The sequence below is a fragment of the Haliotis asinina genome, chromosome 15 (genome assembly GCF_037392515.1).
Source record: "Haliotis asinina isolate JCU_RB_2024 chromosome 15, JCU_Hal_asi_v2, whole genome shotgun sequence".
NCBI lineage: Eukaryota > Metazoa > Mollusca > Gastropoda > Lepetellida > Haliotidae > Haliotis > Haliotis asinina.
Genome location: NC_090294.1, coordinates 29,145,089 through 29,404,662, shown reverse-complemented (window position 1 = coordinate 29,404,662; position 259,574 = coordinate 29,145,089). Strand labels below are relative to the sequence as shown.

The 259,574-nt window shown below is 39.7% G+C and overlaps 7 protein-coding genes and 1 pseudogene across 12 annotated transcripts; 2 read left to right on the top strand and 6 right to left on the bottom strand.

The window, feature by feature from the left end:
* Window positions 1–16,680: 16,680 nt before the first annotated feature.
* LOC137266181 (CREB3 regulatory factor-like) lies at window positions 16,681–34,165 on the bottom strand. Of its 2 annotated transcripts, none has more exons than XM_067801678.1 (7): window positions 33,974–34,165; window positions 29,796–29,958; window positions 25,213–26,221; window positions 22,963–23,461; window positions 22,668–22,741; window positions 22,247–22,372; window positions 16,681–21,138 (listed from the first exon to the last, which is right to left on the bottom strand). In XM_067801678.1, exons 2-7 carry the CDS (start codon window positions 29,820–29,822, stop codon window positions 21,038–21,040), a joined length of 1,836 nt encoding a protein of 611 aa, XP_067657779.1. In that variant the 5' UTR covers window positions 29,823–29,958; window positions 33,974–34,165; the 3' UTR covers window positions 16,681–21,037. The 2 variants fall into 2 exon arrangements, with proteins under 2 accessions (XP_067657779.1, XP_067657778.1); XM_067801677.1 differs by lacking the exon at window positions 33,974–34,165 and adding an exon at window positions 33,307–33,624.
* Window positions 34,166–52,434: 18,269 nt separating this feature from the next.
* LOC137265214 (DNA cross-link repair 1A protein-like) lies at window positions 52,435–78,840 on the bottom strand. Its single transcript, XM_067800560.1, has 10 exons — window positions 77,877–78,840; window positions 77,072–77,182; window positions 73,930–74,898; window positions 73,015–73,148; window positions 71,235–71,353; window positions 69,701–69,844; window positions 69,090–69,235; window positions 58,785–58,939; window positions 53,196–53,337; window positions 52,435–52,799 (listed from the first exon to the last, which is right to left on the bottom strand). Exons 1-10 carry the CDS (start codon window positions 78,508–78,510, stop codon window positions 52,573–52,575), a joined length of 2,781 nt encoding a protein of 926 aa, XP_067656661.1. The 5' UTR covers window positions 78,511–78,840; the 3' UTR covers window positions 52,435–52,572.
* A 527-nt stretch (window positions 78,841–79,367) lies between these two features.
* Window positions 79,368–102,563, top strand: LOC137265212 (uncharacterized). Of its 4 annotated transcripts, none has more exons than XM_067800558.1 (3): window positions 79,368–79,532; window positions 94,712–95,899; window positions 96,473–100,402. In XM_067800558.1, the coding sequence occupies exons 2-3, from the start codon at window positions 94,718–94,720 to the stop codon at window positions 98,252–98,254; spliced, it is 2,964 nt and encodes a 987-aa protein (XP_067656659.1). In that variant the 5' UTR covers window positions 79,368–79,532; window positions 94,712–94,717; the 3' UTR covers window positions 98,255–100,402. The 4 variants fall into 4 exon arrangements, with proteins under 4 accessions (XP_067656659.1, XP_067656657.1, XP_067656658.1 ...); XM_067800556.1 differs by lacking the exon at window positions 79,368–79,532 and adding an exon at window positions 81,251–81,366; XM_067800557.1 differs by lacking the exon at window positions 79,368–79,532 and adding an exon at window positions 86,460–86,525 and having other exon boundaries at window positions 96,473–102,563.
* Window positions 102,564–103,387: 824 nt separating this feature from the next.
* LOC137266062 (transcription elongation regulator 1-like) lies at window positions 103,388–136,510 on the bottom strand. The gene is made up of 21 exons (XM_067801562.1): window positions 136,233–136,510; window positions 134,701–135,016; window positions 134,295–134,444; window positions 133,668–133,827; window positions 133,450–133,488; window positions 132,945–133,093; window positions 131,880–132,009; window positions 129,995–130,113; window positions 129,501–129,592; window positions 128,151–128,290; window positions 122,851–122,908; window positions 121,782–121,956; window positions 121,115–121,323; window positions 118,148–118,298; window positions 114,498–114,665; window positions 113,541–113,744; window positions 105,446–105,625; window positions 105,091–105,174; window positions 104,356–104,456; window positions 103,999–104,059; window positions 103,388–103,617 (listed from the first exon to the last, which is right to left on the bottom strand). The coding sequence occupies exons 1-21, from the start codon at window positions 136,502–136,504 to the stop codon at window positions 103,477–103,479; spliced, it is 3,099 nt and encodes a 1,032-aa protein (XP_067657663.1). The 5' UTR covers window positions 136,505–136,510; the 3' UTR covers window positions 103,388–103,476.
* On the bottom strand, window positions 130,721–131,869 carry LOC137266127 (inner ear-specific collagen-like; annotated as a pseudogene).
* Window positions 136,511–142,060: 5,550 nt separating the features above from the next.
* Window positions 142,061–178,628, top strand: LOC137265521 (phosphatidylinositol 4-kinase type 2-beta-like). Of its 2 annotated transcripts, none has more exons than XM_067800935.1 (9): window positions 142,061–142,510; window positions 166,861–167,061; window positions 167,992–168,123; window positions 169,140–169,293; window positions 170,066–170,130; window positions 170,508–170,607; window positions 171,093–171,226; window positions 171,842–171,901; window positions 172,526–173,156. In XM_067800935.1, exons 1-9 carry the CDS (start codon window positions 142,178–142,180, stop codon window positions 172,694–172,696), a joined length of 1,350 nt encoding a protein of 449 aa, XP_067657036.1. In that variant the 5' UTR covers window positions 142,061–142,177; the 3' UTR covers window positions 172,697–173,156. The 2 variants fall into 2 exon arrangements, with proteins under 2 accessions (XP_067657036.1, XP_067657037.1); XM_067800936.1 differs by lacking the exon at window positions 142,061–142,510 and adding an exon at window positions 149,943–150,864 and having other exon boundaries at window positions 172,526–178,628.
* Window positions 178,629–180,348: 1,720 nt separating this feature from the next.
* On the bottom strand, window positions 180,349–208,582 carry LOC137264966 (stabilizer of axonemal microtubules 1-like). Its single transcript, XM_067800311.1, has 11 exons — window positions 208,456–208,582; window positions 208,189–208,259; window positions 207,756–207,928; window positions 196,823–196,916; window positions 196,237–196,374; window positions 194,064–194,153; window positions 191,027–191,230; window positions 189,990–190,140; window positions 187,547–187,821; window positions 186,424–186,667; window positions 180,349–181,391 (listed from the first exon to the last, which is right to left on the bottom strand). Exons 1-11 carry the CDS (start codon window positions 208,580–208,582, stop codon window positions 181,093–181,095), a joined length of 1,866 nt encoding a protein of 621 aa, XP_067656412.1. The 3' UTR covers window positions 180,349–181,092.
* Window positions 208,583–250,041: 41,459 nt separating this feature from the next.
* On the bottom strand, window positions 250,042–251,852 carry LOC137265877 (uncharacterized). Its single transcript, XM_067801338.1, has one exon. The coding sequence runs from the start codon at window positions 251,792–251,794 to the stop codon at window positions 250,355–250,357; it is 1,440 nt and encodes a 479-aa protein (XP_067657439.1). The 5' UTR covers window positions 251,795–251,852; the 3' UTR covers window positions 250,042–250,354.
* Window positions 251,853–259,574: the final 7,722 nt, after the last annotated feature.

Genomic DNA, 259,574 nt, shown 5'->3' with positions numbered 1-259,574 from the left:
GAATTCGTGTACTGACAACGGTTAAGATGTGTAATTTATTGTTTGGAAAAATGCTTCTCAATCCGCTTAACTATTTTTGTTATGCTGGCTAAACGTAAGTGAGAGAGTTTAGTTTTACGTCGCACTCAACAATATTCCAGCAATATGGCTGCAGTATGAACATAATCGATTTTAGACCAAACAAACCAGTGATCAACAACATGAGCATCGATCTAAGTAATTTGAGATACGATGACGAGTCAACCATGTCAGTGAACCTGGCCACCCGATCCCGTTAGTCTCCTGTTATGATAAGCATGTGTCACCGAAGACCCGATACGTTGTATTAGAGAAATATCTAGTAAAACAGTTTAATTTATTTTGTATGCTTGCCTCGCTAGTGTAATACCAACAAACGTATTACGAAAAGATACCTCCTCACAACTGTACTATGAGCTTGATTGTGTAGCATACTTAGTGTCTTTTATGAACATGTATTAATAATAAGCACAAGCTCATGTAATATAGTTGATGCAAATACTTTCTGAAAAAAGCAATTCCGCCTTGCATATACAGAACGTTTTTGTATGTGAACAACATCCTTGCTCAGTTGACATTATCATGAGGTAAGGAGGACCTTTGATATCACGTCAAACCCTTTTTGTAATAACTGTGCGTGTTGTTTCTTGTATCAGAAGTTAAAGATATCATTTAACAAAGGACCAGGACATGGCACGGTTTGCATGTTATGTAACAAGACGTTTTATACGAACACCGTGTCAGAGTGTTGTCTCAAGTTTACGCATTCCACGTTTCACGACCAATAAAGCTATTACACTAACGGTGACTGCCGCGACCAGACCGTAAGAATAGATAGAAAAAGACCTCTTATGATGTTTTTACGCAATATCACTTCCAGAAATGTCTTCAGCAATCCGTGTCTGTCGCGAGAGGCGACTATCTGAAGATCGCAGACTTTGCTGTATGTCATACTATCTACCCCAAAAGATAGATGTTCATGATGTCGCCCACTGGTTGTTTGGTCCTGAACGTCATACTATCTACCCCAAGAGAGAGATGTTCATGATGTCGCCCACTGGTTGTTTGGTCCAGAACCACATACCTCTATAAGCTATAGCTGGAATATTTCTGAATAAGACGGTCTCTCTCTCTCTCTCTCTCTCTCTCAGAACCTTCGTTATTCGTCACTAGTCGTCCTTTTCCGTAACCTCCGAGAATAGGAGGAGTTGGTCACGAACCTTTGAAACGTGGACAAGTGTTTCTAAACAGTGGTGGTAAACATCTATAATACGTGGCACTTTGACATCTCCCCCGCAATAACCCTACCGCCATGCGTAGATCGATAGTGTGTTATGTGTGATTTGCATTTCTCGTATATTACAAATATTGTGTTTGCCATAGAAACGACACTTATCTCAGATTTAACAAAAATCGTATCCTTATCAATAACCACGTTGAGGTTTTTTAGTGTGAGTGGGTGAGTCTTCTTGAGCGCTGCTTGAGAAAGTGTTCCACTTGTATCGCCACGTGAGGGAGGGGAACGGATGGACATGGTGGACGTTTGCCATTTAATGAAAGTCATATGGAGCGTATGATGTTGAGAAACCAAGGAACATTAGGGATTCGAACCAAACTAAACTCACACAAAAGCACTCACGCACGCATGCTCGCAGAGACTGGACTGTCACGGCGCCAGTGGTTTTCATCTACCTACACAAACAATGTTGATGTTATCAATAGCGCGGCTCAGACGGACCCCACGCATGTATAGTGGCTCAATGAGCGTGATAAACAGCATGTGTTTGTGTATTACACAATGGTGGGACTTGAGTCGACATTAACTCGCACGTGGAATACATGTTTATCAGAACTCTCATTTTTCGTCAGCAAGAATGAAACGAAAACAAAAAGCTTAATATTTATAACACAAAGATAGAGAAAAAAAACAAACAAAAGAACAAATACATTGAAGAAGCTCATGAAATAAGTGATGTCTTTTCATCAAAACCATGCGATGTTAATCATGGATGTTTGTTGTCGATTGAGAATGCAGGCTGTTGTAATGCTTCACGCATGTAAACCAATATGGCTTCATCATTAATTTAGAACGGTGTTGCTGTCTTGATTCAGATGCGGTTGGGTTGCTCTATGCTTAAGGCGATTAATCTGCCTGGTTCGATTCCCCATATGGTACCCCCTGTGTTGTTATAGCTAGAATATGTTTAACGGTACCGTAAAACCTCACTCACTCATGCTTCAATGCTAGGCACTCATAGTAAGGGGTGTCTCCGAATTATATACTTCAATCTGTCTCGACCATACTTGTGGATTCCGCGGAGGTGTGGACGCTGTCAGTTGACCCTTCACACAACTGGATCACTCTTAATAACGGTGAGTGAGTGAGTGAGTGAGTTTAGTTTTACGTCGCACTTAGCAATATTCCAGCTATATGGCGACGGTCTGTAAATAATCGAGTCTGAACCAGACAATCCAGTGATCAACAACATGAGCAACCGGGGAACCGATGACATGTGTCAACCAAGTCAGCTAGTCTGACCACCCGATCCCCGTTAGTCGCCTCTTACGACAAGCCTAGTCACCTTTTATGGCAAGCATGGGTTGCTGAAGGCCTATTCTACCCCGGGACCTTCACGGGTCCTTAATAACGGAGATAACGACCCATAAATAGAGATATAGTAGGTTGGAATTTTCAACGTGGTTTATTCTCCTCAGTTTTACGATTTTTAGGTATACTACATATTAATACAACACAATACATGGAACCCTATATTAGTAAATCGTACAGTAAATGAGGAGGTACACCGCAGGCGATTATCAGCCCTGCTACACCCTTTTCACAAACCATGCAGTATCGAATGAACACAATTATGTTTTGTCAAACAACTTTTATATTTTGTTAACAAAAATTATAACAAAATTCTGCAGGATTGGTGTGTTTTTCCTGTTTACTTTGGCGTTAGTTTGAGTCATTTACGATTATTTGTTTTTGAGTTACCGTGCAATTCATTGGGGAGATTTTGACTCAAATGGACTTTTAAGTGTTATATTTCCTATAGAGTACCTAATGCTATAAATACATGGGCACCACAGTTCGCAGATAATATGTCGCAGATTCTGGAAAGTACGTCCAATAACTGGAACATCGTCAGGTTACCTCAACCATGGACTATTAATTTAAAGGACATAAAGGACATAGGAAAGAGGCAGGGACACTTGTCATACTACCGAAATACCAGATTCGTTCATACGTAAAAACTCTAGAGAGTGTTTTTGTCCTTCATTGAAAGTTGGAACTGTTCTTCATGGGTTCACAAGTATGTGGTAATCACCCAATGGCTGAAATCTCCCAACCCAGGCCACATGTTGGTATTTACGATAACTTGCTGAAAATTCAAAATTCCAGTCGGTAGTCTTTGAATATAAATTATTAGCACTCCAGAAGGGACTGAAAGTAATATAGGCTGTGAGACAAGCTAGCTGTAGCAAGGGGACAATCAGAACTCACATGTCGCACGTTTTCTACAGGATTCACTCTAGTGACATCGTTCATGGGAGTTGAGAATGTGACCGCGATCTGCCTTTCAGGGTATAACCTTTTGGTCAAGTAAACCATTGGTTTACCTGTGATGAGACACTCTCAATGGGATCACAACTTTCCAATACAATATCACTCCGCACGAGGTATTGTTTCAGAGTAAAAGACACCATTTCCTTTTAATGAGATAAATGACCCTCCTCATTATTTATGGTTATAACGAGGATGGATACAACGCAATCCTGGATTTCAGTTCGGAAGGAACGACGCCGTTTATATTTTCCCTGAATCATATCAGTAAGGAAGTATATAATGCCTATGTTATGCGAGAATAATTGAATAATTGACTATAAACGGACCCGTGAAGGTCCGAGGTAAAATATGCCTTCAGCAACCCATGCTTGCCATAAAAGGCGACTCTGCTTGTGGTAAATGTTTCAAGGCGTCATGACGACACATGACTGTTCCTTTACAGAGTGGTGACGTTTTTCCACACCAAGAACGTGTTATCACCTACGGATCCGCAAGGATCCAGGGTAGAATAGGCCTTCAGCAATCCATGCTTGCCATTTAAAACGACTCTGCTTGTGGTAATAGGCGACTAACGGGATCGGGTGGTCAGGCTTGCTGACTTGGTTTGACACATGTCAACCACATGTCGGTTCCCAATTGCACAGATCGATGCTCATGCTGTTGAATGTCTGGTCCAGACTCAATTATTTACAGACCACCACCATTTAGCTGGAATATATACTGACTGCGGTGTAAAACTAAACTCACTCACTCACGACTCTGAACGAAGCTATGGAGCGAATGGGTATTTGTCAACGTTGGAAGACACCTTGCATACTAGAGGATGGTTGCAGCGATGAAGCGCATTTACTAATTTTGGTTATATTGAATATATACCGATGATACAGCGCAACAACTAGTTAGTGAATGAATACGGTTTTACGTCTTTTTAGCAGTATTCAAGCCACAAGTGGTTTAGCATCACATATACTCATGAAGGGAGTCAAACTCGTGAGTTTAGCTTCACGGGTGAACACTTTCACCACTTGGCCACCCGAACGCGTCCAACTGGTAGGAACTTACACAAACACAGCAAGTTATACCAGCGAACAAATACCAGTCCGCACCATCTCGCTACAGACTATGGGTGAATAAGCAATGACGTAACATATTTCACTTCGTTTGAAACATAACACTCATCTCACCACTCGTCCGTTTCCGTAAGCTACAAAGGCTTGTACCGGAATGACACGAGTGATCACGTTTTAACTGTGTGATATTGTTTTTCTGTATATTTGAGACTAGGTCAAGATAAACTGTTGACGATGACTAAGTGGCCCATGTGCACGATCTAATAACGTCAATTATTTAGGTCCGTGGTAAGAATGAATATACATAGTATGGAGACGGGCGTACGTGGGATTTAACAATATAATGGCAGTTGATAATATTCAGTCATGTTTATTATTGCACTTCGGTGCCTTCTTTCCATACAGTACATTTGTTGATCACGAGAAAATGTTTATTGTTTAACGCTTCATTATTATCTGGGGTATATAACGACGCTCTGCGATGAGTGAGCGACTTTAATTTGTTTTATGCCGCTTTCAGCAATATTCCCGCAATATTACAGCAGGGAACACATAAATGGACTTCGCGGTGCACCATGTATGGAATCGAACCCGGGACCCGAGCAAACGCTTTAATCTCTAAGCTAAACCACCGCCTATAGATAATCGAGCCTTGATCGGGCAATCCAGTGATTCAGAGGAAGTGTGACTATCGATCAGCGTTATTGGATACAACGACATGCATCAAGAGCTGGCTTGAACACCTGGTTCCGTTAGTCGCATCAAGCACGGGGTATTGAAACCCGATTTTAATCCCGGGTCTTCGCGCATCTTAAGGCGAGTTAAAGACGAGACTTCTTGAACTTCTCTGATGGGTTTCCTACATCCGATGTGATACACAAACATGACTTTAAATACCTGTCTTCTATCCACCCAAACGTTAAAGCTGTGGTAAGACGTAGGCTTAACATTAATTGGGACTGTGGGTTAGCTAAGCGGTACAAGCGCCCGCTCGTCACGTCGATGGCTTCGATTCCCCACACGGGTACAACGTGAACCCAATTTCTGCACCCAAGGTTGCTGGAATATTGATAAAAGCGGCGTATAACTACACTCACCCTCTGACTTAGCATTTAACTGTCTTAACTTAATGGATCGGGTGGTCAGGTTCTGTGACATTGGTAATCCATGTCATTGTATCTCAGTGTTACACAAATTCGTATGCTTGGAGTCAGTCGTTAAATAGTTTGGTGCAGGCTCGATGTTTCACAGAACACAGACAGTAAACAAATAATGCGCAGAGACATGGAACATAAATGAATCTGTGTTAGGCCATGGGCGCTGGAGTAGCCACGTGGTTAAAGCGTCCGCTCGTCACGATGAAGACCTGATTTCAATTCTATTCATAACATGGGCACAATATTGTGAAGGCCATCTCTGGTGTCGTCCGCCATGATATTGCTGGAATATTGCTATAAGCGGCGTAAAATCATAGTCACTCACTCTCTCACTGTGTGTGGTCAACATTCTTTGAAGGTGACGTCATACAAATAGTACGTCATTTACAGACACGTCAACAATGGACTCTTCATAACGCCAACAATGTTACAGGATAACAAATAGAGGACATTATATGAGTACCAATGTCATACTATATTTACAACACGAGTGCCTAAATATTGGTATTTCCCGAGCGAGAGCGGGGACGAATATAACATTCTGTTTATTACCGAAGTCGTCAAATTGATGGAAATGAACCCAACTCTACTTTCAAATACAGGCTGGCTACCTGCCGTCACCGAGTGTAGAACGCAACGTCACAGAAGAAACGTGACGTCATAGTATTGTTCATGACGTCACAATGACAAGGTGATATTTTGCCCTAGGGCATCATATGAAAAATATAAATCCTGATATGTTCGTCCTCGTGGGTAATAATAGTGTTTAGCACATATTCCTTATTCTTGATATCGATTTATTCTTAACACGCCAGTGGGTAATAAATCGCAGGAAGACGTGTACGTCTGCTTATACTAGCCTCGCTTTCATTATTCTGAAAGTGTGAGACACCTGTGTCGAGCAGTGTATATATATATGTATATAGTTTATACATGTGTTAACATCGTTATCATAGGCAACAGACGTGTACCACCAGCATGATCATGTGACACAATAATTATAATTGTTTATATCATTAATAACAATCCACATGGTCTAACGGCATAGATCATGAAGTCATCCGTACAATCAACAAATACCATAGAAGAAGTCGGGATACGCTGACTGATACATAACATGTTTACATCTGAAGTACAGTTAAACACAATTCGGTCAAGTATCGGCTTTGTCTAGATAGCTGTGACCGCTTTCAACAGGTTGTTACCAGTTATATCGAGATCTGACCCAGAACGAACACTGCCGCATTCCACACAATGAAGTCCTCAGGCTTCTGTTGTTAAACATTTCTAATGTTGACTTTCTGAATGCACGTATAAAGACTGTGTATCTTCAAAAATACAGATTTATCCTTGGAAGTGTTTGTTGTATACTGAAAATACAGATTTATCCTTGGAAGTGTTTGTTGTATACTGTTTCCAGTTACAAGACGCGGTCTTGATCAGTCAATCAAGTGATTGGTATTTTGATCGGAAATTCATGTCGTCAGGCTGCAATCTCAACAATTGCGTAGATCGATGCTCATATGTGGTTGATCACTGGACTGTCTGGTGCTCAGACGAACTAGTTCAAAGTGAATCAAGTCTAGATCTCCCTCTGTTTCGTGATTCGTTTCTCACTGGGGCTCATTTTAATGGCTATTTGTTTCTACCAAAATTATGTATTTTCAGAAACTAAACGTTAGGTATTTCGACAGGAGAATATATGTATATGTGTGTATGTGTGTGTGTGTGTGTGTGTATGTGTGTGTATATGTGTGTGTGTATATATATAGAGAGAGAGAGAGTAGTAGTAGTAGTAGTAGTAGTAGTCGTCGTCGTCGTCGTCGTAGTAGTAGTAGTAGTTTATTGTCGGTGTGTATTTCTTACTTATCTGCCAAAGCTCTCAGTTTTACACAACCTCATCTGTTTCAATTATGTCTTGGCCCAGATTAAACACCGATTTGTGAAAAACAGAAGCCAACGAAAAAATGTCCACATTTCACGCAAAGCAACCTTGACCGACTTTATAGACCGACAAAAACAACAGACGGGATACACTAAAAGTGCATTGAAAGTCGTTCAAATCAATAATTAACTTCCCGGAATACCATTTCTTCTAGTTATAAAAACACAAGGGTATCTCATAAAACAATGTCGGACAACATCAAAATTAACATCATCTGATCAAATTTCCGCACATCGGCAGGTTTTCTCCATGTGACTACAGTTCCACTTGTTTACAACAATCTCTGGGAATCGTGATATAGTTAGTGCAGGTTAACCCGTGCACCGTCACTACAAGCTGATTGGTTTGAAGAAAAATGGTGTAATGCAATTGGCTGTGCGTAAACTGCTGACACAGTTTTCGACCAATCAAGAAACAGCATGGACACGAGTATGTTATTCAACATTTCCACAAGTTATGACATGCCCCGTGGGCTCTGTCAACTAGCGCTCATGCCGTAGAGACCTTTAAAGTGCATGGGAAATATTCGTTATCAGATATTCATAATGTATAGTCTTTGAAGATCTGTTGTATCCCGCACTCCACTCCCACGCAACTTACTGATTGTATATCATTCAGAAAAAGGATGCTATAACAAGCGATATCACATCTGTTAGAATTGTATTTGCTGGTGTTGAGATATATATATAGGCTAACGCTTAGTTTCTTAATATATAGTTTTAATAATTATAAATAATCTAATTTTAATTGAAAAATAGCCCCAGTGAGAAGGGAGATTGAACCTTAGAGAATCTAGTTAGACTTAATTGCTTCATTTAGGGCTTTAGCATTGCAGGTAGCAGTTGGGAAAATAAAAGGACTGTGAGATAGGCTAAGTTATATAGAAAGTTGAAGTGAATATCATTTATATGAGAAATTCGTGTGCATAGTTCTGAAGCTTCATGCTTTTTCATTTAGGAATTTTTGATTTAAGATATCCATTTTTCATTACCCTAAACAAAAGGTCAGAAGTTCAGAAAAATAATCTTGTTTGTATCACGCCAACACTTCATGTAACAAAGTCCTACATCCTGGCCCTTTGATTAGAACATGACAAGAATGTTTGTTGAGCGTGACTCAATACCGCGATTGTCATACCCTACGAGTTACGAGGTCGAAGGTTTTTTTTATCCCAAGTGAATGAAAGGGAAGGTCACGAGCTGCTAGCGAACTCAATCACCTAAGTTAAACAAATAATAGTTCCTATATAAGTCAAACCCGTGCCACACATTTCGTGTCGTGGGTTCGAATCCCAGATACACTTTCACTGAGTCTCCCGGTTTCACATATCCACATAACTCGTTATGAAACGTCTGATATTTTCATCACTTGATATATCAATATTGCTGCTGTAACTTCAGTCCGCTTGGGTTCAAATTAGAACGATGAATGAATGACTACCATCTGTCTTCAGTCACACCACACTATTCCGCGATATGTTTGACGAATATTCCAGCAATATCACGGCGGCGGACACTAGTAATGGGCCCCACCCATAGTGCCCAAGTGGGGAATCGAACCGGGGTCTTCCGCGTGACTAGCGAAAAGCCTAACCACCAGGCAACCCACAACCCCTGATCTAGTAAAAGGTGTCCACAAACATTACTATTCATACAATGGAAAACCAAACAAAAAATGCAGTCTCTGATCCATTCCAAACACGAAGAACAGCCAGATTGTATTAGTATGAGATCAGAGAGCTGAGAAGTCTCTGATGACAGTCACTGCAAGCAGCCGCCATGCACCTATTTGCCCGAGTGCTAAATCTTATATTTACGTTCTGAATATTTCAACTGCAATCTTAGATTAGAGGGATGTGTTCAGAAGCTGGTTGTGAATGGCTTGGCTAGTGCAACATCCTTGACCTTTTTGAAGGTCAGGGCGCCACGACAGCCAGACATGGAATAATAACAAATATCAATGGAAACCTCCACCGCCCACCTTCGTACTGACAGCTGAGGATGTTGTGAAATAATGGTAAATACAGTCATTATCGTGAGGGCAGCAGCCAGTTTATCTTTGCCGTCTTGTGTTGAGGTTTATAATGTCTGGAGCCTAGCACGACATCAAACCGCCTGTTGACTACAGTTCCAATTTTCAGAAGATGCCATATGTACGGCATACGCCCGGATGTGACGTCAGGAAATGTTATTGCATGGCTGGTAAAAGAAAATACACAACAGTGAATGTTAATAATTTGATTTCTTCGTTAAGGACCAGTCACAGGTGACATGTGCACGGTTTCTCATTCTGTTACGTCATACTGACGGGCAATAACACAGACATGTAAATCTCCGCATGTTGCGTTACACTGAGTGACTTTGGCAAATACATGTCCATGGTACCTCCGCCTGTTGCGTCACAATGACAGACACTGACACAAACATATCCATGGTACCTCCACCTGTTACGTCACAGTGACGGACATTGACACAGACATGTCCTTGGGATCTCCGCGTGTTACGACATACTAACAGGCACTAACACAGACATGTACATGGTATACTACCGACAGAAAATAGGGGAACCAAGAAATTCAATGTAGATGACTTTGACTGTGACAGGGTCCGTTATCGTGGCGTATCTCCCAAACGCAACATCCAATGACAATGGAATTTCGCATAATGCATGCCCAGCACGTGCTACACGTGCATACAGAAGTTAACTCCTGTAAATGTACTAGAGAAGTCGCAATCACTAATGCAATAGAGATTGACACTTACTGACAGAAATGCCTCCGAGGCAGTATCTCGGTGAAGCAACAAAATGGAGAATTGTGGGGATGATGGGGGGGGGGGGGGGGGGGGGGGGGGGGGCATCATTATGTGAAGTTGCCCGGCAGATGGGTAAATAAAAAAGTGTAATTTCACGCCTGTGGGATAAGTACCGTCAAACGGGTGGGGTTGCAACGAGACCTGGGCGTGGTAGACCAAAATCAACGACACCACGACAGGATAGTCTCATTAAATTAATTCCTCTACGCGATAGGTTTAAATAGGCCCCTACCATCAATAGAGAATTCCGCACACTCACTGGAAGACGCATTTCAACCTCAACCGTTAAAAACCGACTCTATCAAGCTCGTCTGAAAGCAAGACGGCCTTTTAAGGGTGTCACCCTTTCAGCTCACCATAAGCGCCAAAGATTGGCATGGGCTAGGCAGCATCAGGGACGGGCTATGCGCCACTGGCGTTACACCATGTTCTCTGATGAGTCAAGGTTTTGCCTACGATTCACAGATGGCAGAAAACGTTGTTGGCGTCGGAGCGGGGAGCGATATGCCAGAGCAGCAATTCTTGACCGTGATCGATATGGAGGTATAGGTGTGTCATGGTGTGGGGTGGGATTACACATGACAGACGATCAGATTTGGTCATCATTAACGGAGTCATTACTGGTCAGCGATACGTTGACCAAATATTGCGTCCTGTTGTGGCTCCATTGGCCAGAGTTATCGGCCGAAATTTTGTATTCCAAGATGATAATGCCAGACCACATCGGGCCCGAATTGTCTCCGCTTATCTCCGACAAGCAGGTATCCAGACATTGGACTGGCCCTCTAAGTCCCCAGACCAATTGAACATCTCTGGGACGTTCTTGGTCGAAGGGTGTACGCCAGGGACCCAGGACCCGCCAACCTGGCCCATCTTGGTGCAGCTCTCCAAGAGGAATGGCGGGCAATACCACGGGCAACCATCCGGAAATTGATTAACAGCATGCCATCAAGGTGCCGTGAATGTGTTGCCCAACATGGTGGACACACCAGATATTGAACTTGACGCCTATAATTGATTTAGTGGATATTTAAAGCAGTCAAATTCGCTATTATTTCATTAGTTCCCTTATTTCTTGTCGGTAGTATATCTCCGCATGTTGCGTTACAGTGACGGACATTAACAGAAACATGTCCTTGGTACCTTCACCTGTTACGTCACAGTGACGGACATTGGCACAGATATGTCTAAGGTACCCACGCTTGTTACGTTAATAAAGGATAGTATATTAGTGCCCATGTTTTACTATGCTTACGACACGAGTGCCTAAATCTTGGTACTACCCGAGCGAGAGCGAGCGCATCCTCGATATCTCCAGAGTATACATTCCGATGAATCTCCACTATACATGTACGCTGGATGCATCTACAGCCCGATAAATGTATTACCTCCCTTTGTTGGCTTTTCATCCAGTCAAGTGTATACGCTGGGAAGTTGAGCGAACCAATCACAACTCACTTTCGCGTTTTGAATTATCTAACCGATTAAACTTGACAACACAAATCACGCACAGGTTCTCTGAAGGAGGCAGAAGAAGTCCATGCATGTATTTTTTTTTAAATTTTCGGACCTATGAATGTGTCTGTATGATTTCCCCCAAATCTGAGTCCAAAACTTTCGAACCGAGAACTAGATGCATCCAGGGTATAGTGGAGACTTATCGGAACGTATACCCTGGAGATATCGAGGATGGAGCAAGGGATATACCGACACTTAGTCACGCGTGTTGCAAACAAGGTATGATAAGGGCACGAATATGATAAATCCGTTTACCGAATTCGTCAAACTGAGGAAAATAAATAAACCCAAATCTATTTTCGAACCAAGGCGGAGTAACCGCTGTCACCGCATGTATAACGCAACGTCACAGAAGAAACGTGACGTCATGCATAAACTGATATTTTTCCCTAGAGCATCGTTAAAAAAATATGAACCCTGATTGTTTCGCCCTCGTAGGTAATAAACATATATACTGGTTTGACAGAACGCACTGCAGAATAGTATTTCATGAGAAACAAGTACTACTGAGGTAGTGAGTGAATATGGCTTTACGTCGCTTTTAGCAACATCCAGTAGTGATACGGCTCGTGACACCAGAAATGGGCTTCATAAAATTGTATCCATGTGGGGAATCGACCCCGGGATTTATGTGTGACGAGCAAAGGCTACCCACATGGCTACCCCCCACCCCTTCCAACCATTTCAGTATAAATCTGTCAGTGACAATATCCTTTCTCTATATATGTAATTTATAGATCATGTGTCTGAAGGAATGATCCAGCGTCCACCCTTGACCACGGCAAACCGGCTCTTGACCACGTGTAATATACTCTGGCATCATACTCCAACAGCCCTCGTATGTAACGTGAACATATCTTTTCTCGCATGTTGTTTCGCCCTGTGCAGTTGGTGACCTGCAAAGCCACAGACTTAAACGCAAGGCGGGAGATCAGTGTTTAGTCGGTGGTGTAACCAGCATATACATGTTGTGGCCGGAAGGCCCATCCCTCGAAGACAATTAATCTCACAACTAACAGCATGGGCTGATAAACAAGGGAATATCCAGCACTGAGAAGCAATAATAAACGTTTGAATATCGACAATCCAGGTGCTGATATCCAGAAAGTGTAGACTTGCCCGGGTTAGAATTGATCTTCAGTAACCCATGCTTGGGTAGTCAATTAAGATCGCTGACTTGGTTGACACATGTCATCGATTCCCAGTTGCGTAATTCGATGTCCATGCTGTCGACCACTGGATTGTCTAGTCCAGACGCGATACACCTGCAATATTGCTGAGAGTGACGTAAAACTAACCTCATTCAATCAAATACTCCAGAACGTCTTGTTATTAGTGTGTGAGTTGCACAAGTCTCTAACGTAATTATTAATAGTTGAAATGATAACTTCCCAAAGCAATATAAGCATTCCTCTAACAGACTTGCGCTCTGTCCGCTTATCTAGGCTTCTTTAAAGAGAGAGTCAATATACTTCCATGGACTTAGCCTTCGGTAAGGACTTGAAGCAAGGCTATGACCCCCGGTACAGGCGAACCCTAATCCATTTGGATCTCCTGGGTTCGTTCACAAGGAGAATAAATCAACTCACAACTTATATTACAGAAACAACTAGGATAAGGTCAGTTTTGGGAGAGTTATCATTATCAGAGTTCAATCATGTATGGTTGCATATGGTTGTTTTTCGCTCAGTGCTTTTGGGTTTAATTTCCTGTTTCGACAGCTGACGCAGATAGTGCAGTAGAATTGCGTCAGAACGAAGGAAAAGGGGCGTTTGCGTGCAATGAAAACGTACCAGTTTCACGTCAAGGGATGTTTAATGGACTATGCCTTAAGATATGATATAAGTCAAATTGCACTTTACGTCACAATATCTGGGTTAATATACTCGCTGTTCACGACGGTTCAACGAACTCGCTATTGTTGATGTGGGATAGCATGGACCGTAGTCAAGGTCACCTGGGCTTGTTTTCACACTTAGCCTCTCTCTCAATATATATATATAAATACATAAATAAATAAATATTGTCATTGACGGTGTCATAGTAATATGTCTCCTTTTGTAGACTAGTGTACAATGTATATCTTAAAAAGGATTCTGGTGTCCTCCGGCGTGACATTGCTGCAAAATTGCTAAAAGCGACATGAAAACTCACTTATTATTATTATAACAGGGCACGTGTCGAGGGGCTGCTAGACCAATCTGACGTCAAACACATTACGTCAACAATGAATATTGTATTATGTAAACAGGAAGATTGTATTACTTAAACAGCCTGTCGCATTACGTCACGTAGTACAGAAATATGTTAGTAACTTACGCTATGTTAACAATGCTTCACAGACCTGGGTTTGCCAATCATTATTACACCTTCGTCGTTTATGTACATAACACTATAGTCTAATATTCAGAGGTAAACATACAATTTACACATAATATGTTTTAAGGGCACTTTCACTTGCGTCTTGACTGAATGGTCAGGTTAGGGTGATACCGGTTGCTCCGACCCGTAACCAGTTGGTCCTCAAAGCTGTTATGACATGGTGTTTACACGACTAAACCCTAGATCCTGGAATTTGGAACTCATTGTCACTATGCTGTTTAACCTTGACCGGAAATGCTACGAAAACAGAGTACGTATGCATTTGATAGTGGAAAATAGGTCAGTTCGTACAGTTCACCGAGATGCAACATTAATTATGTTATCTCAAATGGTATCTCTAGATTCCCTCATGTTCTGAATTTCCCATCTGATTGTGGCTCCTTTTCAATGTAAATGGGTATAGTTGTTACAATGAAAATCACAGACATTCAGAGACTAAGCGTTAGTCTACGTCTTATAGATAATTTGTTGTCGAGTTTTGTTTTACGCCGGCAATATTCCAGTCTATATGGCGTCGGTCTGTAACCAGGTAATCCAGTGATCAAGCATGGCCATTGTTTCACGCCTTTGGGATACGATGACGTGTGAAGCCAAAACCTAGTCCTGACCACCCGATCCTGTTAGTCGCCTCATAGTCATACGACAAGCATGGCTTACTGAAGACCAATTCTAACCCGGATCTTCACTGGTCTCTAGATCCTGGAACTGAAAACTCACAACCGTGTTGTTTACCTTGACCAGAAATAGCATGTAATCAGAGCACATTTGTGTACTCTTGATAGTGGACAACTGATCAGTAAGTACAGTTCACCGTAGTTCATATGAATAAACTCGTATTTCAGCCAAGGCCTACATCGAGCACACCTTGGTATTGTGCGAAGTCGTCTAGTTATATGCTGGACTAAGTTCACCGAGGTGCAACATCAATATATTTTCTCTGCTGGTACATAGTTTTATAGGAATGTGTTGATAACATGAGAAGATGGTGATGGTGGGGATTCACTTTGCAATAATGACAATAAATAAGTGTGGTATCTGGGAAATCAAGCCCCAGTGTTGCTGCATGTCCTTTGCGTGTGTCATGTGCCCCGTGATGAGTAGCCTCCCTTGTTTGCAGCAGACGACCAAACTGGTTTGTGAACCATATTGATGTCAGTAAGTAGTAATGAAGGTGATTAATGAATCATGCTACCAGAGTTTATACATCACACATTCCCCAATTCTATTAGACATGCCGGCTAAGGGTGAGTAAGTTTAACATGCGTATATACATGTTATATTTCCGACAATGCCAGTATGCTTTCTCAGGAAAGTGCTGTTTCTAGTACTTTGTTGAGTGACATCCCGGATTCGAACCCACACGTTAAAAGTCAGACAACAAAGTGCCAGGTCACAAGGTCACCCATTTAACCCACTTAGCCACCATAGCTCCAGTTATGTGCCGTGGTTCATATAGATCAAGTTTGTGGCTTTGAGCAGATTTTTATAACAGTTAGGTTGTAGTGATTCAGGTTGCTGGAGAAAAGTGATGCAGTTCTTTGGCGTTTTCCACTTTGTTGAACAACCTGATCATCATAGTTCTGATGAAAGAAGAAACCCATCCTGGACAAAACTAGGATTTCAACCCATGATAATAGTGTTGTGGCACATCAAAGAAGGATAACTCTTGACAGTGCATTGTGCCTTAGGCAGACCTGCTTACCCCAATAAGAGTGTTTAAAAAATGTGACAGCTGGTATCCTGTTAGATTACAGCTGATGTGACCATTTTGCATTCAAACCCCCATCACGTGTTTAGTCTTAGAAGACCAGCAGAGAGGTCTTTATTATTTACTGGGCATCATATAATGACATGCGGTAACCCAGGAAGATCCGGGTTAGAACTGGTCACCGGCAACCCATGCTGATTGTCAAAGGTAAGAGAAGACATCTGGTAGTTATTCTCCCTGGCTTAGTTGATGCATGCCTTCTTTTCTCAATTGTGTAGAGTGATGCTCATGGCAATCACTAGATTGTTTGGTCCAGCTGCAATTACTAAATGGACTCTGTTCAATAGCTGGAAAGTTGCTGAGGGTAGCGTTACACAATAAACAAAACAATCATCAATACACATGATGCCAATCACTGGATTGTCTGATCCAGATCGTCGCCATATAGCTGGAATATCTGTTGCGTTAAACAACAAAAAAAGAAAACAAAAGAACGTATACAGATTTACATTATATTTCCACTTTTTGTATGAAATTGGGAACTGAGGGTTAATTATTGTAAAATATATATAATTGCAAATATGTGACACATAGACCCGTTCTTCTGTTGAAAGACCACCCGTTACCAGCTTCTGCATGAAAGCCCTATGTCAGCAGTTTGGTAAAGACTTCACAACTATACAGTAGTCAACCCTCTCAGATACAAGCAGCACTGGTAGTATATTTACAGGATTTCATACCTCTGAGAGGGCCAACCACCAATTTAGCAAATAATGAAATGGAATACCAATTTTGTTTTATGGATATATTTCTGTCAATGATTCAATGGAAATCATTACCAAACCCACCATGTTTCATAAAATAATCTCTTATTTACACCATCTGTTTCTTTTTTCACAACTGTTCAACAAGATACAAACAATACACAAGGGTGTATATATATGTACATGTGCAAATGAGGACAGGTAAAACACTGAACATAGGAAGCCAGGACAATTGAGCAGCCCTGACGTCTACAAGCTTATGTACAGCCAGGTCTTACAGGGACCCTTGCTCATCCAGTCTGGGTGTTCTCTTCCATCAAAGTCATTTGCAAGAATCCATTCCAAGTATACGATAATCATGGTTTTGATTTATTGCACCTTTCTGGATTGTCAAGGATCCACTGTGTTTACAGAAATGGTCTGATGAGATAAAGTGATATAAAATACAATATTTCAGTCCTAACAATATAGTGTTAGTCAATAGATGTATCCATAATGAATAATACCTACTTACACTACCTATATATACTATCCTGCTCTGTATAACAAATTAACATTGGCTTCCTTTCTTTACAACCGTGACTGTATATACATACCATCATGATATGGTCTACAGCATCTGTCTACAGTACTGATCTGAAAACCAATCATTGTATCCTCCATCTCAATGTGAAGAACAAATTCACACTTCTTACAACAACAAAAGCTAACCTGAAGAGCAGGTGATTTTATCCTACCCATCCCGAGAATATGAAAAGGTCACTTCCAGCTTCTACTCTTTCCGAATTAATGACTCATTTCACCTTAAACATAGTGGCACTAGGGGTTATTATGACTTGTCTCTCTCCTCCTAGTGATCAGAAAGATTCAATATATCATATCACTTGCATTTGCTTCAAACAAAATGACAACTCCATCATCAATAATCAAGATCTTTTGACTTGACTTAACCACCTTGTCATATTTTCCACATATGAAACAGGTCTAATGCTAAATGTATCAAGCCACTTGAGCACCTTCATTCATAATGGACCCTCAGAATTTCCTAAGATAACAATGAGAAATAGTGGAAAAATGGATAAAATATTCACAAACCATAAGGTAAATACTTCAGCCTTCTCAGATGAAGGAACATATAATACATAACAATCCTTACTTTGATTGGATGATGACACTATGTTGGTATTGATCGTATAGATCATGTCTACACACTGTACATTACCAGCATTGTCCTACATTGTGTAACAGTTAAGAACATTCCATTCATGATCTAGGAGGTAAATATGGATGGATGGTATTATCATGAAAACAATGCAAGGTAATACTGTTGTTTTAAATTGGTTTACAGATCGAACGACATACAAAATATATGTGAAACATGAACCTACATGTCTATTTTAAAATTCCCATTCTTTCAATTTCTTCTATTTTTCCATCCCTTCCAGCCAATATTTTTCACAAGTCAAACCTGTAAACCAATAAATAAACAGTTTGGCCTCAAAGGATGACATTTAAAACAACAGCTATATATTGATGCACATGAATCCAATAATACAATTCTGTTTTAGTCAAAGTGTTGGTATCTGGACCCAAAGCAAGCAACTCTGTTTCCCGTTACTTCTTCCTACCCCCTCTCCCTAGTTACATCATCTCAGCAACTTCTAATATTTTAAGATATATTTCAAAATTACATTGTCTTGTACAATCCTTTTCCTCTTATCATCTCAAAAATATAACCTACATATCACACAGCTGGTGCCGGTCTCTTGTACCTAACAGATTCTTCTGACTCTGATGGAAAACCATTCTGTATTCATACATCTCCAGTACAGTGGAACCCTTCTTATCTGGACAACTTCCTTTGGAAGTCAGTGTCTGCATTGATCAGGGTATCTGAATCTGACTGAAGTTGACAGTTGGTGCAAAACTTTGGAAGACTATCATGGACGTGTTATCTTAATGTTACAATTCCAACACTGATTTATTAAGTAACTTCATGCTTCAATAGCCTAACAGTTTCTACTTCATTGAAAATACTGTTTTATGAACACTAGCTAATTTCATGTTGGACACCAAAGTATTTCAAAGAAACAATTAAGTGGACCAGTTTCAAACTAGTTAGAACAAACCGTATCCAACAGCCAAATTGCCAGAAAAAATAGTTACCTTAAATTTTTAAAAGCATTATACTGAAGACATTTTTTAAAATTATTTTATCTCACTACAGATAAGGAGTTTGACTACAGTTAGCTATTTCCTCATTATAGTTTAACCGTGTGATATTCTGGAGGATTTTCTTGTAACTCATAAAAATACAATTTTTTTGTAAACCTTTCCACTACATTAACTCACCGTCCAGGAAAATCGATTGGCTCCTTGTTTCATAAAACACAACTAGATTGCAAAGCAGTGTCTGAAATAACACCCTGGCCTTTCACAACTGACCTTTATCATAAGGTCAGACCCATAGCTACAACTACAGGGGGTCAAATCACTGCTTGGAAAATAGTTTTAAAAAATAAAACTCTAGACTTTTGCAGTTGTTTATGATATTAACAAAATATTATTTTTTTATGTCATGATTAACACATATTTCAAAGAGGAAATAAAGATTTGTAGAAAAATCTACCGCTACACTCATTTCATATACATGTGTATTATAGGGAGTGATTTTAACAAAATGATTTGAAGCCCTGTGGCTACAACCCATATCCAACAATGCACACCAATTTCCTCCACTATGTATCAACAGGCACCAGAATCACAAGATAAACTGTCATATCAGAATCAATTTCTGTCTTTGTAATCATGCATAACTGCATAACCATTCTTAAATCTGCCTACAGATTGATAGGTTGTCAGTGAAACTAAACTAATGGACATAAATACAAATTTTTTCTCTTTTTTTCAGATTTTATACTAGTAGCAATCATGTTTTTTTCATACTTAAACAAATCAGATCCTCAAAGTACGACGTTCATCCATTTCATCAGATGTAATGCTGTTTGACTAAAATCTCACAACACCAGGACTATTTATACATATGTACATATATCCACATGTGAATACAAGATGAACTATATATTTCAAGTATACAATAAAATAAAACAAGGACAATCAACAATAGTCTGTACATAGTTTTATTGAGATTTATCACGCTCAGTGTTTCTCCTTCAACTGCATGGAACACTGACTAGTGATCATTATGATAATGAAAATGTTTTTCTGTGAAAATAGACAATATTGATAAAACACTTAAGCGCACAATAGATGATATCAAACATACAAATATATCCATACAAAGTTATGTCTCGAAACAAATAACCAAATAACAGACAAATAAAGGGATTTCATACACAGGTTAATGAATGTTCTTTGGATGGAAAACATGACCAATGTAAACAGTGCATACAAGCTGAACACTGAATGAAAAATATTTGTGTTACCAGGGTTATCTGAACATTGCTTCCTTTTGTAATGAAAGTAGCAATTTCTAAAATGGCCAGGTGAATCTAGCAGTTTTCCCCATTAAGAGCAGCTGATTGTTCCAAATTACACACAAAGTCTATGACACAAAAGGCCAATAGAATTTAACTGAACAAACTAGTTATGTCAAGAAAAACTGTGTAAAGATCAGCTGATAAGCCACAAAATATATTTCTTTGTGTGACAGCTGATAACGATTTAGCCATCTCAACTGACTTTGTCCAGTTATCAAATTTTCTGCTTGAAAATCAATATTTCAAAGAAGACATTAACACTAAATACTTCTGGCATTGTGATAGAGGATCTACAAGCATTTCACACATATCAATGGCAATTAAAGAAAAATATTTCATAAAGAAGATAAAGCTGCCAAATTTTCAGATAGGGCATATCAATAAATGCATTGAAATAAATTATGTTTACAAATGAAGTAATACATAGCAAACTGCATTTTGCTTGAGTCAGACTATTACTGTATGAGAGATGCGACTATGTCGTCGATGAAATCACTACCATCCTCTGCTGACAACGTTCGTTCTCCAGTTAAACTGTTGCATCAAATGTCCATGCCTGAATAAGTCACAAATGTCAACAGGTTCAGATGCTCATTTCTTCCTAATCGGAAGTCCTCCGGACGGATCCCCTTTTTCATATGTGGCAATCACTTTGTTGACAAAGTCGGTTGTATTGCCGGCAATCATTTCTTCTGTAAAATAACATACACCAGTTATGATTTAGTCATTTTGATCATTTTGTACATAGAAAGTTGCACTATTGGTTACACATATAGGACCATACATTAATAAGAAATGTTGGAGATGAAAATAACACCAATATATCTTATATAGGTTACAATTAATGGATTTAAATATAATTCATATCTTCTAGTGATGTGATGTGTCACATATAATTTGTGCTAGTCCAGAATATTAAGTTCAGCATCAGCTTCTCTTCATGAGAAAGACACTGGATAAAGAATATATTCTTTGCCTCTCGTGGACTTTTCTTTGTTTTTAAGAAAAAAAAGACATTTTTCAGCAATACATTATGTCCAGGAGCTGCATTTCCTGAATGATTTTCTGAGAGGCAAAACAATGCTTGTTTTATATTTAGCATATTTACACTATTGATTCCTATGCTATTCAATATCACTTTTATTGCAAAGGTAAATGGCACTTTGACATTTAACCAGCAGCTTCTCTAACTAGCTTAGTAGTATCTCAAACAGACTTCTTGTAAACTGAGTGCTTATTGGACACATCAAGACAGAATAATTAAATTCTGTCACGATTTCCGAAACACTTATTCCCCGCAGCACAATTCCTCCCCCAGTTTCCAAAATTAGTTCAAGTGTGATAAGCACACACAATGTAATCACATTTTGAAATCATTCTAGAAGGACAAAGATTTTCTACTCCTACAGATATTGTGAAATCACAGACACTGAAGCAGACAAATACTGCGCAGCAACGGATAGTATTACTTCTGGCACATGACTATTGACGATAACTACTTCTTAAGAATAGTCATACTTGGTCATGTAGCCTCAGTACCCACATAGCATAAATGTTATCAAACACTCTCCAAACCCTGCTGTCACTTGATACAAAAGTCACACAATCCCTTCATCGAAATGCTTTCTTTTGAAAACTAAAATAATACAAAGGTGATTCAAATATTTTTGATGTTTTTTGTTATTTCATCCCGAGGTATGTACTGCACTGTGGGTGAAATTCTAGTACACTTGTACTTTCATGTGTTCCCTTGATTGTTTCCATGAGCATATATTTCCAAGCATACAGAAAATCACTTACTGAGATGGGTTTTGATGAGTTCTTCAAGTGTCTCAACAAGTGACTGTTGTGGAGTTATCTCCTCCTTCTCTAGGAGGCGCTTCTTAAGGTCTGCTTTAATGTGCACCATCACCTCCATCAGTTGTCCTGTAAAACACAAAGGTATACAGTACTTGCTCCACATCAGTTACCTGTACCAAATATGGGCTGGTGGAGCACCCTAGTGGTTAAAATGTCCGCTTGTCACACGTGTTTGATTCCCCCCAGATGTACAAAGCGTGAATCACATTACTGGTTGTATCAGTCTGCAATATAGTCCGAACATGATGCTTGAGACTTATAATACTGTGAATATCAACATAAACCAGGAGAGATGTAAAAAGGGTTACTATACTTTTTAATTACTTAATCAGTTGTCAGAAAACAGTTTTGAGACACTTACTGTGCTCTTTTTCCAGACCAAACAACTTGACTTTGTTAGCTTCATGCTGTGCCTTCTTTTTCAAACGACAAGCCCTGTAAAAGACAGAAATTCATGAAACAAAGGCATGAGATAGTTCAACAGAATATTTATTTTCACACCATCACAAGTGATAGGTAAAGTCAATCATAATATTCCATTATTGTTAGTCCCCAAACTTTGGCTGATTCTCTACTTTTTATATTAGCTTGTATTGAGCAAACTCGACATAAATAATGTTGTATAATCCTATGATGTGTCAGATAACATCATTCACCTTGATGCCAGCTTATTTTTCTCTTTCCTTGACTGGTTCCTTGCCGATGCCGTGCTCTCACCCAGTGACGTCACTTCGTTAATTTTGCGATTGAGTCGCTTGATTTGCATGCCAATCTGGACGAGTCGTTTGGGGTTTGGCTGAACGTCATTCCCATCTCCCTTCCTGGCTTTACCCCCATGGCGGATACCAGCCACTTGTGTGTTATTGGGGTCAAACACAGGGTCCTCAAAGTTCTTCAGATGGTGTGGATCAGAGCTGTCCAGTTCCAGTCTGAGTCTTGTACCCTTAGGTCCTTTAGATTGCACGTTGTACTGCCAGAAATACTGCTTCTCCTTCTTCTTGCCATTACCCATCAATGACTCCTCAAGGGGAGACAACTGACTAAGCATACCCTCCTCATCTGAGAGGTCATCATCAAGGTCAGAGTCTCTGTCACTGAACATATCATTGTCTGAATCTTGGTCTTCATTGGATGTCATTGCCGAGCTTCCCGAATCTGCGATTACAAAACATGTATACAAAAAATATACTAAAACTGCTGAAGACCACTCAGTGTAAGCCAAACTAAAACCATTGTTGATGACTTGTACAAGTATGCTAATTGGATCCCTACCCATATAGATGATGCAGAGCACCTTTGCCATGTTTACTCTGGCACAATGCCAAGTATTCAGCCATGCATATACAATACCAAGTTACCTCCTCATTATACCACTAACTAGCAATCATGTTATATATTACACATGATAAAAATACAAAATATGCAACAATATTTCATTCATAAACAAAAAATATTTTCTATTTGTAAAAAATAATTTCTTTTTGTTAGTAAAACATAATTTTGCAGAGTCCGTAAGATGATACAGGCAAATGGTAAGTTATCTCTGATAAACATCAATGGGTTAAATCATGACGTCTTTTCCTTTGACAACAGCAACAACTGGACACATGTTTATGACTGCACAGCTGCGACCTTCACGTTACTCGCAAACAACATGCTCATTTAAAGTCTTTGTAAGCCTGAAAGAACCTGTTTGCTCAGTGTTTGTCACATGAAAAACCTATAAAATAGGTTTTATCATATATAAACCTTTGAAACTATGGACAGTTCTAGACATCATGGACAAAAACAAAGTCTACATTTGTACAATTTATAGTAAAGCATTAACAATAAGAAAGGTATTTTTACCTCAAGAGATCAGTATATACAGTAGGCCATTTTTGTTGTTTTACTATTAATTTAAAAGTTTATCCTTTACGGAGCACCAAAGTGCTTCATTGTGCCTATCCTGTTGCATGTAAATCTGTACCATCAATATAAATACACAGTCAATAACTACACCTATTCTCTGGGTAAAAATAACTTTCCAAGGTTTGGCCCATCATCTTTTTATGTGATGCGTTTGCTTTTATTTCGTATGATGTCTATGAAACACCTCTGAGTGCCAGTGTGTTTGATGTATTCAGAGCAGCACAAGGAACTGGTCCTTCCTTTCACTTTCAGTTGTTTTCCAGAACAGGGATGATAACTCAATCTCATTTCCCACAAAAGTCTGCTTCGAAGAAAACACTGGGGTACAGAAAGTAGGGTTTTCCCTGACGGTTTAATTTTGATTTCGACAGCTGAATTCAGCCCATGTCTGTATAAACTGGGCAAATCAATCAAGGCCATGTATATAAGCATATATAAATACCAATGTATGGCTGAAAAAATGGTGCTACAAAGTTATATTTTCAACTCACATACCTGCCATCTTTGATTTTCACATAAGCATTCTTTAAAGCTAAGTCAACTAACTAGCATATTTATCAATGAAAACAAATATCTGATATTATCAGTTGATACCTGGATATCATTAAAGTGTTCTAACTACATTTCAGTTATGATATTGTCCAAAAATGACACAAATGAATTTGGTTTAGATGTTGCAATCTGTAGCGCCGCGCACTAATACCCAATTACCGCTGTTCAAAAATAGACATCAGACAGATTACCATTGTGACCAGCGAGGGTTATTATGGTAAAAAATCACAAGACCTGCACAAAACTGTATTTCTTTTCATACAATTTGGAAACATGAAAAATACTTTTCTAGTTTTATGGTTAAAATATTGAGATCTGAGTGACTATCATGAATATGTTTTAATCCCAAGACGTGATGAAAATATCATGGAGGATTATCTTTTCTTCATACACGCGATAATTGTAACTAAGTGAGTACAAAGTAGACCTAAAGCAATTCATACCATGCCTGCTCCTCTTGCTCCGCGCTGAAGCTGATGATTTGGAGTCTTCAGACTTCTCGTGGATGTATTTCTCTATTTCCTTCCATTTCTCCTCCACATCCTCATCCCCAAGTTTGGCGACTGTTGCCGATCTCTTGACCCCAGTTGTGACCCCTGTCCTGCTAGGGATCTGTGGTGACTGTGTTGGCATCGATGACTGGGGTCTACTGAGTGGGGCCACAGAATTCCGCAACAAAAGTTTGTGAAGTGTGGACTTGTCATCAACTGGAAGCGAACCTGTGACTGTGGACGATGGTACTGATGATTGGACACTTGAAGAGACGAGTGTTGGTGCTGGTTTCTTGACCTGTGTGCCGTCTACTGCCCATGAAGCTGGGCTCCGAGAATATGGTGGAGTGAGGTTCATCTGAGAAACACAACTGGTTGCCAGCTTTGTCACGGGTTGCTGTAAGTCTGTAGCTCTGGGCACACTTGTGGACTGGGTACAAAGCAAAGATGACAGTGACACATTGTTATCTCCCTTTGAACACAAAGCACTGTTTGTAGACGTTGCGAATGCTGAATCAGCGTTCACCAAGCTGACCACCTCGTCAAGTAGAGATTCATCCATATTCAACTCTGCCAGTGTTGGTCCATTTGACATATCACAATTTTCCATTGACATTTCGGGGTCAAACATTTCCGACTTAACCCAGAATTTGCTTGAAGAAGGTGTCCCTGGATTTCCAACTGAGTCTGTCAGTGACAGATCCAGACTGTTCATCTCATACTGTGGCTTTAAGTCGAAGTCCTCCTTTCCGTGGGTGTAGCTGGAGAGTGAAGGACTACATAGAGAGCCATTGATGGAGTTCTGCATGTCATGTTTCTCCTGTTCATACATGTAGAGAGAGTTTGGACTGGCAGCGTATGCTGCAATGTCAGCAGCAGGGATTGTGTGGTCACCGTCACTGCTAGAAAGGTTGTAGAAGTCAGGACCTGGAATAGTGTCCATACTTCCTTGTAACTTTGCCTGCAAACAGAGAAGAATAAAGTCTATGGAATAACACATATCATAACTAACACATGAGTCTCAAACATAGTACACTACATCTTGTATGGATATTGCATGTGTGATTCAAGTTGGCATTAACAATAGGTACAGGTCGGGTTTTTGGGGGGTGAAAATTATCAAACAGACAGCTACAAACAATTATCAGAATAACATTAGATAAATATATTAATCAATCAATAAATAAATATAAATGGTCATTAAAACACAAAAATACCTGGGTTTTTTTTAAAATATAGATTAACATCATCAAACAATGTGTAAAATAAAACAAAATAAAAAAAGAAACAACTAAAAAGGTAGTACAATAAGAAAGGAAACAAAGAAACAACTCTGAAACACACAAAATTGTTGTAACAAACATGTGCTCCTAGCTCAGGCCCCCCAGACAAGGAGCAGCCCATCCCATGTTTTTCTCAACATTTCATATAATTTCCATACACAGCACTGAAACAAACAATCAATACCATATGGCAGGCAGAAACAGTGAACTCTAACACAACAATCACCACACATCATTAAAGGACTCAGAATACCTAAATAGTCATTTTCCATTTTCAGCCCACCATGTGATGGTACAGCCATACTGGCAGCTGAATCCTGGTCCATGAATAGCTATGACATCACACACAGCTCCATGTGTCACTGGCCAAGAAACACTCCTCTAATTTTCTCACTGCTTATGTGGGTCAGCCTGTCTCCATGTTCACCCAACCCTTAAGTCTATGGTTACTGACCACAAATATGCAGCTTGAATTTTTGAATCTCAAGGACTTTTTCTGAGAAAATGATATTAAAAATAACAAGGATGTAGTTCACTTAGTTATGCTGTGTCATTAAGTTGCAATAAGGAAGACTTGTTGGTAAGTTTGAAGAACTGAGCATTCTCAGGGATTCTGTACTCTAGTAGAAACAAGCATGGGAACAGCAACAGGAGTAATATATATATACACGTACGTCTGTACTTAATAATGGATTTGGCAAAACAGCAGAGTCAGCTCTTTTCATGTCCAATGACTGAAGATTCAGCTATCAGGCATGTTTATCAATGTCTATCAGCCTATGAAGTCACAGTTTTTGAATGTTGCAACATACAGCTGCAAATTTCAGCAGATAAAATAATCTACTTTCATTGGCCTATTTACATCATCATGTTAACACTCTTAAAACCAGTCAGATTGATTACTTTCATCTATCTCATTTTTCATTACCTGTAAAATGGCAAACGCCCCTCAAAATATGAAATGAAATTATACATGATTATTTACAACCTTAATCATGTTAATAATAAACTGTTTTCAAATTTCTTATTAAATCCCAGATATGTTACTACAGGTAGATTCCTACTGGTATCATACAAACTATAAATGTGACAGGCAATAATCAGAGGGTAAAAAGAATGTTACACTGGTTTGTTCTTATTTGAAAAAAAAATAAAGCAAAACACCTCAGAATATTTCAATATTTTCTTCTTTTATAAACTTTAAAGTAAATTCATGTGCTAGTCCCTACCAAAAATCCAAACTTTTTCTTTAGTGGTATCTGATTACTGCCACCTGGCATTGTGCAACACTTGGACCTTGAACTTCCTGTAGTCTCACACAGTCTTGTGTGTGAATCATACCTATAGTACAGGTTGACCCTCACACAGAAGCTAAGTGAACATACAGATACCCCTCTACTTCACAGTCAGCCGGCCGCCAACCACTTCCTAGTGGCAACCCTGTTCCTGGTCTCTTGTTGACATAACCACCAATTCTCAGAAACACACCACCTGTTCATTCACTAGAACAGGGATAACGCTAAGTACAGCAACACCAGGACGTCCTACATAACACTGCCTGTTCAGGACGTTCGACACAACACTGCCTGTTTGTATGACTCAGCACTTTTCTCTTCCTAGTTCTAATTCCTGATCAAATTTTACCTTTCTCAGGGATGTGTGTGTGTGTGTGTGTGCGTGTGTGCGTGTGAGAGAGAGAGAGAGAGAGAGAGAGAGAGTGTGTGTGTGTGAGACATTCAAAGCATATTGTTCAGGAGGGAGGGAGAGAGGAGGGGACAGGAGAGAGAGTTCACATTGCACATGCCTCTCCATAAAAATCATCATTACTCCAAGTCATAAAGTGGGAGTGGCCCCTTACTAGAGTTCCAAAAACACTTGTAAAAAGCATTTAACCATGTTTACTAAAGTTCAAAGTAAGCACTCAGATTTGAATAAGATGTATGTCTAATGACAATGTCTGTGTAAAAGGAGGCAGCACAATCTGGTGTATCAAAGTACACCATTCCATAAACAACCTACATGCTTTCTCCAAATGTCAGACCAAATTAATCAAATTACCAGTACAAGTTTTTTGTGTGACTTTCTCCATTGTGGGAATGGATTTCACAATACCCTAATACCAGTGCAATTTGAACTATCACTGTAGTAAACAATGAGTACATGAGTTCAGTATTCCTGTTAAATGTCACCTCCATGCCTGAAGCAAAAACAATACTTAAATTGACGGCCACGACCTTTCCCCTGTCCTGGGCACTAGTCTGTGCTGGGCACGGCCACATCCGGGCAGGTGCCCTTAGAGGTTGTGCCTCAGTGACAGCCAATGCTAAAGTATGGGAGTTATTATCACAGTAGACTAAGATCGCTTAGTACAATGGGGCTCTGGTGTACTCTTAACACTGGGATAGTCCAAATGATTTCATCTGTTCAAGGCCATTAGGTCATGAAGTCTCGCTTATTACTTCAGGGTGATCGTGAGTGAGTTATTATTGCTTACCACCTCAACTTTAATCTTCATCTCATATATTACTTCATAAACATACTTATCTGTAAATAGACAAAATGACTGACCGATGTGTAAGAGTCACATATACGAGACAGCACTATTTTCTAATAGATTGGAGCCAGTGTTCTTTAGAAGAAGTGATACTCTACTTCTGTTTTACTTGATCTAACATGTAAGTTATGATAGTGTTTCTTAGGGGTTTAGTTCTTTATCAAGAGGATTCAAACGTTTCACTGAACTGCTTTAAATGCTGAATCATTCTTCAATTCACATGAACATTTCAAGCAATTACGAACAATACAGAGTAAACATTCTTAAAGAGACACAACTTGTGAACATCCAGAATAGGTTTGATCTTCAGTAACTCATGCTTGTTGTAAGAGGCAACTAATGGAATCAGGTGGTCAGGCTTGCTGACTTGGCAGGCACAGAACATCATATTCCAGTTGCATAGATCAATGCTCATGCTGTTAATCACTGGATTGTGTGGTCCAGACTCAATTACTTACAGACCATAGCCATGTAGCTGGAATATTGTTGAATGCAGCATAAACTAAACTCACTCACTCACTCACTCATAAGGTGACATCTTCATCATGTTCATAAAAACAGAATCTTTGGCTGTTTTCTGCTTCCTCAGCAATGCATGGTATGTCAAACAAAGCATCTTTGCTCCTGGCAATTTTACAATCGCAATAACAAACCACTGCCAACAAACACCCCCATTCTCAAACACTGCCTCTACTCACCCTTGGGCCGTGGGGGTCAATCGTCATCGGGAAAGGATTTCTGGGAATCCTTGTAAAGCCCTGTCCCACTCCCTGATGAATACACCTCTGTGAGAACGTGTGACCGGGCAGCACTCTACAAACACCAAATTTGGTCCTCACAGGATGGTTGAAAACTTGTGAACTGAAAAATAGAGAAAAACCCATGATGTTTAACGCATGACATCATATTTCGTCCCAGCTCGACTGTTTCTTCCTGACCAAAAAAAACGTGTGTGAAGTTTCCTGGCTCAAAAATGTGGCATTAAGAATGATAACTACTCCCCAAATGTTTGATAGGCATTCCACAGAAGTTGACAGATGACAAGGTAAACATCATTCATCAGGGTATGAAATTCCCTCAAACTGCATCCGGAAAATGTGGTTGGTTAGATGTTAAACCTGCTAGTCCTGACCAAAACTTACCTGCCGACAAAAAGTATTAATATAAACATGACTAAATATTAAACAGACTGTTGGGCAGGTGAATTTGAGAATCTGGCAGTCTATGTTGAAGATACCTCATTCTGGGCATTTTGAACGCTGCATTTATGGATAAAACCCCCAAAACTTTCTAAATAGTATTATACAGAATTTGTTATCAATAGATAAATTGTGTTTACCACATAACGAATTCTGTATGGTCTGAAGACTGATTTTGTACTGAAACTGTTCATAAGCTATGTAAGCTATGGTTCATGATAACTCAAACATAAGTCGGAACTACTACTTCATATTTTCACCTCATTTGTGTTCCTCCAAAATTTCCCCTAATACTTTTGTCCTGTGAATGTTCTACGTCTTACTGCATATAAAATACACAGGTATACATTAACTACAATGGAGGAGAAAATATTCATTTACTTTAGTACATTCAAGCAGAAAGACCTTTATCACTGGACTTTACATGGGTAATTCCCAATCTAATCTATTTATAGAGCTGACTTAGGAAATATTTCGGCTGCCAGAATGAACAAAACATAAAGTGTGAAATGAGACTTCCACCCATACAATTTAAATTCACTCAGCTCAAAAGAATTTATTGATAACTTGAATTTAAACAAAAGCTATGAACCAGCCACTCCTCAAACATTGCTTGTGCAGTGTTTGCCTTAGCCTGTTGAACCAGCTGGTACTGTGAAGGGGAATCCCCTGATCAGCTGTGGAGGCAGTGCACACTAGCCCATACTGGCTTGGCAGTCTACAGCCTTCCCATGTCAACTGAACTTTCTACACAAAGCGATGACTACTACACTCATGCACAAATCTGTCCTCCAGCCAGACAGGAGAATCTGATGACTCGCAAAACACCTCAGTTTAGTTTAGTCAAAATCATTTACTTTAAATATAATAAACATGATAAACAAATAAACAGAACTGACACATATGTTTTCCCTTCATGAAAAATGGTATTTCTTCATGTTCTGTGAACATGGTCATAATGACTTCTACCTCCATAGACAGGAAGACGAGCAATCAAGTCATTCTTGCAATATCACTTCATGGAAACAGATGAAATTGATGAAGCAATTTCATTATCAATATATTTTTAAGTATTTCAGATTTTATCTTTTGAAATAAAAAATACTTTGTCAGTAATCCTGATATACTATCATAATTTGACAGCTACTTCATACAATGTAACATGAAATAACACACATAACATAGGATTGGAAAATAAGATCAATTATTAATGAGCTATTGAATCTTTGTCATGCAGTTATTGCTCATCTAGACAAGGAACATAAGTGTGTCAAGTCCCCTTTGTCTGACTGGCACGCTTTGCTGGCCAGTACACTGTGACTCAAGACTTGAACAATCAGGATCATCCAACTTGACAAAGTCTGCCTTTGATCACCGGTAGCTCTCAAACATGCCATGTGAATCATGTATCCTGCCCATACAGATAGCAATCTTTACAAATGCATTCATAACTCCATAGCTACAGTTTTCATGCTTTAACATAACTGCCAGTGGGTGAACTTTTCAGGGTGCTGTTAACAATCTGGGTGTGGGCAATTTCAGTGTTCTCTAAACTTTGTTCCTATCAAACTGCATTAAGTCATGCATGAAATACCTGTAAAAAGACATTTTTTTTTATTTTTAAGCAGGTACTGAGTTTGAAAGGAGAAAAGGGTTTCTAAACATTTTAAGTGGCATGACTTCCTGTGTCATTTCAAAATGGTGAGATTAGGAAGGGCACTCCCTGTAGGACCTCCAAATAAGGGATTCATAGAAATCCTGTTTCAATGAAATATTGCATTTTTAAAGCAATATATAAAACAATATATATTCATGACAGCCATTTGTTTCATATTTTAAGCATTTATCATAACACACATGATAACTTTATACTGTAAAATACTATCAACATATTCTGATAAAGTTAAAGTTGTCATTAGGTTGCAGTTATCTTTGTACATGTCATGTGGTCAATTAAGAACTAAGGATGATATTATAAAATAATGAACCTATAAACTCAAATGAAATTTTCCTTAAACAAGTGATTTAGGGCAGTCTGACAAACAACTATTTCACAAGAGCCTCTTAATGTGAGTGCCAGTGTGGGTGGAGTCAAATGGGTGGGGTTGAGTGAATAACACTATTATCACCCACACAGCCCATGCTTGAATGACCTTGTATCTTGAAGTAGGTCATGCTTGGCACAGATGCTACAACTGGTGTCTTTCTGGTAAACAACAGCTAGTGCTGACCAGTCAATCAAATGAACACTGTTACATACTATTCTCATCAATGGTGGAAATAGCTTTATACACAATGTGGATATAAATGGTAAATATGGTCATTTATCAGTGATTAACAGTGTTACAGTTACCATTGTTAAAGGCCATATCAGTGTTTGAAGCAGAATTATACAATGCAGATTTTGACAGTTATCAGTGATTTATCATGGATTCACAGTGTTACATTTCCAGAAGTGATGATTTCTATGAATCATCAGTCTTGACAGTCTCTCTGGTAACATGCAACATTTATAAATTACTCACAAGTGTTATTTATGTGGCAGTGATATTTTAATGATAAAATGAAACATATTTTACAAAAGAGTTCGAAAACATGTGATATCACTTAAAGCACAATGAAATCATTAATAAAACAAAAAACAAACAAAAAACCCAAACTATTACTACCTGTGGAATAAGCACATGCAAAATAATATTTTCAGCATCCACTGGTTACGCTAGTTATGTATACCTCGTTAACGCTAACAAATACATTCAGTTCTATTAAGCTTGTGTTCTATTTTATAAAAACTAACACTCCTATTAGTGACTCATCACTTGTGTGTGATTTTTAGTGTTAACTAAAAAGTACATATATTTTGAATAACACGACGAAAGATTAAACTGTAAAAATGGAACATTAATTCCAACTCCGACAACAACACGAGCATATGTCAAAATGTGACAGTCTGGCCACGTGGTTCCATGCACGTGATTATCTTTAGAAAGAATCAATGAAATGGACATACCCTGGCAATTTGCCCATATTGTTGTGGCTTGGTCCTAATACTCTCGAATTGTTTATCCGAGACGAGTGAGAATTATCCATTCAAAAGAAAATCCACAATTCCGTGAAAAGATCATATGAGTGGTTCCTTAGGGATTATCCACGTGATAATGGTTCAAATCCAGGATAAAATTAGAAACACATCCAAGTTGGAAATCCCAAGTGAGTGTCTTCCCTCTTATCACTAAAGGTGACTGTGAAATCTGTGTCCCTTATTCCTACAACTGCTACTGTCATCCACGGTTAGACGATGTCGACACGACTGACTTCGGACCGTACTGATTCATCAACTCTTTACGGCGCCCATCATAAACTCCCTCGCACTCGTCAACGATGCCAAGGTCAAAGTTCACGCGAACGTAAACAACCTGTCGAGAGGCTGTTGTTTTCCTCGCCATTACGAAACTCGACGAGGTGTCTCCAGACAATCTGATGTTTTGACAACATGACAACAACTCCACCCCCATCCCTTCATCCTATTTACTGCCATTTGATCAGGCAATTTAACCAAAGAAACGGAAGTAGCGAACCACACGTCAGAAATTTCTATGACGAAATCAGGTTTCCGAAGAACCCATGTAAACAAAATATTTTTATGCGAGAGATATCACAAAACGAAGCATTCCTACCTTTATATTGGTGTTCCTTGATGAAATTAATCGTCTTGGAACACTAATACAGCCAGCTAGATAGTCCTTTTATGAAGATATAATCCAATAATACGTGTAAAACACTATGTCCTTCGGTGACAACGCTGGTTTGTTTTGGTTCTGAAACGAATGCGGGATGATCACATGCTATGGTGTAGGTGTTTACGTATTCGCAAAGCCCAACCAATCAGCGTTCGAGACTCCGCCCATGCGCAACCTGTTGGATAGGAGAACTTGCTAGAAGGGTTGTTATATAAAACCAAAATTTGTCCCTTTATTTGGATTTATACTTCAATGAAATACTTTACCACGACAGTAAAGCATCCGAGTGGTCATCAGGAACCTAAAATCTTCAGGTGATTGTTGCACATCCATTATTTTCAGTATCAAAGAAATGGAATCCAAATCATGTCATCTAGCTAAAAATAGACCATGACGTACTTGTCACGTGACTGTGACTTGGGTGAAGGTTGCATCACTTACTGTCATGGAAAGTACACGCGTTGAATTGTCATGAAAAATATGCAGTTCGTGAAATATCATGAGTCATCACTATACTTATTTTTCTAATGAACGAACGTGATTCAAGAATGTGCCTTCCTACTAAATTTACCTACAGGATTTGGATATAAATGAGCACTATATGTTTACATAATATTGACCTAGTTTTCCATCGAGAGGTTTCTACAATGAACAAACAAGCAGAAGAAAATCCATTACGTGGAATTGTATTAATTTGACCACGCCCAAACACTTTTAACGTACTTTTTGATTGGCATGTTAAATTCCGGTGAGTTATGTGATCGTCGTGAAACCAATATCCTTTGTTGTTGTTAATCCCATTCATTCATGAACACTCAAACTGTTATTGTGTCTCCTTGTTGGATGTTTGAAAGTCTGATTTGTGCTGTCTTAATTAAACCAATAACGGTGTAAAGATCTAACAGAAATGTCCAGCTAAAGAAACTGTCACCCATGAAACATCTTACCTTTATAGTCAATGTAGACCAGGACCATAAACACACAATGTTTTTGTTCACTGATATTACATTCATTTTCACAAAATGTTTATGAATGTAATACAAATACTCGTCGACATAGTTTAAAACAACCACGAATTCCATAACTTGCTTGAAACCTGAAACCTATTACGAATTGACGGCACTTTACAACACAGCCTGGACGGGGCCCGTCTGGACGCCTAAACTTTGGATTATCATTCATAAAATCAAAACTCGAATATAAGGAGAGTATAGCCCTATGTCAAAATTAATACAATATTTTTAAGGAACTGCTTCCAAACAGAAATACTCACTGACTGTTTCACTGCTACCCCAATACTGATGAAGCCATGACATTGCACAATTGGCGTGAAACGAAACCCAAAATAGACCATGTGTACACGTCCAGGCTGTTTGGCAGTGACTTGATGAGTGGACAACACTTTCGATTACTGATATAAATAGTCCACATTTATTTTTTTAAAAATCTTTTGTGAGATTAGACCCTGACTGAAAAGTACTGAGGATGGACGAATGTGTCATGGATCAGTTATACAATAATGTACTGACCGTGGTTAACCTGGCGAGATCTGTACCCTGTCATGTATCATTGTGTATGTGCACTAAGCCGTTGCTGGCACGGTAAAAGATTAACACTTTGTCTCTAAATATATATAATTTTGATAGACAGAAACAATCCAGTTTACACTGAAAAAGAGCCCCATTGAGACGGATGATTCAACATGGGGAAATCTAGACTGGCTTCACTTAGAGCTTTAGCATTGAAGACAGGGCTGGGTAGTAAGGAAAATAGAGCGGTTTACGTACTGTGAAACAGAACAAGTTGGTAAATTAGGTCAACTCACCTGTTCTCAGCTTGGTTCTATACAGCGATAACGAAAACAATGTCCATCTCGTCTTTACGGTTATTCTGACAAGTAGTAGACAAATCACACGTTATCACTGTGCGAGTGCTGTTTATTGAGTACAATTGTGTGACACATAATGCTAGACTGACATATGAGCTGTTCTGCATCGATACTGACAATTAACACAGCTGATTCATATGCACGTGTACATTAATATGGGTTTAGTATTTTGTAGTCAGGACGCGAACAGCTTTAACTTAGTGTTTGTTTGTTGTTAAACGCCGCACGTAACAATATTCCAGCTACATGGCATCGGTCTATAAATAATTGAGTGTGGACAGTACAATCCAGTGATCAACAGTATGAGCATCGATGCACGCATTTGGGATACGATGACATGTGTCAGTCAAGTCAGCGAGCCTGATCATCCAATCCCGTTAGTCGCCTGTTAGGACATGCGTGTGTCACTGAAGATCCATAAGCGAACGCTTTAATCACTTGGCTACCCTAAGATAATGTGAGGCTACATGTTCATTGTTTACAAATGACGCTTCTGTAATTGTTACAGAAATTGCATCCGAAAGTCTTGACATACTGTGTAGAAATATTGTGTAGGATGGTATGGTTGTTCCAGAAGTTCGTCACGCTGGTAGTGGCGGTCGAGAGGATTGTGTCTGACGAAATTCATACACAAACTGCGTCGCAGATCAAGATCAAAGTATAGATACTAATAATTCGTAATAGGTATACATTATTGGACGTTTAAACTTTTCTAACCTCATCTTCCTCTCAGGTGGACCTCACATTAAATCTCGTGATCTTGAATGAATGAAGTATGACGAGTACTCAATAAGTAGCCTACCAAAATAATTCGTGTTTCAACTATGCCACGGCAACAACTTTGTGCTACGTTACACACACCCTCACAAGCACGCGCACACGCGCCGCACGCGCGCCCACACATGCACAATCCCCAAATGAAACTTTCTCAAAGTATAGTTCATGCTGGCAAACTCAGTGAACAAGAGAGGTGGTTTAAAGGATTTAGAACTTCTTTATTGCAATGGAAGCCACGTTCCGATGTGAGTGAATGAGTGAGTTTAGTTTTAAACAACACTCAGCAATATTCCAGCTATATGACGGGAGTGTATAAAAATCGAGTCTGGACCAAACAATCCAGTGATCAACAGTATGACCATCGATGCGCGCAACTGGGAACCGATCACATGTGCCAACCAAGTCAGCGAGCCTGACCACCCGATCCCATTAGTCGCCTCCGCTTACGACAAGCATAGTCGTTTTAAATGGCAAGCATGGATTGCTGAAGGCCTATTCCACCCTGGATCCTTGCGGATCCGTAGGTGATAACACGTTCCTGGTGTGGAAAAACGTCACCACTCTCATGTGTCGCCATGACGCCTTGAAACATTTCAATGACGTCATGATGATGCCATGAAACAATGGCATCCTTTGGCTCCGTTTCACTAAAAGCGATGGTAGGGCAACCCATTTAACATACCGTTTATTACCTATGACGGCGAACATACCGGGGTTCACATTTTTCATACGATGCCATAGGGTAAAATATCACTTTGTCATGGTGACATGACGTCATGAGCAATGCCATGACGTCACGTTTCTCCCGTGACGCTGCGTTTGACATGCTGCAACGGATCTTAGTCAACCCGTGTTTGAAGTAGATTTGGGCTTATTTTCCTTAATTTAACGATTTGGGTAATAAACAGGATTTTATATTCGTGCCCATAACATACTGTGTTTACGACAAATATCTCGCTCGGGAAATACCAGGTACTAGTGTCGTACACATAGTATGACATGGGCACTCATACAATATCCTCTATTTTTTACTCGCGCCTGGAAGATACTGCAGTGTAATATGTTTTACAGTAGTGTAATACCGCTAGACATGTGACTCCATAATGGCTTACAGTTGTGCAATGGTATTAAGAGGCCTTCACACAACAAACTAAAATTACATATTGTCAAACTCGATTTTGAGAATGTGAACATTCAAACAAGAAGCTTCAGAGTTTGTGAATCTGTTGTCGAGAAATGGGATCGGTCTCTATTCTCACCAACCTTTCATCAAACTTTCGGTGGTGTCAAACTCGAGTTTAATGTTTTAAGTGTTGTCAAGCTCGTGTTGTTCAGAAACAACTAATCGCAGTCAACGAAACAGTCACATTGCCGCACCCACAGGACATGGTGCGGAAATGACACGAAAGTTTGACAACAAGTGTTTGACGTGTGAAAGCGCGAGTTTGACAACTTTTGAAATTTCAACAACATGTGTTGTCAAACTTAAGTTTGCCGTGTGAAGGCCGCTTTAGACCTTGTGTGACTCGCAAGCTGAGAGTCATCAGAGTGTTGGCAGTTTCTATCAAATAATGCTTCGCTCGTTTGACATCAAATCATTAACTCGTGTAATAAAAATGGTATTACACTGAGGGTCGTTTAGGATCTTGTATGTTGAGTTGATCTAACGTCAATCAGCGCCAAAACCGGCTGAGGTACGTTACGTAATGCTTCTATCACAGGGTGTATGTGTTTTAACTTGTTGCTGGGCCGTGCATGGGGTACGATGTTGTTTGAGGAGGAACGCAGATACAAATGCAGGTTACTAGTGTCACTAGGTTGATACAATCCAGTTCTTCCAACCTTCAATATGGCATCAGCAACAAAACATTGTCAGATGCTGTCTTTGAGACGACACTAAATATCTGCTTTACGACACTAAATAAGCTGACATCTTTGTAAAGTATATTTTTCAGTAAAATTTTATCCCTGTCTGTACATTGCAAACGTAAGTTTCGCTTGAACCAGTCACTGTGGTATTATTTACAAACGGTTAAAATATTGTGTCCTTGACCACAAAACGTTCGTATCGCTACGACGTTCGTAAGCCTACAGGGTTACGTTACGAATGCTTTGTGGAACGTGACCCTGTTTTTCGTCATTTTGATTGTCGCATTCAGAAATAATAAATGAGCAAACATATTGAGGCTGGTGTGATCACATAATAAATACGCCAAGACAGTCACGTTATCCGCTGTCAGTACGTGACCTAGATATGATTCCGCACTGGTCCGCGACCTGTTACGTCATGTGCTTGTCACGTGCTACATGCCACTAACTCACAAATAGAACCACAGACACGACTTGGCGAGAGTAGGACACGTTTGGCTGATTCTGCTGATCCATGAAAATAGGTTTAGTACCGCCACTGACGTCAAACCGACACACGTGACGTACTGCAGGTATTAGCTGCCATGGAACTAGCATCCCCCGAAAGATATCTTGTCGCCCTTGGGTATATATAGCCCGATAGGTGTATCTAAAACATTAGTGAACTATACCCGACCACAGGATACATATCTGAATATGCATAATGAGTTAAATCACTCATCCCTGAGGTGAAGGGTGACAGTATTGTAGGCGCATCCGGGTTGATTTATACTGCGGGCTTTGCATTTCTTAATTATACTGTGCATGGCTGTAAGCCTTATGGGTTTATTGAATTGGTGTTCAATTCTGGCGTATATACATCAATACTGGCTTAAAAGTGTTTCCCCTTATCATCTGTAGTATATTCCAATAAGTCTGTCTTTAGCCATATTTGAATAACATGTGGTAAGAATAACTAGACACAAAATTAGAACACAACACACCATTTAGTGTTAAAAAATGTAAGTATTTTACAGTTATTATTTTGTACACAGCACTCCACTGTAATTCTGTATTACCACAACGTTTTACAGCATCGTACTAAAGATTTCTTTACAAACCATGCTTGCCGTAAGAGACAAATAACATGATAGGGTCATCAGGTCATCATGGTTGGCATGTCGTATCACAATTGTGTACATCGCTGCTCATGATATCTATCACTGGGTCTTCTGGTCCAGATCAGATTATTTACAGACCATTGTTATATACCTGGAATGCTACTGAATTCGGCGTTAAACAACAAGCCAACCAGCCACCAGAGCCGACCCGAGTTTCTTGTATTTAGAAACCATACTCAGCTTCAGCTAGACCATGGGAGATATCCACATAACTAGAATATTGCCGAGGTCAGCAACACACAGTTATTGAAATAGTCTACTGAACTCCTATGTCTCTATTTGCACTGTCATTTATAGTCCTCATGGTATCAAAGTATCACTTTTGAAAATGGCAATAACGATTATACAGTGTATGAAATGTCCATAACACGAATTTATTAACATAATTGGAATAACTACAGACCAGCACCACTGACACGTTCACCTATGAACAGGGCTTGTGCATATCATCAGTAATCATTCAAGGCCGAAGTTTCGAGCGCCGTTCGAAATTGTTCTTCATAAAATCACATACCTGCACACCACAAACAGGCATATTTGTGCAGGAGACTCTAAGCAGACTTAAGCAAATACATACATGAAAATATCAATAGGCCCAACCATCAAAATTTCATAGTTGTGTTTCGTTGTATTGCAGTGTATATCCGTTATCCAACTTTGTCTCTTGCAAAGAGGCGTGCCATGACGTCATCGCGCGTGAAATGTCCAGACCAGGGACTCATCAACTAACATGTACATTATGTCAGCAATATATATATATATATATATATATATATATATATATATATATATATATATATGCACCAATGATTTATTTATTCTGACATCTACAACAAAACCCATTATGTAACACGAGACTGCTGTGCCGTACAAAAGAAACGGGCTTGACACATTGTACCCATGTGGGGAATCAAACCCGGGTCTGCAACGTGACGAGAGGATACTTAACACCACTAGACTACCCCGCTGAACCTATCTACAGTTGTGTGTGGGACACGCAGTCAGCAGTGTTTCGACGATTGTTTTAGTGTTTTTAGCCACGCATCGTTTTAATAGGTAATATTTTTGTCAAATACAAATATCAAGCTCTCTTATTTACTTCCTTTCTATACCATGCTTTACATCCACTGATTAATACATGCATATTGATCTCTAACTTCTTAGGGACTGATTTTCAGCATTTCAACACAATAATCCACATTTTATATACAAATCTAAATCAACTCGAAAATAATATATCCTTCACCGATAATCTTTGAGACTGGCTCGCCAGGCAAATCACAACACGCCACAACAAATCAAATAAATCTCATCAAGCCTTGGATCTCAGTGTATGACGCCTGAAAACCACGTATCCTTTACGTCGGGCGAAATAAGAATAAATAAACTAATCTAAAATTGCGATTTCGTCAAATCTGTCATGTCTTTAGCGGCTGAGATGTGACCCAAATGCACTGAGCCTTGGGTCAAACCGTCCTGACCGAAACGGCCCCTCATTATAAAATCTAGCCTGAAACAACGGCGCTTCTGACGTGTGGACGATATTTTTTTCACTTTCTGCAGTAATGGCACCCTGGACCCCTCCCCTGCTCGCTTAGTTTCATGTGATACAGCAACACGTTGTCACACAATGCACTCACTATCTTAAACACGCATAGCTTGTCTAGCGTCACGGTTATTAATAACCAGTTTAAACAATAGGAGGTTAGGTGTTTGGACACGTGTTACATTGTGATGTCGATCGAAATTACAAGTGTACATATCCTTTATATATGTTGAACACGTTGTCACAGGTTGATGTCGACATTCTGTGTCTTAGGTTTTGTGTCATATATTTCATAGAGTTTTCCAAACCTAGCAACCATCCAGTCATAATGTTACCCTGGTAACGGGCCTCGTGATAGATAGGGGGAGTTTTGATTAGAGGTGCTGCAATAATAGTCTCCGTCTTCAGGTACTCCCATACCTACATGAACGAGAAGGGCAGGGATCAGCTAATTGCTAATTCCCGTTGGTCAGTTCTACTGACTTTTGCTGTCGACTGTGACATATATTTCGTGAGGCCAGAGACCATAAAATATGTAGTATAATGGCCATGTGTTTATGACCCGACGTTATTCTGCGCCACCTCAATGCATGTACCAGCTTTTACCAATGAAACGTGACTAGTTGAGAGACGGTGACCAGTTAACTGCATGTCCCTTTGAGAGACGGTGGCCAGTTAACCGCATGTCCTTTTTAGACATGGCAACCAGCTAACTGCATGTCCTTTCGAGAGACGATGACTAGTTACCTCCATGTCCCTTTGAGACACGGCTATCGGTTAACACATATGACCTTTTGAGAAACGCTGACAATATAACTTCATGTCTTATTCAGGCACAGTGACCAGTTAACTGCATGTCCTTTTGAGAAACGGTGATCAGTTAAGTGCATGTCCTTTTTAGACATGGTGGTCAGTTAACTGCATGTCCTTTTGAGACATGACCAGTAAAGAGTAGTTGCCAACTGCTATCTATGTCTACCATTTACCCATCTCTGTGCTTGTCTGTCCATCCATGCATCTCTTGAACACGAGTGTGTTCAAATGTAGAGAACCGTGAAGATCCGGAATTAGATTTGGCCTTCAGCAACCCATGCTTGCCACAAAACTCGACTACGCTTGTCGTGAGAGGCGACAAACGGTATCAGGTCGTCAGGCTCGATTACTTGGTTGACACACACATAGGTTCCTAATTGTCTGATCCAGTCTAACAGTACATTTACAGTCTAGGTAAACTTATCCTCAGTACTTTTCGTTACACTCCACTACTGAGTCTAACCAGAGATACTCTACAACCGATATATAGGCTGTCTGGTCTAACAAAACCTCATGGGAGGTCGCGTCAGGTAACCTTTGAGATTGACTAATCAGAACACAGCTTACCAAATCGCGAAAGTGGACATTCGCACATACCTTTTGAATCTTTTATCTCGAAAAAGTTCGTACCCGAACGATTCCGAATGCTATTTAGCGTACGCACGCTTCCGGGCAATGCACAATAATTACCACGGTGAGTAAGCAGTCGCTAAAAATAGTGTTTTTGGCAATATTCAAGGATGTTACCTTGCAGAAATATTAGCTAATTGTAACCATGTCAACAGAAACCCCAAAGCCTATATACTGCAGGCGGATTTGTGTTTGTGGAGAGATCTGTGTCAGTGACCTGAGCATTTTGAAAGTCCCCCCGATCCCTAAATAGTAGCCGTTGTCTGATTGGTTAAATCTATTTAACCTGCTCTCGTTTGATTGGACGGTCATTGGTCGCTCAGGAGTTACCTGACGCGACCTTCTACTAGGTTTTGTTTGACTCAGCAGTGGAGTGTAACGAAATACACTGAGACTAAGTTTACTTAGACTGTATCATTTACAGACAGCCGCCATATAGGTGTAGTATTGGTGAGTGCGGCGTAAAACTAAACTCACACACTCAAAAAGTAGACATTATCTGCCCAAAGACGTGCCTCACATTTGTTGACTATATGCCCCTTTCGGACACAGATGTGACAACTTTGTTCACCGTATATATGCAATATGTAGACACTACTAGACAGTATGTATGGGTCTTGAACCCATGACGGTCACCATGCTGATTAAATATGCCTACAGAATACGTGTATTCAGCATGTAGACCATACACCCCATGAGCACGTGGGTTTGTTTCTTAGTGTCTTGTTGAACGCTACATACAGCAATATTCCAGCAAATATGATGGTGACCTGTAAACCAGTCTGGTCCAGACAATCCAGTGATTGAAATCATGAGCATCGCTGTACACAAAATGATGACATCCATCATGTCATGTATGACAGCCTATACAACCAGGTTAGTATCTTTCGATAAACAGAGATTGCTGCTGACTTCGGCTGTGTGACGATGGTCTGTAAATAATCTTGTCTTGTCTTGTATCAGACAATCCAGTGATCGACATCATGAGCAGCAATCTACGCAAGTGGGAATATATTACACTCATCAACCATGTGTGCGAACCTGACTATTCAACCAAGTTAGAAGCCTCATTCGACAAACAAGGCTTGTCGAAGACCAATTGTAACCCGGATTTTCACGGGTGTGAATAATTGGTGCCGAATATGTTAACCATAACATTCATCTGTTCACATGTATCTTGGCAAATTCCTTGTGAAATACGTTGATATCAGAGTGATATAAAACTTCTAGCACCTTATTTGTTTCCAATGTAAGCCAGTTACATCAGTAACAAGTTTCGGTAATCCTTAACACGTTCCTGTGAATTACCGTCATGGAAGCCTTTATGGTGGAGCAGTGATCCTTTAAGTCAGGAAGAACAATCACTGCGTCACCTGCGCGTACTTTATAATTCACAGTCATGTTTTGATGCGATATTTCAAAATGCTGTTTGAAAGGCATGTGAAAAAACCCTTCAAGGTCCTTTATCAAAATAAAGTAAAGAGTGGAATGTTTAGGGCGACGTGTAAGGAATGTTTAGATACATGTGCAAGACGGTTGGAAAAGACACCACGTGTACTGTAGAGTGCATGACGTAGCCACGTGACTGATGACATACAGGAAGTGACACCAACTTCCGAGGTCAAGTATTACTTTCCTCCAATTGACCAATCAGGGAAAGCTTTTGTTTCGATGACGTTCAACAACAGAGGTCTGACCCAGATTGTGACCTCGTTACTTCGTAACCAGATTTCTCCGAATTATTGCGTGTTTTAAGCCGTGGGTCACGTATTGCGGTCATGTTGTCGCCTTCTATAACAACACAACGAGCTATTGAATATAATACTACTGACTATACACAATACCACATGGTATATATGAACATTCTAAACAGAAAATACCGCGGCAAGCTGATGTCGTAGTACATGTCGTACCGAAACCTACAGTGCAGGTTGCTACTTCCTATTGTTATTTAAGGCAAACGTTTAACATCACCCCAAACCTGTCAATCAGCAGACTGGGAAATTATTTTCAGACACTCTTGTGGAACTGACATGACTAAGCACTGTGTTATTTATATTAGAATAACAGTGACAATAAAGTATATTGTAATAGAGACCATATATTGAACGAGTATATGATCTCTGATTTTAATGAGAGAAAACATCTGTTGGAATAATTCTATGAATTTCAGACTGATTCACTATTTATTTCTATATGGTTTAGCAACATTCCAGCACTAACGAGTTTACGGAGCACATATATATCGAAGTTGTTTTCGACATCCAACCGATTCGAAACGTTATCCGAATTCAACTTAATCCAGCAATATTCCTGTATTATCAAGGCACCAGAAATGGGCTTGTACCCATGTGGGGAGTCGAATCTGGGTCCTTGGCCTCACGAGCGAACGCTTTGACCACTATAAAGGTTACTCAGTCTAAATAAACTTATAATTAGTCTTCGCGTATTTCGTTACACTCCGCTACTGTCAGTAGTGGAGTGTAACGAAAAGTACTGGGAATAAGTTTACTTAGACTGATAGGTTACCCGTCTGAGGGTGAGTGAGCGAGCTTCTAGCAGTTTATCAGTTATATAATGGCATGATGTGGAAAGAAAACCGTTAAGTAATGCAGGTGTTACAGACCTTTTCATTAACACAGGGGCTTGTGAAGATATTAAGATTTTTATATAATACTAAGACTTCGTCAGTGACCCTATGTACCAGGATGGGTGTTTATTTTAGCGTTACAAGCCTCCTGTGATAATAACCATCTTGCTGAAGACCGGGGACCATATGGTTCACGGCGAAGCACAATTCAAATATCCGAGCATAGGTTGCTGGCATGCTCAAGGGACGCAACTCTGCACATCAAACATTACATTCTTCCACCTTGCGTTATGTTTTTTCTATATATCTTCACTCAACATTCGCCTCACGAAGGAACAAGAGTTAACTCTGAAACGTAGTGTGAATGAATATAAAAAAGTTTAAAAAACGTGTCATGTATTCACATTATATCCCGGAACCTAGACGGTGCCTGTTACCAGCAGTATGTGTAACTTTACCGGAACTAATTTCAGTTAGTTCAACAAACATCAGAGTGACCAATAAATGACAGTTGGATTTTAAAACGACGTTTGCTCCCACGAGAAACAGTTGTACCGGTCATAACAATGTTTGCCTGTATGAGTAGTTTTTACCCTTCAAGCGCACCATACATAGTTATGTACGTTTTCTGTCCATGAACGATGGCCAAGTTCATGTTTTGTACGAAACACTGCAGATGCACAACAGTAAATCATGGAGTGAGTGTTGTATAGCAGGGGTTCATTTCTGGTGTCACATGATTGCCAATTTGACATGACACATTCTGAATGGACAACGGTACATCATGGTCACCTGATTTTCAAAATGTATGCATTTTTTATGTCTTTTTTGCTGAATAAATTACTGTTTCTCCTGTTTCAGTTTAGACAAGTCATTTAATATTCCTTGTGAGTCTGTTTACCCATACAATACGTTAAATGGTGGTTTATCTACATCACTGGATTCTATGGTCCAGACTTGATTATTTGCTGACAGCCGCTATAAAGCTGGGATATTGTTGTTGAGTGCGGCGTAAAACTAAACTCACTCACTGGTGATAGGGTTATGACGACACACAATCAAAACATAGTGCGCAAGTGTCGGTGGAGAAGCCTGCTGACCTGGAATCAGGGCGTTCCACAGCTCATTAAGCGTTTGTATAAACTGCCTAGAACTTAATGCATCCAAGCTGCAAATAGAAATCTGGTAAGAATTAAAATTTGTCATTGGCAGTGAATCTGCAGCAAATGGGAAATAAAAATGTTTTAAGGCCAGTGTTTGGTGTTCTGAATTTGGGGGTGATAATAATCCTAAAACGATATGTGGAAATAGTCTAACCGTGCAACTAGAGAAGCATACTGGGTCCGAACGAACAGATACCTTATGGACCTCCACAGTAATCCCTATATGCATGGGCTCGGCGCTCAGTTAACACCAGGCAAACCATATTCTAAAATACACATGACTACATATGAAAATTACAGCTTTTTTGCAGTCTAAAAGGATATCAGTTCATTGGCAAATAACCTATGTGTGAGCGAGTGAGTGAGGTTTTATATTGCTTTAAGAAATATTACAGCAATATAATGGGAGGTCCGGGGACACCGTAAAGGGATTCACATAGTGCACCAATGTTGGTAACGCTTTTACCATGAGTGAGTGAGTGAGTTTGGTTTGACGCCGCTTTTAGCCATATTCCAGCCACATCACGGCGGGGGACACCAGCAAATGGGCTTCATACATTGTACCCATGTGGGGAATCGAACCCGGGTCTTCGGCGTGACGAGCGAAGGCTTTCACCAGTAGGCTACCCCACCGCCCCGCTTTTACCATGAGGCTCCGTCACTACATGCCCTGTAGATAACCCATCTACCCTTTTTCCGGGAGTGTATGTATCTCATGTACTCCGTGCAGTACGATCTCCCATATCCGTTTACATATCAGCTCAGTTGTTGCAGTTGCCATGGAAGTGGCAGCTCGTGCTGCACGGATTAGTACCAGGGAAGTCTTACTGGTATATAAATACCAACATGGCAGCTTCATTTGCGAAGGAGGTTCGTTTTCAGGCGCCTTATTTACTGTTGGTCACTTCATGGGGCTGGGCCATCTGACATTGACCTGCTTGATAATTGTTTAAGGATAGGCGTTTATTTCTTTTCTTTCTTCTATTTTTCCATAAAGGGAATCAAGTGGAATTTAGGACGCATCGGCACATTTCATTTTCAGGACATCCAGTGACATATTATTCGTGTCCAGTGGTATATATCAAACAATTAGGCTATAAACATCAAACAGTTTAGCGGACTTTTACCACATACTCTATATAGTTGTGTGTGCGTGCGCGTGCCGACTCCATGCAAACACGCCGAACCAGTGAATCACATCACTTTGGGTTATGTGTTCATGGCAGAAGTGCTGCTTCTGCAACTGGCTATTTTGACTGACCGAGACAATGACTGGCACCATATAGCCGAGAAGTCCGGCTCCACAACGCCTCCAAATCCTGGTCATGTGAGGTCCACGCCTTGTGAGTGACGCCTAGAGTGTGTGAAAGACAGCAATTAACAATGCCCACGATGACAACTGGAATTGCCGGGGCACATGAAAATATTCGTAATATACTGTTTTGGCAATATTTGTCGACGCTGGCAAAATATATTTACACCCCAAACGGACAGAAAATATATTTGGCACCTCCACATGTGAATCAAATTCTTTCCGCACCCCATGATACATCGTTGCACATACATGTGCACCTGTCTGTTGAGAACAGGATACTATAAGATAAGCAAATGCTAAAAGTATCAACTCCCCTCGTAGTCTAATTACGAAACGCTTTTCATTAAGTATCGCGATAATTTGTTCGTGATCTCCTCATTGTGAATCTGTCCCGTTAGTGTTGTTGCCAAAAATAAACTGGCCCAAATGAAAGCCATCACGTCAAATTAAATTATAAATGAACAATAACGTGGTATAAGTCGAAAACATCACTCGAATTGGTGGTTAATTGTGCTTCCAAGAGAGATTTTCGTTATTTCTCGATTAAGCAATAAAACGTTTCGTGGATTAGGTCTACAGTCTATGTATTAACTTCAGAAGGACGTTGTGCGTGGAGTTATCACTTAGCGACGGTGTCCTGGAGTGAAGTCGACCATACATTATCACGATTATTTTTGGAAACCATCGGTCTGCATCTTGCGTAACGCACACGTTCTTTCAGGAACCGGATATATAGCACATATACTTCGGCTGATGTGATCACTAACATCCTTTGCGGAACAGTTCAGTGTAAATAAATAACAACTTTTCATGGAATGGTTTTTGGACATGGTTTGACTTGTTGCTTTTGGTCGTCTCCGTGTCTCCCAACACCAATTGATACGGCTTGTAAGACCGATGCTGTATGTAAGAGGGTGAAAATCTACGATTGAGTGAGTGAGTGAGTGAGTGAGTGAATTTAGTTTTACGTCGCACTTAGCAATATTCCAGCTACATGGCGACGGTCTGTAAATAATCGAGTCTGGACCAGACAATCCAGTGATCAATAACATGAGCATCGATCTGCGCAATGGGGAACCGATGACATGTGTCAACCAAGTCAGCTAGTCTGACCACCCGATCCTGTTAGTCGCCTCTTACGACAAGCATATCTACGATTGATGCTGTAAGAGGTTGAATATCTATGATTGATGCTGTATCTGAGGGGTTGAATATCTTTGATTGATACTATTTGTATTCGTGAAAGTAAACATTATTCATGTAAGGCATGAGATGATGAACACTGGTATTCATGAGGGAAAGTGTGCAAACATCATTGATCAAACCCATTAGTGCATTAGAGACAAATCTGAATACATAACACAAGTCTTAAGTACAAAATAATGTATTTTATCATGTTTTTGAAATCATTGTAGATTATTTAACATATATATATATATATATAACAGCACTCTAGTTCATGAACAAGCATTGGTGTATGAAATACCTAAGTAAAATATGAAACTCATACACATACACATTATAAAAAACTCCTCTGAACCAATTACCTTGACTGGTGTGAAGCAAGGATGCCCCTGCTATCGCTTCCTAATATGGGAGTGGGTGACCAAGCTTAGTTTTACCCAGCTTTCAGCAATATTCCAGCATTACCACAGCAGGGAACACCAGGAATGGGCTTCACACATTGTAGCCATGGGGGGAATCAAACCTGGGTTTTCAGTGTGACATGTGAACACTTTAACCACTAGGTCACCCTATCTATTTACTGAGAAGTGATAAATAGCCAAGAAAGATAACTCTACTTTATTATATCATTGCAAAATTTAATAGCGACATTTGTAGCGGATTTGAAACCTTAGGTGTTGGGGCACTGGATTTTTTAACCCTTGTTGCAAGATCCTCAAATTCATCTGCCCAATAACTGGGTGAAAATTTAGACATGAATATGAAAAAAATCATCACATTTCAGGATAATAAATCATTATTTATTCATGTATAAATAAATGAAGAATTACAATTGGATGATTAACTGTGTTGTGTCACTTGTCAAACCTATGTTGTTTTGGGGCAGGGCTGGCTTCCATCCTACCCTGTGGTCTGGCTGAAAGTTTTGGGAGTTTCAAACCCTGTGAAAAAGTAAACTGTTTCGATTCAGCTTTAAAGGTATTCTAGTCCATACAAACTTAAATTATAACTTTTATCAAAGATTTGACAAATTCCGCTGGTAAGTGTTTGTTCTTTGATACACAAAACTAAACCTGTGTTCACATGCCTGGTTTTGATTGTTTAACTATTTAACCTTTCCATGTGGCTGCTTACTGAGAATGTCAGTGTGTTACAGAACACAATAACATTGTCAACAATGAACTGCATCTCTTCACAAGCATGTATGAACTAATCTGCTTCTCACCAAGTTCACCACATGTCTAACAAATGAAACACCTAAGTCCTTCTAAAACAGCCTTCTTAAAATGTTCAAGAAAAGGAGACTGGACCTGAGTGCAATGTGACCTTTCCAGTACATGAATTCAAGTACTAGGGTAGGTCTCTCTGAGACAATCAAAACACATCGATGGATCGATCGATCGATCGAGAGAGAGTACTTTGGCTTCCAACCCTCGACACTAGTTTAAGTAAAATAGCATTTAGCCTCCAATTATATGATTTGGGTTGGTACAAACAAATAATTCTTTTTAAATTGATAACCAGCTAAAGTGTTTTGGGAGTTTCTGAAGCAGAGGTAAATTAAAATTGCTTCAGTTATGGGTTAAGCATTGCAAAAAGGGCTGGATGTGTTTCCAACCAAGTTCCTGCTCTGAGGGACAGACAGTTACTTTGGTGTTAGTTTAAGTTACAAATGTGAACACTTCTGAATGTTGAATAGTCAGTTAACAGTTCAGTACACTAAATATTTAATGAACATTGAACCAACATTAAAAATTATTTGCCAACCAGATGGTAGGACCTGGGTCCCTATCCACACAGCATTTGTCACGTTACCACCTGCTGCAACTCTAGTTTGCCATAGGTTTATGAATAATGTGGCTCTACCAATGCTTTGTGGATCAGGACCAGTTTACATTTCTTTTGCAAAGCCAAACACTACTTTTTACCTATATGGTTTATAGTTACGTTTTCCAGAGATATTACATAATTCAGCAATCAAAATGAGCAAGTTGAGCTGTTTCTGTTCCTCTGATCTGACCACCCTTTTTGCAAAGAACATAAACTGTAGGGTTATAATATTGATTGATTGAGTGAGAGGTCTATGGTGCTTTTAACAACATATCAGCAATACCACAGCTGGAGACACCAGAAATGGGCTTCATAGCATGTACCCATGTGGGGAACTGAATCCCGGTCTTCAGTGTGATGAATACTTCAATCATTATAATACTGATCAATGTTTGGATACACTGCTACTGTCCATAAAAAAAAAAAGAAAAAAAAAGAAAATGCTCATTGTTCAGAAAGTGATTGTCAACTGGTGATCAGTACAGTACACCTCTTAACAATACAAACTTCTAATGCCATTTTCACAAGGAGTTTCTTGTACCAACAAATTTCATCACTCCTTAAATTGCTCACACTTAACTTGTTGACACACTAGACATGGATCTATTCACTTCTAGAGATCCCCCTCAACAACTAGAGATCCCCTATTTTATGAATTTGCATATAGTTCATAGAAGTTGAGCCTGGTATTATAACTTGACCTCTCGTGAAGGTCAACAAAAGATCGATGCAGTCACAACACTGCCTTCAATCTCTCTCTCAGTGTGTGTGAGTGCGTGCCCACGTGCCATGTAGCGTCAAACTCATCATTCAGCACAAATATACCTAAATGACAGTATGAGAAAAAAATCACAAATAGATATTACACACTTTTTTGTGTCAAAAGACACTTGAAAAATAGTTACAGATAAATGAAAAACATATAGATATATTCTCAGAAATGCATCAGTTTGAAGTTTGAATGAGGTATGTTTATGTCCAAAAATTAACTTTTGTACTATTCAAAATCCACTGGCATAAGATTCAAGTAAACATGGTTAGTTTCATTAATAATGACCCACAATGCTCTGTCTCATGTATTAGTGAACAAATAATTGTTTATCTGAAACACTGGCAACCCGAAGACTGTTTGTCTGAAACACTGGTAACCTGACGACCACTTGTCTGAAACCTGAAAACTGTTTACCTGAAACATTGGTAATCTCTGGATTAATCAAATTACCTGCGGACTGTTGATGAAATATACTTTAATTGAAGATTGTTAATGTAAACTGCTGTAAACTGAGGCCATTTTTAATAAAGCATTAGTAAACTAAAGCCATTTTACTTCAACCCTTGATAAAGGAGGTAAATGTCTACATATTATTTAAATGCTACTTTCATACTGTCTACAGCAAAAGCAGCAGAAAGCTAAGTTTCTATCACAGTTCTGGCAATTCCAGCAACAATTCCAGCAATGATAAACAGTTCAGATCCCACCTTAATATCTTATGTGTTCACATAATGATTCACAAATTGAGTAGAGACAGTGACGTAACTATGCCGGAGATATGACTGCATCACCATATTTCTATGCCTAACTAAAGCCGATACAATATCATGCTATTTTATCAAATGCCAACTTTTATATAGTTTTTTTTTTTTTTTTTGATAATGCACTTCTGTAGCATTGAAACTGATTGCCTCCTTTAATGAACATAAAAAAAACCCAAAACGACTGAGATCTCCGTCTCCAGACTGTTGATATGAAATGGAATGAAGTAAAATGGTTTATTTCAACCAGGAAGAGAGGGATGACTGTTTTTCTGTGGGTACTGGTTCCTTCTTTCCTGAATCATTTTTCTTCACTTCCGACAACCAAGTCATGAACAGCCTGTTCATCTTCTGGCGACTCTCCGGGTTAGTGTTGTTTACAGTGGCCAGTATTCTGTCTGGGCGGATGAACTGGGTGAAGCGTTTCATCTCCAGATAGCTGCTGTGTTCGCTGTATGGAATACCTGGACAACATAGCGCGAGCTCAGTACCCAGTGGTAGTACAACATTGCCTTGAAATTCAGGCAGAAAAATCTTACTAAGATTTTATTTGAAAAATTCTATCAATCAGTAGAATATTTAAGCCTTATTAACTGAGTAATTCTCAAGTAAAAAACACTTAAAAAAGACTATTGTTATCAAATAATAGATATGATTTATAAATATATAAACAAATTTACTACGGATGAGACATCAAGTGAAAATTATTTTACTTTAAAAGCTTTCATGTTTTGGTCAACCAACCTAGGATATTTTGAAATGGAACGCTTGATTCTTTATCCTACACATGTTAGTCAAATGACCAACAATACTAAAAACACATCTGACGTTTTTGTTTACAAGCTGCTTTGTCAGCTCACCATATATGGTAATGCCATTCCTGCTGTACTTGGGCTTAATCTGGTCAAGGGAGACAACTCTGTTACTGTGAGACCAACCAGTAGGTTCCAAGGCAAGGATACTGTTGAACTTGGCCTGCTCACTCAGGTAGATGCTGAGATCCTGAACAGAGAGACATAACTAGTGTTGGAAATCAGAAGTCCACTATCAATAATCAAAGGGAGTGTGGTGAACGATTACTGATATATTATCATAATACATACATTTTTACTGCAGTCACAAATTTTAAGGGATTTTCCTCAGGTTTTTTCTCATTAATGTTAATGTAATTGTTCTGTTCATTTAGACAACAACAATTTATCAGTATATCTCATTACATTCACAAAAAATGAATAATTCATAGACAGGTTACAGTAATATTTCCAATAGTGGTGAATATGAAATTGTGAACACAATGCACATAGCTTTAGGCTGTTTAGGGCTTATTGGTTCCTGAATATTCATCAAAATTAAAGGTAAGTTCACTTCATTCAAGTGTGTTATGCTAAAACAACAAAAACCTGATTAATTAGAAAATTAAATGAGACTTACCTGTAAGCTGAAGTTCGATTCTAATTCTGCCAACCAATCCTTAGTGCTGATGTATCCCATGAGATTGCATGTGCACATGTGCGAGATCAGTCTTGAACATTATGTACTTGAAGAAGACAGGGGTCAATGGGTGGGAAACCCAATGGGAGGGACCACTCAGCACTAAGGATTGATTGGCAGAATTAGAATCAAACTTCAGCTTCCAGGAAAATCTTGTTTAATTTTCTAATTCTACCAATTCTCCCGTGCTAAAGGGATCCCATGAGATATTCAAAGCCATCTTAATGTACATGCAAACAGCAGTGAAAAAAATAAACAAAATTCAATGCAATTCATTTATTGCAAAAATGGTAAACAACCATGTAAACCTTACAAATTGTTGTTTAGGTTAAACCTTTAACCTTACATATGCACAAACTTTCACATCAACTGCAGTTAATGTATCATCATGAAAAATGTTCATTTCTTTAACTTTTCCTGTGATAGAACAGTGTTTGCAAACAAAGCTGAGCATTCTGAGACAACAGGTTTTTCGTAATACTTCGCAAAAGTCTTTGCTGAAGTCCAACCTGCCCTGTCAAGGATCTGATGCAGAGGCACATTGAGTTTACTTGCAGCAGACAGACTTGCTGCCCTGGTACTATGAGGTCAATACATTGCAGTGTCTATTTCAGCACTGTTAAGTCCTGATTTTATACGACTAATAGTGTCCGTGGATACTCATTGATGATGAACAATTGTGACTCTTCACCTCTCAGAGGGTCTGTACGTGAAATGTATTCATTGGGCGCTGTGATGGGACAGAAACCTCTGTCAGGGGCGTAAGCCAGTATTTTCACTGAAGCAAAAACTTTACCAGGTTTAGATTGCTTGACATGATCCTTCAATAAAAACTCAACTGAAAAACAACTAAATGAAATGAAATGTTCGTAGAATCCAAGTCCAATAAATGTAATGTTTGTCCTCTTTGGGCAGTAACAACTGAAAAAAGTAAAACAAGCTTGATGGATAGTTGTTTCAAAGTTAACTTTCTAACTGGAGAGAGTTTACGAAGATATTCAAGAAGTACAATGACATCCCAAAGACCTTGGTATCTAGGCACTGGGGGGTTCTGCTGAAAAACTCCTCTCATAAATCCTTTCACTAAAGCACCCACTGGCTCCCTGGTGCTATCCATAACAGCAGACAATGCACTTCTAGCCATGTTAAGGGCACTATAACCTAAACCATGCTGAAACAACTTGCATAAAAAATCAAACACAAATCTTATATCTGCAGAAAATAGATCAAGTTTCCTCTGATCGCAAAAGGGGAACCATTTGTCCCTAAACACATGACATTGTCGTCTGGTGAAGTGTCTCCAGGAATTCCACAGGAGGTTCCTGATTCCTTCAGAAAAACATCCCCGCTCCCAGTCACGGGAAACGCTGCTAATCTCAAGTGGTTCAGATTCAGAAGAATTGTCGCATCCCACGAAAGACTCAGTCTGCTTGTTGTCCTCGTTATCTCCACAGGTCTGTCAACAAGAAGATTCATTGAAGTTGTGAACTATGATTGTGTAGGCCATATTGGGGCAATAATAATCCTTTTCACTTTATCAAACATGATTTTTTGAAAGCACTTTACAATCAGACAAAAGGGTGGGAAACAATAGAATATTTTGCCACCCCAGTCCATAGTAAATACGTCAGTATGACATGCACCTGGATCAAACGTCCAAGAGACACATGTAGGCAACTTCTTGTTAATTCATCCAAACAAATCAATTTCTGGTTGTAGAGAACACAAGTCAAGCATTTTGTCAAAGGTTTTTGAATCTAAGGTCCATTCTGTTCTGTCAGAGAAATTTCTCTCGAAGCTAGATCGCATGGGTATTTCTACTTCCTCGTATGTGTGTTATTGTTAAGTCAATATTATTAAAGGTCACATGCAACATAAAACACAACTTTGCAGGTACTGATACCTTTCGGTATGCACTTACAGAAACCTGTCATCAAAAATGCCAATTCAACCTCTAAAGTTGAAAAAAAACCCAAAAAACATGGCGATGAAAAAAAGCCATCATGCCATCTACCATTTGCTTTCATTTCTTCTATACATGCTCCCCAGCTGTCCATACTAGCATCTGTTTGCATGCAACAGTCAGGATTATGTAATTTTATACTTATCCTGACTAATGCTTAATTGCTTATCTCCTCTTCCCTGGCGAAGGTAGTGGAACACCTGAAAGAAGCGGACGTAAAAACACACTCACCCACGAGTAGCGTTCCTTTTCCTGAGTAATTGGTGAGCTGACCCAGCACACTTGTCACTCTCTCCTGTAAATTGCCCGACAAGAGAAGTATAGGAATTCAGCGTTCGTGTGAGGGGCGACTGGGAGGGCTTTTGTCATGAGTCAGGATAAGTGTAAAATATCAATTTTATTCAGAAAATTACATATTTTTCCTCATCCTGACTCATGCTTAATTGTTTACAGAATCCGACGGAAACAGCTGTGGGTCAGACCATGCTGGATTCTGCTGGCTGTTCAAAATTATGTCCAGTAATTTCCCCCCTTAACGGGAACATGTAACAGCGATAATTTGGTCCTGTCCTTCTAATATTCATTGTAGATTATGGGGGGATCACATCCAGTCAAACTTGTCTTCCGTAGACGACTTCGTTGACTGGCACATGATGACATCAAAAGTAACTAGCATCCTGCTAGTTTCTGATGCAGCTAAATGTCAAGATATAGCAATCGTGACTAGTTGCGACCCTTCTTCATGTACAAGTATCTTCGTTACAAGTACAGGGTCACAATCACTCATGCGCTGAAAGTCACTGACGACTTCCTGATACTGGAACAATAACACCACATTCTGCACAGGGCGTTCTCTCTCAAAGACCAATCAGATTGCAGATGTAACGTCACCGGCTTTCTTCACAGTCTGACAGCAATAGGTCAGGCGTTGACGGATGAAGCGTTGGCAATGTAACTTCTGTGAATGTCTGAATGTGTTGTTCACAGCACGGCAGCTACCATTTTCAGTCGTTTCACAAAAGTACGAGCACTTACTGCCATCACCAACACTGTAGAATACCCTCAAAACAATGTCTCCCGGAAGTAAACAAAAAGGAAGTCAAGGGCAGATAATTCCCAGAAAAGCCTGCTGCCAAAATCCTAAAAATGCAGATCATCTATTATACGAAATGTGACCCATCATAATTATTATTCAAAACACTAAACATTGTGACCTAATAATAATTATTACTTAATTAACAATAAAATATACAGAAAATACACACTAGTAACAGTTGAAGATTATAGTCTTCATTCTTCTTCAACATGACCTTCCTAGGCTCATGTTGCATGAAGGTGTCTGCGTCGAATGGCTGCGTTGAGTGCAGTCACGGCTGACTCGTCTGAGTCAGGGATGTCTGCTGTGATGACTGATGCTGCTGACAACCCGGAGCGGTGACGATGCAGTCGTGGCCGATCTAGGAGCAGCAGTCGATGTAGTTGAAGATTGTAGTCTTCGTTCTTCTTCAACATGACCTTTCCAAGTCGAATGGCTGCGTTGAGTGCAGCGATAGCTGACTTGTAGAGATGTCTACTGCGATGACTGCGATGATTCAATACTTAGCAATTTGAAGGTTTTCTGTATTCCTTCATTCGTTCATACACAACTGTATCTTCAATTTACTTGTACTGAAACAATGGTGAAATTATGTCAATCAACTTTCCATCAATACTGGTCCGCTTATCTTGTGCAAGTCCAGGTGATTTTTTCAGAGTCAAAAACTCATCTTCAACCTCAACTTCAGCCGTACTGTCCCCTGAAACTATTTGCTCTTGACTAGAAATTGATTGTTCATCATAAGCAGGCTCATCGGGCTGAATTTCACTCTCTGATTGGTACTGATATTCAACGTGGAAGTTGTCGTTATGAGACTAGTAGTCTTATTCATAATCCATCGGACCCATTTCTTCTATCTGCATTGTCCCCTCAAACTGAGAGAATTTGTCACTTGTTTTATTCATACCCGAGTTCATGGCCTTCATTTCCATTAAAATATCTTTCACGCATGATGCAAGCTTGTGATGTTCAGAATTACTGTCTGAAGACTTGCGGCCTTCAGAATTTATTTTTTATGTCTTTGTTAGATTTAGGTTTAATTTTTTCATTTTTATCGCCTGCAGGTGATATTTGTTGGGTTTGTTGGAAGTCGCCACGTGGGTGAGCATCATCTCCCATTTTTGCACGTGGTATCAGTCAGCTCGCTGACACGAATTGAAAAACTGACAGACACAGTCACAACAGTAAGAGTGAGTGAGTGAGTTTAGTTTTACGCTGCATTTAGCAATATTCCAGCCATATGGCTGCAGTCTGTAAATAATTGAGTCTGGAACAGACAATCCAGTGATCAACAACATGAGCATCGATCTGCGCAATTGGGAACCGATGACATATATCAACCAAGTCAGCAAGCCTCACCACCCGATCCCATTAGTCGCCTCGTACGACAAGCATAGTTGTCTTTTACAGCAAGCATGGGTTGCTGACACAACAGAAAGAGTAAACACCCTAAATGTATAGCTAGCCCCTCAGGACTATTGCCCAAAGCCAGACACTTCCAAATAATATCCAAAGTTACGGAAAACACATATAATGTTACCCGTCTACACAATTCACTGCTACCTCACATAAGGCGCCATTTGCACTGATCTCGCTCATGGGATTCCATTAGCACAGGATTGGTTGGTAGAATCAAAGATATTTTTATAACAATCCCTAAATACTTCTAACTGATCTTTTGATCAATTTTCAATCATTGCAACACCACTAAACATAAGCTTAGCATACACTTACATCCTTGGTTGTTGTTCAAATCAATCTCAGCAAATCAGTGAATTACCTCTTCCAGACTTAACAGTTTGCTGTCATACAGCAAGAAAAGCAGCACATAGTTTATTCATGCCAACAACATTTTAACTTTGCCATGGTCACTCAAGAACATGGGAACCCTGTACTTACATTGGGTTTTAGTTTTCCCATGGGCAGAACATGAACCCTAGCTTCTTTGGGGTCAAGAGTGACCATCTTCTGCAGATGTGGGTCCTCAAGACATTCGATGATGACTTTCTTGTCTCTCTTCACACAAACTTTGCTCTGTAAGGCATCAGCGATTGCTGGAAACAGTATGTATGAAATATAGAGTCCTGGCAAAACAGTGATACACAAATCTTGGACACAACATTGAACATGTAAAAAAGTTGTTCTCATAGACATAAATGTGCAGCAAATTTGGTATCAATAAATTATCATATCATGAGTGAGTTTGGCTTTAAGCCTCTTTTAGCAACATTCCAGCATATCATGGTGGGGGATACCAGAAATGGGATTCACACATTACACCCAAGTATTTGGTGTGCTGAATAGATGCTTTTTAACCACATTGCTACCCGCTGTCCCTTAACATGAGCAGAGTAACATTATGAGTAAACACAATCTAGGAAATTCCTGTATGGAGCACAGACTGAGAGACATGACATTTCACTTGTCGTTAGTGTGTGTACCTTCATACTGGTCACATACAATCTGAAGCAAAACTAAAACACATAAACCTTATTCAGAATCACAGCACTCAAATTCTACAGAGATGTGATTTTTGGAGTACTAATATAATACTTTCACTTTTCTTCAACACATTTCAGTTCTCAGACTAGCATTATTTGACATTTCAACACTATAAACCCTTGAGAGTTATCTCCCTTACTCCTCAAACTCTTCAGCAAGGTATTTCTGCACACGAACAACACTCATTACTATAAATCTATAAATATTCAAAATGTCCTCTAAATGTGACCCTAACTCCTTAACAGCTTGCACCCTGTTAAACTCATTTTTTCACGCTGCCGCTTAATAAATGACAGTTCCCTAATAAGAGTTCTCTTCCCTGCATTGCATATTTACTTCAGACAAGTAGATGGCCAACAGTTTTACAATAGTATGGACTAGATCTAGATCAAGCAGTTACATACATACATGTACGTATTTCACAGCATAAGGGCAAAAATCTGAATGCAACATTAACCCTCCAGTCGCCTAAAAAAAATATAAAACAAAAAAAACCCATTGCATATGCTTCTCCATAAAAAAAGAAAAAAACAATAATATCATCAGCCGCCAGCAATAAATTACAAATGGTCCCTAACCAGTAAGAAAGCAAATCCTCACTATCCATGTGATGTGATACGATGTGAAAACATGAGCTTATTAATTCTTAAATGCCACAAATACTCTAGGAGGTACAAATACACTAATCATTTATTGATATCGTTATAAATGAAACCTTGTCATCAAAACTACTCATGTTGACATTAAATTACCTTAAATCAACCTTTTTGACAACAGTGGACAATTCTCTCCCACGAATGAATTTTCAACAAATCAGAGGGGCTCACCTCCATGATGCAATGTGAGGTATACCTAAGTGGGTTGCTGTAGTGTTCATGGACATTTCTTCTTTGTAGGTTTGTCTAAACCTGCAGTCTTAACAACTGATTTGCAAAATGAAAGTTTGTTAAAATCTAAATATTTTAGATATTTAAATACTTACCTTACCATAGGTCTTATGCATATTACCTCTAGCTTCGCTAAACGAGATCAGACAGTCGTTGATTCGCCATCCCCTCGATGGCTACCTCATGTAATCTACGAATGTAGTCACGGAAGTGACGTGATCTCTCCACTCGCGCGAGAGCGCAGAATCCAAAATTCACTTTTACCGTCAACCGGAAGGTCCGAAGAGTCCAAAGTGGGGAGGAGCATCCAGCGTTGGGAGGGAGTCACCGCCCTATGGTAAGGTAAGTATTTAAATATCTAAAATATTTAGATTTTAACAAATTTTTAACTTACCTTACCATAGGTCTTATGCATATGGCTTCGACAGATGGATGGTGGTGTGGACTCCAGAGGACCATCCCTCAGCAAACAGTGCACATGCATCAGGAGAACTCGGGAAAGCCAATGTCAACGGTCTCAGGATAATACCTGGAACAGGACAAAGAGCAACCCAATAGAACTCCAAAGAAAAACCGACGCACCCTGGGGGTGAGGTTAATCTTAAGACCAAAGGTAAGTAGAAGTGTAGTTACCTAATGGGCGGATGGTCGGGTAAGTTGCTGAGCAACCACCAATGGACCAAATGACTGTAATCCCTCCACGTCTTCAACTGCCAAGTCCCTCAAGTAGTGGGATGCGAAGACAGTTGATGACCTCCAGAAACAGCCCTCCATGATCTGCGGTACTGTGCAGTTCCGATGGAGGGCCATCGTAGACGCCAAGGCCCTGATCTCGTGCGGGTTACTTGCTACCGGATGAGGCAGGTGCTTGTCGTCATAGGCCGCCAGGATAGTCGATCTGAGCCAGAGGGCAATAGTATTTCTGTTTACTTCACCTTTGCAGGACACGGCAAAGGGAATGAATAACCTTTTGCGGGATCGTCTCCTAGAGGCTGACCTTTTAATATAGCATCTGAGAGCCCTGACTGGACATAGCAGCTCCTCCTCCAAGTCATGATGACCCAAGATCGTAGACAAAGGAGGGATGGAGAATAACCTGTTAGGCTGCCCGGGAAGCTGGTTCTTAGCCACAAAATCCCAAAGCAAACCCAAATGAGCACGTCCGTGTCTTGACTGTTCAAATCGGATCTGAGTAACGTCAAGAGCATGGATCTCGCTGACTCTAGCCGCTATTGCCAATGATAGTAAGAAAACCGTCTTCTTGGAAAGATGTTCAAAGGAGGCTTCTTCTAATGGCTCGTACGGCGGCCCTCTGAGATGTTGAAGGACAACATTAAGATCCCAAGCTGGAGGACGAAACTTGGTCTTCTGGTCTTCCAGCTTGAAAGCTTTGAGAAGCGCAATAAGTTCCGGTATCTTGGAGATCTGTGAATCTGACTTGATAGCAAGGACAGAATTCAAAGCAGACAAATAGGTGCCTAAGGTACTGCCTTTGAGATGTCTAGAGTTCCGTAGGTAGAGAAGGAACTGTGCCACAAACTGAGGAGATGCTGCCATGGGATCTTGAGATCTTCGTGCGCAAAAATTCTCAAAAGAGCGCCATTTGTCGTCATATAAAGAACGGGTAGAAACTCTATGCGCGCGAGCTATAACGTTCGCCACGTGCGCAGAGTAGCCCTTAGCCTTTAATGCTCTCTGCAGATGACCCATGCGTGAAGATGGAATCGCCGTGGATCCGGATGCAGCTGTCGACTGTGTGGATGTCGAAGCAGATGCAACCACTCTGGAAGTTTGTAAGGGTCTCCGCTGGCGAGCCGTCGAAGATCGGGAAACCACGATCTGGCTGGCCACCAAGGTGCGACCAAAAGCAGTCGGAGGTTCTGCGTCAGTCTGATCTTGGCGATTACATCCGAGAGAAGAATTGGAGGAGGGAACGCATATGCGTCCAGTCCTTCCCATGATACAGACATCGCGTCGACTGCCCACGCCTGTGGATCCGGCACGGGAGATACGTACGTTGGTAACTGGTGATTGAAACTGGTGGCAAAAAGATCTACCAGTGGTCTCCCGAGTTGCCAGCAAATCTGGCGAAATGCGTCCGGATGAAGCATCCACTCCGTCGGGGATGGTTTGCCGGGGCGCGACAGGGCGTCTGCCAGAATGTTTTTGCAGCCGGGAATGTGACGAGCCGCGATCACGATGCCGTTGCTGTCTACCAGATCCGCTAACAGGAACATCTGGTCCAGAAGTTGTTTGGACCTGGTTGTACCCTGATTGTGAATCACCCACACGACCGTGGAATTGTCGGACGCTACCAGGAGTCTGGAGTCTGTTAGGACCGGTAGCCAGTGGCGAACCGCTAGGATGACTGCTTGCATCTCCAGGCTGTTGATATGCCACTCCTTTTCGGCGTCTGACCACAGCCCTGAGGTTGTCTGGCCGTTCAAATGAGCACCCCATCCCAAGAGGGATGCGTCTACAAACAATTCGTGGTCGTGGTTGAAGTTTGTCAAACAAACACCGGCGCAGACGTTCCACTCTACCGTCCACCACCTGAGGTACTGATGCAGGTGCGGGGGTAGAAGAAATGACGACTGGAGGTCGTTCTCTCGAATGAATGGTAATAGGAACCTCTGTAGTGGGCGCAGCATAAGCCGTCCTCTGAGGGTGAGGTCCTGCGCCGACGTCAACAAGCCCAACAGAGACTGCCATTCTCTGAGGGTGAGAGGTAGGGACAGAGCTCGATCCGTAAAGGCGAGAATCTTCTGCCATCGATCGGGAGGGACCCTGACTAGATTGAGCCGAGTCAGGAACAACCCCCCAATGAATGTTAACTCCTGCGTTGGTTTCAGTTGCGACTTCTCGAAATTGATAATCCATCCCAACTGTTGAAGTAGGCGTGTGGAGAAGTCCAGTTGTTTGAGTAGCAACTGAGGATTGCAGTGATTTAGAAAACAATCGTCGATGTAAGGATCGAAGTCTATCCCCCGGAGGTGCAGAAACCGGGTGACAGGCAGTGTGACCCGAGTGAAAAGCCACGGGGCCGTAGAAATTCCAAACGGCAGCACTCGCCACTGGTAGTGTACTCCGTTGAATATGAAACGCAGGAACTTCCTGTGACGTGGGAATACAGGAACGTGCAGGTAAGCATCCTGTAAATCTAGGCTGGCCATCCAAGCTCCGGGTGACAATTTGGCTCGGATCTGATCCAGTGATGTCATTCGGAAATGCGGGGGCTCGGCTAAATACAGGTTGTTGAAAGTCGCCATGTTGTGAATCATCCGCATTTTGGTGGAACCTTTCTTGGGTATCAGGAAGATGGGTGAATAGAACCCCGGGGAGAGATGGGGTTCTGACACTATCTCTATAGCATGTTTTGTTAATAAAATGTTGATGTTTTCTAGGATAAGTACCTGTTGATCTATTGAGTACCCTCGTGACAGGGGAGTGGTAGTCAACGGCGGAGCTCTGGCTAGTGGTAGCTTGTAGCCGGCTCTCAGGATCTTGCAAACAAACGGGTCTTCCAGGAATGTCCAGTTGGCCCAGAAGATCCCTAGTCTCCCACCTACAGGGGTCGGATGAACTGGTACGACTGGGGGTGGGAGGTCCCAGTCGTAGTAGTCCATGGCTTCAGCGGCCGGAGTAGGGACGCTTGCCCCTACCTCGACCGGACGTAGCTGGGGCATCCCTGCCACGTTCTTGAGGCTTGCGCTGGACATCTGAGTCTTTGGTACGACCTCGTCCCCTCCCAAACGAGGAACGGATCGACTCTCTCCTGGGTACATATCTTTTCTTGGCATTACCCCTGGCTCGGCCACGAAATGCAGAGCCCAAGGCCTCGAAAGTTGACAGCGCCACTTCCGTGTTAGTAAGTTCGGCATGTTGTTTATACACCGACGGTATCTTTTCATCAAAGAGGAACTTAGACGTAAATGGTGCACGAAGAAGTTGACGTTTAAATTCCTCTTGCCAAGAACAAGCATCTAAAAATCCAGATCGGCGCATAGTAGTAGTCATGGCTAGCGCCGCACGTAAGTGTCCAAGTAGGTCATGGAGTACTCTGCCTTGCCAAGCAAAAATGGTAGTTAAATGATCCACCCTCGAGGCATTATCCTCTGACAAATCCAAGGCTGCAGCGGAGGTGGCTGACGCAAGCGCCGAGATAGGTTTAAGCATACGTTTCAGTTCAGTATCAACAGCTGCTAACTTTGAATCCTGAACTCTGTAAGATGACGGAGTTGAACTTGACAACCTCTTAATTGAATCGTCTAGCGCCGCCCCGTTGTCGGCAAAATCCAGACTGTGCACTTTATAATCTGATTTCTTAGACTTCGACGCTTTGATGGTCGGATTTAAGGATAACTTCGCAAAGTCCGAGTCTAACAAAGTAATCGCATCCGCCACCATAGGGTGTGGTGGAATAAGTAACTCAGGAGTCAAGTGAATCGACGCCGGGTTGTTTGAATCCGAAGAAGGGGAAGGACAGTCCGGTAATCTGTCGGCAATCCACTCAAAGACACCAGTTAAGGGAAGATAGGTGCCATCACTATCACCAACATTGCCAGGTTCCTCCTCATAGTCTGGGCAAAAGAACTGTTCCTCGTGTTCCTCCCAGGAAATAGAGGTTGATTCTCGTCGCTGACTCGAGTTGGAAGCAGAGTTCTTAGTGTTAAATTCTTTGCCGGAAGTCCGCAGTGGTTCCGGCGATCGCGAACGCTGGGATCTAGAGAGACGTCGTGGTGATCTTGACCGAGATCGCACTCTACGTCTACTTCTGGTACGTGAGTCTTCCTCTAAGGAGCGCCTTGGAGAGCGGGAAACCGACCGGGAGCGCCGGCGCCTGCTACGATGTGGAGAACGAGAGCGCCGACCCTTCGGGGACCTAGAACGAGATCTGCGCCGGGAGCGCTCAGCCTCTAAACGACGAGCGCGCTCTTCATCCAGCTGGCGCTGTAACATTTCTTCTTTAGTCAGCGTATGAGACACTCTGGGGATCCGATAAGACGTAGTTATAGGAGCAGGGTCCGGCAACAATATTGGCGCTGGCGTTGGTACAGGCGCTGGCGTCGGAATAGGCGCTGGCGTCGGGATAAGCGCTGACGAAAACACCGGTGCTGATGTAAACAAAGGCGCCGGGACAGGCAGAGGCGCTGGTACAGGCAACGGCGCTGGCGTAAGTCTAGGCGCTGTCGTTGGTAAAGGTGTAGATACCGAGGTAGGGAGTACAGCAGCGCCCGGCGTCAAGAGAGATCGCAGAAGCCTCTGAACTTCAGGATGGGATAAGGCATCCGGGTGAGATAAATCTACAAAGGCGTCCGAACGCGTAGGCTCTGGAGAGGAGCGCGCCGGCGTAATAGATGAGCGCTCCACACTCGGCGTTGATAGTGGTATTGAAGGCGGTGGTAGATCTTGGTCGTCAGGTAAGGATCCCAAGGAAGACGCTGGCGACGACATTCTTCTCTTACGTTGCGTAAAACGTTTCCTCCGAACCGCCAAAAAGGTCTTGAAATCGGTGAGAGATAACGCTTGACAGTGTAGGCACCGACTATCGATGGAACAAACAGCGGACGCACAATCCGGACACCAGGGATGTGGGTCCTTGGCTGATTTCTGCCCCTTGCAGACAGTACAATAGTGTCGAGTCATACACAGAACTGTAACAGACAAGAAACCACGACTTGACGACATGTTAATACAATACTAGGAGGAAAACCCCCTACATAAAAATGTAGAAAGTAGTTGCACCCCTACGTAAAAAAATAGGCACACCCGTAAGTGCGGGGCAGCGAAAAATAACAACCACAATGGCTGCCTTCGCTACGCTGAAATTCATGGCAGAAAAAAGTATGCTAAATACCGAAAACACAAGTGAAAATGACCAAGCATGGGCAGAAACATGACGGGCAAACCACCAACAAGATGAACTACCCTCATGGACGCCATGTCGTTCTCACCTCCGACATGGCCAAGCCAAGCCTGAGTGAGAAAAGAACAACACGAGGTAGCAAGGTAAGCACATTAAATGCTTGTATGACTTGACTTTGATACATAATGAGGGGATACAAACCATACCTACCAAGGAGTAGCAACTTTATTGAAACTACACACAGTAGGAAAAAAAAAACAACTGCAAACCAACACGTCCGTTCGCATGAACGCTAAAGGTAAAAGTGAATTTTGGATTCTGCGCTCTCGCGCGAGTGGAGAGATCACGTCACTTCCGTGACTACATTCGTAGATTACATGAGGTAGCCATCGAGGGGATGGCGAATCAACGGCTGTCTGATCTCGTTTAGCGAAGCTAGAGGTAATATGCATAAGACCTATGGTAAGGTAAGTTAAAAATTTTATGTTTCCACAATCTACTGCCATTTAACCCAATTACCTGCCTTGCTTATTTTCTGAGTTACAACTTGTTTTCACAGATGATTCTGTCAAAATCACTTGTCATAATGGTTATAAATGGTCCTGTTACAAGTTGTGTCATGCAAAATCTTTCTGTTCATGATTCAAAAACATATTTAACTACAGTAGTTTTGATCTTTTGACTTGATGAAAACAAACCATAATATAATTGATTCTCAAACTTTGTACTTTTAGTAAAATATGTATTAGATTGATAGAAAATAGGATTTTGCATGACATTGCCTATACCATAAAAATTTCTCTCTTGGAAGAGAGGTAGGTGTCAATATGATACTACTTACTTACCACTGTCACCTTGACCACAACTTTACTCCCGAGGAAGACATCGCTATGTTACAAGTCGTGTCATGCAAAATCCTTTTGGTCATCAATCCTTTACTACAACTACTAAGTAGTTTTGATTTTCTATATTGATGAAAACAAATCTAAATAGCTTGGAAGTGAGATAGGTGTCAAACCACCTGATTTAATACGTTCAGGCTTCCACAATGCTTGCTTCCCACTCCAAAACAACATATTTAGCATGAACTAAGGGGTCTGCTGGAAATATGTGGATGGTGACACCATCACACGACACCTGGGAGCAATTGACGGCAACACAATGATTTAGCATGTTTTTTGTTTACAGCGAGAAACCTGTTACATAGGTTAAACCAAACTGGCAAAGCTGTTAGTAGTGTTACACATTGTACATACAACTAAGTGAAGATCATTCCTCACATGATATCACTGCGGTTACACATCCTGTCTGTGGTTTTGTTGGTGAGTGAAGCAGAAGTGTTCCACAAAATTAACCACAAGTCTTTCATATGTAATGGATAGAATAGTACATAAAATGTTTAAGTATTTATAGTATTCCCAGAAATTATTGAGAATCATGTTGTGTCATGTAACTCATCACGTTTATTAACTTCTGGCGTTTTACTTACATAAACACGTGAAAACATCATCCTTATACAGTCTCGGTCTTGTTTTAGTACTTTGTTAGACCTCCTCGCTCAGCAATGCATGCCTGAATACGCTTAGGCACACTACCCATCAAAGTTTGTAGGTAATCGTGTGACAGGGTATCCCAATATTGGACCACCTCGGCCTTCATATCTTCAATATTTCTCAGTCCCTTTTGGTTTATTCTGTCCTTCATGACTCCCCAGACATTCTCAATTGGGTTTAGGTCTGGGCTGTAACTGGGCCATTCTAAAACTTGAACATTTTCGCCCGACAACCACTGTTTTGTGTAGCGCGCAGTGTGTTTTGGGTCATTATCATGCTGGAAAATCCAATCATCTTCATACAATGTTTGTGCTGTCGGAAGAAGGTGACCATTTAGAATGTCAACGTATCTTTCTTTTGTCAAGTTTCCCGTGAAAACACACAATGGCGTCACTCCGCGAGCCGATATGCCAAACCATATGTGAAACTTCGGGCTATGTTTTGGTCGCTGGTAGATAGGTTTGACAGTATCTTTGGTCCAAATTTTCACACAATTAGGGAAAAGCCAAACAGAACTTTCATCCGAAAAGAAAACATTATCCCAATCTTGATTTTCATGAGCCCGACACCAGTTTAAACGTTTTTCCTTTTGTGCATCTTTCATCAACGGCGAGTGAATTCCACGTTTTTTCACCCAATTAAGTCTCTGTAATTCCTGCCTAACTGTTTCATTGCATACCTGAGGACTTCCTCTGCTAATCATTTCATTTCTGATGTTCTCAACACTTTTCAATTTGCCCCTACTCACAATCTGCCCAAGTCTTCGACGATCCACAACACTGAATTTCCTAGGCCGACCTGCCCCTGCTTTGTGCTCTATCCTGGTTCCTGTTTGAATATTCTTCAAAGTTCTGTATACTGTAGACAGAGGAATACCATGTCTACAAGCTAACACTTTAGCATCAGCCTCACCCCTTTCAAAATCATCTAGAATGAGCTTTCTTTTCTCTCTTGCTGTAAATTCTGCCATGTCAACACAGGAAGCTGTCTGCTCAGACAAGGGAGATAACTCTTGACGTAATGAGCTGCCTTCTAAGCCTTCAAGAGTTGTCTCCCTTATTTAGTATGCTTAGTGCATAGTGAAAGCCCTTTTTCCAATCTTAGCATCATTAGAAAAAAAAGAAAGATTTTCTCAATAATTTCTGGGAACACTGTAAGATTAAGTGGGTGTTGGGGTAGCCTAATGTTTAAAGTGTCCAATCTTCATGCTGAAGATCCAGGTTTGATTCCCGACATTAGAACAATGTATCAAGTAGTGATCCTCCACATGACATTGTGTAATACACTACTCATGCACTCACTAATTACCAAAAGTTTGCTCCTAACACAGAAAACAGGAATACAGCATGATGGCACTTTACAACATCTGGCCAACCGACTACAACCTGATGCTGACCTGAAAACACTCTCTCTTTCCCGATTGTATATGTCCCACACACAATCAGAGAGTTTGGACAAGCCTCAACGTGCTTCTTCACTAGAGACACAGCAAACTTGATCACTTCTGACTGAGATGGGAATGTGTAGATGGGATCACAATACCTGCAACAAAATAAGACTATCCCAATTGCATAGATCAATGCTCATGCTGTTGGTCAGTGGATTGCCAGGTTCAGATTTGATTATTTATAGACCACTTAGCGGCATTAAACAACAAACCAACCCTTTCCTGATATTAAAACAACTGACTTACAAAGACCAAATTTGTAACAAACTGGAAATACAAAGAGGCTTTAACAGCTAAGGACGGCCACAATTGAATTCAAAACTATTTCTGTAATAAAAGTGGCAAATACAGTACGTTTGATGCCACAAAAATCTTTGCAGCTCTTCCAGAACATCTGACTTACCCTGAGGTTGCACTCAGCCTTAAGTGTCAATTCTAGCATAAATGGTCAAAGCAGCACAGATTCATGTAAGTAAATTTTAAATTTTAAATATGAGTTTTTTGAGACACTTAAGATAATATTCTGTTCTTTAGGACTGCTGCATCTGCCCCATACTGACGTGGTGTCTAGGTACAGCTGATGGATCTTGGTGCCGATCAATGGTGGGTACAGCTCCATAGCGGGGTCAGCTCGGAAGTCTCCAGTGTGAAGGTACGTCTGTCCAGACTTGAGACGAAACAAGATGATGACTGCACCCGGACAGCTGAAGTAAACACAATAGGATGAGTGGTGAGGGAGTTTGACAGTTGTCCTAGGAAGAGTGAGTGAGTGAGTGAGTGAGTGAGTGAGTGAGAGTGAGTGAGTGAGTTTTACACAGCTTTTAGCAATGACAGCTGGGGACATCAGAAATGTCCTTCACACATTGTGCCCATGTGGGGAATCGAGTCTGGGTTTTGGGAGTGACAGGCTTATGCTTTAACTAGAAGGATACCTGACCACCCTCGTGGCTTGTGAGGTTGATGGGGTTGTGGGTCAGTTAAAGAGGTTAGTTGGTTGTATAGCTACACTCAGCAGTATTTCAGCTATATGGTGGCAATCCAGAGATCAAGAGCAAGAGCATCGATCTAAACAACTGGGATACGGTGATACGGTGATATGTGTAAACCAAGTCTATGAACCTGCCCACTTGCTCCTGTGAGTCATATCTTACGACAACAATGGGTTACTGAAAACCAATTTTAACCTGTTCTTCATGGATTTCAAGAGGGGTGCTGAGTCACATGCGAGTTTGGAGTCAATTAGACAAAGGGTGATGAGACGCCAGTGGGGAGGCAGTTAGAAAAAAGTTGATGAGTCATATGGTGTTGGCGAGAGTGGGTGGGGAATGAGACGGTTTTGTCATTACCACCTGCACCCCATGTGATATGAACTGAGAGAAATGCATGTTGTGTGACATGTTTGTGTAGCTACTCACTGATTGGCTTCCATCAGAGTTAGCTCCACCCCCTACATATCACATGGCTTGTTAAGGGGTAGAGTGTGTAGTGTGACATGTCTGTGTAGCTACTCACTGATTGGCTTCCATCAGAGTTAGCACCACCCCCTCCATATCACATGGCTTGTTAAGGGGTAGAGTGTCTAGTGTGACAAGTCTGTGTAGCTACTCACTGATTGGCTTCCATCAGAGTTAGCACCACCCCCTCCATATCACATGGCTTGTTAAGGGGTAGAGTGTGAAGTGTGACAAGTCTGTGTAGCTACTCACTGATTGGCTTCCATCAGAGTTAGCTCCACTCCCTCCATATCACATGGCTTGTTAAGGGGTAGAGTGTGTAGTGTGACATGTCTGTGTAGCTACTCACTGCTTGGCTTCCATCAGAGTTAGCTCCACCCCCTCCATATCACATGGCTTGTTAAGGGGTAGAGTGTGTAGTGTGACAAGTCTGTGTAGCTACTCACTGATTGGCTTCCATCAGAGTTAGCTCCACTCCCTCCATATCACATGGCTTGTTAAGGGGTAGAGTGTGTAGTGTGACATGTCTGTGTAGCTACTCACTGCTTGGCTTCCATCAGAGTTAGCTCCACCCCCTCCATATCACATGGCTTGTTAAGGGGTAGAGTGTGTAGTGTGACAAGTCTGTGTAGCTACTCACTGATTGGCTTCCATCAGAGTCAGCTCCACCCCCTCCACATCACATGGCTTGTTAAGGGGTAGAGTGTGAATGTACTGTGGATCCACTTTGATCTTTGTTCGAACCAAGTTGCCGGTCACCTATAACAAGAGGCAACTGTAAGGGTGAAATTATAACATAATTATAATTATAGCATAAATCTTCTGTCGAAAATTTACGATCACCTAGAGAAGACAGGATCATATGTGAAGATCTTATTCATAGACTTCAGTTCTGCGTTTAATACGATCCAACCGCATCTTCTTGTAAGGAAAATGATGGACCTCAACATCGACCATTCAATAATACGATGGATTAGCAGCTTCCTCACAGGCAGGCTACAACATGTGCTCACCAATGGTACAACGTCGCCGACCATCACCATCAACACAGGCGCCCCACAGGGATGTGTTTTATCTCCCCTCCTGTTCATTATATACACGAATGACTGTGGCCAGTGACAGTATATGTTCTAATATCATGTTCGCCGACGACTCGGCACTAGTGGCACTCCCTACGGACAGTGAGGACGGGTACAGACAGGACATCGATAACTTAGTCACATGGTGTCATGATAACTTCCTTGAGATTAACGTAACGAAAACAAAGGAACTGGTAATTGATTTTAGGTCAAAGAGAAATGTGGACCATGTTGAACCCATCTGTACTGAAGGCAGTGTAGTTAATATCAGAACATAAGTATTTAGGGACTATCATCGACAACAAATTGAACTGGAACAATAATACGGACTCTATCTATAAGAAGTGTCAACACTTAGGAAACTTAGATCTTTTAATGTCGATGTCAAACTGTTATCACTTTTCTATTCTTGTTTTGTTCACTCTGTTTTATTGTTTGGTATTCACTGCTGGTACCGATCCCTCTCCCTTAAAAACAAAAACAAACTGATAAAAGTTACCAACATCGCCTCATAGACCCCCCTTGTAAATCTATCTTCCTTATATGGAACCCGTGTCCTGTCTCTTGCACATAAGATTATCGCTGATGAAACACACCTATTAAACTCATACTATTCCCTTTTACCTTCCGGCCGCTGATGTCTGATTCCCAAAGTTAAAACCAACCGTGCCACAAATTCCTTTATTCCAAGTAGTATTAAACTTTTAAATAGCACCTGTGATAAATAAGTTATTACAATATATATGCCATTTTAGTTTCACAATATGATCTCAATTAATCATCTTAATGTCATAATTACTCACTTTTTATATTCATATTTATATTTATATGTGTGTTGTGTTCTTAACTGCTGTACATTTGTTACTTCTGTGACCAAGTGAATGTAAAAACAATTCCCATTCCGGGTAATAAAGTCTTATCTTATCTTAAACACAACAGTCCACAAGAAATAGCTTTCCACGTAACACAGTGGCGCACATGATGAAAATAGTTCTCCTATATGTTTCTGTATCTGCAGAGAAAGGTAAAACAAAAAGTGTGTGAGTGAATGAGTGAGTGAGTTCAGAATTGTGCTGCTTTTAGTTCTAGCAATATACCAGCAATATCAAGGCTGGGGACACCTGATATGGGCTTCACACAATGTACCCATGTGGGGAATCAAAATTCTTTAAGAACTAAATTACTCCATCATCCCTCATTAGATGAAATGGCAAGAGGCAGCAATGAAACACATTGTGCATATATAAAAGAGAAGTAGTGCGTGATATGCTAAAGAGAAGAAACTGTTTGCTGACATGTCTGCAACAAGTGCATGTGTTACAGCTGTATTCATGCCCACACCTTGCTACAGTACAGATGTTGCTTGAAGTGCTTGGTGAGGCCCCCATAGTGGTCGTAGTGAAAGTGGGTCAGCAAGTACGCCTTGCAGCCTGGGATCACACCATACCTGAAGGCATCCACTGTCAGCGTCGTGCCTGAAATGCAAGTCCAGTATTAATGGAAGTTACTTAACACTTCAATTGCTTCTTAATGTGTCCAACATTCAGGAAAATGAACATAGTGACCAATTTACTATACCATGAATGAGGAGTTAGGTTTTGACAGTCCTGATTACATTAAAATCTTTTTTGTTGAGAATTAACACCAGATCAAACAGTATTCCAGCTGTATCATCGGCAAATCAGCATAATGTGGTATCACCGTGAAGACCAGGGTTCAATTCCCCACATGACTTCAATGTGTGAAGCCCATTTCTGGTGTCCTCAACATGAGATTGCTGGAACATTTCTAAATGTGACATGAAAACTTACTCACTGACCTCAAAGGTGAGAAATGTATTTTAAGTTTACAATCTGGCAAAAGCTATAAGCATGGGTATATTTCTGACAAACCTTGTAACACAATCGTGGCAAACTGAGATCAAAACCAAGACCAATAGGTGTAAAGTATACCAAAGGGAAGCAACTCTGCATAGTGATTTTCCCATTCCACATGGTAAAGAATTGGTCCATCTATTCATAGTCCAACACATTGTCTAAAAAACAAGAAAAACAAAAAAAACCCCACATTGTTCGCTCATCATGCTGAAAACATGGGTTCCATTATACATATGGGAACAATGTGTGGATGCCTATTTGTGGTGTTCCCCACCGTGATATTGCTGGAATATTGCTAAAAGCAGTGTAAAACTCACTCACTCACTCACTCATGGATGTAGATACTTGGGATGTTTATATTATGTTCATGTTATGTTACCTGGCATTCTCTTGTAAAACGGGCAACTTCTCCCTCCTCCTTTGCCAAAGGCAGGCTTCTCCTCAGCAGAAAATCCAGCACCCAGAGTCTTTGATCTTTTTAAATCAAACCCATTCAAAGGCCTCGCGTTACCTAGCAGAGGGACTGAAGCAATTCTTGCCAAGCCATTCCTTAATTCTTGAATATCACAGTTAGGATCAGCTTGGTTGTTTTTTGTTGTTTCAGCATTGTTACATTTAATGCTTGGTCGGCTGAAAAAATTAAATATTGACGTCTGTTTTCTTGCTAGAGAAGGCACTGGTTCTTTTCCTGAGGTCAAGTTTGGGCCACTGGTCAGTTTGTCTTCTGTAACATTGTTAAGGCTCAACTTTTCATTGTCGTTTATTTTAATACTATCACATATTACAGTGTTATCTCCAACCCTTGCATCACAGTCATCATAACTTGAATTGTTGTAAGTTTCATTCTTGTCAGTTTCATTCTGATTCTTGTCAATTTCAGATTGCCCCTTCTGATTGCAATCAATTTCATCAGTATCCTCATCAATATTGCCCCCATCCTCCTCATCTTCTGATCCTGCTAACAAGTCTGGTAACTCTTTAAGCACCTCTTCATCGCTGTCAGGTGCCGCGATGAATCCACCAGCTTCATCAGCACCAGCCACAGTACTTAATGTAACACTTTTCTCGGGGACAGAGATGTGTTTCCTGGGTCTGTTCCCATTACTCGATTCTCCAACACTTTGGTTCACATTCTCTGTGACCTCATCACTCCCATGGCCATCACTTTCAGAATAGGCTTGTGAGGTAGATGTTGAGGTCACTTTGGACAAAGATGAGGTTGAGACAGCACTCTTCTCGGATGAGGTAGATTTTGGTGTGTCTTGCATACTGGATATGTGGAGCTTAACATCTTCACTGCCACTCAGGTCTTGCTTGAGAGTTACAGGTGGAAGCTCCGTACTTTGTGCTTAAAAGAAGATACAAAATTACTGTTACGTAAGTACCCCCGCTGCTAAAGGAGAATGAAATATTTATAACATGTTTGCTACTTTTTAGATTTTGCTCTCACACAAAATGCATTAAATGACTGGTGTTTGCACAATACAATAGCATTAACAAGAGTTTGAAGAGTGGTCAAAGAGTCATGGTGACCTTAAAAATAAAGTCAAGGTCACCCAAATCGACTGGTGTTTACCTAATCCTACAATGAAGGCTGTCAACAAATTTGAAGACAATGGGTAAAACAGTTCGTGAGATATTGGGTTAACAAGAAACGGGACGTACATATGGACGGATGGATGCTGCTGAATACATAGTTCCCCCATTCCACGTTGCAGCGGGGGATAACAAAGTCGTAAGGGACTAACAATTCATTTTATCAGAGTGTGGGTATGTGCAAGATTCACAACTTGGGTACAATCTGTGTTTAAAAAATCCCACTGGAAGACAGTTTCCATTTTGAGAAATCAAATAATGGTATCTTACGTATCTGTGGGCTACTAGATAATTTCTATTTACCATGTTTACAGTTTCAAACTACAAAACTGCTTGGATTTCATTTAATATCTGCTCAAAATGTAGCTATTAAATTTCAGAATGATCATGAAGCAAAGATATCTTTCTTTTCTATTTATCACTTCTCAATAATAGTTCACTAAACATTAACATCAAATACCATGTTGATTTATTCTTTGATAATAACATCATTGTGATTAAGTCATAAAAATCAGGGTTGGTGGAAAATTAGTCAGGACAAGTTGCCTGTGGCAAGTGGCTTTTTAAAAAAAAAATATTGAACTCCTGTACAATGTGTCAGGCTCATTTTTTAGGTCCTCTACCATGAAACTGTTTGGACTGTGGTAAAAGCAGACAAATAAAAGAAGAAAAGGAAAAAAAAACCTCATTCACTAGTAATAGAATAGACTATTTCCATTGCCTTAGCTCTACCTGTCTACTTCTGGGGCATGGTGGGCAAGGTGTCTGACTCTGTGGCATCAGGCCAATTATACCATGAGCTTTGAGGTGTCACAGTTGAGCCCACCTGGCGTAACAGTGAGTGTGGGTGAGTGAGTTAAGTTTTACGTCGCACTCAGCAATATTCCAGCTATATGGCAGCGGTCTGTAAATAATCGAGTCTGGACCAGACAATCCAGTGATCAACAACATGAACATCGATCTGCGCAATTGGGAACCGATGACATGTATCAACCAAGTCAGCGAACCTGACCACCCGATACCGTTAGTCGCCTCTTACGACAAGCATAGTCGTCTTTCATGGCAAGCATGGGTTGCTGAAGGCCTATTCCACTACAGGACTTTCACGGGGTTTGATGCGTAACAACCTTGGCATGAACTTTGTGTGTAGACTGCTTCAGTGTTGTCACAACCCCTAGTGTAAAGTTCATAACCGTATGTACTTAACACAAATATCAGGAACCTATTGGTTGGACACATGAATACATACTAACACTTACCAACAAGCAGTATACAAGAACAAAGTACAGTGACCATGTGTCCAGTCCACCCAGCTGCGAATAGGTACCTTGTAAGGATGGAAAAGCCACACAAACTCAGTGCGCCTAGTGGCTGCAAGAGTTAAACTGTTTTAGAGGCATTTTAGAAGTTGCTGAGCTGAAGGTGCCAGAACAAATTTTATGGATGATCAACTTCTTTATTTTCACAATAGCGACATTTCGGTATGGATTCATATACCGTTTTCAAGCATATGGGAGGACAAGGTGTAACAGTTTATATACAGGTACATGAGATATTGCTGAGGAGATTAACAATAACAACAACATAATTGAGGAGATGAGAAAACAAAAACATCAAAGGATATAACTTGAGTTGTTGACATAACCACTAATTAGTGTGAAGCCAGGGGTGGGGGTGGGGGATTACAGCGTTGAGGAGACCAATTAATAGAGGAATAGTGACGGAAACCAGAAATTACTATTTCTTGATTAAAACGTCGAATTGGTTAGGTAGAAATATACCCTGATCCCAAGAGTTGTATGCTCGAAGGGGAGTTGAGATTGATAATACTGACTGACAATACTGACATCATGTTCAAGGGAAAAACAGCAGTCTAGCTGGAACTCGGTGCTATATAGATAGATAATAACAATAATAAAGTATACCTGTTGACGTTCCTTTGGGAGTTGTGGCCCTTGATTCTGCCAGGAGTATATGAGTGTACTTTCTGTAGTGTGATGGGATGCAACTCAAACAGCACACGCCATCCTTGCACTCTGTAACCATGGGAACAACATGAAAAACACTCACATGTCTAGATGATGTTCACATTGAAGGTCTGTTATCAGGCACCATTATCATTCCTGACAACCGAATTGAAAATCTACACACAAAGTCTTTTACAACTTTGTTTAATTCTCATAGCCTTTGCTCATGTAGTGAAAGCTAATTGAACTGATTTTTATTTTATTATCATGTTCATCAATATAATCAACATATAAAAAACTGATACCCTTTTCTTGCCAGTGTATGGCTCTTTGTCCAGTTTGTTTAAAAAACTATCATTGAAAGGAAAGGACAACCAGGTGTTTGAAAAGCATGTGCACAAGTGCCAACAAAGTTTCTGATTCAATAACCTGTGCTGGCCTGTCTCCATCCTTTCTTGCACACCTGGATGTCCCTTTCTTTGCACTCTTCTGTTGTAACAAATAGTGAACTATGTCAAGATTTTAATGATAGTTTGTTAAACAAATTTTTTATTTTTAGATCTTAAATTCTGCAAAAACCTCACTGTGTTGGTCTGATGTTTTTATTATTATCAGCATTTCAATGAGTATTCTATGTTTATTAGTTTTTGAGATAGATTGCAATTCAACAGTCTGCTTTTGAGTTAAACCGCCTGTAATTGTATGTTGTAGATAAAAACTACATGTTTATCTGTATTCAGTTTTATTCCTGTAAAAAACGTACCTTTAGCATCAGACAAAAACGGTAAATCCATACATTCCATGGTATGAGCATTTGGTGATAAATGGAGCAGTGCTGAAAATGGAACTTGACAAAATGGACAGTATCCCCCTGAGGTTTCACTCATCTTGTCAGTCTTCATCTGATCTTTCCTGCTTGTGGTTTTCTTTCCAACTTTCTTCACATCTCCTGTTTTAACTTTACTTTTGGTGTTACTTACTGCCGCACGTTTCGTTTTCACCTTTGTAGATTTTTTAGATAATGGAGATTTTATTGCTTGTAATGTCTGGCTTGAATCACTTTCATCTACACCAAGCTGCATCTGTACTGCCAAAGAAGATTTACTTAGGTGTTCATTTGGTCCACTGGATGTCAAAAATGCCCTTTTCCTACTTTCCTTCACTTCGTGACCATATGAACTGACAATCAAACAGTCACTGTCATCGGTGTCACTGTTATCAATTTGAGATGTTTGGCGATATGCAGCAACTTTTGATACAGTATCACGTCTGGGTCTCGATTCTGCTGATTTAGCATTGTTTTTCTTGGTTGGTACCTTCTTTGAACGCTTTAACGACTTAAAATCCCACAAATCGTCTTCTTCCTTCATTTCCTTAGCGGTTTTACTTCGTTTCATTCTGATTGAAGCTTTGTGGTCTAGTCTTTAATAACTCACGTTCAAATTATCAAGAGACTCGCACGGGCAACCCTTTCGTGCAGGTTTACGATGTAAGTTTAGTGCCGGAGTGTTCATTCCAACTTGATTATGACTGAAACATAGTCAGAGAATACCTAACACAGATCGCAGTTACAATCTTTTCCTTAATTGTTGGTGATATGTTTTTAGTTATTTGTCATCATAAGTTGCTTTCATCACTAGTTTGTTGAAGTTGCCTCCATATTACGTAGGTTCTAATATTGTCCGCCACTCATCTCGCGTATTCACGCGGCATGCTCTTCCTGTCTCAGACTCGTAGCACTATTTATCCATGAAGACTATGTAGAGGTAAGTGGCTGGAGTTCATTTTTGTCGATGCAAGGAGCTTCCTGTGTATATTTACAAATTGCTAATCGTTGTTGAAATGAAATATGATTGTAACTTAATCTTTTAAACTAACGTGATAGTGTTTTCTGATGGACAGATTTATTCAAAGCCAATGGTTCATACGTTTGATAAATATTAGCCCTAATTCTAATCAAAATGCATCCAGTTACATTTCCGTTCTGACCCCTGGGGAAACACTATGTATGTGTATATGTGTGTACGTGTGTATATACATCCATAGTTCAAACCGGTCATGAGTAAGTAGGGGACCTTTCAGCAACTGTTCAAAAGCAACTGAGCCCATCGGCAATGCATTCGCATGCTTGCCAAATAACTTATCAGCTTACAAATACTGTTGATCTATATATGTGATAATTTTAAACTACACTACGTAGCTTTTAAAATGTGACTCATATTTAATGTGAGATAAACCTATAATCAAATGCTCCACTGCTTGAGGGATACGGGTATACCGCAATGAGACGATAGACGTCACGGAAAGGTTCTTTATGCAGTGCAGCGCAGTGCCTTCTGGCGACACAATCACGTTGTCTCTTAGATAGCTCCCCAACAGGTCCGTATTGGGACGGCATGTTGGTGGTGTCATTTGTGAGGTAAGTTTGACATTTCTTCCATTTCTGTTTAGTAATTTGACAATCTGACTGAGACCACAACCACAAACTATTAACTCTTAACGTTTAACTAGTGCTGGTAAATCAAGTGCATTCATTGTCTTCTGGTAGTAGCCGCGATGGCTAAGTGGGTTAGATGTACATGTACGTGTTCCTAAAATTCAAAATATACAGTGCAGTCTAAGTAGACTTGGCCTCAGTATTGTTCGTTAAACTTCCTCTCAAATACTGAGACTAAGTTTACTTAGACTTTATACAGCGGGAACACATGCACATCAGTAAACGGAATTTATATAAAACACGAAATGTAATTTGTATTGTTTTTTAACCGCCCAGTTCTGTTGCGTTTCACAAAATGGCCAATGTGTGTCCTCTGCGTCCGCGTTACGTATCGTCTTGTTACCAGAATGAGTTGGGATTTCAGAACCAAGTAGTTTTACGCGGCGAACGCACGCACACGTACACACATAGACCTGCAATTATCAACGACAATTTGCTCAACAAAAGATTAGTAGTCTTAAATGTACATGACTCAAACGAGAACTTCAACTTTTGAATATATAGATGCCCCATGAAGAGTGTTTTTGATGGGACAAATTTTAACAGTCTTGGTTAGTGAGTATTTCCCGCGCCTTTGGCGAATTGCATTTCCCATTAAAAAAGTGATGAGTTCTACTTATCGTTTTCACCTTGCCGTGTCCCTTTTGAGAAAGATATTCATGTGTGTGTGTGTGTGCGCCTGAGCCGGAATTAAATAAGCTGTTCCCAAATAAGTTGTGTTGTTTCCATTTTGGAGTCGTATACAGTCACTTACCCCCATCATAGAGGAGTGAGTGGCTCTGCATGTAACAGAAGGAGACTGGCCAACACACATTGCTCCCATGTGGAGAGACACGCGAGGATCCAGGTTAGAAGTGGCGTTCAGCGACCAATGTTTGTCGTAAGAGGTGACTTACAGGATCGGCTGACTTTGTTGACACGTGTCAATGTCATCATATCCCAGTTGCGAAGAACGATGCATATGTTTTACTGGATTGTCTGGTCCAGACACGATCATTTACAGACCGCCGCCGTATATATTTGTAGTGTTGCTAATGGGGTGTAAATTAAATGCTCACTAGCTCACTCACCACTTTTTATGAGGACATTTTGCGTAAAGTGAACTAAGATTCAGTTTCCCGCGAATTTGCTACCAGACCGTCTTGGTTTGTTGCCATGACATTAAGCACGTCAAACACCACGACCATTTAGCCGCTAAGTACGACACACATGTTTACTGGGATAAATAGAATCCTCTGGGATACAACTCCTTCGGGGAGATCAAAGGATGCAGTGTTTGTTAAAATCCAACTGACTTTGAACAATCCTTGTATATCAGGTTAATAGTAAAATACCTCTTTCAAAGGGCCTGACTGTAACGTGGACGCGGTTGAGGTTGATATTAGACAGAGTCACTGAAAATATACCTGACTTGTGTTGAAAGAAAATAGCTCTATTTAAATTTGAATAGAGCCTCTGTGAGACGGAGGAAAATGTAAACCTTCATATAGGAAATTTGCATTCAAGGTAAAGGTTAAGGTACATGGACAGAGAGACAGACAGGCTGGTATCCTGCATTGATCTCGGGTTGAAGGCACATCACCGTAATATCCCATAGCTCTTCAAGAAACAAGATACATAACGAGATAGTTGAAAAGTAAACACACCTAGTGATTTACACAACGCGGGGTGTCATGGTAACCTCACTCGTAAACACATGGAAAGGGACCGGTCCAAGGAACGGCACCGGTGTCGGCGATGGCTGACAAGGATACAGGTGAGTTGGTCATTCAAACAATGTACTAACGAACGTGAAGAACATACAGGTGCTAACACATTCTCACGGGGCCCCTGATCGGCTCAAACGAACGTAGTCATTGTATATTCAGTATCCTTATACGAAGAACGGTGAGGAGATGTAAAAATAACTTGAGTTTTGAGAAGGCTATTAGGAGCAGCTAAACACAGTATACAACCTTGAGGCCTACGGGAGCCACCTCCTCTCACAACATAGTCAGTGTATGTGCGAGAGGTATTGCTATGTTAGTTTACAGATTTACCAAGGTGTTAGAGGGGAGAAATGCAACATATCAGCAAACAGTCAATTTTTCAAGCAAACTAAAATGTGTCCCGGGCAACACATGAGAGTTGACTGGGGGCCCGGTTTCACAAAGCGATCTTTGAGCTACGACTGTCGTAAAGTATGAGAGACACGATAATCGTAGCGCTGTGATCGCATCGTGAAACGCGGTCCAGAACGTGTTTTAATTACGATATGAAATCAGTTTATCCCATCACAAGCGATCGTAGCGCAAAGGTGATCGTAACTCCCATACTTTAGCATAGACTTACGACAGCAGTAGCGCTAAGGTGATCGTAACTCCCATACTTTAGCACAGACTTACGACAGCAGTAGCGCTAAGGTGATCGTAACTCCCATACTTTAGCATAGACTTACGACAACTGCGGTTATCGGTGTGCGGGGTGATGGCATCGGGAGTGTTATTACAGCTGTTGGAGGTTACCCCAGACGTTGGCATTGTGCTAGGTCATTGATATGTGTATGTGAGTTCGTTAGGATTGTATGCCAGAATCTTGAACATGACCGCATTTGCTATCTCCATACGACCATCGTTATCGGCACTACTGCTATGTCATTTTTGTCGTGTTTGCGTCTCTGAATCAACTACAGTTTTTCGGGGCTTTTTTCGTTTAGATGTCACGTTTTATTATTGAGTACCATTTTATCCAGAGTAAGTTAAACTAAGTTCCTTTTCTATAGGTAATGATAATATTTAGACTGTGAAAGATAGGGTGTGTTGCGTGACTTTTGCTCATGTATATATATCGCCAACACAATGACGGGGCATACAACCTATAGTCCGTTTGGCTCAAAAGCAGACCGATGAATTTCAGTCTAGCTCGAAAACTAATAAACATACTTAGTGAAACGCTGGTCATAATCAGAACATCGTACCAACTCTGCAAGGTTTTTGCAGATTTTCTTTCCTTAAAAAAGTTGTTTAACAAACTATCATTAAAATATTGACACAGTTCACTATTTGTTACAAGGGAGGAGTGCAGAGAAAGGGACAGCCAGGTGTTCCAGTAGGTATGGAGACAGCACAGCACAGTACAGCACAGGTTAATGAATAAACAACTTTCTCAGCATTTGTGCACGTGCTTCTCGAACACCTGGCTTTGTCTTTCTCGACACTCATCCCTCGTAATAAACACTGAACTGTGCAAATATTTTAAAGATAGTTTGTTAAACATCTTTTTTATTATTAGGACAAAAATTCTGCAATAACCTCACAGAGTTGGTATGATGTTAGGCGTATTCGTTTTCGAGTTACATTGCGATTCATCGGTCCGCTTTTGAGCCAAACGGACTATAGCAATCAACCGATGCATATTACCATCTCTTCATACCTGCAAGTATAGATCGCTGGGAACCATAAAAGATCACAAGTAACTAATTATACGTATATTGCGCTGAACTCCGCACAGGGCATGCTCTAAGCGCAAAGCAAATATGGATGAACAATAAAGTGATTGTTAAACAGATGTGTCTTTAGGCCAGATATAAACGTACTCAAGGATGGGGCATAGATAAGGTGAATTAGTGACTAGTCTGTCTCACAGTAACTGAACCACATTATTTTCCCCACGGCTCTCTCTGCAATACTATAGCCTTAAATGAAGCAAGTCTAGATTTCCCAAAGACTACTTTTCAATTTGTGTGGGTTAGTTTGTTACTTGTAGTCAATGAAGTGATTTCACTTAGGTTTGATGTGATCTTTAGGCTTTAGTAAAGCTAGGAATCCATAGATACGGAAGCTTATGCGGAGATCTTACGCGTAATACAGCAAAAAATCGAAAATACATAAAAAACATTAAATGATTCCATGTGTCCGGCTGCGGCTGGGTTTTCTTAAGCGAATCGCACCAGGGAGAGATCGGTACGGCATCAGAATGAAAATCGCATGCGGAAAGTCTAGACTATGACGTCATTGACTGTTCCTAAATTCTGTTTTCTTCTTTATTATAATCAATTGGACTATCCAGGATAGAAATTAACACTAGTCCTACGGCCGGAGACTAGTAAAAGTTACTCGGGACTAGTGCAGTTTAAGTCTACTGGTCCGATGGACCTGTAAATGTTTTTGACACTTGCTATGATTTACAATGCCATTGGCTTACAACTGTCATAGTGCAGAGAGGCGCCGATTTCAACCAGATCTCTGCACTATGTTAGTGGGAAGTAAGTCTCTAATATCAAACTTGTCATTTGCCAGGGCTAGTGAATGTTGTGCAGGACTAGTAGAAAATTCTGTTTCTAGTCCGTCCTGTGGGCTTCTTATGGCTTAAGTTAATTTCCGTCCCTGCTATCTAATATTTTCGCTATAGAAAAAAATATTGTTACCTCAGGCAAATGGCCAATCGCTGTCTTGGGCAGATCACCTCTCTCGACAAAGAGTGCTTCACAAGGTCTTTCTCCACATAAAATAACACCTGAGTAAATTGTTCTCTGGTCAACCTGAAATATTGCAGAAATCTCTCTCCATCTAATTTCAATTCTTGAACAAGATTATGCTACACTCCCTGTTGCTATCTCAGCTGTGTTGTGTTGTGGACCCACCAGCCACGTCGTCTTCGTTTCTTTCTTTTTGACTGTACAGTTCTGAATGCCATGGCCTTAATTATTAGCATGTTTGGTCATGCTGACCAATTTGCTGCTGAAGACTTGACCAGTTGGGAGCCATCGCAGAAAGAAATAGAAATCGTATTACCACCGTATGTATGGTTCCACACCAAACGCTTAAGCAACCGCATGCCGAATTCCGCGTAAGTTTCCCCGTAGGTTTCCGTATCTATTGATTCCAGTCTATGTAAGCTTATCCTCAGTACTTTTCGTTACACTCCACTACAGTCTAAGTAAACTTATCCTCAGTACTTTTCGTTACACTCCACTGCAGTCTAAGTAAACTTATCCTCAGTACTTTTCGTTACACTCCACTGCAGTCTAAGTAAACTTATCCTCAGCACTTTTCGTTACACTCCACTGCAGTCTAAGTAAACTTATCCTCAGTTCTTTTCGTTACACTCCACTACTGAGTCTCAGTGGTGGCGTGTAAGGAAATACACTGGGACTAAGTTTACTAAGACTGCTATGGATTCCTAGCTTAACCAGCCTTGCGGTAGTATCCCGCACTCTTTGCAGTCTGTTATGCGGATCCTTAGAAATGCCAGACAGGAGGTTGTTGCAGTCGTTCAGGCGGGAAAAAATAAATGATCGCATGAATGTTGCAGTGTAATTTCTAGTGAGAAGGTGGATAGAACCAATACTCATGAAGGGATGTAACCTGATGAATTAAAGATCCCAAGTGAATTAGAATTACGGGAACCTATCCTAACCAGGTGTCTAAGCGGTATTTGATATCAGAGACGAGAGGCTGCAGAATGTTTCATAAAAAGTCATATCAGATTGAATTAAAAAAGAAACAAAGATCTCTTTCATCTTGTATTTCATATGCATGTACCTGTTGGGATTATATGTGAATGTACGTATGTCATGCATGATATCATATCTCCACGCCTACTGCACATCAAAGTTTCACATGGTATGTGCGACATGCCCCCGGTCTGCGATCATCTCGGGCCAGTCATCCTCCAAGTCTACTATATGCAGATGCCAATAGATGTATAGTAATTGAAGTAAGTCGGCCGCTGTAGTTGAGAGGATAAGACGGCTGGCTATAAGTCCCTGGTTCAGTGGCTTGCAAACTGTTTGCCATGCAAGTGTTTAGCTTTGGTATTTAATACTGTGTATATTTTCTTGAATGCTTCATATGCAAGGTCAGACGTTATTTCGTAAGGGCTTCGACAACTGCAGATAAGCTGACATTCTTTCAGATCTGAATGAATCACGAGGACAGAGAAAGCGAAGTCATTAACTTTAAGTATGTTTATAGTGTGTAAGAGATGTGTTCAGTTCATTTTTTTGCTGTTGTTTTTTCTGTTGTTTATTTCCCAGCATTGAGATAATTGTGCTATTACAATATTTGTTCTTAGAAATGTTGTCTGCTAAGTAACCCCTTCTCTTAATATTTTAATCTGTTCATTAACAGGAAATCAACCAATACAAACGGTATTTTTCGACAGACACAGAACAACAAAGATGTCTGCTAAAGGTTTACTTTGCAGCTACATCTATTCTTGTTTAACAGAAAGGGTTAACTGATAGCATCAGTCCTTTAAAGACCCTAATGCCTTGTTTTTATGGAAGCGTCGACCAAAAAATACTTAGCATAAAGAATTTAAACACGGTGATATGTAAGACGCACATTGTTGAAACCAGGAGTAAATATGTACAGAAGTCCAATTGGGCACGATTAACATAAGCACATGATAAAGACAAGGACAGGGTTCTTCTAGCCGTCGACGTGAGGGTCAGTAGTGTCGGGGATTTGTTCCAGTATTTTATTCTTGTCTTTCTAAATATAGAAATAAAAAAAGATGTTTTGTTAGTGATGTTTAGGAAATAAACGATTTCTTTGTCGGCGATTACAGCAGCTGGGGAGCAAGTACATCGATCTAAAAATATCACCATGGATAGAAGGATGCTTCCCGCTGAACCATGTAGCATTGAATACGAAAGTCAGTATTACACCTTTCTTCCAGGGGCACACCACTACAACCGCCAACAACAACATCATATCTTTATTATTCTGTGCACATGGGCTGTATGTTTATGCGTAAATAGTATTTGTAAAAGCTCTTTGTATAATCACTAGAAGTCTTTCACGGGCAAGAAATTATTTCGCCTTTCCTATTCCGCTGGCAAAGCCAATACATATTTTTGTATCGCCCAGTCTTCGTTTGCGTTGTCACCAAGTAGAGGGCACAGGTGTTCAAAGGGATTCACGCCGACAGGTAAACTGTTAATGCAACGGGAGTGTAGGCAATCCATAGGTATATCACAGTGTGAATCTAGTGCATATACTGTCATTTTCCGCTGTGGGTGATTAGAAGCCTGTTGTTTAATGACCGAACGGTTGATATAAGCGCAGTGAGGTGTTTTCTTTCCGGAGGTTCAGCATTGTGTTTCATACAGGAACTAACTTGCTTTGAAATTCATGCCTAGCATTTCATCGTTGAACTGTGTATTACATGCTTGCCGGTCAACGCAACGCAGTTGAATTTTTGCGTCAATAAGTATTACAAAATATAGAGTGTTAAGTCGTGAGGATCAGTTAAGTTGTTAAGGAGACCGATTGACCATTATGGCATTAAGTTGATTAACTTGTGCCAGAACCTGTCTCTATACATTTTACTCCAATACATCAAAGCTTTCTCCAGTGCTAATGTAGTCACGACAAGCTATCACTCTCGTGCAAAAAAACCCCACAAAACCATTGTGTACCTGATGAGTGTGGACTTCTTTGACCTCCACACAAATGATGGCCAAATGATTTTTTGTGTTTGTTACTTCAGAGTTACATGCATGGATGCATTTGTCAGTGCAACTTGTGCATTACAGATAATGTACATTGTTGCTCAGTTTCAACTGACTTTCCTCTAGTACTATGGTCCAAATGAGTGAGTGGGTTTAATTTAATGCCACTTTTAGCAATTAATATTCCAGCAATATTACAGAGGCTGGTCGTATTGATCTATGTGTCAATTGTCAATCAAATTGAACTGGGGTTGCATAATTAATTACATAAGGTGTAGTTTAGTGAACACTTACATATCACTGCAAATCTTTTTGAAGCATGGCTAGTGATTGGTTGAGAGGGACACACCCCTGCATATAAATGCACCAGTCCTCAACACCGCAATATGAAGTCTTATATGTAATGGGAAATGTTACTAGCTGTTGTTTATGATTATGTTATGGTTAAGAATTTGCCGTGACAAACGATGTAAGAAACCCCCTGTGAATCAGCAAAACAGAACAAAGACAAGTCTAAAACATTCATATATTGTATTATTAGATGTAATAAAGAGAGCAAGTTATACAAGGTCACAAGTCAATTTCACAATACCGATTTCAAATACAATACAAAAGAGACAAAATGTAAGGCAATGTGTCACAAGATATAATGTAGGAAACTCACCAAAGTCTTAGTGCGAGAGAGAATCGTTTATGCAGAATGTAACACAGTGAGGGGTCTGATGGCGGCTATGATATCAAGCATTGGCAGCGATTGTATACTCCAGTTATGTGTCCCCTCTCAATATGACAACTAGCCTTTATATATATACTCAGTCATTTCCCGAAAGTTCTAGCAAATACGATCATCGCCATTAACATGGAGAGATCTATGATAACCGCCCGGAAGTAAACATAAAGAAAGCCAAGGGCAGGTAAATTCCAGAAAACCTGCTGCCAGAATCTTAAAAATGCTGACCACCTGTTACACGAAATGTGATCCATCCTAATTATTATCCAAAGCACTAAACGTTGTGAGCCAATAATATTATTACTTAATAACAAAAGATACAGAAAATACACACTCGTAACAATTGAATGAATGAATATAGACTTATTTCCCCTTAGACAGCTACAGTAAACTAGCTAAACATATCAGCATGTGATAAATTTTTGCAACTTGCAGTCAAAGCTCAGATATCTTTGGATATTGTCCACACTTATGGATTTGTCCTGTGCCTCAGTTGAAGTGAAGCTGTCCAAAATTCTCAGGGATCAGGCGCACTGTGCAAGGATGGAGGTTTCTGTCCTATTTTCAACCTTAAAGTGTAGAATTGCCTGCAAGAGAAACCATGCTTTGTAGATGGAAACACTTGGTGATCTACCGGCTCAAGCCATTGATGTATGCAAACATTCGTATCTTCATCTGCCGAAATGTACATCGGTGTTGTCAACTAAACTGGAATTTGCAATCAGCTGTGTACACATTTTGCTCTGGTCTACCAGTGATTCAGTTAAAAACGATCTGAAAAAATATCTTTAAAGAGTATCTTTTCTATGATCAGAAGAATTTATATGTTAAGTATTTATTGTGAGAGGGAAAACGTATTTAACTCTCAGAAAACTTATTTCTCTTAGTGAAAAGTCATGACTGAATATTTTTGAAGACTTTTTGAAGAGAGGCTGGGATTTTTTGTTCATGATGTATTAGCCATCACTTTAAAGTAACATGTGTCATTTTACATTGACGTTGAAATTTGCAGGGTTTGTAAGTGAAACAAAAGACAACAGAGAACCAAAGGTTTTTAAAAATTATCTGCAATAACTATCTTAAGAGGAAAATCTAAAAAATGAGCCTAACCAGGTTTTTTTTGAAGATTGCTTGCTTGCAATTGCTTTGTGAGATTTCAACTAATTCCCAACACTAATTTATACTACATCATTGCAGGTTACAACTTACCGTCGGTGATATTATTTGTCATTGATTAAATCAGGTCTGATTGTGATGAAGTATATTGTAATGAAACGGCTAAGGTCTAATAAAAAAATAGTCATAGACAAACTACAAAAATAAAATAGATGCTGCCACCAGTCACAAAATGTGATAAAATAAATACCAGAGTTCAGAGACAAAGTCTAGTGAAAATATATCACAATGACCTAACAGATAATGAATGTCGAAACTGGCAAAATGCAGAAGGATCACACAACAAGTAGGTAAAGTTCCAATAACTAGTTTATTTAATATGCATCAAACTGAAAATATGCGGTCTTGAAACAATACTGACTGTCATCTGGACTGTGATCGGAACTGGATATCTTGCTTGTCAGCCTGTGTCCTTGTGGCTGTAGCAGTCTTGCAGTACAGTATGCCAGTCTCAGTTGACTCCCCTTGGTGTTAAATTAATTATCTGTACAATAAACTTCGAAACTTGAAAGTCTACAAACTTGCAGAAACCGGAACTGTATCCAGATAATGTAAACAGTATAGTCCGGAAGTTTGGTGACCCGGAGTGAATACTAAGGAGGCCACACCTCCAACAACTGTCAAAATGTGTTAAATGTAAGAATTATAATATCGGCTTTAGACGATTCCAGTAATTCCCTGTGTACAAAATTCTCAGCACAGAGTGTAACTTGATAATATAAATATTGCATATTGGAATGACCTTGTACTCCTGGATCACGAAGCAATCAGTGACTGTCCATTCAATAAATAAACTGTGAAATGTACTGTCTCATACTGTAACCTGTACACTTGAATCATAAGATCCAGGGATACTAGTATTCCGTTGGAATGAATCCGTCAGAATCAATATGGACGTCAACAAAGTTGAAAATAAACCCCTAAAAATCACTTATCCACAACTAGATACTTAGAGAGCAGACCATGTGTTAATAGTATCTTTGTTAACCTTGTTAATTAAGAGTTATATAATAAAAATGTCCTATAATGCAAAAAATGAGATTTTAACTGTTACATAGCCTTGAAACCAAACCCTACCCTGCTTGTGAAAGTCAGACTTGTTGCCCTGACGCTAACCTTGACAGCACTTTTTACAGGTGGCATAGAGTCACATGATGCACAAATGTGGCGTTGGAATATCCAAGACGGCGACTGTAAACATGACTCATAGACTGATGTTACTTGCGTTGGAAATTACTGTTATACTTGATACTGTAGCTTGGAAGCAGACTGCACAAAGGTATATCACCTTAACAAAATGCAGCATAATGTTTTAGTTTCATACTGCTTTTACATTGTATAGTTTGGTCGGTCCCAGTGGTCAAGGACGTTACTGACCTGTCCATTGTTAAGCATATTAAACATTCAGGATAAGGATTATGCACAGGATAAGGGGTAAACATACTGCAGTTATTGAGATGACCTAAATAATATATTGCTATGGATTCACTTTTACTGGACTTTCACTCAAATGATTTCGATGGATAATACAGGTCAGGCATTGTTAGTGAATCAATATACTTGTAGCAGAAATACTTCTGTTGTCAATGTGTCCAACAGATTAATTATTAAATCAATTCATGCAGGTGTTATAGTAAGTCAACTCCCGCAGAAAGCTGTGTATGCAATGGGTATATATATATTCAGTGTTATATTACATATTTATATAGCGCATGTGTCAATGCAACTTGTACGTGCTCAAGGCACTATGATATATTATATTATACCTGACCATCCGATCCCGTTAGTCGCCTCTTACGACAAGCTGAGTCGCCTTTTATGGCAAGCATGGGTTGCTGAAGGCCTATTCTACCCCGGGACCTTCACGGGGTTTGATGTGTGGAACTCACAACTCTCATGAAGTACAAACTTGGTCCCAGCACACTGAGTTTTGAAAACTGATATGAGTAGGCTTCACATTAGTGGTTGAATTTTGTTTTATGTACTGTTTACCAGTATACACAGCAATATACCAGCCACACGACAGAAACTTGTAAATAGCTGTGTCTGGACAAGACATTCTCCTGAGTTATGAGCAAACTTGGATACGATGACTTGCAGTCAGTGAGTCTGACCACCTAACATTATCTGGTGCTGCATCATGTGCATTGCACAAGTATGGGGCACTTGAGATCCTAAAACTTTGAATCATGTCGTTCATCACGTCAAAATATGCTTCTTTCTGGAGAAAAATAGAAAAACTCATTTCACATAAAACTATATTTCCTCAAGTTTGAAGATTGTCTGGATTGTTAGTTAGTTAGCCATCCCTTTTGTGGTTGTGTTAAACATTGGATAGCTTGCAGTTTTTGTAGATTCCGCCAAATTCGTTACAACACTGTTTGACTGCTTATGGTAATATGTCCACATCATATATCATTCTTCTTTCACACTAACGGGTATATATTAGGTATTATGACTTGTATTATAGATATGTGGTGCTGTGTGGTCCTATGCATATAGAGTTCAGGCCAAAACATGGTTCAAGTCCTTGGATGGGTGACCATGTTTAGAAACTTGACTCCTGAGAGTTTCTAGGATTTTGGTCCACAACGAAGCACATGTGACACATGTGGTCTCACCTTAAGCAGGGGAATTTGTTCAAAATTGCCTCTGTTCACCCTGCAGAAAGTGGGTACATTGTGGAAGATCAATTCTAACCCAGATCTTCACAGGTGTTCACTACCTAGCTACTGATATTCTTGTATGACAAATTTAATAAAGTACTAGTTAGTGTTAATATTTTTGAAGTTAAGAGACCCTCATAACCTTGGCATACGATATGGATATACAAGAATGAAATCAATAGATCAGAGAGAACACAGTCCTCAAACCAGACAGTACTGTACACTGCTCTGTGAAACAATGTACATTGTTATTGATGTGTCAAAGTGCTGATAGAAGGATAACCTTTTTATGCCGACAAAAGGAAATGTTAGTGCTTCTGGTTTCCTAGTTACTGGAATGACTATAAATTGATATGGTGTTATATAGGAGGTGTACGTTATCCACTTCTCCAAAACTACTTTATGGAATTCATTTAGATTACACATGTGCTCTTTCGGGACTCACATATTTTTCGGTCACATATTTTGATTTTGTATTGTATTTATTTTTCCAATTCTAATTCCTTTTGAACTTTCATAAATTTTGTTGAATTTCTCTGTAAATATAGTGTTTTGGGGGATGAAGTCTATCCACTTCTCCACAAAAGCTGCTCAACAGAATTGATTGAGCTTCCAAGTGTGATTCATTGGGACTCTAAAGGTGTGCATCTCACACCTTGTCCATCAGGTCTCTTAATTTTGTCACTTCTACAGCTGTTTGAACTTAAGTGACTTAAATATGATATTTAATAAAATATTTTATAGTTTTTTGTATGTTTAGAGACATTTGAAGTTGGATAAATTTTGTGGAATTTCCCTCTGATAATAGTGAAATAGGGGATGAAGTCTATCCAGTTTTCTTCAAAAACTGCTCAACAAAATTGATCAAGCTTACACATGTGTTTCATTTCATTACAGAAATGCTTTGCATACACAGACTTACCAGTATAAACAAATACATAACAGACAGTGGCCAGCTGTCAAATATTATGAGGGGTTCAGGTGGATTAAAGATTGGATTTTACTATGTAAATGAACATCATAAACTAGAGACAGGAACAATCACACAAATGTAACAAGTTAAAATGTCTGTTGTTATCTTTCAATAGATAATCGGATAAGACTAAGCTGCATTTATCATCATTCGCAAAGATAGGTTTGTTCCTTAGAAAAGTCTGAGCAAGTGATGGTACTCCATGTAACTGCCATGTTCATGTCAGAAGTGCAAACAGTTGACTGAAGCTATCTTTTTTTAACATTATTTAAATTACTGGCACAGAAAATACCCACATTTTGAAAAATGGGTGGGTATCGGAAAATTTGAGTACTCGCTGAAAAGTACCCACTTATAACAGACACCATGGGTAAAATACCCAGATTGCAAAAAGCGTATCTAGAGCTTGGTGATTATGTTCACATGATTTACAATTTGGACATTGCAATACAACATGTACAAAAGGTGTTCTACATGGTGTTTGTGTGAATTAGGGGTAGATATATTTGTTGTTTAAAAAATGGGTGCTCACTGTACCAAGGTCATGAAAAAATCCATTCACTTACTGTATATTTGTAGATTGGCAGGTAAGGTGTCTGAAAAAGATTGGGTTTGGCAGTGTAAATATTGTGGTTTTATCATGACCTGTTATCTTGGTTCTGGTGGATATTTGAGTCACTATACAGTCTTATCGCCATATCACAAAATAGGCATCTCGTATGGAGTAACTGAGTGCAAAATCCAGAAACAGATGCAACTTGTAAGGACCATCAACTGAGGAAAGGCCATTGAAAATGAAATTAGTGTGTATATATCATATTATATGTTGACTGGGTTCCTTCCAGACTATGTCATCCAGTTTGAACAAAGGATAAAAATGTAAAGTGCATTTAAGATGTTACTTTAAACAAAGTGTCAGATGTAGATCTAGTTTATTAGTTTAAGTAGAATATTCTGCGTAATCATAAAGATATGTTAATAATCTATTGCATTTGGGTAGCCTAGTGGTTAAAGTGTTAGGTCATCATGTCAAAGACCCAGGTTTGATTTCCAACATAAGCATGATCTGTGAAGCCCATTTCTGGAGTCTCCAGCTATGATATCGCTGGAATATTGCTGAAAGTGGCATAAAACCATACTCACTCTATAGTAGGGCTGAATTTGAACATCTTTACCATTAACCTTTTTGAAGGGAGCGTTGGGATAGACCAGTGGTTAAAGAGGTCACTCATCAGCCGAAGACCCGGGTTCGATTCCCGACATGGATACAAAATGTGAAGCTGTCAGTGCCGTCCTTCCAAAAGAAAGTCAGGGAAAGATTCATATGTTATTGTTTCTTGATTCGTTGTTTAACATCTCACCCTGGGATTATCCAGCTATGTTATCAGTCATGGCAGTCACAGTGAATGTAATATTCCAGACTGGACCAGACATTCCAGTGATTGACCTCATGAACACCAGTCTACGCAATTGGATTTATTGACCTGCACAAACCAACTAATAATCAAGTTCACCTAACACATGTTTTTTGCTGAAGCCCCTTATAAGTAAGATTCATGAAGGTCAGGGTTAGAATGTATCTTCAGTCATATGCTTGTCATGAGAGACGAACAATGGGATCCGGCAGTCAGGCTTACTGACGTTGTTGACACATTTTATCAATTCCCAATTGCACAGATCGTTGGTCGTGATGTTGATCACTGGATGTGTGGTCCAGACTCAATTACTTACAGACTGTTGCTATATAGCTGGAATATTGGCGCGGAGACAGCACCCTGTATTACGAGTATGTTGTACTTGGTAAATAATTTATGTTCGTTTGAACGAAGCGAATTACAGACTTACAGACTGTTGCTATATAGCTGGAATATTGCTGAGGGCAGCGTAAAACTAAACTCACTCACTCACCTGTGTGAGTAAGTACGTATGTGTAACTCTAGTAACATAATTCAGAATGTGCTGGTATATAATCCATATCAGCTGTGTTAACATACTGACACAAACACTTTCATGCCCAAATTACTTAGATATCTAGCTATCCATGGAAAGAAAATTCTAACCTTATGTTGAAAGTTAAGTCAACACAGTCCATGGCATTGATGTGTTATTTGTTTGCAGATATACATGCGTAGGCGACACCGGAGTGGAGGAAGAATCATGTTGAGGGGGAAGCCAGCACTGTTGGTTCTGGCAATACTCCTGCTAGTTGGGACATTGGTTGCATATTACTCCTGGAATCAGGGCTCCTCTGTCACCTCTAACTCTAGGTTTGAGAAATATCGTCAAGTTGGTGGTTTCAAGCAAAGGAACATGGGCAAGAAGTACAAGTCTCAAGATGGCCCTCAGATGCAGGACCCTCCCAACTTTGAGAACCGGATGTTCAAGGGCAAGAACAAGTATGGGGGGATCCATCAGATGCCACTGGAACCTCCAAAACAATTTGGATCTGACGAGGAACTTGAAAGAGGAATGGATGTGGAATCCAGGTTCAGAGAAGATACTGACGACAGAGATGGTAGAGATAATAACAAGGACAAAGATCTGAAGGAAGATCCAAGGAAAGACTTCAAAATAAAGGAAGATGTGAAAGACGATCCCAGGAGCAATTTCCAGGATTTCAGTGAGAAGAAAACTGGAGGTATTCTGTATCCACAGTTGTACGTCAAGCCGGATGCTGTGATGACTGAACGCTTCAGAAGGATGGAACACATAGTCCATGTTGATTTGAAAGGGGCTCCTCCCAAGATCGATTATCTCATTAGTCTTTTCCCTCTAATGGTTAAGCTGGGAGCTACAGGTTTGCTGTTGGAATATGAAGATATGTTTCCCTATAATAATGAACTCCAGATCCTTGCTGCAAATAATGCCTACAACAGGGATGATATTAAACGTCTGCTTGATGCTGCCAAGGTGAATAAACTGAAAGTCATCCCACTTGTTCAGACATTTGGTCATATGGAGTTTGTTCTGAAGTATCCCAAGTATCAACACTTGCGAGAATCAGCAGACACACCACAAGTGATCACTCCTGTCCTGCTTGGGTCGTATGAGCTCATCAATAAGATAATTGAGCAGATGATGTCCCTCCACCAAGAGTCTCCCTATGTCCATATAGGCTGTGATGAAGTTTACGAGTTGGGGAGAGGCTTGACGGCCGATTACATGAAGAAACACAACATCACCAAGTACCAGTTGTTCCTCCAGCATGTCAAGAAGGTGGCAGAGTTTGTGAGAACCAAGTTCCCCAAGACCAAAGTTATCATGTGGGATGATGAGTTACGTCATATGCCAGACCGCTTGATTGAGGTAATGTTCTTCATTTGTTTTTAGATGTTTTCCGTATCATGTATTGTATACTTGTTGTTGAGTAGCACTTAGCTGGCATAAGTGGCTGTTCAGAATTGTGTCATTTTGGAATGACAGAACTTATGATTCTGTGTTCGAATCGTGGTTACGATTGATATTTCTGGGTTTGTCAGCTCCAAACCTTAGGTTTCATGAAGGCGGTAGATGATACAGGTACATATGGTACAAATAAAACTGACACCATGTAATAACTGGAATACAGTTCCAAGTGGGGTTGAGTAAAAACACGCTCACTCCTCACTTACACTTTCAGTCTCTGGAGCAGTGGGGTAGCCTAAAGGTTTAAGTCTCTGCTTGTTGTGCGGAACACATTGGGTACAATGTATGAAGCACATTTCTTATGTCCCCCGCCATGATATTGATGGAATATTGTTATAAACGACTTAAAACCATACTCACTCTACCTCACAGTAGCATAGTAAATAAGACGTTTCCCAAAGCATTGTATTTGGTTTTATTCATAGTGATATTATGGAGAATCAAATAATCTTTTAGATGCAAATTGTGTTTCAGCAATCAGGGTTGGGAAGCAAGGTAGAGTTGATGGTGTGGAGCTACACTCCCCATCCCAGTGAGAGATTCCCCAAGGATATGTGGGCCAAGTACAGCAAGCACTTCTCTGGAGTGTGGGCAGCCTCGTCCTTCAAGGGAGCCACGGGGAGTGCCCAGTTCTTCACCAATGTCTCCTATCACCTTGAGAACCACATCAACTGGATTCAGCTTGTGAGGCAAATCAAGGACATTCTGCCTTTGGAAAAGTTCCGAGGATTTGCAATGACTGGATGGCAGAGGTATGATCACTTTGCCACCTTGTGTGAACTATTTCCATCTTCAATTCCATCAATGGCTGTCAACCTAATGGCCATTCAAAATGGTGGGTTCACAGCAGACATACACAATGTCACCAGCAAGATGCTCAGGTGTAGTAAATTGATTGAGCTTGATTTTCCAAAGAAAGTAAATAATTCATACATCATATCTCAAGACTGCAAGTTCCCTGGAAGTATGTTCTACTATGCGGTGCAGCAGTTGTGGGGAGACATGGACAAATATCACAGTGATATTGGCCTTCAGTCGAGAATTGAGGGCTGGATGACTAACTACCATGTAAAGAACCAGTTCTCAAACCCAGGACAGATGAAAGTTTTGAAGAAGAAGCTTGGCAAGATTCTGGATAAGCTTAAGAAGCTTGAGATTCCTGTACGTGAATCTTTGAAGAGTGTTTTTGATAGAGAGACGATTGAGGAATGGGTTCAAGTGCATCTGATTCAGAGAATTGATGATTTACAGGATAAGTACAACAAGGCAGACATGCTGCTACAAAAGAAAGTGTGGAATAAACGACCCTCAGCAGCTGGAACTTCGCTGAAGCCAGTGATGAAAGATATCTCTCAGGGTTATAGGGAGCAGCAGCGACAACAGCAGCAGCAGCAGCAGCAGCAACAACAACAGCAGCAGCAGGGACGTTTTGGCAATAATGTGGTTTTTAGGCAGGGTCAGTCAAAGGTTAATGGTCAGGTGGGCAACCAGAATGGATACCAGCGACAGTCACAAGACCAAAGGATTATTAAGACACAGAATAATGTTGGAAACACCCAGAATTTCCCTGAACGGAATGGACTACCAAACAATCCATTTGGGGCACAACAAACGTTCGGCCAGCGCTCTCAAACCAGTAACTTGAATAATCCTTTGGGCATTACAAACCAAAATCAGAAACCTTTTGGACAGAATGCTTTTCGTCAAAGTAATTTCCCAGCTCAGAAACAGAATGTTGGAACAGATGAAAAGAGGCAGTTCAATAATGGAGACAAACCCAGACATCTGATGGGAAATAATACGTTCCAGACATACAAGGCTGGCGGCTCTCCAAAGGGACCACCTGCTGCTTTACCTGGAAACAACAAACCCCTGGATAGCATCTACCTTCAGAGAGCTAAGGGCTTCCAAAATGGAGGAGGTGACCCTTTGAAAAGAGGTGATGAAGTCAGAGGGCAGCGAGGTGATGCAGTTAGAGGGCAGCAACAGTTTGAGAAAAAGGACAATCAGATGACTGGACTAAGGAAAGAAGAACTTTATGATGCAAAGAGAAAAAATGCTCTTAGCGGGAGTAAGTCTATGCAAGGAGAAAGCAAGCTGACTGACAATAAAAGACCACTGTTTAGGGTGGTTGAGGGGAAAAAGCAGTTCGGGGATGTAAACAAAGAAAGTGTTAATGAGAAGGGGTTTGATTATAATGATGAAGAGGAGGAGATCGTCCAGAAAGAATTACGGCGAGGATGGAAGTCAAAGTGACCTAATTATGTGCTGTGAATATGTACAGTCTCATGTTTTAACAACAGTCCTTTTTAGGAGAGACGTTGGTTGTCTTTAAGGAATGCTGAATGCATTTTATGCAGAAGAAGGATTTCCAAAGATAAAAACGTAATTTGATTCAGATAAATGGCTGGTCTTGCTGTTATAATTCAACAGAATTTCTGTGAAAATTAGGGTAAATTAACTTAATAACTGTGAACAAATTGATGAAATAGATCAGTGCTAATGTTTCACCAGGTGGGTGATTTTAGTAGTGTATGACAATGTGTAGGATTAATGTGTTTCTAGTGAGTATATTTCAACTCGGCTTCTGTCAAAAGAAAGTTATTCTATTTAACCTGAATATGGAAAGCATGTTTTCCCACATGTTATGTGAAAATTAGTTTTACAGCAAAACAAGGAAAGTTTGAATGCTATTTGACAGGATGATGATGATGACTACTCTATAAATATTCTCTTGTAATGATGAGAGACAACAGTATACAGAAGTTTAGGGACCTTTAATGATTTTGATCTTTGTTAACTGGGTTGCCATCAAGCATGGGAATACTAGGAGAATGTGAGAAGTCAAGCTTCTGCTTGAAGTAGCACAACTTATTGATGGGAACAATATGTTATATGCATCTTGATATTTGGCAATATTAAACATCAGGTATTATAAAGCATCATAATTGTGGAGGATTTATCACTCTACATGTTTAAAACTGGCGCAAGGCATGTGTCAATCATCATTAGGATAACAGCAAATCCTAAATGGTGTGACACATTGGTTAAATGTTTGGGATTGACAAGGCAATATACATTCTCTTGAATTGTCACTGTGATTGTGTTTGTAATTGGGGCAAGATCTAGAAATATATTCTAGAGACATAGGCCATTGAAACCATTCCATCCAGGTCATACTTCCCCCTGTGAACATTTTTTCTATAATGTGCGCAATTATTTGTATATTTAGATGCTGAATATAATGTGAATCAAATTGCACAGCAGATGAAGATGCAATATATGGATGAATGTTTGGATGATTTGACAATTCTTGATTCAATCACACTGTTCAATGTTGTACATAAACTTCATGAAGTTTTCGATCATGATTGTGTGGCTTTGTAGGTCTTCATCTGCAGCCTTATATGTTGTCTTGTTTGATGATGTATTGTTTGGGGAAACTATGCTGGACAAAATAAGTTTGGGATGTTGGAATTTTTTTTATTGATATTTTATTAGTGTGTCAGTGATCATAATTCAGAATTTCAGAATTTACATATGTCCCTAACTTTTTTGTCCAGTATGAATATCAGCATTCTTTGTTGACATCAGAACTGGGCAACCAGTACTATTCTGTTGACTAAATGGACCGGAAACAACTGGAACTGAAAATAGCGATGCTTGCTAAAAATGCTGCTACACAACAACTTTAATTGGACTTTGTTCACACTGTCAAGTACATATCACAACATTTGTACCATGACCGTGGTTTTCGTTCTGCATCACCATTTCATCACAAAAGTTGTTTGCATGAGTGTTCATGCCTAGCTTACAGCTGTGGAGGGTTTGCTTTAATTGTTTTTCCAATATTCAATGTCCAATATTTGCATCAGATTTGACAGATGCACATGAGAAGGTCCCGATTCTGAAACAACTTTGATTATTTTATCAACTTTGATATTTGTCTAATTGACTAATAACTGCTTTGTTGACAAAACACAAGTGTTTCTTCTATGTGTTTTCATTTCAGGTATTCAATGATTTATTTTCTGTATTAATTTGCTGTGTCTATCATTGTGATGTTAAATTGATTGTTATTTGTTTGCTCAAACTGAAAAGCAGCTGACTGAACAAAAACATTTAAAGTTCCAGAACTGTTAATTTGCTCATTCATGTAATAACAATTTGACTGAATATTGTAGACAATAAACATTGCTGCATGTGTCTTCACATTCCTAATGAATTACAAATAAGATGTTTGCTTTTGATTACTGTGAAGTTTGCTGCATATAAATTTATTTCCACTTGAAATATTGTATCGAACACAAGACATTTTATTTTAAGTTCATATTTTCACAAAATGAAGGTATTTTGATGGAAATTGGGGTTGTCCGAATATCAGGGATTAAATTACGAATGCTGCATACATATTGTATGTTACCAAATGACAGGTGTTATGGAGATTGACATCTCTTACTTCTGTCCGACAGAACAGCTGCAGAAACAGGCCATTCTCAGAACAGATTCAGGTCATGTTGGGTTATTTCATGGGTTGTCATGGAAACATACATATTTGGTATGCTTGATATGTTCACACTCTACTGTTTTCATAAACGTCAGACTTGGAGTTGACTCCAAACGTTTACCGAACTAAAAAGGACTAGTATATGAAACTGGATATAGTTTACACTTAGTTTGCAATTAGTTGAAAACTAAATGATTGTTCTCATCTTAAGTGTATTCTGAATGACACATCAACAATCATGCTTTACGATTTCTATGATTTCTACTTTTGGAGCATTTAATCAATGGTCACAGAAAACAATATTTAAGAGATTCATGCTTGTTTGACAGAGCTCAAGCACATTTGATTTGAATTCTTCACTTGTTTTCAGAGTTATAAATGTCTGAAGCCAGTTAATGGTATTATTTTCAAATTAACGTTTTTTATTACAAAACAGTAATTTTCTCATTCTTTTTCATACTATTTTTATGGGTTCTGCTACACTTTTTTCACAAGTTTTGTTACATTTTTTCATATGTTAGGGCACATATTTTTGTATTTGAGGGCAAGTTGGTTAGATTAACAGCATAATTATAAAGTTGTACAGGAGAAGAGGGCTCTTTGGAGAGTTCAATGGAGGATGATTTTTGTCATTTATGTTGGAAGAAACTTTTCAATAGCATTTACATTTTATGTAGAACAGTCTGGGGATTGAGTGCTGAGCATGGTATTATTTCACAGAACTGAGTACTTGGAGGATTTGGGTACGTCGTGCACAAGTTAACTTCACAGCATATGACTATGAGAATTGTTTTGTTTCTCTTATTTAACAACAGGCACACTGTCACAGCATTGCTACCAGATTGAAGACAAGCACTTGCTCCAAGGCAAAAGTCCTGTACTGAATAAGAAAATTTGCTCTAGACAGGTTTTTCTTCAACTAGTGAAATGAGCCAAACACTTGCACAGAATACATGGGTCTGACTAGATGTCACAACCCCTATTGTATGTCCCTTGATTTGAAAAGTGCTTTTTGTATTTGTCTGTTAATGTGTTTTTCTTACAGTTAATGTTTTTTAGCATGTGATTTCCTGTTGTTAGTAATCATTAATATTTCAATATTCCATCTTATAACACTCTGTTATTTGCAATAATTTCTGATATAGTGTATGTTGTTTAAATTGTGATTTCAAAGTTACAAATCATGAAGTGTTTCAACCCCACCTGTGCCATTTTGAAATGTCAGTCTGCTTTAGATAATTTTGTTAAAACTTCTAATTGTGAGTCATTTGTTATTTGTAATAGAACAAACATTCATTTCGAGAAATATGCCTCACAAGATGGAGATTAGCTTGAATTTAGTAACAAACATTAGGTACACTGCCGGTACTCCACCAAGGATACTAGGTACCTTACCAGATGCATAGTGTGTTTTTGTTTTTCAAATTTAACCACTGCTAGGATGTTGCTGAAATATTGCTAAAAGTAGACTAAAGTCATACTCACTCCCTCATAATTAACTAAAAAATCTGATTTTTCTGATCAGCTGCATTAACCAAATCAGTTATTGCACGATTATGAAAGAAAGGAGAAATTTAATTATATTTAACTTTGAGTGAAGTATTTTTGGTGGAGAGTTAATCAAATTTTGTCAGTGTATGAATTGTGTCAGTGTAACACAAACAGGTTAGATGATCAGGCCTCCATATAAGATGAAAATGTTTTGTCATCTTTGTGAAACGTACAACCTAGACTAAGTTAGAAGTTTTAATATCAAGGAGCACCTGGGACCAACAGAAAAGCTGATGTTAATAGACTGAATTATACAGCCTATAATCATGACAATATATTCAGTTTTATTAGACAGATATGTCAATGTTTTGGGATTCACAGGAAATGTGATTTATATGTACACTGCCTGATTCAAACATCTGTCATGGCAGATGTGGGATGAAAGGAACTAATTCAGCTCAAATTCATGCTAGTACAAACGTTTTATGTGTTAACACCATTTGCAGGGGGTATATATTTGCATTGTACAGGTTTGCATTTTCAATAAAGCTGTGGTTTACATTATTATTTCCTTCAGGTTTTCATCAAGGTCTCTGTCTGTTTGCTCTGCTGGACTCAGGTTCTCTGTGAACCTCATGGCATGGCATCAGACTTTTAACCATTCATAAATCCTCATCTCTGAAGTACATTCCACCATCTTCACAAAACACTTAAAGAGGAGACTAATGGAATCAGTTGATCAGACTTGCTGACCTGATATACACGTGATCGTAGCTTAAATGCATAGATTGATGCTCATGATGTTGGTCACTGGATTGTCTGGTGCAGAGCCCTGATATATAGCTAGAGTATTGCTGAGTGCTGTGTTTAACAGACAAAATACCCATGTTACACAAGCCTAGTACATACAAACCAGGGATTAACATAATGAGCAATGACCTATGTCTACAGAAAACAGTGGACCCCTGTTGTACTAGCTAGTCCACTTAGTCATCTCCTACAAAAATTTTAAAGATACAACAAAATTAGGTTATCTAACTTGGAATCCCCACTGCTGTGAATGAGGTGTAAAGTGAGTATGGGTGGGGTCAATCACTCACATCCAATAGTCTCTTTTCGCCTCTGTAAAAATAGTCTTTGTTCTTTATATTCGGGGCTCATCACACATAGGACCCAAGTTCGATTCCCCACATATATATTCAGAGCGGTGGGTTTAAAGCACTCTCTGAAGACTCAGGTTCAATCCCCCACATGGGTGCAATGAGTGAAGCCCATTTCCGGTGTACCCCGCTAGAATATTACTGGATTATTGCTGAAAGCGAGTAAACTTAACACACTCTCTCTGCTACATTTCCATCTGAGGACAAAGACAGCTGCAACAAACACTACTATCAATGTTAAAATTGTTTATTGAGTGAGCGGGAGATGACAACAATGGAGACAGGGACATAGCATATATACAATGTTAAAACCAGTAGAACTATTTTGTACTGCGTCGTGAGGGCTCTGATGCTGTGGGTGGGGGAGGGGGGCCCTTTCGGTCTAAATCGTCGATGTACTGCATTAAGATCTTCCTTCGTTCATCCTCCACACACTCCAAAACTAGGTAGCGCTTGTCATTCTGACAACACAAAATACACAAGTTATTTCCACAGCCTAAGCTGCTTTCCACTGTGACATAGGATTTCAAACCGTTATTCCAGTTTAGGAATTTAGAAAAAAATGTGACTTAATGGTGAGTTAAGAAAGAAAGACAACTTATATTCTTTTGCTACCTACACTTTTCTTGTTCAGTTGTTGGTGATGGTCAAAACATTTCAGCTGACGAACCATTCATAATTACGCATGTTGATGTTCATAAATTGCAGAGGGGGGGGGAGAGAGAGAGAGAGGGAGAGGGAGGAGGAGGGAAAAAGGAAAGGACCCAATATAGTCTCTGATAACGATAAGCAATTGAGTACTATAATGATAATAGCAATAAGTACTCCACAACAACACTTACCTGAAGTATCTTTTCAATGTCTTTGAGGTGATGGTCAGTATCTTCCAGCATCTTCTTGGACCTGAACAACACAAGAAGAACAGTATGTATGCATAGGCTACAACAGGTACAAAGTGCAGGGATCAGTGAGTTTACATGAAATGACAGTCCCAGCAGTGTTACACTTTCATCAGTTTGAGAAGACAGCCCAATTGAAGGACAGTTCTGATACACCAAGGATAATGACATCTACTGTACAGCAGGTTACAGCTCACTGAATTTGGGGGTCACCACTTATGTCCTGTGTATATTCAACACTCTCTACTGTTTTGTTTATTAAATGCAAGATTTGCTGTGCAGAAGTAGGGACAGACTTACCGGTATGTAATAAGTTTTGTTTCTTTCAGAAGTTCACGGAAGTCACTTTTAGCCTGGACAAACTTCTCATGCATATATTCATTGAATTCTTTTTCACGTTTCTGAAAAAGACATAAACACAACTTGACACAACATGACAAATGTTCTCCAAAGACAATCTTGTTTGCAGGAGATGTTTGTCAATAACATGTGGCATGTGGCATATCAGTGTTCAGTTTTAACTGAATACAGGAAATACTAACAAAAACTGATGATGGAGTGCAGTTTCTATTATCCTTAAAGTATAATCTTTATAAAATTCTTTTCACTGACTCAAAGCAGGGCTTGATTTAAATATTAAAGACCTTGCACTGGTGCATCGTGAAACTGCAAATTGCAACCTCAAAGACCAACAGCTGCAAATCTTTACACAGGTTCTTAACATGAAATGCTTCCCACTGTCAATCAACATATCAGGACTGATATTTTTAGAAAATAGTGTGCATTTTTCTAACTTCTATGAATGTGCTCAGCATAGATTCAGTTGTTCCTTACTGAAAGACACCCCCACCCCACCCTCAAGCTTTGAAGCCCCTAATGCTGATATAAACACAGCAGGCTAAAGAAAACAAATGGTCCTTGTCTTTGCAGCAAAAACAAGCCCTTAACTCATAAACCTGTGTTTGGAGAAGAACCAAGACAAGAAGTCATATCTGATGTCATCGATGAATGGTTTGGCAACTGCCTGGTACCCACCCTATCACTAGAGGAGAACTTGCTGTAGCGAGGATCCTCCTTGATTAACTTCTTGGTCTCCTTCCAGTGAGATGTCAGTGAGATCTGGGGTATAAGAACACATAGCAACATCTGGGTCCATCAGAATTAAGTCTTTACTCATTTGTTACTTTTATCAGATAAGCATATATTCAGGGAGACACTGTGTGTGTCTGCATATGTGTGCGCTAAGATTAGTTTGTTCAAGCAAGCCCAAATCTGCAACCCCTACAAAGGGAACAACTCTTCTCGGATTGCTTTTCAATCACCCCCTGCCACCTAACATCCAACTACTGTAAACATAGGACACATTTGTTGCTGTATGTACTGTCCATACCTCGACTGTCTCCTCCAGTAATTTGTGGAACATTTCCTTGTTTCTCTTAGTCAGATTTTCAATGTGTTCCTCAAACAGCTTCTCCTTCTCGTCACGGTCCAGCTGATCTGCCTGGTCCCAGCGGTGATCCCTCCGAAGCTGTTTGCGTGTATCTCGCCAGCTGGCCTCAGAGTTCCGTACCTGAAGTGCAGAGTGCGAGTTGATTAACACAACAGTATATGATCTGCCTTTGACAGTCCATAATGTAATTTTCAGAATAAAATTGATCTTTTATACTTATCCTGACTCATGCTTAATTGCTTACCCTCCTCTTCCTGGCGAGGGTAGTGGAACACCTGAAATCCCTTGAAGTTCCCTTCTAAAAGAAGCGGACGTAAACTTCACACTCACTCATGAATTACCTCCCTTGTCATGCACATGGTCCGCTGACCACCATGATACTTTTTTTTATTTTTTTATTGCCACCACATTCCATATAGTGCTGTACATGTTGTATACAATGTTTGCAATGGTATATGGGGTTACATTCATCATATGTTCTACATACTCACAGGTATCCATACTGTCCTGTGATATGCAGTGTTATATTCAATATGTCATAAAGTACGCGCCTTAACAAGTTGGCATAAACACCAGATGAATGAGTTATGTATGACATATCTTATTGTCTGTATCCCTACATCTGGCCTATCATGCTGTATATTGCATCATGTCCAAACATATCTTATTATATATTGCATTACATCTAATCTATCATGTTCTCTAAATAATAGTGCATCACAGCCAGCATATTTTGTATATTGGAAATACATCTGACATATTATATTGTTACTATCGCCTCCTGTAATATGTCATGTTGTATATTGCAAAAAACATCCTATATATTGCTTCGTTATACAGCAGAACACCCAACATACCATTTGCACTTAGTATCACATCTGACATATCATGTTGTATATAGCACAACACCCGACACAGTATATACAGTCAGATCCAACCAACACATCGTGTATTATCTGACAGATATTACATATAGGTCTTATCAAACATATGTTACATATAGTATCACATCTGATACATCATGCTGCAGAGTCTAACATCAGACTGAATGCGTATTATATATTTCGCCAACATTTAACTTGTGGTGTTTCATATTTCATCATTTAGCCGCCCTATAATATATGTTCCCAGTGATACATCAGTACAGTTATTATAAATTGATTAACTAATTAATCAATATCTAACTAGAACAATAATATTTACTTATTTATTTTATTTTATTTTTTTTGTTTCTAAAGAGGAAACAGATCAAGACTTGACATAAGCAGTTGCTGCATCACAGGTCAGGTTTGAATAGTGGGAGTAGAGGATGCCATTTCTTTTCAAATTTGATAATTTCATTCTTTCTTTTGGCAATGAAGCTTTCAACAGTGAAAATATCTTTTAAAGTATTTATAAAGTTATTAGATTTGGGAATGATTCCTTTCAAAGAAGAGACATAGATATGTCTTTTTGCTGAAATGGTGATATGATTAAGTAATGGGATTTTACTTAAGGCACCAAAATACACTAAATATTTTGTCAGACGACATTTTTGTATCACGTAAGTGTTAATCTAAATTTGAAGATCAGTCAAAAACTTCTTAGTTTCAAGGCATTCCCAATAAACATGGCACAAGTTTTCATCCTCATCCTTACAAAAGCTATATAAGGCACTTTGAATAAGGTTCATGTTTGAAAGTTCCTTTTTTATATAGATGATACCATGTAAAAATCTAAATTGGAAATCCAAGAGTTTTACATCATTAATGTCTTGTCTGTAAGACTTAAAAGTCATTGGCCAATAAAAATTTGTATCATCAAACACATTTTCCCATTTATGACACATACAAGCATAATTATTGTTAAATGACAGTGTATCATAAAATAATCTTGAGTCATGTATTGATTTCATAAAATTCTTTTGATAAGAATTTAGATTCATGCCATAGATATGTATATACCTGTGATTTGTTATTATGTTTTTCCATGCTTCAGGTAAAATATTCAGGAGATATCTATGATCTAACTCTGTCCCTTTTATCAAATATTTACTTTTCAAACATTCAAAAGACATCAAACCATCTTCATCACACAAGTCCTTGATGGTTAATAGTCCTATATTTGCCCAGATGTAATGATTTTGGTTTTTAAATTTATGATTAAACCATAGTGGCTGTGCTAAAAATTCATCAAGGTTGCTTTCCTCTATAGTGTTTTTTTACAATACATACTCCATGCTTTTAATATATCTGTCCAATATGGATTATGCATATGAACAATATTACAAAACTTGGCACCAAATTTCATGACATCATGTAAAAGAAAATTGCATGGATCACATATTGATGATTTTCTGAAATAAAGTCTCAAAGTAGATAGTTTCAAGGCACTGATGAAGGTTGTTATGTCAACCATCCTTAACCCCCATGTTCATAATCCTTTTTCAAAGTACTTCTCTTCACTTTGTCAGTTTTGTCATTCCAAATGAATTTGAAAAATATTTTGTCAAGGGAGGTAACAAAATCTTGGGGTGGATTTGGTAATGTGTTGAAGATATGAACTAATTTCGAAATAGCTAGTGTCTTGATAACAGTGATTTTGCCAATAAGTGTTAGATGTCTTTTTCTCCAGGCTGCTAATAATCTATTTATTTCCTGTATTTGTTTCCTTTGTATTGATGATCCATAAATCTTTCAATTCAGCATTAAATATAATTTCCAGGACATTAAATTCATTTTCTCGCCATTTAATATTCAAATCCTGACATAATTTATCTCTACAACCTGCTTTTAATCCTATCCAGATTGCTTTAGTCTTATCAATAATTTATTTTAAGTCCTGACATCTTATAGAATGTATTAATTGTAGCAATAGCAGAATAAAGACATTTTTCAGTACCATTTAAAAACAACTCGGTATCATCTGCACATTGTCCTAATTTATACTCCTTATCATCAATTACTATACCTTGGACTTTTTCATTTTGCCTTATCATGTATCCAAGGATTTCAGCTACAAAAAGAAAAAGATATGTTGATAACGGGTCCCCTTGTCTACAGCCCCATTCATTTGAAAAGAATTCTGAGAGATGTCCATTTTGAATGACACAAGAAGTTGTATTATAGGTTAGGATATTTATCCATCTAATAATCTGGGACCCGAAACCTAACTTTTCCAATACCAAATTGATAAAATCTTTAGAGACAGTATCAAATGCCTTTCAAAATCAATCAGAATTAATAAACGTGGGATGTCTCTTCTTTTTGTCTCAAACATAATGTCAGACAGTAATCTTCTGTTTTCACTTTACTTCTACCATTACTGCATTTCATCCAGTGTCCCGACCGGCCACAAATGCTTAATCTCCAAGAAGCACCGAGAAAACTGCCTGGTCCATGTAAAAAGCTCCACCATTCAGAACTGTTACCGTCATGTAGATTTCTATCACAAGTGAGTTTTGTTACGTGTATGTATAATCTATCCAGACATGATTATATGAATTGATAGGTTATTATATGAATATTGAAGTTGTTATGTCTACAAACTGTAATGAAGTCTTTTGAAACTTGTATACGTTCATATATTTTTGTATTGCCATATCAAACAGAAGTAACTCTAATGTAGTTGTGTTCATAAATGTTCATTTCTTTAGTCCGTACGTTTCACTATCCAAACGTTTTTGATGAAAAACAGAAGTGTCCCGATTACCGCGGCCTGACTGTACAATGAATTCAATAGTGTTATTGGTCTCCAGTTTTTTAAAAGAGTTCTGTTTTTATTTGGCTTGGGTATACATGTGATAACACCTCTTTTCATTGTAAAGACATTTGGTTTTTATTAAGAATATCTTTAGTAAATCTATAAATCCAATATTTAAGGTCTTTCCAAAAATATTTAAAGAAATCTACTGGAAATCCGTCTATTCCAGGACTTTTGTTATTTTTCATATTTTTAACCACCAATGTTACTTCTTCCATGTCAATATCTTTTTCTGGTATGTTTCTAAGATGCTCACTTAAAGTGGGAGTTACTACATCTTGTAAACAAGAATCATCCTCATATTTCCTACCAGAAGCGTAAAGCTTTTTTGTAAAATTTTTTTTACTTCATTTAAGATAGAATAGATGTCGGTAATTTCATCACTGGTATCTGTGACAATCTTATTAACTGATTTGCTAACATAGTTTGTATTTTGTTGGTTGCAAAAATATTTGGTTGGCTTTTCCCCCTCTTCATACCATATTATTCTGTTTCTGAGCTGTATACCCCTTATTTCATCTTCTTTAATTTCTTGTAGTTCAAGTTTATGTTTTGCTAGTTCGGTTAATAAATTTTCATCTACAGTTTGAAAGTCCCTTCTTATTGTTTCTTCATAGTCTTTAAGTTTAGTTTCTAGTTTTATCGGTGAATTTCTTTTTCAGAAAGGTTGAGAATGAAATTGATTTTCCCCTAACTTTCATGAGGAAAGTTTCTAAAAATAAGCTATCGTCAATCATACTAAGGTCGATAGTATTCTCATCATATACATCAATATCTGAGTATTGTTCAACCATGTCTTTTAGTATTGATCTAACAAGTTTACTATATTCTGGTTGTAACAATAAGGAAGTATTAAATTACAAAATCCCCGTCCTCTTTCTAAACATAAACCTTGACATAAACTAAAGGGCAGGGTCAGAGCTGAGGTATCATTCAAATCAGATTGGAAAGGCCACTGGAACTTATGGAAATCCGATTATTCACGAATGCAGAAGAAACAATTCCTGTGACAAAGGATCTAATAGTTATTCATGACATGCACATGAATATAACTGTATTACACCTCAAAAGGAATATGACTCGCGTGTGGAAAACTGTAAACAAAACTCCACTTCCTGTCTAGTAGTTCCGAAGTGACTAAGATTACTAAAAATAGAAAAGCATGTGGTAATGTTTATAAACAGTTTCTGGAGTTTGGGTATTCGTAATTCGTAAACTGATCTGAGTACTTACTCATTGACACATTCGAGCAGGAGTCTTAGAAATGTCCAATAAAAAACATGTTGCACTAATTTGAAGAGAAGAAAAAAAATAAACAAAACTGTCATAGTTAAATCCATGCTTTTTGTTGTGAATATTGTCTCACGGTGTCTGGTCGACATCGATTGTTCTCCATTCGTCATGGGAACTTTTTCTGATTTGGAGGCTAATGTCTATTCCTCTCTCCTGAATTCGAGTCTGCACCTTATATATCTTTCTGAGCTCAAATGCTCTGTTAGCAAGGCGTCCTCACTGTTTCTTCAGAGGAACTGGAGGGTCAGTGCGGACTGTAACTTTCTTCTCTTTTAGGGAAGCCCCTCCTTTGACTGATGCACTGAAGACTCTCTGTTTGTCTTCTGCCCTGACGAATTTCACGATAGGTTTTGGCATCGATGCACGATAATTGCCTGGATCGGTGGTTTTTCGGGGAAGTCTGTGAACATTTACGAACTGTATTTCACTCGCATCCTTAAGGCCTAAAAGTGTAATTATGTCTCTGACTGCAGGTCCTGGCTCCTTATCATCTCCGTTTTGAGTTGGTCAATCTTGCTTGAGTTGATCTGGATTTGTTCGGCGTTATACTCAACTGATTCAAGGATACTGGAGGTCTTATTATGGAGTTCTTTTATTTCTGTATTCATATTATCCATTTCACTCACAAGTTGTGTTGTTTGATCTGAAGAGCTGAAGCTATGAACTGTTGAGGTCGGACTTGTCAACATAGTCAATAATGGCGGTCTGCCTCGCTGATAGTAGTTCATAGTAGTAGTTGACACCTCTGACAATGTACAAGCTTCTGTGTGTAATATTTCGTCCGATTTATCCCCAGCAGTGTTCGTTGGTTGTTCACTTGTAGTCTTACCCCAAATACTTCGCCTGGAGTTGGACATGGTTGTTAAATTTCCGCCATGATACTTCACCTCTCTCCTATAAACGCCCGACACGAGAATACTAGAATTCAGCGTGTCTGTGAGGGGTGGCTGGGAGGGCTTTCGCCACGAGTCAGGATAAGTATAAAATATCAATTTTATTCAGAAAATTACATATTTTTCCTTATCCTGACTCACGCTTAATTGCTTACAGAATCCGACAGAAATGGCGGGGTCAGACCACGCTGGATTCTGCTAACTGTTCCAAATTACGTCCAATAATACCCCCCCTAGCGGGAACTAGTAACAGCGATAATTTAGTCCTTTTTTTCTCATATTCATTGTAGATTTTGGGAGGAATCACATCAAGTCGAACTTGTATTCTGTAGAAGGCTTTGTTGACTTCCAAAAGCAGCCCTCCATTATAGTTGATATCGAGCAATCCCCATGTAGCGCTAGTGTAGAGGCCAAGGCTCTGACCTCATGTGGGTTGGAGGCTCACGGAGGATCCAATGGTGGATGGATGGTGAGACTAAGTCCAGACCATTCATGATCCATGATGTGAGTCCAAAAAGAGGGCTTCCTCCAGAGATGACAATCAGTAGTATCTGTCTTCATCCTTCCACAAGTGCGACACATTTGATGGATGCCGATGATCCTTCTTATGCAAGTCCAGGTCTGAAGGGGACGACGAGTACTGACAGCGCTTTCGACGAGCTGGGGAGACTGATGAAGATCTTTTTCATTGACGAGTAGACCTGTGAGTGCACTCCCCCACGTGAGTGCACTCGTCTGTGCTGGCTCACTCACTCGTCTGTGCAGGTGCACTCACTTGACATAGGTGGATCTCTCTCCGAACTGCCCCGGGATGATAAGGATGATGGTGACAATCCTCCTGAGCAGGTGCGTGCATATGCCTCCTCTTCATTCTCTGGAGTGAGTGCAGATCTAGTTGAGTGCTCACATGGCGCAGCAGTCGATGTAGTTGAAGATTTTAGTCTTCGTTCTTCTTCAACATGACTTTCAAACTCATGTTGCATGAAGGCATCTGCCTCGAATGACTGCGTTGAGTGCAGTCACGGCTGCCTCGTAGAGGTGTGTGCTGTGATGACTTATGACAAGCATAGTCGCCTTTTGTGGCAAGCAAGGGTTGCTGAAGGCCTATTCTACCCCGGGACCTTCAGGGGTCCACAACCTTGGAGATACGGCTGGCATCTCACTGGAATGAATCTCAGCATCAATAATTCAACCGTTACCTGATTTTATTTCACTATATTAGACATGGCTAATGTGAGACAGCATTGCGTAACTCTAGCATGTCTATGAAATATAAAAAGAATTCTGCATCAGACAATTTAATGCTAAATTTAAAACGAGTATGAGCAGAACATAAAGGTTTACACACCGGCCAAAGTACATGTGGGTCAACCGACAGCCGTAACCTGCACTGAAAACATTATTTGATCAACTGACACTAAGTCTCAGTTGATGAAATACGTGTTAGAAAAAGGCACAAAAATCACAAATTTATGTAATAATAATAAACATATACAAGTCAAAAACCGCATACAACACAAATTTAGTTAGAAAAAGACAAAGGAATCAAAAACTTATCGCCGTATACGGGACCCCTGGTGCCTCCAGCCACCCTTGTTGGCGAGAGTGAAGTATCATGGTGGTCAGTGGACTATATGCGTGGCAAGGGAGTTAATACATGGGTGAGTGTAAATTTTACGTTTGCTTCTTTTCGAAGGGAACTTCAAGGGATTTCAGGTGTTCCACTACCTTCGCCAGGAAGAGGAGAGTAAGAAATTAAGCACGAGTCAGGATAAGGAAAAATATTTCTCTACTCTCTGCAAGTCTTACCATGACTCGGACACTGTGCAATAGAGCTGGGGAAGTCTGACAAGAAATATTAACAAAAACATAGTGTGGCATTGTCTGCTCATGGAGGCGCCTGAGATTGTGGTCTTCAATCTAACCTTGAAAGTGCTTAGTACAACTGCCAAAACGGATGGCAAAATGTTCAATAATTCAACTCCTATTTGGACGTGCATCCACTTTTGAGACATAAACCCTATTCATCCTACTCTAAATCCATCATCCAGCAGACAAAGCAGCATCATGGAATATGGACAAGTTTGCTGTCCTAACAAATGACTTACCAGATCTGCTAGGAGGGCCTTAAAATGTTGAATAGACTCGTCCTTCTTGTGTTGTTCTCGCTCCTTGTCGCGCTCGCGGAGAGAGTTTGACAGTGTCCTCTGTACCTCTTTCTCTCGTTCACGCAGACTGTTCTCAATTCTCTCCTGCTTTTCCTTTTCCTTCCGGTCCTTCTCCCGCTCTTTCTTCTCCTCAGAGTCAGAGTCCTATCAGCACAAGGGCAACAGAACATTAGAAGAACATCAGCAGAAAGTCAACATCATCCTCATCTCACTTACCAGCAAGCACCTGTGCAAACTTAGCTGAATATCATTTGCCCATTCAAAGTCCAGGAAACAGTGAAACTCGATGACCAACTGAGATTGACATGGGTAAGAACACCTACTGAACAGCTAGGTTAAACACTAGTTCGAAAAGTTTTTATTTTTATCACAGCAAAACCATAATTTGCTCTGGAGCAACTGAATAATTGCTCAATCAATCAATCTCACTTGCATCAGAAAACATCAATGGGATCAGGAAACTAATCAATATTCATCAAAAATGGAAAATCAAAGTAAACTTTAGAATACACAACATACAGATGTGCACCAGGAAAATACTTTGATCACTGTATTAATCTGTGTACTGAACACTCTTCCCTGTTTGTGTAGCTATGTATTGCGACAACATCAAGGGAGGCATAGTGAATTACTGAATGTCAAAGGTTGGCTTGTGTAAACGTCTGAGCCTGGATCAGACAGTTCAGTGATCAATATAATGAGCATCATCCTACGCAACTGGGATACAATGACGTGTATCAGCTAAGTCAGTGAGCCTGAACACAGGACCCCATAAATTGCCTCTTATGACAAGCATGGGTTACTGAAGACCAACTCTAACCCAGATCTTCAGGTGATTGTTAGAGGAGTGGACCGCACATGGCCCTGTATTTGTAAGCATATCTACATGGTACGTACGGTGTCAAGATTCCGAACATAGTCCTTGAACCAGTCCTCTCGCCTGGAGCTGCTGTCTACTGCTTCATAACGAGAATCAGAATTGATTTTCTTTTTCACTTCACTCCAGCGAGAGTGCCGATCCAGTCCTGACGTCTCCTTCAACAGACTGATGAAGTCGGCCTTCAACTGAAATATCCAAAACACTCAGTTCACGCATCTGTCCCAAACATCGTGAAGCATTACAAAAAGCCCTGAAACAAAATAGTTAGACTGGACACTGATCAATTCCTGATCATAAGTGGAGCACTCATTGAAGAAATGGTTTAGCAGGAATAAAAAAAGTTTTTCAGCATTGAACAAAACAATTACTCATTACAGAGTTGCCACAGAATATTATACAGAACAATTTATTGCATTAAACTGAATTTTCTTGCAAGATTATCATTGCAATAGATGATTCTATGGTATTTATCGGTTCCTAGATCAATGTTTCAACAAAATCTACCCTCACATTTGCTGTTGAATAAACAGCTGTTGAATAAACAGCTGTTGAATAAAGATTTTGGAAACAATATGTTAAACACAGACATTTACTCAAAAGTGTCATTATTACTCTGTTTTGAAATGTGAGAGTTAATTTAAATGAAGACATATCTGGACGATCTTCTTCAAAAGGCATGTTGTGCTTAATTGAGAAGCACAGAGTATAAAGAATTACAAAGAACACATATTGCTGAAGAGGCAAACAATTAGGGCTTTTTCACAATCGCCCAAATATCTCAATCGGACAATTCATCAAAAGAGACATAATAACCCTATTTGAAACATCAGAATTCATTTCGATGCTGATATTTTTACTGTTTAAAATCCTCGACAAGACAAATGATACCCACTTTCAGGCTAAGAAAAACAATATTGAATATAAAGTTATCTTGTGCTTTAAAGAAAACAAGGGTTGGTAAATTTGATTAATGAAGGACAAAACCAGGAAATCATTCAGCCTGAAAATGGGTTTGCATTTTCAATTATTCAATCATTAGAAATGATTACAGATTCAGATTTATATCTGACAAGAAGTCTTTAGAGATTTTCATCCATGGGAAATTCAAAGAGGTCCTGTATCTTCAGTGTCTCTTTCATGTGTCGCATATCGAAAAATGATTTACAGTTATTCCAATTGTCTGACCATTAGACCGGCAAAGTTGTGTCACACATTAAACTGTCTCATGTGTATGTTACGTCTGTGGTCTATCCTTGTGTAGAAGAAGATCTGAAATTTCAGTCAGAATTGGAATCCGGTTATTTGCTATCTCATGTGAAAGTAGAGATTGAACTAAGAAGAATTCCAAAATGTTTTGCAAAATGTTTGCCACTAATGCTTCAAAGTAAACTGAAATGTACATTTGTTTCCTCACATGCATGATTTCGACACTTGAAGACACAATGAAGCAAGACCTTTCATTTGACAGAATCTTGCATTTACTGATTCATTCAGTTGTGTCATCATTATGTTGAGTGAGACTTGAACCCAAAACTCACCAGTTTTGAGCATGTTAAGAGGGACCAAAAGGCATATATAATTGTTTTTGTCCATTTACCTACAGCATACAGGAGAAAAAGTTAAATCACAGATTCAAGTATTGTGTCAATGCATCTTTGAAATATCATGATGTGAAAATCATCACCATGACTAATGATGAGGCAACTGCATGATCATCTCATGGACTGTGTTGACAATGACATCCATAAATTTTCGTTAACAGAGAAGAGAAACAATATACCAGGCTTTGTGCCTCTCACATACTCAGAGTTTTTTGCACCGCTATTGCAAGGTGGGAAATCCCATAATGCATTGCAACTGAGAGAGACAGGAAGTTGTACATCGACAATTTCAACCCCGGGATCTATTCGACTGTGCTGCTCTCTTCTTTAGGTTGGGACATAAATCGACAATTAATAATAGGTAAACAAATACATTGTCTCTTGAAACAGAATGAATTATTGCAATTACAAATTACTTTTCTCTCTCATTTTTTTCTTTACCTTTAAACTCAATATTTTCTAATATAAGATATAACATTTAATTCTGAAATTAAAATCAACAGAAGTTACTAGATTTTTATTTAAACTGATAAAAATCAATCTTAAAATAAAAAGCTAGAATGAAATATTTAAATCAATATGAAATCATTCTAACAAATTCAAAGAGTTGGAAAAATAATATATCACAATTATCTGAACATGCTAAACTGTCATGGTTGTCATTTGCACTGAGACTATTAAATATTACTATTACACACTGCAGACAATGAATATGTGTACTGTCCCTGATGATATGACATACAATTGCATTAGACATCATTCAAATATGATATATGCCATTCAAAGCCTCAGTAATTGGCAAAAACATCTTTTATATCATAACACATTTACGCCTGAAAGGAAAAGGATTATAAATCTCCTAGTTTTCATTTCCTATCAACATTTTCAAAAAACATGGAGAGATTTATCTCATTCAATTTGAGCTTCCCATCTAATAACTGCAAATATTTACTTGTCATAAAAATTGGCTGAAATATTAAGTCCTGAATAGTGTACATTAAGTCAAACAAATTTTACTTCTTTCTGTAAGATCACTCAGAAAAATCAGGACGTTGTCCCACGTAATGCTGTTTATTAAAAAGAAAGCTCAAATACATATGCTGAAACAAATCATTAGAACTTAGTGCAATCCTTCATGAAGTAATATTTAGCCACAGTACATGACTATACACATAGCACAAGTTTATTTTACAATATGATGAAGAGAAATCACATAAATATGTACGTTCTGACAACTTGAAACACAGGATATAGCAGCCTATGATCAATGTCTAATTTGTACTTACAATGCTGAAAAAAAGCCTTATCAAATTATCGATAGGGTCAAACAAAGGCTAGCTTATTTATTTTCTGACATCACAATTTTCAGCTTAGACAGAGAACTTGACAAGACATTAAAACAGCATATCAGTTATTCCAATGGGGGAATTATATGAGAGAGGGGTTAAACGTCGCCATTAGCAGTATCTCTCGGTCACATTAGTTTGTCAGGGCACAACATGCTAATATTGGACTGAGAGAGTGAGTTTTCGTTTTATGCTGCTTCAGCAATATTCCACCAATATCACGATGGGAGACACCAGAAACAGGCTTCACACATTGTACCCATGTAGGGAATCAAACCCAGATCTTCGCGGCAACGTGAGAGCACCTTCACCACTGTTGGGGGGGAAGCCTTAGTGATGCAAGTTGGCATCTTCAAGTAGAACCCACATCATGCATTGACAGTCCAAGGATCATGATCAGAATGAATCTGGTATTCAACACACAATCAAATGGATTCTGACAGCTTAGGCAGATCAGTGCAGCAGACCTCACTCCCTTTTTTTGATTGTCAGAAAGACAGGGAAAATAATACATTCCAAAAGTAATCTCAAGCAACACTGAATAGGTCAGCCATATCACAATCACTGCCTACCCAGTAGTGAAAAACACAAAGCATATAGCAGTGCTTCAAGACACAAACATGCTTGATCACAAATATACAAATTTTGCTGTCTTGTCAAGTCCCTTTATAAGCTGAGTTATCTCCCTTAGCCCCCAGAATAATTGAGAGAAACATGTACCTTTTCCTTCTGGTTTGATTTCTCTTCTTTCTCCTTACGACGGAGATCGGAGACATAATCGTTGAATATAGACTCTCGTTCTCGCATTTTGTCAATGCCCTTGAATCGATCGTCTTTACCATACCGAGAGGCAAAGTCACTGAAGGATGACCTGAAACAGACAGACACAAATAACATGGTGGCAAGTAGTCCAGTAAAATTAGTCGCAAAAATCACTGGAGCTAAACAAATTGGTACAGAAATGGTTCTGTGTTTATATCATTTAACAGTAGTTACGCAAACAAAATGTAAAAAGTGCTCAGTTGCATGTTGACACTGAGTGTTTTTTGGGGGTGCAAAATGGATACTACTTTTAATTATTAGAGACTTACCTTCAGATACATACAAACTGTATGCACACTACACACACATGCATATGCATGCACGCACATACAACTTTTCCAGCCTATGAATTAGTAGTTCCTTTGAAAATGTGCATATAAAAGTACATTTGGGTCTCAATATGAGATTTTAGAAATTTTTCTCTGAAAATTTCACCTTTTCCATTTTTTAGCCAATAATGGGATTTTGCCTAAATTTATGTGACTTTTCTTACCCATGTATCAGTAGTACCCTGTATCGGAAGTACCTTCTTTAAAAATATCCACAAAAATGACAGGTGTCTCAATCAGTCTAAGTAAACTTAGTCTCAGTGTATTTTGTTACGCTCCACCACTGAGTCAAACAAACCTAGTAGAAGGTCGCGCCAGGTAAACAGGTAACCTTTGAGTGACAAATGACCGTCCAATCAAACACAAGACCGTTAAATAGATTTAACCAATCAGACAACGGCTACTATTTAGGGATCGGGGGGACTTTCAAAATATTCAGGCCAAAGACACAGATCTCTCCACAAACAAAAATCCGCATATAACACTGTTATTTGACTTGCAGTATATACGCTTTGGGGTTTCTGTTGACATGGTAGCCAATAGCTAATATTTCCGCAAGATAACATCCTTGAATATTGCCAAAAACACTATTTTCAGCGACTGTTTACTCTCCACTGCCATGGTTGTACGTACGCCGTGTGCATCACCCGGAAGCGAACGTACTCTGAATAGCATTCGGAATCGTTCGGGTATAAACCTTTTTGAGATAAAAAGTTCAGAAGGTATGTGCGAATGTCCACTTTCGCGATTTGGTAACCTGTGTTCTGATAGGTCAGTCTCAAAGGTTACTTGACGCGACCTCCCATAATGTTTTGTTAGACTCAGTAGTGGGGTGTAACGAAAAGTACTGAGGATAAGTTTACTTAGACTGGTGTCTCAATATGAAATTTCAAACAATATTCTCAGAAAAATTCAACTTTTTACCTATTAACACCAAAATAGGCCTAAACAAAACATGTTTTGACTTCAAAACTATTTATTAGTATTAGCTAGAGACCAGTTATCACAGCATACCAGTTATTGCCAACACCTGGCTGTTATACTTGAGAACTTAAAAATGAGAAGACAGTTTGACATGTACTTTCGTAGTATTTCACATATTGACACATCCCAAAGTGATAGGCTTCGAAAGTTAAAATCAAACTGTCTCCGCAAGGGATACAGACTGGTGCTGGCGATAACTGCCAATAGCCAGTAGTACCTTGTGCTCTTTGTCATAATATGCATACAAAGTACATTTGTGTCTTGATATGAAATTTTAGACATTATTCTCTGAAAATTACAGTTTCCATTTTTTACCCCCAAAAGGGACTTTGCATAACCTATTTGATTTTTCTAACCCATTTATTGGCAGGACCTTCTGTTCTATTTGAAAATATACATAAAAAGGTAAATTTGTGTCTCAATATGAGACTTTAAAATTATTCACTGAAACTGTCAATTTTTCAATTTTTACCCCCCAAAATAGGACTTAGCATTGTACTTCAAGTGAAGACTTTCTAGGGCTCAGTAGTTATTACTGAAACTTTGTGAAAACACTCAAATCATTTCTGTACAATTTGTTCTTAGCTTTTGTCACATTTTGATAGGATTAAAGAGAAAATGTTCCAATCTTCGCATATTGCTTGTCAATTTGTACCTCAAGGATGTCATGACAATCAGCAAACAGATTTGCACACCAAACTGAAACTAATGGCCTAATGTGGTGATTGGTTAGTTTCAATATTTGTCATGACTGCTGACTAAGTTAAGCACTGAAACACACTGACATTAGCAAATATACAAGAAATGATTAACCTTTGTCAATCAAAAGATCGCCTTCTTAGTTTGACTTTGTTTCAAACAAATTTGTCCCGAAAGTTTTCAGAGTGAGTTGGGTTTTACAATACTTTTAGCAATATTTCAGCAGTATCATGGTAGAAATGGGCTTCAAACATTGTGCCACTGTGGGGAATCAAACTCGGGTCTTCACCATGACTCTAGATTGTAAAGCAACTCACAAACACTGTATTCCATGGAAGCCTTCTACATTTCAAAAGTTTAGACTCCCTAAAAACACTATATTATGTGTATTTTATATATACAGTGACATGGAACACTGATTTCTCTTTCAACTTGAAGGAACCAACTGCACACCTTAAACAGATGAAGTGCACAAATATAATGCATCAAATTATTGAAAAGTATGTGTAAATATTGTGCATGTGAACAGCAGAGTTTGGTGTGAAGCTTTTTTAAGAATTTGTCAACTTTCACAGATTTTTATCATCTAATGAATTAATGACAATCTTTTCAATGTTACTAATTTGTTTAATAATACAATTTATGTGTAAACAGTACCTTTAAGCTGTATGGAATATTTTGCAAATTCTAGTTTAGTCCTGAAGCAGGTAGCTACATTTACACTAGTGGGTTTAAACTTTTGAAAGGAAGTAGGTCTATCATCACTCTTTAAGCAGTAAAGAGGCAGGTTGTGAATTGTTTCACAAACGTATAATATCACTTTCAGCATCTCTACAGAAACTGAACTACTGACTTTCCATGCAGCTTTGCTTCCTCCAACAGCTGCCGGAAAGAATCCTTCTTCTCTCGGAGTTTCCTGTGCTTCTCCCGTCGCTCCTCCTCAGCCCGCTCCTTCACGTACTGCTCGAACACCTGCTTCCTCTCCTTGGATGTCAGCAGCAGGTAGCGTGGGTCAAACACGATCTTGTGGAGCTCCTTCTCCCATGTTGAGAACGCTGATACCTGGATGAGACAGGTTCTCAGGTTACAGAGGTCATCACAACATTCAAGCAGTTGCCGAGCTTGAGGTATCAATCATAGTTCATTATTTTCGATGATAAATGCAAATGAGTGAAGGATGGCAGGTTATTTACTTGATGAGAGGGAAACAGGGAAGAGTTACGATTTCAACAGATTTGTTTGCCACACTCAGCAATATTCTAGCTATATGACAGTAGTCTATAAATAGTGGCCTGGACCAGACGATCCAGTGATTGTCATCATGAGCACTGATTTACATGAGTGGGACATGATGACAAGCATTAACCAATTTTGTGAGTCTTAGCATCTGACCCCCCTAGTTGCCTTTAACTACAAGCAAACAAGGACCAATTGTAACCTGGACCATCAATTGTTGACTACAATAAACATGCTTTCCACAAGACTGCCACAATGACAGCAGGACACTACAGTGCTCTTACCTCCTTCTCTGCTAGCATGTCACGGAACTGCTTCATGCGGATCTCCAGGGGAACGATGGCTCTCTGTCTGGCTGCCTGCACCTCCGCCTCAATGGCCGCCTCCTTTCCAGCGTCGATCTTCTTGGGGAAGCCGGTCTCCTTCTTGTCCTCCTCCTTCCCCTCGTCCTTGTCCATCCTGCCAAGGAGAGGTTTCAATGTCATGGTTACTATACCACATGCTATACATAATAGATGTACCATTCTTAACGACAAATTTGACATCATGTTTACTGAATATACTGAACAGAAAAAGAAATGCAACTCATAAATGCTTTTTATCAAATTTTAAAATAGAAGTCATAAACATGACGGCTTACCTTTATGAGATGTCATTTTTCGTAACTTGTGTTTCTCTTGCTGTTCAGTCTAGTTTCAAATCATCCAACATATGATATCTTAGTCAGGTAAATGGTGCATAATCAGTTAACATGTCATCTTTCCCTATATTTTAGCTGGTAAATTTGATGGAGAAATGGAAGAGCATCTGCCTGAGATTATTTAATACAATGCAGAAGGTAAAGTGAGTATTTTTTCATTTGTATCGCCTGCAGGTGATATTTGTTGGGTTTGTTGGGAGTCGCCACGTGGGCGAGCATCATCTCCCATTTTCGGACGTGGCATCGGTCAGCTTGCTGACACGAATCGAAAAACTGATTCAGCCACAACAGTAAGAGTGAGTAAGTTTAGTTTTACACCACACTCAGCAATATTCCAGCTATATGGCGGCGGTCTGTAAATAATCGAGTCTGGACCAGACAATCCAGTGATCAACAACATGAGCATTGATCTGCGTAATTGGGAACCAATGACATGTGTCAACCAAGTCAATGAACCTGACCACCCGATCCCGTAAGTAGCCTCTTACGACAAGCATAGTCACTTTTTATGGCAAGCATGGGTTGCTGAAGGTCTATTCTACCCCGGGACGGCTTCAAGCAGAAGGTAAAGACACATCTGCTACTGCCACAAGTCGACAGCCTTGATCGGCCGGACCATGGTCTGCAGACGTCTACCACATTCAAAGACATACTTCTTTTTCTTGGATGCTGGTTCCTCATCATCATCTTTCTCCTCCTTCTTCTTCTCGGCTGAAACAGTGATTTGTGAATAAGAAGGTAACCTTGAATAATATTCCAAAATAAAATTTTATGTCCATCATAGATTTTAATCTCATGTTGCTAGAATACGAGTAGTAGAAGGAATGGTGGGTTTGGACCACACCCATATAGGCCATATATTCGCTAATAACGCGAATCTAGACTCCTTTTTCATAAACTCCAAAAGAACAGGTGCTACCCATCTGCTTTCACACAAAATGACTTTGGGGACTAAAAAATCCTTTTTAACTTCGATGACTTATACGCTGGTGGTCCAAACCTCACCATTCCTCTACTACTCTATGTGTTTCAATCTCTATAGTGGGGTCGGGGAACCCCCGCAGAAACATTAAAAAGAGTAAAAGCCACAGTCCTCCAAGGGATGTTAGAAAGATAGGTTTGCGAGGAGGTTCTCCCAAGGAGGACTGCGTCGGTGCCTTCTCTCACCATGAGAGCGCCCTGCTCAGTAAGGCCCTTTTCAGAGACCCAACTGATATGATCGTGATCCCTCGCATCACAAAATTGTGCAAGGGAGTCACACTAAGGCTTGGCGAGATACGAACTCACAACGCACAGCTGCGCAACTGCACGTGATAAGCACGCACCTCAGCCGATTGAGCTACTCAGGAATGATAGCAACAACCTTGGGTTAACGGGTCTATCCTGTGTTATTAACACTGTGATCACGTGATAGCTCTGTGGCAACGGCGGTATATCACTTCCTCGATACACTTTGAGACACAACACATATTACTTCCTTGATGTTTCCCCCACATCTATGAGTAATTCGTCTAGAATTTCTCTCCCCTCACTTTGTTCTACAATCGCGGTTTGTAACTTCACTCCCAGTGAATTAAACATCATCCCCATAAACAAAGAACTCACATCGACTACACCCGAATATTTTGTTCCTTTGCTCTGAAGTCTATGATTGTTATTCTGATCTGGCTCTTTATTATTTTCCATTAATGGGTGATATCCAACTATTCTATTCTTCATGATGACCGGTTTACTCTTATCATAAAATCTAACATAATCAGCAAATTGAGAAGAATTGGGCAGCTCTTGGATTTTCTAACACAGCTCCACTTTTCAAAGTAGTCTGAATTTGTGTTAACAGAGGCAGATTATAAATCTTGATTCCATTTTGTGAAGAGCACTTTGTTACAATTTCTTCCTCAACTGCTCGTGCAAGAAATGACACATAATGGGGATTCTCGGTTATCTTGTGCATATTTCATGACTGAAATTGACAGCCCATTAGGGCAGTTCGCTTTAGTCATAATTCTATTCGCTTTAACTTCATCTGTGAATCTGAGCTTCAGCAGTCTCTTATTAAAATATATTTTCACATGACTCCCTTCCATTGTTGTTAATACATTTTTATCCCGATCAAATGTTATTAAATCCGGGAAAGTCTTATTCTCGATCGCTGTTTCACAAGCGGTAATAAAATCATTTACGTAGGTCGTCATGGTATACCCATAAAATAATTACAGTCTAAATATACTGTAGGGGTGTGGGGCAAACCCCCCCATCAATCTAAGACATTGATTTCAGTGAAACAGTTAAATATGTATCTTCTATCATGCCATTGGTTTTTGTAAGAAATGCCTGTTGGGCTTGTATCCCTTGTTTTATATCTCTTTTTTCCTTGTCCGCGCTTAAAGAAGAAGATATTTTATGAACCTTTGATCTGATTTCCAACTTCATTTTGTTGCATTTTTCTAGTTCGCCTAGGATCAAATGAAACTCCCCTTCTGAGATTTTATTGTCATTGAGTGCAGTGGAAACATGATCTTCTATCGTGTTTAACTTTGCATCAGTCAAGTATTCTAATTTCATCATGCTTCTTTGCTTTACGATTCAATTTGCGGGATACAAATATAAACACTGACCCAGCTGTTCCTGTCACTATAGCTGCTAATTCAAGTCCTAACACCACTGGTGCAGCTACAATGGTTGTCAAAAGCCCAACTCCTACTCCCATGCTAGTTGCCATTAGGGTGGTATCAGCACCATCTATGTAGTTTAAAGCTCTATTGTATTTTTTTATGTAGTGATGGCTGAATATCACGCTCTTGTTCTAGTCGATGTCTTATTTAACATATCTGTTTAAGTCGAAATCCATCTACACTTCACTTTATATTTCCTTCTTTATCTACAGCTGGGTACAGCCCCATTCTATTTGTCTATAATATAGTTTATAAATTATTTTTTTTAATTATCTGCCATTTAATTTTTGATTGATATATTTAAAGCCTATAAGGTTTACATTATCATACCTGGCTTATAGCCTTGTCTAATTGTGATTCCACAACGTTTATTGTCGTGTCTTTTAAACAAAATTATTCTCAGTCCATCTAAAAGTATTCTTGGCTTGGAAATCTCTGCGAGATATACGTCTATAATTAGTGTTGTGTGTGGTTTAATGTTTTGATACCATGGAAATACCCACGCTTAACCCTTTCTCAATAAACATATGCATATCATAATCAGTGAATCAAACTCCACACCTGTTTTCTTCAGTAGGGCATCCCACGATAAGCCTAGGGCTCGAATAATACCATGCAGGATCCAACCTGTATTGCTTCGAACACAATTTTCTGAAGATCTCGAAAACATCAGCCAACAATAACATGTCCGTTTTCAAACATAAATCATGGTAATCACCCAGATTCTTACAGCCTAATTTTTCCCATACATTTTTCGCATGTTCATAATCATCTTGCTAGACAGACACACCAGCCAGCTTGCTTATAGAAGCGGTCAATGGGAGGTAACTCCGTCTCATTAAACTTAGACCAGTCATCCATATATTCGTACGGGTAAATACCCTTACATAGCAGCAAAGCTCTAGTTTTCTCCTCTGTGTAACGATTACTAATAGCCAAATCGTCACGGTTATTAGCCTTGACCAAACAGAAACTGAACACTATCTATGAATCTCAAACTGTTTAATGAAAAGGATATATATCTCTCCATGTTGTTTGGGATGCAGGATATGTTGCCTTCTATCTTTGAAATAGCTTGCATAATCAACTGTGAATCATACCCTCGTAGATTGTCAAACACCACTGGGATATGAATAAGTTTAGGGTTTATTCTCAGTTTTCAATTACATTCATTATGAGCCACACCTCTGTATTTTCCTGTCACGTGACAGTGATCTCGAATTTAGTTTGGCCATCGCAACAAACGACCATCTACCCAAACCCACACGCCTCATGTTCATGAATTTTCTGAGTGAAACCATTGTTAGGGGATGGAGCTACTGTATCGATTGGTTTAATGATATCCTCAAAGTTGGCAAAGATAATGTATGGTCCCGACATTTGATTTTTGTGGTTGATAAATTTCAAGATTTTGTTGTTTTCCGTCGGCATATCTATTTGTGCGGCTGTCCCCCCTACACCTTGGCAATCATCCCTGTGTGAATCGAGCAGATCAGCTCTAGAAAACCTGTGAAGGCACTTTTCACATAAGTGTTTCGTTCCCCAATGTTTTGATTGATCGTACAACAGTCGGCTGAAATTCTTGATCCACGTGTAGTGATATTTTTCACCTTGTTGTATCATAAATAAATCGATTGTTTTACGACCATCCTTATATTAAAGGCCTTATCCTGTGCACTATTATGTTTTTGCCTTCATGTCCAAATACGTTTATAGCTAAGTCTGGATTCTGTTTTTCAAGTTTTGACCACTGAGAGATAGGGGTTGGTTCATCCATACCTTCCCAATTTATCCCATCATCTTCCGGATAACTGGAAGGTCTGTCAGAATATTTTTCAGCTGGAAATTTAGCAGATCTTATCGGTACCCTCCCATAATCATCACCATGGATTTTAACCACCCAACCAGACCCCCTATTAGTGTAACGCTCTAGTGTTTCTCGAATTTTTTCAAATGATCTGTCAATAGAAGAATTGATGTTACCTGGATGTGTTGTAGCTTCCCGATTACCTCTGAAGTAAACATTTGTTTATTCAGTAGCTACATCCGCCTGTTGTTTCTCTAGTGTCATCTTTAATGTGGGTTGAAATCTTCGTTCACTTTATGAAATACCAATTGTTTTATATCTTCAAAGTTTATATCTCTTTGAACTTCCATCTTCAAACCTCTCAAGTATTTTCCAAAAGCACACTCAGTTGGCGTGAATTGTAATTCTATAGGAGTTTGTTCCTTTAATAATTTGATAAGCTCAGTGTTGTCATACTATGTCTGATATATTTCTCTAATTGGGTGTCAGCCGGCGCAGACTTTATCGTGTTGGAGGATCAACCCCACACTATAGAGATTAAAACACTTAGAGTAGTAGATGGAATGGTGAGGTTTGGACCACCAGCGTATAAGCCATCGAGGTTAAAAAGGATTTTTAGTCCCGGAAGTCATTTTATGTGAAAGCATGTTGACCTTTAAAAAAGTTTTTCAAACTAATTTAACCCAGACCAAATGAGTAAGCTACATTTCTGATATCCTGCTGTTAACAACATCATAGATACATCACAGCAGCCAGTTACACGTGGGGTGATACACACAGCAGGAGCCTACCAAATATCTCACAGATCCATGTGACACAGATATATCATGGTGCAAAACACACAACAGTGACTGTCCACAATATGACAGATCACAACTGCCCAAGGAAAATCTTGTGAAACCATTAGTAACAACTAAACCACAACTATTAGCATTTAATGAGTCTGTGTAGTCTGACTGTCATGAGTCTGTATCGCGTGTCTTTGCAATGTGTCTGTGTAATGACTGAGCAAAGTGTCGTCATGAGTTATGAGTGTGTAATGTGTCTGTCATGAGCCCGTGTAATGTGTCTTTCATGAGCCTGTGTGATGTCTCTGTCATGTGTGCCATGAGACTGAATCAGGTGTCTGTCCTGTGTCGTGTCTGTCCTGTGTCATGTCTGTCCTGTGTCACAAGCCTGTGTAAGGTTTCTTGAGTCTGTTTCATGTGTTGTATCTGTCCTGTGTCATAGTCTGTCATGTGTCTGTGTCCGTCATAACTCAGTGTCGTGTATGTCTGTCATGAGAGTCTTGTATCCATGTCATGATTATGGCAGTGTTTTTCAAAACTACTATCCAGAACAAGCATGATCTGCCACTTGTTCTGTTTTTCCCAAACAAAATCTAATCATAAACATTAAATCTCACTAATTCTCAATCTAGTTCTGACCTCAAAAAAAAAGATGTAATATTAAACACAAATCTGGGTTGTACCTTGTTTAGTGTCCGGAGGGCCAGCAATCATTTTGTCTACATCAGGTCTGTTGAGGAGTTCATCCGGTTTCTCCCACAGTGACTGGCGTTGACTGGGGTTGTAGAAGAAACAACGCCCATCTCCTGTCCACACAACACACCTGCAACAAGACCACACTCAATACAGAGAGGGCACAGTAATCTGCACTGCACACATGTATGATAATGCACCTGTACATACACTTGGGAAACAAATAAACTGTCAGGACAAAGAAAGTTATTACTGTTATGAGAGTGCATTTTCTGTAAATTGTTTTATTAATTAAGTAATAATTAGTACTGGGTCACAACGTTTAATGTTTGGAGTGATAATTATTATGGGTCACATTTCATATGATAAATGTTCAGCACTTTAAGTATTTTGGCAGCAGGCTTTCTGGAAGTGCGTTAGAGTTACCTCCTACTGAGTGAATGTTTTGATTATTTGTGTGTACTTCTGGAAGACTGCTAAAAGATTATACGTTGATGGCGATGGTCGTAAGTGCTCAAACTTTCAAGAATTATTGACTGTATATGTAAAGGCTATTTGCTGTGCTGTCTGGAAGTACACACAGACTACTGGAGTATATATTTGCCACTCCATCAACACTTGATCTTCATAACCTCTGCCTGACAGCTCACAGTGTTACATTCTGCATAACTGTTTCTCACTCTTGCACCAAGACTTTGGTGAGTTGACATTATATTGTGACCTATTACTTTAGAATTGACTCAGAAGTATTGTACATGAAATCTCGATTATGAATCTCTGTATTCTGCTTTGTATTGTGCCTCATGCTTTTGTTGAATACAAATATATTGAAAATTTCAAACTTCTCAGTGTTATACATTTTGCTGGTTCTCAGGGGACTTCTTACACCTTTTGTCATGGCAAATTTTAACCATAACATTACCGTAACATTACTTTAAAAATTATTGTATAAAACACAAAAAATCATGGCACAGGTTTGAATCCATGCAGGAAACATTTGCCAAAACACAACATGGTCCCAATAACAACACAGCTGTCCAAATATTTTGTGAAAAGGGCAACTGTGGGACACTGATCCTAATGCATGTGCATGATTTTGGCATATATACAGAAGTTGGGCAGAGCAAGCAAGCAGTAACCAAATGCATGGGCGATGACACAGGGTGTTCCGTACAGCCAGTGGGGGCTTCACATAGCCACAATCAGCAAATTGATAAGCTGCTACCAGCAAAACAGACCAAGATGACTTGATAGTCATAAAGTGCCTGGACCAGAATCTAACACTGTTGTGCGGACAGCCAACAAGCTAGCACATAATCAATTTATTCTGATGTCTTTACCATGGTGTGCCGGGGACAGGTGTACTGGAAACTGGTCGGGCTTTCTCTGCCGCCTTTTGTTCTTCTGTCTTCTCATCTTCCACTGGTTTCTCCTGAAGGCACAAAACAAGGCATGTTAACTCAAAACACATGAATGAGTCAGTTTAGTTTTACACGTCACTCAGCAATATTCCAGCTATATGGGGCGGTCTGTAAATAATTGAGTCTGGACCAGACAATCCAGTGATCAACAACATGAGCATCAATCTGCGCAATTGGGAACCAATGACATGTGCCAACCATGTCCGCAAGCCTGACCACCCGATCCCATTAGTCGCCTCTTACGACAAGTATAGTTGTCTTTTATGGCAAGCATGGGTTGCTGAAGGCCTATTCTACCCTGGGACCTTCACGGGTATCACAACAGATGAAGATATGTAATTTAACAAGCATGACTGAGTCCTCAGTAAGTTGTTTCATTGATAATTACAGACTAGTTTATAACCAAAACGTACCTCCTCTTTTTCTTCTTCTTTTACTTCAGTTTCCATAGCAACCTCCTCTCCGTTGGTTGCTCCATTTACATGAACAGGTGGTTCTGTCTTCACAGGTGCTTGCAACTGATTGACTGATGCTGAAACAGGAACACCAAAAATATACCTTCATGACCCAAATCAGAGTGTTGCATACACGATGAGCCTCTCAGCTCAACATTCTCTTGTTATATAGCTTCCTTTCACCTTCAACAACCCAAAGAAATGCTGTCTTATCAAATAAAACCAATGTCTGCATTTCCTGTCTACCACCCCATTCAATCAGTGATTGCACCTTCTCACTTTGAAATTGTTCATTCAGTCCATGATTGGAGTTTCTTTCCACTTTCTCATTCACTCAGTATCTACTATCTCTCACCCCACCATCCCATTCAGCCCATGTCCACAGTGTCTCCCCACCTTCCCATTCAGCCCATGTCCAGTGTCTCCCCACCTTCCCATTCAGTCCATGTCCAGTGTCTCCCCACCTCCCCATTCAGCCCGTGTCCACAGTGTCTCCCCACCTTCCCATTCAGCCCATGTCCACAGTGTCTCCCCACCTCCCCATTCAGCCCATGTCCAGTGTCTCCCCACCTCCCCATTCAGTCCATGTCCAGTGTCTCCCCACCTTCCCATTCAGCCAATGTCCACAGTGTCTCCCCACCTTCCCATTCAGCCCATGTCCACAGTGTCTCCCCACCTCCCCATTCAGCCCATGTCCAGTGTCTCCCCACCTCCCCATTCAGTCCATGTCCAGTGTCTCCCCACCTTCCCATTCAGCCAATGTCCACAGTGTCTCCCCACCTTCCCATTCAGCCCATGTCCACAGTGTCTCCCCACCTTCCCATTCAGTCCACGTCCAGTGTCTCCCCACCTTCCCATTCAGTCCATGCCCAGTGTCTCCCCACCTCCACATTCAGCCCGTGTCCACAGTGTCTCAACACCTTCCCATTCAGCCCATGTCCACAGTGTCTCCCCACCTTCCCATTCAGCCCATGTCCAGTGTCTCCCCACCTTCCCATTCAGCCAATGTCCACAGTGTCTCCCCACCTCCCCATTCAGTCCATGTCCAGTGTCTCCCCACCTTCCCATTCAGCCCATGTCCAGTGTTTCCCCACCTCCCCATTAAGACCATGTCCAGTGTCTCCCCACCTCCCCATTCAGCCCATGTCCACAGTGTCTCCCCACCTCCCCATTCAGCCCATGTCCAGTGTCTCCCCACCTCCCCATTCAGTCCATGTCCAGTGTCTCCCCACCTCCCCATTCAGTCCATGTCCAGTGTCTCCCCACCTTTCCATTCAGCCAATGTCCACAGTGTCTCCACACCTTCCCATTCAGTCCACGTCCAGTGTCTCCCCACCTTCCCATTCAGTCCATGTCCAGTGTCTCCCCACCTTCCCATTCAGCCAATGTCCACAGTGTCTCCCCACCTTCCCATTCAGCCCATGTCCACAGTGTCTCCCCACCTTCCCATTCAGTCCATGTGCAGTGTCTCCCCACCTTCCCATTCAGTCCATGTCCAGTGTCTCCCCACCTCCCCATTCAGCCCGTGTCCACAGTGTCTCCCCACCTTCCCATTCAGCCCATGTCCACAGTGTCTCCCCACCTCCCCATTCAGCCCATGTCCAGTGTCTCCCCACCTCCCCATTCAGTCCATGTCCAGTGTCTCCCCACCTTCCCATTCAGCCAATGTCCACAGTGTCTCCCCACCTTCCCATTCAGTCCATGTCCAGTGTCTCCCCACCTCCCCATTTAGTCCATGTCCAGTGTCTCCCCACCTTCCCATTCAGTCCATGTCCAGTGTCTCCCCACCTCCCCATTCAGCCAATGTCTTCACTTTCTCCCCACTTTCAACCAATGTCTTTACCTTCCCATTCAGCCAGTGCTGGAGGTTTCTCCCACGTTGACTCCATAGTTCGAGAGTTGTAGTAGTAGCTCCTCCCATCAGCATTCTTGTGTTCCGACCATTCTGCCACCTCTGGGGGCTTGGGGGGAAGCTATGGGTAAATCACCAGAATAAGATAACATTACATCAACAAGTACATCAACAACCTTCATATTCAGTTCTTGGCAAGCAGAGTGCCATAATCAAACATGAAATTCACAGAAATGAGAGAATCTGATTTAATAGACAGCATACACAATCACAAGAATTTAACCATGAGACAGCTCCTTCAGATCAGTGAAAGAAAGTCCTTATATTGGTCAGTATTGGGGCTTCTTTAACTCTTTCAACACCAGTCAACCAGAGGCATTTTATGACATGGCACTGAGTTTCCAGAGACTCTGAGGTCATAGATGAATCCTTTGTTTATCAAGGAAAATATCAGCTTGTAAAACATTATTGCTACTACATGTCATACATAATTTGAAAGGTATAATCCTACTGTTCATGAATATGTAATTTATATTTCATTATATTTTTCAAATAATACAACTGCAATGTAAATAAGTTAATATTTAATGAAAATTCAAGCTTACACATTTATAATGTCCAGATGAAGCATGAAGGGAGCAAAAAATGTAGGGAGTTTTTTCCATTTGTTACACGTCATACTATTCCTTTACCTTTTTCTATTAATTTAATTTAACTTAAAAGTATGGTCGTCTATTTCCTGATGTCAGTCCATTAGGCTGTGTAATGTTGTTCAACGACAGGAAATACCTCCGTTTTGGAAACTTCATACGAATGACGTGAGGCAAATCGTGATGATGATGGGTATCATTTGAAAGCTCTGAGCATCAACATTATCACTGTACCCTGTGAAAATTGATAGAGTTAATAAAAGAATCACATGTTAGTTACGTTAACAAATTATATACACTGTTTTGATAAAACTATTGCCTGGCGGGTATACCAGCCTCTGGTGTAGAATGCGTTAACAAATGTTAACTTTCAATGGGAATTCCCCTAAATAAGCTCCTGTCTCACCTGTGTCTGTGGAGGTTTCTGTACAGACACAGCCGATTCCTGTGGTTGACTCTCAATGGGCACCTGTCCCATCATGGGGGGCTGTTGCTGTTGCTGCTGCTGGGGTACAGGCTGCTGTGTGAAGGATGGGGGCATCATCCCCGGGTAGCCTGATGACACGAAGATTGATAGAGTGAGTGAGGTTAGTTTTACACTGCTAAAAGCAATATTCCAGCAATATCACCGCAGGGGACGCCAGAAATGGGCTTCACACATTGTGCCCATGAGGGGAATTGAACCCAGGTCTACAGCTTGATGACTTAACACCTACCACTATGCTACCCAACCACCCCGAAGATTGCTAGAGATCACAAATATGGCCACAACTTTATTTACAAGCCTTCATATACCCTTGGTAAGTTACGTACTGATACTGTGAAACACAATACAATCTCATTACAAAGGCTAAATAACACTGGTATCCAAGAGTGACATGCCTGAATATATTATAATGCTACAAAGGTACCTTGTGTTGGTGACTGATCTGCTTGGTTTGTGGCTTGAGCTGAAATTCACAGAAAAATAAATCAGAACTCAAAACATTGACAAGAACACAACATTAGCATGCAAAGGTCAATAAGATACTCATTATCCATTTCATGGGTTATGTTCAACAAGATACTCATATTCGTTAACATCCTTGTTGAACATAAGGACACAAGTTGTGGAATGTGGAGTATTTACCCTGAGCCACGGCAGCCTGAGCTGCTGTTGTCGGCCCTGATGATGTTGTGGCTCCACCCTGTGCTGCTGCCATTGCCTCCACCTCCGACTGAGTTATAATCTTCACATTTTCTGGTTTAGTCCATGCAGATTCCCTTGTCCGTGCATTATAGTAGTACATCTGCACCAATTAATGCTCAGAATGATTACAAACACCAAAAACTTGAAATGTTATGAAAGGAATGAGGCATTCAGAAATCCTAAAACAATTTGTCTGAAGTATTTGTGCCTTTTCTGTCCTCATATTTAGACTTTCACAAAATGGTGTCAAACTATATTTCTACTATTTTTTTCATATGTCTTATGCCTAAGTCTGGTCAAGGAGTGAGTGAGTGTGTAGTGTCTTTAGCATTCGACAGCAATGATAAAAGAAACTGAGGACTTTACAAAGAAAGTGTAATCCCAAATATAACATGTTACATTTGACCACTTTCTAAATGGCACTGTGTAATCATAAGGACTTGAAAATTGGGCTTTGCACAATAAAAGCAAACCGGGGCCTTCAATGGTTCAAGCAAACAGCAAAACCAATAACTTATGCCACAATGTCCCTTAGATGAGAGACTTATGTTAATTTCTCACACAGACCTTGCCCTCAGCTGTCTTGGTTTCCACCCATAACTCGGCATCACTCTGTGCTGACTGCTGCGGAGGTCCGTAACCAGGGGGCGGCACTGAGAAGTTTGGAGGTGGCATCCCCGGAGGGGGCATGTTTGTTGGTGGCATCATTGGTGGCCTCTTGCAAAAGTATAAATACAACTGTTAACATGTCATTCTGTTTAATTCAGCATAAAACAATCAAAATCCAGCTATATCTTCAAACTCAATATCATGACACCGATTCTGTATCAGATTGACTCCATATAATTGAATCATACTATTCCAAAACTAGCTTCTTATCTAGCCAGATATCAGCATGATGAAATCAAAAGTACATGCTACCCGTAACATTATATGGAGTGGTCCCTGCTGATCAACTGATTCATAAACTTACCATGCCTGGTGGAGGCATCCCTGGTGGTGGTGGCATACCCTGATGTGGCCCTGGGGGTCCCATGCTCGGGGGTGGTCCCATCCCTGGTGGGGGAGGTCCCATCCCTGGAGGAGGAGGTCCCATTCCTGGACCTCCTGGGCCGAAGCTGGGATCAAATGGTGGCCTGCCAAAAGGAGGCGGTCCTCTAGGTGGAGGTCCACGCATTCCTGGTGGGGGTGGGCCTCTCATGCCAGGTGGTGGGCCACGCATGCCTGGGGGTGGGGGTCCTCGGAAACGTGGACCTGGAGGTCCAGGTGGTCTACCAAATGGGCCACCCCTGGAGAAACAATACAGTTGATCATCAGTAGTCTGTCATTGCTATTTTGTCATTGTTTGTTGTTGAACACCACATTCAGCCATTTGCAGCTATCAGGGTTCTACGGCAACATTCTGTAAACAACTAAGTCTGGTACAAACAACCAGGAGTATGACACCATGTGCATCACTCTTTGCAATTAGGACATGATGACATGCATCAACAAAATCAGTGGGTCTAACCACCTGAGCCTTTCAGTCACCTGTTACTGTTAGGACAATCATATGTTGCTGAACACCAATTCTAAATCAGATCTTCTCTGGCACAATAACAATAAACAATATGTGCATTTATATGCACCCCAAACTCCATTCACAAGGTGAATGCTCATAGCGCTAACAGTCTAGGCAGGCATATTGTTACCATGGATAACCCAAGCTGCCTGGGAGGTGCTAAAAGGTTATAGTCACATGACTTATCCCACCAGATGCCCATTTTCTGCTGGTATTATACTTCAGCAACTGTGATGTGAAAACTAATATCGAGACACAATTTTAATAGATCTGAATGAGATTTGACAAACTGTCCACAAGACGAGGTGTTGCTTATACCCCACTAACAATGGCTCACACATTTCTAATGCAGCTGCAACCAAAACAGGACATCAATACCTGAAAAGCATATGTAAATTGATATATTTAGTCAGCTATGAACTGTTGTCACTAGTAAATCATTATTATTTAATCATTTTGTTTAGAGTGTATTTACACTATAAGTAAGCATACGACCACACCGGAATTTGACCAGTAAATATTTTTACTCACTCTGCGCATGCGCACAGCGAGTCTGAAATTAATGTGAAACCAACGAATACAGTTTACTGGGTGCAGCACCAGCCAGCCACCACCCTTCACCATCCTTACGGTTAGGGTTTGGGCTTGGGAGTAGGGGCAAGTGCAGTATTCCCTTAGACACAAAGTTTTGCTGACAGGCAGTGTACCAGTCACGTGCAAAACGTGTCACATATTAACTACAATGCCGAAACTACAGTGGAAATATTTCGTCTGCAATATAATATTTTGAAGTGTTCTCCTGCTGCAAGCAAATGTAGGCAAAAAAAATAAAGCTACAATTTCATATCCGCTACAGTTGCTAGAGATTTGGGGTGTCGTTTGGCGTTAGTTTCAGCGAATAGATGCACTACGTTAAATCTGCATACATATTAAATTCAAAATACCAGTCGGGTCGGAATCGGGGTCCACGGGGACCCATGAAGCCACCTCTCCCTCGAGGCGGCCCAGGAAATCTGTTTTTAGGGTGGAAGTCAGGAGGGTAATCGGGTGGATAGTCGGAAGGGTATTCCTGTGAATATCCGGATTCATTATATTCCCCAGATCCCTCCATTTGCTCCATTGGAGCTTCTGTTGAAGCCTCTGGGGCTGGTTGCGCTGGCTGGCCATTGTCGTCCGCCATTTTGATATGTTGAGGGCACGCTGAAGTCGGTTTCATGTAAAAGTTTTCGCACCGGAAAGAGTTTTTCATCCCAGAAAGTACAATCAATATTAAACGTTAGTTTTAATATGAAAGGCGGATACAACGTATTAGATTGATTCGAATAAATATATGTTCATAAAAAATCGAGATACAAATAATATCACGCTGTGGTAAAAGGGATTACAATAACATTGAAGCACATTTCTTGTCCATAGCTGCAGACCTACTGTACAGACTGATGGTATTCAGAGCAAAATATTCCTTTAAAGTACACAATGCTGTTTTATAAGATTGCAAAACAATTGTACTTAAACGTGTGCAGTGTCATAAGTCTCGGAACACTTGTATACCGTTCTAATAAAATGAGTGTATGCTCTGTGCGAAATAGTTTTCAAATTTTGCTTGCCAGTCGGGCTTGCCATGCCTGAAAGATACTAGTCCAGACAGTAATTCACTAGTCTAACCTTAGAATGTAGAAACATTTGAAAGATTACAAAAGGTGAAATACCATAACTTATCAGGCCATAATTTTGCAGGTTTTAAACATGTATTATGACTTAACATATCGGAGAGAGTGATATGATTTAAATAAAAATGACCCCATGAACACTCAACGGCAAGTGGGACCAGGGACTAAAAACATTTACTTCATTTTTACTAGCCAAAGGTCAAAGGCTTTTTCGAATGCATGTACATAGCTTGAATACGTACATTGTGTGCGTGTCATATTTGATTAAGTGTACGTTCTCTTTCAACGTAAAATTTGATTCAACATGTCAAAGAAAAGGCAAATTGTTTTTAATACATTTCGTTTACTAATCCGAATTTTGTAAATTCTACTTCGCGCACCTGTAAATAAGCCGTCTTTGATTTGAGTCTTTCAAAAGAAAATGCATTCATAATTATAGGTAATCATTGACTGTAAACTGTATGCAAATACTTCCAAGTGTAACATTTGTCAAAATGTTTTGATAAAGAAGTGCGAAACTTTAACAGGAAGCTAGCACGTGACATCCGGTTTGTCACGAGATGGCCTTTTTTATCCGGACTGAATAGCCAGGCGGAGTTGGGCTTTTAACTAAAACCAAACTTCTTCAAACACCGTTCAAGATTTTTTTATTTCCACGCAATAAATGTGTCTTAATGAAACTACAGCAGTATTTTATGTTATGTGATGACAAACTGGACTTGCTCAAACTCCAAATTACTTAAATGTTTTCAATAAAGTTCTCGCCCGTTATAGTTACATATAAATGTAGGATTGGGGAACGAAATATTTCGTTAAATGTACAAGAACGAGATTTTATTGACGGACAACTTCGATGGCTTGATAACAGTGTTAGCATCTAGAACAAGACATAGCATCTATTGCAGTTAAGATGTTGTCTATCGACAGGATATTGTTCCTGTTCATCATACAAACATGTAAATATCACTAAAGAAGTCTTTTCACCCAATCCCTAAGATAGAACTGGTTTTCCTGTTTCTGCGCGGGCTTTTGCAGAACAGTCAATATAATATCACTTGGCTTTCTGTACAGTGCAAATCGGTAAAGCACTTTCTGACATGCTTGTCTAAACTGTAGTTGGGCTTGCAACGAACACTACGAGAATGACCGTTGGTCAGGCATTACTGGTTTGAGAGGACAATTACAATTCACAATGGTATCTCAAGTTATCCAGGCTGAAATTATATTCCCACACTGTTCAGGATGTCACTGGTACTGTTGTACATATGCATAATATATAGAAAATCCTAGTCAATCATCTGTCTCGCAGTCCAGGGATTATTCTTCCTATTGCCCAGAATTCCCTACACACTAAGGCCCTAAATGAAGCAAGTCTACATTTTTACAGTTCGGAAATCTTTCATTTCACTGGGGATCCTTTTCAATTTAAACGGAGTTATTTGTTACTATAAAAGTCACGTATGTTATATTTCCACCCCCTGGAACTACTGTCCTGCAGAGGTGTAGTGACGGGGTGACTGTCCGCCTGCATTTGCAGTGATCGCGTGCTTGTTATGGTGGCGAATGTAAGATCGGTGATAAAAAAAACACCAACAATATCGTTTAAATATTAACATTTGACGAATGCACAGGTTCTGATGGTGATATATAGAAAGTTTCAAGCTGCTAGGTTACACACGGAGAAAGCAATCGTCTATTATCGACAGAACATATTTTTTCATGTAGACAAATACTGATTTTATTTCAAGTATATTGCCATTTTTCCTATGAATGACAAACAGAGTTAATAGGTATCAGCAGCAGTACCCTCTGTAAAAAGAGGAAGTCATTCAGATCAAAACTGAAGAAGTTATTGTACCTGATATTCAGTGAGGTGATCGCGGGAGTACAGCGAACACATAATTCAGTGATCGGAAATTTGGAATATGCAGTGATCGGAACTTTCTGTAAACTTTTTCTTAAGATTTATCGAAAATATGAAATAAGTAGGGTTTCCGATGTAACGAAGTATATCTTCAGTCAATTTCAGACTTAGCAACATGAATGAGGGGCTTAGGTGTGGACCTTGCCCTTCTATGGATGACTTTTCTGCAGTTGTCAATCACTGTGTGCAGAAACACGGAGATTTGCAAATAGAGACAATGACCATAACACTTGATAAAAACAAAGACAAGAATTCACATTTACCAAGCGTACACGTATGACAATGTATATCAAGCCAACTTGAGGGTACTAAAAAGACATTACACATCCGCAAGAACACAAAATCTCTACCCATAGTACCTTAAGCCACAGCTAGTCCCCTATGCAAAACGCGAACCAGACACATGGATGTATCGCCAGAGTGTGAGGATTGATCGGTGATGCCATTTGGTGGAAATATGCGCCATACTCCGACTTTCCATTAACGTACTCAAAACTACTCACAGAGATTTGTTGTTCACCAACTAATCAGTGGTCACCACACAGACAAATATGTCGAGGGTGAATGTTTCCTCAATGTGGAGTACATACAATCAATCCGTGTATCATGTGAGATGTGGAAAGAGAACAATTCGTACTGTTTGTACGCTTTAGATATTCTCTGAATAATTTTCAAAGACGTATTCAGGGATATTTGTAGTTCCAAATATATTAAAAGAATTACACGTCATAAGTACCGTCAATACCGGTGTTGTGAATTTAGTTTTACGCCGCCCTTAGCAATATTCCAGCAATTACACATCGGGGTACACCTTGTACCCATATTGGAAATCGAACCCGGGTGTTCGGCGTGAGCGAACGCTTTAACTTCTAGGATATCCAACCGCCACAGTAATGGTGTTGAAGGAAGGCCAAAGTCACCCCCAAGTCTGCCAGCGTCATTCATGAAGGGCCAAGCTATTTGTAACAAGAATTCTTAAAAGTTGTAACATTTTCGTCTCTGTTTCAAACAAATACAACTGTTTTTTACAAACCTTCTTAACAGTATGGAATAACACATTTACTTCTTTAATGTCCGATACATTCTGTTTCAAATGGCACTCATTTTATTCAAACTGTCGACATGGAAATCCGTTTGTTGACACTTGCTGAAAGGTGTCAGACCTAAACTAATGCTTAGTCTCTGAATAGATAATCCTAAATTTTGATGGCTACCAACAAACCTATCATAAAAGCAGCCCCAGGGTGACCAGGGATTCTGAACCTGGGGAAATCTAGACTTGCTTCATTTAGGACTTTAGCATTGCAGGGAGGCTAGGATGTAAGGAACATAATGTGATTCAGGGACTGTGAGAGTGTCAGACCACAGGCCTGGTCAAATTCAGCAGTTGGTTGCTATCCGCTTTTATGTGAGTCAGGGTGTGCTGTTGGTAGACTGTGACAGAGATTTCAAGAATTCAAACTAGTCAGCAGTCTTAGATGAGAGGCACATGACTAACACTGCGTTATGACACCGATTCCTTAACGCATCAGATCTCCCAACAGAACGCTTCCATGTTAACAATGTAAGGATATCCAGGAGCACCGGTCGTCGTCGTTTAAAGGCAGCCGGACTTTTATGTAGGCGACATGCATTTCGTCCACCTCGAACACCACGTCACAGGCAAGCGCGTTTGAGATGGAGTAGACATCATGGCCAGTGGTCTTGTGTGCTTTTCACAGATGAAAGCAGTACTGTACGTCCAAGGTGGTCGGCAGAGGACAGACAGACAGACAAGGCATTGATTATATCTCCTCCCCACCTCCTCCGGATAACAAAACCCATGTAGCCACTTTTAGAATTCACACAATACAAGTTGTTCACTGGCCAGGAGGCGAACATGGGTTGATGTATTTTAAGCTGGGACTTTAATTTCTGATTCTATACCAATGAAGCGTAGATCCAAACAATATATTTCAGTCATCTTTACTTCAACATGGTCCATGTGCATGTTTGAAAAGACTGTACGATACCGATCACTGCAAGAAAAGATATGATCACTGCAAGCATGCACAGTGGGTGTACAAACATTGGACCCCGATCACTTCACGATCACATTTAGATAGATACAATGAATATTGTGCATTCAATAGGGTAAATGCATCACATATATGTGGAAAGGTGTATCAGTAACAATATCGGCTCATAGAAATGCTGTAAAATCAAACCATTAGGAAATAAACTTAGTATTTGTCTACGTGAAAAGATATGTTCTGTTAATAACAGACGATTCTCACTTTCATGTTTAACCTACCAGCTTGAAACTTTCTATTTATAACCACCACACTGTGTGCTTTCGTGAAATGCAAATATTTCAAAGATACTGTTCGTGTTTCACAAATGATGACTAGATTTTTAACACCGATCTTACATTCGCCACCAAAACAAGCAGTGTCCATAACAGACAAAGGAATGGGTTGCGTGGATTTCCACAGCAAGTCTAGATTTCCATGTCTTTGGGCTCCTTTTCATTTCATTTTATATTCTTTCACCATGAACCTTTTTTCAGCACAATAATTATGCTCATTTCAGAGACTAGTTTGAGCTGCAAATCTTGAACTTAACTGGGGCTTTGGATGCTTTCACAAGACAGTAACTGGGACTTTGGATGCTTTCGCAAGACAGTCTCTATTCGCCATGGAACATTTTATGGCATATTTCACTAAGTGTATGTTAAACAGTTTGAACTAATGAGCACAAACGAGTGACAGCCATGCATAAGTGCTTGCAGTATCTGACGGAATAGCCTGGACATGTTCTACGAGTTATGAAGTATTTTTCGGCCGAAACAAAACTCCTTTCAAATGTATATGTCCCCATTCACGGTTACAGTGTAGAAATACATTTAGGACGAATGTCTCATCCCCTGCTTTTGAAGACTATAGCTTTGTAAAGGCTTTGTTGCATGTATTGTACATGGTAAATTGCAATGTTCTCAGATACTGATTCTGATTCGTCTATCGGTATCGAAAAAACCAGAAAACATAGAGGTTACAAAAATATGACGCTCATTAAACACAGCTGCACATTTAAAGCAAAACACATTGCGTGATGGAAGTTTTCATGTTTATTTACTAACCGTTCCACAATTTCTACATAACTCTCCAACCAGATCTGTTCGGAATTGTCCGGATTCTAAGAAATCCTAATGGTCACGGAATGAATTGTAAGATGTGTATGCGTATTATTATTGTTGATTACTGACACGGCAGTCGTCGTGTATTTCTGAAATTCCCTCACCGACGTGTTTGTTAATATGAGTCTGAGTGTACGCGCTGACACATCATCTGAGGAGGAGATATCCGCACTTCATCCCGAAGTTACTTTCGCTCCGAGAGAAAATAACTATCACGAGTATAACAGTCATGGTCCCAGGTCTCCAACTAGGGGGACAGGTACCAAAGAAAGCTCTCCCTTACTTGGGCCTAAATCAGAGCATCATGACATAGGAATATGGAATAATTTCCCTGATGATCCTAATTTTCAAGAGACAATACGTATAGCAGAAGACTCGATTGAACATGGGATGCTACCACAGAGAATATACCAGGGATCCAGCGGCAGTTATTTTGTGAAGAATAAGGAAGGGGTTTGTATTTTATTCTAATCTCTTTTGGTGTATATTTGTGAGAGTCAGCATTGCCAGTGTGAAGCGTACTGATTTCATGTACAGTATAGTACTGTTTTGTGGGGAATGTTCCAGATTTAACTTTAAAAAGGTGATACATCTTTGGCTGATCTTCTTAAAAGAAAAATGACATGGTATTTATGTCTAGTATTTTCTGGATTTATAATTGATTTTATTTATGTATACTAAGTAAATCATGTCAGAATGACCTCTGTATATCTTTTTTATGGTGTATGTAAAATGATCTGTTTCTCATGCAGACATATTCATAACTCTTACAGAGTCAGGATGATCAAGTTATGTGTAATGGATAATGCACCTTGATAGATTTGACAAGAAATGTTTGCAGTTATTAATTGATAAATCACAAATTTTATTGTACTCTTAATCAACCCAACCAATCTGCAATTTACAACCAAAAAAGTCAGTGTTTTACTTTTACTCTTTTAAGAATTGTGTCATAACCATGGTTACTATCAGCACTATTAACTTTGCCTTTAAATTGCCTTTCATGGGCTAATTCAATCTCAACAGGTTTGTGATTGTAAATCACTATTACATAACATTTCCATAGTTAGTATAAGATGCTCGTTACTGTGCTATTGAACTGTACAGTGTGGGTAAAGGTGTGTACAGCTATAATAATGATATTGTTAGTACTGCCATAGATTTTCTTGCAGTAGTTGACATGAGAAAACTGAGCATGTTAATAGTTCAGGGAGCTTCCTCGGTGTATTTGCCTGGAATATATTTAAGAAAGCTCATTACAGGATGTCCATGAAAACACGATATAATACATTGTATATCTACTGTTATAGATTGTTGAGATGGATCAATGATTTGATCATTCATTGCTACCCTGTTTATGTTTTCTTACTCACATGTGACACTGAGCATGATTAGTCACAACAACATACATAGGAGGCCAGAGATTTAGAATCAGAATTTGGCCCCGAGAAATACTTTTGTAAGAAGTGAGGTAATGGTACTTTTGGTAGTCAGGCTTGCTGACTTGCACTGCATGTATTTGTGCTCTGAGCTCTGACATGTTGCTCACCATATCAACCACTGGTACATGTAGACAAAGCTTAATTCAGTCAAAGTTGCAGTGATGTGACTGTGGTATTATTTGCGGTGATGTGGCCGTGGTATTGTTATTTGCAGTGATGTGGCCGTGGTCTTGTTATTTGCAGTGATGTGGCCATGGTATTGTTATTTGCAGTGATGTGGCCGTGGTATTGTTATTTGCAGTGATGTGGCCGTGGTGTTGTTATTTGCGGTGATGTGACTGTGGTCTTGTTATTTGCAGTGATATGGCTGTGGTATTGTTATTTGCAGTGATGTGGCCGTGGTGTTGTTATTTGCGGTGATGTGACTGTGGTCTTGTTATTTGCAGTGATGTGGCCGTGGTATTGTTATTTGCAGTGATGTGGCTGTGGTATTGTTATTTGCTGTGATGTGGCTGTGGTATTGTTATTTGCAGCTTTAATGATGTTAAACAACTGTCAATGAAGGAAGTTCACCACGAGATAACCAGATCTGTGACAGGTATCACCATATGTTTTGTATTGTTTGAAGTGTATCACAGTACACTGATTGCATAGATATGTTTCAGCATAGTAAACAGAAGTAGGTCTGCAGCTGTACAGGGATTGAAAAATCCCATGGCCAACGACAAGTCAGTTTTCATTTTGGGCAATCAAATAATGGTATTTTACTTGTCCACGAACTATCAGATAATTTCCAGCTTATGGTTTCAAACTGCAAATAATCTTGGATTTCATTTCCTATCTGCTCATAATGAAGCTATTAAAGTTAGCACTAGTGATAAAATAGAGCTAGTAGAGAGTGAAATTATCACTCTTCGATAAATAGTCCAGTAAACATTAACATCACGCAATGTGTCATAAAGTCTGGGCAAGGGGAAAATTAGTCAGGACAATTCACTTTCTCAGTATTTTTGAAAACCTACAGTAAATACTTATATCACTCTGTTGAGTCAAAGTCTTACTTATGATAACAGTGCAGGACAGTTCCAGTTTTCCAGTCCATAAGTTACATTTACTGGAGCTGTTCAGTTTGACCAGTTCCTGATTTTTGTTTTCCAGGTTACATTTTGACACAAAACCTTGAAATATTTATCTTGCTTAGGACATTAACAGTGCATGGCGTTTGGATGAAGCTGATATGATGAACTCATGTGACAAAGACAACGTATTGATCATTTATGTATAACAACTTGGTAGACCAGCTGATGTCGTAATTACAACAATTTGTGAACAGATATGTATTGACCAGTTGATACAGAGCAAGGCCTAATGCCACCAACAATGCATCAATACTGTCACATTCCACAGGCCTCCATATATTAATGATTACATTATCAACATATTTGGAAAGCAACTTTTGTATTTTCTGCATACACATACACATGCATGCACTCCTATATATTATACTGAACATTATAAGTGATGAATATGTAGCTTGAATTCTGGCTGCAGTATGAATGTGTATCATATATACATGATATACCAGATGCATGGCATATCTGATGGAGGAAACATCTAATAGAGTACACAGAGATATGTTGTCATCTGTCGGCACTTCAGAATATCAAAATGAAGTGATAGTTAGGGATTAAAATCAAATGGTGAGTTTGGCTGATGTTGGGCCAGTTTTAAGGTGAGTGTAAGGTTATCAGTGAGATATGCTGGCCCTGTTTTATATGGGTCAGTAGAATGCCTATTGTTAGTATTTGTAGGTATGGAGACAGCACAGATGAGCTAATTCATTGTCAGCAAGATAAGATGTTGTAGAGGTTTCGTCCTTTTCATTGACTCAGTGTGTATGTTGACACACAACATGTACGTAGTAGCCCAGCTTGTGACAAGGGCTTACTATGTTTAGTATGAGGTGCTTGAGGTATGTAGCTTGATGGTTTGTGTGTCAGTGTGACCCAGGTTTCATGGATTGTTGTTTAAGCTATCAACCTCTGGTTTGTCTGTCTATACAAATGGACCTAAGCATTGATTTGCCTAGACAGGGTCAGAGTCAGAGGGTAAAAATCTAGATCTTTCTAAGTCTGCAGGAAATCCAAAACTGAATTGATGAAATCCATATTCTTGAAAATGTATAAAATGTCAACAGTAGAATATTCCAGTTTTTAATACTGTGATGTTTTCAGCCAGGTCTGTTAAAGGACCTTGCATTTGGAATTCCAGATAAATCTTAACCATGATATACCATTGTCTGTATGTTGCAAGGTGTCATCATTTGTCAGAGTCTAAAATGCCTTGTAGAACCAGTCATCAATGCCGGCTGAGCTCATTATGGAATCACAGTGTATAATTCTACCTTGTATTTATTCCAGAAAGCCATTTTTTACCAGATTCCAAACTAACATATGAAGTATTCCTGAAATGTGAAGGATTTCCTTTTGAAATTATCAATATCTCTTTGTTTTGTCTGTAAGCAATATGTTCAGATTATGGTCGTAGTTTCTGTCCACTGAGCTGGGGTGGTATTGGGGCAGTTCTCAAAACTGAAGGTATTAAGGGTTTTACCTACTACAGCTGCAGAATTAGTCCACATCAAGTTGGAATGAGGATAGTTACAACCTGTGACGTGGCATGTAATGGGTGTTTTACACAGATAATAAGTGTTGTTTTTTGTGCTGTAAACCCCACGAACCTGTAACAAGGTTATTGTCAGCCTACTGTTGCACAAGCCTTGTACGCTTACTGTGCCATCTGCACGCCATCCCATGAGCCACTCACAGCTGTTCATCTATACAACAGTGTAAGAATACTAAACAAGACAATATGACAGGCAGAGATGTATTGCTTTCATTTGCTATGTTTGTTTGCACTTCAGTTTGATATTACATGTATCATATTTTGTATTTGCTCTTTTAATTGATTTTGACCATGGAAGCAGACAATTGAATGCTGAATGAATGCCATATAGTGTGTCACAAATACCAGTTATCCTGATGATGCACAGTCACTGCAATCAGAACTCTGAATCTTAATTTTATATTAGATACATTTTCTGTAGATGAATCACTTGTGATAAAACATTATATTTTTTCGGGATGTTGGTGTAGCCATGTTATGCTGACGACCCAGGATCAATTTGCTGTATGGTTACAAGTCCATTTCTGGTGTCCCTGCTGTCATATTGTTGGAATATTGCTAAAAACGGCATCAAACCATACTCACTCACTCAGTATATTTTTTTTTATTTTGAGACATCTAGTTTATGAGGTACAATACTGTATGAATTATTGCAGTAGATGTGTCGCTTGCATTGTTACACTGTCTCAACTAGCAGCAAGATAAGTGGAATCAGTGTAACTGTCTTATGACTCTTAAAGAACATGTTTGTTACCAAGTCAAAATGAAAGTTTCTAAAAATTCAAGTGTTCTTATCATTAATTATAAATTGTCTAGATGAAGAAGAATATGTTATTTTATTTTTGCAAGGTTCGAAGTTTATGAGTGTGACTTGATTCAAATGACTATGTGCCCTCTTTTGTATGTGACAAGGCCATGTGGATGTATGAGTATAGAGCCTGTCATTGTGGTGACTGTAACAAGGTACGCCTGGAAGTTGGTCACACTGGGTAGGGCTTATACTGAAAATACGACTTGGATGAGGAAAAAAAAATTGACTTTGAAACTGAGAAAATGTTTTCTCAACCGTGTTCATGAAAATGTTAAAAATAGACAAAGAGATCTGTGGGGTCAAGATTGCTGATGACGTATCATGAGAAAAAACACATTCAGGAGAGGGTTTCACTAAGCTGGAATGACTTGTACACAATCCATTCTCTTGAATAAATATGTTTAAATCAAATCAAATAACAAATTAGTTTCACAAGCCCCTTGAATGACTTTACCTGTCAACTTTCGTTTTAGAAAATGTCAGCAGAAAGGAATGTCTATTGACATATTTGCTTTGATGTGTGTCATGATGTAGAGTCAGAATACTGTAGTTGATTTGTCTCAGATGAAATATGTAATCATGGATGCTTTAGTGATTATGTACTTGGCCTGTCACTGGATTAATGAAAAGCTGTTAAAAGATATTTGATATTCTTGTGTGCATTGTTTCTTGGATTGCCTCATGTTCCTTTGATGCACATTGAATATCTGAAGCGCTCATAAAATATATTTATATACAGTATGTGTTATCAGTGTGACAATTAACACTAGCACATGTTACAGGTTTACAAGACTTGTCTTACCTTTTGTCGGTGATCCAGCATTGTAGGAGAATTCCCTGTCCCTTTCTTATCGTTTTGATCTAAATAATAATCTATGAATAAAAATGCACATAAAATCTTGCTCTTTATTTTATTTTAGTTTGTTTTTGACTCATTCATCAATGTTTTAGATGTAACATACTTTTTGCAGGCAAGCATTTATATAGGCCTTAAGGCCTGTTTGCTAATCCATTTTCTATTATGTCAAGTGCTGGTATATGGGATTTAACATGTAAACATTAATGGAAAGAAAATATGGTTTAAATAATTTGTGGGTTTTACCCAAGTGGTGTCATTTCAAAGCTACACCATTTTTATTTTAATACAAGATACTTCTTGGCATTTTCATCTTTGTACAAGACGTTTCTATGGTAATGCTTACCACTTCATCAGGTCAATAAGTCCAGAAATGTCTCGTCTAATTAGTTCACAAGTTGCACATCCATATCAAGTGTCTTGTATTACCCTACCAACTTGTAAATGCCTATCAAACATTTCATTTTCATTTTTCCAGTGAAAATCAACTGACACATCAGAGATGATGCTCAGTTATGTTGGTTTCAGGAATTAAAACAAAATACATGTACAGATCTTTCAAAGTAATGACACAATTTTAGCCGTACATCTTGAAGTACATTCAAATCTGGACAGTATTATTGTCATGTTTGTCCTTGCCCTTGCATACAGAAAATGCTTTAATGTTATTTTGTTGCCATTTTAACAAATTTGTCCGGATTTATATCTTTTGTCAATTATCATCCAAATTCCACAACAGTCCCCTCATAAATTTGATTGAGATTGCTTAATGTGCCAGAATGTGGGTGGGTATGTGACACCTGTCAATCAATAATTAAACCTATCAATTGCCAGATCTATTCATGGTTGTAGTATTTAGGTAGTGACTGTCTACATTTAGAATCTTGGAGAGTGAAAGATAATGTCTCAATACTTCTGTAAAACATGTGGAAATGGGTGGTTGCTGAGCCTTTACTGATGTTATATTATTGAAATAGACAGACACAGAGGATATCTGCAGTCTACCTATGGTGAAATACCTTGTTTATCTGATTGAGTGACCTGACACTATAGGAGTGCAGATGAAAATGTCACATGAGGAGATAACCATCCTATTTGAGAGTAAATGACAGATGTTTTCCTTAATATATTTGTCACAATCTTCATGAGCTTAGGGACCGTTTATAATTTATGGCTGGGGGGTGATGATGATACTTATGGAGAATCTTGTACAGTGTGAGTGACCTCCCCTTAAAATTTGTATTCATGTAAGTGACCCTCCTGCATGACGTACATAATCAATGAACCCCCCTCCCATAATGTTTTAGTAATTTTATATTTAAAATTGCTGGCCCCTCCTAATACACTTTCTCTGAAAGTGTCACTGAGCATGCAGATTGAAAGTAGTTCTGGCACTGAGTGTTATAATACTTGAGTGTAATGTAGAATATTTTTTTCCGAACACGTTATTTTTCATGTAGACTCGTCACCAGGTATATCCAGTTGTGTGAGTAATTTTTATATAACAGATGGGTCAATTGTGATTCCCTTGTTGGAAGCTGTTGCCACGCATTTATATCACAGATGGGTCCATTGTGATTTCTTTGTCGGAAGCTGTTGCCTTATATTTTATATCACAGATGGGTCCATTCTGATTTCTTTGTTGGAAGCTGTGCCTTATATTTGGATTTGGCCACTGTGGAATGAGTCTGTTACTTTGCTTTCATGACTTACTTGTTTTAGACTGAGGGCTTCACCTTGACTGCTTCAGATAATAAACTTCACAAGTGCACATCCCAGTGTCTTCAATACAGGAAGAAACATTTAATTTCCCTTATGTTTGACATGGTAAAAGTAACCAATCAGAAAGTGTACTTGGTTAAAAAATTATCAAAGACACAAGAACAAAAGAATTTCATCCTTCTAACTTCCTTCATTTATTTCTAATTTGACCCAAATGTCAAGATTTGTTTGAAGAAGAAAATCAATGCCCTCCCTCAGTGGACCTACTGCTTTGGTGGCCTGTATCAGGAGTTATCTCCCCTATTGTGTTTGATGTTGTCACATGACTTAACAGGTGGTTTATTTTCCTGGAGCTATTTATAGCAGCCTAGTGGCCACGTTTCATGGAGCAGAGAGGGTGAGATCTCACACAGGTGTGTAGAAGTGTTCGAAGTGGCCACAAGAAGAGTTTTGTTGGATGTGCATTGACATCTGCTGCAGATTACTATATGTGATCAGCTGGGGAATATAGAGGACAAGGAAGTGATATGGATGGTTTCAGACAGTGACAGTCTGTGTATGAATGTGCATTGTTGGGACTGAAATTGGCGCCTGCTAGTCAGCTGGTGTTGAAGGATTATTGACACTTTGGAGTGACAGTGTTCTAATGCTGCATGTAAGCTCAAAGTGCAAATCAATTGTATGAGTTTTCTGTTGAGTTGTGCCATTTGTTATAATGAGATACTTTCCCCTTTTTTCTTTTGCTTTTCTTGGAACAGCCTTGAGGAAATAGAAACCAATTTCTCAGAAATGTGTCTTATATGAGTGCTGGATTAACAGTTTGCTGTTCTGTAACAACTGGCTTAGAATAAATTCTCTTAACCAGTTATGATCACAAAATGACTTGAACTCCACAGTAGAAGTGAACAAGCTGCTTTAGTGTATGGCAATGAAATGATCTGTACATTTCTCAAGGGCCTACTTCGAGTTGAATGAGTTTCAGGATTTGAGATATTGATGTGAGTATTTGCAACAAAGAAAAATGTCAGTTTCAAAAGGTGACAGGACTCAAATATTTGAGAAGAATGAGCGCACAGTAGTAAGGCGAGCTTCTGACACATCAGAATACTATGAGGCAATGGAATCGCTACCAAATGTGATTCAGGAATTGCCTTATCGAAACACTTTTCCCAACGATCCTGACTTTGGGAGACTTGTTCAAGAGGTGGAACAAGCAATTGACAGTGGAATACCTCCCAAATTAAGCTCAAAAGGAACAAGTGGCTGTTACTTTGTCATGAATAAACAAAAGGTAAGATTCTGGCTCACAGGTTCAAACTGCAAGTTACTTTTATGTCCTGTTATGCCGTTATGTCCTGATATGAGGTCTTATATGGAATTTTAGTGGATATATCAATGGTGGAAGTCAGTATTTTTTGCTGAGGACTATTTTCTTGGAACCCCCAACATCAATTGGATATCTGTTGTTTTTTAAGATATGTTCTCTTTTTGAACTTAATGCATGAAAGAAACAGCAAATCCTAATTTGAAAAGCATAAATTTGAAAAAGATCTCGCCATATTGTTAAAATGGAAAAAATATGCGTGTTATATAAATGTGAAATATTTTTTATTTTCATTTTAGTGCAAAGATTAATTTTCGTAATTTCATTTGTGTTGTTGATATTAATTTCTCTGAGCATGTGAATGTGAAATCAAATTCAGTTACGAAGACCCTAACATATGATATGAAGCATGGCAGTAAATTGTTTGTATTGTATGACTTAAGAAGTGGGGCTAAGGATTGGAGAAAAGTAGAAAAGCCGAGTTAGTAAGGTGGAATAAACCTAGGGTAATAGGTGCAGACATGGCCATATCACCTCACAATGGATAAACTTAGCAGCAGTGCCTCAGGCAGTTCAGGCCTGTTCCGATGTGACACCCAGGAAATTGAGGAGATCGCCTGAAGGGCTGAGGGATGTGATGACGACATATGTAGCAGATATTGACATGCTTCCTGTCGATATGTGCCATGTTCTATTACAAAATTACATCAAGGACATTCATATTAACTGTTGCTTACGTCCAAGCTATACAGAATATTTTTAATGTATTTTTTTTTTTTTCTATTTGAAAATGTTTACATTGAGGTTGCAGATTTTTATGGAAAGGTGACTAGGAAAGGTGACTATCAGTGTTTAATCACTAACACAAATTAACATGAATATAATTGATTTGATCTAGGTTTCATCAACCATGGTACGTCTATTAATAGGGCTGGCTGGAATGATCCATACCTGGAAATATCCTCATTTGAAAGACGTGATGTAAATCAATATGAACATTTTGTGATTGATAACTAACTGTTGTAATCATATTTTACAGACTGAATACACAGCGCATTTATCGTTCTTTGTAATCCATGCACAGACATGTCATAACTGAACAGTGATGTGAAGTATGTTGATTTCTTTCTGACGTTCCTCATTTTTTATCAAAGTTACTTCTCCAAAATTTTTACATAATCAATAGATATTTAGTAAACAAATATTGATCTCCATAATCAAAGTCGATAGCAAGCTGTTGTATTAACGCGGTAAGACATAAGGTGTGAGGTTTAATGGTTGGCAGTGCTTCAAGATGTAATTATTGACAGTTTTTAATGGCTGGGGTTCTACTTACAGTTTGTGTTCCATGTTGAAGTGTGGGATGTGACAGATGGTATGTAGGAATGAGGTGTTGATATGTACATTGTTCTGATGCCATCAAGTAAAACCATGGTCAGGACAGGTCATGTTTGTGTAGTCACATGGCTAGTGTTGAATAGGGACAGAATGGAACATCTACATTTACATTTTTAGTACAGAATTTTATGTATTTGTATGTGAATTTGAAGTTCAGTGAAAAAAAAGTGTGTTTCTGCCTATATAAACATGTGCAAGTTTGAGCAGAATGATAAATAGAGAAATAGTGTTGTGCTGTTGATAAGATCCAGATAACAGTAAACAGTCGTGCTGGGTGAACACAACAGATGAAAGAGAGATTCATCTATTGTATAAAATACAATTGTACTAATACAATACAATATGCTTGAGATATTTCACCAAACTATGGCTTGGAGTTTGAACATATTGTTCAGTCAAAATATATGTAGTCCTTTACACATTATTTTCATTACACATTATTTTCAATGAGGACATGTGATGACTGGTACAAAGTGGTCACACTGCACTGGGGGCGGTGGGCTAGCCTTGTGGTAAAAGTGTTCGTTCGTCATGTCGAAGACCTGTTTTCAATTCCCTTCAGGTACATGTACAGTATGTGAAGTTCACGTCTGGTGTCCCCCCCCCCATGATGTTGCTGGAATATTGCTATAAGTGACCTAAAACTGAACTCACTCTGTCACATTGCACAAGTATGCGAATCATGATCCCATGATAACTGTGAAGTCCAACCTGTGTGCCTGAGTCATCTGATTTTGGTATCAGGTAACAGCAAGGAAAATGTTGTAACACGTCCCAGTCATTAAGCCCTAGGCCAAGCCCCCTGTTAACATCGGTGGTCTGGTGCTTCTTGCATCATATCCCATCCTCTACATTGTCTGCTTGTAATGGTGGACAAGGTTGTGCAGCTGCTTTGTTTACCTTTCATATTGGTAACAATGTACAGAAATAGGCCTGTGTCATTAAAGGATGTGGTGTACAACCAGTACAAAGAGTCTTTTGTCCTTGTCTGTTTGGGAACTGTCTCTGAGATCTGTCAGAATTTGGTGTGTCTGTATGTAAATATTTGAAGCATATTTAAGTTGAGGATAGATGGTGATTGCAGTTTCTCTGAGAACAAGAATCAATATGTAAATATGCAATGGGAAGACAAAATCATTTCGAAATGAAAGTTTCAAAATTAAATTTTGATTAAATAGGAATGGCTGTTTATTGCAAAGGCCTAATTGGTTCAACCAGTGTAGTACCAGAGTGTCAGAGCGCACAGCTTTGGGGTGAAACTGTCAGGAATGAGTGACACTTGAAATTCTGTGTTGACTGTTGTTTACATTTAGTCTTAACCTTTGGAAGTGGGTATGTGATGGTGTTGATTCCAGATGTGTAGACAATTATGTTTGTGAACCACACAAACTGGTGATTTAGACTTTGTTAGAGCCTGAGCAATGCTTCACACCGTCAGGGCACTGATACGTATGGCTTCACCAGCGAGTTCATTAGAATGCTCTTCAGTGAGTAAGGTTTTATGCTGATTATATCAATAAACCAGCAATATCACTGCGAAAAACACAATGGGCTTCCAGTCTAAGTAAACTTAGTCTCAGTACTTTTTGTTTCACTCCACTACTGAGTCTAACAAAACCTCGTAGGAGGTTGCGTCAGGTAACCTTTGAGATTGACCAATCAGAACAAGAGTGGTCATTCGCACATACCTTTGGAACTTTTACCCCGGAAAGGTTTGCACCCAAATGATTCCAAATGCTATTGTCCATACGATCGCGACTGGGCGATGCATATGGAGCATGCTACAATACTGTCAGTAGTGAGTAAACAGTCTCTGTAAATAGTGTTTTTGTCTATATTCAAGGATTTCATGTTGTGGATATATTAGCTAATGGTAACAATGTGATCAGAAAGCCGTAAGCATATATACTACAAGTCAAATAACTGTGTTTTATGCGGATTTTTGTTTTTTAAGAGATTAACGTCCGTGACTGGTGATTCTTTAAGTCCCACCAAAACCTGAATAGTACCTGTTGTCTGATTGGTTAAATGTTCAGCTTTCTTGTGTTAGACTCAGTAGTGGAGTGTAACGAAAAGTACTGAGGCTTAAGTTTACTTAGACTGAATAGGCTTCACACATGAAATGAGTGAGTGAGATTACTTTAACGCCTCGTTTTGCAATATTCCAACAGTATCATGATAGAGGACACCAGAGATGGGCTTCACACATTGTATCCATGTGGGGAATTGAACCCGGGTCTTTGGAGTTAGGAACAAAACCTTAACCACTAGGCTACCCCACTGTCCCTTCACATTGATCCCATGCTGGAAATCGAACCTGAGTCTTTGATGTGATGAGTGAACACTTGTACCACCAGGCTACCGCACTGTCCCTTCACATTCATCCCATTCGGGGAATCGAACCTGAGTCTTTAATGTGATGAGTGAACACTTGTACCACCAGGCTACCCCAGCATCCTTTCACATTGGTCCCATTAGGGGAATGGTACCTGAACTGCAAGGAAGCGTTAACCACTACACTATCCCACTGTCAGAATGTTCTCACAAGCATGCCATTGCAGTATAACAAGCCTTCCCTGATCCCCCCCAAAACAACATTTGATATTGAAGTGGTCGGACTTGGGTAGGGTGAACGTTGTAATAGTGTTTTGTGAAGATTCCAGGATGATCAAATCTATAGGTGACGAAAGGGGTGTGAGATTCAGTCTGAAGTGTTTCAACAAAAGGAGTTGAGACACACATTTGATTGATTGCTGCTGTGCTGTCAAGTTGGACCACATTTTTGTGGTGAGTCAGTTTGTGGTGACACTGTTCATGATGCAGCTATGCCATAAAATGCTTGATTATTGGACAGTCTGACAGCTAATGACATACGTTAGGTTTTGGTTCTGAGGGCAAGATATGTTCTGACTACTGCCATTGGTGACCATGTTGATCAGGTCACATTAAGTCCAACCACTGTATCACCTGCAGCCATTACCTAATGCAGATTAGTAGCTGGAGGTGTCATTGATTACTATGTGCTACATCTTCCTGTCTAAACCCAGGCCCATCAATTGTGCAATTATGATTTATTTCTTGTTCTTGTTGCAAAATTGCCAATATTTTCTTTGTCTCTGGAAAAAATATGAACACTATTATTTTGACAGATCAGGCATCAGAAAGTTGTTGTGTAATTAAGCATGTCATCTACTGTGAGTTGGTGGTTATGTTCAGTACAAATTGCTTTACAAATGGCCAGTATCAACAAAAGAGCTAGTTTTCACTTGTGATGTTTGTTTGAATGCTTGCCTGATTATTGATTGTTACATCTAGATTTCTGTTACCTGGTTCCATTTGCAACCATAATTGCAGGCTTAGGTTTGACTTGAATGACAAAAGAATGTTGAAAATAAACATCCAACCAAATTACTTGCAAGTGCAATAGAACATTTGTGATCAGCTGATTAAAGGAAGGTGACATCAGTGAGATGGCCTGTGGTGCTGTGTGTTCCTGTGCATAGAGCTCAGGTCACAAATCAGTTGAAGTTAAGCAATGTTTAAGTGTTCTTGGATGGGCAGTGTAGGAAAGATGTAGAAAATCTAGCCTGCCCACAAGACTGGCTGGTCAAATTTTTTAGCAGCCCTGCCAAAATCTAGCCTGTCTTCCATCAATGCAACTAAACTCGTTTTCAAGAAGCTAAGGGAGAGAACTCTGTTCTTAATGCAGCCATATCTTATTGGTTTTGTTTACAATAATTTTATCTGTTTAATTATTCTAGTATATTTAAAAAGGTTATAATCATTACATGTATGTAATTTTTTGTTAAAACTGACACAACATGAGGACGGACTAGGTGTTTTTTTTAACCTGTCCTTTGGACCTTTAACCAGTGAAGCACATAAGACATGCTGTCTCACCTTTATGCAAGTGTGTTTGTTCAAAATTGCCTCTGTTCACTAGAGAATGGGTACCTGGTGGTATAAGTCATGTGACTATTAATCATCTAGCATCTCACAGGCAGCTCGGGTTATCTGGGGTGATTATAATCAGATACGAAGCCTAGAAAGGCATGTTATAAATACTCTTAATGGTTATAATTAATTAATCAATTATTATGTAGAATTTACACCCCAAACAGAACTGTGCAAGTATATGTGTCAAGGGTATTTATCACAAGAGAATAAGACAAAAGAAGATGACCTTTCCTTGAAGAGATATAATTTGTGAATAATTCCAGTCGTTGGCCCAGTAGTATGTAGCCTGGAGACAGATGTTGTTGGAGTTTTATGTTATCAGACAATCCATTTCACACACCGTTAAATTTTCACATAACATTTTTTAAGACTATGATGATTCATTTTATCATTAACTATGTCGCACTGCCACTATTTATGAACATGAGTATATTCAGGACAGTGAAATCTGATCACAACTTCTATTAAGTTTACATGTAAATTTCCAAATTTAGTCAGTCAAGCCATTTTAATGTTTAATGCCCTTTGCAGTTAAGTATAGCTCCACAACAGCCATTATTTAAAGGGATACGACATAGTTTGGTGTGATAGACCAATATAATTTGCTTAATGTTAGGCATGTCCCTTTGGAGTAGTGTCGATTGCAACATTTTTAGATTGGTGAGGTAGCTTGTTGTCTCATTTCATTATTCTCCAGCAGACTGTCAATAGTACAGCCTGTTCGTGTTTAGATATAGAGCTTAAAGTGCCATTCTAGCCATATTCATTATTTTAAGAGCCATTTCATTACTTAGAAGAGCACACATAGTGGAATTTGAAAATATTAATGTTGAGAATGACGCACAGCCTGCTTGGGGTCATTGTTCTCATGACAACTGTGGGTCAATGAAGTCATTGTTTTATTCACCTTCTATCGTTATACTACATGCTGTACATTTCTCGTCATAATTAGTAACAAAGCCAATCAATAAAATATTCTGGGTTCTACTGTCCTTGGCTTGCTTTGGGACTGATTGTATATCCAGTACTGACGCAGTGATTAAACTTTGTGCATTATTTATGGTTTCTACATCATATCGTGTATTTGATATGTTGTATCCTATTTGTTGTGTTTTGAAAATGCTCAATCATTCTTTTTTAATTAAACTAACACTACATTACTCTATTGCTGATCGCTAACAGAATTGACCTTCAGCAACCCATACTTGTTGTAAGAGGCAACTAATGGGATCGAGTGGTCAGGCTTGCTGATTTGGTTGACAGATTGCTGCTTTCAACGTTGATCATTGGATTGTCTGGTCTAGAGTTGATTATTTACAGACCACTGCCATATAGCTGGGATTTTGTTGGGTGTGGCATACAAGTGAACTGACTTACTCTATTGCCCCAGTATAGTATATTGCCAAATGTAAGGTGGCATATAACTGACCTTTTCAGGAAGAGTAAAACTTGTCTACATAAATGTAAAGAGGGTGCAACCACCTCAGAGAAATGATGCAAACTTTTGACAGCCTCGCCACCACAGGTAATCACACACCATTACAGTATTGTAGGACCAAGGCTTTATTGCTTTAAGCCTCAGGTGTATATTAATACGTGTACTTGTGCTTGATCCAGTAGGTAATCTTTCCAGTCATTTATCCAGGGTAACGTCGCCATGGTGCTAGGATTAATTGCCTGCATGACCTTGATCGGGTAACACTTGTCCTATATCTCTAGGGGGCATAATAGAGATAATCCCCAGAAAACTGTCCCTAGATTATGATCCATAATCACTTGTGATGTAACGTTTTCATACATGTATGTAAGTTCCACTGCTTGGCGTGATTTGATGCTGTAATGCTCTGATGTATATCAGTAAATTTAACTTTAGCCCCACTTTTGCATTTTATGAAGAAATAAATGAAAATTCTCTCAAAGTTTTTGTTTTGGAGGTTTGAATTTGTTTTATGTAGGCAAAGCCTGCTCTCACTAGATCTCTTTAATTTTTTAAATGATAGATGTTCTAATGTTGTGTTATTTCTGATCACTTGTTTTGACATTGTTTTTATTATCAAACAGTTTTTTTACTGTCAGATGCTATATTTTTCAATGCTGATTTTAGTTTTAGCTAAAATATTTGTTTTAAGGAGTCTTGAAACTCAAGTAACCTTTTGCCTTACTGTTAGCGGGGGATGTATAAGCACCAAAAAGTTGAAAATGAGAATGATTGCATACTGATCTGGTGACTGTGGTAATAATCTATCGACTTGACCATGCTTTAGCCTGTGAATTTAGCAACTTATAAGTGTGCACAATGTTTTTGTTCTTTTTATTGTTATTATTTACAAGACTGTAGAGAGGGAGTAATGATTGGATGAACGAATTCAACTGTGCAAGGCCCAACTGTTAACCTGAGTCTTGCCTTCAACTTTGGATACAATCTTTAGTCATACTTTTTGTGGAACAGAACCCAACATTGTGACAATTTTAGGCAAAACCATTTTAGATTTTTAATCTGTACTTATCCCTTTTGTGTTATTGTGGACTTAAAAATGTTTTTTTGTTATCGTTATTTGTCATAAATGATCCATTTGTATTTTTTACTCTGTTTGAGTATGGGGTTTACATTAAAGTGACATGCCAACTTTTGCTGCCAGAATAGCAAGAACTCAACCTGATGTCAGTGAAGACAGTATCTGTTAGTCAATCTTTACTTGCTGTAGGACGTGATACGGTGATCTCATGTATTAACCAGAAATCTAGACATGACTTTGTATGGGGTCAGTGGTGTGTGTTGTAAACTAACTCAGATAGTATGTCAAGAGAGTAGGCAGGATGGAACAAGGAGCATGTCCTGACCAACATGTTCGTGATTGTTTGGGATATTTGGTAATGGCACACTTAGAAACATTCAAACTCTATAATGTTGGCTAGTAAATATTCCTGTCAGGACCAGACAATCCAGTGATTGATATCATGAGCACGATCCTTGCCATTGAGACACTGCATCAAGTGATAAGTTACTATATCTGACCATGTAGTGCATTAGGTCATCTTGCCCAACCAACATAGGTATTTGGAAACCATTTTAGCTGGAATGGGTACTTGGCTTTTTTTATGAATGTGATGAATAATATGTGGAATGAATGCATAATTTATTTTGATGAACACTTTTTTGACATTGTATGTTTGTGAATGGCATTCATATTGTATGTATTTCATTGAAACTCATAAGATTGGTCGTTCAACCTTATAATTATTCCAATAAAGTTCAGGGTCTCTCTTCACAAAGCAACCTTTACTAATTTTAACCTTAACTCCCATTCTTTAACATTGCACTAAGGTTACTTATGTCTAAGGTAACCGTAGCATAATGTTAAAGAATGGGAGTTAAGGTTAAAGGTCACATGCAATGTAAACCACAACTTATAAATTTAAAAAAAACGCGATGAAAAAAAGCCCACGAAATCGGAGTTCAAACGATTCACTAAATTTCCCCCACCGCTGGGGGAAATATTGGTTTCAACAGCTGTGCTGCGCTGCGCCCATAACGCATGCGCAGTGAATAGGTTCGTGGAGCTTGAAACAGTATGCATGCTCGGAGTGTGTCGTGATCAGTAGTCTTATCTGGGTTGTGTGCACAAACAAGTAAATAATCTACTTGTTACATAAAAAAACTTGTTGATTGTAGTAAGCAGCCTCAAGCTCAATGTCTGGTTTATTGACACCTGTATGTCTGCCTGCCTGTCTGCTAAAGACAATATACAGTAGACAGCTTCAATCATTGACCACATGCAGTTTGAACTTCTTCTAGTGTACATCATTTTGTTTGACAACGGTATATGAATCCACACTGAAACGATGCATCAAGTAGAATAAAAGAAGTTGTTTTCCATAAAGAATCTTACTTTCTTGTGACTAGCCACAAAAGCAAGTAACTTATAAAATGCCCATCAAACAGATCATCTTTCTGTACACACAATGAGCCCCTCAGCGTATCAGCAAATGAACCAGCCAATCGGAAGCCGTCGTTACACTTGAGTGCACAGCCACCCGCTATGACTGGGTTTGGTCTCCCGAGGGTTTCGTTTCGAGGGAAGTAAGCCCAAGTACAAAATATTGCACGTTTGAATCGCGATTGCACGCTTATAATTTTGTTTATTTGTTTTTTAACAAGCAGCAATGTATATTAGATGTCATGAATAAGTGATAATTGTGTTTTGATTATGTTTGATTTTTTGGTGGCATGTGACCTTTAACCTTAGTAAAGGTTGCTTTGTGAAGGGAGCCCCTGATGAGCAGAAGGCAATCAGTATTATGGATTTCAAGAAACACAAGTAATATACAATGTCTTCACTTTATTGCAGCATGTGTAGTGTGCTGGTTTTATGTATAGCCTGTGGGTTGATCAAAGCCATTGTTCAAGTCAAACCAGCTGTCTAACCAATGACTGGGGATATTGCCCACGTCATTACACAATTAAATATAATTATGTTTAATCCCCTGGTCTTCTGAACAAAACAAAATGTCAACCTGTGATTTAGAAATGTTAAAATAATGCTTTTTGCTGGTTTTGTGTAGCATGATCATAATTCATTGTACAGTGTTAAACATGTATAATCTTAGCTATCAAGGGCTAGATTATCACAGTATTACCATGTGATTGTCGTGTGTACCATTCGTATACAGAATTACACGAAAATCTGATTTATGAAAACACGAAATGATTTTCACTGCCTATAGACTATGTGAATTAAACTGACATGGATAAATTTCAAGAATCATTTAACATCCAACTAAAATGTTTTTGAAAAATCTCTCAAACTACAGTGCTGCACTAATTTCAAAACTGAACAAAGATAGTTCCCATCAACAGCGTTTGCTTTGATAATGATCTTTCACTGACATAAAGTTTATTCTTTTCAACAAGAATACACAGCAAATGAAATCTTCTCCAGACATCAAGATGAATGGAATGTGGGTCCTTTGCATTATGTACTGTATTACTATTATTACCATTTGTTTTGCGTATTTTACATACGAACTGAAATAGTATGTTGACAACTTTGAAAGTTGAAGATTACAAGAAAACCTGATACTAGCATTAATGGAATGCTGGCAATTATTTTATTGGCATCGTTGCAGTATTGCAAGTATTCACAGCTGTGGATTATATGACGGAGGCAAGCTACAGTACTTTGCTGTCTTTGATGTATCTCCAGATTTTTTACCAAACACCCTTGGTATTGTCATTTAGGCTGCCTTGTATTCTAAACTCAGGATAAATATACCTGACATTTTGATTGTGTCGTCTGTTCTATTCTAAGGGTTTAAGAGCCTCAAGTTAGATCATCAATCCAGTTGGATGTCAGAAGAAGGCATGTGCTCACTGTGAGAGAGTGCTCACTGTGAGAGGCTACTCACTGGACTGTGGTGCTTTCATGTGGAATCATATGGATTTGCTTCTGATAGGTTATATCCACTCGATGACGTTACTTACGTAACATCCCACACGATGTGACAGCTCAGAGTTGATGGGCATGGCCGTGTGCTGAAACTGGGGGCAGTGAGATAACCTAATGGTTAAAGCATTCGCTTGTAAGTCTGAAACCCAGGAATGATTCCCACATGGATGCCCATTTCTGTTGTACCCCATTGTGATATTGCTAAAAGCGGTGTAAAACCATACTTACTCATGTTGAAATTGATTCACAGTTTCTGTTCTTTTGCATTTTAACATACCACTAAAAATAGTGTAGCTATATAAAGGAAGTCTGACAGTGATTTGGGTCTGATAATCCAGTGATTGACATCATGAGCACCAGTCCATGCATTTGGGATACAGAATTGATAAGTGTCATCCAAATCACAACGTGAACTCAAATCAACCAAATCAGAGTGTGACCTCAAATGTTAAGGCTTCTCATACAAAGTCTTTTGCTAAATCGACAAAGGTTGAAAGCATACAATAAAAAACACACCAGTTTGTTCTCGTACTACTGCTTTTGATTGAATATACAGTGGAAGTTATCTAAACTGGCACTTTTTGGGACCGAAGATATAATCCAGTTTGAAGAGCTTTTGGTAAATATACAAGCTGCAAACATTATTCATTTGTCAATAAGAACAATAAAGACTAAGGAAATATTTCCAGTCTGTATCTAATAATCCTGCATCATATTAGCATGATGCTTAATCAAGCATGAAATATTTCCCTTAGTTTTCTTGCAGTGGTGTTTTAGCCACGTTCGTAACACTGGTCCTGAATAATACCAAATCATGCCAGATTGTGTCCTTCACTGAAAAATCTTTGAGGAATACATTATATAGTTTAGCAAAATTAAAAATAGCCAGAAGATTTAACCTTTGTATTTAAGCGTGTTTTGTTATGATGGTTTTGAGTTCATACAGCCCAGGTAAATGCTAAAGCAGTATAAAGTCAAGGATTTTGCAACCGTTAAAAAGATTATTGCCACATTATATGTTATGCAACAGATGCAGACAGGAAACATGAAGAGGCACGTATATTTGATTTCTGGCAGGCATTTTTAGAAAATACATACATGTATGTTTCTGTATTTGAGGGTCCCCATGCCATAGACTTCGCTTAATTTTGTAGAAACAGTGTGAAATTGTGTACAATGTAGTCTATTTTGTTTTTATTGGTCTGACTTTAACCAAATGGGCCTGCAGATTTCATTCAGGGCGTGTAGATGCGGATAGCAGCAGGCCCTGATGGCCAGTTGGTAAATTAAAGTATTGAAAAACACTGTTTCTAGTGGACGCACTATTCAGTTTTTTTTGCATCCATTGTCAATTTTTATGTGTAGAAGATGTAGGAATTCACATCCTATAAATCTTGATAGTTGCAACTACAAGAACGAACTTTAGAAATGGACAGTTTGTTTCAGCAGATTGCTGGGAAGCATAAACTGTTTATGTGAAGTGGGATAATGATGTGAGAGGATGCAAGTGTTGTATCCAGGGCGTGAAATGTTCCATTGTCAGGGATGCCCTGACAATGTTGTCACTTGTATTCAGTCCTGTGTGATAATGATCATCACCTGACTAGCTGGGTCCTCCCTGATGTTACACATGCTGGACATGGTGGTGATAATATGGCCAGCAAATACTGTCCTTCTCACACTGGGGTCACAGACAGCAGGCAACATTTGCCATGGAACCTCCCGAACATGCAACAGCAAATACCATGATTCGAGCACTGTGGTTCTGCACTGATGGGTGTGATGACTTCTGACTTTCATTGTTAAAATTCTTCATTGGTTTGTTTAACGTGTTTACCTGGTTTCAACATTTCAGGCCTTGCTAAATGAGAGTTGTTTTTCTTTGAAATTTTAGGACAGTGACATTGACATTTATGCAGAGTGTTTGTTGATGGGTTCAGTACGTGTAAGTAAGCAGATAGGTGTATTTGGAGAGAAGATCAGTGTGTGTCAGACAATGCATCTTGCAGAAGCTCGTGGTGAGGTGCATAAAATGAACCAATGAAGTTTCTGGTGAAACACCCTTACATGGCCTGCTGGTCGTGGGGATATAGCTCAGCAAAGAGTCCAAAGTGGCAAGAAGCTAATTACAATTATATTTACTAGAACAAAATAACATGGGCTGGCCACAGAGGGTTAGGAAACCCTCTGGGCTAAGGGCTAGAGCTAACCTAACTTCATTATTAATTGTTACTCCATGATACAACTTACAGCAATAAAAATGAAAATGATGGTAATTATCAATGTATATCCTATATAGAAATATCCTGTTAATCAGAGTACATATGGTTCTTGATAAGAGTGTTTGCTAAGGAAATGTAGGGTCACAATGACCGCTACTAGTGTCTTATTTTTGAGTGTCAGGAAATATATTGTGTGTGACTAATAACAGGAAATTCTTAGACACCAGAAGCCAGTTTCATTATGTGTGGCTGACGTTTTGTTTGTAGAAAAGGTTCCTGACCATGTGTGCCCTGTGCTGGAGGACTCTGTGATACTGCAAGCACAAATACACAACTACAGTGATATATACTGTTACACACCTACAGTGATACATATATGCCACACACCTACAGTGATACATTTGTGATGCACACCTACAGTGATACATATGTGATATACACCTATAGTGAAACTGTGATACACACCTACATTGATACATATTGTGATACACACCTGCAATGATACATACTGTGATACACATCTGTAGTGGTACATATGTGATACAAACTGTATGTGCTTTATGACTGGGATATTACAGGTACAAATGTAAACTATGATACACACCTACAATGGTACATATCGGATGCACTCCTACAATGATACACACTATGATACACACCTACAATGATACAAATGAAGTTAGTTATACACACCTACAATCAAACATACTGATACACACCTGAAATACAAAGATTTGCAAAATGACTGACTGACTCATTGACTGACTCACTCACTGACTCACTGACTCACTCACTGATTCATTCATTCACTGACTCACTGACTGACTGACTCACTCACTCACTCACTCGTGTAGCAGAGGCGATGGTTGTGCACTACCATGGCTGCAACTTGTTTGTGATTTATGACTAGTGCTGCATGTCAAGGACACATGGTACAGTGAGTCACATAAGAAATATTTACATTGTCTGCATCGTACTAAACATTTGTGTCAGGAAAGTTACCATTCATCTGGATTCTGCTGTCACAATCACCTGGTTGCATAGTGCAAGGCGCCATGTTTACTTGAGAAAAAGTAGATTTGTAAATGGAAAAACTTCCACAGTTTTATTGGTGAATGTCAGGCATCCCAAACATGCTTTCATGTCCCAAGAGCTGCATCCTTTAGCTGGAGCAGGATTCGCTTGTCACAGCAGGGCTTGATCTGTTAGTAGGCTGATGATCGTCATTGGATACCATCAGCATTAGGGAGAAAGACCTCTGTAGTTAGCGGTCTATAATATGTGACATGCTGCCAACCATTGTATGGATAAAAGTGGTGGGGTAGCCTAGTGGTTGAAGTGTTTGCTCGTCATGCTGAAAACCAGGGTTTGATTCCCCAATTGGTACGTGTGATGCCCATTTCTGGTGCCATGATATTGCTGGAATATTGCTAAAAGTAGCATACTTGCTGTAAGTAAAGTGAACATTGTTCGAGTACTGCATGACTGTCGATATTTGCTATGATTAAGGAATATTGCTAAAAATGGCATAGAATTAAACCGGCTCTCTCGTTGTATGGATAATAACTGGATGTATGTGACTTGTGGATCTGAGACAGTACATTGGGCTGGTGTACATGGTAATCACAGTATGGTATACATGGAACATTATATATTGGGTGGGTATTTTTCACACATAAAACCATTTGAATGTGCTACTAAGGATGTGACGTTGCAATTTTCGCCATATTATTCATCATGGCATTTTGGGAAATACGGTGAAGTCTCTCAGTGTCATGTTCAGCACACCGCAGCCCAGACCCAGGTCTGACATCACGGCAGTTCCAACATTCGGCCTGTATGTGTGGCAATGACAAATTGAGGAAGTCCATGAGACATGATAGTGTAGAGCTGTAAGGTACCACCCTTGATTGTGCAGAGTTGTGGCCCTTTTGTGTGAAAGTATCCAGTAGACAAGGTGTTAATGCAGGATTTTCTAGTTATACATGATAGTTTGTCTGCACGTTTTCTGTGGTTGAGCTGATGTATTGTCTGTTTCACCGTCTTGTTTTCCTCAAGCATTAAGATTTATTCTGTCAGATAAAGTGACACGTTAAGTAGTACTGGGATATAACAAAGGCTGTATTGATTCTTTTCTGACAGATTACAGCCAATCTTATCCCTGGTAATCTTAAAACAGTTACAGTGCGTTATAACAGCGAACCATGAGTGTAATAATGTGACCTTCCCAGTCTGCGTGACATGGTACTCTGCCACACACTGCAAGGTCAGGGAACTCCAGTAACTCCAGTGTTCCTATGGTTACATGTAGATTTGCACAAATCTCTAAGGTAATATTTAATAGTTTAGATAATAATTTCTCAAAAAAATCTTGATGTTATGTTACACTGGATCGGACAAGAATATCTATCTTTGCCTGTTTGCTAAAACTGAATACATTCTGGGAGAGAAGTCATAGAATCCATTTGGCAACAGGTGCTTTGTTTCATTGGGTCAGTGAATGTGTGGGAATAAATGGTTTCATAGGCTCTGTGCTGTGACTGCTAATCTATAGTGCAGCTGTCAGTACCATTAACAAAGTGAGAGTTTAGAATCGAAGCAGGATGAATTGGTAAAGTTAGAGTATATCCGAGTTGTCAGAATGACTTTTTGAACAGTTGTTTAAGCTAATAGTTGTTCCCAAGTCATTGAGATGTTTGGAATATTTGATAGTCTCTGATTTTTCAAGCAGTCTGTTTCAGATAATTTGGGGCAAGTGATGCAAAGAGCATGTGAAGGCTGATTGCTGGCCAGTGTTTATATGAGAATCTTTGGCATGATGGTAGAGGAATAAAGACTGCAGGGATGTAGGGATGTTACTTGCAAAATGTCTAATGAAACTTTGTTTTCTTTCTTGACTCATTGTGAAAAAACTGTTCATTGTGCCAATATTTTTTCAGAAAACCATAGGTGTGTTCAAGCCGAAGGACGAGGAGCCGTACGGTCAACTGAATCCCAAATGGACCAAGTGGATGCACAAGCTGTGTTGTCCATGCTGCTTCGGTCGCAGCTGTCTGGTGCCAAACCAGGGATACCTGTCCGAGGCTGGCGCCAGTGTGGTGGACCAAAAACTGGGACTCAACATTGTCCCCAAAACCAAAGTAAGTTCACCTGATATCAGCATCCTTCTGGTTTGTTAAAAAAATATGGTTGCAGTGAAGTAATGTTAGTTGGAAGGTTCAGGAAGTGATAAGGAAAAAGGACGTGTTATTATTTATTTGGTCATGCGTCAGTGGGCAGTTTCCTTTATTTTGGATCTTTGAAGATCTGCCTTGGAACTGATCGATCTTCAGTAACACATGCCTGTCATGAGAGGCGACTAACAGGACCGGGTGGTCAGATTAGCTGACTTGGTTGACACATGTCATTATTGTTTGAGAAGTTGGAAGTAAATAGAATAACTTGAAAACGATACAAGAACCTGTATTGAAACGTCGTGTTCCAGTATTAAAGAAGTTGTCATCCATATACACTTATTGTACATGTCATTATTCCCAGTTTCATAGATCGATGTTCATGATCCTGGGATTGTTTCGTCCAGATCTGATCATTTACAGACCATGATGCTGGAATATTGCTGACAGCGGTGTAAAACTTAACTCACTCGTTTACTTTGAGTTCAACATATGTTAATTTTTAGAATGAATGGAAGTAACTCTTCCACTTCTACAGACATTGTAATTTTTCAATCAATACAGTTAACGCAAATTTGTTGGGAAACGAAAACAGCTGTTTAAGACAATGTAGAACTCAGCAATAAATCATCTATTAATACATTATGCACAATCTGTGAGGAAGAAATTATTTGCATCTGATAAATAAACCAGTATGTTACAGTTTTCTTGTTACAATTTTGTTGTTCATTTTAAAACAGTTTTAAGCTAGACTCATAATCTTATTTAATTATTATTCCTCTTGGAAAATAAACCAACATTCGTTGAGATGCAATTGAAGCTCGTCTTTACCCTTCCTTTCCATGCCGCAGGCCTAACCCATGCCCTACAGTGATTGTCACAACTGGACTGTTGCAGGTTGTGAAGCTAGCAAGTGATACATTTAACTACAATGCAATAGACAGGGCAAAAGCAGTCACAAAGAAGAACATTCGAGATCATGTGCCGGCGGTCGGGAAACGCTTCAAGAGGATAGGCTTGCCACCGAAGGTTAGTAGTAATTACAGGCAGTGAGCAGGTGAGGTGGGATGTGGTGACAGTCAGCCAGGTGTATGATGCACAGGTGTTGTTCTGCAGGGACATACCTGTATTTGACAGGACTTGCCAGTTGTATGTCTTGGCTGGTCCGAAGTGTCCACAGATGAGGAAACACTTTGGCCATTGGCCCATATGCTTGCATCCTCGATATCTTGAGGGTAATAAATATATTGTCTTAAGGGTAATAAGTATATTACCTCCCTTGACTGACTTTTTATCCTATCAGGTGTCTACGCTAGAAGTTGAGTGAACCAATCACAACACATTTTTGCTTAATAAATTATCTAACCAGTTATACTTGGCAACACAAACCATGCATGTATAAGTTTCAGACCTATCAATTTGTCTGTATGATTTCCCCCAAATATGAGTTGCACTGCGAACAAACCTTCACAGCTGCGACTGCTATCTTTGTTGACACTGGCAAGCTGGGTTGTAATGGTGGCTTAGCTGACTGGCTTTTGGGAGAATGTAGATGCATTCAGGGTAAGGGAGGTCCATTGGAACGTATACCCCGAAGATATCGTGGATGATATCCTTGGGACTTCACTTTGCAGCATTTGGAGTGACCAAGAACTGGCCCTCCTTTGTGGACATCCATGCAGTATCTACACGATTTAAGTGCTGACTACTTTTGGGTTGGGTTTTGATGTAGGAAGTATGTCCAGCCAGTATATATACAGAGCAAAACAAATAAAGGAATACAGGAAAACTCAAAGGTTCCTTTAAGATTTTCATCACCAGCTCTCAAGTGGTGTTCCCTTATTTGCTTCCCTCTGTATATTTCTTGTTCTTAGTTGGACATTGTGTATACTGACATTGTGACATTGTTATCAGTAGGCTGATTTGAACCATACAGAATATTCATACGTTATCATATCATATCATATCATATCATATCATATCATATCATATCATATATCATATACATCACACTACATATCGTCTTTCTTTCTTTCTTTCTCTAGAACGGGTCATTCCAAACGTTTGTGAATGGTTATAAGGATGCGGATTACTGGCTGCGGAAGTTCGACAACGAGCCTCTACCAGAATCCACTTCTAAAACATTCCAGCATCTATTTGAGAAGCTGGTTGTTTTAGATTATATCATTAGGAATACAGGTCAGTTCACAGGCAGAGTATGAATATTGTTGTCACCAAACAGGTGGATGATGTGCTCAGTGTAGGACATGCAAGTTGACATTTCTGTGAGAGGGGATGTCGCCTCAAGACTAAATCAATTGTCCTGAAATAACAGCTACATAAATTTTTCCATCTAGCGATACTCATCTTTCAGAAGAACCTGTTTTGGTGTAACTCACTGTGCAGAGTTATTTCCCCTAGACAGAATTCAACTAAGGTGGCATAAAAAACATTTAAATGTCTCTCGGAACATTTTTCTTTCGAAAGTGACAAGGGTGGTAGGACTTTTTAAAAAAGGAATTTGACAGAAAAAATAGTGACGAGAGAGGAACACATTTATATGTTGTTCTTTCAGAAATATAGCCTGGGAAGTTTAGCAGGTGTTAATGAGTTGTAGATTCAGTCACACTCGTTCCTATGGTGGACAAATGGATGTAAATAATTGTTACATGCACAAATAAAAGTGACGCACAGATGCCTGAGAAACTTTTCTCTTTTTGTTTTTTGATTTAGCCTTAGTATTATTTTGGGTTTCTCAGCATCATATCTCTACATGCTTCTGGGCTGCATGAAAGTCTCATGTCTGACCCGTGGCATTTTAAGAATGGGAAACAATCTACACTGTGTCACGTGACCACGGAACACTTGCTTCAACACATTGTAAAGGTTTCAGACTTTGTTGGCAACGATGGTTCTGTTGTTCAAACATGTGATCTTTTGCTGTGAAGTTTCATTGTTGTGTTGTTTGCAGATCGAGGCAATGACAACTGGTTAATAAAGTATGACATAGCAGCAACAGCACAAGACAGCAGAGAGGTGGGTCATGTCAGTACATACTGGCCATGTGTAGCAGGCTGTCACCATTTGTATCATGGTCATTTGTTGTGCTTCATGAGGCAAGGGGTTGAAGCTTTAACTTCCCTGAGAATCCTGTTTCTTTTCCTCACATCACATGGTTCAATATTTTGTGTAAATTGAGCTGAGTTTGTTTCAAGAAATGCAATTGCTGTGTTTTCACAGTGTGAGGAAAAAGTTTGATCATGAAATTGTGTCTAGACAGTTGATCACCTTGACTGCATTGATCTTGTTCATTCTGAACCACACAAACAGGCTGACTTGTTTATTGTTTACACTGTTTGTAAAACATATGCTGTTCCAATGACACTCTGGCAACATGTTTTACTTATTTACAGGACTCAGAATGGAGTTTGGTGGAGAACCCTGAGATAAACATAGCAGCGATAGACAATGGTTTAGCATTTCCCTACAAACATCCTGATGAGTGGCGAGCATGTAAGTCTTTAGCTAACACAGCAGACGTAAACTTGACATTGCCACAACAGATGTACATATCTTTTGTTGAAACTGGTTTAATGCTTTGCATTGTATTTCTGCTAGCCTAGTGGTTAAAGGGTTGCCTCACCATGCCAAAGGTCCAGTACAGTTCCCCCAAATGGGTACAATGTGTGAATCCCTTTTCTAGTGTCTCCCGTCATGATGTTTTTGGAATATTGCTAAAAGCAGCCTCCAACCATATTAACTGTGCATTGAACAGCTGCTAGAATGAAACCAATGTCAGACAGGTATTACATTTTAACGCAACACATTGCCACAATTATTTTGGTATTCAATCCCTTCAGCTGTAATTGTATGTTATTTATGTTGGGTGCAATTTTGTCAGTGAATTTGTTATATAATCGTCACATTAATGCCCATGAGCTAACCACATCGATGTATCATGCTTGTATGATGACAGCCATGTTGTGACCTGTTGTCAGATCCCTACCACTGGGCATGGTTGCCACAAGCCAAGATCCCCTTCTCCCAAGAAGTGAAGGACCTGGTGTTACCTCAGCTGGCTGACATGAACTTTGTACAAGATCTCTGTGATGATCTCTTTGAACTCTTTCAGGTAGGAGGTCATAGTGTGTGGAGTAAAGGATGTGGGAATGCCTTGGATGATGGTGGAGGGGGTGGGAGAGTGAAGAAGATGGTATGAATGATGGATTGAGACAGATGGATGTGGGCATGGGTGATGTACATGAGTACATTTAAGTTGTTCACTAGTCACAAGGGGGCCATGGATTGATGGACTGTCTGTTTATGTGATGGACATAAACAAACAGAGAGGGTACATCAACCTGAGGGACCAGTGAGCAATGTATTGATCTTACAAACACTTCAGTGTTAAATTTGAACAGTCTGAAGCATCAGTGTCAGATCATAATAAGGAGTACCAGAGTTGGACAATAAATTGGTCAGTACTGACAAGAAATACAAATTTAGAGTTACCTCCCTTCCTTCAATTTGCATATGCAAAACATCATTACTTTTCGTACATCATACATGACTAATTATTCTAGATTAAGAATTACTAACTGGTATGCATTCCCCCAGTTTCAGCATTCCCAGTGGGTAATATAGAAAACTGGGTTGTGAAAATAATAGAGGATCATAAAACAACATTTTGTCTACAAAATGTTTCACTTGTAACACATAAGTATCTTGCTTAATTTCCCTCTTGCAGACTGACCAGGGTTTTGACAAGAGCACATTCGAGAAACAAATGTCTGTGATGAGGGGGCAGGTGAGTTATTTCCCTTTGATTGTGGGGGTCTTGCTTTTCAGGCATTTTAGAAGTTATTACAGACACTTTGACATCATCATTTACTGGTTAGTCATTCCCTGACCTGACAGAAGAGTGTACTCAGCTTTAATAATGCCAGAACTTTGTATTCCATGGAATCTAATCTTATTCTGAACTCTGCACAATGGACGAGTGATCTTTGGTGCCTCTCTTTGGTGTACATGCCTAACAGGATCAGGTGACCACTGACTTGGTCGACACGTGAAGTCAGTCCCAATTATGCATGTTGATGCTCATGGTCTTGATCAGTGGATTGTTTGGTCCATACTCGCTTGATTATTTATAGAATACTGCCACAATATACCTGAAATACTGCTAAGTGGGTCATTATATGATAAAACAACTAATCTATTTGGTGTACAGGGTTTGTGTCCCTTAGAAAATGCAGGATCCACTAATCAAGGCTTTGAATCCCACATTGACTCTGATTGTCATCCTTGGTTCATTCCTGTGGATTTCATCCATGTGGCAAACATTAACTACTTGCATCACTTTAGTCTTTCCTCACACACAGGAAATGTTATCTGACACAACTGTTGAAACCAAGCCTTTCCTTCCTTCCAGATCCTGAATCTGACCCAGGCCTTAAAGGATGGCAAGTCTCCAGTGCAGCTGGTGCAGATGCCTGTTGTCACGGTGGAGAGGAACCGAGCAGGGCTGGCTCGGACACGCCTCGACAGCGACACATTCACGCAAAGTTTTGCTCACCGAGCACCATTCTTCTCCTGGTGCTGACGAAATTGTTATCCTAAAAAACTAAATCTTGTGATAAAATATCTGTCTACATTAAAATGAGGTATACCTGTCCTGAAACCATTCAGGAGGTAAGCTGACTGTCTCTGGTTAGACGTGTGGTGATAAGCTGCATGAAGTGAGCATGCTCAGAGTGTTTTTATTAATTCAAGCTTCAGCAGCTGAGACAGTACCAGAACGTGCTGGACTTAGTATTAGCTGTACATTCTTGTACCTGGACTCATACCTTCATGCTTTAACCCCCATATAACACAAATAATATATTTTCTGCATTATGGCCCTCTAGCATCCCAGATCGTCATTATAATATTGCAGTCCCCATGTATGTAGTCTGTAATATGACACATGTTCACAAGGCTTCAACAAATTGATTACTTGTTTGTCAGAAATTGCTGAGTCCTCTTTGTCCGACGAAAGTGACGAGTAGGTTTAGAAGACAAAATATACACGAGGTGAAACAAAAACTCTTAAAATCTTAGAGTAGGAGAATCAATATAATCAGTTTCATCACTGATATTCCCCCAGATAATATGATGATAATGTCCTCTGTGGTGGAAATTTTGAAAAACAAGTAATCACTTTGAAGTGCTGTTACTGCCATAATAGTACACTTTCTGTATTAACTTAATTTTTGCACCAATGATTATGTCAAATATTTCAACGAATTCAATTTTCACATAGGTGAAAGTTTTCCTAGACACCAGAAATACATGGAAATACTGTAAAGTATGCCTGAGATTTTATGTGACTATTGTCGGATGTATTTGCAAGCAACTGTTTTTGTTGATATTTTGTTAAGTGCCAACTCCATGCCAAGGATCATAGCCTCGGGAAGTTTAGATGGGAAGGAAGAGATAAAAATAGTCGAGCGTCACAGCTGCTGCTTCTGTCATAGAGTATAGGGATTATCTTGAGCTGCCCAGAGCCCGATATTAGGCCCAACGTCATAAAGGGGTACTAAAAACCTCTGTACTGTATATTGCTGCTTATATAGGGACCCAGTGTATAATACGAACCTTCCAATTCAATCCTAATGTTGACATTACCAGTCAGAAAAACATGAGATCTTCTACCCTATGCATGAGATGCGCCTCCTTCGAACCCATCTGATTCTAGGTACAAGAAATGTGCCTTATACATGGAGGTATTTACTGAGAGTAAATCATGGTTTAAATTGAGGCAGTACTGGTTGAGCTTTCATTGGCTGAAATGAACTGAATATGTTTAAAAGAACTGATGGCTAAGGATGGAATATGTTTGTTCAGATGTATTATATCTAGTGAATTTATAATTCCCAGAAACAATATATTGAGGTAATATATATCTGTCATTCATCGTACGTTTCATTTTTAAAGTGTAATCAGTTATACCGAGTCTTTTGTTCTTGTTCTAAGTGTTACACAACCATGTATGGAGTATTTAAATCTTTGCTGTGAACAGTTTGTTTATTAGATGTAGGACTTCAACGAGCCTTCAGACGTGTATGCTTCAAGGTGTGAGTTTTAAGAGACAGATTTCTACAATAAACTAACAGTGAGGCAATATGACAAGACCATACATCTAATGAGAGAAAGTATGAAGCCAATCAGACAATTTTCAGTAACCTTGATTGTAGTGCAGTTCTTTCATATTTGTAAAATGTGTAAGGAGAATCGTCCCATTTCTCACAAGACTTAATCCTAGTGAACGTGGTCAGGATCCCAAACGTATCTATAAAGATGCTTCTTGCATTAGATGAAGCTGATATTTTGGGAGCTGTACTCCAATTAGAATCTGACAACATGGAGGACTGAGGACCTGGGAAACGGCACTTCAGACTTAACTCAACTTTCAAATCAGCGAACGATTGTTATGTTTGTAAAGTTCTAAAATGTGATATTATTGCAAAGCTTTTGACCAAAACCTTTCACTTTCAAAATTCTTTCACTTTGTGCTGTGTGAGCATCTGTTTTTACAATTATGATACAAGATAGTAGAGTTCCTAAAAAACAGTACCAGTTTTCAGTTGAAGAAAGTTTTAATGAGTAACTCTTTCACCCCAGTTTGTTTGAAGCTGTCATATTGTGTTCCCCTGGTAACATAAGACTGCCATGGAGACGATGTTAAACTGGTTCTTGGATAAGAAAGCTGGTCCCTTCATCCTGTGCCTGACACTAACTGGATCGGGTGACATTTGGTTGTAGTGATCGGTATAGGAGGTTCAGTGTGTGTTACAGTATATTGCAATACACAGAGCTGTACGGAGATACTTAGCACAATATTGTAAATTCAAAGTTGAGAAGCAATGTGAAATATTGCAGTAACTGAACAAAACAATGTGCTGGTAATATTTTTTATTCAGTAATCATGCAGTAAATATTGACAGGAAGTCCAGGACATGATATCACATTGGTCATAACTGCACCTCATTACAAGCTAGAAACAACTCATAAAAGTTATGAATAGTTGTGACAAAGGGCAATGTTTAGTTCTTTAAACATTATAAACCACAATGTTTTGTTCTTTACACATGATAAACAGTCTGCAACATTATGCTCTTTACACATGATTAATAAATGCTATTAGAAACCAGGCAATAAGCCAAACCTTTAAAAATAACATTGTGTTATGTATCGTGGTCCTGATCCTGAACATACTGTTTCACCAACAATACCAGGCACCCTTACATGATTTACTGCATATCATCATATTCACCAGTAACAGTGATTATCTAGTCCTGACTTGTGTAGCTACTGAACACTTTGATGTACAGCAGAATATTGGGGAGTCTGCCATAACAAACAACAAACCAGTGGTGAGCGGACTCCATCATTCACATCAGATAACGTTACACATATTGTCCTGTGGAAGATACTTTCTGATTTGATTTGAATGTGATTTCTATTGTCATTCTTTTGATCTTGCTGGCATTGTCAATTCATTGACTGAGCATGTGATTTAAGGCATAATTGACATAATAGGATGACAGTTGATTGGTGGAAGGAGATGACTGTGATGTTTGGGTTCAATGAGTGAGTAACACATTTTGTTCTTGAATGGATGCTGTGAATGTATGCTTGAGTAAACTTAGTTCATTCAGATATCAGAAAAGGGATCAAGGAAAAGACAACTCTGTCTGAAGGGGTGTTCATGATGCATACCCATAATAATCATCTGTGACCTTGAAACACAATGAAAACATTTGATATAAATATGATTACTATAGAATAGGACAAGATAATGGTGTCACTCAGATGGGATTTTTGATAAAATGGACAAGATAACAGTGTCACTCAGATGGGATGTTTGATAAAATGATATCACTGTACTGTCTGTCATAGGATAAAAATGAATGACCTACTTGAAAGGTTTGGTTGTTTGACAGTATATGCACCCTCTTTCTCTTATGAGTGCTCTTCATTATGATTATGAAAGGGCACCCAGATGCATACTCAGTATGGTATGATTCTTGTTTAATCAGTACAACAGCGGTATGGGGCAGAGTTAAAGAAGTATGACCAGAATCTTGATCCACAAAGCTTTCGTAATGTTATGACCTACTGTAACTCTATAGCTTACCATAGGCTTACGAATGTCACAGCGCTACAAATTCTTTGTGAACCTGGACCCAAGATGTTGCACAAAGTGATCTCAGCACAAGATTACCATGCCTTGCATACTTTAACACAGACTTTTGTCTGTGTCCATACTAATGAAAGATGTCCTGCATGCGTTCAGAAATACTTTGATAGTTAATGAGGGCTTAATCAGTACAACAGCTGTATGGAGCTGGGAATAGAAAGTAGGACCACAATGTTGTGGTACAAAGCGATCTTAGTGCAAGATGGTTGTATCGCTCTTACCACTAACATAGACTGACATTTGTAGAATGGAGGTAGTTGTGTACAACAGCATCCAGTGCATTAGCAGCTCGTAGAAGAACTGCTTGTGTTTGGATTTAGAGAGCCATCCAGCAATATACACTGTTGACTGCCATGTCTTTCACAATGAAGCATTTAGACGGCGATTGTTGCAGATGGTTGCATCCATCATGTCTTCAGAGAAGGTGGGATTTGTTTTTGTTTATGATGTTTGTTGGTGTCTTGTTTGTGCTAAAGTTCGTATTGTGTAGTGTTCATGAAGGCAGGGTTGGGGAGAGGGTGCATGGGCAGATCTAGAGGAGGGTTAAGGGGCCTCACCCCTTCTCTCTCAGACATTTTGATTATCTTTACAATAAAGGCAAGAGCTTTCGTTATTGGGTTTGTCCTGCTAGAACTTTACCTATTTATCTAGTGAGTAGTACAGTAGCACATTAGCTCTGTGTCTTCTATCTGGCACTAGCTTCAGGAAGCATTTGCATAAAATTTGTATAAAATCAAAATACCTGCCACATTGGCACACAGGGAGTCGACACAGATTTGATGCTAAACTCTTCTGTAGCCAATGTGCCAGATTGTGTTGAAATTGTCAGAAAGGAACAAGGATATATTTCATCCCCACTTATTATGAAATAAGATTCGATATATGTATCATTATATCTTTAGTGTTCATTTTCTGTTTCCAGCATGTCAAATGTCTCCTTTTTCCAACAACATGACATACCAGTGAACCTATCTTATCTGGCAGTCGTTCACATTGTTACAGGTACTAATATACCATTGTAAACGAAAAGGGACATAGCTACCCTATGTTTATGGAGGGCTGTGGAAAAGAAAAGGAGTCGAGATGAAGTAGGGTTTAAAATCATATTAAAAGTAGCACTTAAAAACTGATGCATGTGTGTGCATTTGTGCACGCATGTACACATGTGCTTGTGCAGTACCCCATACTGATGCTAGCCCCCTGATGTATTATGCCTTACACTAACTTGCTAGACAACCAGTCCATGTTGTACTTCCTTTGATGCACAATGCCAGCCAGGGTAACAAAAGGTACTGTCTTTCAATGTCTTATGTTATGACATTTGGGTATCAAAGCCCCAGCCTACCTCTGTAAAGATGAAGGCTCTGAGGTCTGTCTACATGTTCATCTATGGCAAGAGGACTTCACAGACTGATCCTGTGCTCAGTTGTTTAACAAGAAGGATGTTGATACTTCCGAGCATGTTCCATAAAACCATTTCACTTATTTTCTCCTTCATTGTTTCAGTATTTTTTAAGAAAACTTCTTTTTCACTTTTTCTTGATCTTTTTGACAGTGTTGGTTGAAAGGTTTCTCGAGAATTAAGATCCTTGAAGATTTAAAAATAATCTTAAGTCCTGATATTTATGTCATGGTAAGAGGTGTGCATGGTAGTTCTATGTCTTTTATTTTTGTTTTGAAAGCATCATTTTATTATGGTGACATGTATTATATGTATGAATATGTAATCCAGGAACCCAATGAATAATTGAACAATAGGGGTATAACAGTGTTTCACAGGGGCATGTTTTCATTCATGTTGCCAAAATATTTAGAAGTATACATGTCACAATTTTATCATTTCAAGCATTGAACAATCAAGCATGAAAAAATCTTGTTTCTTCTTAGATTAAAAATTTAATTTTTGACATCTTGGTTGCTAATTTGTTCCTTTTTTCGAAAAGTCTTAGCTTTAGAACTAAAGTTGTAAAACGTTTTGCCTAATTCTTTCCTTCCCAGACTTCAGCTCACCTGCTTAACCTATCCTGCTTGCAATCATGGTATATGACAGAGCTGATATATGTGTCAACTCTGGACTTCAGTGTATGAAGGCCAGGACCTTCTGCTGTTTAATTGCCTTACAGAACTATGTATATACAGGTGTTCCCATTTCATTGTCACAGTGATTGTCTTGAATATTTGTCTATTTTATCATTCCATGAACCATTGTCTATTGATATATATTGATATATGTATATAAGAACTAAAGCTGTAAATACTTATTGTGAATAATATTAAATGTCTTCCTCATTAAGTAGCGTTGTGTATTTTTTCATTTTAAGAAAAAAATTCTGAAAATGACTTTCAGTGTGCCTAGAAACACATTATTTTGAATCATTAGTTATGTAGACTCATGTGGAGCCATGTAACGTATTTGTCAACAGCATATTGCCAGTACATCAATGATATGTATGACATAACGTCTCTGTCACGTTTTGTCCGTGTCGGAAGTCGTACCTCTCAACTGCTCGCAACTGTACGTGACTCGACTCAGTCTTCATCCTAATTTTCGAGGTCGTTGTTTGATCTCGACTTAAAAAACCGGTCAGTTCATGTGCCGACTACCCTTGACACTTATTTTGATATGATGCACGTAATTCACGTGCGAAACGTCGGGACACAGGTGCACACGGCAGATTGGCATTGGCTGGATTTTAGTCTGGAATGGCCCTACTCATGGGATGAGGGTCAGTGGAAAATGGGTAATCTTCACTACTCACGAATTAAGACTCAGCTTATTACAGACAGATGTGTGAGTATACTTAACTGTGATGTCCCTTATGAAAGTATGAACTCAAGGAGTCTAACTAACCTTTGCACGTTCCTCATGACTTTCGTGCTTGTCAAGCAAGGACTTCCCACACATCTAGCTGTACGTATGTCAACTTAAAAAAATGTTGTTGGGGGTACATTTGTTCATGAGCAAAGGCCTAAAAAGGTTCTTCACGTACATTTATGGATGTATGCATATGGTATAGATCAGTCTTGAACTAAAGGCCTTGCCAAAGGTAGATACACCTTTCTTTGAATGTATTCAGGGTTCTCTTGGACGCGAAAAGCCTGCGTATATGACGAAGTATATAGTGAAAATACGCTTAAAAATAACACACTGCGTCATTTCTGATGTAATAAAATTACTGCTCAAAACACACACAATTCAATGCTATTGGTAATACATGTAACTGAACTGATTTCCGATTTCAAACTGATTCAAAAGTACACACAGTAATTCCTTCGATTTTTTTGTTGTAGAGGCATATAGGTAAGAGTTCCGCCCCTACTCCACACTCAATCAAAAACCAAAATTACAAACTGACATGCATACTTCACCCCAAATATGCATTCAATAAACTACAACAGGCATATGATTGAAAAAAATAATTATTACAAAAATCGATGATCTTTGCAAATTGTTTGACCCCCAGACTTTGATGTTGACTCTCCACAAAAATTTGGAGAGTCAGCCCGACCCTCAAATATAAGTGTCTAGAAGAGGGTGGGGGGTAGGAACCCTGATGCATTGTGGTGTAAATTCATTATAGCTCGAGCGTTACGTCACTTTGAGACACTACATCCAGTAAGAGCCCAAACGAATTCGCTGAGATGTGACAATGAAACGCTAGATAGTAAGCATGACAGGTATTACTCCAACTAACCAATAGTGAGACCTACTAATTGATCAAAATCACAAACTAACGACATCTTCAACTCGCAAGTGTCACTTAACAATTACCACTGATGTACCGCCGGATTAATGAAGCAAAACTAGGTGTAATTAGCTAATCTGTTACCGCTGATTAACGTTCGGATACGGAGAGTGAAGCACCGGATTACTGAATCAAAAGGTAATGAGTTTACATAGTAAACAAGATTGGTTACAGTTAGCTATCGTTCGGATATCGCGGGAATCGGATTGTCGGGGTCCGGACTAACGCGGCCTGACTGTACACAGAAAACACACAATTGTGAAACAAACATGTCTTCTGTTTATTGATTCGACATATACAAGATTGCACGCTGAAAACAGGCCAGCTGTATAAAAGCAGACCCCGTTTGTTGTGTCAAACACAAATATTTGTGAAACCACTGCCATCTAACATACCTTAACTAGATTCATGGGCACTAATTTCTATGCCATTAAGGTGTATACCAGTGAGTAAAACTGTTAATAAATTAGTGTTGTAATATATAACTGTAAACATCTACAAAGAACCGGGGCTAGTGTATAGATAATATTCTTTATATTTAAAAAAATGTATCAAAATAGAATGCCCAACAAATGTCTCAGAACAGTTCATGAGAAACTCACGTCTACATTACATGTATACAAGTTGTAATATATGGACATATAATATTCATTTACATCACAAACCTTTGAATACTCGACGCTCAGAAAGTATTTCAAATACATTGGTTGGTGTTCAGTACAGGAGTACAAAATAGTACCATATACAGAAAACACGTTGAAATCCACAAAAGGTTAAGACATCATGACATGTTATACGAAAGTTACAATGTCTTCCAGTCTTACCTGTTGTAAACTTAATTTCAAATCATTCACTGAAATGACACATCATATGAAAGCCACATTATGCCGATTCAATGACAACAGAATAAACAGATGTATTGCCCAAAAGTTCATCGAAAAATATGTTTTCAATTTGTCATTGAATATCGAATAACTCTGAAATCAAGTGAAACACATCCTCTCGCCATTTTTAATTGCGTTCTACTTTGCCGACGTCGACGCCCGAGTCGTTTGACACGTTCACGGTGCTGTTGGTGTTTGTTTCTGCCGGAAACCTCGTTTCTCCATTAGCGGGGACACAGGTAGTAGCTGGGCAGGTCTTTACTCCAGGTGAGCTACTGCTCAAAGAAGAGGGACTGCTTTTTGGCCGCGCAACACCACCCGTATACGTGTCCTTATATGTTGTTCGGAAGCACATGTTTTTTAGCTGGTTGAGCCGCCGGTGCTCGGAAATGTGCCGACACAACTCTGCTCTCTTTGTCTGCTCCCCTGTCAACAGAATAAACGCATGGTAAATAAATGAGAATAATTAGCAATTCACCTTGTTAACCCTGGCTGAAACACGCGCCCATATGCCCTTATGGCTATAATATACAATACTACAGTCAGTGGCCAAAAATGAGTTCGCAAAACTGACTGCGCAGAATATGGCGTGGACGTCAGGAGAAGAATAATCGTTTCGCGTCTCTGTTTATGACCATAAATCGTCATGAAACTCAGTATGGCAATATTTGATAGGGTCCAGATTCAGTCTAACACCGGTAGCAGCAGTTACTTCCCCTTTGTTTACAATTATTGTCGTCTGCTTCACGATGCCTGCTCACGACCAAGTGAGTGAGTGAGTGAGTGAGTTGAGTTTTACGCCGCACTCAGCAATATTACAGCTATATGGCGGCGGTCTGTAAATAATCGAGTCTGGACCAGACAATCCAGTGATCAACAACATGAGCATCGATCTGCGCAATTGGGAACCGATGACATGCGTCAACCAAGTCAGCGAGCCTGACCACCCGATCCCGTTAGTCGCCTCTTACGACAAGCTGAGTCGCCTTTTATGGCAAGCATGGGTTGCTGAAGGCCTATTCTACCCCGGGACCTTCACGGGTTGCTCACGACCAAGTGACACCCGACCAGAAACAAATAATTGTTTCTTTGTCCCAACAAGGGAAATCGAACTATAAAATTGCAGAAATAGTCAGAATTAAGCTTAGAACAGTTCAGAAATTTCTACAACGTTTTCGCGATACCGGTTCATGTGAAAACAGACCGAGCAGGGTCGGCCCAGAAAATCATCACGACGTAGTGATAGGAAGTTATTTCGTCTTGTCAAGCGGAATCGGCGGAGTAGTTTGAGGGACATTACTGACTGCACAAATTCCTCGAACAGTTTCTACTAGAACTGTTCGGGGACGATTGTTTGCCCAGAGCTACAAACGACGTCTTAATTGTTTCCAAGAAAAACACCATATCACCCGTGAACAAAAACGCCGAGATTTTGCCGCACTAAACTGCAGTGGGAAAGAGGTAACTGGAAGCAAATTATTTTCGGCGATGAGACTCAAATACAAATCGTAAGGGATCAGAAAGTTTTCGTTTGGAGGAAGAAAAATGAGAGATTACTCCTCGAATGTTAGGGTGCTCACACCGATCGTGAAAACCAGAAAGTGATATCGGCGATGTTCTGGGGCTGCATAACTTATCACGGTGTTGGGACACTCACTTCTGTTGTTGTAATATGATATGAACACTAACAAGTATGTTAACATTCTTGATGAAAAGGACAAAGTATGATAGATGTCCTTATTGGCCCACAACATGTCATGATTATCAAAATTTTACATGATAATGTTAGCTTAAAAAGTGCTAAATCAATTGATGAAGTTACCTCCAATTGCATTTTTATGTTTTTAGTGTTGTTAGTTTTCCTCTTTGAAGACCTCAAAGTTAACATATTTTACAATATCTTCTAGAAACCTACATTTTCTGATTTTCTGAGTGATAGAAAAGTGTGAGCAAAAGCATGACCCATCCCAATTTTTTCACCACATATGAAGAGAGTAAATTAGAATGCATACCTATAAAAATTCTGGTGTGTCACACTTTTGCTCACATCAAAATCTTTAAAAAAGTACATTTTTTTCGGTTTATGAAATTGCCCCATACAACATCTCAAAAAATAAACATTGACATAAAATAACATCTTTAAAAACAATCCATCACATTTACACATCTGTGCCATGATACATTATATTTTGAATGGTTTTGAGCTCTAAAATACACATATCAAACATCTTTATAAAAAATTTCAATATCATATGGCACTCGCAAGTCTGATTTATGAGAGGTAAACATTGGTCTATTGGTTGTTGGTATCTGATAGAAAAGTAAGATGTCTGAAGATTTTCAAAATATGAGCACTGTAAAGGTGAGAATCTTTGTTATTATGTCAGAATTTGATCATAGTTTTTTTATCATCTGTTTATCAAACACATATGAGTCACCCGTCACTGTCAAAATAACACTGTCATTCAACAGGATTGCCATGTATAAACATATACATTTTCCAAGAACTTATGTACCTTGATGTTTCCAATGACATGATGTATCAGAAGGATTTTTTTTAGCTGGAATAAGAACATTGTATCAAGGTCAAGCAGATGATGAACACAAGCAGACGTCAAGTCATACATAGTTGTAAAGTGCAATATATAAGCTTAAATTCACAATGTGAGGTAAAGGAATATGTAGCCCAATGGTTGTAATGGCGGACTGTAGGGTTTTTTTTTGTGTTATCAGACATGCAGGTTCAAATCCATGTTACTTTCCCTTCGTTTTTTCAAAGTTTGTTTATGAAGTCTACAATGTTTAACTAAATTGTTTCACATCAAATCCAAACATTGCAATTTTTTTTCGTAAGTTTGGTAATCTATGTTACAACACTGTTGAAACAACCTTTAATTAACATCATGTAAATCTTTTCTTAAGACATTGACCATTCACCTTTTCAAGTCGGTCTAGTTGCCTTTGTTCTCAATATTTTCATATATTTCATATATTCATATTTTATATATTTTGATCTACTTTAGGTTTATACACTCTTGAATACTGCAGTTCTTGACAGTGAATCAGAAACTGAGATTAAGGACTGTTTGAATGAAGAGTAATAGTGAATGTTTTATATCTTTAAAGTGAATAAGTTGTGAATAATTACTCTGTGAAGTCGTTTGAATACTGACTTTAACACTTGCATGGTGTTAATATGAAACTGTGCTGACAATGAAATTTCACCTGAAACGGGTCCCTTTGAGGTCAAGACCTGTAATTTTTAGTGCAACATGATTGGTTATTGTAATAACATATGGTGATTGAGATGTTAAGTGTATACTTGTTAAAACTGGTTGTAAATGCTGACTTGTAACACTTTCTAGTTAGAATGAAGCTGTGCCCAAAATGTAGCCTTACCCAAAACAGGCCCTTGTGATTCTCAGAACAACATGATTGGTTATCATGCTTACATGTTGTAAAATTGACCCATGGATTACATTTGCAAAGAATGCTGTGAATAATGAGTAGTGAGTTTTGGGGACACAATTGGCAAGTCATTGAATTAACAATGTTTTGCAACCCCAATTGGGCCCCTTGAGGTTAAACATTATGATTGACATTGACATGTCCAGACTTCTTGTTATTTTTCATGGGAACGGATAAAACCCATTTTGGGGCCCTCTGCAGAGAAATTACACCTCAGATCATATTTTTATGCACCCTCTCTCTCTAAACAAATAACATGTTTTCAGCCAATTCTGTTAGTGGGCCAAAAACCACCCTTATCATACCTTGTCCTTTGTGGTGTGTTATTACTAGACATTTCCCAAACAGACCATGGATATTTCAAGAGGACAACGCCCCATGCCATGTTTCGTTACGAGCCAATCAGTGGAAAAATGGTGGACAATGGAATTAGTACTTTGCCATGGCCAGCTCAAAGTCCTGACTTGAATGTGATAGAAAATGTGTGGAAAACTCTGAAATATTGTCTGTAAAGACGAGTTCACGAGATCACAAGCAGAGATGACCTAATTCGGATCGTCGGGGAAATATGGAGAGGTCTCCCACTCGCGTACATCAGGAGACTGTACGACAGTATTTCATGTGAGTACCATTTCAGTTTACAAAGTTACTGAACTTTAACATTTGAGATATAAAGTTGGGAAATTCCGTGACGTCACACTGCTGCGAACTCACTTTTGGCCAGTGACTGTAGTTATTCTGATTTTGGGATTTAGGGTTAAACAATCAGTTAACAACTTTCCAGATTATCTGCTCAAGAAAGGCTTCAAACGTTTGTCCCCGCCCCTGTCCACACTATCATTACGTTTAGCGTTATTTGGAAACTTCTTGCAGAAGGATGTGTGGAAAGAGGTCCTTCCGTCCCTCTATGTTTTTTCTTCCCCAGATTAACAGAAGCAACAATATGTGGTTTGATCCTATATATTGTGCTAAATTGGAGGCTTTTCTGTGAGTCCTCTCGTAATTGTTGTGTAAGGTGTTAGTAATTCTAGTATATATCAATTCATAAATATTGTCTGGGATGGTTGAACGGGAAGAACTCTTACCCAATGGCCTTATGATCTCAGTTTTATATTAATACACTCTCTGTCTTCAACTTCATATATAACTTTATAAAAGTTATTCATTGGTCTATTTCTATCTATATAAGTAAAGTCGGGATTGGCTGCAGTAATGAGTTGAGGTCTACCACTGACATGGCTTTTCGATGATAATTAAGCCGTTTATGGACGTTATAAAGGTTTTGAAAGCAACAGAGGTTACCCTTTTGGCGAACCACAAATCATTATCAATCTGGAATTCCAATACTCATCAGAGTATCATGACAGCTTTGTTTGTTGGTTTGCTCCTTATCGTGGCACTCAGCAATATTCCAGCTATATGGTGGCAGTCTTTAAATAACCGAGTCTAGGCCTAGATTTCCGAAGCTCTTTTAGCGTTAAGACCGTCGTAAGTGCCACATATTAACATTAACCAACGACTATCTTAACGCTGAGAGAGCTTCGAAAATATAGGCCCTGGATCAGTCAATCCTGTCAGCAGGAGAATCGATCTACCCAACTGGGAAACTATGACATACGTCAAACAAGTCACTGACCCTTACCACTAGTCGCCTCGTACAAGAAACGGGTTCCTGAAGATCAGCCCTAAAATTTTAACTGGATCTTCACAGTGGCATCTAAGGGACATCTGCCAGAGATATTCTGGGCAGACTATTTTGTCACCATGTGAATAGGGAAAACGTGTTGAACGCGTTCTTTGTGGGTACCTATGGCAAAATAGGTATCTAGTACCCAACATGTCTTAGGGCCAAAGAATGAGAATTGGGTGGGTTATATTCAGATATGGTTTGACCTATGCAAGATAAGATCCAGCATACACAGAGTTTAACAGTCTTAGTAAGTCCGTTAGTGATTATTTGTAACTTGGCCTCCAATTGCTGCCTCCTCACCCCGATAGTGACTCTGATGGGTTGATAAATTGGCCATCTGCTCCGTGGGTGCTTCATACTCCCTCTTTGGGGTGTAGGGTGAGGCGGGTTGTGTGTTCTGCCATGCCATATAGCTCCCCTTGTACACAGTGTTGCCATCCCCACTAGAGTCACCATTCACGTGCTTGATCATGTCCTGGCCTGCTCCACTCGGAACTCTAGGGATGGCACGGGGCTTGGGAGGGATCGGATTCTGGTAATCCATCTGAAACAAGAATGGTTATTCCTGCACAGGAGTGTTCGTCAGCCAACACTTCGTATTTTAGTCAGTGCAGTACTACTGATGTCCCAAATACGTGTTCTTGGGCTATTTTGTTAAGTTTGTGATGTTCTCATTTCGCAAAACACCACTGCGCAATCCTTTTTCATATTCACAATTTATGATTTGGCTCTGATGTTGGGAGTTCTTAAGATTATCCTACCCCAAAGGATACCAACAATTGGGCACACGGTCACTAACTAAGCTTTCTAACATAGTGTTAGGTGTGAAATATACGAGAGCTGGTCAAAAAGTTCTAGGCCTACATAACTTCTAGACTGGTGACACCAACTGATCCTAGGAGTGTTGTTGGACAGTGCTCTTCATCAGCATTTCCAGCTATTTTACTCAAATTGATCAACTAGTTCGAAATCAACAGGTCCTTGAAGCATACTGGGGTATACATACCAGTACAGCAGATCTGAGCTCGTCATTACGGGCATAGCGTTTTCTACGCTTGTTCCTTCAATTTTGGAATAGGTGAAAGTCGCTTGGGACCAGGTCAGGTGAATATGGAGGAAGCCAGATTGATGTATTGCAGACATTGCCAATCGAGAAGTGTGAGACGAAGCATTGTCATATAAAATCAGAACTCCATCCCCCAACATCTCTCACTTGTACTCGTATGTATACCCCAGTAAAAACTGAGTAAATAACTGGAAATGCATAGGAACTTCTAAGAGCGTGTGCGCGTGCGCGCGCATGCATGCAAATGGCACGAGCAGGACTTAATATGTAGTGAACTAACTGGTTCCTGTACAGTAGCCTCAACGAAATACAAGAATATGGATTAAGAGTCTAGTGCATTAACACTGACTCACTGACCATATATGTAGTGTTTAAAAGCAGCCTGCCAGGAGGTAGTTTGTACTCGGCCTTCTTAGCCCACGTGGGGTTCTCTTTGGGTTGAACAGGCCACGGCTTATATGTTGTTGACGTCGTCGTCTCCTTCGCGAAGGGAACGTCAGCGACGACGACCGTGGCTTCTGGGGGTCGACAGCTCGGCTCCCGCCTCGCGTTCTTATGTTGCTTGTAGTCGGCCATGAAGGTTGACACGGCCTCAAATGGTGGCTGCCTTTTCGGGTAAGTATCTGGCCTCACTGGAACAAATGCATTGGTATCAATGTGAATACTTTGGCAGCTGAAATTTCGTTCAGGGTCGCGTTCCTGGTTCAGGTTAATGTATGGGAATAATGATCACCTTAGCGATTTGTGGAAAGAACCCCAGTAATGCATTATCCTGACGTCCCAGCATGAACACGTCTAGAAAAAAGTGATTTGATTTATCCCTCTGTTAGGAGGATTACAACGATATTTTAGCGAGAAGTGTTCAATTGTTTTTTATACCTGTTCTAGTTTATTGAATGCATGTTCTCCAACGGCAAGGTATTATTGGGACTTCAACTGCATATCAGAGATACCTGCTCGACACGCATGAAATGAAATTATATATTTTGTTTCGTGAACTGAAATAGGGTCTGCATTATAATCTGTTCACGAAAAAGTGCGTTTGACACAGTAATGTGCTGGAGGACACGGCAATTCCTTATCAAGACAATCCATTGGAACAGATTTTGCCTGAGTCCTAATTGCAATATTTGTGATATAGACAACGAACCAACTAAGTACCAGACAGGCAACTACGTCGGCACCCACAACTGAGTTTTCGTCAATTTATGACGCGGGAGCCGCCATGATCTTGATACCGGAAGTAAGCAAACAACTGCCAGGGGCTGACGTCACACACATAATGACGTCAGCAGATGGTGCTCTAAAAACACGCACATCGTCAGCAAGCACGGATTGGATCTGATTTGACCGAAATCGGCGGAAATAGTGTCACAGTTTGCCATTTACTTACTTTGCGACGTATATGCTCCAGAGTCAATCCCGGCTACATAGTGGTCCATGAACGGCGTTATTTGCGTCTTTGCACGTCGTCGTAGCTTGTGCGACGGCATGAAACGATGCTGACACTATCAGTCACTCGTTTAATGAGTTTTATATCTGACACATACTTTGCCCTAACACTATCCTGGAAGGACTGGGGGCGTTAGTTGTTAAAGCGTTCGCTCGTCAAGCTGAAGACCCGGGGTCGATGTCCCATGTGGGTCGATGTGTGAAGCCGATCTCCAGTGTCCCCCGCCGTGATATTGCTGTAATATTGCTAAAAGCGGCGTAAAACCATACTCACTGAAAAGACAGTGTAATATGACAATGAAATGCCTGCCATGCAGGGGCTACAACTTTATCTTCGTGGCAGCAATCTCCTGTCATGAACCATTTCTCTCATATTAGTAACACCAAACTGTAACCTTCAAAGCTTCAAATAGATGTGTATGGTAGACGTTCCGTAATACAAAGAATGTGTATGTACCAAAATATGTTGTGGCTGCATGTGACCGCTCAAAAGAAGAATACAGGTATTTGCAATTTCTGTAACTTCCTTTGAGTTGAATATATATATGCACAGATGATACTAACAGCTTGTGTTCCTCGTTATAGGGTCAATAATTTTTCTTAAATACACATCAAGCACCATGTCCGCTAAACTCAAACGACTGACTTGAAGACCCTAAGACAAAGGGTGAAATTGGTGCAAATGTAACTGACAAATTCATGTCCGTTTCATGGTAAAGAAAGTAAGTAGATCTATTGGTGTCTCACCTCACCATACAGAACACGGTCACGGCCAGAAATGCACGTAGGTGCTGCAATCTAGTATTGTCAGTAACTCTAAGGGGCAGCTGGTCGGTGAGAGCTGAACAATAGCGTCGTGATGGACAATATAGATCCGTGTCTTCCAACACTGGCTGTACGACACCGGCCTAATGATTTACTTGTAGGTTTACGACCGTTCGGCTATTTACCAATGTCAAGGTCACGTGCGTTCTGAGAAGCTGTCGCACTGACGCTGATGGTTATTGAATGAGAGAAGTTTTAGGATGCTGTGCCATGGCAGATGACGCAGTCGTGAATAAACTTCACTCATAGCAGTGATGACGTTACTCACTACTCAAAGAATGTAAGAAACACAAGGCTTTTCCATAGTATCATTATCAATGTGTGACGACAAGTTAACAATAATCGTACGGGAAAATGATGCTCTTTCGAGAAGTATTTTGGTGGATGTTTGTTAAAGCAATTGACGTACAATTCTGTTATTTCAACCCGACTTCCTGATACCAGTGGGTTGTAAGTTCTTTCACAGAAACAGTCTCGACGTCCGTGTCAGAGACAACTCACACGGCGTTAACGTAAACGTTACCTATGGCTTTTCGTGGTGCCTTCGTGGTTGTCTTGGTGTAGTTTGATTTGTACATGGTGGTGCTGTCGAACGGCCCCTCGGGCTGGATCTTATTGTCATCCTGTGTGATGAGATGCGGGCGCTCTACGTTCTTGTGTGGGGGGTAGCTGTCCTGAAGAGAGACGTAGTTTGGGAGTTTGTTGCTTAACGCCGTAGTAAGCGGGAAAATGTGGCTTATTCATACTCGAATCTCGACCAGGCATACCAGTGGTTGATAACTTGAGCATCGTCAATGTCTGACTGGTACGATGAAATACAATCGACCAAACTTGGTGATATGTAGTCGCCACGTGCGCTTGACATGGAATCTCGGCACGGAGGGTGATATTGCCGCCATGATGGACAGCGACATAAAATGTACTTTGGAGATCGTAAGGCAATAAAACCGAACGTAATTTCAATAATATGAAAACGTTCAACAAAACACAGGGGACTAAAACGTTAGGGAAATTTTCAAAAATACACGGATGTTAGGAAATATGTGAACGGTGATGTGCAACAACTCTTACTTGTCGCAAGAGCGACTAGCGGGATCGGGTGGTCAGGCTCGCCGAATTGGTTGACACAGGTCTCGGTTCAGACTGGCGTAAATCCATGGTCATGATGTTGGTCACTGGATTGTCTGGTGCAGACTCGATTATTTAGACCGCCGCCATTTAGCTGGAATATTGCTGAGCGCGGCGGTAAACAACCAGCCAACCGACCACAGACATATTCGGTAGTATGAACACAATGATAGTTTTCGTTTAATAAATTTGGAAATATAACATAAATACTTCTTATACCAGCAAAAGAAACGCAAACTTCGAAATTATAAAATCTTATGAAAATAAAGGTTCATGTTTACGTTACCTATTTTAAAACTTGACAAAAACGAAAGTTGCGTTTCATATGCTGTTTAGTATGTGTAAAACATGTTATGTGACTGTTTCGTAGTTTAAGTTTCAATTTCACAGTCTCTGCTCCGAGGGCAACCATAAAAAAGCATATTTACATACCTGGCAGGTAGAGACATTGTTGCCATCTGTCGCCTTGGAGACCTCAATACCTTCAACCGGCATGATAAGAGACGGCCTACATGACCGTGCTAGTTCCGAATCGTAAGCCTCGTAGGCACTCTGGTAAACAGACTGACCTCTGAACTTGACCTTTGGACACTCGTACACCAGATTAGGCTTGAACGAATTGGTTGCTGAGAGTTTCTGGAAAAAGACGTTGGTAGTTTTAATATTAGATAAAATAAAGAAAAAGTAAATCCATAATAGAATGGATGATGTATCATTCACTTTTCAACTTTTTTAAAGCTTATTTAAAATATCCCGAGTGAGGGGCTATTCTGCTTGTTGCTAGTTCCAGTGATTACCTTATTGGTGTTAGTGTATATACGCCGTCATGACATATTCACAATATATTTGTTTTCCTGTAATGACATCTGCATCTGCGCCGATCCTGGTCTTCAGGAACCAATGATTATCGTAAAGGGCGACTAGAGGGATCGGGGAGGTCAGGTACGCATACTAGCACGTTTTCGTATTCCTTTTGTATGCTCGAAGTTGATTCTTCATGAGGTCAATCACTGTATTGTCTGGTTGAAACTCGATCATCAAATCGCTTTAATATTGAATACAGGTTTTAAGCAAATGGGACATATCAAAATAACTCACTTTGGCCTAACTGGGCATTCAGTGAGAGGCAATCCGGAAAAGCCTGTTTATTCGTAAAATCGGGCAAAACTTAGAAAATATACAAGCTGCTGAAAACAAAAGATGAGACTAATGGTGGCAATTAGGTCGCACAGACAGGTATGACGACGGACCGTCGGCTCACATGGTATGAAATGCATGCGCTGCACAAAGGGCCACCTCAAAGTTTTTTTTTTTTAAATTTTTCATGTGTGTTGAATATGTCTCATATATTGAAGAACATCTTACGTGTCTTTCTTTCTTAACACTTCTGTTAAAATACGTAAAAGAGTATGATACCTGATACCCATCATGAAAAGCATCATATTACATGCCTCGGAGCCCCTTTAGAATTCAGCACCAAAATGTCTCGTGAGGACGTTCCCAACCGTAGGTCACATGTCAGTGAGACAAGCAACCAGTTTGTGAAAACCCGTCGGACGCGAAGCCGCGACCTACGGATTGTTAGCCCCACAGTTAACCGACAGTCGGTTAGCTGTGGGGCAAATTTAGCTACTCATTCCTGTGACGTCACGGAAATGAACTGAAAGAGTCGAATTGTTTTGCGGACAATTACGAAGGTGACGGGTAGACTTGGTGCCTCATGCTTTCAATCTACTGACGGTTGCCGAATGGTCCCGATATCATTTGGCACGATCGTCCTATATTCCGTAATCCACAAGATACCATGTTGTGTTGAATGAGCCGATCGTTTATTTAACTTTTGAAGTTTTTGGTCTCCCGTTTTTCTTTGTGAACGAAGTATTAAAAATGGAAAAGGAAAACAATTGGTACTCATGCATTTATACCTACTACATTTGATTAGGTCCCTTACCCTAACCGTAACCCTAACCCTTGGATAAATAGAATACGCTCACCGAACCGGCGCGAAAATGGCTGACGTATCCAGTGTAATGAATTCTTACCGCTTCGAAAAATAAATATTTCCTGGTAATGGTGCAAATTACTGAATGACAAAGATATGTATGTGTATAAGTTTACAGTTATAATTCATTTGATCCAAATAGTTACGTTTGAAACCAAGATATAGAATATATTTAGATTATTTTAATTTCCCGAAACTGCGAATAATAAAACATGAGACAATGTGGCCAATCCAAGTCATTCTTACTAAATTTAAAAACACAAAATATATAAATACACAAAATATAACACCTCAGCACCTCTTAATACAAAGAAATATGAGCATATTAGTCTAAAAAGAAAAAGTATTTAAAACTGGTGCTTGCGAAAAACTGCGCATCCTCCGGGAACTACTACTGGAAACTCGCAACATCGTTGGGTTTCTGTAATGACATGGCTGGTAGAGATGAAACATCAGGGAGCGGAGCTTATACGCACTCGATGAGCTTGTTGAACTTGTTGCTATGCCAAAGGGCATTGTTTCAAGAACGTGCTTTTGAACAAAATCACCTGCAATTACGTAAAATAATATTATGACGTGTCTTTAAAGTTTGTGGTGCTGTATTCTAAAGGTAGGCCCACCCGAGGATCGACAGGACTGGATGTTCTGTGTAAATTGTTATGCACTTCCACAGTTTAATTTCCCTAAACGATTATGATATATTCGTCTGCTACGCCCGTCCTGGTTTTGTTTTTACCTCAGCTATCGTTTATGATGAAGCAGTGTCTAATTTCAAAATGGACATTTAAAAAGTGTCCTTAAATTGTAGAGATTAAAACACACCCCCACCCCCAACTTTTTCATACCCCGGCAGTAGTTTAGTGGGAGATAACCCCTTATACTGGAGAGGAACCTCACCACATGAAGCGTTATAAAATCTTCCCGCTGCCTCTAAGCGAGTGTGGGCTTGGGGGAATCAATGAACAGATGAATTCATTCTTAACGTTAAGTGGAAAACGATGCACTGTCCCAGGTTTATGAAAGTGATATTCTCACATCATCATCGATCCTTTAAAATCTCTATCCTTTCTACCTTCACAGACAGTAACCATCCTCATAAAATATCATTGTTACTTCTCTGATTTGCTGAACATGGTGGGCGGATGCAGCATGCACTCTAGAAGGTCCATGTCACAACTTATGTTATTCAACGAAGTTACAGAACGCATGATTCTCTTACATGACGAGGCGACGTCACTGGTTCACCACATTTTGTGAGCGTATGAAACACTGTGCTGTCACGGCTAGTGGTGCTGATTGTTTCGTACGCGGTAACACGCGGTCTGGACCTCACAATCCAGTGACCTATCTCACTGGTATACGATGATATACTGCAACCATCTCAGCTCACCATATACGAAAAGCATTGGTTGCTCAGATCAATGTTAAATTGGACCCTCACGGCATAAAACATCATATGCGGCTTACCTGTTCGGTATAGTCCGACCTGTATGTGGTCCTCAAGCGGGCTTTGGGTCGAGGGACAATGTACTCATCCTCCTGCTTGATAGGTGCGCGCTAAAAAAATGACGGTTATTTTGAGTTTATGAGTTTTCTGTGCCTATGTAACGCATTTTAAAACACTATTCCAGCAATATCACGGCGGGAGCGCCAGGAATGGGCTTCACTACTTGTACTCATGTAAGGGATCGAACTCGTGTCTTTAGCGTGACGAGGGAATGCCTTAACTATTGGGATACCCCACCCATGCACCCTGAGAAAGGAGTATTAACGCTGCTTTCATGGCGTTTCAGCTGACTTCGTGTGGTCGGATAGCTCAATATATGGCGACTGGTAGACCAACACATGTTAACAGAAGAATGTTAACACATGTTAACAGGGGAAGAATGGCGACGAATCTGCGGACCCTGGAGCTGTGAAGTGGGACAGTGCGTGTCTAGGTAATGTACGTATTACGTGTTTGACTATCCTAAGAGGAAGCGGCCCGCGAAAGAACAGTTATCGTACCTTGTTTTGTTCTCTAACAGACCCCCCCCCCCCCCCCCACACACACACACACACACACACCACTGATTTCTAATGAGCGAAACCTGTACCTAATAACTTATATAATGGTTATTTCAACGTTAGTATAGTATCAGTACTGGTCATGTTTTATGGCGAAGTAAGGTTGCATCATATTTAACAAACCTCCTTCATGTTTAGTGTTCGCTTCAGCATCAAGCATATTTCACTGATAAATACGCTGACACCGATCCACAAACTGCGACCCCGTGTCCTTGAATGTGTAAAACGTATATTCAATACAGAAAATAGAGACTGTCGAAAAATACACTCCTATTTGAATATTCGCACGACTTCTTAAGCTCCTTCAAGGACAGGGCAAAGAGTACAACATCCATATTATTCTCTTACCTGTGTTACATAAACCCCAGTAATTCACACTGAAGTCTGCTCCCGTTATAGCGCCAGTGCAGGAAATATAGATTCCGTTTAGTCTTTGTTTGCCCAAGCCCACCTGGCGCCTAAAGCGACACAGTCGATACTACGTCATTGAACACCAAGCTGTGCAAATTCAGGAAATATTATGCTTCAGAGATGAGGAGAATCTAGTTTCCCCACTCATGGATAGAAACGTAACCTTTTCTTTCTTATGTCCGTAAAGAAACAAGGAAACAAGGACGTCTAGGGCAAGACAAATATCTGGGAGTGTTGGTATTTGATAGATTTTAGTTCACTACAGAGGGGCTGGCTTACAGGTAGCAATGTGGCGTCTGGGGAGGAAGTCCAGTAACGAGGGCACATTTTAAACCTGGTCGTGTGAAATTCACATTATTGATGTTATCTTCGTCATGGGGGCTGGTGAATAGTTAAACGAAAACACCGGGTGTTGAGCGTGTTTTCCGCAATATGACATTGGATGTAGTCATATATTATACATTGGCTAGCTAAATGGAATTTGTCTTAGGATAATGTTACATATATCGACACCTGACACTGTTAAAAACCGGTATTGTTTCTTAAAACATAACATTTTACCAAAAGAAAATATTAACAAAGAAAGATAATCTTTCTGGTTTTTTTAAACAATGCTTTAGAATTAAAAGTTGAAGTTTTAAACTTCAATGTTGTGTTCATTTTCAGCTAAAAGTAGGTTCATAAGACTAATCGCGATGACACATTATAGTGACGCGAGACGACGAGACGTAAAACATGACAGAAAGATAGTTGCCACGAATAAGGCCTCGTCAATCCATTCGATACGCACTCTGCCCTATAGCCTACCCAGTACATTATACGCACATCCAGTATAGTCCTTGGACGTACTCTGGATGACTGAGAAGATTCCATGATGTGTTTATGCTACCGGGGAGGAGGTGGGGTATACTCATGGTTAAAGCGTTCGCTCGAAGACCTGGGTGCGATTCCTCATATTGGCAAATTGTGTAAAGCCCATTTCTGGTATCCTTCATTGGTCTTTCCCGTTATGCAGCGACAGGTGCATCAGCAATGCGCTTAAAATACAAAGGCTACAGAGCTTGAGAACCATATCTTCATTTGGCATACCTATATGTAAAGGCTGTACAACACTGACAGCATGGCCAGTATATCACTAATTTGCTGTAAACCACATTCCTACTTTGCTTTCTTTCACTGAGTGGGTGACGAAGTCCTTCCTGTAGAGCGACAGCATATCCGTGGGGGCGTTGGTCTCGTGGTTGGCCGTCACGGGCTTCAGGGGATCCCTTGGGGGCTGGAACTCCCACCACTTGTATGCCTGTCACAGACAACATGGCTCACTGAAACATTGTCTTGTCATCCCTTTAGTCAAGTCTGACACCTCGCCCTCACTCCTTGCGTCATATCTAACACCGTCCTCACCCGTCATATCAGGTCTAACAATCAGCCCTCACCATTTGTGTCAGATCTAACACACCACCCCCACCCTTTGTGTCAGATCTATCATATCACTCTCGAACTCACCTCTTGTGTCAGGTTTAAGAATCAATCTTCACCACTTGCTTCAGATCCACCACATCACTCTCGAACTCACCTCTTGTGTCAGGTTTACCATTGCTGTTTATGTATCATATCTGAATATAATGCGTATCATATCGTGTATTATACAGATCAGAACCGGTAAACCTCAATGTAACACAAGGCGTGTTTCTAGTCACGTACAGAAGCTAACAGTCAAACAACGTTGTAATGACATCATACTTTACCTCCTGATATTCGGAACGGAAGTCTGCCGGATGGGCTTTCTTGTAGGCCTTCGACAGACGCCATGGAACTGGGTTGACGATCCGGTTGTGGAAACTGCAGGAACATGGACATACAGGGGATCAGCCTCATGTTGCTAGCGACAGTCGCGTACATGCAGGCACAGACGCGTATCAGGTGACTATAGTGGTACTGTAAAGGACACGAGTATAATCGGTCGAATGAGTGAGTGAGAGAGTGAGTGAGTGAACTGGGTTTTATTCTGTCACGACCGGATAGATTACGTCCCTTGCATCCCCAGGACCAACGTGTCGGTAGACCTATAGTAACTTAGTGCCGGTTGCCTGAAGATTTGGGCGATGGACAGACAGACAGTGCGGTAGATCCTAAGTGATCACAACTTTGACAAAGCCTTCAAGCGTGTGTTTCGTCTAACGCGCCAAGCACCATTATCAAGATACTGACATAACAGGGGACGCAACTCCACAGTGAATTGAGGAGCTTTAGACGACTGCACGATCGAGACCAGTCTACAGATGGATGCCTAATTAAGGATTAATTCAAATGGCCCATGTATGTCATTACTAGTAATGTAAACTTTGAAAATACGAAAAGGGTCACTTTGGCCTCGCGGTGGCTGTTTCTATTAAAACAATATATCAGTGTGCACAGGTACCACCCCTGTCTCACGTGCAATAGCATTGATGATGATGATGATGATGATGATGTAACAGGTTTGTGGTACTTTATGTATCAACCGAAAGAAAGTGTTTGCTGCTTGGCATTATGTGAATCATGTTAATCAAGGATTCGAATGGAGTGTGTGTATGTATGTGTGTACGTGCGTGTGTGTCTATTTTCTGTTAAATTTCTGGCAACTATTGTTGACGAAAGAGAAGTTTAATATTAGTGTCTGACAACGTAATAATGCACGTCCTAGATGGAAGCTTTTGTCAGTTTATTGTAACTTAATAATTCATCCGACTTCTGTCTTCTTCTTCTTCTAAGATAGGATCAAAGGAGAGAATTACAGATCGAGTTATTTCTGGAAATTTGTATTCGTAGACATTTGGATTATAATGTCTCTTATTAAATGTTGGCGAAAAGGTTAGTTAATAGCAAGTGAAATGTACGGCATATATCATGCTGAATTGTAAATAACTGTTACATGGCGAGGCACACCATCGCCACCCTCCACGCTTTTCTTCCAATAGTTGGATGATGGCATGCTCTGTCTGGAGGGGCGGTGGGGTAGCGTAGTGGCTAAGGCGTTCGCTCATCACGCCGAAGACCCGGGTTCGATTCCCCACATGGGTACAATGTGTGAAGCCAATTTTCTGATGTCCCCCGCCGTGATATTGCTGGAATATTGCTAAAAGCGGCGTAAAACTTAACTCACTCACTCTGTCTGGCTGACTGCACTGCTGGACAAAAGAAAGTACCCCACAACCTGTTCATATGAAAGCGCAATATTAGTCCCAACATAACATGTTGCAGTAATGGCTACGTGTGATCTTTTAACTCGTGTCTAAAGGCCTAAAATGTGGTTTACTACACTACATGTGTCAATACCTTTCAATGAATAAAAACGCAAACCCTATATCCACGCATGATATGATATTGAACGGGCGGCTAAATGTAGATATTGAAATTAGTTTCATGAAAAAAATAATTACACGATACCCAAAATATACATCATACTGCTGAAAGTGTAACTGGAATGATAGAGCTAACACCACATTCCGCCTAATTTCTACCCTGTTTCATCACACATAACAATAATTTATACACACAACGAACCTCTTAATGTGCATCATATTCACGTGTGAAGACGAGTGAATCCCGCCTAGTGAACCTTTTTCAGGCAAATATTTGACGCGATCTAATTGTCAGATTTTGCAGTCTTGTTGGCTCTGCCGAACAGTGACGTCGGGCTATTCCGAACACTGTCAGGCATTTCCAAACTCTCGTGTCGGGCTATTCCGGGCTATTGGCGGATTTACGTCCTCCATGACGAGTGTTTAAGTTCAGGTGCGCTCATTTCGTTCATATTATGTATTCTGATCTCTATGTTTTTACTAGAATTGGTATAATTTAGTCCGTTCCAAGGTACAGCTGGAATAATGTTGAGTGCGGCGTTGAACATCAAATCAACCAACCAATAATTGAAACGTGCAGCTAGGTCCTCCGCGATTATTTCGCTCTGTGGATATAAGCAATTCATGTAGAGTTGCTTGCAGTTTCAGAAAGAGTTTTTTTCCGAATTAACGTCATTATACTATAATTGTAGGGAAAATGAAAAATGGTGTGGTCTTGCCTTAATATTCCCAAGTGTCTTCACTCAATATACTGATATACCAGGTACACGTCCGATAACAGTATAGTTTAATAGTGTAACTATAACTCATATATTGTGTACATTATTATGTATTAGAACACACTTATCGTTGCAAATAAGGTCAAATACGTTATTGTTTGATGTGCTATCTCAACATCCGGTTAATGATGATAACATTCTCTCGTAACCATGCAGGTAAAACAACTACTGCCATGGACGCATCATATGAAATCATTTATGCCGTTATATTTACGCAATTTACGCATATGAGTCAAACACACTTCAGGTGTTACAAAAGGTACATGCATACCAGATAACAATTTAATGTTTCATACGTGCGTATAGCGGAGGAGTTTTCTTGTTCCCTATAGAACAAAGTTGTCATGAACGATTCTTCACATGACAGTACCATCTACACCTTTGAAAGACACAGGTTACAGCCACCCCAACCAAAGTTATGGCACGACGTTGGGAATTGTGGGGACTTACGGTCACCAGTTATTGACAAATACAAAAATCCTTTCAGTATTGATCTTAACCACCTGACTGAAAATACCGAAGCGTGAAACATACTAGTATGCGAAAGAGCAAAATGAAAGAACTACAAACTGTAAATCAGACCATATCGAGTGCTTAAAGAAACATAGCCTGTTAAGCCAGGTAAATCACATCTGATTCAACTTACGTATAATTTAACGATGTCAGTTAAATAATTTCATGAACACTAGGTCCAAACGCAGAAGAAATATTTGTTCATTTTTGTTCAAAATGCAGCAGTTTGAAGGCAGGCATTCACTATTCGAAAGAACAGAAAAAATAGACTCAGAAAGAAAGTCCATTAAGAAGAGCGTTTTATTAATTTTAACACTATTACTTGATTGATGTTTTGTTGAAAATGCATTTCTTATATTCACTTGAAAATCGTATAACTGCCGGTCATCAAACAGATAGTCCTGAGCACTGCCACTGCACAAATATGTTCCAGTGTGTATCTATTCATCACGTTTTTCAAATGTAGATCACTTATAGTATCTTTATTTAATTATCTTTATTTTTATTGAGTTGATATATGTCTGGTCGCTTTCTTGTTGAAAGATTATTTCATTAAATGTATATTATGGAGAAAACCGAACTGTTTTGAATGCAAAGCGACTTAATCACATATGGGCATTAATTCAGTCAGCGTCAGTGACATTTTCTGTTATTTCATGTTTGGATAAAAACAAACAAATAAACAAACAAACAAAAACATGCCGCATGCGGAAGACATGAATGCAGAAAATAATGTACTCGAAGCCTTACATTTAAATACACGATTAACGTGTATGTATTTTATGATATGTACACGTGTTTTATGAGAGACATAATTAACTGGCCATGGAAAGTAATTATAGAATTGCGTATTTCAACAGGGACAAGGGTGAAAGTAATTAAATGACGGGCAAGGTGCCCGTCACTCACATTCTAAGGGAAACCATTGTAAAAAAAAGTCGTGAAATTAACTGTCCTTGATGTTCCTATGAGGTCACGGTCCAATATCTCAAACGTTCATCGACATGCCTGGTGTAAAAGTAAGTTGTTCCACGAACTAATGTTTGGATCTAATGTCTGATTTGGCTTGGGAGAACGCAATAGCTTGTACAGTAAATCCGATTCCTTTATGAAACAATCATAGTGGGTATTTTTCAGCATGGTACAGGGCAAGTTAAATTCTAACACCTACGACAAGAGGCTGGAAACTAGCATAATTGTCGTGTTTTGTGTTTGTCTTGACACTTTATAAACCAGATAGGGATAGAGTGATTAATGCCGTTTGTTTTAGTATCAACAAATAAGCTACAGAAACGACCATACGCATAAAGTAGAGTACAGTGGGGAAAATTGCAGAGGTCAATGGCACTTGTACTGTAAAGGACGACAGGGATGCACAATGATTGGTTAGTGTTGAACGTACGGTACAATCCATATAAGGCTAAATAAGCTTTTTGTTATGGTTTGAAATTGCGTTATGCACTTAAATAGACATGTTGCTACTCAGGGTATCCCAGTTCTGACCAAGACTTGTTGGCTTAGCCATCTCATAGAACGATATATACACACAAGGTTTAAAGATCACATGCAACGTTAAACACAACTTTGCAGATTCTGATAAATTTCGGTATGCAGTTACCGAAACAAATAAAAATACCGATAAAGTTGATAAAAAACCGCGATAAAAAAAGCCCGCGAAATCGGAGTTCAAACGATTCACTAAATTTCCCCCACCGCTGGGGGGAAAGTGGTTTCAACATCTGTGCTGCAGTGCGCGCATAACGCATGCGGAGCTTGAAACGGTATGAGGTCGTGATCAGTAGTCTAATCTGGGTTGTGTACACAAACAATTAAATAATCTACTCGTTACATAAAAAAATGTTGATTGTGGTAAGCAGCCTCTGTCACAGAGAAAGCTCAATGTCTGGTTTATTGACACCTGTATGTCTGCTTGCCTGTCTGCTAAAGACAATATGTAATATACAGCTTCAATCATTGACCACATGCAATTTAAACTTAAAGGGACACTGATGCGGAGCAATTTCCGTGGACTGGTTGTTTCTTTTGTTATTGCTTTCAAACTGGTGTATACATAATCTCACTGGTCACCCATGACAGCACACCTGGCAACTAACTTTATGATGTCCGCCATTAGATAGCCAATAATGAGCAACAATCAATCAATCAAGGCAGTGGCGTTTAATTCTTTGTAGGAAAGATGTTGTTTCTACACTCGTACTTTACGACAGGGTGTATTCAGCATAGATGAGTAAATCTACACTCATAAACACTGCCTTTTTTACAAATCCGCTGTGGAAGTAATTAATCAATCAGTGTGTTATGGGTTGATCCTTTGATCGATGTTTGCTTTTGTAACACGGCGGATAAACCCTCTTGCATCACTTACATGCACATATTACATAACATGCAATACATTTGCCAAAATTACAGATCTTATTTTGTAATGTTGAGTTTTTACTCCAGACAGGAGAAATGCCAAAATGGGAACGAATAATGTTAGTTTGGACAGGAGCACAGCCCCCGTGTCCGTCACGGTCGAGGGAGCGGGTGCTGACCATTTTGCTGCTTGGTTTAGACCGTTTGTGAGAAATATTGTTCGCTCTGCATCAGTGCCCCTTTAACACCTATCAGGCTATACGCCATAAACAGAATAAATTGATTTATGACCCGTTCACCCGAGTCATGTCTCTGCCACATTATGTAATTAGGCAGGTGTGATACTGATACACATGACATGTTTTTATGTCTATGGGTTGCAAACTAACTACATCCATTTTTTTTCTCTGATGACTGGATCAACTGGTGCAAACGCTTGTCAGTTTCAAGTCCTGCTTTGTACTTGGACGAATGACAGTTTCCAGTCATGCAGTAGTTCACCATCTCTACTGAGATGATTTTTGATTGGATCGAACGCAAATTTAGAGAACATGTATTTACAAAACCCAACATCTCTACATACATTCTTGTTGGATAACATCTTCTTCTAGTGTATATGATTTTGTTTGACAATGGTATATGAATTGATACTGAAACGATGCATCAAGTACAATAAAAGAAGTGAGCCCTCAGCGTATCAGCAAATGAACCAGCCAATCGGAAGCCGTCGTTACACTTGAGTGCACATCCACCCGCTATGACTGGGTTCGGTCTCCCGAGGGCTTCGTTTCGAGGGAAGTAAGCCCAAGTACAAAATATTGCGCTTTTGAATCGCGATTGTACGCTTATAATTTTGTTTATTTGTTTGTTTTTTTTACAAGCAGCAATGTATATTATCTGTCATGAATAAGTGATAATTGTGTTTTAATTATGTTTGACGTTTTGGTGGCACGTGACCTTTAAAGATGTGCTGCCAGTTGCATGTCTTCGTCTTCTTCTCTGCGTCTTTTGAAATATATTTAAGGAGCAGACAATCGTTTTTCCGGTAGAGGAAGTTTCCATTTCATGGCATACGCATAACACCTATTGTAGCGGTCCTCAAATTGAGTGAACAACACGGAAATGGAATTTTGTTCGGTAGTACCCGATACCGCTCTACTGGTTACATAAAAACTTGATATCAGTGATCATTAATGTGCTATTTTTGAAATTCAATACTCTCAGTAATTATCCGATATACACATTTCCAAACACAGCCAATAACGCTGTGAATCGCGATTTTGTATGTTTGAAGCATGGCGACATTAAGATGAAGCCAATTTTGAGAGATTAATTTAAAAAGTTTAGCTTTGTCTGAGATAATAGTATCAAGAAACAGGAAATTTCCCGCAGATTGCAAAGTGAGGGTTGAAGACGAAGGACATATATGTCCCTGTGGCACCCCCTGGATGCGGAGGTTTGAAAAGTGATTGTTGTGCGAGAATTCCGCTTGCGTAGTCCTGGATCTGCGTACGGCTATAAAATTACACACAAATGTAGAATATTTAATTTCCTATCCATTGGTATAAATATAACTGCGGCTTCCTCAGGGGTTTGAGAAATAGACACTGCTAAATGTTGTCCAAAATTTTTGTGTGCATTGAAAAAACAGTAAATTTCTCCGTTTAATCCTGCACCTATAAAAACACTCTGCTACGATTTTTTGAAAAAATTGTCATCTTTACGGAAAGTGTGAGCGAAGAAAATACAGCATGATATCTGAGCAACATAAGTGTATATGAAATGGATTTATGTGTCAATGCATTACGTCATACGCACAAAATCAAAAATGACCCGCAATAACTGTCTAAAAATCGATTTTCTCCTATGACGTCAAACGTCACGTATAAAGATAATAGGTCATAACTCTGCTAGGCTTATGTGTATATGGTCAGTCTAACTCAGATCACATGGAGATAATTTGCTGTGGATGCAGACAGTATACTTTCTTTTAATACGTTTTGGCAAGTGCACAATTTGTAAGAAAAGATGAAAAGATGCCAATGTACTACATGAAAAAGCAGGTAATAGCGATTTGGATACTTAATTTAGTTCTTAGATTCCCATATTCTCCTGTTTGTGTGTATGTATTTTGCATCATTATTAATGGAGTAACGGACACATCCTCAGATGTATTGAAATAACTGAAAATAATGCGACATTTTAGTTGACGTCATGGCATGTTTTATACCTTTTGTGACGTCGGATAAAGACGACATTGGTTTGTTGATTAGTATATATCTAACCTAATTTCCACTCAATGTGTAAAAGGCCTCGGCTTCTGTGTCAGAATTCAAAGCTTTTTAGACAAAACATAAAATGAATGGTTTTACCGCTGAAATAAAGTCCTGAATATATCAACAATTGGACGGTTTTACTACGTATCATATTGTGAGCAACACGCACACCTGTCTGGCATCAATTTAGTGTAAATGAAAATTTCACAACACCTGAATATTCATTTAGTATATAACCTTTTCTCCTTATGATTATGTAATTATTTCACTTCATAAGTACACAATGAAAGGTACAAAGAGATGTTTTTTTTAGTATGGAATTATTAGAATATGGCCGTGAGGTTTGTCCAAATTAAGACATGACCTGGTTTATGTAGTTTTAAAGAATTTCCCTAAAAATAGTGTTTGGGTTAGATATTCTGTCATCAAAATATGTTTTAATCAAAATCAAATTGACTTTATTATCGAAAACAATGATAATGAATCATAAAACGGTTTTTGACAAACTCGCACCTGGTCAATCAATTTCCATAATTGTTTTGTCTACAAAACGACACAAGACAATTCCTGTAAAAATGTGTGCCTATACATTTCATAAAATATAGAAATCATTGTCATTAATACTTATAAGACTGAATTAAATCGGTGTTTATTAACTTGTTCATGTGAAACTGCAATATTTGTCCCAATTGACATTGAATAATGTACATCACAGGAACGCTGAACAATACACAAAATATACATCACAATACTGAAAGAGCAATCTGTATGATATGGCCATTGTTGCTACTCTTGTTAAACCGACCTTCGCCTCAAAGAAATTGCCAAATATGTGCAGCAATGTTGACGTGTGACATCACTACCGATGACCGATTTCTTTCAAAATGGCGGCTTCGCTGACAAGGGCACACAGAATTTTGCGAGGACTCTTTCAGGGATCTTTTGTACATATAAGTGAGATGTAAGTAATCAGAATTATCCTGACTATTTGTGTATTGTCATATGTTTTTATGGTTTACATTGAAAATGACGGGAGACGCCAGAAATGCCGATAAGTACCGTTGTATTTCGGCGTGATTTTTGCGTCAGTCATGGCGTCACGTTGCACTAAAAGGTTGACAGTTTGTTAATGATCAAATGATTGCATTGTATCTATTTTCAATTTGCTATTTCTTGCTACGACACTCTTCCCCTGACTATTGAGCGTATTGAGCCATTGCAGGCAATTATTAGACGGCTGGATGTTGTAAAAACTCCGAAAATGCTACGCAGTATAAAATCGGATTTTTTCTTTGTTTACATTTCAAACAAGCGCTGTCTTTCGAGCACAGTGTCCGTTTTCATACCCTGTAGTTTTCATTTCGTTTTATCTAGACAGTTGGTATTGGTGACAAAGACCATTTGTAATTTCATTCTAAGATGTTTGGGAAGTTCAGTGATGCATTTGTCGCAGCTGACTATGAAATATAGGTGACGTATGGGGGTCTCAATATCGGCCTCCTCGAAACGTGATTTTGTAAACACTATTCAATATGGCGGAAAGCGCACTTCGGCGTTCGTGGAAGTGTATTTTCGGAAACATCCCAACCGGTTCTGGGTTCATCGGCGACGTTTCAGAATTATCATTACCGGTTACATGAAAACTTGATACCAGTGATCATTCAGATGCTATTTTTGAAATTCAATACTCCCAGTAATTATCCGATTTTCACATTTCAAAACATACAGAAAATAACGCTCTGAATTGCGATTTTGTACAGTTTGAAAAAAATGGCGACATTTACGAAAAAGCCACGATTTCTTCAGAATTACTAGTAACCGGGATATGTTTATGATCCAACGTAAACCGTGTATAGGGCCGTCTCCTATTTTCTGCCTAGATCGCCGAAGCATGATACTTAGAGGTTGTTTACATCATTGACCGGTAACTAGGAAGTGGACCAAGTCTGTGAATTATCAAAATTTTGCAATGTAACAAATATTCGTGAGTTTTAACCAACCTGGAAAAATCGTAACTTTTCCCCGCCCTTTCCGATAAGATTCCCCGTCCTTACACCTAATAACGTTACTTTCCCGTTATGTCGCGAGAATGGGAGAATCCTCAAAATATCGGCGGCGGACGACCATGTTTTTCATCGAGCTTAAGTGGAATAATGCACCTGATGGATCATGCAGATGTTCGAGGGTGAATCTCTTCATTTAAAACACAACATACATACATACATACGAAAAGAACTGTTTGTATTATTTTTTCAGCCAATATCCGTAAGTACCGAGAGAATAGGAGACGCCAGTATACTCTGTAAATGGCAATGTGGACACCATACGGTCTGTACTGAAACCTACCACATTTGTGTTTCCGGTCCCAGATCGCCGCTTGCCGGCTCCTTTTTCATTTATAACGGGAGGAGGGGACTTTCATTTGGTATCAGTTCCATCTCCATTGAAGCCGTTGCGAGGTGCCAACTGTGACGTTATAGCATTGATTCATGTAGTGTTCCTAGCGACAATGGGTATAACGTCATTGATTTGTGCAACATCAGTATGACGTCACACCAACACTTTTCTTGGCATTCGTCACCACTCGCCCATTTCCGTAACGTTCAAGAAGACTTTTCTCCCTCTCGATGAATGCGAAAGTACGACACACCAATCAGAACACGCCTATTGGACGCGGTGTTTTGATAGAAATAGTCTACTTAATTCCTTTATAGCATTATGCTATTGTTTAAAAAATCTTGAAAAAATTGTCATATTGAAAGTGCTAAGAACGAAGCATTCAAATTTGAAGTTTTCGAACAAAATCATGCGATTGACTGTGGGAGATTCAAATAACACATCTGATATTGAAGACAGACACAGTTCTCTTCGACTGCACAACTTTTCCATGATCAACAAAAACAAAATAAAAACAAATACAAATGTGTGCGGTTCACGGCTTTTTATTGTCACTATTCCTAGCATGGTCACCTTTGAACACAAACAAAACACACTGCGAAAAACATTCGGTTGTTGCTGCATAATACACGACTGAAACATTTAGGAGAGGGTCCGCGTTGTGTTATTATTTCGGCAAGTTCTTGTTATATATCTGCAAATGTACGCTCGGTATTCTCATCACTTTCTTAATATGCATATTTTAAACGTACATTTGGAAACGGCCAGTGGTAACTGAAGCCCGACATGAAAAAACAGAGATAAGAAAATTTTGAGTACAAAAATCTGGAACCGTGTTCCCTCAACGTATGCAACCTGTTCTGCTGGAGAGATTACAGTACTAGACTCCCATAATACACTGTCACAACATATGTCAGCAGTTATCACAACAGTAGTAGACACACATAATACATTGTCACAAAATATATCACCAGTTAATAGCTATTTTGCGCATACAAAATCCAGACATCTTCATCCTGGACTGTGGCTTTGTGCCCCTTAAAGGGAACCTGCCCCAAGGGCACTGCATGCCCTAGTCCTGTTTTGCTACGAGGACCCAGCATCCGTTTGGTGAGATGGTCAAGGAGGAGGGACGGGTGCAGCGTGCACACATGCTGACCTTCATGTGTCTGAAAAGATAAGCATCATGAATTAAACTTCTCACATATGTAAAGGTGGTACAAGTGCAGGTAAAGAATATTTCACATTGATTCTCACCACACTCATTATAATATGAAAGCGTAGCTCGTGAAAAACTAGATTTAACCAGAATATCAAACCGAAATATTGCAAAACTTTACCAGAAAGTTGTCTTCCAGCACACTGCCCCTAAAAGTGAGCTAGCAAAAGCCTGCCTGTCTGTCTTCAAAAGATTGTTTGAAACACGTGCCTGCCTGGTCCTCCGTCGGCTTGGGGACTTCACGATCCAGTTCTGCCACCAGGACAGTGGTGTCCACGGTCCTAAAAGTAAATGTAAAGGTAAAGAATATTTTAATGTGTCGCATCATTGATACTTACTGCAGGGATAATGAATGCCAAGGGTAGATGTACATGTCGAATTGTGAGAAGAACGCTGTAGCACAAGTTGCAACTTCCACATGATGTCATGCTGAACAAGGATAGTTTTTGTTTCCTTCGAGAGATTAAAAAAACTTACCTGCCTGGTCTGCTTCGTGGCAGTCCACCCTCCTTCCCTCCTTATTCCACTTCTGTCCATGAAATGTCTCCTTGGCAGTCGTCTGGGGGACTTGATGATCCATTTCTGCCCCCAGGATGATGTCCATGATCCTAATAGTAAAGATAATAAGAAGTAGTAGTGTAAGTAATGGGGCTTCTAAGTCATATCAAATATAGGAAAGAACCCTGCACCTAACTCCTGTTGACCCCTTCCAGTCTGCTTCACCTCCACACTCTCCCACACCTTCACCTGTTGATGCAGTGTCTCACCCCAAACCCCCTCGTAACGTCTCCCAGGCACCTCCTCATTTAGGTAGAATCGAGAGCACTGTTTCTTTCTGCCTGCGCTACGGGGTGTTACCAACCCAAGCAAATTGTCCTATCTGTCAGCAAGTACTAACTCGCACTTATGCAATTAATCGCAAGGGTAAGGTTCCTCTGACTGTCGTTTCCAGTGTAACCGCAAGGTATGTAAAAAAAGTAACAAAAATCAAGTTCCAGCACGGAGGGGTACGTGGTTTTCTGGGTCGAATTTGTCTCTGAGAAAAACTGTTTTGCTCACCTACTGCTTTGCTCATAAAATGTCATATGCAGACACAAGCAGAGAAACGAGTATTGATTGTGATGGTGATGGGAAAGTCCCAGAAACATCAAGAGAAACGGTACCGGACTATTTCATGTATTGTAGAGAGGTATGCTCTGCGATGGTTGAAAAGAAAGGTTCGGACAGAATTGGTGGGGCTGGCTTGATGGTGGAAATTGACGGAAGTAAATTTGGGAAACTTAAGTTTTATAGAGGTAGGATAGTAGAGGGTCAGTGGGTTTTGGGTGGTATTTGTAGGGAGACTAGACAGTTCTTTCTTGTTCCTGTAAACGCGCACGACCGACGGACATTACTTGATGTTATTTGTAGGAAAGTGGTGGAGGGTGGAAGGCTAACGACGGACTGTTTGACCTGAGTTATACCCATAGTGCTGTCAATCATTCAGAAAACTTTAAAGGTAAGTGTATGCAGTACAGTATATGCGTGCAAAAGATTTGCTAATAATGCTCAGGGTGCACAGGGGCCTGGAAAAGACATTTGTATATATATGCATTGACCATTCGTAACTACTCGCCTCTTTCCGTAACCTGCATTCCGGAATGACCCGAGTAGTTACCAATGATCGACTAATCACAGTTTGCTTCCATTCGTAACTACTCGGGTCATTCCGGAAAGCAGGTTACGGAAAGAGGCGAGTAGTTACGATTGAGTTTGCTTCGTCACAGTTCGGGAAACCACGAACATTCACGGAAATACATTATTCAAAATGCCCACGCTCAACCGCCAATCATCGTTGGTGACCTTCTTATCAACCAATCAGATGTAGGTCGTTGCAAAAATAGACACTCACGTGGCATATTCATGGTCAATTAAGCTCAAGGGTAAATATGGGTTCCTGGCATCTAAAACTGTCTGTTTACGAAATTAAATTGTGTTTTCAAATTAGAAGATTCATGCAGAGTTGCACAGCCTTTAAGTTACAATTTTAAAATAACTTTTGATAAATTTCATTCACTGATAGGACAGTGTTGAGAAACATAAGCATTTGTGTGCCACGAAACCGTCATGAAATTACGTTATGCATGTTCGGGGCTAATGGGATTTTTTTTGAACAGGGATGTTATATTTACATACTAAAGTATTGGCAGTACCTGTCAAGAACATGGACCATTCGATTTTTTGACTGCATGACCTGTATTGGATCAATGGGCAGCTAATGTACAAATTAAGAAAATATCTTGTAGTTAAACAATACTTCAATTAAATAAAATGTGAGTCGTTTTAAGTGGAACATTATGTATCCACGAAATGATTCCAGCAGAAAATTTTGCTCTGTTAATTCAAGAATGTACGTATTGGGAATGCTTATTAATCTAGTGCTCTATAACGGCCGTTCTAACACTTGTCGCGTGTCCGGCTGGCATTGTCGGGCAGTGCCATGTACAGGGGTGATAGGTTAATGCTATGCTATCTTTGGCAGCAAAGGTGCTTCGCGCATTAGGCCTAGTGACGACCACTGATCCAGTGTAAGATGGGTCACACTGTTTTTAGTGTCAACGGGAAGAAAAAATATTCTTAGTTGGATACGTTCAAAGGGGATCGTCACAAGGCATTATGCAATGTCTGCTAAAAGACAATCGATCTCGGGAAGATGGGCGAGTCGGCTTAAAAATCGCACGCACGAAGTAATTCGCATCTGGTAAACGAACGAGCACGTGGCTCAAGCGTACGGTCATCCATGCCTTTGTTCTTGCAAGTGCCAACAACGAGCAACGATGATAAATCGTGCGGTGAAATTAATTCTCCCAGTGTATTGCTAACTTTCACTATTCCAGGCCCTCCAAAATAGGAAAGGTACAACTTCTGCAAAATCGGCAACAAACACGATCTCAAAATTTGTAGCAGACAATGCCGTTCTGAAGGCAGAAATTTTATGGAAGCTAAAAACGGTCACCGATCCTAATTCTTATCGGTGGAATGGAAATGTTGACAATGTGTTCCAACACATGTTGCCTAACAGTGACATTGCGAAACGTTTTACATGTGGCCCCAAGAAGACTGCATATATGTGCGTGTTTGGTGTTTCACAGCATTTCCAATATATCTGATGATGGAGTTCATTATGTGAATTTGTGACACAGGTCTATGATTATATTTTAATATTTTGAATTTGTTCTTTGACTTAAAATTATCAAATCACTATGAATTTCAAAGGCTGCACATACCTACTATTATTTAAAAATTATATATGCGAGTGTAGTTATTGTATCAGAGTGCCCAAATACACAAATATATGATCTAAAATATGTAAAAGAAATATTCAGATTCAGTAATCATACTAATGACTGATTATATTTTGTTAATTTTCAGGTCATGCAACAGCAATGGACATGCTCAAACATTTCTCCGAAGCGGTTCTTGACAGCAAACTGGACATAAGGATGATGGTTCAAGTGGGTATGGATGGACCGAATGTTAACTGGTCTTTCTATGAAAAGCTACGAGAACAGCTGCTTGATGATTATGGATATACATTGATCAACATTGGAAGCTGTGGGCTCCATACTGTCCATAATTCTTTCAAGACTGGTGCTGTGGCTAGTGGATGGAAAATCAGCGACTTGTTGCAGTCTCTCTACTACCTATTCAAGAACACGCCTGCACGAAAAGAGGACTTCATTTCAATTACCCAATCTAGCCGATTACCACTCAAGTTGGTTTCCCATCGTTGGTTGGAAAATATTCCCGTATGCAACAGAGTTTTGGACATACTTGACAACATCAACAAGTATGGGAAAGCAGTCAAAGAACAGAAAGTGTCAGCGCCCACATGCAAGTCATATGAATCTGTGGTTGAACTGACGACTGACAAACTTCTGAAAGCAAAACTGTACTTTTTCAAATATGTTTCAAATCATTTGCAACCATTTCTGGAAGCATACCAATGTGATAAACCTATGGTGTTTTTCTTGGCTCAGGATTTGAACACATTAGTGAGAAACATGATGAGTTGTTTCATAAAGGAAGAGAAACTGTCAAATGCTCAGTCATATGAGGAGCTAAGACAGCTCATTTCTGACAAACAAAATTTCATTAGCTACAAGAAGGTAGAGATTGGATTCCAAGCAGAAAAGGAGTTGAAATCTGCTGTACAGAGTGGAGTGAGTGACAAACAAGCAATGGAGTTCAGAATGAACTGCATAGAGTTTCTATCTTCAACAGTTGGAAAGATTCTGACCAAGTGTCCTCTGTCGTACTCATTGGTACGATATTTGTCCTGATTCAGCCCAACAGGAATGGAAGCAAGTCCAAAGACTTGCAGGGTGAGATTCAAGAAAGTAATGTCACAGCTGGTGAACAGTGGCAGATTGAATGATGAGAACTGTGATGCACTTCTTAACCAGTATAGGACATTTTTGGACAGCATACCCCTTTTTGGGAGAAGCAAATTCTCTGAATTCAATCATAAAGATGAGTCTTCTAGAGTCGATGAATTCCTTTTGTCATTGATGGAAGGAGCTGAGTATGGTCAATTGAGAGATGTTGTAAAGATACTGTTGGTCCTTAGTCATGGACAGGCTGCAGTTGAGAGGGGATTTTCCGTCAATAAGGAACTTGAAGTGGAAAATCTAAAACAAAAGTTATTGATTGCCCAGAGGATAATTTGTGACCATGTTAAAATTTGTGGATGGAATACTGAATGTTCGTATAGATAATTCATTGCTTGTCAAGGCATCCATGTCCAGACAAAAATATGAGAAGTATTTAGAAGACCAGAGAAAAGAAAAGACAACAAGAGCAACAGAAAAGAAAGCACGTACTTGACGAACTGAGTGATCTGAAAGCAAAGAAGAAGAGACTTGTTGATGATGCTCAAAGCATGAAGAAAACCGCAGATGAATTTGCAGAAAAGGCAGAAAAATCTGGTCAACTGACTTTACTTTCTAAGTCAAATGCTATGTGGCGAGCAGCAAATGACAAAGGAGAACAACTTGTTGATGTAGAAAAAAGAATGCAGTCTATTTTGGAAGAGTTAAAGCATTAGAAACTAGAAAGTATGTGAACAGACCAATTGTTTATGTACAGATTACAAGACAATGACAAGACATTGCTCAATTTTGTGACGCAGATTTAATCATCATAAACAATTTTTGAAACTAGCATGTGTGTTTTAATGTTTGTTGTGTTAAAACATGTCAAATGCAAATCTGTTATCCAGGACATGGTTATTAGTAAATTTAGTCATCCTCAGTGGGCCTTAAATTTGGCTGATATGGCCTTAAAAAAGCCCTAAAAAGGCCTAAAATGTGATTGTCATATGGCTGTACCCACCCTGAATGCGCCATTTCCAGTATCTGTTATTTGTATTCCAGATCCCACCACTAGTGCCTGCACCAGCCTGATCGAAAACTGGTGGTGGTGCATCAAACGCCAGCTACCTGCCACACACACTCGGCGTAGTGAATTTGCGCTACATCTGGAGGAGTATATGTACCGTTCAAGTGTGATAACGAACATACTCATACAGATGCTACAGGATATTCGCTCCATTTACTCTGGAGACCAGTAGAGGTACGTTCTACTTTTCTTGAATATTCATTAGTTGTGTGGAATATAGCTTACAAAATGGCGATATTGTTATGCTGATCTCACCCTATCTGGACACCCGTACGATTCCCGAGGCTGAATATGGGAACGGCAGTTATTGCAGGTCATATAATGTTTTTCATGCTTTACACACAATATTGATGGTATAACTAGTGATTAATTTGAGTGACAGTTCATAAGTTAATGTTTTGGGAGGTGGGGGGGTGGGTAGGGGCAGAACTCACAAATATGTAAGTTATATCAATAACATGATCTAGACCCCCATTTTCACAAACTCTGAAAAACAGACACCACCCGTCTGCCTTCACACAAACCCACAGCAGACAGCTGTCTGCTGTGGACTGGCCAATTCACTTGACTAAACAAATGTCTATATGTGAATCGATCGATACTAGCTGGCTGAGAGCTGGCGAGTGCGCTCGCGATCGATAAAGTGACAACCAATTAGAGAAATGATTCACATATAGTATGAACCCTATATCTCGGCTACAGTATGTGAGTTCAAAAGGCGTGCGTGTGAGCATGGTATGCAGGGGTAATTCTTGTATGAGGAAGTCTGAGTTACTAACTTTATTAGGAGTAAAATACAAAACCAGTCCTACTGTGAAAGAACTTATCAATGACGCGCGCGAGCGTGGAATGAGAGGCTATTCGCGTATGAGGAAGTCTGAGCTCATTGAATTACTAAAGGAACAAGCCTCTGTGGAATTACAATTCACACCTACTGAGCATGCTATAGGAAAATATTTGAGAGGTAGGAAGATGGCAGTTCAAAGAAATATAAACTTTGGGGATATAAAACAATTTGTATTTCAAGTTCAAGTGTTTATTTCTGGTACAAAGGCCTCAGGCCCATATACAATGCAGAGTATACAGCTGTATAAACAGTGTATATTATATGTATTATGGTAGTCATATACTGTTTATTTGGTATCTATGTATTATCTAAAGTTGTACATGTATTTTCTCTTAATTTATATGCATGCCATAGGAATTTACTTAAGCTTTTTAAAACTACTACATTATCCGTTGATAGAAGGGATCTAAATTTGTACATATTCAGATTTTGATGACACGCAGAAGGGAGGTACTTAATTTATAGTGTGCTATATAATGTACAAATGAATAGAAAATGGTACTCGTCTTCAGAATCTAAATTACAATATGGACATAAACGCTGAGATTTATCTATTCCTAACCACATCTGAACTTAAAGGGGCACTGATGCGGAGAGAAGAATGTTTCTCGTCAACGGTCTAGTTACGAAACCAAACTGCAAATTGGTCAGCGCCTGACCCGTCTACTGTGACGGACAAAGTGACTAGGCTCCGGTCCATATTAGCAGAATTTCTTCACCTAAACAGTCAGGAGGGCGAATGCCCATCATATGCCTTTATTAAAAAATATCAAAATAACAAAATATCCCAGCAGTGTAGTTTTTTTTGATGCTTGGATGGTACAGTGACTGATCGAGTTTGATTCTATTTCTGTGTTTTTAACCTCGATATTTAATCATGTTATGTGAAAATATGACTTCTACAGGCACGTAGCAAGCCATTTGTTCCAGTCCAAAAGATTGCAAAGCTTTATATTTAGATAGCTTTGAGTGTTGGCAAGGCTGTGATAGCAAATATCAAATGTAAATTTTGGTAGCTATGACCCTGGTTTATTATCTATGATAATAAAAACACACAGTTGATATATTTGAATTCGTAAACCAAAAACAATGACTGCCATTGGTAGAGAAATCTGAAAATTTTCTTACGCAAAAAAACCCAAAACAAACTGATTACACCTATTCACCCAAGAACACAGCAAATGCCTGTACGTATTTCTCATGTAACGAAGTTCCGTTGGTAGTCATCGGCACGACTTCGATGTTCAGATGTAAACAATCTCCAGGGGCATGACTTGTGACACTCTTCTGCAGTGACAATCTTTTCCTAAAAACATAAGCTATTGCCCCGACAACACCTCGTACCTAAACGCATTCAACTCGGATGGTCAAAGATGGATAAGTATGAAAATGTAATAGTAGGAACTAAAAACAAATCTCACCGAGACGGATGCTTCTTCCAACGACGCCATGTTTTGCTGCGTGAGTTTCCGCTCGCGACCGAAAAATCTCCGAAGATGGCCGATCGTGTTTCCAGTATTACCGACATTGCTTCCGATAGGGCCGATGTGTTTCTGTTATTACCGCTAAACTACCGATATCGCTGCAATTGTTTCGCGAGTGGGCTGCGTTTTTTACATTTGAGATGCAATTCCTTCAAATTTGCTGTAATTCCTTCAATTACTTAGGGGGGCCTGTAAAAACTAACATCGATCAAAGGATTAACCGATAACACACTGATTGATTAATTGCTTTTATCTTCTACAGCGGATTTGTCAAAAGGCAGTGTGTGTGTAGATGTACTAATCTGTACTGACTACACCCTGTTGTAAAGGGCAAGTGTAAAAACAACATCCTCCCTTCAAAGAATTAACCATCATTGCGTTGATTGATTGCTCATTATTTAGACTTACTTAGAATGGCGGACATCATACAATTAGTTGCCAGGTGTGCTATCTTGGGTGACCTATGAGAGGTTCATCAGGTTTTCACCAATGTGAAAGATGTGAAACGATGTGTTACTTTTAGACTGTTGTAAGAGACATGACACATAGCAGGATTATTTACCAGCTTCAGATGAATGGAATATTGTTCTTTTATGTGGATATTGATGGATACAAGGTAGTATCCTGACATTGGTGCTATAAAATTAGTCTGTTTTACATTCATCATTTGCATTTTGTTTTAATTTATTTGTTGTAGCATTCAGCAGAATCTATATGACAGAAAACACACACTAGATCGCGTATGTGTGTGAAATGGAATCCACAATGACAGTCTATACAATGTTTAAATGTTTATCATGTTAGAAATTTACTTTAAGTATAAGCAGACCGTGTGTTCTTTTATTCATTTTCAAGATCATACAAATATGACAATAAACTAATTAGGGTTATGAGACAAAATACAGAGATGTACATTGGCTTCGTTATTTTTCCATCCTAATAGTTTTTTACCATTTCTACCACTGGCAGATGATTAACCTTCAAAGTGTTTCATTTGTTTTCATAATACATTTTTAATGAAGTAAAAATGACTTCACCTTAGTTGATCTGTCTGTAATTAAACTCTCAATTGCGCATACAGACTGTGCAGCAGAGGTCATGAACCAGTCACGAATTCTGGGATATCATCCAGGGACTCACAGGAGGAAAACAATAACAAAAGTTTACACCAGTCCACGGAAATTGCTCCACATCAGTGCCCCTTTAACAAATATATTCCTATGTCGTTTGTCAATAGTGCAATCTAGATATTTTTCAGGAGCTTTCATATTCACGATATAAACAATATATGGAGTACAGTCCAAGACCGGAAAAACATATTAATGGCAACATTTTTAAAAGCATTAATAAAGGAGGATATATCTCTTACAGATTGGAACATCCACACATAACCAAAACCATGTGAGAACAAGATCTTAGGAATATATGCTGTGTAAGTCGTGTAGCCATGGTTAGAATAATATTGCATTTTATATACCTTGAGAGGTATCCGGTTTTCATGCATAACTAAAACTCGCAGCCAATATCTCAATGTTTTACACACTGCATTAATATAAAGTGGATACCTGCCACATTCAGGGTATGGGGGTTAACGTTCAGAAATCTTTTACATGCAGTTAAATGCACTCTTTCTAATATATCAAATGTTTTTATACCTCATATTTCTGCCCCATACAATAAGATTGGTTGTATTTGCGTGTCGAATATTTAGAAGAAGACATCACTATTTATCATTCCCACTTTACTTAGATTAATAATAACTTCCATTAATGCACGCTTACCTCTCGTCGCTAGATCATCAATACAGCTTCCCATTTTGAAGAAAATAATATACCGAGATATTTATAACTATTTACTACCGTAATTCTGTTTTCACTTAAAAACCACTGTTCATGTTTAGCTAAACGTCCACCTCTTCAAAAAACAACAATATTGGTTTTATTGAGGTTATCCTTTAAACCGGAGTGTTCCGTAAAATCATGTAATATGTTCAGTTGGTTTGTAATCCAGGGACAGTATCTGAGAGAAGTACAACATCGTCTGCAAACATGAGTTGTAGAAAATATAGCAAATCAGGGAAAAGTTGTAAGCCATATTTACCATACTTTGATAGCTCATCTGATAGTTCACTTATGAAGAGAGAAAACAATATCGGGCTAAGAATGCACTCTTGTTTTAGACCTACTGGACAATCATAATAATTTTAACACAAGCCTTTACAGCGTGATATATACTAAGAATTGAATTTAACATTTTTCCTCCCATGCCAGTTTTACATAAACATTTCCATAGTTTTGATCGATCAACAGAATCAAAGGATTTCTTGAAGTCTATGAAAGCTACATATAATTTCTTCTTCTGAAGGAGACACTTTTCTATAATTCCATTTAAGGTGAAAATGTGGTCTGTGGTTGAATATCCCTGTCTAAACCCTGCCTGACTCTCTGGTATCTTGTCTCTTATATGAGACCAATTCGTAATACGAACATTCAAGATAGATGTATATAGTTTGCTTAACATGCATAGGAGGGATGTTATTCTATAGTTGTCTGGGTTACTTCGATCGCCCTTTTTATGAAGGGGTACAATAACAGCTTTACTACAGGAGTCTGGAAAAATACTCTTGTCAAAGAGCATATTAAACAATTTCACAAGGAAAGGCGTGATAGTATTTTCAGAAGATTTTAACAGTTCCACTGTTATTCCGTCGTGCCCAGCTGCTTTACCCCTTTTTAGGTTATTTGGACATGAGCTTATTTCACACTCAATGATAGGATTCTCTAAATAACATTGATCATCTAAAACAACAGTTTCATCAATATTAAAATCTTGACTGCAAGATACATCTTCGTTTGGTTTCAGATCACAATTTAAGTTCTTGAAATGATGGTATAAGATTGGGACAACTTGAACATTTAGTGGAGATGCTTCAAAGGTCCCTCCAGAATACAGATGGGTTGTTGATTGATGGAGATAGTTTTTATGTTGATACAGATATTTAGCCTCCCTACATTCATTCTTGTATCTGTTACGCAATGTACAGTAGTGTTGTTTACTGGTAGGTAACTTGGTACTTCTGTAGCGTTGAAGTTCTTTCATAAAGTAGAAGAAGAACTGAAGGATTTAAGAGGCATTAAATTTCAACTCACATTAAAGATGACACTAGAGAAACAACAGGCGAGTAGGGCAACTGAATACACTATTGTTTACTTCAGAGGTAATCAGGAAGTTACAACATAAGCAGATACTATCAACTCTTCTATTGACAGGTCATTCGAAAAAGTTCGAAAAGCACTAGAACGTTACACTAATAGGAGGTCTGGTTGGGTTGTTGATATGATTAATATGATCTACCTGGATATAGCAAACCATAAACCGTTGAAAGGAGGGAAATCTTTACCAACCCCTAAATATTTTGCAGACAAATGTGCTATGATTAATATTCCAAATATTCAAGGGAAAAATTGCATGAGGATATTGTTAAGGTTTATCAAATTTCCAGCTAAGATAAATTCATGCAGACTATCCAGTTATCCGGAAGATGATGGCATTATTTGGGATGGTATAGATGAATCATCACCTATCTCCCAGTGCACAAAAATAGAAAAACAGAATTCAAAAAACTTACAGTCCACAGGATAAGTCCTTTATTGTAAAAGGAGGGTAGAAAAACAGCTAATGTATTTCTAATACAAGAAGGTGAACAATGTCTTTACATACTGATAACACATTTCAGCCGCTTGATGTACAGTCAGTCGAAACACAAGGAAAAGAAACACTTCTGTGAAAGGTGCCTTCATGGATTTTCTAGGGCTGATCTACTCGATTCACACAGGGATGATTGCCTAGGTTTAGGGGAGACAGCCATACGAATATATATGCCAACCGAAAACATATAATATATTGAAATTTATCAACCACAAAAATCAAATGCCAGTACCATACATTATCTACGCCGACTTCGAAGCTCTTATTAAACCAATCAATACTGTAGCTCCATCCTCTAACAATAGTTTCACACAGAAAGTTCAAGAACACGAGGCGTGTGGGTTTGGGTATGTGGTCATTTGTTGTGATGGTCAAACTAACCCTCCCATAATTTATAGAGGCCCAGACATGGCTGAGAAATTTCTAAAGTGTTTACAACACGAGGAGGAGGAGATCAAGAGAAAATTGATTGAAAAAACACCAATGTGTATGACTCGAGCAGATTGTGTGGCTCACATCAAAATCACACATTGTCATGTATGCTGTAAACCTCTGAATGGTGATTCGGTTAGAGACCACTGTCACTGTGACAGGGAAATACAGAGGTGCAGCTCACAATGAGTGTAGTATAAAGTTGAGAATAAACCCTAAGCTTACTCATAACACGTTGGTGTTTCACAATTTATGAGGGTATGATTCACACTTAATTATGCAAGCTATTTCAAAGGTAGAAGGCAACATATCCTGTATCCCAAGCAATATGGAAAGATATATATCCTCTTCATTAAACAAGTTGAGATTCATAGATAGTGTTCAGTTTCTGTTGTCGTTTCTAGCAGTTTGGTCAAGGCTAATAACCCAGACGACTTGGCTATAACTAGTAGATACACAGAGGAGAAAATTTGAATGGGTTCAGCCGGGGGTTATGGGGGACGTCATGAGTATTACACCAGATTCAAACAAGGGTTATATACTCGAAGTGGACTTATAGTATCCAGCGGAATTACATCAGTCTCACAACAGCTACCCCCTGGCACCCGAACGGTTCAGGGTTAACCAAGAATGGATGTCTGAGTACCAACATAACCTGATGAATGGACCACTAGCAAATGTAGAAAAACCGGTACCGAATTTGATGAATAAAACAACGTATATCGTTCACTATCGTAATTTACACGTGTATCTATCGCTGGGTATGAAGCTTACTAAAATACACAGAATACTGAAGTTCAAACAAAGCCCATGGATGGAACCCTACATCAGGGTGAACACAGACTTGAGAAAGCTGGCCACTAATGACATTTTGAAAATATGCCAACATGTAGTTCTCATGAAATGACAAAATGAAATGACTGAAAAGTTATTTTTTTATTCTTTAAATAGCATCATATGCTATTGCTCTTTCTAAACATAAAAAAATTAGGGCTTAATTGCAATTATATTTTTTAAAAATTTGTTTTTTTCTCAAATCACCAAATTTACATTTCTTCCCCGTAACAACACTTTAGATGATGTAACATGATATAAAAATGATATTTCTAGCAATATTGTGTGACAGACATGCAGATTACAGGAAAAACAAAAAATGTTGCTTAACAATCTGTTTTTCACATTAAATAAACATCAATATATTGAACCAAAAATGTGAGTTTACACTGGTTTACACCTAAGAATATATTAAGACATATGCATATTTTATACAAATATCCCCTGTGAACTGCATTTTTTCTTTACCGTAACATACACATTCTTTACAGTAACAGAATTCATTCTTTACTGTAACGGTTGCATTCATTGTAGTTAAATCAGTATGTACATCCAGCAAATGCTGTTAATGGCATACATATACGGGAGAGAATAATATTCATGTAGTGATTACTCCTAAATAGTAAAAACGTGATAATAACAGTAACAGATATATTCTTTCCCGTAACAATTACCATTCTCTACTGTAACAGTCTGAGGGGGAAAATGTTACTTATCATCTCTTTTTCACATTGTATAAACATATATTGAACCAAAAGTATGACAGGTTCTCACCTAATAATATATCAAGATACAAGTTTACATTATATACATAGTTCCTGTTTAAACATCTGATTTTTCTTTCCTGTTACAATTTTTAGCATTACAGGTAAGAATGTTACAGGAAAAGAAATACATCAACACCACAAATTACATTATGAGGAAATTAATGCCCCCTCGCAAAAATTGGACTTTGCAAGTTTCAAGTGTTTCATAGTTCAAATGCAATCATGGAAACAACATTTTGCAATATTGTACGTGTGAGTGCAACAGTATTGTTACAGGAAAGATGCTTAATAAATATATGCTCCAAGTCCAAATATTTAAAGTCCTTCCCCAGCAACTCCCACTCAGTAGTGGCGTCAAACTACTTTCAGTCATTACGAGGGTTGGCTGAAAAGTTCTCAGCCTGAGTGTTTTTTCCCCACCAGGTAGAGACAGGTGTTTGCCACCAATGAGGACAATCATTTAGTGAATCATAGACACAAGAACTACAAACGTACCAATAGTTTTATCTCAACTACAGCTCTTTTGGTAAACCTACCCTCTGAAATCATCAGAAATGGACAAAACTGAATACAGGGCAGTCATCAAGTACTTGCAAAAGAAAGGGATGTCCCCAACACAGATACATGCTGACATGGTCTCCACTCAAGGGGATGATGCTCCTTCATTTTCCACAGTAAAGAAGTGGGCTGCAGAATTTAAGTGTGGCAGAAAAAGCCTTGATGATGACCCATGCTCAGGAAGGCCTTCAACAGCAACCACTCCAGAAAACATCACGTGAGTGCTCGATATGTTGATGGATGATCGACGATTGACTACTCAACATATTGCTAGTGTAGTGGGCATCTCTCATGAGAGGGTTGAGCATATTATCACCAACGAATTAGGAATGACGAAAGTTTCTGCAAGATGGGTGCCAAAGCTCTTGACAGCAGAACAGAAACATGGCAGGTTCCAGACGTCCCTTGACAATTTGCATTTGTTTTGAAGCAGATCCCGATGATTTTGTGGCACAATTTGTAACCATGGATGAGACCTGGATACATCACTTTCAACCGGAAACAAAACTACAGTCAAAACAGTGGAAGCATCCTGATTCGCCAGCTCCGAAGAAAGCCAAGTCTGTTCCTTCAGCTGGAAAGGTGATGGCATCAGTCTTTTGGGATTCCAGGGGTATTCTGCTCATTGATTATCTTGAAAAAGGTCAAACTATTAACGGCAGATACTATGCTGATCTACTGAACCAGTTGCGAGAAGCAGTCAAAGCCAAACGACGAGGGATGATCGCTAAAGGTGTCCTCTTCCACCAAGACAATGCGCCTGTTCACAAATCGGTGGTGGCCATGTCAACAATCTGCGATTGTGGCTTTGAACTCATTGACCATCCTCCTTATTCACCTGATGTGGCTCCTTCTGACTTCCACCTCTTCCCCAAAATGAAAAAGGAACTCGCCGGTCGCCATTTTGCAAGTAATGATGACGCCATTTCCGCTGTGACCGATTTTTTTAGGGTAGCTGAAGAAGATTTCTTCCTGACCGGGATTCGGGCCTTGCAGCATCGCTGGCAAAAGTGTGTGAACTTGGAAGGGGACTATGTAGAAAAATAGATTACAAACGTGGACTTTGTAACTTTTTTTCACAGTGAGGCTTAGAACTTTTCAACCAACCCTCGTATGTGTGTGAACTAAACAGTTCATACACATGAAATCAGCCCCCGAAAGTTACCTAATTTTAGCCCCTTTCAAGGACTGTAATAAAAAATCTTAACATATTTGTCCACAATTAAACATAGATATACAAACATAATGCCTTAATTTCTGCCTTTGGCTGAAGAATTGCAACAAATTTGAAGAAATATTGATGTGATTGAGCAGGGACAAGAATTCCTGCATTTTTTTAAAACGACTCGTAAAACGATGGAGAATTTACGAAAATGTGTCAACATGAAGCTAGTCTGGTTGAATGAGGAAGACAAACTAAGGAAACTGATAGCGAGCCCGGCGTACAATAGAAGTACTATATTCGATGATGACTTGGCAGCATATACATATGAAAAAGAGTCACATTAAACTTAATCGACTAGTCTATATCTGTATGAGCATTCTACACCTTTCTAAACACCTGATGTATGACTTCTACTATAACAAGCTCAAGAAACAATACAGCGACAGGTGCGATGTGTTGTACACGGATACTGACTCCCTGCTGATGGAAATTCAAACCGGGGATGTGTACAAGGATATGAAATCCAGTATACACATGTACGACACCAGTGACTACCTGAGAGATGGCGCTGAAATAAGAAAGGCTAAGGGTGTGAAAAAGAACGTGGTGAAACGACACATCAGGCATACCCTCTACAAACAGGCCCTATTCGAGAAAAAAATGTTCAAACACCAGATGAACATACTTCGTAGTGACGGGCATAAGATATACGGGATGACTTTGAATGAGACGTCTCTATCACTGATGGATACAAAACGATGGATAGCCCCGGATGGTGTTAGTACCTACGCTTATGGTCACTCCTTGATTGGTGGGGGTGTGGGGGTGTCCCCCAACCCATAAAGATATTTAAGTAATGGAAATATAATGGAGAAAGTTTCCTTACAGCCCTCGGGGATGTTGGAAAGGGGCAGACGCTACTGAAAAATTAGCAATACCTGCACATGTTTCAGAAGAAGAAGCCAAAGCATGGTTACAAAAACAAGCTATATGGCAAGTATACTTACCTGCACTGAGATATATACCCGGTAGAAAATTCATTATTCATATCCCTAATCAAGTTCACCCAGCCGACCTGTTGTTTCTTCCACATGACACTGTCAGAGGTAAAACCTACACGTACGCCCTGACACTAATTGACACTCAATGTAGCCAGTCACTACAAGGAAGCTGAGCCCTTGACACAAGGACGCAACACAAGTAGCATGTGGTTTCGAGCATGTATACAAACACAATCTGCTGACGTGGCCCTCTGAGTTGAAGTCGACCCGGGTAGAGAATTCATGGGTGCTGTGTCAAAGGAGAGATTCAAACGTTTGTTTGCACACCAGTATTCATGTGATTTAGAAGTGGGGGGACCCCTCACACCCCTAGCGGTCCACAGGACCCCATTAAATAGAGAATGGGTAGTACGACTTCCTCATGTGGTTGACTATGAATCATGAAGTAACGCGACTACTTGACAAGAGGTCAGTTGACACAATTCGTATGAAAACCACTATGGCGGAGGCAGCAGCACCCCGTCAAAAAAAATAAAAATTCCAGATCGTGCACTCGTTAGATATTTATATCAACCAGGTGAATACGAGGGAGACACCTGGAAACGTGCTACAGATCCTATCTGGTCTATGAAAACGTATAATATCGATCGGGTGGATATAAAAGCCGGGGAGCCTAACTTGTACTTCCTGGTAAATGGGCCGCATAGAGGATTCGTTCGGGGGAAATTAAAAATCTTATCTTGATCTGTAACAGGCGTTTAACTTCCCTGATGTGTTTTTCTTCTCGTATATAAGCTGAAATCGTTTTTTATCTGCGCCATGGGCCTTTCATAAACGATAATGACCTTTCACCCCTATACCACACACTGAGCACGTATAGTTGATGTTATCTTTACGGTGATATGAACAATAACCCTCACTGTGGCTTATTTTACCACAGATTTTACTTTTCCCCACTTTTCCCCCATTCACTGGCTCCACTGGGATGTGGGGTATCCCCACTGCAGGACTCGACTCCTCCGATGGGATGGGGGTGTCCACAGGACTCTCCATCTTTTATAATATTATGTTTTACAGATTAGGATAGAATGCAGCAGAGAGGGCTCAGGTGATCCTGGCACAGTCAGGCTGGTAAAGTTCATCATCAACTCAGGGCCCTCACACCCCCTCTACATGCAGCCCAGACAGCAAATGGGACTTCTGAAAGGAAACACTGCCTAGTCGAAACCACCAAGAACTTCCCGGAGAATATGAAGGCTCCCCAACACTGCAGCCTTCTGCATTACCCAGATTGTCAGAAGGGCTGTGAATTCATGGGTGCCATGTCTCAACTCTTAGCCAAACACAATGTCGAGATAAGGAGGGGTGCAGCCGGTGAACATAGAAGTCAAGCTATAGTCGAGAGATTCAATCGCTCCTTAGCCGAACGTTTGTTTGCTCACCAATATTCATGTCACTTAGTGGGGGGATCCCCCACACCCCCACCTAATACTGAATGGGTGGTACGACTTCCTCATGTGGTTGACTCAATGAACTGTGAAGTAACTAGGCTACTTGATAAGAGGCCTGTAGACGCAATCCGTATGAAATCTGTTGTGGTAGAGTCTGTCAGGCTGTCAGCAGGACAAAAAAGATTCCAGATCGCGCACTCGTTAGATATTTGTATCAACCAGGGGAAAATGAGGGAGACGCCCGTAAACGTGCGACAGATCCTGTCTGGTCTATGAAAACATATGATATCGATCAGGTGGATATAAAAGCCGGGGAGCCTAACCTGTACTTCCTGGTAAATGGGCTGCGTAGAGGATTTGTTGGGGAGGAATTAAAAATCATATCTTGATCTGTAAGAGGTGTCTAACTTTCCTGATGTAGTCTTTTTTTCTTCTCATAAATAAGCTGAAACCGCTTTCTATCCGCGCCATGGTCTTGAATAAACAATAATGACCTTTCACACCCCTACCACACACATTGAACATGTGTAATTGATACTATCTTTATGATGATGAGAACAATAACCTTAGCTGTTGCTCATTTTACCACAAATTTCGTTTTTCCCCATAAGTAAACTTAAGTAAACAGTTGCAAATGTGTCTCATTTTGTGATGTATTAATTTGGGAAATTAGTCTAATTGCTTCACGATTAACACTGTCACTGCTAAACCAAGTATGATGAGCTGATTCGTGATCTTTCTGTCCCTCTGAAGGAGTGTAATACTGTGTCATGGTTAGTTCATTTAATGGTTCCAGTTGTTTACCTGATAACATGTAGTATTCTTTCATAGCTTCGTCGACATCTATGAAAGTTTTGACAGCATGGTTTTCACGCTGGAGTTGATTATTGATAAAATCTAGTCGATTCAAACGTCTCTTGGCGTATTCAGCCTGTGCGGCTTGTAGTTTCTCTCTGGCTATATTGTGTCATTTACGTTCCGCCTCTATCTCAGCCTCATTTGACTCTCTCAATTGTGAAAACAGGAAATTACTCCTTGAAAATGCTAGGGCATTCACTAGAGCCCCACCAACCATCATTGCTACCGTAGCCATGTTATATATATTACTTTAAAATATTTTCAGGTATAATACCTTGCTTTACCAAGACATCCTTGGTGGCCATTGACATACCAATGTTCATAGTAAGCATAAACACGTCTTGCATGTCAAAGTCGAGTTATATAGTTGGTTGCTTGATGATCATTTTAGTCACCTGAGCATACCCTTCTGCTAACCTGGAAACCACCAATGCATGGTATGCGTTGTTACTGAACGTTTTCCCATAAGACATAATATATATTATAATATATAATTTTAATCATGACATAATATGAGGGTCGACCTGTGGTCAACTGTCCACATGGGTGACTTGCGTTACAGGGGTGTGGGGTGACCCCACTGGTTGTGGTGGGCATGGAGTGTGGGGCTTGCCCCGCTGCAGGGCATATAATGAAACAACAGCAGTGGCTACTACACCACCTACACCCATCCATAATTTATAATTATGTTTATTGTGCCTAGCTCAGGTGTTTCTTCTACCAGCCTCAACTCTTTTTGGGTTCTTCTTCTTGGTGACTTCCGTCACAGGGACCGTCAGCTGTCCCCTGGGCAGTCCACTTTGCTGTCTGTTGGGATATGGGGTGTCCCCATCTCCACCGTCTAGCTGTCCATCACTTGGCTGTCGGCCATCTTGTATAATGTTATTATTTACAGATTAGAAATGAAATGCAGCAGAGAGGGTTTGGGTGATCCTGGCACAGTCAGGCTGGTCAAGCTCATCATCAGCTCAGGGCCCTCGCCCCCTCTACACGCAGCCCAGACAGCGAATGGGACTTCTCCCAGGAAACACTGCCTAGTCGAACCCACCAAGATCTTTCCGGAGAATATGGAGGCTCCCCAACACTGCAGCCTTCTGCATTACCCAGATTGTCAGAAGGGCACCGAGAACAATGGGAAGCCTGACAATGCAAGCGAGACATTTCAAAGGCGAGGTCCGCGTATTTATCATGCTTTTCCTGAATCTTGCCAATCACATTGCTGTCAAAAGGGACAGAAAATTCAATGATATAAATAATTTCATTAGTTTTATCAAAAAGGACAAGATCAGGTTTGTTGGCTGGAATTCGTCTCAGGCTGTATATTGGCCTATTCCAGAGAAGTTTAAAAGCATCATTTTCCAGGACGCCCTGGACATGTTCAGGGTCGTACCATGGATGGACCTCGGGGTCAAAGCCACAGGCATGGCGGAGACGATAGTAAAAGCAGCGAGCCATGCCATCATGTCTCTTAAGATATGCTGTTTGTGCCAAGGAAGGGCATCCAGTGACAAGGTGTTGGACAGTCTCTGTGAATTCATTGCAAAGACGACATTTCATATTGATATTTTCTTTAAGAATCACATTCTGGCGATTGCGAGTGGGAAGTGACTGGTCCTGAGCAGCAAAAAGGAAGCCCTTGGTTTCACATTTGAGACCAGCCGACTTCATCCAGGCGAAGGAGTCGGTTGGATTGCTGTTCTGTTCCACACACTGCATATACACACGATGCAGTGGCTTCTCAGGCAGCTTCTCCACAAAGGACCGACTCTGGGCAGACTTGGTGAAAGACTTCACCTGGTTTACTTCCATCACTGTACCGTCCAGCAGTACATAGCCATCAACAAAATCAACTTCAAATTTCAAATTGTGTCCAACAACCTTGGCACGCTTAAAGTAGCTGTGGAATTCCTTGCTTTCATCATGAATCTTGACGTGCATCACCAGAGGATCATCTGACAAATAAATATGTGCAAAAGTGCACAATAAAATTCTGTCATGAAGAGCTTCCACATTACTCAAACCCCGACCTCCTGAATTGATTGCAATATATAAACGATTAAGAGAGGAACGAGGGTGGTGTGCTCTGTTATCAGACATGATCCTTCTGGTCAGGCGGTCAAGACTCTGGATGTCTTGTTTTGTCCAATCAACTACTCCAAAGGAATAGGAGAGGACTGGCACAGCAAAAGTATTGGTGGCTTTGACTTTGTTTCGAGCATTTAGCTCTGAACTCCAGATTTTCTTTAAACGAGATTTATACTCGGCCCGAAGTTTATCTTGAATCTGGTCATTCTGGAGCTTGTCTCGAACTTGCATTCCAAGATAGGTGTAGGCCTGATCTTCCACAAGATGCTCAATAACTCCTCTCCCTTGTAACTTGACCGATCCATCATTAGTTACCTTGCCACGTTTCAGATGAAGAGTGTTACATTTGTCGAGTCCAAATGTCATGCCAATATCATTAGAGAAGGACTGGACAAGGAGAACCTGTTCTTTCAAATTGGTCTCTCCTTTGGCAAGGAGCTCGATGTCATCCATACAGAGGAGATGAGTAAGAGGTGTTGGGGATCTGTGCTGAGGAGGTCCGGGATGGTACCCTTCCTCCCTGTTGAGCAGAAAACTCAAAGGATTTAGAGACAGACAAAAAAGCAAAGGACTGAAGGAGTCCCGCTGGAAAATTCCCCTTCTGATTGGAATAGATTCCGAAGTCTGCACCTCTCCTTGCGAGTACATCTCAAGTTGAGTCGACCAGCAACTCATCAGAGACTTGAGTAAATCAAGTAGTCGCTCAGGGAGGTAAATACACTGAAGAGACTTCAGAATCCATTCGTGAGGGACAGAGTCATATGCCTTTTTGTAGTCTATCCAGCACATGGAGAGGTTGCGATGGTATGTCTTAGCCTCTTCCAAAATCATTTCCTGTACAAGAAGTTAATCCTTGCACCCCCAACATCCCTTTCTCGCCCCCTTGTGCTCTCAGTAAATTATCTCATTGGAAGAGCAGTAAGATGACACGAGGTTTGACAAACACCCTGTGAATAATTTGTATTGAGTATTTAGACATGTGATAGGGCGGAAGTTTTTCGGATCAGTCAAGTCTCCTTTTTTGGGAAGGAGTATTGTGCGACCTTTGCAGAACCACGGAGGAACATCACCTGTATCCACAAGAGAATTGAAACAGTGAAGGAGTGGTGCTTGGACACAGGGAAACAGTTTCCAATACCAGTTTCGAATGCCATCAGGCCCTGGAACTGTATTAGATTTGGACTTCTTAATAACAGTCTTCAGGCAATATGGTGAGATGTAACAGACAAACGACCTAGTTACTTTCTCAAGCATTGCATGGTCATAATCACTGACCCATGGCGCCAGGTTACAGGCGCCGAGTACAGACCACAACTGTTTCCAGAACCTTTCATTGGCAGCCATGGGAGGCCGTTTATCATGCTCATCAACACCACTTGTCTTGAGTTGCCTGTAAAATTGCTTTTCATTATTTCTAAAGAGTTTATTTTGTTTGATAAATTTGTTTCTCTTTTCAAATTTTTTTCTTTCTTTCAGTCCAAATTTTTATTTTTGCCTTAAGGGAATCGACAGTTTGGAGAAGTACCTTTTCTTTTGTTGTCTTGAACTGTAATTTTATTTTTCTCCAAATTGCCTTTTGCCGTTTAGACATTGGATTCCCTGATGATCTTAATTTCAGGTACAGCTCTATCCAGGAAATATATTTCCTAGTTTCTGTTAATTTGACTTGAAACCGTTTTTTTCTTGGTTTATTGTTTTTAGTATTAGAGGACTTTTCTTTGGAAACTGTGTGAAGTTCCTCCAAGGTTCGAGCGGCAGCATAGACACAACAATTTACTTCATGTAATGAACAGTCCGCAGGAAGTTTTGAAGAGATAACTTCATTAAGTAAATCAATTTCATTTTGGGAAAAGACACGTTTAGTTGTTTAACTGGCCTCTGTTTCTCTAAAGGTAAATCACAAATTTCCTCATAAATAGAAGTAAACAAAATATAAACAGGAACAGTGAGGGTCCAAAAATTAGGGGCCAATTGGCTCTCTCTCGGAAGAGTTTCCACCAGGAAGAGGAAAGAGGTTGACGCGGACGTCCATGAGAAGTTTTGGGTCTGCTGCCACTTGAGCATTTTGCTCTTGCAAAGGTTCCTGACGGGCACCAGTTGTGGGCTGAACTGGCTCATGGGGCATAAGATGTTTTAGCCGCCGGAGTTGATCTCGGAGATTTTGCTCCGTCAGGTAAGCATACATGGGCATGGCATTGTCCCAATGCAGCTTTAGCGACTTGCCATTGATGCGTGGATTATCAGGCCATCCTGTCGCTGTCGCACACTCTAGTAGTGTGGATTTGAGATGGTTTGACCAAGATATTCTTGGTCGGGTTCTGTGCCTTCCCCTGGGGCAAGTCCCATCTCCAGTATGGTTTGTGGCATTACCGGCGGAAGGCTGATTGGGCTGCGGAAGTGAAAAATTTAATTCTTCTTGTCTTGCTGTAACCCAGTTAGAAAACCAGCTTCGGGGGGTCAGCCCTAACTGGGTGATGTACGTTCAGTTCCGGAAATAAAATTCCCCTATCTAGACCCACCACGGAGAGGCGTACATCATCGGGCCCTTGTATAATATTATTGTTATTATTTGTTTTATTAAATTTAGAATGCTTTGCCGTGATAATAGCTGCCGTCATCGGGGCCAGATACATGCCATATTTGTGGTATAGAGCACAACTTATATAACTCAAGGCATTATCGATAAACGGGTCCTTCTCTAAGTCCTCCCACAAGTAGAGACGACATTCAGGTGGGATGGGTAAAAAGTGCGATGCTATGCCGATGTAAATCTGGGTAATAGTAGAACCTATGACTTTTGTCATCTCGGCCCCGAGTTGTGCCTCGTATCTAGCTTATAATTTATTGATTTCCTCATCCGACATTTTCTGAATCTTATCAGCGGTTATGTTGTACCTAAATACTGCTTTCCCTTACCACCCACTACTAGCGTTATCAGTCTGTCATGCTGTTTGTTGTCCACTGGAACCAACATCTGCTCGAGTAACTCATCCACCTCCATTTTTATAATATTTACTCTAGTTTTTATTTTTAAAAAATAGTATTCAACATACACTAAACGCATGGAGATAAAGGTTAGATTACACATGACTGGAATTTCAAAAACTATGGGGAGACCCCCATACCCCCACCGCAGGTCATTACTAATCTATTACTAAAATTTACTAACATTTACTAAAAATTACTAAAAATTACTAGGCTGACCGCAAGTCATTACTAAAACATTACTAACATTTACTAGGTCAACGGCCGTGTGGGGGTTTTCCCCATACATGGTAACCCACTGGCTGGTCGGTTTTCAATACGAGCTTGGCATGTTTAGTTTCAGCGAGCTGTTTTTTCACCCGTTCCCGTTCAGGTTTACTCATCATGTCCTTCTCTCTCAAACACTCCTTGTCCATGCAGTGAAATAATGCCACCCAACGCGTCTGCTCCACCGAGTTGAATTTCTGTATCAACACCCATATGCTGTGATTAGCTTGCCGGCCAGAGAAGACTAAATATGACAGCATGTCTCTCTTTTTTGTTATTTTTCTGTTAGCGCTGCAATCATCAAGGATGGACAACGTAGGTATTCCTTTAAATTTGCTGTGAAACAAGGTTAAATACTCTTGCAGCCGTGTCCCTGGTGTTACGGTGCTGATCTAAGTAACCTTAATTAGAGGAAGGTCCATAAATAACCTTAACCACGGGTTCAAATATGTATAGGTAACTTGGTTCCAACTTGTGACAAGTGACAACCTCAAGAATAAAAGTTTGATCTGAAGTTGATTATCATAACCACAACAGAGCTCCATTTGAGGTAACAATGAACATGAGAAATAGAATTTAAATATAATCTCCGTATTCACACAATGGAGATATAACAAGCCACTAACGTGGTATCACACCTGAGGCATAAACTTGCCCAATCCCTTACAAAATACACTGAGACTTATTTGAGTGCTTTGTCACCGTGCACAAGTGTACAGAGTTTAAGAAGATTTACATGGCTTTCAAGAATATTTACTCGAAGCCAAGGTATTGAGTTGATAGGAGTCAATTAATGAATAAGTGAGAGAACTTATAGTCTAGACGGTTATGTCTAAATATGAAAATTTGAAAGTCAAGGATATCAAAAGATAGTCGATTAGGGATACATAAACACAGTTAAAAGACTTGAATAATTCCGAAATTGAGTACACCTCAGAGGAATTTTACCGTGTTCCAGTAAAAGGTTAAAGTATTCGTATGATAGGATTCCCTACACTACACAGCTGTTACACCTGATAACATTTCATAAAACAGTACTGGACCTACCGTGACATAGAATCACATCCCACACATAATTCCCATAAATATCCGATAAGTGAATATAACACCACAGACTGGTAGTTCAATCCCAAAATGGAATAAAGTTCCCACTATCTGATTATCCTGGCTGTCCTGGTTAAGAAACGCTGAATCAGCGACCGACTCATGCTGACATGCATTATGTCTGAAGACGAGATTTTGACTGATTAATGGTAACAAGCGTTCAACATATTTTATATGAGAGGGATGGACGTCAGTGTAGACGTCACTCGATGTTAGGTTATTCTTCAGCCGAGGCTGACGTGTGCTTTGTCCAACCTGATAAAATTACTATTATGAAACAATAACAAGCCATAATAGACCCGTGAAGGTCCCGGGGTAGAATAGGCCTTCAGCAACCCATGCTTGCCATAGAAGGCGACTCAGCTTGTCGTAAGAGGCGACTAACGGGATCGGGTGGTCAGGCTCGCTGACTTGGTGGACACATGTCATCGGTTCCCAATTGCGCAGATCGATGCTCATGTTGTTGATCACTGGATTGTCTGGTCCAGACTCGATTATTTACAGACCGCCGCCATATAGCTGGAATATTGCTGAGTGCGGCGTAAAACTCAACTCACTCACTCACTCACAAGCCATAATAAGTAATTCAAAACATCATTACAGAGTTCATGACTTGAGGAATCCTATCGTGTAAGGAAAGTCAACAGTAATGCATTAAACAATAAACTAGACAACTTAATGCGTGCCTGACCTACATGAAAATGATGAAGCTACCAGTTCAGAAAATAACTACCAATAGCTATCAATATGTGAGTCTTATATATTTACCAATAGCTATCAATATGGAACATAGGGAATAAGTGACCGAATAAGTCCGTAAATACAACTTTGTCGAAAACAGGTCTCCACCGTCCAAAGGGAGAGAACTCTTACAGTCAATCTCGTAACACCAGGTTGACTCTATATACGTCCGGGTCTGTCATCACCCAAGGTCTTTCCTTGTACGTTTCATTCATGTTTATGGCAGGGCACAATATAACGATTTTATCAAATACTTCCCTATGATACCCCTCCAACAAATCCAACACAAAAACGGTCTTCCCACAACCCATCTGCCGGTATGTAATAGCGCAGTGTGGGTATGGGGGTCTCCAGTAGACTTGTAGGGGACCCTCCACTAATAGATGGCTTGCACGAATCTCCCATTGTGTATATTAAGTTGCACATCCATAATTACATATAAATATAATTTCAATTTCCCACATGATTGAGCCTTTTTCGTTATTTGAATGGTTCAGCCCTCGCTTCCATTTTCAATGCAACGCCCACTACCGTGTAGACTGTTATCATCCGTCGATCTCATATCCAACCATAACATGTAATTTGTTGTTAAGTAACTACCAACATTCACAGAGTATAGATCCAATTCATTGGTCACTTTGTCTACTATTGAGTTTCGTCTGATTGCCGGCAGTTTCTTTATTTCATCCCACTGCTGGTATGCTTTCATTCCATGGCTAAATAACTGATTAGGCACTCCCTCTATGGTCACTTCTACTGTGGTGATTTCTGGATTGAAGAATTTCTCGCTGTCTCTTTCGAATGGATCATATTCCTCCATGGGTATGATCAATATGCCTTTCATCGATCACGCTGGTACATTCAAGTTGATATTCCAAATGGTATCGCTTTTGTTGCGCAATACTATACTGTGATGCAGTATCCTATCGTAGAGGAAGGTAATTTTTCCAGAGTACTGGTTTCGAATCTGCCTGGCAAGATCCGGACTAGTCACCATCTCGAAATCCAACGATATGTTGTCTATCTCATAACTACCCTCGTCACCGTTTGGCGTATGCACGACTTTGCTGTAATCATTGAGCGTAAGTTCGTATTCCAGCCTGTCGCCCAATGTGGCTTGGTAAAACGGCGCGTGTGAGGTTAGCATATAATAGGTTAGCTTAATATAATATTCTGAAATGTTGCATTTCCCAATACTTATAATAATCAGCACTATCATAATATTGAAAAAAACATATCTCAAAGTATTTGAACCCATTTCCACGTTAAATGAATGGCAAAATGTACTGACACATTCAGTACTGGTTTACAAACAGCAGTTATTACAAAGCTGAATACAAATACGCTAGAAAGAAAATGGAATGTCCATAAACGTGCCTATAACAATTACCTCCCTTCTATGATCATTTGAGCGTATTTTATTGTGTGTGTAATCAGGGAGCCTATATAGACGGGGAGTAGAAACTCATCGAAAAGCCGCTGAACGTATGTCTCGGGTCGTTACGTAACCAGTGTAGCCAATATGGTGGCAGCGTAGTATTTAAGATTGAGCCCGTTTTATTTTCAACAGCCGATTAAGTTCACTAAGTGTTATAACAACTGAAATCCAACATGTGTAAGGCAGGTTAGCTATTTCTCACTTCAGTGTAAGTCAAATAATTGGTATTAGTGTCCATGTTAGGATAGTAGATTTGTAGTAGAGTTTCAGGTCGGAAAGTTATAGCTTCTATTCTCCATTCACCGATAAAAACATCTTTCGGTGTGAAAGACATTCGTTTAATTTTTAGAAGGAGAACATACCTTTAGTTGAAATGTATTCGCAAGTAATAGTGACAATTTTATTACTTAAAAATTGTTAGAGTGTAATTGAGGTGTGTGAAAAACATGACATTTCACAACTGAAATGCTATACGCTGTTGTTTTAGTATTCCTAGTTACTTCCTCAAAAACATCTTTCACATACACCTTTAATTCATGAGGGGAATATACTATCAGGTGAAATGTGTTTGCAAGTAATAGTGATAGTTTCATAATCTAAAAAATAATGTTAGGTTGTATTCAAGGTGTGTGAAAAATATGTCTTATCGCCGATCTGCTCTGACCTGCCATTGAAATACTATATGCCGTTGTTTGAGTGTTTCTAGTTATTACTTCAAATACATCTTTCACATACACCTTTAATTCTTATGAGGGGAATACACTATCAGGTGAAATGTGTTTGCAAGTAATAGTGATAGTTCCATAATCTAAAACAAATTGTTAGGGTGTATTTTAGGTGTGTGAAAAATATGACATATTGCCAATCTGATCTGATTCGCCATTGATGCTTGAGGGTTATAGTTCAGTAATTTCTTTTTTTCTTGTTGATCTTATTATTTGACAAAACTGGAAAGGTGTTTTAGAACGCTTTGTGAGAGTTTTACACTTTATTTTTGAGGGTAGTGTGACAGTGTCAGTTAACATTTTGTTAATGTCCATTCCGTTCCACACATGCAATAAGATATCTGAATTAATTATTGATGTGAACAAAAATGTTTCAAAGTAGACTTTTTAAAAGGACAACTGATGTTAACACGTGTTCTCGCGATACTTTTGTGTTCTTTGACATGTTTTGGGAAGGAAGGCCCCGGTGTATCATTTATTCTTTCATTCATTCACATATGTACTTCTTTCTTGTATTCTTTTACTTTATTTCGTTCATTCATTCACATAATTCTTGCTCTTAATTCTTACTATAATTCATTCATTCATTCATTCATTGTAAAATTCCGACTGATACAATAAACTGGCTTAAGTTCTGTTAAACCTGGGATAATTTACAAAGTATATACTCTATATAGTCTCCATGGTTAAACACAACTGAAGTTGCACTGGGAATGAGCCAAGTCACTGTATGCGTTGGAGCATGACGAGGCACACGTTAATTAGTACAAATGGTAAAGAAAGCAAGCGAGTGACAAATCCCTGTTGTAGAGTATCCCTGGTGTAATCTAAGAAGAACAAACGGAATCTTTCAGGCTGACCTTACAGGCACCGTGAACTTTGACACCTTGTGTTACACAATTTTTTAAGTCATAACGGTTTTTTAAGTACCGTTAGATACTGATCGTGTATTAACATAAATGAGTGGAACATATTACATAAAAGCTCAAATTAACGTTCATCACACATTACTCCTTCCGTTTGGGAGATATTCACTGAGAATGTACAACATAAACACTTCATATATTGCTATATCGTTACACTGTCTTACGTCATTCTAATCAAAGAGTGTTGCTTACCCCTTTACCTATGTTCGTATACGAACCTTAAAGTACTCAAACCAATTTAAATATCGCGGCACTCAAAACGATTTCAATATTGCTGTTGTTTACTTACCGCTCGTGCTCATCTCCATTGGAAATCAACCTGAGACGCATACATCGGCAATAAATCTAGTCTGTTCCTTCTTCACATATCCAACATTGGATTATCCTTGAAATCCGTGAATCGCGAATGCGTTAGGGTATTCTTCGCTTAGATCGTTGTCTGTTGGCAAAATTTGTGTTTGGCATCTCGCTCGCTTTGAGCGCTCACACAGGTCTAAAAGACACATAGCACTAGCAGCAATGGCATTGTGCTGCGAAGAGATTGTCTCCATTCGACTTGTCCTGGAATGGTGCGAGTTAGAAGTGGAAACATTTTTTTAGAAGAAAATAAAGCCCACACGTTTTCATAGATATATGGACATAGATCTACTATGATCAGGAATATAATCGTAACTGCATATGTAATAATGAAGCTGTATGGTTAATGCTCATGAAGTCGCAATTGATTACAGAAGAAGGAAGGGCGTGGCCGTGTTTGGTGACGCACGATCGCGTTACTTCACAACAGTGGATAATTTCTAATCTTACGATGTAATAATGTCTAGAATTACAGTATTTCAGCATAAACATCGAAATTTGGGCTTACCTTTAGAATACAGCACCACAAACTTTAAAAACACGTCATAATACTATTTTATGTAATTGCAAGTGATTTTGTTCAAAAGCACGTTCTTGAAACAATGCTCTTTGACGCTGGCATAGCAACATGATTGTCAAGTTCAGCGAGTGCGTATAAGCTCCGCTCACTGATGTTTCATCTCTACCAGCCATGTCATTACATAAACCCAACGATGTTGCGAGTTTCCAGTATTAGTTCCCGGCGGATGCGCAATTTTTCGCAAGCACCAGTTTTAAATACTTTTTCTTTTTTGACTGATATGCTCATATTTCTTTGTATTGAGAGGTGCTGAGGTGTTATATTTTGTGTATTTATATATTTTGTGTTTTTAAAGTTTAGTAAGAATGACTTACATTGGTCACATTGCACCATGTTTTATTATTCGCATTTTGGGGAAATTAAAATAATCTACATATATTATATATTTCGGTTCCAACGTAACTATTCGGATCAAAGGAATAGGTCAGCCATTTTCGTGCCGGTTCGGTGAGCGTATTCTATTTATTAGAATTATTCCAAGGGTTCGGGTTACGGTTAGGTTTAGATTTAGGGTTTAGGGTTAGGGTAAGGGACCTAATCCAATATAGTAGGTAAATGCATGAGAACCATTTGTTTTCCTTTTCCATTTTCAATACTTTGTTCACAAAGAAAAATGGGAGACCAAAAACGTCAAAAGTTAAATAAAGGATGAAATGGTTTAATGTCAAAATTTAGGGCTGATGGAAATCGGCCTTCAGCAACTTTCACCTCAAGATCTACATATATTTTCAATAATGATTCGAAGTCTAACTCACCCTTGTGCCATCACCGAACATGCCCATGTCTCACACATTCCTTAGCGCGATCCACATTATCCTTACTGGGTTCCTACAACTTTTTTCTGTCACGAAAGCACACGATGATTTTATACAAGCACGTCATTCATGCATGCACCGTGAAATCAAGGTCTGACGCTTGACGTCAACGACCGTTTTCAGTTCGAACCATATTGGCTCATTCAACACAGCATTGTATCTTGTAGATTACGGAATAGGACGATCGTGCCAAATGATATTGGGACCATTCGGCAACCATCAGTAGATTGAAAGCATGACGCACCAAGTCTACCCGTAACCTTCGTAATTGTCTGCAACCTATTCGACTCTTTCCGTTCATTTCCGCAACGTCACAGATGTGACTAGCTAAATTTGCACATTGTCCAACAATGTGGACGTAGCTCAGTCGGTTAGCTGTCGGGCTATCAATCCGAAGGTCGCGGGTTCGCGTCCGACGGGTTCTCACAAACTGACATGTGACCTACGGCTGGGAACGTCCTCACGAGAAATTGTGGTGCTGAATTCTAAAAATGCTGCAAAATTTGATTAAATATATATGTTGTATTATTTTCAAAAATTGATATTCTGTGTAAACGTCCCTTGATCGATCTGTAGAAGGACAGTTTATGTACATATTCTTGGTCATGAATTTAATTTCATTAGTAAAAATTGACCTAATTTCTTAATGGTCGTATTGCACATGGTGAACAGAATTTGACAGTGAAATGTGTTCAAAAGCAGAGAGCACTGATTTTTTTTCAACGGGTAGATCGACGTACGGGTTTGGAAAGCTGTCAAAAAAACCCCCAAAACATTGATATCAAAATACTTTTCAACATTTCTTTCTGTTTTTAGTACCAAGTGAATTGTTTATTGTTTTTACTGTTTTATGTTTTTGCTTCACCATAAACACTGCGAAAGACGTACTTTTAAGTATCTGCTCACTTGCGATCGAGAAAATCACGGGGGAAATTCAATGAAATGAGACGAATTTGACAGCATACTTCATAATTTTACTTTATGGATAGATCTGAAATGAACATATTTTACTGAAAAAGGTTCAGAGTCAAAAATACTATAGTATAATGCTATTATTATAATAATATAATGAAATGGGGCGCTGAGACTTTCTTCATTTGCAGAAGCTAAGGGAATCTACAATCCATATTTTCTAGACTTACATGGGTATTCATGGATATATTTGCGTTAGGGTCGGTACTTTATGGAGTAAATATCAATATTTAAGGCAATTAGAAAACCTCTACAGTATCAACTAGTTACACAGCTATTAACAAAAGGTGAGTTTTTCTTTGAACTGTCTATATTACTGAGACACCTCATGCTAGACAGAGCATTGTTTAGCTTTCCGTCGTACGTTTGTTGTGTTTATTTTAAAACAAGAAGAAAAAGTCACCCAGACACAAAACCTAGTATTAGAGAGAGGCGAGATTTACACAGTTTAATGGACAACTTTAACAAAGGGGACAGGAAAAATACACCATGCTTATTTTATTTTCAGATGAGCACAGGGTTATTTTTTTTTTTGCTTTTCCAGAGTATAAGATGTCAGTTGTTTTGTTTGTGTATCTTTGCAGCAATTATTAGTAAGTAAAATCAGTGAGTAAGTTCCGCTTATGTTTATTTTTATGACATCATGTCCTATTTTTTTTTTATTAAATCACACTACATTTTAACACTCACTAAGGTGTTTAAATTTAGTTGTTTAATGCACACAAATGTAAGAACAAGGACCTACAATATTTGTTATTCATAAATGAAACATAGTGTCATGAAACCATCAGGTTTCCCCTTTTAAATTTTTTATTTTTTTTATTAAAATGTAAAATTTTTCTGTGATGACCACGGTCTAACATGGACTTTCATTAGATGACCATGTTTTACCATGGTTTTGTCTAGGATGACCATGGTCTGCCATGGCAAAACGGCAGTGGCCCTGGTCTACCATGGTCTACTATGGTTTCTGGTGATCATGATTTGTGATGACCATTTTATACCATGGTAGAATGGAAATGACCATGATCTACCATGGGAAGAAATGTTGGTGACCACGGTTTAGCACGGTAAACCATGGTAATACCATGGTTTAGTGTGGTAAGGCGGGGTTGACCATGGTCAACCATGGTGCCATTTCAGCTGGGTAACCAACAGTGTTTGGTTCTAGTCTGTCTTGCTGGGGTTGTTTGTAATAGTAACCAACTTGCGCACAGCTTTGACGCCTAGTGGCTCTCTTAATCTTCAAAAAGGATTTATCTTTCTACCATATGACATTATACGTTATTAATATTTAATATAATATAATTTTAAAACTATGGATGATTTTGAGATGGATGGTCCTGCAGACAGCAGAGTGGGGACAGCCCACACCCCTGTGGAACTGCATGATGTTGATGAAACTTTGTTCACTAGTTCACCATTGAGCAAGCAACTTTTGAATAGAGCAGTAGCAGTAGTAGCAGTATCACAATGTTTTGAAAAGCGATAGAAACTATGTTGAGCCTCTGGGCCGAGACTATTCAAACTTTACCCTAGATGATTATGGTGTTCTACGTCTTAAGGATAACCCAGAGGCTGACCTTGTTAACAAGCGCACTAGAAAACCACTCACCTTGGTGGCCATGGGTCTGATTTTGTCTGTTAAAAACTAAACATGCATGATTACGGTGGTGCAAAACCCAAAGTAATGGGGGGATCCTCCATACTCCCCGGCCGACTGCAAGTCCCTGCAGACAGCCTCCCACCAAAGGTCATTCAAGATCTGCAAACCTTACGATCTGAACTTATTGGAGTCAGCCTTCCGCAGGACCCCACTGGTGCTACAGAAGCGTCTGACAGTGTTGAAAAACTGTTGAGTATGTGCTGGGATAAGCTGTTGCCAGGGTTTAGATTTCCAATGAGGGAACTGTACAGTCTATATGAAGCCGTGAAGCGTGTTCGCGGTGAACTCGTGAACAACATGGGAAAACTGAACGAACTCGACGAGGCACATCACTCGTGAAAAAAAACGAACAGAGCGAAACGGAAGATGGTGATAAGAAGCATCGTATCATGTAACGACTAAGCAATTTAGACGAGAGACGCATGCGATTGGAATCTGCTTCCTCGAATCGTGAACAGCTTCGATCCCAGATCAGCCGCATACGAGAAACAATCGATAGAATACTGAATGAGGATACAACTTTAGCAGAGAGGATTTGAATATTGTTCTGTGAGCGAGCCATCAATATTGCCAGTGTTTAGGTTTTATCATATCAACTCTGATCCTATCGCTGATGGGGCTGTGGGGACCTGCATGTCGTGCCCCCCAAGGGGTGGTGACATCAGAGACTGGATAAAAAACATCTTAAATCGCTTGGGGAAGCCTTGGCTAAACTTGCTGATAAGGCCGCAGAAGCCCTACCTTGTAGGAAGTATCGTCTCGTGGTTGCTTAGTACGCTTGGTAAAACTGTCACATGGTTTGGTCAAAATCTGTGGGCATTCATCGTTGCAGTGGCTGGACTAGTATATGTTGCTGCTAAGGTATTTTTAACCAAATAAGGTGGGGGGTATTACTACGGAATTTTAAACCATGTAAGACACAAGCCGACTGCGACACTTGCGACAGCCAGCACTGTTTAATAATTGATATGCTGCTGGTTTAACACCTGCACGTTTGGTGGTTGTGGTTGTGGTTGTGGTTGTGTTAGTTTAACCCTTGGCTCTGGTGGTGATGCCACAGTACCTGTAGACAGCTGAGTGGGTGGAGGTATGTGGGAGATATTGTTAACACCCAATTTTTTTTCTGCTGTGTCGATGATTATTTCATTGTTGTAGCCAGTTATTTTGTTGATTATCAAACACATGTCGTTCGGAGCCATGTACAATCCCACACCGAACACGCAGTCAACCTTTGACCTTGAATATTGCAACCTGTCCTGGTATCGTTGTATAGCACTAGGCAGATCTACTGGTGATGCAATAGCATCCTCAATATTAACCACAAATTGTTTCTGCGTGTCATAAGCGGTTCCCTTACCAATGATAATGGAGCGTGTCTGTGTCTGTGAGCCCAACACAGTCCACACATACATTCAAATAGAGTCGTTCAAGTGCATTGTACCAGTGCGAGTGAATCCTTTTGATGTTTATGAGATCATGTTAGTCAAGGCTGTGGCTGCCCGGGGATCGGTTTGCTTTATGTGGCTGACATGGATCTGTTCGTTTGTTGTGGGGCCCGTAAATGTATGACGGTGGGGGTTGTATGTACCATCTATAGAACCAAGCCTATATGTTCTAGACTTTATATATATATAAGAACACATAAACTTTGCAGAGACCGTGAGTAGTAGTTGGGGGGGCCCCTAGCCGGACATTTTCCAACGGCGATTAACATAGGATCTACTACCTCCGACAAGTCGACCGAAACGGGAGTGGGTGTAGATGACCCAGCGACCTACTATGCGACAAATTCAGTGACACCACACTGTTTGTTTGTTTTTCTGAAGAAGGATTAAAAATAGCGCTGAATAAGTCGCCGCAAAAGAGGTATATAAAGGGTATGACTACATTCCGACTTAAGACTAATACAAGCATTGGCGGGTTGTGGTTGGTGATTTTTGGAGATTTTCTATTGTAGACCAAAGCGACACCACAATCTTCTATTGCGTAGTGTTTCTTTTTTTTATATACTAGGTCGAATTCCACAAGCGGTAAGGGAATATTTATGGATATACTGGGAACTGCTCTCTTGTATAGATAGTTCTATTGTCCTCACGGGGAATAAAATGTCCGAATATTCGTGGAGTGTGGTGTGCACACCACCACCCAAACACAAGCAACGTTACGGGGACTAAGTCAAACTCATCTCATCAACAAACACATTCACATCAAGACCCGTCTGTGTGGAAGATATCGGGCGGGTATTAAGCGAAACAGATCTTGACACCCCGATTCTTGGGGAGAATTTATCATTATTATAAGAAAAAGGACAACCCAATCATTACTCCTACCCTTTACGAAGAGCGAGACAACATAGTATATATATATATCGAGAAATGGAATCGGGTCATATCACACGAACTCTAGATGATTTATTGCCGTCGGCTTACGCCGAGGTTATTGTCCAAGACTTGAAATCAACAACACCCGAATCATTCAAAGAAGCATTGGTCTATATAAACGAAGAAGCTGTTATTACCAAGTGGAGGGGACACATAAACACTACTCCCACCCTACGAGCCATATCACCATTGTACTATTTAAAATACGAATGTAAGGACTATCGTGATACAGGTTTTAAAATGGATCATTGGCGAGAACAGCTGTATTGTTGCGTATTGTTGATGATGGAAAGGAAGTGGGGCTACAATCGGGACGGAGAACAGTCAACATGGAACAGATTTTAGCTCATAAGTATTATCAACCTAGGGAACCCGGCGCGTTTGGGGTGTCAGAAGTTTGTGTATACTTTTAAAAGAGATAATCCTCAAATTAGAATGGCGCGTGTGAGGAAGTGGCTTAACGAGCAAGACGCCTACACCCTACATAAAGCACCTCGGAGAAGATTCAAGAGGAACAGGGTTATAGTCGGCGGAGTTACAACATAGAACAGATACTGGCTCATAAGTATTATCAACCAAGAGGACCCGGTGCGTTTGGGGGGTATCAAAAGTTTGTACATACTTTGAAAAGAAATCATCCCCAAATCAGGACATCACGTGTGAGGAAGTGGCTTCACGAGCAAGATGCCTACACCTTACACAAAACACCCCAGAGAAGATTCAAGAGAAATAGGGTTATAGTCGGTGGAGTCGGGATCCAAGCAGACGCCGACTTATGTGATGTGGCCAACATCGCAGATAGCAATGATGGAGTACGATACCTGCTTATTATCATTGACTGTTTCTCCAGATTTGTTTGGATCAAACCGATAAAAAACAAATCATCAGAAAACGAGTCTTGGGCAATGAAATCCTTGTTCACAAACATGGGGTCGAAGGTACCGTTCACACTGAGGACAGACAAAGGCAAGGAATTTCAAAATAATGCTGTAAAAAAGGTTTATAGACGGTTTCACATCAAACATTTTGTTACCCAAAACGATGATATAAAAGCCATCTACGCAGAGCGTTTTATTAGAACGTTGAGAAGTATTCTATACAGATATTTCACATACAAGAGGACCTATAGATACACCAACATTCTACAGGACATTGTTTACAATTATAACCACCGTCCACACAGGTCACTCCCGAATGGGAGAACCCCAGCTGACGTTAATCACACGAATGAAGCCCGTATATGGTTGAATATGTACGTCAGTAAAACTCAACCCCACCTCAAGCAAGAGAGATAAAGCGAGAATCATCGTTGAAGCACCACCATCCCTCCAGATATGCGTATAAGGTAGGAGACCTCGTACGACTATCCATCAGCAAAAGAGCTTTCGAAAAAGAGTACCAAGAGAAATGGACTCAGTAGGTCTTCAAAGTCGTGAGTCGAGAGTGACGTGATGGGATACCTATATACAGTGTTGAAGATCTACAGTCAGATCCCATCCAAGGTACATTTTATCAATCCGAATTGAACAAATTCCATAAAGATCCCAAGGAAGCGCTTTGGCGGATAGAGAGTATTCTGAAGTATAGGACAGTGAAGACCAACCGAAATAAGAAAGGCATTAAGCAGGCGCTTGTTAAATGGGTGGGTTTCACAGCGAAATTCAATTCGTGGGTTGACGTTAAAGAGATCACGTAAAGCCTGATTCACCAACACAGTTGAATCAACCGCTCGGACACAAGAACCAAGTTATTTGTATGAAGTGAGGAGAAACGATAGATAACGAGTTACCATGACGACCGAATGGATAGTTGCCCATAGCAACAACAGTGTCCTATACTTCCCAGACAACCAACCACACAAGTTCTCCGTATACCTACAACAGCCGCTACAGTTGGATGGGCACTGGACTGTTGCTTTAAGGGAATTCTACGCCAAACGGGCAAAGGGTGGGAAAAAGTCCAAAGTAACAGATGACATGCTCTACATTTACTGCTCCATATGCGAACCAATCATTTTTGATGGTGAACGTCGACCTCTCCTTCGAAGTGTAAAGTCAACATCATCGAGTGTTGGGCAGTTGTGGAACAGAAATAGTTCAGCCGTATGACATCAGGATTCGACTAGTCAATGACACTGTTCATCAGATTGACATATACGTAACAGATGTAAGCGGCACTCCAGCCACATTCTTAACGGATGTGTCATCGCTGACGCTTCAGCTGAGACGGTACCCTTTTTTGGTTTAGGATATATATATCAAGAAAGCAATGTCTGATAGCTTAATAGAACACAATTATGGAGGGAAAGAAGAAAGTGATGATGGTCTATATATTCCAAATATATCTATGTGGCGAAAATTCTATGGTGATGTTGCAGAGGGAAGGAAGAAGGGCAGCGACACAACAATTCAACCATATCAGCGCATAAGAGTCAGCACCATCAGTTTCAAGCCCACATCTACTATGATCACAATGGAACGGAACCCATCGTCCCTTGACCTATTGCCCCCACCTCCGACCTCTTCTACCACAAAGACGATATTATTAACACCGGATGACAAGACCATTCCACAAAGGGACGTAAGAATAGTGAGCCTGAGTGAACAGTTAGTAGATCAAGCTAAGGCAGAGATTAAACGACACCCGGACTCGGTCTCTATGAGCGCAATGGGGTGAAGGGAAAAAGAAGAACAAACACTGGCTGGGACGGAAGAGAACCATCAAGGACATTTTCGACTATTAAGTAGTCAACCATGACCGCACTAACGAATGATCCCAAGTTTTTCACCGAAACACAACCCCCGGAACTATCCTTATTCGACCTGCCACCCACACAAACAGCCGTTGAAGAGGTTTATTTACAAGACTGTCGTCCGGTGTCACCTCTGTCATCATCTGCACCGATTGAATTTCACATCAGTGGTCAAAACGGGTTGGAATACATCGATCTCAGAAGGTCTTCCTTGTATGTCAGATGTAAGATAACTCATGCGGACAACACGAATCTGGGGGGTAATGCGCCCCCATTAACCTCTTCCTTCATTCCCTTTTCGCTCAAGTAGACGTATGGCTGCAAGGGCGCTTGGTTATCTCCACCACCAATCATTATCCATACAAGTCCATCATTCAAACGCTTTTGGACACCAATTACATTGACAGCAAGACAAAAATGGAGGCACAACTGTTTTTCAAAGACACAGCAGGGGAGTTAGACGTAACTGACCTGAATGGGACTAATACGGGGATGTTCGCCAGGTATGAGTTTACTTTCGAGAGTAAAACGTTTGACCTCGAATCCCCCCTAATGCATGACCTTTTTCAGATGAAACGCTACATACTGAACCAGGTCGATGTACAAGTAAAATTGTACAGATCTACACCCCAGTTCATGCTCATGGCAGCAAAAACAGACACCTCGTATGTGGTTCACATTGAAGACATAGTTCTGAAGGTAATGAAAGTGTGTGTGAATCCCGGTGTCATATGGGGTCACAATGAGGCGCTCTCAAAGAAACCAGCGAAATATCCATATCGCAGGACGGAAGTTAAGATGTTTTCCATCGTCAAGGGTCAAACCAGCTTTGCTTGGGATAACATTTTTCAAGGGATTCGTCCTAATAAGATCGTAGTGGGGTTCATCTCCGCCAAAGCAACAGGGATGGGTGACTACCATAAGAATCCCTACAACTTTGCCAACTGGGGCTTATCCCAAATTGTATTGTTCTGCGATGGGACCATCGTGGGCGAGTCCGGTCCCATGAAACTACAATTCGGGGAGACAACTGGATGAGCCTTCATCCAGGCATTTGTTAACCTATTCCGATCCACCGGATGCTGGTTGACGGATGACGGTGGAGGTCTCAATCGGGTAGACATCTCAAGAGATGAGTTCCACGGAGGTTATGCGCTGTATATCTTCTCATTGGATCCCTTGTTTGGTCAGAACAATGACGGAACATATCTACGCCTTCAAAAGCAGGGTACTCTTAGACTTGAAGCACAGTTTAGAACACCGCTTCCCGAGACGGTATCATGCGTCGTTTATGGGGAATTTGATGACATTTTCCAAATAGAGACAAGCAGAAACGTTGTCGTATGAGCAAATAGGAACAGTGAGCAAAATAGAGGTGGGGTAAACGAGGGGGCATGAACACTCGTCAACTAGAATGCATCATACAGTGCGACCCCATACTTAGACACCACGTTTTGTGTGTGTTCGCCCTGAATCATTTAGAAAAAGACCTAGCATGGCATATGACAAGGGGAAACATTCTTCCATCCACTATTATAGTAAATACAGAGAGAGCCCATGAGGATGGTCAACACTGGTTTGCTGTCTACATAAACGAGGAAAGTATTGAAATTTTTAATAGCCTTGGATTTGATCGAGGAATAGTCCATAGACTAAAAGAGGTACAGGATTTTATGGAGTATATAAACGACAATAACCATCATCATCGTCATATCAGCAAAAGAGCACTTGTGTGGAGTCACATCAGAGTCCAGAGTCTCTCGGGAAAAACCTGTGGACAATATGTTGTATATTATCTCTTGTTCCGGTTGAGAGGGTGGCATTTAAGGGAGATAATGCTTGAACAATTTTCCCGTAACAACTATACTGGGAACGATTGTTATGTCTATGAATATATAGCAAGGAGGTATCCGTTTTGTGTCATTTCGCAACCACCACTCCTCAGTCGAATGTGGTGAGGTTCCTGGGTTGCGCTTGTGTTCTTCTGGTGTTCACTGGTAGATGTATTATTGATTTTTGTTTATCTTTGCAATAGTGTGCATTGTGTTTGTTAGTAATGAATGAATTAAATACTTAGTGTTTTTGTTTTGTACATAAATATATGTAAGTATATACCTTACAGAAATATTAAATTTATATCACCACTCTGTGTTTGTTAGTAATGAATGAATTAAACACTTAGTGTTTTGGGTTCTGTTTTGTACATAGATATATGTAAGTATATACCTAACAGAAATATTACATTTGTATTGCCACTCCTTTAAAACATGGTGTAATGTGTCAGACCCATGTCATGATCTGTATGTTGTATTGAGGCATATATATATACAATAAAATTAAATCCACTCTCATGCTTAAACGTCTGCTGTGTGTATGTTTTCTCCCCGGGTTGCTGCAACAAAGAGACTACGCATACACATGTGTGCGTGCTCTCACACACACGCACGCGCATGCGCGCGCGCGCAGCGAGTGTCTGTGTATAGCCTTATTTCTTGGTGCTGTTATAAATACAGTTTGGCTCGAAGTATGGCTATCACTGAGACGTCAACAACGACAGGAGTAAGAGCTTGTTTGTTTTGATTTCCTTAGGATCATGGCTAGGTACGTGTTGAAACATTACGACTCTTTAAGGTTCATGTTAATGTTTCAAGATGTTGAGGAAATTCGACAAGACATCTTAGAAATGAACAGAGAATAGGTCCTTGCTGTCAATGCTATCATCAATAGATTATTAAAAGGAAGATTACCAGTGACTCGATATGAAAAACGTCGTTTTCTAAGGAGAAATGATAGAAATAACTATCTAGCAGTGTTACGACGCTTAGTTCATCCCCTATGGACTACTGTAGGTGTTTGGAAAAGTCTTTTTGCCAGTTACATGCCTATCGTAGCATTTGTTTTAAAACCACAGTTTCTCAATGCTCTCAGAGACGAGGCCATTCAAAATGCGTGGGTGCTTGATAGAGCATCTGCTTAGTAATACTTTTTTGTGGGTATGCTCACCATGGATGTTATTCAGAGGCGTGGAAGAGTACACATAACAATAGTAAATGTTTAGGCCGGACACAAGAAGAAGCTGTATCAATGCCGTGAGAAGCTGAATGACCTGCTGTGGGGGTATATCTTCAGAATAAACGAAGGGTCTCAACAGGGTAGCTCCATTTTCACTCATACCCCAGGACGGGTAGGACGTCATCCTCCTCTTCTTGTGCAAAAAACAATACAAAAAGAATCCATGAAGACGACCGCCTGTTCAGATTGCGGGATGACTTTTGCACGGAAAGACAACCTACGAAGACATCAGAAGCAAAGGCATGGAACAACTCATGTCCTACCACCTCCTCCTACTCCTCCTCCTCCTCTTACTCATCTTCCTTCGGATGATATGGACAGACATGAGGGATTCAAGTTTCTGATCCCTTCGAATGTTCTCGTCATTGGACCCAGTGGTTGTGGAAAGTCTGTGTTCACCTACCGTGTGCTGCTTCAGCACTGCTTGATCAAACCCCTACCCGACCGTATCGTTTGGTGTTACACACAGTGGCAGCCACTATATCAGACCATTAAAGGAGCAATCATCTCTAATAGTGACATTTGTGAAAGGACTTCCCTATGTTTAGTTTCAATAGTTTATTTATTTCAATACTGAAAGGCCTCAGGCCTATAGTATAAAACACACATCATACTACTCATGATATAAAGTAGTATAATATCATGGAGTCATATCATACCATATAATGCTGTATCACGTCATATTAGATCATATGATATCAGATGGTACCATGTCATGTCATGTCGTATCATATATGTTCTCACATCGGAAATAGTATCATACCATATCATAATACATCATATCATCGTCTCACGTCATATCCTATATATCATATGTCAAAGATCAGCTTGTACATCATATATAATGGCATATCAAATCATATACATGACATTTTAGCAAATGTAATATAGTATCATGCTAAATCACTCACTTCTCGATATCACACATATCTTTATATCATTTGTAGGGCGCACTCCATATACATATCATTTATAGAAGAATTGTCTGGATAGCATAGCTTTGTGAATAAAAATTGCAATATTTTGGATTACCTTTTCATTTGAACACGTCAACAGTGAAGAGAATTTGGCAATCGATGGATGTACAAAATAGTATTCTTTCATATATTTTCTACGTAGTGTATCAAATGCTGGACAGACAAGAAGGAAATGATATTCGTCTTCTATTGCATTGTTAGTGCAACATTTACATATTCTATCTTCTCTTTTTATATTCATAAATCTCCCCTTTTCAATCAATAAATCATGGGATGAGCAACGAAAACGTGATAATGCTGTTCTGAATTTCTTAACATTTACACATGATAGATAACCTTCAGTATAAATGTGGGTTTTTAGTGTTGAGTAATACTTACACTTTGTTGATAATGAAACAATTCCCAACCACTTTTGTTGATATATGTCTTTTAATCTTTGTGTGAATGTATTTAAAAACAGTGATGGGGCGAACACTTTTTGCTCATACCATAGGTTATGGAATCCAGTTGAGAAGAGTAGGTTTTTTACTTCTGATACCCAGTTCTGCTTACCGTTTTCATGCAACAATAACATCATTTCATAACATTTTTTGGGTAAACGGTGTGATGACATGTTTAATAACTTTATCCAATATTTGATCACTCTAGTTTGCTGGAATATGTGGAGGGGAAACCTGCCACATTCTCCATATACCATAACGTCTGGTGTGCTCATCTTTACTCCGAGAAATGTTTTACAAGCAAATAGGTGAACTTTTTCTATACAATCAAAGTATTTCAAGCCCCAAATTTCGGCACCATAAAGTAAAATCGGACTGATTTTGGTGTCAAATATTCTAAAAAAGGATGCTAGATTTATATCTCCTAATACTCTCAGGTTTCTTAATATACCGATTAGAGCCTTACGTGCTTGCACAGATGCGTATTTTGTGTGTGTCGACCATGACAGAATGTTTGTAAAATATACTCCAAGGTATTTGTATGATGTAGTTCTTTCTACGACATTACCCTTATAATACCATATTTCCTTTTTCGATAGTTTACCTCCTTTCTTGAATGCAATTATTTTTGTTTTATTCATGTTTACACTTAGACAATAATTTTGGCAATAGGTTTCTAATTCGTTTATCTGCTTCTGTAGGCCGTTTATAGTGCTAGAAATGAGAACAATGTCATCTGCAAATAATAAGAGGAAAAGATAGAACATATCGGGATGCAACTGGATACCATGTGAGCAATTTCGCTCAATCTGTACCGCTAGCTCGTTTATGAAAAAAGAGAACAGGAACGGGCTGAGTACGCAGCCTTGCCTAACTCCAATGTTTACATCGAATGTTGCAGACACCTCGGTGTTGTTTCTAACACAGGCTTTCACATTTTGATATATATCACTTAATAACTTACTCATTTTGGGGCTAAGTCCATTCATGTTAAATAATGACCAAAGTTTATGTCTTTGGACAGAATCAAATGCCTTAGAAAAATCAACAAACATTGCATATAGCTTACCACTCTGTGTATTCAAATATCTCTGGATCACACTCTGTAGTATAAACATGTTATCGGTTGTTGTGTAACCCTTTCTAAATCCTGCCTGGGCTTCATTTATTTTGTCCATTGATTCACCCCAAAAAATTAGTCTTTGGTTAACAATCGATGTGAACACTTTACTGAATATGCTCAGCAATGTGATTCCTCTGTAGTTATCTACTTTATTTAAATTTCCTTGCTTATGTATAGGCACTATTATCCCAACCGACCAGGCTGTAGGAAAGGTCCCTTTTTCTAATATCAGATTAAAAATCAATTCTAAATACGGTAAAAGAAGATCAGCAGAGTGTTTAAAGAATTCTGGAATTACATCATCTATTCCCGGGGATTTGTTAACTTTAAGGTTATTGATACTTTCTAGAATCTCTTGTCTCGATAAAGGAGAGTCAAGTATATCTTTTGAAACGTCACTGGTTGGGTTAGAGTCTTCTGGCCCACCTTCATTACTTTTTGTGTCTTCCTCGCTACCCGTATTTTGACATGCAAATAAGTCTCTAAAGTGGTGGAACCATTCCTGGGTTTGGATATCATTATAAGAATCCTTTTTCTTATTTAGGGATTTAAGTTCCTGCCAAAATCGTTTTGAGTCATTTATATTTTCTTCTATTATTTTTTGCTTATTGTTATAAAATGAAGTACGTTTATATTTGCAGAGGGCATTATATTTATTTCTTAACAGGTTATACTGTATCAATGAGCATTTATCTTTATCTTTCCTGAACCTATTCAAAGATTTACAGCGTTCAGCTTTGAGTTTTCTGCATTCATCGTCATACCATTCGTTCAGATCATTTCTCGTACTTCTACACTTTCTTTTCATATCTGACGCTGCCAGGCAAAGGGCATCTACTATAAGATTAACGCTAGTGTCTATACATGTGAATGCACTGTCCACAGATTTATCTAAAATATCTTGCACAGGGTCCGAGAGAATGTTCTCTCTGAAGGAGTCAAGCTTGTTATGATCCCAAACAAATCTATAAGTATTCTTACAACCAGATTTCGTACGCGACGATTTCACATGAAGCGTACGTAACTTCATAGTGAGCGGAAGATGCGTTGACTCGGGTCGAGACGTTATCTCAAAATCAGATACATATTCAAACAACGGTGCAGATGATATAATATAATCGACGACGCTTGCGCCGTTATTGCCAATGAAAGTGAAATCTCCAACTTTAGTGTCAGACCCACATCGCCCGTTCATTATGTGTATGTTAATTACTGCACAGAGATCCAGAAAACATTTTCCAAAGTTGTTTATTATCTTATCGGCGGAGTAACGCACTTGGTTGAAATTATCACATATAAAGTCTAGGAATGCAAAGTTTTGATTTTCAACTTGTTCAAGTATATCGTCTTCGACAAAATCTGCATCTGTACCTGTCCGTGCGTTAAAATCTCCACCGCATAAGATCAAAACATCTTCGGGGATGTCACTAAGTATTTGCAGTAGACTATCTTGGAAAATACTAATACCATTTTTACATGATAACACAGGTCTGTTGTACCAGGTAGATGATTCTGGGTGTACATAGACACAGGCATATAGAATATTCTCATCCAGACCAAACATCTTTTTATCAAACATAATAAATATGGAATTTTCAGTGATTTTCGACCACAGTAAAAACTTCTCAAACTCTTTTTTTATCAAGACAAATATTCCACCAGATAATCTACCGCATTTAGCAATTCGTTCAGCATGTTTGCTTATCGAAACGTAGTTTGAAAATACATCTTGTATATACAGATCATCTACCCAAGTCTCAGTTAAACCTATTACATCAAAACTCTGTAAGTAATTTATAAAGTCGGATTCAGAAAGTTTATGGAAAATTCCTGAAATGTTCCAAAATATAAAATGGATGTCTTTATCTGACACATTTGTGTTTTTTTTTTCGCTATCTTTATTGTGATCATTGTAGTGTTCTAAAGGATTTTTGCGAGTGTTCTCAGCCTGGCCTAACCCCTATCTATTTTGTGTTCTGTTAGGACGGCGTGATGCAGTCCTATTCTTGTCTGTTTGACGTTGCTGACGTGGTTTGGCTTGTAGATTATCGCTGGTAGTTTGAGGGGGTGTGTCGCTCTCGTTTACCCTGAGTATTGGGGCCTCACTTTGTGCTGTCTCTCTCGGCTCCTCAACAAGTTTGTTGCCTTTGTAATAAAATCTCCTATCTGGATGTAAACTTCTTTTTCTAGCAAGCTCTTGTCTTTGTGCAGCCGTGAGATCATTGGCGATGCCAATACCCTTTTCCTTCAGAACATCCCTCATTTTAACACTATGCCATTTATCCTCCCAGTGTAGCATTTTCACGACAACAGGTCGATTTGAATCTGATTTCTTAGCATTTATTCTGTGGGCCCTCTCTATGTCTCTTGGTCTTAGTGGTGGTAGTTCCTTCACTTCCCTTGCAGTATTAAGCACTTCCAGAACCTTAGCCTTGCTTTCAGTGTATGTCTCTTTACCTGAGGATTCTGGAATACCATACAATACCATGTTATTTCTCCTACTTCGCTGCTCCTGATCCTCTATCCTCGTCTCTAACTCACACAGATAGTCATCTGCGTCTTCCATTCTCTCAATCAGCGAATCTATGTCTAGTCTGAGTACATTCTGTTCTTCTTTAGTGTTGTCAATTTCTGTCTTAAGTTTACTGATATCAGACTGGAGGGATTTTATGTCCACTTTAACTGAGTTGATTTCACCACAAACCTTGTCTTCTGAATCCTGGATCCGATTAAAAATATTGTTTTGCATTTCCTCTAATTCTTTACTCAGAGGCCCTGGATTCAGTTCTACATCACCAGCCAGATGTATCGTTGATGGGAGAGATGAAGCACACTGTATGAACGGTCGCAAAGTAAACAATGTGTTAGGGCTAGTGACGTCACAACTGTCACACAGGTGTAAACATTGATCGGTCGACAGCATGGATGTGAAGAAAGGCAACATGTCAAACTGTTCCCCATATTTGGTCAGAGAGAAGGAGAGAATAAGATGCACTGATATCAGTAGAGCACATATGGTGAGTCGATAGGGCATGTCTGAGCTGTCTGTGAATGGCGTGTACCTGCTGTTTACATGGTCAACCTGCCGTGTACCCCTCGGGTGTTTAAAGCGTCCGATCCTCGCTCTATAGAGCGAAATATCAATCATCATGAATGAGAATCTGTGCTACAACCTTTACTGGGTATCTGTGGCAGTTTATATGTATGCTGGATGCGGGAATGTTATATTACCAGACTTTCTTTTCTTCTCAGCAGATTTCATCGACTTCACTCAGGGGCGCATCAGGGACTTCCCTATGATATATTAGAGGAGGATTACTTTGATGCTAGTCAGTGCAACATATTGGTCTTGGACGATTTCCTGGCTGAAGCTAAACACAACAGACGTATCTCCAGACTGTTTACCCAAACCTCCCATCACAAGAATGTGCTGATATTTCTTCTTGTACAAAACCTGTTTCTGAGAGGTAAGGAATCCAGAGATATTGCTTTGAATGCTCATTATGTCACACTTTTTCAATCGCCTATAGATAGACAACAAATCAAGGTCTTCGCTCATAGAATCTTCCCTGAAAACATTGATCGCTTTATGTCCATGTATGAACGGGCTGCAGAACAACCTTTTGGACAACTGACTATTGATCTGAAACCTAACAGGAAGAATGACAAGGACCGTCTGCTCGTGAACATTATAAACACCAAGGAGGAAGGTGCTACTAAAGCTTGGAGTACAGTGAAAGAGCAGCAGTTCACAGGTACCATCAGCCGCATAGTCTGGGGTGCCTCGCCAAATAGTATCCCCCCTCCCAAGCTGGCCACTACTGAAGAAGAAGAGGGCTCACACGATCATCATCGTAATCAACTCAGTCGGGAAGAAGAAGACACGGATTATGACATGAGTAGTAGTAGCAGCAGTCAGGGTCTACTTACAATGGCGAAGGCTTGTGCTGATTGTGGGGTGCTGATAGATAACATGTACGATCTACAGCGCCATGTCAAATATTGGTGTCCAGAAAATACTACCTTAAAATCAAAGAGAAAGCATGACAGTGATGATGATGAGATGGACAGTGATGATGATGGTGTCAGTGACTTAGGCTTCCCCGGGAAGGTAGGTCGAGGTGGAGGAGGTAGTCCTGCTGTCAAACATCATCGACGTTGTGGTAAGAAGCAGCAGCCAACACCACTCGCTGATGAGGAAGCCGAGGAGTGGCAAGATGTGGGTTTGCAATGCATCTGGGAGCGGTTGTACAACTTGCGTCATGACGTGATGAAACTCAAGAGAAATAAGTACCAGCAGCAGGGTCGAACGGATGACTGGGTGGACAGATATATGATGCAGTTGTGGGAAAATGAAATGGTGAATACCCTCAGGTGCGTGTTAGAATACACTCAGTACTTTAAACAGTCACCTCTGTTTCAACCAATTCTGCGCAGTCTGGATAATATGAATCCTTCCACCGATCCATTAATGCTAAAAAACAAAAACTCTTTTTAAGACCCAGAGTGAAAGGCATCCTGACTCGTAGAGATATGCCTGAAGCAGCAAGGGTCGCGGTGGCGGAAAGTGACTCTTTCTCTGACATGGCTAATGATGATGAGGAGGAGGAGGAAGAGGAGGAGAATGGTGATGACCAGAAGAATTAAGTGTTTCTGATATGCTGAAAGTGTTACATGGAATTCGGAATCGTTGAAAATTTGTTACATGGAACTTGGAACTCTGCGTTGGTTTTCCTATAGTGACATTTTACTGAATAGAATTCAGTTTCTTGTATATGTAAACTATATATGTATATATCACTGTGAGAATGTATATTAACTTACATTATGGTTTTATTGTAACACAATATGTTATATATAGCTCATGCATGTTGTTTGGTTTTCTCTCAGCTACAAGCTACGGGCCAGAAGCTGCATGGAGATGATTCCTTAATTAGATCAGAAACTCGGACATCTGTCCCATGATTCAGCCTGGGTGCAATTTAATTTGCCGTTTGAGCTCAATTCCCTGGATGTCCTCTACAGGCCAAGTCTGACTCTTTCGCTTTATCCCATAAGCCCAAAACTCTGGGTGTATTGAGACAGACCCAGAACATAGATACCACGCCTTTATATCGTTGACTGCTCACTAAAGAGCATGCTGTACAATGGCGTGTGAGTAGTGTCTATAAGCTGTAATGCCAGCAAACGAAAAAGAGACAACGCTACCAAACTGATCATGAACTAGGTAGACATTCTTGGTTACAACAAATGTCTCAATATTGGTGGAGTGTTGTATGTATACCTCCCCCAAATCACAGACAATGAACGATATGGGCAAGAAGTCGAAATTACAGCATCATTAACCACATTCCCAACAAGTCCCACTTGTGTAAACAACCGCACCACCCCGCACGCGAGCCCCATTGCACAACAACCACACAATATTTGTTTTGTGCTGCTACTACGACATTTTTCAATGGAGATTTAACATTGGATTTACTACCCCTGACCTTTTTTACCTTCGAGGGGCGGTGGGGTAGTCTATTGGTTAAAGCGTTTGCTCGTCAAGCCGAAGACCCAGGTTCGATTCCCCACATGGGTACAATGTGTGAGGCTCATTTTCTTGTCTTCCCCGCCGTGATATTGCTGGAATATTGCTAAAAGCAGCGTAAAACCAAACTCACTCACTCATTTTACCTTCGACCCTCGGCTGCCTCTATCCAGGCAACTGCGGACGACACCCCAAGCACGCGAGGGGGAACACACAAAATAATTTTCTGAGTCGAGTTATACAAGGGCTGAGAATATACTCCCTTAACCTGCGGCGAAAAAAGGATATTGTGCGGTATTGCACAAAACTATAAGTATTTTATCATACACACAAAAAGTCTCAGTCATTCACATTTCTATAACACGCGGCGATCGCACTCATGTATACCACTGTCTAAGCACAGACAACGTTACGGCGAAGAAATCGAAATTATAACATCAACAATGACATTCCTAACAAGACCTGACTGGGTTGAAGATATCAAATGCCCATTTAAACTAAATAGACACCCCTGATTCGTAGGGACAGCCCATCATTATCATTAGAGAATGATAATGGACATTCATTATTTTGGAGTCATGACAATATGATATTTCTTTTGTGAATAAAAAAGCAAGAGTTTTTGCAAAGATTTTATTGCTTTATGTTGTATTGTCATTCATATGATTAGTTAATAAATATTAATAGTAATATTTCACTGTTAAGATCAGTCATTACAAACTATTAGTAACATGATCATAATATATCTGGGTATTGCCACAAGCACCCGGCTCCAACGAGACAGACATTAACTGTAAAGATGTCCTGCTGTTGTATTACGAGCTTTTTGATAGTCCTGACAGTGACAATATACACTGAGCTTTGGTGCGTGGTCTTATCAATGCCTCGATTCTCGGGTGGACCGCTCGGCGGTGGTCGTCTGAACACCTAACGGGTCACAGGCGGAGGTATGCGACTCATTCTGTGTTGAACTAAACGATGGATAATGGGTATAAATCATTACTACCCTCTCTCTTGGCACAATTCTCCTCTGCTATATATGTTAATGGGTGTTTACATATACATTAATCATCAAACTCTAAGGGACCGCGCTCCCATTTACTTGGTTGTCTGATATCTCGCTCTCATCAAATTCATCCAGTCGCTACTGTCCGCGTATATTTACGTTTATATATATATGTAAATAAATAAACACATATAAACCCCATTTTTCCCTGCCACTTCTTCATATCCCCGGAGTTGTGTGTATGTGTGTGAGTTGAGTTGGCGATCCTAGTCGACACCATCCATGATGTCTACTCCCCAAAAAATTGCTGTTGTGAAAGCTAAAGCCCAAACCACGGTTAATGTGGTGGGTTATCCCTCTGATGATAGCGATGATGATAACGATCTAGATAGACCGTGGTTCCTGGTTTTCAAACGGTTACTGGAGAATAGAGGAGTGCAATGCCGTGATGTGGACAGTTCAACCGATATAAAAACTGTTTATCGCTGTAGTGGTTGTGACTTTACTTGTTACGAACCCCGACATGTTGAATATCACAGAGGCCTCCACATGCACTACAACAACGAAAGTGTTCGGTTTTCTAGAACTGAGGAAAAATTGCGACCAAATGACTACACAGCCCAACCCGATATGAAGCAAAATAAAGATCAATCATAAGACCTACCCACGCCCACCATCAACCCCTTCCTCCTCTGGGGGAGGAGGGGTGCCTTCGCAATATCGCAATATGCACATAGTTAAGTTAGAAGTAATGCGTGTGTATACTTGGGGGTGGGGTAGGGTGTGGGGGTTTTTGATGGTATTACGTAACGTTTACGCAGCCCGCTTGGCGGTGACCGTCTGACAATACACACACACACCTAGCGCCGCAACTAACTCTTGATGTGGTTTAATCATAACAATATACATTGTGTCACACCATAAAATGGTTGATCTTTATTCTTCCCCGACAACCCAATTTAGTGGTCCTAATCGGCAAACGATGCAGCGGTTCCCAATCGTTCCGCACCACTTACCGCCGCCCCCGCTCCCACTTGTCGCGACTTGTCGGGGGTAGTAGATCCTATGTTAATCGCCGTTGGAAAATGTCCGGCTAGGAGCCCCCAC

What these genes read in the sequence shown, in the direction of transcription:
- LOC137266062 (XM_067801562.1), bottom strand. Translation starts at nt 136,504, where the DNA reads ATGAAACCGACTTCAGCGTGCCCTCAACATATCAAAATGGCGGACGAC. An exon ending in CCAAGACAGCTGAGGGCAAG is followed by an intron (nt 133,828 to 134,294) that starts GTCTGTGTGAGA and finishes TAATTGGTGCAG; the next exon opens with ATGTACTACTATAATGCACG. An exon ending in GAAGCAAAGCTGCATGGAAA is followed by an intron (nt 118,299 to 121,114) that starts GTCAGTAGTTCA and finishes TGTCTGTTTCAG; the next exon opens with GTCATCCTTCAGTGACTTTG.
- LOC137264966 (XM_067800311.1), bottom strand. Translation starts at nt 208,582, where the DNA reads ATGGACATCATCCTGGGGGCAGAAATGGATCATCAAGTCCCCCAGACG. An exon ending in TTTTAAACACTACATATATG is followed by an intron (nt 186,668 to 187,546) that starts GTCAGTGAGTCA and finishes TTCTTGTTTCAG; the next exon opens with ATGGATTACCAGAATCCGAT. An exon ending in CCATCAGAGTCACTATCGGG is followed by an intron (nt 181,392 to 186,423) that starts GTGAGGAGGCAG and finishes TTCTGTTGACAG; the next exon opens with GGGAGCAGACAAAGAGAGCA.
- LOC137265212 (XM_067800556.1), top strand. Translation starts at nt 81,307, where the DNA reads ATGGAAAGGGACCGGTCCAAGGAACGGCACCGGTGTCGGCGATGGCTG. An exon ending in GATGGCTGACAAGGATACAG is followed by an intron (nt 81,367 to 94,711) that starts GTGAGTTGGTCA and finishes ATTTGTTTGCAG; the next exon opens with ATATACATGCGTAGGCGACA. An exon ending in TGCCAGACCGCTTGATTGAG is followed by an intron (nt 95,900 to 96,472) that starts GTAATGTTCTTC and finishes ATTGTGTTTCAG; the next exon opens with CAATCAGGGTTGGGAAGCAA.
- LOC137266181 (XM_067801677.1), bottom strand. Translation starts at nt 33,386, where the DNA reads ATGGATAATTCTCACTCGTCTCGGATAAACAATTCGAGAGTATTAGGA. An exon ending in TGGTCTGGAAAAAGAGCACA is followed by an intron (nt 22,373 to 22,667) that starts GTAAGTGTCTCA and finishes TGTGTTTTACAG; the next exon opens with GACAACTGATGGAGGTGATG. An exon ending in ACTCATCAAAACCCATCTCA is followed by an intron (nt 21,139 to 22,246) that starts GTAAGTGATTTT and finishes GTTATTTTACAG; the next exon opens with AAGAAATGATTGCCGGCAAT.
- LOC137265214 (XM_067800560.1), bottom strand. Translation starts at nt 78,510, where the DNA reads ATGAAACGAAGTAAAACCGCTAAGGAAATGAAGGAAGAAGACGATTTG. An exon ending in ACTCTGATGGAAGCCAATCA is followed by an intron (nt 69,845 to 71,234) that starts GTGAGTAGCTAC and finishes TGTTTACTTCAG; the next exon opens with CTGTCCGGGTGCAGTCATCA. An exon ending in GAATGGCATTACCATATATG is followed by an intron (nt 52,800 to 53,195) that starts GTGAGCTGACAA and finishes TATGTTGTCCAG; the next exon opens with GTATTCCATACAGCGAACAC.
- LOC137265521 (XM_067800935.1), top strand. Translation starts at nt 142,178, where the DNA reads ATGAGTCTGAGTGTACGCGCTGACACATCATCTGAGGAGGAGATATCC. An exon ending in ACATTGTCCCCAAAACCAAA is followed by an intron (nt 167,062 to 167,991) that starts GTAAGTTCACCT and finishes GGACTGTTGCAG; the next exon opens with GTTGTGAAGCTAGCAAGTGA. An exon ending in CAGCACAAGACAGCAGAGAG is followed by an intron (nt 170,131 to 170,507) that starts GTGGGTCATGTC and finishes ACTTATTTACAG; the next exon opens with GACTCAGAATGGAGTTTGGT.
- LOC137265877 (XM_067801338.1), bottom strand. Translation starts at nt 251,794, where the DNA reads ATGAATGGACTTAGCCCCAAAATGAGTAAGTTATTAAGTGATATATAT.